General features: G+C 42.2%; 2 protein-coding genes and 3 long non-coding RNA genes across 12 annotated transcripts; 2 read left to right on the top strand and 3 right to left on the bottom strand.

Moving 5' to 3' along the window:
• Window positions 1-20,845: 20,845 nt before the first annotated feature.
• Window positions 20,846-24,012, bottom strand: LOC119873874. The gene is made up of 2 exons (XR_005366350.1): window positions 23,595-24,012; window positions 20,846-22,080 (listed from the first exon to the last, which is right to left on the bottom strand). It is a non-coding gene; the product is annotated as an uncharacterized LOC119873874 (long non-coding RNA).
• A 17,592-nt stretch (window positions 24,013-41,604) lies between these two features.
• On the top strand, window positions 41,605-42,804 carry LOC119876763 (negative elongation factor E-like). Its single transcript, XM_038551606.1, has one exon. The coding sequence runs from the start codon at window positions 41,640-41,642 to the stop codon at window positions 42,726-42,728; it is 1,089 nt and encodes a 362-aa protein (XP_038407534.1). The 5' UTR covers window positions 41,605-41,639; the 3' UTR covers window positions 42,729-42,804.
• An 86,200-nt stretch (window positions 42,805-129,004) lies between these two features.
• On the bottom strand, window positions 129,005-133,348 carry LOC119873872. The gene is made up of 2 exons (XR_005366610.1): window positions 132,865-133,348; window positions 129,005-129,241 (listed from the first exon to the last, which is right to left on the bottom strand). It is a non-coding gene; the product is annotated as an uncharacterized LOC119873872 (long non-coding RNA).
• Window positions 130,569-241,819, top strand: ZNF608 (zinc finger protein 608). Of its 8 annotated transcripts, none has more exons than XM_038551995.1 (10): window positions 130,569-130,854; window positions 134,325-135,430; window positions 184,152-184,407; window positions 230,282-230,369; window positions 230,891-233,351; window positions 235,033-235,450; window positions 236,053-236,225; window positions 237,621-237,774; window positions 239,964-240,045; window positions 240,835-241,819. In XM_038551995.1, exons 2-10 carry the CDS (start codon window positions 134,519-134,521, stop codon window positions 240,839-240,841), a joined length of 4,551 nt encoding a protein of 1,516 aa, XP_038407923.1. In that variant the 5' UTR covers window positions 130,569-130,854; window positions 134,325-134,518; the 3' UTR covers window positions 240,842-241,819. The 8 variants fall into 8 exon arrangements, with proteins under 8 accessions (XP_038407923.1, XP_038407927.1, XP_038407924.1 ...); XM_038551996.1 differs by lacking the exon at window positions 130,569-130,854 and adding an exon at window positions 132,680-132,909; XM_038551994.1 differs by lacking the exon at window positions 130,569-130,854 and adding an exon at window positions 132,680-133,303.
• On the bottom strand, window positions 145,777-157,294 carry LOC119873873. Its single transcript, XR_005366611.1, has 3 exons — window positions 157,135-157,294; window positions 152,117-152,250; window positions 145,777-148,737 (listed from the first exon to the last, which is right to left on the bottom strand). It is a non-coding gene; the product is annotated as an uncharacterized LOC119873873 (long non-coding RNA).
• Window positions 241,820-288,358: the final 46,539 nt, after the last annotated feature.

The following is a 288,358-nucleotide window of genomic DNA, read 5'->3' as shown; positions in this document are numbered from 1 at the left end:
CCAACAGGAGATACATATACATATATTACCAGATAGATACATAGAATCATAGATACATAGATAGAGATTTATCATAAGAATTGGCTTCTGTGCTTCTGGAGACTGGGAAGTCCCATGACCTGCCATCTGCAGGCTGCAAAACCAGGAAATCCCATTCAGGCCAAGTCCACAGGCCCAAGAACCAGGAGTGTAGTTGTCTCTGCTTAATCAGAGAGTGAATTTGCCATTCCTCTGACTTTTTGTGCTTTTCCAACCCTCGGTGGATTGGATGGTGCCCGCCCACCCTGGTGAGGGCAGTCTTCTCTATTCACTCTACCACTTCAAATGCTAATAATCCCTTCCAGAAACACCCTCACTGACACATCCAGAAATAATATTCTTCTAGCTATCTGGGCATGCCTTAGCCCAGTCAAGTTAACGTGGAAAATAAATGATTCCTCCCATGAATGTTTTATGTCACCAAGTAACAAGAGCTAGATGCAGCAAACCACTGAGGAACAGAGCTCCCCACATGATGCCCAGCTGCTATGCGATCTTCCTCTTGACTCAGTTCATGTAGGTGATTTGGGCCTGGTTCTTCCTCACTCATGGTGTGTTTTATTCTTATCTCTGTAACTTAGCAACCTTGGCTCTTCTTAGAAGAATCCTTTCCCTGAGGCCTTTCGCTTCTTTTTTTAAAAAGGGTAAAATTCTGTGTTTATTAAAGTATTTATTTATTAGGAATTTAGAATGTTTTTTAACTGTATAACTATTTTTTATTAAGATCATTATCGTGTTGTTCGTGTGTTCTCCTTGCAAGGTTGCATACATTTGAATGATCTGACTCTACCTTTTTTAGCCAGTGGACCCTGTTATTGTCAATGCATACTTTTTCAGAACATGAAGTTTTCCAGGAACATATATACTACCTAATAGCAGGAAAGTCCCCTTAAGATGTCTATAAAGGTGTTCCTTATAAACCATCTTTTCAAAGGCAGCAAAGCTGAAGAGTTGGTAAGAGTTAAATCCATAATGTGAAATGAACTAAATGTAATTGACTCAACCTTTAGTTTAGTCTACACTATGTGGTCTAGGTGTTGGTTTTTGTTTTTGTTTTGTTTTTTTTAAGATTTTACTTATTTATTCATGAGAGATGCCCAGAGAGAAGCAGAGACATAGGCAGAGGGAGAAGCAGGCTCCCTGCGGGGAGCCTGATGTGGGACTTGATCCCAGGACCCCAAGATCACAACCTGAGCCAAAGGCAGACACTCAACCACTGAGCCACCCAGGTGCCCCTGTGGTATAGGTGTTAATTTCAATATTTTACTTGCTGAAATCCTTGGTCAACTATTATTTAGGAGAAGATTATCATGTTTGTTCATTGTCCCCTGATCCCATGTGAGTCCCATACTGACCCATTCCCCACACTGATCCGTGCTAGAGTGTTCCATTTTGTGATATCAGGACCAGCATACTGACTGCAGGTAATTTTTATATTCGTTATTTAATTTAAAGTTGGTTTTTAAGAGTCAGTCTTCTTTGTATATTAACAGACTCAGATTATCTCAGTTTGTATTTGGAAAGCACCACAAAGGTGTGGTCTCAAATTTGGACAGGCTTTAATTTCCAACAGTGTGATTAAACTAGTGATAGTAAAACAACAATAGATGAGAGGCTCATGGCAGGTAAAGTTACATAAATGTAATGTTTCCTGATCCAAATCGTCTCATTATTTAGCTAGAATTTTGAACACAAATCACGTTCAAATTTTCATGCAAAAAAGGTACACAGATGCTCGTTTATGCATGCATAAAATATATTTGACTTGATCCTAACTAAGTGTTTGGTGCTATTAAAATAAAATATGACCATTTAAATGGCCTGCCTGACCACTTAGCCCTGACAAAACCATCGTAAGCCAAAACTAATCATTGTTGCAAAATTCATGCACTGTGGACTCAGTCAAAGAAATGTGTATTCAGGCTTGATGGCTTTGTGCTTCCTGGAACCTTGCTTTTCCTTTCCCTGGATCCTGCAGAGCTGATCCTAACCCCCTTTGAAGTCTGAGGTAACCCTAAGACCAGATCAGATGCTTTGGGGTAGGTTACGCCAGACAGGAGAGGAGAGCTCATGAAGTGCTCACGTTGTTAGGCCACTTACATTTGATTACATTGATTGTTGAAAGAGTTCTGGCTCTCTATTTATTGATTTAAAAGTTAACATGTTCAGATACCATCTTGTTAGTTGTAGTAATTTGGGTGCTAGTGTTCTGGAAAGGAACAAAGGTTTTCCAGCAAGGAAAACAAGTAATACTGTATCACTGAATTGTAAAAATGTAAGTATTCCCCAAATGTACTTAATGTAATCCTTTTTTAGATCTCCCATTTCTGCTCTTGAACACACGGCTGTGTATTTTAACTCAGCCTGTATTTACCTCGACATACAGGTCACACAGCTTTCTGTATCTTATTCATTGAAACAGCATGTGTTAAACACCTTCTACGTGTGATGTTCAGCATGCTGGGAACTCAAGATGAAGCAGGGAGCAAAATAGTTTACATTACCATGGACAAGACAGAAAAACAAGCACTGAGGATACTGGAAAAAAGAAGACAAGGCAATACGATAGGGCAAGAATGAGCATCTACTTTATATAGAGTGGTCAAGGAAGGCCTCCCTAGTTACATACCGTCAGGACAAAGACGGGAAGAAGCCAGCAGTGCAGAGGTTCAAGCATCAAGCACAGCAAGTGTAAAAGTCCCGAGGAAAACACAAACTTACCATGGTAATTAGTAGTGCGCCCTCCCTACCACATTATACGCAGAGGTATCCTGTCATCTCAGAAGTAGCCCTTATGCATTTATAGTTAAATAGAAGATGATTTAAAACAATGTCATCAGGGCACCCAAATGGCTTAGTGGTTGAGCATCTGCCTTCAGCTCAGGTCATGGTCCTGGGATCAAGTCCCTCATTGGGCTCCCCACAGGGAGCCTGCTTCTCCCTCTGCCTATGTCTCTGCCTCTCTCTCTGTATCTCTCATGAATAAATAAATAAAATTCTTAAAAATAAATAGATAAGACAATGTCATCATTACTAATAGCTAGTATCTATTGCTCTCTATATACTCCAGAAAGTCTTCTAAATGCTTTGCCTCTGTCACCTTATTTCTCACAAGAGACTTGCAAAGTAGATAAAGAAACTGAGATTCAAGGGTGGAAGTGAATTGCCCAGTCTTACATGGCTGATATATCAAACCGGCTGATCTGGAATTCTGAAGTTAATCACCCACACAGTAACCACCTGTTATGGAGCAAACTGTGCTCCACCCCAAATTCCTAAGTTGAAGCCCTAACCCCCAGTACTTCAAACTGTAACTGTATTTGGAGGCAGCATCTTTAAAGAAGGGATTAGTTAAATTGAGGTCATTTGGGTGGGCCCTAAGCCAGTATGACTTGTGTCCTCCTAAGAAGAGGAACTTTGGACACAGAAACAGACATAGAGGGAAGACCAGGGGAAGACACAGGGAAACTTTGACAGCCATGTATAAGTCAAGAAGTAAAGCCTTGGAAGAAACCAACCCTGCTGACATCTTGCTTTGGACTTACAGCCTTCAGAATTCTGAGAAAAGAAATCCGTGGTGCTTTGTTATGGCAGCACTAGAAAACTAATACACCATCCTGCTAGGTTAACAGAAGGTAAATGAAGAACATTTGTTTAACAGCAATTTCATGAAAAGGACGGAAATTGGTTTAAGCCTCGGTCATTTATGGGCATGTTTAACTTTGCCATTTATAAGAAGTTAAAAAGGAAGCATTGTTATTGCTCTATTGCTTCCTTGTCTGCGGTCACAACATGGTGTAAATGATGCAAGAGGACTAATCTACATTTTTGTAAGTCTGCTGATTTGTCCTGCCTACTCAACTGCCATTTGCTCTGCTCCTCTGAGTAGTTATCTTGTGAAAATAGTACAGGACACAAAAGCCAACTCATACTATAAGAATCATCTCCCTGCACAATGACCCTCAAGGAATTCAGATTTTCAACTTAAATGATTATGAAGATTCTAAATATATGCTTGGACCAGTTATTGAATTATTGCTTTTCAGAGTCAAATTAAACCTTTTTGCCTGCTCTTTGAGATGGGTCTGGGCCCTTTAACTAATTTGCCTTTACTGTTAGATGTGGTATTGAGCTTCATCGGTAGAGGGCCGCGGTGAGGCACTGCAGGAGGAAACAGGTCTGCCTTCTTGTTCCGGTGTCCTTCCTCCTCCAACTCCCAAGCATGACTGTTTTCCTCCAGATGTTTTCCCACATCTGGCAACTACAACATGGATTAACTTCTCATGGTCCAGTCCCCGTGGTGCACGCTCTTCCCCCAGTACCAGCTCCTGCAGCATGGGTGGCTTTTCTAACACCAGAGGTCTGATCTGCTCACTGCTTCTCCAGGACACAATCCATGAAACCTCCCCTGACACTTGACTCAGGTGGTTCTCCCCTGGAGTACCTTCCAGGACACTCCTTCCCATGAACATCTAGGGTGTAGATTGCCACAAAGTTCCACTAGCAACTTTTCATCCACTTAGTAAGCTGTGGCCATGCCCCCTCCAACAATATATAGATCTCAGCCCTGGGGAGCTCTTCCTTGGTTTCTCTCTCTCTCTTTCTCAGCTATAGTGATAGTGACATAGTGTAGTATATAGTATTAGAGTATTACGCGCTAGTATACTTGTTCTTCCTACTTTCTTCAGAGTTCCTTAATTTCCTACTAACTACTACCTCATGATTCCAATCCCCTCTTATATGGCAAGTTCCTTATATTAAAGTATTTTTTTTAAGATTTTATTTATTCCTGAGAGACACAAAGAGGCAGAGATATAGGCAGAGGAAGAAGTATTTTCTTTTCTTTCCTTTTTTTTTTTTTTTAAGATTTTCTTTATTTATTCATGACCGATTCAGGGAGAGAGAGAGAGGCAGAGACACAGGCAGAGAGAGAAGCAGGCTCCATACAGGGAACCTGACATGGGACTCGATCCTAGGTCTCCAGGATCACGCCCTGGGCTCAAGGCAGCGTTAAACCACTGAGCCACCAGGGCTGCCCGAGAAGTATTTTCTTAAAAAAAAAAAAAAAAAACAAAAAAAAACAACTTTATTGCTGAAAAATGCTAACAGTCTTCTGAGCTTTTGGCAAGTTGTAATCACTGATCATGGATCACCATTACAAATATACCAATAATGAGAAAGTTGGAAATGTTGGGAGAATTATCAAAATGTGACATAGACACAAAATGAGTGAGTGCTGTTGCAAAAATGGCTTGCACGATGCTAGGTTGCCACACACCTTTGATTGTAAAAGCCACAGTTCCACAAAGCATAATAAAACAAAGCACAAATAACGTATACCTATATGTTCATGCATATACTTAAAAATACGTATATATAATTCTTTCAGTTGCTCTGCTTCCTCAGTTGCGTTTACTGGTCATCCTTTTCTAGTAGTATTTTTACATCTGTCTGCAGTTTTAAATTTTTTTTTTTTAATTTTTGTTTATTTATTTATGATAGTCACACAGAGAGAGAGAGAGGCAGAGACACAGGCAGAGGGAGAAGCAGGCTCCATGCACTGGAAGCCCGACGTGGGATTCGATCCCGGGTCTCCAGGATCGCGCCCTGGGCCAAAGGCAGGCGCTAAACCGCTGCGCCACCCAGGGATCCCTGTCTGCAGTTTTAAATGCTCTAAGAGGCTGCTGTTGCTAGCTTTATTTCTCATTGCAGGTGTTGACAGTTGCAAGCAAGTTGTTTAGGACACACATCCATTACCTAAATCTGAATTATTCTGTTGGTAGTTTACTGTGATAGCACAAGGTTGACCCAGAAGTGCTCTGTCTTGTTTCCAAAGGTTTCTGGTACATTTATATGATGATTTTAACTTGCAAAATCTTAAATCACAGAAGGTGCATTCAAGCGACATCAATCTGTACCTCACTTGGCCAAGCTCCTGTGTATTGTCAAGTACTGGGTGTGTCTAATATTGAATATATTGGTGCCTTCCATCTTTCAGGATAAATTTATTTCACTGAGTCCAGGAAAAACTGTATAAATTTTCATTAAAGAAAACACTATATTATGACAGCACTAAATGAATCATCTGCAATCACTTTTTAAAAGGCTTGATTTATTTCCTGCTCTTGGGAGGCACTATGTTGTAAAAATATTTTCGCTAACAAGTATGAAATATTGCAGTATATATTTTTATATGTACTGCATGTGGCTAGATAATATGTTTCATTTTTGTGTGTATCTGCACACACGTGCATATCTGTAGGCGGCCCTCCGGGTAATTTCTTGGTCACATTTACTTCTTTAATAAAATAAATAAATAAAGGGAAACAAATTGGCCAGGCAGCCTGGAGGAACATCAAATTCATCATAGCTGCAGATAATATTTTCCTGAAATGATTCATACGCTCACCTTCCTGCAGGAGTTTTCTCCACCCAGTGACATGGTGACATAGTGAAGTGTCACTGAAGTGAAGGCTATTTCATTTAGCCTTGAGCAAACACAGAAGCTGAACTGAGGCTGTGCAGTTCTTTTCCTTCCAGAAGACATGGTTTTTGTGCCTGTGTAACTAGAGCTCAGCTGAATCTAGAGAGCTGCTGCACGATAAGAGCTTGCTTTGAAAACATGGGCAATGGAAGGACTCGAATAACAAAATCCGAGACAGACCATTCCTGCGCTAACTGCATTTGCCCTCTGCAAGGAGATCAATGCTTCCCCTCATTGATTTTTCTCCTGGCAGAGCCAGGATTACGCACATTGTAAGGCTGTATTCCCAGCTTCAACCAATCTCGTTTCCTAAGCAGCCCCAAAAAGGCACACTGCTCAACTGTCAACTGGAGGTTATAAAAGTATAGCTGTATCAAATTTGTGCCTCCACTAAGACTGCACATTACACAGAAGCACAATAGCTGTATTCCCTGCCTGATGGGATGGAAGGGCTACATGGGGCAGGGTGGATTCTGTGTGCCTGCAGGTTTCTAAATAGATGGCAGAGATGCCAAAGATAAATCTGAGACGCATTGCATACGTTTGCGTAATTCCCAAGATATTTTCAAATGCACCAGAGCGTCCTTTCTGGATGACTTGAAATGCAAAGTAAGCATATAAGGAAATTATGCTCTTCCTAAAGTCACAGACCGACTGCCGTCCTTCTGATTAAAAATTGCCTTAACATACATAATTGGAGAAGGTGGGTGGTTGGAAGGCTCTAAAAAAAAAAACCCAGGGTCTATTTTACTGTAAACAACTGGCAGCTCTAATGGTTGGTTAGTTTATTCTGCAGTTAACACAAGTTTGGATCTTCCTTAAAGTCGTGGAGCCTCATGTAATCCCTGTGAGGACTAACAGCCAACTGCAAAATACAAATACCCAAAAAAGGTAACTTCAGCTCTTCCAAAATTTCAGCATGCTGTTGGGGGGTGGGGGTGGGAGCTGAGTCTTACATTAAATTTTCTTTTCCTCACTCTGCTTTCAGGAGGGGGAAGGTGTCACATTACAACCAGAACTTCAAATTTGCTTTTGAAAAAAATCATGTAAAATAAGCCATTTCCTACCAAGACTAGATAAATGATTACACAGCTGCTTGCCTTTCAAACAGAATTTGCTCCGAATCTGGGGTTGCCTGGGTGCTCACTTCATTATTCAAGAGGGCTGTCACAGCTCACTCCATGTGTACCCGGGAGCAGGGCCCTCTCTCAACACACCCATCCATAATCTCTGCTTCCTCTGGTGGAGATGCTCTCTGGGGGCCAGAAAGGAGGGCCCCTTTGGGTAGACCCATTTGCAGGATTAACAGTATCCACCTCCCAGATGTCACATGGAAACAGACTTAACAGGGCAGATCTACCAGCCTAGCTAAGAAATACAAGCACGTTTCCGAGTTACCTAATCACTGGACATTTTCCTAGTAAAAGATTAACCACGCTGATCCGTTTTTTTTTCAGGAACTAAAAATAGAAAGTAAATTCCCTGTTCTAAATGCCCAGACTTACCCCAAAGGTCATTTGTCCCTTGAGTCATTCATAGAGACTTTGGAAAAATTAAATAGAAATTGTTTCCCACTGTCAACTTAAATGAGACCAGGTCAGCCTTACCCACTAAAAACTGACAAGCACATCTTGGTGTGCATATAGATTTCTAAACTCCCATACACAAAATGTGCATTTTACTTGCAGGCACTAGCAATAAAACATGCTTTTCCCATTTATTACTGTTATTTAGAAGTATCAGTGATATTTTCAATTGATTATGATGTGATGTTAATGACATTAATATTTAAATAATACTATTTGAAGACTCATTAATCTTATTATTAAAGCAGATTACTATAGGTCCCACATAGTACTTTCAAGGAGTTTGAAACAGCGGAATTGACTTTTTGAATGCAAAGGAATATATTTTTTGTTTGTTTTGTTCTTTAGATTTCATTTATTTATTCATGAGAGACATACACAGAGATGCGGGGACACAGGTAGAGGGAGAAGCAGGCTCCCCATGGGGAGCCCAATGCCAGACTCGATCCCAGGACCCCGGGATCACCACCTGGGCCAAAGGCAGCCGCTCAACCACTGAGCCGCCCAGACTTCCAAAGGAATACATTTCTTGTGTTCCTATCCGGAGAACTTTCCTCTTGAAGTCTTCCCTTTAATGAAGTCTCAGAAAGTCGTGTTTTTATAACTCGGTGCCATTGACTCAGTGATAGTAGTCTAAATAAACATTGTGAAGTAATTTGATAATGAATAACTAGGAGGGAACACCATTGTTTAACCTCCAAACTATGCTAATAAGTAGGGTGATAGACTTGCCGCGCTGAATAATGGAACTGTTATTCTATCCCAGTGGGACTGTCTCCAGGGCCTCCTGGGAAGATTTGCCAGGCTGGGCTGTGTGCTGCTCCCGATGCACTTTGCATAGCTTCCAGAATCTTGTTACAGCGCATTTATCAAAGGAAATCACAATTTGGATGAAGACCACATTCTCTACTCTGAAATGAGAAACATCCCTGTATGTTTTACTTGTCTGACCTAGGTAAAACAGAATTCTAATCTGGGAAAATAATTGTTAATACAGAGATCTACAACACTGAGAGAATTTTGTCCCTTAGGCCATTTTAATACTGTCAGGGAAAAAAAAAAGTGTATTTTCTTTATAAAGTCTGAACATGCCAGGATATTATTATACACAGCATAAAGTTAAGGGTGTTTGAACAGTGAAAATAGAAAGCATTCGTAGTTATTCAACCCTGAATACTTAGGACATTTCATTTCTTTTTACAGCAACCATATTCAGTCAATAAAAGATCAAATGCTTTTGGTTACTGGACTGAAAAAAATCAAATCCTCCAAACTTTTAGCACTTGATGTTCCTTGAGTATTTGCTCTCAGCTATAGCTCATTAAATGAGCTGATCCACCACTGAGTCTATAAATTGAAACAAAAGCAGAAAGCTCTTTTTTTTCCCCAAAGTAACTGGCACCAAAGTGAAACACACTTAAGTCTGGTTGTTTACAGATCTTTTCTTGTGCGTAGTGGGTATTCTACAGAATAAATGCATGTCCTGAAGCTGGCCGTCTTTCAATAACAATCTAATTAGGGCTTCTCTGGGTCGGAGTGGTAGGATCATGATTATTAACTGGCAACTTGAGATCAAGGGGAGATCACGGAAGAGGTAAAGGAAGCTGGATAAACTGGGTAGTTTGTGATGGTACGACTTTCCTTTACTTACAGTTTTTATTGGATTTTATTTATTTTACTTCACTTCATGCAAAAATATGATACCAAGCACTATTCTAGGAACTTTTTAAACATAATATATAAACAATTCTATGAGATGAGTGTTATCCTTATCCTCCTACTAAAGGTGATAAACCGGGTCACAAAATGTACACAGCCAATAAGCCAGAGAGGTAGGACTTAAACCCAGGAAAATTAGCTCTGAGTTTACCCTCTTCACCAGTACACCGTACTACCTTTTGCCTCTTTCTTAAGGGATGCTAATGAGAATTCCTAAGGAATTTAAAATGGATTGACCAGTGTCTAGCAGCGAAGGCATTCACACCACCCATTTCTGCCATCTCCTTGAAGACAATCTGTCGATAAGACGTCAGTCTAACAGCCTCTGCATTCTGGAGCACATAATTGCAGATTCATTCATTTTTAAACCAAGTGTCAATCTGAGAGATCATACTGGTATTGTTACTGATTTTTCTATAACACTCATTGCTTTTCCTTTGCTCTTTATCCTAAGTCAAAGAAAAACTTTCCAATTGTTGGGTCTTAACCAAAGCCAAGAGGGTATTTCAATATCAGTTCTTCAGTGGTCTCTAAACACAGGTTGGCGGTAGGGTTAAGTTTTAGTAATATATTCCAGTGCTGCTGTTTTAGGAATCTAAATTTTTGTGCATTATCTGTGGAGCTAGAACCATAATAAAGTTCTCAGATCTGATGGGGTGCCTGGGTGGTACAGCTGGTTGAGTGTTTGACACTTTATTTCAGCTTGGTCATCACCTCAGGTCGTGAGATCAAGCCCAGCATTGGGCTCCATGCAGCATGCAGTCTGCTTGGGACTCTCTCCCTCTTCTTCTACCCCTTCACAATCCGTGTGTGCTCTCTCTCTCCATAAAATAAATGAATAAATCTTTTTTTAAAAATTCTCAAATCTGAGTAATTGTAGATGGAAAACAGTTATTCCATCACTACAAAGTAAAATTCATTCATTCAACAACTATTTATTGAGCACCTGTAAAAAACGGTGATTATAAAATTATACATCCTATCAAAATCCTAGCTGGCTTTTTGCAGAAATTGACAAATTGATCATAACATTCATATGGATCCTCAAGGGACTTAGAATAGTAAAAAAATCTTGAAAAAGAAAACTATTGGAGGACTCACATTTCTTAACATCAAAATCTAACTACAAATGTGCATCTATCAAGACAGTGTGATACTAGCACAAGGATAGGCATATAGAGCAATGAAACAGAACTGAAATATAGAAATAAATCCTCAAAATTACAGTCAATTGATTTTCAACAAGGTGCCAAAATAATTCAATGGAAAATAATAGTCTTTTCAAAAAAATGGTGCCAGGACAACTAGATATCCACATACAAAAGAATGAATTTGAACCCATACCTCATATTTCACACCATATATAAAAATTAACTCAAAATAGATTAAAGATCCAATGTAAAGGCTAAACTATGAAACTCTGAATAGAAAACACAGATGCAAATCTTCACGACCTTGAATTAGTCAATGATTTCTTAGCTATGACGTCAAAAGCACAAGCAACAGAAGAAAAAATAGATAATCCAGGCATCATCAAAAATAAAAATTTCGGGGATCCCTGGGTGGCGCAGCGGTTTGGCGCCTGCCTTTGGCCCAGGGCGCGATCCTGGAGACCCAGGATCGAATCCCACATCAGGCACCCGGTGCATGGAGCCTGCTTCTCCCTCTGCCTGTGTCTCTGCCTCTCTCTCTCTCTGTAACTATCATAAATAAATATAAAAAAAAAAATTAAAAAATAAAAAAATAAAAAATAAAAATAAAAATTTCGTGCTTCAAATGACATCAAAAACGTGTAAAGGCAATTCACAGGATAGGAGAATATATTTGCAAATTGTATGACTGATAAGGAACTCTTTAAAAATATTTTTTTATTTATTCATGAGAGACACAGAGAGAGAAAGAGAGAGAGAGGCAGAGACATAGGCAGAGGGAGAAGCAGGCTCCATGCAGGGAGCCAGACATGGGACTCAATCCTGGGTCTCCAGGATCACGTCCTGGGCTAAAGGCGGTGCTTAACCCCTGAGCCACTGGGGCTGCTCTGATAAGGGGCTTATATCTAGAATACATAAAGAACTGTTACAATTCATTAATAAAAAGACAACCAGTTAAAAGGAGCACAGGATCAGAATAGACATTTCTCCAAAGAAGAAATACAAGTGGTCAATAAGCACATGAAAAGATGCTTGATGTGATGAATCATTAGGAAAACGCAAATCAAAACCACATGATTTATCATTTTCACTGATTAGAGTGACAAGAATTTTTAAAGAGAGAGAGAGCTTGAGCAGGGGAAAGGTAGGGGGAGAAGATAGGATCTTAAGCAGGCTTCTTGCCTAGTGCAGAGCCTGACATGGGGTTCATGCGATCATGACCTGAGCCAAAACCAAGAGTTGGATGTTTAACCAGCCGAGTCTCCCAGGGGCCCCAACAAAGCACCACATCTTACATGATTCTATTTATATGATATGTCCAGAATAGGCAAATCTATAGAGACATAAAGTAGAATAGTGGTTGCATAGGGCCAGAGAAGAAAGGGAGAATGGGGAGTGATGGCTAGGAGAGGTCGGATTTCTTTTGGGGGCATTGACAGTGTTCTAAAACTGATTGTGGTGATGGTTGCACAAGCCTATGACAATGCTAAAACCCATTGAATGGTGTCCTTTAAATGGGTGAATTATGTAATATAGGACTTATATCTCAGCAAAGCTAATTTTGAAAATAGTGAGCTATACAGATAAAAATCCATGCCTTCATGGTGCTTACCATCTAGTAGGGGTAAGAATATGTCAGCAAATATGAGCTATAAAGCAAAATAGGAGGTTAAAGAGTAATGGGGGAAGGCCATAGTGAGCTACTAACTTACAGAGGAAGGCCACTTGAGGCCTTTCTAACGAGCTGAACTGAAGGGCTCTGTATGGTACATAGAACATTGTAAGGTACTTGTATTTTATTTTAGGTGAGATGGAAAACCATTAGAGGGGTCAGAACAAGGAACTGACAGGGTAGGATTTCTGTTTAAAAGGATCATGCCATCTGCTGTGTTAAGAATAGGTTATTGGCGGGCAAGAGAAGAAACAAGGAGGCCAATTTAGAAGCTATTTCAGTAATTTAGGCAAAAATAATGGTGACTCGGACCAAAGTGGTAGTAGCAGAGATGGTAAAAAGACCTTAGATACATTTTAATAGAAAGATAGATTTTAGAGGTTGGGCAGATGTGATTTGGGACATAGGAGGAAAGAAAATCAAGGATGACTCCTGGGTTTTTTGACCTGAACTCTCCAAAATGTCAAGTCATTAACTGAGATGCTTGGTTGGAGAGGGGTAGAAGGATGGAGGAAAAGATCAAACTGAAATGAAAAATTACAGCCAAAACACAAATTATGTCATAATCAAAGTGACTAATCAAATTAAACCAACATAGGTACACCACACTTAAAATTCTGTCCCAAAGAGATTCTGTTACTATCAGACTCAAAAATAATATGTCATATTAGAGCATTTAAATTATTTAAAATAAGCAATTCGTGTCTTACAAATTCCAAACATGATGTAATTTTTTAAACTAAAACAATATGGAAAGTATAAAACGAAATAACAAAGCCTCCCTCTCCCGTCAACAAAGATCACCACCTTTAATAAGTTAGTATGTTGTTCTTGTTGACCTTTTATGGGCATATATTCAAGTGTTACATGAGATATTAAAGGATGTTTAATAATGCAAATAAAAAATGCTTTGGAAATATTGTGGTATTTTACAAATGTACTATAAAGTGAATATTTACAAAAATTCAGTTGTCATACAACTTGATAGAAAATGACTATGTAATAGAAATCAGGCCATGTAAAAAAAATAAAACACATAAGAATATATTTCAGTGTTCCAGGTTACATTATAAATTTAAATAACAAATTTTAGAGATTAAGTTAGCTTACTTTTTAAAATTCAGCTATCTTTCAACTTCATGATAAGTCAAGTTCTTTATGCCATTTTCTGCTGAGTTATTGGCCTCTCTCTCTTTTTTTAAAGATTTTATTTATTTATTTATTTATTTATTTATTTATTTATTTATTTATTTAAGAGAGAGACAGCATGAGCATAGGGGAGAGACAGAGAGGAAGAAGCAGGCTCCCCGCTGAACAGAGAGCCCAACTCAGGGCTTGATCCCAGGGTCTTAGGATCACCACCTGAGCCCAAGGCCAATGCTTAACCAACCCATGTACCTCTGGTCCCTTTTTTTTTTTTAATGGACTATTTTTTGAAGCACTTTTAGGTTTATAGCAAAAGTGAGTGGAATGTATAGAGAGTTCCATCTACTGCCTGTCTCCCCAAATATACAACTTCCTCCACTGTTGATATCCTTAACCACAGTGGTACATTTGTTACATTCAATTAACCTACATTGACACATCATTAGCCCTGGAAGTCCATAGTTTACTTAATATTTCCTTTTTGGTTTTGTACATTCCATGGGTTTTGACAAATGTATTGACATATATCCACCATCAATATCATAATAGTTTCACTGCCTTCAAAGTCCTCTGTGCCCTGCCTATTCATGTCTCCCTCCCCACCCCAATCTCTGACAATCACTGATCTTTTCCTGTCTGCATGGTTTTACCTTTTCCAGAATGTCATATGGTTCGAATCATTCAGTGTGTAGCCTTTTCAGATAGGTTTATTTCTTGTCTTTTCTTGGCTTGATAGCTCATTTCCTTTTTTTTTTTTTCTTTTTTATAAGGATTTATTTATTTGAAGAGACAGAGTAAGAGGGAGCACGAGAGTGAAGTAAGGAGTAGAGAGAGAGAAGTAGACTCCCTGCTGGGCAGGGAGCCCAATGTGGGGCTCGATCCCAGGACCCTGGAACCATGACCTGAGCCAAAGGCAGATACTTAACTGACTGAGCCCCGAGCTCAGTGGTATCCCAGCTCATTTGCTTTTAAGCACTGAGTAATATTCCAGCAAAGTCTGGATATACCAAAGTTTGTTAATCCATTCTCCTACTGAAGGATATCTTGGTTGTTTCCAAGCTTTAACAATTTCAAGTAAAGCTGTTGTGAACATCTATGTACAGGTTTGTGTGTGGACATAAATTTTCACTTAATTTGAGTAAATACTAAAGAGTGCTTTAAAAAAGATAAATAAAAATAAATACTAAAGAGTGCTGTAGGGGAGGAAGAATTTTCCTTAACCCTCTTAGAGTCCCTGGCTGGGCCTGAAAATTAAATATACTAAGATTAACAAGTGAAAAGTATACAAATGTCTTTAATAAAAGATTTTGTGGGGCACAGGAGACTTCCTAAGGAATTGAAGACACCCCCCCCCCAAAAAAAATAGTTCAATCTGAGTTTTTTATGCTAGTTTTGATGAAGAGTGTGAAGTTGTAGAAAGATAGGATAGGGCAAAGACTATGAGGTGAGTGTAGTGAACTAGGGCTTGTAGTAAGCCAAGGCCTGTTCATTTAGATTCCTATCTGTGTGGCATCTCTTACATGAGGGTTTTATGATCTATTTCAGGGGAAGGTCATAAGGTCCTTCCTGCACATGTCATTTTTCAAATTCCTTTAGCCTGAAATATTCACTAGGCCAAAGTGCCGTATTTTGAGGTAGTATGTTCTGAATCCCATCAGCATTATTAATGTATTGTGTGGTAACAATCTGTTTAATGTTGTAAGGAAATACTAAATTCTCTGTTATGGACTGAATGTTGGTGCCCTCCCAAAATTCATATATGGATATTCTACCCCCACCCCCTTCCCCAGTGTGATGGTGTTGGGAGAGCTTTGGGAGGTAATGGGGATAAGATGAAGGCATGTGAGTGGAACTCTCCAGGATAGGATTAGTGGCCTTATAAGAACCTTGTGAGAGAAAGCTTGTTTCCCCTCTCTTCTCTTGCCATGTGATGATACAATGAGAAGTTGACAGTCTGAACCCCAGAAAAGAGTTCTCACCAGAACTTGACTACACTGGTACCCTGATCTTGGACTCCTATAGTCTCCAAAACTGGTGTATATCTGGTGTATATAACCACCTAGTCTATGGTACTATGTTCTAGTAGCCTGAACTGACCAGGACACTGCCTTCCACAGTGGCTGTGCCGTTTTGCTTTTTCACTAGTAATGAAAGAGAGTTCCTGCTGCTCCATATTCCCCTCAGTGTTTCATGTTGTCAGCATTTTGGATTTTGGCCATTCTCGTAGGTGTGTTGTCATATCCCATTATTGTTATAATTTGCAATTTCCTAATTTCGAGCATCCTTTCATATGCTTATTTGCCATCTGTATATCTTCTTTGATGAAATGTTTCTTCAGCTTTTTTGCTCATTTTTAATTGGGTTTTTCATTTTCTTGTTTTTGAGTTTTAAGAGTTCTTTGTATGTTCTGCATCAACAGTGCTTTATTGAATATGTCTTTGGCAAATAATTTCTCCCAGTCTCTAGCTTATCTTCTCATTCTCTGAAGCCTCGTTTTTTTAAGCTTAAGATTCTTGATTTAGTGAAGTGACATACCAATTGGAAAATTTTTTAATTTCTACCAGAAAATCCCATTCTCTCCCTTACATATTAATTGGAGGATTGTGCATGCCATTCTCCATCCATTTTCCCAAACTTAATTCCTCAAGTTCCCTGGAGTTGTTTTTCATACACTTCTCAAAAAGTCTGAGTCCCAAGATTTCCCACACAAGAGCAGGTTGCCCTTTGAGCCTTGGCTGTCAGATATAAACATAGTGGAAATCTCTTCACTTTCGTCCACCTGTATTCTTTTTTACATTTCCTTTTCCAGAACTAGTTTCCCATTTGCTTTCATAGTTTCCCTAGCCCCCTCAGAGCCACAAAATTAAAAATGTAGCTTAATTTCATCGCCAAGGAGACAAAGATTTGGGTGTGATTGTTTCCACATAGAATATGGTACCAGAGCCAGCAGTAAAGCAAATTCATCTGCTCATTTGTATCATCATTTTCAAGCATCAGCTGCCTCCTTATTAACAAATGATTTAAGGAAGTTGGTGGAATGATGGTTAGTTCATGAGGACTTTTTTTTTTTTTTAAGATGTTATTTATTCATGAGAGACACAGAGAAAGAAGAGAAAGAAGACACAGGGATGCAGGCAGAGGGAGAAGCAGGCTCCTCGCAGGGAGTCTGATGTGGGACTCGATACCCTGATCCCAGGATCCATCTGAGCCAAAGACACACGCTCAACTGCTGAGCTACCCAGGCGTCCCCATGAGGACATTAATTTAGATTTTCAAATTGTTTGAAAAAAACAAAGTGGGGACGCCTGGGTGGCTCATGGGACACCTGGGTGACTCAGCGGTTGAGTGTCTGCCTTTGGCTCAGAGCGTGATTCTGGAGTCCCGGGATCGAGTCCCACATCAGGCTCCCTGCGAGGACCCTGCTTCTCCCTCTGCCTGTGTCTCTGCCTCTCTCTCTGTGAGTCTCTCATGAAGGAATAAATAAAATCTTAAAAAAGAAAAGAAAAGAAAAAACCCAGGTATAGTAAGTCAAAAGCTTAGTATCAAAGCTCTGGGTTTTCCAGGCATGTCTGCAGAAATGTTTAGACATATGGAAGTCCAAGAACTCTTGTTCATATAGGGTGTCCATGGAAATGAGAGAAGGGTGGAAACCATTCCTGTCCAGGAAACAGTGTTGCCTTGAAAGCCTCATCTCTTTGAAAGCCTCATGTCTTTCTGGAATAGGTGAAAAAGTCAACCTGGTCATTATGGCAGAACTCATGTGTCTCAGGTATCCTGCAAGGCAGGAAGACACTGTTTAAGTGACAGTGACTAAAGCCAGCCAGCCTGCCAACCAAGTTTGTTTTCTCAGGTTTTGAAGGGTAATTTCCTCATTTGACAGATATTTATTCTTTTTTTTTTTTTAAGATTTTATTTATTCATGAGAGACCCACAGAGAGGCAGAGACACAGGTAGAGGGAGAAGCAGGCTCCCCACAGGGACCCCAATGCAGGACTCGATCCTGGGACCTGAGATAAAGGTAGACACTCAGCCACTGAGCCACCCGGGGGCCCCGACAGTATTTATTCTTTCCCTACTCTGGACAAATCAGCTCACACAGCCAGAGAAACATTCAGATGGATGCATACCAGATACCAAAAGCTGAATGACATAAGAGGAGCAAAAGTGATTTCTGGGTTTTCTGAAGGAGGGACTTCTGTCCGTTCAGTAGAAGCCATCAGACATCAAGGAGGAGCTAATCATGAGCTGGGTCTTAAAAAGAAGCGGACATTGGCCCATGGAGATGTCAGGAAAAGGATGTTTTGGATGAAAGAGCATCTTGAAGAAAATGTGTGGACATAAAAGTCCCTGACCTCTGGTCCTGTCTAGGGAAAGAAGACCAGTTCACACTGGCTGGAACTTAAAATATGCATAAGGACATAAGGGAGACGACAAAAGGGTTATGGGAGAGAACATCAGGAGTATTGAATTCATCTTTTGTTGCATGACAGATTATCCCCCAAATTTAGCAGCCTCAGGCAAAACTAATTATTATTTCAGAGTGTCTGTGAATTGGACATCCTGGTGTAGTTTGGCTGGACAACTCAGGCCTCATCGGAGGCCCCAGGAGGCTGCATTCAGGGTATCTGTGAGCCTGGGTTGTAGTCTCCTGAGGCTTCCAGTCTCGGGCTGGAAGTTCCATTTCTAAACTCATGTGGCTGTCAGCCAGAGGCTTCAGTTCACTTCCACATGGGCCTCTCCATGGCAGCTGGCTTCCCCTTCCTCCCCCGCCCCCCAGGGGATATGAGAGACAGAAAGACCAGAACAGAAGCTACACTGCATTTCCTGATCTTGGAAATGACCGCCCTCACTTCTGCTTACTCGGGGTCCCAGAGCCCAACCCTCCTACAATGCAAGTGGCTGTGGACATCAGGAGGTATGGATCATTCGAGGCCATTTTCAAGTCTAACAGGTGCAACTCTCATTACAGTTGTGCAGATGCGGCCCTGCACATCTCTCAGGGGCTACAGAAGAATTTTTGAGCCGCGGAGCCTCAGAAGAGATAAACGGAACTTGACACCTTCCCAAATATACTTAGTGACATCCAAACTCATGCATTGGATAAAGGGTAGAACAAAGGGATAACAGGATACTGCAGGTCTGGATAAGATCTCATAAACCCCAGCGGGGATGGAAACAGTGGGATGGGAAAGAAGGGCCAGATGCCTGGGTCAATGGTGCAAAGGCTGACTCAACAGATCTTAGTATCTATCTCCAGAATAGTTCAAGCAGAGGTCTTATGATGTCTAATGAACTTGCTCTATGCATGTGAGTATGGGAAAGACTTTAAATATTTAATATTTAGGTGGTTGGCAAATAGAGAAAGGACATCTTTGTAAAGATCTATTCAAAAAGAACAGAGTTTCAAGGACAAGTGGCTGTGAAGTCACTTCCTTTTTTTTTAAACTTAATCTTCACAAGTCATCTAGTTTCATGAAAGCAAGAAAAGGGAAAGAATAGAATACAATGTGCTCTCTCCAGTCCCTTTGCCCATCACCAGCGCGTATCACTCCTCACCTGCTCAGAAAGCCAATCAGCCAGCAAAGCCCTGGGCCACGGCCCAGAACTGGCATCCACTCTGGCTCTTGGATGTAAGTCAGACCAATTACAGGTTGTGGAGACACTGCAGGTTGTTTGAAAACATTAAGTAGGTCAGATCATCCTGTGAAACGTAGGCTGCCAACTTCTTCATTAGTAAGAAGACCATTTATTCAATTATTCACGTATTTGACATCTGTTTCTGGAGTTCAGGGCAGTGTGATGGAGATTCAGAGTCTCACCAAAATGAATCTGAACCCCTGCCCTCTGGAGACCCACAGTCTAGAAGGGACGTGGCCACAGAAGGATAGTGTGGGATGGCACTGTTTACAGGCCATGTAACACGAATTTCATGATAACACAGTTTAAACAGCCCATCAATGTATTTTTGGATCTCTCACTAATAGCAAAGTTAGGAGTGGTGAAAAAAAAATGCAGGAAGACAGTGCTGTCAGCAGGAAGCTAGTATTTCCAGGCCAGCATCCAACTGTCAAGCTGGCCCATGACACTATATATAGTTTAGGTGTTCTGAAACCATGCTCTGAGAACTGAAATATCACGCCCCACTTTTTATGGTGTCTAGAAAAAATTCGTTAAAATCACAGCAGCTCCTGGATGAAGGGAGCATTAAGACTATCTTAACTGGGATTGCCGAAAGTCATCCACTTATCCAAAGGTAGGCAAAAATACCGACGTGTCAGCAAGCAAGCAGAAAGATGGAACGTCACAAGTCATTTTAAAGGCTGGGGGCAGGTCAATGCTCCTCTCCAGGCTGCCTAAGCAAAGTTTCCGTGATCAGGCTGCTGAGGAGGGCAGCTTCTCTGGAAACAAGCTGAACTACAACTGAGCAGTAGAAGAGTAGAGGGATAGATAGTGGAGGAGATGATGAGTAGGAAAACCATCACCTCTCCAGAGTCACAAGAAAGCAGTAGAGCTGAGTCCCTTCCATCCTGCAGGAGCATGCTAGTGGCAAATTCGGAAGGTAGTTTAAGCTAAGATGGACCAGCTGGGGATTCCAGTAAACTTGCCAGTAGCAGCACCTGGGTAGTGCTGGGGGGAGAGAAGAGTCAGCAGCATGGTTTCATGGATGATGGGAAAAGGTAGAAAGGCACAAGCAGCACGACCTGTTCCCACTCGTCTGGACAGATGGGAAGAAATGGCCACTCCAACCAGGTGATGATTTCTTCCATCCAGAATGAGTGCCCTTCATGGGCGGTCCCAAAGCATCTTGAGTTTACCTGTCTCGCAGCACCAGATCCTAATTGCCTTCTTACCTGTATGTGCCCCTGCATGGATTAATCTCCTGGATGTATCCGTCATTTCTTTATTTGCATTACCCAGCACAGTGTTGAGCATATAGGTATCATTAGATGTTGCTAAATGAAACAGTAATTGGACAATTTGTTGGGGTTTTTGGAGTGTAGGATCTAGGAGTGTGAGTTGCAAGATCAGCAAGACAAGAGTGAACGTGTGTAGTGAATATTAACCATTTACCCAGCATCTGAACCACCCAGATTTTCCTTGGAGGAATTCCCTGTTTCTTTGCTGGAATTCACCATTTTTGAGTCATGGAAGGAGGCAGATGCCACCTACCGTTAAAGATGACCCATCTTCCAGCTGCTCTTTCCCATGCTATCGTGCGGCCAGGGCATGGGCAAATGACCTAAGGTCCACCAGACAGAGGCACTCACCCACTGGATTTTTGAATAGGGAACTTGTAAGAAGCAGGGACAGGACAAAAAAAAAAAATTCAGACTATCACTGATGACACAGAATTTTGTGTTTTGGACACATTGGAATGGTGGCTGCAGGAGAAGGTAGGAGTGTCAGGGATGGGAACTACCTCTTCTAGTGTTTGGTGGCAGCAGCTGTGGTGTCCTCATCCAACCAGTTCTTCGGCAGGATTTTGAAAATGTGTTCTGGCAGCAGAAGCTTCTGAGCCTGGTTCTCCAGCCCTCCCAGCAATTTTGTGAGCTGCCCAATATCCTTTTTTCGAAATTCCCTTTTTTGCTTAAATCAACCAGAGTCGGTTTCTGTAACTTGCCACGTGGAACCCTTTACAGATACAGGGTTAAATCCTGGGGGACCAGGTTAGAACTTTCCAATATTATCTGCAGGCAGCAGGGAACCACTTACAGTTTTTCAGGGGACTGTGACGATCACAGAAGTGCCCAAAGAAGATCAAACTGTCAGCAGCATGTCGCAGGAACTGGAGGAAGAGGAGTCTGGAGGAAGAGAGAGCAGGCAAGGAAGCTTCTGCACCTACACAGGTGACAAGTAATGAGGTAATGAGGAACTGAACTAGAGTTTTGCAATTGCTCAGATGGCCGGCAAACAGAGAGGTCCGTTTCTGATTCCCTTTCTGGTTTTCCATAGGGACATAAGGCTAAGTGAGGGGAACACTGTGCTTCCAGGGGAAATGCATTGATTCGATCCCACCTTCCCAGATTCTGATTCTAGTCTTTGTCTCGGAGCACTGTTGCATCTCTGTACCTTGTAGACAAGTGATGGTGATGCAAAAGAATTCTTGTGAACAGACCCATAAATTCTGCCTAGAATGGAGTTTCAGCTGGCTTTCTTCCTTCATCACCATGAAAGAGGCCAGTCTGGCCACCATTTGCACATTTCTGATCTAGAAATGTAACCTTAGCAAAAAATTCTCCCTCGAACTTGTTGAAACGGCTCCCTGGTTTCCTCCATGATTGCCTAAATAAATGTGAAATAAATAAGTAAATGAAATCATTAACTTGTGTTAGTATTTATGCCCAAGACTCAGATTTCAATCTTTAAAAAAAAAAAAGAAAAGAAAAATACTAGCAGCTTTCATTTCTTTCTTTGTCAATGGCTTCATGAAATAAACTCTGCCTATAGATAAATGACATTTATTCCTGTCATTCTACATTTGTATTTAGCGCTAGAGGTAAAAGTCTAGAAAATGATAGAATTTACCTGAAAGAGGGCCTCTTGCCAAGTGCAAAGGCCAGTGTTTTGAAAGTGAAGTCCAAATTAAATAACAAAGGCCTGGTGTGATCACTGCCTTCCAAAGGACCCTAAGAGTTCCCACTGTGAGCTCACTTCTCTTTTCCCGTTATTTTTGGCCTATTCCTGAAAATAGCACTTTTGCTTATTTCAGAAAAAGCAACATAATATCAAGTGACAGAAAAAGAACCACAATTACTGCCATTTTATTAGCAGTTATCAAAAAGAAGTAGGTATTTGGTTTTCATTGTTATTTTAGATTTTATTTGTTTGAGAGAGAGAGAGAGAAGACCTGTCGCCGAGCAGGAAGCCAGATATGGGGCTCAATCCCAGGACACAGATCATGACCTGAGCCAAAGGCAGACGCTCAACCCACTGAGCCATCCAGGTGCCCCTGTTGTGGGTTTTTTTGGTTTTTATTAAGTAAGCTTTACCCCCAATGTGGGGCTTGAACTCGTGACCTTGAAACCAAGAATCACATGCTCTGATGACTGAGCCAGCCAGGCAAACCTAGGTGTTTGTTTTTAAGGCATGGAAACAGGAAAATAATTATTTCATACAAAGTTAATTCATTCATACATAGAGTATATGTCACCCAGTGTCCTAAGTACATAGATGATCTGAGAGAAATATGTAAGGGGTTAAAATCACTGCATAGTTAATAGAATCCTAAGTAGATCAGAATCAATATGAATGGATGGTAGGTGATTATGTGTATAGTGCCAACCTTTCAGTGGACTCCAAGGAAATGACCCAATTCCATGGCTACATTAGAATTTTGCTAGATGGAATATTGCTTAAAATAAGTGGCCCATCAGCTGCAAGTGAGAAGTCTTTGAATCTCTTTCACTGAAATGGAATTTGATTTGTCCTACAATCATAAAATGTAGGCTAGCAGTGGGTGATACCCTTCTCTGGGTTCACGAATACTGATCTATTTTTTACACAGATAGATCTCGGAAGCTAACATCCAGAAATGTGCTCACACAATATGTCACATATGTTGTTTAACAAAAATATAGGAAAAAAAAGTCCTATCTGCTGCAAATGAGGAGTGTCATTAATGCATCAGCTGCAGGTTGCTCACAGGCTTCTGACTTGGCAGTTGGCTGCAGAGAACCACTTACTTAAGCAATTCCTCGCTATTAGATTGAGCTTGTTGCTCTTGGCTTCAGCACAAAGCTGCTTTCAAAAGCAGGTGACAGAATGAATTCTATAAAGGCTCAAGTATATGACCTTACCTCGGGTCATTTGTAACTTCGCAGATTGTTGGTAAAAAATGTGAGAGCATTAATAGGCTGGTGTCGTTTTTTTTAACCCACCTTGAATAGGGGGTTTCTCAGAAGGAACCTGGCCGTCCATAAAGCAAGGCTTGAGGCAGACTGCCTGTGTGCAAATTACGACTCCACCGGCCCCGCGCTGTTCGACCCTGAGCAAATTGCTTCAACCTCCTGTGTCTTGGTTCCTCATCAGTAAATCCTGGAGTCCTTATGAGGCGTGAATATGTAAAGAGGTTAGGATGAAGTCTGGTCTGTAGAAATGCTCTCAACGTGTTTGCTGATATTCTTAAGACCTATTTAGTGGGTGAAAAACAGCCTTCCGAAAAACTGTGGTTCTCTCTAGCTCCTTTCAGACATGCAGGGGGAAAAGAAAATTCTCAGTTCTTTTTTTAAATATATATTTTTTTAATTTTATTTATGATAGTCACAGAGAGAGAGAGAGAGAGAGAGGCAGAGACACAGGCAGAGGGAGAAGCAGGCTCCATGCACCGGGAGCCTGACGTGGGATTCGATCCCGGGTCTCCAGGATCGCGCCCTGGGCCAAAGGCAGGCGCCAAACCGCTGCGCCACCCAGGGATCCCAAATTCTCAGTTCTGCCAAGAGCGAGGCCAGACCAAGATGGTGAACTAGTCACTTCTGTGTTCTGACATCTCCTCTCTCCCTTCCACATTGGCCATGGTTCTGGGAACAGTGCCCAATAATGAGCATGATTTGCTTGTAGGAGCCTTCTGTAAGATGTGAAAGGCATGGACCCTGGGCTGGAGTCCATCCTTGATTGGAAATTTCCTGACTCTTCCTCAACTCAATGGTAATGATCAGAATTTCTTTTGATCGCTCTTTTTTGCAAATTCTGGTGCATCTCATCCCAAAATCGTTAGCACAATAAATGTAAATACCACTGTCTTTTATCTCTCTGGCTAAGCAGTTGAGAATTCTGAGAGAGGTCCTATATCCTCAGGCTTGTCTTCAAATGTCAGTCCTACAAGAGCTAGACAGCCTTCCTGCTCCTGGAACAGGCTGCCCCCCATTAGCATTCCACACAGAGGATGAGCATTCCAGCAGTAGCCCCACTTGTGTGCTGTGTAAAGAAGTGGGCATTGCCTCTCAGGATTCCAAACCCCAAACAGGAGGAGCTGGGGAGGCGTGGGAAGCATTCATCCAGAGCATGAATGAGTCACATAACTTCACATAACTTGCAACACAACCTTTGTTTAACATTCAAGTAAAATTCCTGGGATGAGAGGGAAAGAGGGAGAGAGAGGGAGAGAGAGAGAGAGAGAAAGTTAAGTAAGCTATGGTGAGGACAGCCTAAAGGTCAAAATTGTAATATTAAATAAATCTTACAAGATTTTATAAACCCTAATTTATTGTCTATGTGCAACTGACATTTTAGCTCTTGGTTTAATACCAGACACTTCAAAGTATTCTTGTAGAAGAATGGTTGATAACCCTCTTACACAGTATAATTGGAATTCTGCATGTTAGAACATTTGGTTTCTGAAAGATTTTTGTAAATGTTAATAGCTGTCTTTTAAAATGGTGTAAGTGTGAAATGCTATGAAAAGCAAAGGTTTAAATGTCACTCTGTCTATAATTTTCATATTGTAAAAACTAAATAAGTTTTTAAAAATGGAAAACCTAAAAGCCTACTGCAAGTTTGAAGATATCAACTCATTCATTCTTCTTTTTTGAAATGGATATGACATTTAGCTAAATGAGCCAAATTTAGAGCTAAAAGTAATCTGTTTTTTTCTAAAATTTACTATCGAACATTTAGCCTAAATGGAAAGGCAATTAGATTTAGAGAGTTCCCCACTTTTTCCCACGTTGCAGGAGACTATGATTAAAGATCTTGTCTCTAAAGCCTGCACCTGATGAGGCCCCTATGTATACAGGGTCATCACCATCTGCGTTTTTATCCTTGACCCTGGCAGTCTGACTCAAGGGGGATGTGGGTTCTGGGGGCAATGGTAGAGCCAGGTCCTTCTTCCTCAAGTTGACTGAATGGTTTGTCTATTATGAAATTTGAAAGTACTACCCTTTCCTTACTCACCCTCACCACAACTTTTTCTTTCTTTTCTTCTCTCTGGTTTGCATTCTAATATCTACTCCACAAGAGCCCTTAACTCAATGTGGGAATCTGAAGTATGTATAGTACTTAGCAGCCTGAGGATTCAGGACAAGACTGAGCATCATAAATAAACAAATAAATAAATAAATAAATAAATAACCAGAATAAGGTCTGCTCAGAGCTTATCTTGCCTATATGCACTAGTGTAGTCCTAAAAAGTGGGGTTGGGGAGCTCCTGGGTGGCTGTCAGTTAAGCATCTGCCTTGAGTTCCTGTCATAATCTTAAGAGTCCTAGGATTGAACCTAAATTTTAGGCTAAGCCAATATTAAGGCAGAGTCAAAAGGTATAGTACTTTCCATTGGGATAAATAAGGGATAGATATAGTCTGATCCCTCTTCATCATAATTTTTTTGACCTGATAATATATCTTAATGTCACTCTAACCATAAACTGGATGCTTTGCCTCCTACTTCTCCATAGTGGAGGAAAAATAAGCATTCTTCCATACAAAAACAGGATTTTATTTATTTATTTGTTGGTCATATTCTGGGAGAGGCCTCGGTAGGTGATTAGCCTTGTTTTTTAATGATGAAACTTTAGCCAGTACCAGAATCATCTGCAGGCCTTGTTAAAACAAATTCCTGGGCCCCACCCCTAGTTTCTGATTCAGTAGATCTAAGATAAGGCTGAGAGTTTGCATATCTAAGAAGTTCCCAGATGGTGCTGATGTGGGCTGTTCCAGTTCTGCACTCAAAGAGTGTGCTTTTCCAGCACCAGAGCTGGAACATGACTGGGTTATAGCCAAGAACCCTAAATAGCAAACTTACTAAGTCACCTAGGGGTGTGTTTTATATCCTGCTTTTCCTGGTTTACTAGAAAGATAAATTACACAAAACTAGACATTTGCTAGTTTGTCATTTCCAAAGACACAGGTCATGGAGTGGTAAAACTGCTTACAGATTTTTCCGGCTAAATTATTGTGCACATGTTGTTCTGTTTGGAGCCTTGATTATTCATTCAGTCCCACCACCACCCTCCTTTTTCCCCCCTGAAAAACAAAAATAATAGCAGCAAGTTCCATTTGTTAATTTCTCCCTCCAGCATTTACTGACTGGCTTTGTATTTTGTGGCTCCCATTGGCTTACCTCATACAACCCTCAATGGCATCAATGAGAAAGCTTTATCATTCCCATCTGACAGATCCGAGGACATGGCTGAGGGAGATAAAAAAGGACATTTGAAAATACTGCTTTAGATACTCTGCAAGTTAACCTTGAAATAAACCAGATGACAGAGAGCATAGTCACGAGCCCTGTGATTTCTTTTTACCCACTGTGCTTTGGTATTAGGCAACCAGCCACATGGGGAGTCCTCGTAAGAAACAGCCCTATAACTTATTTTCTGGTTTCCTGTAAATAGTGTTGTCAGGGGCATTCTTTACTTCATTATAAAATGTGCTTTGGGGCACCTGGATAGCTCAGTCGGTTGGATGTCCAACCCTTGGTCTCGGCTCAGGTCATGATCTCAGGGTTGTAGGTTCCAACCTTGTGATGGGCGCCTGAGCTCAGCACAGAATCTGCTGGAGATGCTCCCTCTCCCCTCTCCACTCCTCCCCTTTCCTCCCTCACCCCCCACACCACCCCCATCTCTCTCTTAAGTTAATTAATAAATAAATAAATAAATAAATAAATAAATAAATAAAATCTTTTTTTTTTTTTTTTTTTTTTTAAGTGTGTTTTTTCATGAGGACCTGCTGGAGAACTTCAAGGCCTCAGGGCCAGGAATTCTGTTTCTCCTCAGCACTGAGTTTGATCTACAGACAACATAAATCACACACCCAGGCATGTCCTCCTTTAGCAAATGTGTAGAAACTGGCTTTACTTTATTTTTTCCATCCTCCAGCATCTCCATGAGACTATTTACTTTTCGAAATGTTCTCGGACAATGAATATGACTAAGACAATTTGAGGAAACTGATAATAAACTTTGTGTCAGCCTAATGGAGCATGTTTCCTGCAGGAAGATACCACTGTTCCCAGTGAAATGGAAAACAATAGAAGGAAGTAGGAGTAACTTTGACAGTGAGAAATGAATGACTTAGGACCCCTATAGGTTGAAAGGGCCAAGTAGAATTTGTGCACGTCTAATTTATGTTGGGAAGACCTTGTAAATAGACATTATTACGCACTTAACATTTATGTGCTTCCCCCTCTTTCCTCATTCCTATTCCACTTGAAGATTTCCTCTGCATAACTGTCACATTCCCCTCACAAAAGTGGTGTGGAGAGGAGGGTAGTTTCTTGATTATTTTGTCAACGGATAATAAGCTTGGAGTTTCAGATACGGTGGTAGAAGGGAAAGAGTCCTGATTGATTCTGTGCAGGGCTGTACACCACAGAGTAAGAAAAAATAAAATCCAATTACATGTAGTCAACGTATTTTCTAAACTATTTAAGAAATCTTATCTGGCCTCCTCTTAAAATACCTGAGAACAGCTTCCAGCAGCTTGTTTTTCTTAGAGCAAAGCCAACAAAGGAAAAAGAGACTCTCCCCACAATTTCCTAATTAATTATAAAGGGGAAAAGAACAGCTTAACAATGGAGAACTCTGGCAAGCACAACTTACCCCTTTTAGTATCACCAATGGCAGGATGAATGCATCATGTGAAAAGGACACAATACCCCTTACCACTTACCTTGTGCTCTTGAAAAAAAATATATATATATATATATAAATTTATTATGAATTCAAAGGGTTGAATGAATATCCTGAATCTAATGATAATGAAATATCAGATAAATCCAAACTGAGAGATATGGAGCAAAATAAATGATCTATGCCCTTCAAAACAATATCATGAAGGACAATGAAAGGTTAAGGACACATTCCAGATGAAAGGATAGTAAGAGTCATAACAACAAAGTGAAAAAAAATTAAATTAAAAAAAACAACTAAGTGAAATGCAAGATCCTAATATTGGATTCTGAAGGGGGAAAGTGGGTGGGAATGACTGTAAAGGCATCCTTGGGGCCATTAGAAAAACTTGAATAAAGATCGGTAGATTAGATAATGGTGTATCAATGTTCAACTTCCTCATTTTGATCATTGTGCCATTGTTATGTGAGTAAATATCCCTCTTCTTAGAAAATACACAATGAAATATTTAGGGGTAAGGAGACACTCTGTCTACATCTTACTCTCAAATGGTTCAGGAAAATCAATCATATAATAATTATATGCCTATATATGTATTATGCGTGACTTTATCCCATGTGCTCATTAAGCAACAGAGTAAGTATATAAATAGTATATATAATAGATATATAATGTATATATAAATAGAAAGAGAAAAATATCTATATAACATATGAGGGGGAGAGAATATTAAAGCCAATGAGGCAAAAAATGTTAAATACTAGTGAATCTGCTTCAAGGGTCTACTTCGTACTGTTATTTGTGATCTGCAATTTTTCTGTATGTTTGAAATCATCACACAATTTCCAGAGTCGTTGTTTTGTCTTGTCTTTAAGAAAAGAGCATCGCCGCAGTGTCCTTTTCCTAAGCAAAGTGGATAAAGTGGTGTTTGTGATGTGGCAAAGCGCATAGTTGCAAAATAAGGTCATCCACATAACTAGCACAGTCATCTTTAAAGCATGATGCCTAGTGAAAACCACTTCCTTTCATGCATAGACTTGGCTAAATCCTTTCTTAAAAAAATCCTGAAGCACTCGAGTTCATTATTCACCCCACAGAGTTCTCATGTGGTAGCAGTGTTCTGCACGCCCTCTTTAAAGCATGCCTGGGCCTCAGAAAACCCTTCCCCCACCTTCTAAGAAATCATGAGGCCCTACCAGAGCATAGGAGTCACCAGCTGGAGTCGTATATTCTGTTTTCTCCGACAAGGGCAGCACCATTAGGATCCAATAGGCCCATGTGAATGTGCCGCACACATTAGCTCTGATTTTTACTGTGGAGCTTGATAGAAAAGAACATTTGTTCCTTTTCATTCCTGCCTGTTTTCATGGTGACATTTCTCAATCTGTGGGTTTGGGTGTGTGTGTGTGTGTGTGTGTGTTTATTGCTTTCTTTTCCCTCAAAGAGATCATCCAGTGACCTTGAAATCTGCACTGGCATTTTGCTGGCAGGAAGGGAAGCTCTCTCTTCTCATTTGCAAAATGAATAACAATTTGATCATCCTTAAACTTCTAAAAGGTTAATTACGCTCTCTCCATGAGTACTGAATAAAAACCTGTTTTATCTCGGCCCAAATGCAACCCACAGGGCTCGCCCTCCCTCTCACTCCGCCAGGAGACCACGTCCTTCCGGCTGCCAATTAACCGGCAGCAACGCCTGGGTCCGTGGGAGCCCGCGCTAGACGTTCTCATCCAAACGCTGCGGCAGCCCTCGTTTGCTAGAGCTGTGCGGGGACTTTAAGAAGGTCCCCGCAGGAAAGTGCTATCTGGCCCTGGGCAGGGTGGAAAGGAAGGGAGAGAGAGAGAGAGAGAGAGATTGGGAACGGGGAAGAGCTCCCAGAGGCTCGTTGCCCCGTAGACGCTTCCACAAGAACGTGAACAACAGCACAGGAACGTGTGCAAAAAAGATCATAAAAATAACCATCCTGAAAATTCGTAGCAAATATAAAGTGCTTCAGCTCTACCACTCCCAGATGCATGAGGTGGTGCTGGCGGGCCGGGCGCAGGGAAGGTCCAGATGCGCCGGCTCCGCTGTAAGAGCACAGGTGCGGGGATCCCTGGGTGGCGCAGCGGTTTGGCGCCTGCCTTTGGCCCAGGGTGTGATCCTGGAGACCCGGGATCGAATCCCACGTTGGGCTCCCGGTGCATGGAGCCTGCTTCTCCCTCTGCCTGTGTCTCTGCCTCTCTCTCTCTCTCTCTCTCTCTCTCTCTCTCTCTCTCTGTGACTATCATAAATAAATAAAAAATTTAAAAAAGTTTTTAAAAGCACAGGTGCATCAGCCCAGCGGAGGGCAGGGGAGACACCTTGCACGGAATCGCATCACCACCTCCCCGCCATCACATCCACATCACATCCTCCCCACCTTTAAGTTTTCAAGCTACTACTATTCCTTGTCCACAAAGGGCCTCTTTAGTTAGGAGCCCGAAACCAGATCTAAGAGAGTGATATTTCATTTCTATTACAAGAAAACCACATCTTTCAAGGGAAAGTGGTGGCATAGAACCAGGGATGGGGGGATGACCCGAAACCCCTACCCTCCGCCTGATTCGTGTGGCTCCTTGTTTTCATAACTTAAAACGTGTGTTGAACAACTTCATATAAGCCTCCCCAGCATCATGGTATATAAAAACAAAAATGGGGGTGAGGGGCTATGAAACAAGTCTTCTTTTTTTTTTTTTTTCCAAAAGAAAGATGTTACTATGCACAGCGGTTTTGATGTTTTAACAGTAACGTAATGACTAAGATTTCATGCAGGGCTTGATCTTTTGACCAGACTGAAGGGGATTATTGTGTGTGGATAAAAAAAGGTCTCTGTGTCGCTACACCCCATGTTCATGAGGCAACAGAGTCATTACTGGTGGGGATGGGGGCACCTTGTCCCTTATTTCTACCTCAACGTCTCTGTAAGAAGATCTGGTGAGAATTAGAACTTTTGAATGATTTCACGAAAAAAAGGAAATTATTTTCACCAAGAAGCACTCATGCAAAATACAGTTTTTGTTGCCCTTCCTGTTCTTTCTTTTTTAATGGCACAATACACATAACATAAAATTACCATTTTCAAATGTACAATTCAGGGCCTCTAGGATATTCATAATATTGTGTGACCACCACTACTCTCCATATCCAGCACTTTGTCATCGTCCTAAACAGAAAGTTTCTATCCATTAGAAGATCCCCCATTCTCTCCTCCACCACCCCCGTGCTATGATCTGAATGTTGTGTTCCTTAAAAATTCATATGTTGAAAAAAAAATTCATATGTTGAAATCCTAATTCCCAGTGTGATGGTATTAGGAGGTGAGGCCTGTGGGAGATGCTGAGATCATGAGGGTGGAACCCTCAGGAACGAGATTATACCCTTAGAAAAGTGTCCCCAGAGAGCTCCATAGCCCCCTTCTGCCATGTGAGGTTACTAGGAGAAATTTGTGCCCTAGAAGAGAAGAGCGCCCTCCCTTGAGCACGCTAGCACCTTGCTCTTGGATTTCTAGCCTCCAGAACTGTAAAAAGTAAGTTTCTGCGGTTTATAAGCCACTCCATCTATGGTATACCCCAGCCCCTGGTAGTCTCTATTCTACTCTATGAATTTGCCTTTCCAGATCTTCATATAAGTAGAATCATACAATATTTGTTCTTTTGTGTTTGCCTTCTTTTACTTAGTGTAATATTTTCAAGATTTGTCCATATTACAGCATATATCAGAATTTCATTCCTTTTTTGAGGCTGAATAATAGGCCTCAAAATATTATTATTAATATAATAATCATCTGTATATACCACATTTCTTTATCCATTCATCTGTTGGTGGACATTTGGATTGTTTCCACCTTTTGGGTATTGTGAGTAATGCTCTTATGAACATTGAGTCTCTGTCTGAATATGATATGTGTACCTCTTCGAGCCTCTACTTTCAATTCCTCTGGGTGTACACCTCAAAGTAGAAGTAGAATTGCAAAGTGGTAGTTTTTATATGCAATAATTGTGTTGGGCCACGACACGTGAGGTAAGAAGTAGAATAGAAAAAAAAATTATTTAGCAAATATTCAATATTAGTTACTTGGAGTCCATTCTAAAGTCTTTTTAGTTATTGTCTTTCAATTATTTGAGGGTTTATAGGAAGATTTTGAAACTTCAGAAAATGAGGAAAGGAACTGAATGCATCCTCTTTCTAATTTTCTTCTGGCAAAAATACAGACGTTAGGGCCAAACCAATACACCAACATAGTTAATAACTGTTCCTCTGAGTCGTGGATGGAGCAAAAACTTTACATTTCTTAAGAATGGTTATCATTTGGCGGGGACACTGACAGGCTTCCATCTCCAGCCTCCCGTGGACTCCTTCTCTCCCTGCAGCGCTAGAAGTGTTTTCCACTGTCCATCCACCATATCCTTTGCCAAATTGCCCCATCTTTCCCCCCCTCTCTTCCCTCCAACCTACTGTGCCCTTTATGAACCAGATAAGTGCACTGCTCTGTTCCTAGCTAATGCTAATTTTTTTAGAAATAGGCCCATGATCCAAGGGGTGTCAGGGTAGACTGGCTAGTTGACCGTAATCCCATGTTCCAGGTTTTGGCTTGCAAACTTGCGGTGAACAAATTGGGTTCTTCTCTTGGAACGTGAGAATCAGGAAACAGAGACCAAATCATATACCCACAGAAGCAGAGGGCGAAGATTGTACTAAGGATTTGGTGAGGTAGAGTCATGTTGGGAAGAACCATTGTACGTCAAAGTCACACACAGGCTGAAGGTATGAGAAGGTAGAGAAAGGCAGATATTAGAGAAAAAAATGGATTAGATACACAGGAAGAAGTAGAAACATCATGAAACATCATGACGGCAGGGCTGCTTGCAAGAGCTGGCTTTGTGCCTAAGGCTCTGCCCTTTCAAGGTCTCAGCAGGTGTTCCCTTCCCAGTGGAGACTGTTGCTGAGTTAACTGGAGTCTGTCTCCTTGCAGTTTAACAAGCCTAACAGAATTTCTTTCTTCTGTTGCTTTTTCTTCTCTACCTCCTTCCACTGTTTCTTCTTCATCCTTCTAAGCCCCCAACCCCCTCTTTTGCTCCCCTTTTCCTTCCCACTCGTCTACTATTAGGGTCAATCCCTACAGAAGACCTGGGAAAATTGAAGAGAGATAGTACACTGGGGTTTTATTAAATAGCTTTATTGAGATATAATTCCCCTACCATGAAGTTCAATATTTTCAAGTGTAAGTTTCAGTGGTTTCTATTATTTTGAGAGTTGTATAATCACCCCCACTGTCTACTTTTAGAACATTTTCATCACCCCAAAAAGAAATCCCATGCCCATAAACAGTCATTCCCTATACCTTCTCTGTCCCAGCTCTAAATACCAACCTCCTTTCTGTGTGTTGGACTTGGCTATTCTGGACATTCCATATGAATATAATATGTACAAAATACAACAAATAAAACATACGAATAACTTCTTTCACTTAGTGCAATGGTTTTTTTGTTTGTTTGTTTTAAGATTTTTAAAACTTATTTATTCATGAGAGACCCAGAGAGGAAGGCAGAGACACCGGCAGAGGGAGGCTTCATGCAGGGAGCCCGATGCGGAACTCGATCCCAGGACTCCAGGATCATGCCCTGAGCCAAAGGCAGACGCTCAACCACTGAGCCACCCAGGCGTCCCTAGTGCAATGTTTTTAAGATTCATCCATGTTGTATATATTAATACTTATTCCATCTTACCACTGAGTAATATTCCATTGTATGGATATACCACATTTTGTTTACCCATTCATCAGTTGATGATTATTTGGGCTATTTCCAGGTTTGCATTATTATGAATAATGTTGCTGTGAACATTTGTGTGGACATGTATTTGGTTCTCTTGGGACAATAGCTGGGAATGGAAGAGCTCGGGCATTTGGTAGAATGCCTTACATTTTGATGTACTATTTCTCCCTTTTCCTTTCTACATACTTGAAGACCTCCTCTAGCCTTTGCTGCTATCATTCTCTGTTCTTTACATTTTCTTCATGTTGATGCTTTCAGTACACTTTCCATTCTTTTTCTTCTCTCTTTTACCCTTACGCATTATTTGGATTCATTTTTTAAGATTGTCCTTAAGTCGCTTTCCTGAATTCCCTTTATCATTCCTTCCTCCTCTGTCCCTACCTCTGATAGGGCTCACAGAAGCCTGCTGCATCTAGAGGAAGGTAAGGCTTGTGTGGAATATAATCCCATGAAGTTGTTCTATGGAGAAAGCTTGAGAAACAGAAGGACATATTCAAGGGCGCATAGACAGAAGATTATTATAGTAGCTTAGATTTAAATAACCGTTATAGTCATATTTTTATTTCTGTATTTGCCAAGTCTGACCAAAACACCTGATGTTTGACCTGCAACTTCTTCCATCCATCCATCCATCCGTCCATCCATCCATCCAAACTGTAAATATAATGTGACTCCTAGGTAATTGGTGCAGCCGCTGCTGTAGGCTATGTCACCATCAGCGGCTCTAACCCTTTGCCTCGGGCAGCATATGGACAGTGACAGGCGAGTCACCCTGATGACATGAAGAACTTTAAGTGGATTGAGGGAGGCCTTTGACTTGTCCCAGTCCCACTGCTTCACGTGCCTCTGTCTTATTCCCACGGCAGACTCAGGTCTGAAGCTCAGAAGCACCAATTTTGCTCAGGGAGATGATTCAGTATTTTCCATGCGTTTGACAGCTGACCAATTAAAAACCAGATGACACCGTTAACAAGCTCTAAATAAGCCAGGATATAGAGCCATAGAATGCACCAAAGCACCTACTACTAGACCGCCACTCTCTGTGTGAGTTTGAGAGAAATTCAGTAATAATCACAATGATGAAGATAATGCTGATGACCTCAGGGGTGCTGGGCAGGACTCAAATCATTAACTAGAAGGCAGCATATTCTGGTTTTGGCAAATATTACCCGGGAGCCTTCCATTTATTCCATTTCAGTAATTTTTGTCTTCGACATTCTGAAATTTCATCCAACTCCAGTTAATGATTTGAATCCTGACCAGTATCCCTGAAGTCTTTGTCATCTTCACCACCATAATTATCATGGAATGTTTCTCACGCTCCTACTGAGAAACATCCTACTCCATACAGTAGATGAGTTGGTGTGGCCGGTTTCACACGGACCTTTAAAAGCAAAAGCACAGCTTCATCCATTTTTAGTCAAAGCACACAGTTGATATCATTACTGAGAAGTTTGCTAACAAGCGCTTTGTTAAGCCTTCCAGTCTATAAATGTCGATGCTGGGATGACTGTCTCAAAAGGGAAAACCACGCAAACTCATATTCCTGAAACTCATCAAGGCATAATTTTTGAAAGCCATTGGAAATTTTTCAGAACTGAGACTGACAGAGAGAAGCCTGAGCCCCCAGTTGGTTGCCATTGTCCTTTGCTTATAATTCTGATAAATATTCAGGGTGTCGGGCGATCAGACCTTTGTGTACATAGTGGATGTGAACGGTGACAGTTTTTGTTTTTACGTCTGTGCTCTTTATTAGCCAGCAAAATTTGGAACCCCTTTCCAAATAAAGACCTGGTGCCAGCACCACTCGGGAATTTTTGATTAGTAAGTTCATCCTCTTCTCCAGGTAATCAGACTTCAGCAAGAGAGAGGCTTAAGACAAGGATGGGGGCTGCAGGACTTCGGATCTAAGTTACTGTAAAAAGTGCACATTGGAGAAGTTTCAGATCGCACAGCATGATGCAAATTGCTACCATACGCATCACTTACTGGAACCACACCGATCTCAGCAGAGGTGGCAGGAGTGACATCACCAGCACTGTGCCTTGAACCACCCTCAGGAAAACATAGCTGATGGAGGTTAGCGACACACAGAGACCCAGCAATACACACCATGTGAGACCAATCAACAAACAGTTGCAGGGGTCCTTGCTTTCATTTCTCAAATTTTATAGCTTGCCCACATAAAAAATTTATAAGAGAAACTTGGGACATGCCGGGCGATGATGGGAAATGGCACTGTGAGTGACATTTTGTTTTGTTCTCCCCAGGTAAAAAAAGAAAAAGAGAAGAAAAAAGAAAGAAAAGAAAAGAAAAGAAAAGAAAAGAAAAGAAAAGAAAAGAAAAGAAAAGAAAAGAAAAGAAAAGAAAAGAAAATCGCCACAAATGAAAGCTTTCATAGTATCTGTATTAACAGCTAATGATGCTGGTCACCAATTCTAGAGCATGGGTTTTCCCCCACCCCAGGTGGGTGTCCTGTAATTCACTCCAATTTTGACGCCATCTGCGTGCAGAGAGCGGCAGAGCCTGGAATGTTAAGGGCTCGGTCCTACAGGATGCCAGTGACAAGTTTCGGTTGTCACCTGTGTTTCTGATCTGTCAGCTGTGGATCAGAGCTTCCAACCATCCCCTCCTTGGATTCAATTTATTTGTTAGACCAGTTCCAACACCTCAGAGAAATCCACTGCTCCCTGGATGACAGGCTTATTATAAAAAGCTGTAAGTCAGGAAGAGCCAATGCAAGAGATACACAGAGCAAGGTGTGGGGAGCTTCTCTGTTCTCTGAGCGCACCACTTGCCCTGAATCCCCATGTATTCACCAAGCCAGAAGCTCTCGGAACCCTGTCATTTTGGGGGTTTTATGGAGGCTTTATTCCAAAGTCATGGTTGATTAAATCATTGGCCGCTGGTGATTGAGGCCGGTCTCCAGCCCCTCGGCCCTGCCTGGAGGTCTGTGGTTTATTTATTAAATTTTTCCCCACTAATGTGCAAATTCATGAAAACAGGGAGCTCACTAGCTAACACCATGAGGAAAAGCCGAGGAAAGGGAACAGCATGTGGGAAATCCTGACACAGCAGAGAACTTGGTTGGGCTGAGCCATTGACAACAGTGTGGCTCTAGGATGTTTTCTTGAACCACAGATGCCTCCAACTCAGATGAGTGGAATGAGGGTTTGGACAAAAGAATGAAAACATCATCAGAACAAGAGTTCTCAGCATGCAAAAGAGCCCAGGTCTACAGAAGAAGAGAGAAAGGGGGGAGAAGTCGGCCTCCACAGCTCTGCGAGGCACACAAACAGTCATGCTCTGGGGAACGTAGTCTTGTGAAATCTCATGACTATTGTCCTGCATTTTCTCAATGAGATCCAATGGAAAACATCTGCCCTTACAAAATTCAGCTAGAGAGAGGTGGTTAGGAGAGAAGTAAAGTTGTTTTAGCACAAATCAGCAAAGTCTACACTCCTAATGCCATCATTCTTGTCTATTCTCAGGCAGGTGTGAAGCTTAAAATGTCATTGTTTAGCACAGACACACATTTTTTGGTCATGAAAATATTTATGTTTTAAGATTTTATTTACTTATTTGATAGCACAGGCAGGGGAAACTGCAGACAGAGGAGGAGGGAGAAACGGGCTCTGCACTAAGCAGAGAACCCGATGTGGGGTTCGATCCCAGGACCCTGGGATCATGAACTGAGCCGAAGGCTAATGCTTAACTGGCTAAGCCATCCAGGCAGCCCCTATTTCAAATACTTTAATAGTCATGTGCCTTTTTTTTAGAGAGAGAGTGCAGGTAGGGAGAGACAGAGAAAGTGGGAGAGAGAGAAAATCCCAAACAGGCTCCACACTCAGTGCAGAGCCTGACCCAGAGCTGGATCTCACGACCTTGAGACCATGACCTGAGCCAAAATCAAGAGTTGGACATGTCTGAACCACCAACCGCCCCATTATTTGCCATTTAAAAAATAGAGAGAACTGAGATCAGGGACCTCATCACTGGCTTTCTTGCTTTATTTTTTTAAAAGATTTTATTTATTCATGGAGACAGAGAGAGAGAGAGAGAGGCAGAGACATAGGCAGTGGGAGAAGCAGGCTCCCTCCAGGGAGCCCGATGTGGGACTTGATCCCAGGACCCTGAGCCAAAGGCAGCAGCTCAATCACTCAATCACTGAACCACCCAGGTGCCCCAACACTGGCTTTCTTATTTAATCACACCTGGAATGCTTCATCTATTTTTGTGTAGGAGAAACTTAAACACATCCAGGAAGTAATCTAAATGCAAACCATTTCTAGATTTCTAGGGTCTCCTCCCTACAACACTCACAGTTGTCCCCACTACACCTGCTCAACCACCTTATCTTTACTAAATATTCTCAATGCTTTCAACTTAGTTTTCATTGGAATAACAAGTTTCTTTCCAACTTCATATTTTATTGGTTCACATAAATTTTAATTAGATTTTATAATTACAGTAGCAATTACAGCTTGCTTAAACAGGTTCAGAAACAAATACAACCAGCTTCATGAAGCACACATCCTAACTGGAGGGAGAAGGGTGCAGGCCATATTGTAACTAGCATCCGGCCCTAAGTTAGCTCTGTTCTCTGTGAGAGCCTCTCCTTGACATTTAGCACCCAAGAACCAGGTATCGGCTAGCACTCATCAAGAAAACATCCATCTAATTAACACCTCTCTTACTTTTCAATCAATTCACCACATAAGTTTGGGGTCTACTTTGTGCAAAGATTTACAGTAGATTCAGCAAGAGGGATTAAAAATAAATGAGACCTTAAAAGGCCTCCAAAATTATTGCATAAATAATTACCACCACCATTGTTATTAGCTGACATCCATTGTGGTAGGCATTATGTAAGATTCTTTGTATGCATTATCTCAATTAATTCCCACAACACCTGCTTGAAGTAGATACACCTATCTTCAACCCTGTTTTTCAGATCACTGAAGCTAAGAGAACCACTTAGCAAGTGGCAAAGCCATGAGTTGGGGTTACTTTACTTCATCAACCTTAGTAAGAGCCTTCGGAAGCCCTAGATGAGTCTTTCTGCTGTAGGGCTTTGATAAACCTTTCTCCTTACTGTTTTACTTTAGCATAGAGAGGTTTTTGTTTTTGTTTTTTTTTTAAGTCATGCTCTCTGCTGGAAGTTACCACTAAAATGAATAAGACCTACAAACTTATCAAGTCTGTCAAAAAAATTCACCAACACTGGACACAAAGTGTCCAGCACTTTGCTAGAACCCCAAACACTGAGCCAGACCCAGGCTGCACAATTTCAGTGGTGATAACCAAGCAACGAGGCCATGGTGCAACCCATGGACATTCTGCCCAGAAGCCACAGTGAATACATATACCTCTTCCCCACCTAATAATGGAAATTAAATTTTATTACTTGCTTATACTTATTTTAAAAAGATGTGTTTATTTATTTGAGAGAGAGAGGGTGGCAGAGGCAGAGGGAGAGAGAGAATCTCAAGCAGACTGTGCACCAAGTGTGGAGCCCAATGCAGGGCTCATCCCCATGACTCCAAGATCATGACCTGAGCTAAAATCAAGAGTTGAAGGATCAACCGACTGAGCCACCCAAGCACCCTGCATTATATTTATTTTAATAGGACTTCTTTTCTCAATTATTTTAGAGCTCTGGGTAGAATTTTAAAAAGAATGAACAACAAAATATTAAGCGGTGGTTGTGACCTACCGCTAATACTAATACTAATACTCAGATTTCTTTAACAATGATGAAAAATATCATCTGCTACATTTACAGTTTTATAATAGATAAGTAATACACGTTCATTATTATAAATAATTCCAACAATGCAGAAAATATAAAAGATACAAGCACTAAAATCCCCCAACCTATCGACAACCACCATCAACATTAATTTGTATATGAAATTCTGCGTGCATAAAGTTTTGATGGAGTATTAACTTTTTTCTTTCTAAATAACTATTTACTCAGATTTTCACCTTTGCAAAGGAGTGTGATATTTCCAGATCTACCATCAGGCGGCATTTCCTGATGGTCTTTCAGTACTCTCCTTCCTCTTAGGGATAAATTCAACTGGAAGTCAATACTGTGATCCAAATAAATGATATCCTATTGCAAACATCTTGGCTTTAAGACATAGCCTGTCTTATATTTTTCTCTTACGTGCATATATGTGTGCTTCCTAAATAAAATGGTCTCTTTTTGTACCCCCTCCATAGAACTGATAAGTGTTTAATTAAATTGAATTCCATTGATTTATTGCAGTGAACTGAATTGAGGTGAATTAAAGAGAGCCATATGGGAATCGTCGAGCAGTTGTTAAAGCATATCTCTACTCTTGTGACAATGTAGTCCCTTCAGTCTCATGGACTTAACAATAAAATAAAAAGACTCATAATCCCTTAAGATAGCAGGATCTCCTAAAGTCCCATCCCACTGAATCATATATTCTTCCATCCAAAACGTCCAAAACAAGTAAGTTACACCACTAGGATTCTCTCAAGAGTTGAATGAATCAGAGAATATTTTTTTCTTTGTTTTCTTGATGGGTACATATAGTACCATTATTCTCAGAATTAGCACTTCTTCATACCTTGACCTATTCTTGAAATTCTATCCCGTCTAGGAGTAGAACTGTATCTAATAAATATTTTAAATACCAAAATCTACTCTTAGGAGAACTCAGGAAATCTGGAATGAAATAGTCCAGTTGTTTAGAGAATTATAACTTCTCACTGATGGGCCTCCATGGGGTCACATAAGGAGATGCTCTTGAGGGGCACCTGGGTGGCTCAGTTGGTTAAGCATCTGCCTTTGGCTCAGGTCATGATCCCCAGGGTCTTGAGATCAAGACCCATATCGGGCTCCCTGCTCAGCAGGGAGTCTGCTTCTCTCTCTCTCCGCCCCCTGCTTGTGCTCGCTCACACGCGCTCTCTCCCTCTCTCTCTCTCTCTCAAACAAACAAACCTTAAAAAAAAAAAGAAGAAGAAGAAGAAGAAGAAGCTCTTGAATTCTGGCACTTTGGGAGAGCAGCAAGAGGATGTCATCACTCTCCCTGAAATGAAAGCATCTCTTCTGCCTAATAATTGTCACGAATAATCCCTAGGATGGCCTTCTTTATCCAACCAGATTTTAGAAACTTTATACTACTTTTCACTGGTATGGCCTTTTGCTTCTTCAGATAGAAACCAAAGCTTTATAGTCCTTGTCATGATTGAGCTACTGGAATGTGCCCTACAAAGGGATCTATGCTTGAAGAACACTCTGATAGTCTTCAGAAACAATCAAGCATCCTCCATGACAGGAGGAGGCATGTATCCTATCTGCAAAGCAATTCCACTAAATGGAAAGGGGCCTGGGAGAAAAAAAAAAAAAAAAAAAGATAAATGAGAGCCCTGTCATCTATAGAATCAAGATCAACAAAAGCAGTAGTGGAGACCGTGGGCCCCCGGTTACCGCCCCCTCAGGAGCCACCATGTTGGTGATACCCCCCGGACTGAGCGAGGAGGAGGAGGCTCTGCAGAAGAAATTCAACAAACTCAAGAAAAAGAAAAAGGCATTGCTGGCTCTGAAGAAGCAAAGTAGTAGCAGCACAGCCAGCCAAGGCGGTGTGAAACGCTCACTGTCGGAACAGCCTGTGGTGGACACAGCCACGGCAACAGAGCAGGCAAAGCAGCTAGTGAAGTCAGGAGCCATCAGTGCCATCAAGGCTGAGACCAAGAACTCAGGCTTCAAGCGTTCTCGAACCCTAGAGGGGAAGTTAAAGGACCCTGAGAAGGGGCCAGTTCCCACTTTCCAGCCGTTCCAAAGAAGCATATCTGCCGATGATGATCTGCAGGAGTCGTCCAGACGCCCCCAAAGGAAATCTCTGTATGAGAGTTTTGTGTCTTCCAGTGATCGGCTTCGGGAACTGGGGCCAGATGGGGAGGAGGCAGAGGGCCCAGGGGCTGGTGATGGTCCCCCTCGAAGCTTTGACTGGGGCTATGAAGAACGTGGTGGTGCCCGCTCCTCAACCTCCCCCCCACGAAGCCGCAGCCGGGACCACAGTCGTGAGCGGAACCGGGACAGAGACCGTGATCGAGAACGGGATCGAGACCGTGATCGGGACAGGGACCGCGATCGGGACAGGGACCGCGATCGAGAACGAGAGGGCCCTTTCCGCAGGTCGGATTCATTCCCTGAACGCAGGGCCCCTCGGAAGGGTAATACTCTCTATGTGTATGGAGAGGACATGACGCCCACCCTCCTTCGTGGGGCCTTCTCTCCCTTTGGAAACATCATTGACCTCTCCATGGACCCACCCAGAAACTGTGCCTTCGTCACCTATGAAAAGATGGAGTCAGCAGATCAGGCCGTTGCTGAGCTCAATGGGACCCAGGTGGAGTCTGTACAGCTCAAAGTCAGCATTGCCCGCAAGCAGCCCATGCTGGACGCTGCCACTGGCAAGTCTGTCTGGGGCTCTCTCGCTGTCCAGAATAGCCCTAAGGGTTGCCATCGGGACAAGAGGACCCAGATTGTCTACAGCGATGATGTCTACAAGGAAAACCTTGTGGATGGCTTCTAGGGAATGGAGCTGTATTCCGTGTGCCTCATCTGCGCCAACACTTGGTCTCAGTAAAACACTGAGGTGGAAGCTCACACATCTCCCTCAGCCTCTGGTTTTTCAGCACTTGGGATTGGGGTTGAGCCTTTAAAAACAGCTGTTAGATTTTATCTCAGTTGTAACACATGGCCAGTGCACGTTCCCCTCTTCTTTCTCCCAAAAGGATCTTGAACACAAAAAAAAAAAAAAAAAAAAAAAAAAAACAAAAGCAGTAGAGAAAACTTCCACCCCTATGGCTGGTAACTGGCCGCCATCTGGCTTCCATAAATCCCCTGGAAGCGGACAAAGCATTTCAGGTGCTAAGTGGGACAAGGGTTACAGCCCATATGTTGAAATCAGTGCATTTATAGATAACTGTGGCCACAATTAAAATGATTTGCAAATGGCAGCAGCAACAGCTAGCACTTCCCAGTAGTTTATCCCTTTATATATATATATTTTTTTTTTTTTTAAGATTTTATTTATTTATGATAGACATAGAGGCAGAGACATCGGCAGAGGGAGAGGGAGAGGCAGGCTCCGTGCCGGGAGCCCGACGTGGGACTCGATCCCAGGACTCCAGGATCGTGCCCTGGGCCAAAGGCAGGCACTAAACTGCTGAGCCACCCAGGGATCCCCTTACCCCTTTATATATTGACAGAATCCTGACTCACTAGGAGTGCACCCAAGAGCTCAGAGGTAGGTCTCTGTTTTTCAGCCTCTCTTATGGTTCGAGATGACCATGTGAGGACCTTCTGGCCAGTGACATAAAACCAAAATGTTATGTGGTATGTACAAAAAGTTTCCTTGCAAGATAGAGAGTAAGCTTCTTTCCCGTCTTTCTTCATCCTATGGTACAAAGTTTGAAAATGTAGACACCCCCCCCCCCCCCCAGGAAAAGGGGCAGAAAACTAGAAGGAACTATGAGGGCCTTTGACTCAATACCTCCAGATCTGGTTTACTTAAAAGAGAATGGAATATTATTGAAGCCACTGCTTGTTTGAGGGCTCACCAGTATTTGTAGTAGAAACTAATCCCAGCTAATTCAGATGGGAAGGAAACACAGATTTATGTGGCGCCTAAGATATACTGACATTGCAGAGGGATCGGTCAAGGTTGTTTACACAAGCTAATGGAAATGACTCCAACATAAGTGCCCTAGTCAGCTGAAGGTAAGGAGGTGGCACTGGGACAAGGGGTGCCATGCCCAAAGGCCAGGAAGACAATCATTGTACTCACTCCCCACTGGGCCCGAATACAGCCTCACGAAATTTCTCAATTCAGCGAAGATTCAGGCCACCGCTGCCAACTCTTTGGACTGGACATAAGCCAAGAGAGACATATTGTATGAAGGCTCTTCGGCTGTGTTTCTCAACTTTTTATTTCACGCCACTTCTGGTAAACATAGAAAGCTCCAAGCCTTCGTCCTTGAGATAAAGATATGTCCCTGAAGGGTTACAAGCCACCCCCAACCAGGCCCACTGAAAATCCCAAGAACAGAGCTTCTGTCAGCTGCCCGGGTACCACTCCTGAAGGTATTCATTAGGGAGTCTTGTTCTTTGTGTATAAAGCAGCCCTCAACTTCTTTCCCCCTCTTTCAAGAAACAGAACAGACAATGTTCACAATGTGAAACACCCGTGGGCATGCCCAGAGTGAGAAGAAATTCTTGGCTTGATCAGTGGAACTCCATCATTTTCTGTCCCCCTCAGAAAGCGTATGGGAATCGGGATGAAAATGACATTATTACAAACCATATAATGATGTGACAAGCTTGAATTTGCCTTAATATATAAAGATATTCAATCTTATCAAATCTCACAAATAACTAGTCTTCGTTAGAGATCATTTGTAACAACTTTCATGAAAACAGCTTCAACATGCTGTGACATCTCCGAGAAAGTCACTCATCTTTAAAACTCTACCCTTCCTATAATCATCCCGAAGCCTGCAGACTCTCCTCAATGATTTCCAAGCCTGAGAGAGGCTTCCAATATAGAAAACCATTCACCAGGTAAATAGCTGAGCAAGCTTCCCCATGCAAATGAGTTCTGAATAAAAAATCTCTTTAATGATAATAATGAGGATGCTGATCAGAGCCAATTATTTCAAGCTTCATAATTTGTATATTAACTAAACATCCTTATAATTAAGCAAGTTAGCCTAGGGAAATGCCATTCATTAAAGACTCTAGTGTATTTTGCTTTTGAATTTTCTGCTCTAAAATATTCCTGTGAATAGGAAGTAAACTTGTCTGTAAGTAACAGGAAGCTGAAAAGAGAAAGCTCAAATAAATTTGGGGTATGATTATCATGATTTTTGTGATTTTAATGTAACCAAAGTCTGGAAGAGAGCTGTTCAGAGCTGCTACTCCAGGCAGCTAATTGGGATTCAGGCTTTTTTTTCTATTATGCTCAGCATGTGCTCAGGGTCAGCTCATCTCATGGGGGTGCCAGGATGGCTACTACACTCCAACCACATGCCCTATTTCAAGCAGGAGGGGAAGGCAAAGGGCAGCCACCAGCTACGTCACTGTCCTTTCTAAAGAGTTTGCTGGAAGCTCTACCCAGCAATTTCCACTTAAACGTCAGTGACCCAAACTATGCCATGGCCACCTAGACTCACTGCAGGGCATGGGGAGGAGGAGGGGTGGGGTGAGGGGGTGTGGGTGGAGAAATTGATGGCGAACAGGTAGGGGAGGAAGAGGAAGAGAGGGGAATGAGAAAGTTGTTTTAGCAGGGCACATTTTTCCCCCAGACAGAATCAGAGTTCCATCAGGAAGGCAGCAGGGGAAACTGAAATCGGATGAGCAACCAGCATTACCACTTACCTGCTAGCACTCTGAAGGGTAAAGGATGACCATAATGGAGAAATTCTAAAAGCCTTTTAAGGAAAAATCTCTGAGTCCACCAATAGTAGCCATCAGACCCCGTTTGGGAGTATCCCATACCATTGGGGTACTTGCTGGTCTCACTGTGAAACTAGAACAACGAATTGGCAGCTAGATCTGCATGGAAGTACCCACAGACCCAGAAAAGACAAAACCCCAAAATGGCCAAGTGGCCTTTAGTAATTGTACCAATTGTGAGGAACGTTGTGTTTCTTTCTTAAACGATGACAAAAGACTAAAATGGAATTCTTGCTATATTTAACTTTGCTTCATTTTTTGTTTGTCCCTAAAGCACCCTTTCCATTTTTATTTAAACTGCTGTTTCTCCTTTTTATGTTAAGGTTTAAAAAAAAATTAAAAAAAGACTGAAAAGTTGCCATCATTATGTTTTTCTTATATATTTTTTCTGACCTCCAGTGGTCTAATCAGTTAGTTGGGCCCTTCTTTACAAGTCAAACCGTGCAGGTGTTTATTTGTCAGTAATGGAAATGCGGCTTGACATCTGACAATCAGGCTCAGTCCTTTCTGCTTTATACATCAATAACACGGGAACAGTTCTGGAATTAGCGCTTCGCTGTCAGTTTTGTTAATGATGGTAGAGGCAAAGAGGAACACTACCTACTCTTCTGGGACTGTGATATATTGACTCTGCAGAGCTGACAATAGGAAAATGTTGGTTTAATGCCAAATTCACCTTTCAGATATGTCGTAAGTTTTCAACATCTGAAAAAAAAGGACCCAGAGAAGCTTAACCCTGTGTTAGCATATTGTGAAAAGGGGAATTTAAAAGGTGGCATAGTAAAATGGTTTTCTTTTTAATTATTATTAATCATCAGAAAATCTCCACTCAACAGAACAACGGCAATGCTTTTGTTCTCGTATAACGTGTCCCTGTTCAAAATGAAAATGCTAATTCGCTAATATTTACAACAACCCCTGAAGTAAGCCTGGACAGAGATTATACAGTTTTTTTAAATAAATTGACATAATGGTTGAAGTGTTCAGAATCAGTTATATACTGCCTTCATGTTTTGGTAGAAAAACCAGTCAAATCCTTAAGTCTGTGGGTTTCATGCTGTACTTTGCCAGATTAAAGCAGCGTATAATAATGCATTGTTTTCTTGTCAGGAGAGCATAGATCCGAAAATTAGAACTATGCCTCCAGCTTTCTTAGTAGAATTTCTAATTACGTATTTGCCAGTGGAACAACTCAGGACATACTAAGTTATTCGTGGAATCTTCGTTCAAAAGGGTACTGAACATATCTGTCCAAAATGCACACATGCCATTAGAGCACTCGCATGCTCCTCTGGGAAGAAGGTACCAGTGCCTTCCATTCTTGAACTTCTCTGCTGTCTGTCCACCGAAAATAAAGGCACTCCTAATTGTTTCCCTTTTACCAAATAGATTTGATAAATCTACCATGTAAACTACTTCAGTGAATCGAACACGTATCCCCATTTTATTTGTAGGGAAGTTTGATATGCAAAACCCATCTCTTTCAAGAAGACATTATGTTGAAAAGAGCATAGTTTTTTAAACAATGAAACAATGACACAGTTGTAAGGGACTCGTCGATCCTTTCACACAAAGATAACTTTTTTTTTCATGTACGTTTTTGGTTTTTATCTAAATTATTTTGAATTGGATCGTGGTGAAACACGCATAAGGCAAAATTTACCATCTTTACCAGGTCTAAGTATAAAATTCAGTGGCATTAATACATACATATTGCTTTGCAACCAGCACCCCATCCATCTCCAGAACTTTTCCATCTTCCTCAGTGGCCACTCTACCCAGTGATCAGTAACTCCACATCCTCCCTTCCTCCCCAGCCCTCAGAAGCACCATGCTACTCTCTATGAACCTGAGCACTCTAAGAACCTCACGTAAGTGGAATCATACGGCATTTGTCCTTTTGTGACTGGCTTATTTCACCTAACATAACGTCCTCAGTGTTCATTCCTGTCATAGCATGTGTTAGGATTTTCTCCCTTTTAAGGCTGTATAATATTCCATTGAATGAATATACTATATATACTTTTATCCTTTACCCATCAATGGGCACTGGGGTTGCTTTCAGCTCTGGGTGTTTGAACAAGGCTCTACAAATATCTCTTCAAGTCTTTACTTTCAATTGTTTTGTTCCCCATGCATTTTTAAACAGTAAGTTGGAATACCAGTGTTTATTTCATGTGCAAGAGGGAAAAAATCCACCAGAACTATTTGCAAAAAATTTTCAATCTACCGGGTAGCAGAGCAAGAACAGAAGATGGTAGAAAGAATGGGCTCATCTTGGTGGCTTCCCAGCTCTGTGAGCTTTTGAGAGTCATCTGAGGTCTAGTTTCCTCCTCTGTAAAACAAAAACCTCCAATTATGTGATTCCACTTATAATTCCATGATTTAATGGCTCTAACCATCACAGGACTTCTGCTCTCCAAAGCGTCCTTGATTACTCATGAGGCTCCAGGGCCTGATCCAAAGTTTGAGGAATCTTTTTTTTTTTTTTTTTTAAGTTTACTTCTTAAGCTCTGAAATCTCTTTTCCCACTTGGAGGAAGGGGAAACTAACAAGACATTCATTTGAAAAGCAACTGACGTTTTTCAAAAGAAACACTCCAACAGAAAAATGAGTGCCCAAGGCATAATTTTCCCAGGGCATATTCTTTCTGAAAAGAGAGATGTATTTTCTTGTAATATCGCTGTTAAGTGTTGTGAGAATTGGCAGGGTACTGTGGTGTTATTTTTCAAAATCGTCCACTGATGTGCTCTTCATAAATACAGTTGAACCAAAAGAATCTCGACAAGTATGTTATCCGAGTGAGATTTTCCCATTACATTTCACTGAGGGTTGCGTGCGTGCCAGAGCGAATGTCTTCCTCTGAATCGTGCCCTGAACATCTTCCCTCTTCCCCACGGTTAGTGGTTCATGGCTAAGACTTGAATTACCCAGTTGGGATGACTGTTTGGTCCGTCTGAGTTACATAATTGCAGACGTTCCACTCTGTTTTGTGTTAAGCAAACACAAGAGTCTGTGTTAAAGCTGTGGTTTTGTGATACTACCGAGCCGTCTCCCGTCCTGGCCCAGGGGCCGCAGATCCCCGGGGTCCTGGGGGCTGGCCGAGCATCCAGGCATCAGAAGAGGCTAAGGCACCGCACAGCTGCTCCTTGGGGTGCGGGCTGGGGGCAGCTTGCTCTGCGGGAAGCCTTTCCACTCTGCCATTGGTCAGCACCCTCCCTCCCAGGAAGCCTATAGGAGGGAAGCCTCAGACTAGGCCAGAAAATTAATCTAGATGCAGGGTACTTTGTTTCTGAGCTACAGGCGTCATGCCACCTCCACTTTTTTTCCATTTCTGTGAAATTCGAGCATGCGGAGAGCCTGCGTGCGTGCCCAGCCTTTGAGCTGCTGCCTAGCCATGTCACCCCAACCTCTGTGTGCCTCAGTGCCTTCATCTGTAAAACGGGCCTTACAACAGTACTACCCCCTTGCGGGCTTTGTGAGGGTCTCTCTTAATGCCGTCCAGGGGCCGCGATCAGCACCCGGCGCAGGGTGAGCTCTGGGTGCACGTTAGTGGTATCCTTATTCCGTGCCAGACAGGGCCCCTGGCCCCTGACTGCCTCCGCGGGGCGTCCCCTGCCGTGATCTTGCATGGAGCCCACACATGTGTTGAGATTCTGGGCCTCTTCTGTGGCTCCAGGCCCTTGCAGTTGGCATAAAGCCTCGGGGCACCTGTGCCAGGGTCTGACCAATTTCCAAACCTTACTTACCGTGCTCTCCCAGGCCTTTCCCCTGCGCCCCTGGCCGGCTGCCCCTGCCTTTCCAGCACGAACAATATTCGAGGTTTGGTCTCCATGAGAAGCTCTCTCTTTACAGCCTGATCCGCCGGCAGATTGGCAGTGGCACATGTGGCCGAGACGTCGTCTGCTGGATCGCCTGCTAATCTGATGAAAAATGAGGAGGCCCGAGCCCTGTACCAACCCGCACACCCCTCTGCCCGCAGGTCCTGCTCCTAATGAGCGCGGGGTTGAAGCCGTGTCTCTTGTCCCGAATCATACAGGATGTCAGCACCGGAGCCAGAAATCAGGGCCAGCTCCTGGCTTTCCCATGGCCTTACTCTACCCACTCAAGTCTAATGCGCGGAGGAAAAAAAAAAAAAAAAAAAGACACCGCAGACACTTCATCAACCTGTCTCTTCTGTCAAATTGCGTTATTCTCAAATTGTGTAAGCCTTATGTAAACAATATCGCTTGGCACATGGGGTTCCATAAGTATATTTTCTGCGTGTTTCTCACACAGCAGGTTTTTTATGGATGGGTATATAAAAAGTGCCAAGATTTCAAACTTAAGAAAACACTTAAAGGGCAGCTGTCCAGCAGTATTACGGTCTTTTTTTTTTCTTTTTGCCCTGAGGCACGAGAGCCTTAAGTTCTTTACAGCAGGGCTGTCCTAGGTGGTACTCATTACCATGTGCTTAGAGCCCCACTGGTTCCCAGCCCTGCCCATTCACGGAGACTCCTCCGCTGACAGATTTGATGGACTTTTGAGGCCCATTGTTTTATAGTTTCCTGCTGCTTTTCTTTTCTTTTTGCACTCCCCTTTGTATACCTCCTCTACTCCCTCACATTCACCGCTCAGAATAACCATCCTGTCTCTCCTCTTCCTTCCCTCCTGCCCCCCTTCTTCCTCTCTCTTAAATAACCTGTAGTCGTACAAGTTCATGCATACTTATTTGAAGTCATTACGTCTAGGAGGGAGTGTCTCTTTTAAAGCTCCCTTAAAACACCCAAGTTCATTCCATAAAAAATGGTTCCCCATCTCTCCAATGCATCTTTATAAGGTTGCCGAATTTTTATTGTACTTTGTGCGAAAGATGAAGTTTCCACCTGCCAGTTACTAGCTACAAGTCATGAAATTAGCAGTCACTATAATAAAATGAAAGCACTTAATTGATTGTTAGAAAACTTAAAGCAGGCTCACTAAGGTATAGAGCCACAATCCAATACGTTGTACCATGTACTGCATTGCAGTGCATTGTAATACATGGTGATACATTGTGTGATGAAGATGCTGGAACCCTAAACGTAGAACGGCTTTGGAATTCAGCAGCAGGTATAATAATTGATAGATAATATGCTGATTGAGACATTAGGTCGATAAAACAGACTTTCCTGCCTTCGTTCTCTATCCGACCTCTCTAACTCATAGTTGCCAGCTTAATCTTCCAGAAACATCACTTTTTAAGCATTCCATTCTGTTCGGAAATCTTCTGTGGCTTACTGCAATTCAGAGCACTGGTTCTTCATTAGGCATCAGACACAGCTAGAGGGCTTGTTACAACATGTCGCTGGGCCCCAACCCAGAGTTTCAGATCTGGTTGGACTGGGATGAGCTTTGACAATTTATTTATATAACCAGTTCTGGGGTAAGGCTGAAACTGTTGGCATAGACTAAGCTTTGAAGTCCATTAACATTAAGACTCGAATTTTTAGTTTGACTTTCTTTTTTTTCTTTCTTTCTTTCTTTCTTTCTTTCTTTCTTTTTTTTTTTTTTTTTTTTAGTTTGATTTTCAAGGCCTTTTCTTAGAGTGGTATGATCTTCAAATGGATATCCATGAGTTCCCTTCATAGGAACCTATTTTGCTAAAATGCTTTTTCTGTTCATCATGCCCAAAATTGAGGTTTCCATCTGTATTAGAATAGTTTCTGCTGCTTAAAACATATCCTTACTCTTGCTGTAATAAGATTCCACTACTTCTGCAAAGTCTCCAAGTCCTATAGGATTTAAGGATTTTTCCAACTCTGGTATGGTACCATTGTTTTTTCTCCGCTATGTATTTGCCATTGGAATAGACTACCTTGTGTTACTACTTATCTGTCCATATATGTATTCAAATGGTTTGCTGTGGGGACGCCTGGGTGGCTCAGTGGTTGAGCTTCTGCCTTAGGCTCAGGGCATGATTCTACGGTCCCGGGGTTGAGTCCCACGTCGGGCTCCCTGCATGGAGCCTGCTTCTCCCTCTGCCTCTCTCTGCCTCTCTCTCTGTGTATCTCTCGTGAATAAGTAAATAAAATATTTAAAAAAAAAATAGTTTGCTCTGTAATACAACCAATAAGTTTGAAGATCTTAGATTAGTTTTTTATGACAAAACTAACATTAACTGCTTTTTAATTTTTTTGGTAATAACTCTGATAGTGGTCAATCATCAAGCGGTTTAGATTGCATCAATAGTCCTCCTGGTAGAAGCAAATTGGCCATGTGGTGATCCCACAAAGTGCTCTGCCACGTGTTAAGCAAAGACCTTTTACCAGTATGTCAATATGCATATATTCTTTTTTTTTTCCAGTGCTTTTTCTACATAAGATGACTAACTAATAAAATCGATTTCCGTAAACCATAGATGAATCAGTCACACTGTGCTTCTGATGGGTGGGTTATCGCCGCTTCATGTTCCAGTTTTGATGTGCATATAAGTGCAGAAACAGATTTACTGTGACGATAACAGACCTTAACTTCAGGCTTAGAACTTGCATCACGGAATGGGCCCCTTCTGCAGTTTGGTAAGGAGCCCTAATATTGAGCTCATGTGATCATCTATTTCTATAAATTTTGCATAGGTAAAATACTTTTTAAAACTCTTTTCCTAAAGAGGGGCCTCCAAATTATATAATCATCAAATCCAATGTAGCCTGGATCTGGCCTTGGAGGTGGTCCAAGTTTATAGGTCAAACGTGATTAAGGCAAGCAAATCAGGAGCAAAATTAAGGCCCTTGAAGGGAAATAATTTCTCCTTCCCACAGTTCTTTGCTTTGCTCTGAATCTCTAAATATAACTGTAGAACTATTCAATCAAATGAAGACACATTTTGTTATTTGAAAATCGGCATCCAATTTTATTCATTTGTGAAAATGGACAATATTAATTTGTATTCTCATTGATTTTATGTGATCATACTATAAATAACAGTACTTGAAATACAGGCAATTACAGTTTTAACAGTGGTTATCTTTGTAAATCATTGTGGATCTCAGAGAAGTAAAAATCACATTTTTATGACCAATTTTGAAGAACTAAAAAGCATAAGCCAATCAACAAAGCATTGCATGTTTGCATAATAAGGACATGTGGAGTGATGTTTTGCTAGCAAGGATAATATGTGACAACTCTTTGTGGCCACAAAGAATAAAGGTAGAAGGTTTAGAAATATCTGAAAGACACAAGCAAGAAGAGATAAAATTGGGCCTTTTAAGTTTATGGTCAGAGAAGATGATTTACAGATCCTGGAATATGTCTAGTACTTACACAAATTTGTTTCGAAAACAAAAAAGTAGTGTTTTCTTTCAAAGCAATTCATTGTGAACAATTTGTCATCACAAACAGCTTCTGGCACTTGACCAATTCTTTTCAGAGACTTGCTTTAAAACAAATGGCCATTAAAATCTTACAATGTTACAATAGAAAATTCTTACTATGATTCATTCTTAATGCAAAATTTGCTTAAATTACGGTATTCATTGGGAGATCACTAAACTTCATTCCATAAAAAAAGTCATTTTCATAAGCAGTAAATCATAATTTAGATTTTTCTTGACTTTCATCAGATACATTTTTGGTGTCCCACATATAAGATTGTAATTGTTCAAACAGTAATTTCTAAGAACAAAGATTTTCATTTATAATGCTCATTTCTTGAAGAAATGATAGAAATGGAGTGAAGTTTACATTATTTGGTACAATAAAAACTAGGTTTGCTTTTTTAAAACCTAGAAGCACAAAATGTTAACATTAGGGGTCATAACAAGTGTTTGCTAAAGCCCACAGTAATTGAAGTTAAGTGGGTGCTATTTAGAGAATCAGTATGTCCATATTCAATGGTGCAGAGATATTGCTCCATAAATGCTGTTTCAACGATTGACTGATGGATGTGTCAATTACCGAGGGTGAAATTAGCAAGATTTTGAGGTGTTGGTCAGATATGTTAGAGAAGGTTCTAACACATTAATAACTGAACGATGGCTATTCAAAATACATTTAAATGAAAACTTTCTCTTATCAGAGGAGACAACTTGAAGTCTACATAACCAACCTTACTGAACAACCCCTACCTACTGCTCATTTGCCAGTCACTTTCCACATTTTGTGCCCCTCAGTCCAGACCATCCCCCACTCTCCTTTGTGTAGTCATTTCTCCACAATGTATTCTTTTTTGTTAAAATGGTATATAGGCCACAAGATCCAACTAAGTCTTTGGGTTTTTACCTCTTTTCTGGGAAGCCCTCATTTGTGTAAAAATGTTCATAAAGTTTATATATGACTTTTCTCCTATTAATCTGTCTCTCTTTTTTTTAAGATTTATTTACTTATTTTAGAGAGAGAGAATGTGTGCACAAATGCTTGTGAGCGGAGTGAAGGGCAAAGGGAGAGACTCTTCAAGCAGGCTCCTGGCTAAGTGCAGAGCCCGACTTGGAGCTTGATCTCAGTACCTGTGAGATCACGACCTGAGCCAAAACCACGAGTCAGTCACTTAACTGACTGAGCCACTCAGGTGCCCCTAATTTGTCTTTGTCATTTTATTTTTATTATTATCTTTTAATATTTATGTATTTATTCATGAGAGACACAAAGAGAGAGGAAGAGACATAGGCAGAGGAAGGAGCAGGCTCTCTGTGGGGAGCCTGATACGGGACTCGATCCCAGGACAGGACCCCAGGATCATACCCTGAGCCAAAGGCAGAAGCTCAATCACTGAGCCACCCAGGTATCCCTGTCTTTGCCATTTTAATTTGCAGGCCCCATAAAAAGAATCTGAGAAAGTAGAGGAAAAATCTTTCCTCCTCTATACTGTTTTGGGGTTGAGACTGTGTCTTGGAAGGGAGTTGATGACAGGGAACACTTTTAGAAACTGTTTCATGTTTAAAACCTCTGCCAATTAGAACAAAAAATATTTACTTCTGATGTACTACAGCAACATTTACTATTTACTATGAATTTCCTACCCACATTGGAGCACAGTGTGGAATTCAGCTGAATATACAGACTTAGCTTCCAAGCACAGTGAGACCAGAGTCCAGAAACCAGCAAAACGAGTAGTAGGTGAGCAGAACTCATTTAGTAGAGAAGCTGCTTTCTTTCTGCTATTTCAGACTTCCTGCCTGCTAAGAGCATCCCTTGGTCTGGAGGTATTGATTATAACCAGAAATAAATCAGAGACTTATGTGCCTACTTATGTTAAGAGAAATCAGACTTCACACTCTTGACAGCTCTGCCTGGGCTGAGGTCCATACCCAGCTAACACAAGTCATTTATAAACAGAAGTGAGAAGGCACTTTCTCGGCATGGCCATAGTCATTGAAAGCATTAAGCCCAAACAGTGGCTCAGCCGCAAAATTAGAAACATAAGCATGATCTAGCCACACCCATACCTACTGATTTAGAAATTCACGGAAGTGGGGCTCACTATAGGCACATCTTAAAGATACTGTGAGTTTGGTGCCAGACCACCCAATAAAGCAAATATCACAATAAAGCAAGTCAAATTGGGATGCCTGGGTGGCTCGTTAAGCTTCTGCCTTCAGCTCAGAGCATGATCCTGGAGTCCCAGGATGGAGTCCCACATTGAGCTCCCTGCATGGAGCCTGCTTCTCCCTCTGCCTGTGTCTCTGTGTCTCTCATGAATAAATAAAATCTTTTAAAAAAGCAAGTCAAATGAATCTTTTGGTTTCCCAATGCCTATAAAAGTTGTGTTCACAGTGTAGTGTAGTATATTAAGTGCATAATAACAGCATTATGTCTAAAAAAAAACAGCAGGCATACCTTAATTTAAAAAAAAAAAAACTTTGTTGCTAAAAATGGCTATCGCCTAAGCTTTCAGCAAGTCATCATGTTTGCTGGTGGAGGATCTCGCCTTGTTGATGATGGCTGCTAACTGATAGGGGTGGTAGTTCCTGAGGGCTGGGTGGCTGTGACAATTTCTTAAAATAACAAAAATGTATTGTTGTCTTAAGACAACACTGAGGTTTGCAAAATCAATAGACTCTTCCTTTCGTGAACAATTTCTCTGAAGCATGCAATGTTGTTTGATAGCATTTTACCCACACAGAACTTTGGAAACTGCAGTCAGTCCTCTCAAACTCTGCTATTCTTTATCAACTCAATTTATGTTATATTCCAAGGCCTTTGTTGTCATTTCAACAGTCTTCAAAGCACTTTGCCAGGAGTAGATTCCATTTCAAGAAACCACTTTCTCTGTTCATCCATGAGAAGCAATGCATTCAACTTTTATCCATTCAACTTTTATCATGAGATTAGACTAATTCAATCACATTTTAGGCTCCACTTCTAATTCTAGCTCTTTTGCTGTTTGTACCACATCTGCAGTGACCTTCTCCACTGATCTCTAGGACCTCTCAAAGTCATCCATGAAGGTTATAATCACCTTCTTTCAAATTTCTGTAAATGTTGATATTTTCACCTCTTCCCATCAATCGTGAAGGTTCTTAATGACTTCTAGAATGCTGAATCCTTTTTCAGAAGATTTCCATTTACCTTGCCTGGATCCATCAGAAGAACCACTCTCCATGGCAGCTGTATAGCCTTATTAAAAGTTTTTCTTCAATAATAAGACTTGCAAGTTGAAATGACTCTTTGAACCATGGGCGGCAGAATGTATGTGGTGTCATTAGGCATGAAAACAACATCAATCTCACTGTACATCTCCATGAGAGCTCTTGGATACCAGGTGCATTGTCAATGAGCAGTAACATGTTTTAAATCTTTAATTCCAGTATAATTAACAAACAGTGTTAAAATAGTTTCAAGTATACAATATAGTGATTTGACAATTCTACACATTCCATCTGGATGTCTTCTTTGGATAAATGTCTGTCATGTCTTCTGCTCATTTCTTAATTGGATTATTTGGGGTTTTTTTTGTTTTGAGTTGTATGAGTTCTTTATATATTTTGGATACTAACCCCTTATTGGATATGCCATTGGAAATATCTTCACCCATTTCGTAGGTTGTCTTTTAGTTTTGGTGACTGATTTTTTTTTTAATGTGCAAAAGCTTTTTATTTTAATGTACTCCCAATAGTTTATTTTTGCTGTTGTTTCCCTTGCCTCAGGAGTCATATGTAAAAAAAAAAAATGTTGCTATAGCTGATGTCAAATTACTGCCCTGTCTCCCTTCTTGGACTTTTATGATTTCAGGTCTCACATTTAGGTCTTTAATCCATTTTGAGTTTATTCTTGTGTGTGGTATGAGAAAGGTCTAGTTTCATCCTTCTGCATGTAGCTGTCCAGTTTTCCCATCACCATTTGTTGAAGAGATTGTCGTTCTCCATTACACATTCTTGCCTTCTTTGTTGACCATTAATTGATTAAAGAATTATGGATTTATTTCTAGGTTCTCCATTCTGTCCCATTGATCTATGTGTTTTTGTGCCAGTACTATAATGTTTTGATTACTAGAGCTTTATAATATACCTTGAAATCTGGGATTATGATACTTCTAGTGATGTTCTTTTTCAAGATTGCTTTGGCTATTTGAGGTCTTTTCTGGTTCCCTACAAATTTTAGAATAATTTGTTCTAGTTCTGTGGAAAATGCTGTTGGTATTTTAATATGAGTTGCATTAACATGTAGATTTCTTTGGGTAGTATGGACATTTTAGCAATATTTGTTTTCCCAGTCCAAGAGCATGGAATATCTTTCCATTTGTGTCATCTTCAATTTTTTCATCATTATTTTATAGTTTTTGGAGTACAGGTCTTTCAGCTCCTTAGTTAAGTCTATCCCTGGGTATTTTGTTACTTTTGGTGTGACTATGAATGGAACTTTTTTCTTAATTTCTCTTTCCAGTTCTTCATTATTAATGTATAGAAATGCAACCGATCTCTGAATATTGATTTGGTATAATGTGACCTTACTGAATTCATTTATCAGTTATAGTAGTTTTTTTATGGCGTCTTTAGGCTTTTCTATATGTAGTGTCATCTGCAAATAGTGAAAGCTTTACTTCTTCCTTATCAGTTTGGATGGATGCCTTTCATTCCTTTTTTTTTTTTTTTTTTTTTTGTCTGATTGCTGTGGCTAAGATTTCCTAAGATTTCCAGTACTGTGTTGAATAAAAGTGGTGAGAGTGGACATTTCTGTCTCATTCCTGTTTTTAGAGGAAAAGCTCTCAGTTTTTTACTATTGAGCATGAAGTTAGCAATGAGTTTTTCATACATGGCCTTTATTATGTTGTGGTATATTCCCTCTAAACCTACTTTGTGGGGAGTTTTTATCATGAATGGATGTTATAGTTTGCCAAATGCTTTTTCTACATCTATTGAAATGGTTATATATATATTTTTCCTTTCTCTAATTGATGTAACATTTTTAAAGAAATCTTTCTTTTCTGAGCATTGGTTCTCAACAATGGGCTTAAAATATTCAGTAACCATGCTGTAAAAAGATGTGCTGGCTAAACAAATCTTTTTTAAAAAGGATGGTGGGGACCTAAGTGGTTTTGTTAGTTGAGCATCCAAGTTTTGATTTCAGCTCAGGTCATGATCTCAAGGGTTGTGAGATCTAGCCCCGTGTCAGGCTCTGTGCTCAGTGGACAGTTTGCTTGAGATTCTCCTTCCCCCCACTCTCTCTCAAATGAATAAATCTTTTTTAAAAAGTACTGTCATCCGGGGTTTGTTGTTTCCTTTACAGGCAGAGCAGATTTTGCATATATATTTTTTTTTTACCTTTACTTTTATTTTTAAACTTTTTACTTTTTAAATCAAAATACACTGGTCATTAACTTTGCATAATTTTTAGGGGCCCTAGGATTTTCAGAATGGTAATTGAGCCTTAACATGAATTCAAAGTCACCAGCTGCATTAGCCCCTATCAAGAGAGTGTTTGAAAACAGGCATTGACTCTCTGAAGCTTTGAAGCCAGACATTGATTTGTCCTTTCCAGCTGTGAAAGCCCTAGATGACATCTTCTTCCACTAGAAGGCTGTTTTGTCTACACTGACAATCTGTTGTAGTGTAGCCACTATCATGAATTATTTTAGCCAGATCTTCTGGGTAACTTGATGCAGCTTCTACATCAGCATTTACTTCACCTTGTATTTTTATGTTAGAGAGATCACTACTTTCCTTGAACCTCATGAGCCAACTTCAGCCAGCTTCAGACTTCCCTGTGCAGCTCCCCCACCTCTCTCAGCCATCACAGATTTGAAGAGAGATAGGGCCTTCCTCAGGATTAGACTTTGGCTTGAGGAAATGTTGTGGCTTGTTTGATCTATCTAGACCACTAAAACTTCTTTATATCAGCAATAAGGCTATTTTGCTTTCCTATCACTCACGAGTAGCGCTTTTAATGTCCTTCAAGAACATTTCCTTTGCATTCACAATTGGCTGTTTGGCACAAGAAGTCCAGCTTTCAGCCTGTCTTGGTTTTTGACAGGCCTTCATCACTAAGCTTAATCATTTCTAATTTTGTTTAACGTGAGAGATATGTGACTCTTGCTTTCACTTGAACATTTTGAGACCACTGTAGGGTTAGTGACTGGGCTAATTTCAATACTGTTTTATCTCAGAGAATAGGGGGGCCCAAGGAGAAGGAGCATGATGGGGGAATGGCCAGTCTATGGAGCAGTCAGAACTCACACAACATTTATCCATTAGGTTCATGGCCTTATATAGGTGTGGTTCATGGGACCCCAAGATCCAAGTGTAACATCGAAGTTCATTGATCACAGCTCGCCTTAACAATACAATTATAATGAGGAAGTTTGGTATATTTTGAGAATTGCCAGACCAATTACTGTGACACAGAGACATGAAGTGAGCAAACGCTATCAGAAAAATGGCCCTCGGGCAGCTCGGGTGGCTCAGTGGTTTAGTGTCACCTTCTGCCCGGGGTGTGATCCTGGAGACCTGGGATCGAGTCTCACATCGGGCCTCCCTGCAAGGAGCCTGCTTCTCCCTCTGCCTGTCTCTGCCTCTCTCTCTATGTTTCTCATTAATAAATAAATAAAATCTTTAAAAAAAAAAGAAGAAAGAAGAAAGAAAAGAAAGAAAGAAAGAAAGAAAGAAAGAAAGAAAGAAAGAAAGAAAGAAAGAAAGAAAGAAAGAAGAAAGAAAGAAAGAAAGAAAGAAAGAAAGAAAGAAAGAAAGAAAGAAAGAAAGAAAGAAAGAAAGAAAGAAAGAAAGAAGAAAGAAAGAAAAGAAAAGAAAAACGGCCCTGAAAGACCTGGTCAATGCAGGGTTGCTACAAACCTTCAATTTCTAAAAAATGCCCTATCTGCAAAGAGCAGTAAAGCAAAGTGCAATAAAACAAGGTATGCCGATAACCAGAATCTTAACAGCCCTTCATGTGATTCTAATGCAAGCTCATCACTAAGATAAAGGAACACTCTTCCTGTGTGTGTTCAGCACTTCTTGTGCACCTGACACATTTTTAAGTCTATTAATTCGTTTAATCTTCACAGGAATGCTATAGGGAGGATATCGGGGAGGGGGGTGTTAAATATCTATATTTTTAAGTATAGTTGACACATGATATTATATTAGTTTCAGGTGTAGAACATAGTGATTTGACATTTATATACATTATAGAATGATCGCCACAGTTAAGTGTAGTTTTCATCTGTCACCATACAAGTTTATTATAATAATATTAAGTCTATTCCCTGTACTGTGCTTGCACACGCATGACTTAGGTATTTTATAGCTGGAAGTCTGTACCTCTTAAAACCCCCTTCTCAAAAAGAAAAAAAAAAAAAAAACCTTCTCAATTTCACCCCCACCCCAACTCCCACTACTCTGGCAACCACCAGTTTGTTTTCCCTATTTATGAGTCCGTTTCTGGTTTTTGTGTTTATTTTTTTCAAATTCCTCACATAAGTAAAATGATACAGTTACTTGTCTTTGACTTATTTCACATAGCATAATATGTCTGAATCCTTCCGTGTTGTTGCAAATGGCAAAATGTCATTTTTTATACAGCTAAGTAATATTCCACTGTATGTATGTATAGCATGTGTGTGCGTGCCCGTATGCATACACAGCTGTATTTTGGCTATTGTAAATAATGCTGCAATGAACATAGGGGGGCATATATATTTTCATATTTGTGTTTTTGTTTTCTTTGAATAAATGCCCAGAAGTGGAATTGCTGGATCATATGATATTTCTATTTTTAACTTTTTGAGGAAGCTCCATACTGTTTTCCATAGTGGCTGCCCCCTTTGTATTCCCACCAAGAGTGTGTGAGGGCTCCTTTTCCTCCACATTCTTGCCAATGCTTGTTGTTTCTCATCTGTTTTTTACTAGACATTCTGACAGGTATGAGTGATAGCTCATTGTTGTTTCCATTTACATTTCCCTGACGATGAGTGATGCTGAGCATCTTTTCATGTGTTTGTTGGTCATCAGTATGCCTTCTCTGGAAAAATGTCTTTTCAGGTCCTCTGCCCATTTTTAAATCAGATTGTTTGCTTTTTGGTGTGGAATTGTGTAAGTTCCTTCTATATTTTGGACACTAACCCCTTATTAGATTTATCACTTGCAAATAACCTCTGCCATTCAATAGGTTGCCTTTGTGTTTTGTTGATGGTTTCCTTTAGTGTGAAAGCTTTTTAATTTTTTTTTTTTTTTTAAATTTTTATTTATTTATGATAGTCACAGAGAGAGAAGGAGAGAGAGGCAGAGACAGGCAGAGGGAGAAGCAGGCTCCATGCACCGGGAGCCCGATGTGGGATTCGATCCCGGGTCTCCAGGATCACGCCCTGGGCCAAAGGCAGGCGCCAAACCGCTTCGCCACCCAGGGATCCCAGTGTGAAAGCTTTTTAGTTTGATGTCATCACAATTGCTTATTTTTCCTTTTGTTGCCCTTGCCCAAGGAGACAGATCTACAAAACTTGCTGATACTGATGTGAAAGAGTTTACTACCTGTGTTTTCCTTTAGAAGTTTTATGGTTTCACATTCTGTATTTAGCTCTTTAATTCATTTTGTGTTTATTTGTGTATATAGTTTAAGAAAGTGGTCCAATTTTATTCTTTTGAGTCTGGCTATCCACTTTTCTCAAAACCATTTATTGAAAAGACTTTTTCCAGTTGCATATTTTTGCCTCTTTTGTCATAGATTTATTGACCATATAATCGTGGGTTACTTCTGGCTCTCTCTTCTGTTCCATTGATCTATGTGTTTGTTTTTGTGCAAATACCATATTGTTTTGATTATTGTAGCCTTGTAGTATAGTGTGAAATTTGGGAGCTTGAAATCTCCAGTTTTACTATTCTTTCTTAAGATTGCAATGTTTTTTTCAAGGTCTTTTGTGGTTCTGAATGCTGTTGGTATTTTGGTAGGGATTGCACTAAGTCTGCAGATTGTTTTGAGTAATATGAACATTTTAACGATACTAATTCTTCCTCCCATGATCGCACTATACCTTTACATTTATTTGTGTCATTTTCAATTTCTTTCACCAATGTCTTGGTTTTCAGAGTGCTGTCTTTCACCTCCTTGATTAAATGTATTCCTAAGTATTTTATTCCTTTTGATGCAATTGTAAATGGGATTTTTATATAGATATACGGTGGATTTCATTCTTATCCCATTTTATAGATGTCAGAAGTGATGTTCAGAGCACTGTTTTATGCCATTTAACAAAGCCAAAACTGCTCAAGTGCCTGGCACTGGGCTGTATTGGGCACTTGGACACAATAATAAGTAAAAACATATATGACTCTTCAAATGGAATCCACTGTCTACAGTAGCCACTAAGGACATAATCAAGCAAATGATAAGCATGGGGTAAATTCTGTTACTGGCCAGTGATTGAAGACCTCATTTCTTCACATGGGACTCTCCACAAGGCCACTTGAGCATCTGTCTACACAACGTGGTGAAAGCCACAAAGGCGAAAGCCAAAGCGCTCTTCATCTGGTTGTCAGATTTAGCAAATAAAAATATAGGACACCCAGTTAACTTAAATTTCAAATAGGCCATAAATAATTTTTTGGTGTTAATATGGCACATGTAATATTTGGTATGTATTTACACTAAAAAGGTTTTGGTTGATGATGTGAAACTCAAAATTAACTGGGCATACTGTATTTTATCTTTTATGAGCTAGGTTCAGAAATCATATGCTATCATTTGTATGATACTTTTTTTGGCCACGTAGAACAGCTCTGGTTCAGTGTAGGAGGGGACTGCATTAGGACATGCTACCACAAGGTCAAGATCAGTGGAGGTTCTCTTTGAGCCTGGCTAAGACACCAGACCAGCAACCTTGTCAGCAAATGTCTTCTCCCAGTATCCACTCATTTTCTCACATTTCTCCCCCCAAAAAAGTGATCCTTTGGCATCTGTTTTCACAATTATATAGTCCTAAAACACAAAATAAGAATAGTAAGAGTAATTTCCCCTGAAGAAGAGGAAGGTGAACAATATAAGGCTTTTTCTGAAGCCACTTCCTCAACAGTGAGGTCAATGTTTGCATATGTGTCTGACCTTAATATCTATTCAAAATTCTAGCTTTCCCTGTGCAAAGGGTTTCCAAACAACAGTGTTGCTTTTAGGTTCCATTTATGGTTTTAAATGACCCCTGTGAGTATTTCATCAGCTCTGTAGGCTTTGGAAAGCAACTGAACTAAAGTGGAAATAGGAACTTGAACTATGAATAGCATTTTGTGAGCACCTAATGTTTAGGAAGTTTCATAGCTTTTAAGTCTCACTGAAAATCACATCTTGGTTTCCTTTTTCCCAGTTAATTTTATCCCACTAATATGCAAGCTGAACACATCATTTTATTGAAGGTTTTCAGAGACCAGAATTTACATACCTGCTTCATTTTGCCTAGCTGCAACCATTCGAGAAGACTAGGCCTGTGCCAGTCAGAGGGAAAGTGAAAGTCATAACTTGGGTTTCCCGCTAAGGTTGGCAAGGGTCTGAAAATCAGGGTGTCAAAAACTGAAAAACAATATAGTGGCATCAGAAAGTGAGATATAGTTCGATAATGGGTTAAAGGCCATTTCTATTCTAATGGGTCAAAATCAAATGCTACGTCTTTTATGGTATCTTTCTAAAACTTCCTATTAGAATATACAGTTGCATCTCAACTCCTACAAGCGTTCTTTACCAATTTGATTCTGTATTTTATTATGAATAATAAATACCCTCATTCACTAAGCACTTTGCATATGTGCAGCTTTGTCCTAAGTGTCTGTACACTCTCGTATATAGGGTTTCATATAACACTGATCTTTATATCAGCCCTGAAAAATTGGTTTTCTTCCCCTCCTTTCATATATGAACTGAGGTTCATAAACAAAGTAACCAGCCCAGGTTTTCAGCATCATTAAGTGTCAGTTGCAGCATGACCAATTGTTTGGCTTTGTCCAGGGCAGTAGGATTCCCTAAAATATAGGGGTTTTATTGCTAAAACTAGTACAATCCTAGGAGAACCAGGAAGGTGGGTCACCCTGCATAGCTGGGTTCAGACTCCAGATCCTTTTTGAATGCAAAGCACATGTCCTTTTCATTACTCGACATTTCTTTGTTGAGTTGTGTAGTGTCTATTTACTCCAATTACAACGATGCTTAGCATAGTGCTTTGTGCATAACAGCACTGGGTAAATATTGAATGAAGGGATGGGTAGATAATTTCTGTAAGTATAGTTGTGTAATGATAGTATCTGTGGTATGTATAGGAACAGTTACAGTCACGAGGCTTCCATCTTTTTTGTTTTGTTTTGTTTTGTTGTCCAATTAACTTCAAATAGAAAGCTGTTAAATGTGCTGGTGAATGCTTAACAACTCCTGGGGGCAAGAGAGGATGAGTGTTTGGGGGAGTAAGTGGGCAGGCAGCCCTGAGTTCTTTGCTGATTTCCAACAATAGCCAATTTCAGGCTACCAATACAATGTTGTTGAACATGGAGTTGGGAAGACATGGAGTAGCAAATCATTATTTCCATTTCCATCCTACAGATATCATCAACGTAAATAGCCTGAAAAGGATAAGTAGTAGCAAATGACTAGCAAGTGCTAAGTTGTGGTGTGTTACCTTTGATTTTTAATATACTTTTTTAATGTACTCTTAAGAATGGCTGTGTTTAATAGCCAGCTCACCAAAATCCTGAAAACTGAACAATCAGTTCTTAGAAACCATCGGTTCTACCAGTTGGAAAGCTCCCGGCCTCTGTAGTGGATCTGCAGATTTCTCCCACTGGAGGAATTACTGTTGAATGAGCTGGTTTGGGCCAACCCCATCATCTGGCTAGTACAAAAAAAAAAAAAAAAAGGAGCAAACTCAGAGCAGATCTCTGTGATATATAAAAAGGGCAGGGCATACTTTTCAGAGATGAAGAAGCACCAAAGTCATTGAGGTAAGATTTTGGAGGATTTTAGAAATTTGGTGGGTAGTTAACATTTATGAAAGTATTTCTAACATTGGCTAAATTTCATAGAAGAAAGCAGCATTTCCACATAATTGTACATCTTCCTCTTAATTGACTGGTGAAAACAGAATTCAGCCAATTTCCTGGAGAAATGTGATGATATAGCTTAACCCAGATGTATTTATGTTTACCATGCAAGGATTTTGTTGTAATATTGTTACATCTACATACCGAAACATAAATAGCTAAAGACATCCGCAATGTTTGTGATATTCTATTGCTTCTGTTCAACTTATTCCTCAAATGAATTTCATATAATAAAATTCATAACTAGGAAGGAGTTGCTATAAATACTTCTCTAGTCTAACGGAGATTTATGTATATATATACCACTTTGTCAAAACAAAGACTTTAGGGATAGTAAGATTTTCTTATTTCTAGATCTGAGCTTTATTGGAAAAATAATTAGCTTCTAAATTATGTCTATGCAAGTAAAGCAAAATGAATCCCAAAAGTAATTATCCATCACTATCTAAGCAGAAGGGATAATGATGGAACAAATATACTTTTCCAGGTAGATCAACTTTGCTCCTCATTTTTTCCATGCTAGGTTCAAGACGTAAAAGTTCTCGTGTTTGGTGAAAGTTATGTCCCAATCCTTTACCCCCAAGGAGATGTGCTTTAAGAGCATCTCAGTGACTGCTCTCTAGATGAAAGAGGATCTAAAATACCCAGAAGATTCCATCTAGATCAATACATGGCCACTGCCACCAATATCTACAAAGATCTTTAGGACCTTAAAAAGTGGTGACACTTACTGGGTGTCTTTGGTTCAAGAACGACACAGAGCTAACAGGGTCATGTAGGGGGTGACCCAGTGGATCATTGAGGATCTTCATGTCGTCCATCAACAGGAACAAACGTTCCCTGGCCTGTGCCTGATACTCTGCTAGGCGCTGGGTTTCTATTCTGAAAAAGCCAGATGAGTACCACTTTTCTGTAGCCAGACCCTGCCTGGTGTAACATTCTTGAAAGGACTCAAACATAAGATTTTAATGACATCTTCAAATAAGGTCATATATAGTCAAAAGAATGTACTGACAGGATGATTACCTTTTTTTCAGTCAGGTTTATTGAGATAAAATGTTTTTTTTGTTGTTTTTTTTTTTATTTTTATTTTTTTTTAGATAAAATGTTTATATTTTAAAAAATCATTCTTTTTAAGTGTACATTTGATGAATTTTTACAAATGCATTCAAGTATGTGTGACTCCTATCATCACACTTCTTTAAGCTTGCATAGTGTTACAGTGAATGAAAATATCTTTAATCTTGCAATTATCTTATGAGTAGCAAAAATATGATCTGCATTTACTATTTTGCAGGTAGAAACATTAAATTTGTGCAATGTAAGTCTCTAAATATACTATATATTTTTTTAAGCCAGTGGGGCCGTGCTTCATTCTTTTAATTATACCCCGGGTATCAACAAAGCCAGGAATTCCCGGTATTTCCTATGCTGAGAGGATTTGGCATAATCAGGTGGGAGCTACTAAGGACCTAAAAATACTGAAAAACTGCTTTAAAAAAATGGAAAAGCAAAGCATACGCACACAAGACTTTTTTTTGGCAAAACACTGAATTGGATTTCTCTTGCTCTTTCTCCTTTACCCCACTGCTCTGGTCAGCACCGCCAGTATACCAGTGGCAAGAGGTTAAGTTTCATAAAATAATATTAGAAAGTTAGAGCTTCTGGGAACCTTAATATATGAGACACGGAATGACTTTACAGTTTCTCCTCCCCTTCACTTGCCCATTCCCACTTACCCTCCTTGAAAACAAGTAAAGCCATGTTAGCACATATTATTGAGATTTTTCTGGTCTTCTCTATATCTATCTCATAGACATACTGCACCTCAAAAAAAAAAACTGATCCCAGTGTAAAGTGGAAAAAAAAAAATCAGTCACTTGGGCAAATGACCAGGAAAAATTATGCAAAGACATTGGACAGAGTTGCCAGCACAGGTAGTAATGGAAAGATACAATCTTTGGGTGAATCTACTTCCAGTTCACTTCCCAGTGACTCACACTGTGAATTGGTGGTGCATACTTAGTTCATCTTTCCACACTTAGAGGTGCTCATCTGTAGGATATAACTAATGCGCGTCTTATGTGGCTGTTGGGAAAATTCAGTGAGAATAACTTGCTTACTAAGCAGAACTCCTAGCACATGGAAGAAGTCCCATCATTCCTCCTTAAAAATTAGTATCAAAACCCACTTGAAATAGTCACGGCTATTTATAGACCCATAACCCCACATTGAAATCAAATCTGCTTAGTAAGAAGACAGTCAAGAATGCTGACCCTTAGCAAAAGTATGAGACTCTTTTAAAAGTACAGATCCCCTCTGGGTGGATTTTGTGTCTCATAGCTTCTTATTTCAAGTAAACAAGAGCCTTTTGTGGTAATCTCTCCCACGTGAGCAATGGGAACAGATTGTCTTCCCATCTAAACCAAACGAGAAATTGCTTAAGTAAAGGTAGTGACTGTATGAATCATAAACCGCTTTCTCAGATAACAGCCACTAAGTAAGTCTGTGTACAAATTTGACAATTTTTATTTCACTGCCTTTTGACGGCCCTTTAGCAGGGTGCAGGAGAACAAGATCTGACTACAGCTTTCAAAAATTCATCACTGAATATTTGTTAACCTTGCTCCCCAAGATAGCTGAAGAACTAAGATAATGCCCTTCAAATGGAGATAAATTACAGTCTTTCAAAAGATTATCACGGTCTTAATCGAGTTTGCTCCAGCTGCTGAACAGCCTGTGACCTTGTTAGTCACACAACAAACATATCTGCTACTTTATGTTTCTATAGGTAGTTTGGTAGAACCTTTAATCTAAATGTTTTCTGCATACAGATGTTGGATTTACTTCCGTTACTGCTTTTGGAGATAAAACAGAAGATTCAGCTTATTTGAAGAGAGTGTATCAAGTGAGTTCAAGTACGGTTCAGATTTTTTTTTTAAATGTTTCATGTTACCATAATTTCAGAGTCACAGAAGAGTTGGGAGGGTAATACAAAGGCTACCTGGAAACCTCTCACTCAGATTCCCCAAAGGCTATATTTTATAGATGTGTGGTGTGATTTATTTATTATTTTTTTTAAAAGATTTTGCTTATTTATTCATGAGAGACATAGAGAGAGGCAGAGACATTGGCAGAGGGAGAAGCAGGCTCCCTATGGGGAGCCCAATGCAGGACTCAATCCCAGGACCCTGGGATCATGCCTTGAGCCAAAGGCAGATGCTCAACCACTGAGCCACCCAGGCATCCCGTGTAGTGCGATTTAAAGGAAATGGAAGGTATCTACATTCAGAAACAGGCATTTGTCTTATATAATTCTGTGACAGTGTGCTACAGATAGTATGCTATACAGATGATAAAAACATAGGGGTTTCACAATTAAAATGTTCAGGGGAATGTTGAGAGAATCCACATTCGTAATTTCTTTGAAAGAAATCATTTGCCCAATTTTTCTACATAAATGTAACTAACTACAGGTATAGGAACAGATTCCAGCATATGGCCCGGTTTGTGAAAACTACAATTAGTACATCTTGGGAAATGAAAGCACTTTTATCCTGAATATAATGTTACAATAGCATGGAAGTCAGCACGTCGGGGGTTCCAGAATGTCAGCACATCAGCAGTTATGCCGAAGGACCAACTTTCAACAGAAGGGAGGGAGAGTTTGAATGGTATTAATTATTAAATAGTAACGTTTCATCCTCGATGCTTATTGTCTCTGCCAAGGGAAAACATCTGTGGGTGCTGAGAGCGGACAGATTCGGAGCATCCATACCAATTCTGTTAGGTTTTGACAAAGCCTCCCAGGGAACAAGGTAATCTGGGAAGCTGAGCATTTATTCTCGCACTCAGACTCTTAACCTCTCTGCAAATAGATGACGCTGGTACCGAGAAGGACTTTATGACTTACCCCACGGGGCAGAGAAGAAAAGGACGACAGCTTCCTCTGCACTTCTGCTTTGTCAGGGCTACTTGGAATGAGCACAGTGTCCATCATCCCAAAGGAGAAAAGTCACATCTTGGCGTTGGCCACTCTAGCAGTGGCCACCATCCTTGTGACTCGATGCTTTCACTCTGTTCCCCACCTCCCCTTGCCTCTCCACATTAGTGTTCTTTGGTAAGTGTCCCTGACACTTTGTTTATCTTTCTTTTAAACATTCTGCCAAGATTGTGTCTGAAAATGAGGGAAAAAAAAAAAACCCTCCATATTTCACTTGTTAAATCTGTTGCAAAGGAAACAATTCAGCACCGTTCTCAAAACACAAAGCATGTTTCAAGTTTCTCTAAAGCCTCCAGCAAACTGTTGGGCTGTAATACAAAATGCAAAAAGGGACGAAATAAATTCTCATGCATATTGCTGCTTAGATGAAATCAGACTTTTATGTGATATTCTGCTGTCTCCATGGCTGAAATGGCATGCAGTCTTGAGGAAAAACACACTTTCCCTCTTAGCCTCACATACCCAACGCCCTCTTCCTCTTCCTTTGAAAGAAGCATATTAATAAGAGATGGATGCTTATGGTGTCTCTCGGGAGGACTTTTGGGGAAAGCGTCTTTAGGGCTTCATAAATACAATCTGGGACTTCCTTAGGTAATCTAAGTTCATTAACCTAACTTGATTGGTTGCGAACATTCGGCAAGGAATTCTCTTCTTTTTCTGATTGCAACGGCACCACCACACATTCCTTTTGTTAGATTTCCCTAACTCACTTAGAAATGGGCGCCTCAAATGTCGTGTTTACCCAGTGTGTAATGCCAGTGCTGTGGCTGCTTGGCAGGAGGAAGTTTCTAAGGAAGTCAAAGACAACGTTTCGCAAGACAGTCTAAAGACTGCTTTTGAATTTTTGACTTAATTCACCATTGTAAATCTGATTTTCATGTTATCAGATTTCTGGTGCTTGCTTCTCATTAGCTAGATTGGTTGGATGCCCTCCTCTTCCCCCACGCCTGAACTTTCCTTGATCCCTTCACCTCCTGAGATTTGAACCAAGCCTCTTCTTCCCAAGATTTGGATAATACTTGGAAAGAAGATAGAAAACTTCCAACAGAATGACCTGAATTTTCCACTAATGTCTGTGTCATCCGGATATAATACTGATCAAATTGTGACTGAAACTTGGACCAGTTTTAGAGATGTATCTCAACTAAAGAAACTCAGGCTAAAAAGTAACTTTCTGATTGTTATTGATGTCCTGCTCGCTCTAAACATCCAAGAATGTAGTTTTCATTAATTCACTTAAAGTCTCCTGTTTCTGTCTATATTTGCTAAGCCTGTAAACCCTTGGGAGCCTCTCTCTTCATTGTCCCATCATTAAGCTGTCATCATAGTGTCTTATCATTGTCATCTTTGTCATTCACTCCATCTTCTTACTATTTGTTGTCCCTTGCGACGACGTGCTCTTAACACATTAACCCTTCCTCACAGAGCTTCTTTTTTTTTTTTTTTTTTTTTTTTTTTTTTCTCACAGAGCTTCTTAAGATCTGATTCTACTCTAGCTGCTCCACCAAAAATGCCCCTGTAGGTCTTCGCCTCTCTACACCACCGTGCCTATGAGGTGGGTGCCCTCACACAGAGCCACATTGTCACGAAGTATTTCCCTTTCTACCCGCTATTACAAATCCTAAGACCCCATGCAAAGCCTACCATTTAACTCTGGGAACCGCTGAGACTTGTCTCTGAAGTTCTTATAAACAAGACTTACTATGAAATAAATACCGTTGGTAGTTAGATCATCGGCCCACATAGTTGTGTGACCTTACACATACCATTCCTGGACCTACTATAGTGGGTTGAGCAGTGTCCCTCAGAAATCCCTGTTCATCCAGAATCTCAGGATGCAGTCTTATTTGGAAATGGGATTTTTGCAGATATGGTTAAAGTGAGGATCCAGAGAAGATGGTACTGGACGAAGGTGGCTCCTAAATCCAAGGGAGTGTCCTTACAGGGACATAGACACATAAGGAAGAAGACTGAAGGGGAGATGGGAGCGATGCTGTCACAAGCCAAGGGACACCAGGAACCACCAGAAACTGGCAAAGGCAGGGAAGGGTTCTCCCTTAGAGCCCTTGAAGGGAGCACGACGCTGCTGACACCTTAAGTTTGGGCTTCGGGTCTCTAGAAGAACTATGAGAGGACAGCCCCCACCTCCTGAAAGTGTGGTATAGATTACGTGAGATAATACACGTGGAGGGTCTGCTACCAACCAGGTTCAAGTCTCTATGTATCAACTATTAGTGATTGTAGGCAACATTACTCAAATTTGTCTGAGCCTCAGTATAGTTTCATTGTCATAGTGGTTTTATAGTTAATATTGACATCACTGAACTAGAGCAACCCTCTGTGTAGACAGAATTGGTAACAATCGTATCAGCAGTTCTGTCCATTTAGCCTGTGCCGATGGTCCCCCAACCAGTCTCTCTCCATCTCCTTATGCTGCTCCGACTTCACGAGGAGGGATGATCTTAGAAAGGGAGCAGCCCCCACCTGCTCAGGATGATTCACCAAACTCTAAGCTCGATCTGTCCGGGAGTACTGCGAACGAAACATTTCTGTGGCCGATTCAGTAAGAGCTGGGGCGGACTGCCTCATAGAGGGCAGAAAATGTGCAGCCTAGAAACAAGGTAGTAGGTATTTGTGAATAATTCAATAAACCGCAGTGATCCTCAAGACCAGGTTGGTGGCTGTAGCCAGGCTATAATTTTCACACGTGGTGACCACAAGACGAGAACAGACCACGAAGGTATTGTAGAGGAATCAGGTCAGGGAGATATGTGACCTCATTATCAGCCGTTTATGCAGCAACCTTGAGTTTCCCCACCATCACCTGGCACAGGAGCAGCAGCGGAGGGGGTGGGGGGCACTGCTAGCTTCTGAGGGCACGAGGGGGAACACAACAAGTCCCCAAAGACAGGCACCAGAAGGCTGCCGGCGTGATGCCAGCTACTTGCTCAGCAAAGAGATCATCTGAGGGGATTGCAAAAGTTCCAAAACCTTGCCGGGGGGATGGATAAAGTGATAAAATATTCCAGGTATAGAAAATATATGCCTTTGGAGTCAGACAGCCCTTGGTGTGAATCTGGCTTTGGCATGCACTTGAAGTGGCCCTGAAAATTACTTCTCTGAGCTTCACTTGACCCAAATGTAAACCGGAGATAAAAATACCCTACCTTGCAGGCTTGTCGTAAGAGGTGACTGAAGTTATATATGAAAGCTCCCTGGGACATAAGATTAGTAAAAAAAAAAAAAAAAAAAAATTTCCGTCCTTGCTTCCTTCTTTCCTCTCCTTCCCCGAGTTCCTATAAAGTCACTTTCCCAAGATAAAGAAAGAACTTTCACATTCCATATAAAACAATCTCTTACTTGTTAAACATTGAGATTCAGATAGTCCATTTCTTAGTAAAACTAGAGGGGATATCTCTTGCAGGCACCCCTAGATTTCCAAAGTTGGGGACCATCTGAACGTAAGCTCCCTCTGCACTTGTAATGGGGTAAGCCATCCCCTTACTGTGAATGAGAACGAGCCAGAGATAGATATGGATATAGATATATGTGTACCCTTCGATTGTTCTCAACACTAATTTGTGATGGACCAGGTATCCACAGAAAAGAAGCAATAAAAGTGGCAAAGCAAGAGTCACTAAGTTATCTGGGGGTCATAGAGCTGAAAGAGATAGAAAGATAAGGCACAGGGCCCCGAAGAAGTGTGCACCACCCGAGAGCAGGGAGAAACTTGGGGCCTCCAGGGAAAGATTCAGACTTCAAGAAGCTGGATGGCTTGGGAAGACGTTGGCTCTGGGTAACCAAAAACTCAGCCTAAAATGGTGGCAATAGGGGCTCCTGGGTTGGTCAGTGGGTTAAGCATCTGCCTTCAGCTCAGGTCATGATGATGGTCCTGGGATTGAGCCCCACAGGGCATTTGCTCTCCCTCTGCCTGCCACTCCCCTGCTTGTTCTCTCTCTCTCTCTCTCTCTCTTTCTCTCTCAAATAATAAAATCTTTTTTTTAAAAAAATTGTGAAAACAATGGGTTTACTGGCTCATGCATGAGGAAGTCCAGATCCAGCTAGGGCTCCAACCTGTTGGAGGCTGTGGTTCAGCATATTGACGTGTTTTTCTTTTTCTTTTTTTTTTTCTTTTTTTTTTTTTTTTTGACATGGATTATTTTAGTCTCTTCTGTGCCAGATGAGTGTCTGCTCCATGCCAGGGCTCCCTGCACCCGGTGGCCACAGCCCCCATCACAGCTGTGGCTTGTGCTTGATCCCATTTGGTAGAAGAGGGGACCAGGCTTCTTGAAGTTCACTCACCTCCCAAAAAATCTATCTCTACTTTAGGGATGCCTGGATGGCTCAGCGGTTAAGCCTCTGCCTTTGGCTCAGGGTGTGATCCTGGAGTCCCCAGATCAAGTCCCACGTTGGGCTCCCTGCATGGGACCTGTTTCTCCCTCTGTCTGTGTCTCTGCCTCTCTCTCATGAATAAATAAATAAAATCTTTAAAAAAAAATCTATATATGAACCGGATTTGGGTCCCATACTCATTTCTGTAGAGATAGGGACTCACCCTCCTCCACTGGGGCTATCCCCTTGGCCACGTGGGGGGTCAGCTTCCCTTGAGGAATGTGGGCTGTGTCAGGTGGCTCAGATACTTCAATAACACTGGAATGTATTGGGAAGAAGAAAGTATAAAGGGGTCCAGGGTGGGCCACCAGCCTTTTATACTGCAGAAGATTAGAGAAGTAAAATTTACAAATTTCTGACAGTTTTTCTTTCCTCTTGGAGTTGGGGCTGGGGAGGAGGGTGACAGTGTCACATGGAATTACTGGCAAAGTCAGATCTGGACATTTTTCTTAAGTCCTAGGCAGTACATTTGCTTTATTGTTGTGTGGTTTCGTTTTAACTATGTTACACTGTCTCTCAAACATGTAGTGCAAAACCCCCTCTCCCTCACAAGTGCAAACAGTAGGGATTTCCAATTCTAAAGTCCTCTCTACTCCACTGATGAGCCTGTGTATCATGTAGTCAGGGGTTCCGGGAGTTTGGTCCCCTCGTCCAGATCAGGGGTTCTTAACCTAACCAAGCAATAGGATCCCTTAGGATCACCTGCCAGAGATACTGATTCAGTAGGTATGAGATGAGGACTGTACATTTCACTGTATATTTTGTCTTACATGGCTTGAACTTTTTTAAATGTATATATGATTGTGTTCCTCTCTCTATCCTTCTCTTACCTTTTTTTTTTTTTTTTTTAATGCTTCCAGGGTTTCTAACGTGTACCCAGAGCTGATAACTATTCATGTATATGGTCAAATATTAAGCTTTGCATTGGATACTCTAGAAGCCAAAAGTATTGAGAACCCATTTTCCTCCCCCGGAGTCACAGGGGAACATATTGCCTTATTAGGTCAGCCCTCACACCTGACTCAAATTCTTGGACTCATTTCTTTTCTGGTTTCTGCATAGACCACAAAATGTCAAATACGGCCCATTTCTTGAAATGAAAAAATGTAGATGGCCAGAGATTTTTGTTGGCAGACACAGAATAGGGGAGTTCCCCTGAAGCCTGTCCAGCTTGCTTTTGAAAGGGTAAAGCAGAGGAATCGCTTGTAGGTAGAATGAGCTCTGTGCTGTTCCCACTGGCCCATGGACACGTTTGTCTCAATGACACACAGAGACCAGAGTAAGAGGATCTCACTGTAAGTGCTCTTCCCAGAGTCTCTTCTAAATTGATCCGAGGCACTGCTTCTCTTTGAATTACAACCTGAAGAAGCAGGGATCACTAACTGGATATTTTAAAGCCCTTCTCACTGGCAATTTGAAGATATCAGAAGTTTGGTGGAGGAGATGTACTTACAAGTCATTAAAATGGTAGACATTGTTTTTGGAAAGGACCATGCTTTATTCCTCTTTTGTCGCTAGTTATGGTCTGATAGAAATCCCCCACAGAGCAAATTCAGTAGAGCCAAATGGTCATCTTCACAAGAATAGGCCAGACCATTTGTGGACGGAGCAATTATTCCTTTTCCCCTTTGCTTTATGCAGGATATTTTTTAACCTGCATATACATTGCCTGACAAGTCTCTAGGCATACCATATACCGCGAAATGTGTGCAGTACAGTGAGTGACTCAGTCTGGGGAAACATGGATCTGAGCTGTTGGTGCCACATTTCCCACCAATTTTGATTACAGTTACTCTGCACCTCAGGCCTGGGTGAACACCCACAACGGACAAAAGATTCAGATTAGTTCTAGGAACTGATAAGAGAAGGTAGAAGAAAGGAAACCAACATTTTCATAAGACTACTCTCGCCATGAATTGTTGATAGGAAGGAAGCCAAATTTTCTGGTTCTCATTTTTTTCTGTTCTTACCCATCCACCTAGGCCTTGAATGTCTAAATACACCAAATGTGATAATTCTTAAGAGCAAAACAAGTTATACAAAATACATATTTTTTAATCAAATGAAAGCTGATATATTGTATTCTATACTACTTTAAAAATTAAAGATTTTTTCCCTTTCATTCAAAGGAGGGAGTGGAGAACTAACATGTTGAGTTTCCATTGCGATTCAGATCTATGTTAGATTTTTCTGTTACTCTATTTAATCCTTGTAACTATCCTGCACATTAGTTATATTGTATTATTTAATATTAATCCCAGATAGGGTCTACTGGCTGTCTTCCCTTTTAGGGACTCTTGCAGGCACTGAGGACATTGTGATCCCACCAGGAGTTCAGTCTGGTGGAAAAAACAACCTAAGAATGACTAATTGTAAAGCAGATGGAAAGGTGTCTTCATAGGTATGGGAACAGAAGTCTGTGGAAGAAAGCATGTTAACATTTAAACCTCTTTAATGTGGGGCTCCTGGGAGGTTCTGTTGGTTAAGTGTCTGACTTGATTTTGGCTCAGGTCATGACCTCAGGATCCTTTGATGGAGCCCCACATTGGGCTCTGTGCTTAGTGGGGAGTCTGCTTGAGATATTCTCTCTCTCCTTCTCCCCTCTGTCCCTCCCTCACCACCCCCCCACCCTGCTCACACATACACACACACACTCACCCTATCTCAAAAAAACAAAACAAAACACCCAGAAATAAATATAAAATAAATCTCTTTAGTGTATACACCAATCAAAATTGTGCACTTACCTTACTGGCAAATTCTGAGGTAGCTGCAAAGGAATCCCAATATATTGATATAATTGATTTACCAAAAATTTTTTCTTTTAGGGAATATTACAAAAGTTCCTGAATCCCTGTTTTATTTCCAATAAAGTAACTTAAAAAATTCTTTTTTTTTTTTTAAAGATTTTATTTATGAGAGAGAGACAGCACAAGCAGAAGGAGGGGTAGAGGGAGAGGGAGAACCAGATTCCCTATTGAACAGGGATCCCTGTGTGGGGCTCAATCCCAGGACCCCAGGATCACGACCTGAAGGCAGACACTCAAGTGACTGAGCCACACAGGTGCTTCCTTTAAATGTTCTAAAGAGACTTCATTTATTCATTCAGAATCCCACATTCTTTTAAAAATAATTTCACATTTACAAAAGTACATACAATTGCACAGGGTAAATAAAAATATTTGGTAGCAACATTAGTGTATCTATCTGTATCAGTTTCCTCTTAATATCTATTTCCCATTCCCCACAAAAAAAAAACCGTTTCCTTTTTCCTGGTTTCAAATCTGTTTTAAGTCACTGTAGCTATCCTGGTTGCCTTGGGTTTCCTCTGGAACCAATGTGGTGCCTTGCACAGACCCCAGACTGCCTGACTTATCTGCACTTGAGGACCGTGTCTCCTCTTCCACCAGAACAATGAAGTCTCTAAACTACTTAGGCAGAAACTTTTGTCCCAAACAGATCTGTTTATCAGAGAGCAATTGGGTTGCATGTATAGAAGCTTCAACAAACAGGATATTCCTTCTCAAATTTATGGCCTCTTGGCACACACAAGAAAGCCTCCCAAGGAAGTGTGTGATTCTCAAGGAGGCCAGGGCGCGTCATCAACCACAGTTGCTGAAAGGAACAGTCTAGGCATTGGCACTTCCTGGTTGAAGTACAACGATTAGTGCCTTTTTAAAACGTGTGCAACTTTTGGATTAATTTCAGGATGGGAAATCATTAGCATTCTTAATTTAAAGAGGAAACCTTTGGACAAGAGTTTGCAGCTATAAATCAATAATAAAGATTTTCTCTGAATTATGATGTTTTTACCTGACTCTGATATTGGATTTTTTTTTTTCTCTTTTCCTTTTTGAGCCTTTGAATTTGACTTAACATACTGACTCTGTCAGGTTCCTGCGGTGAATTGATAATGAAATTAGGAGAGACAGGGTCCATTGACTTGGAAGACCAATGCCATTAGTTAAGTCTTCTCTCTGTCTCTGCAACTGGCTTGACATCCGCTTAGTCACCTTGATTTTGGCATTTGCCTCTGACACTGACACACCAGAGAACAGAGCTCGGAATGGAGATGAGGAGGCAGCATGGTAAATAGATGTTATAAAAAAAAAAAAAAAAAAAGAGGTGAAAATCAATACTTCCATTAACATCTAGAAACAGACTTTTCAAAGAACATTTATATGTTTAGCTGACAGTAATGTACCAAGACTAGTTCCTTTTAGGGTCACAAATTATGTGACTACCATTTTGGTGTTGCTTCGTTGCCTCATTTTGCCAAGAAATGTCACCAATAGAATTTTAAAGTAAAAACAGAACCAAGCAAACAAACCCTTGCCTAGTAAAAAATACTGAAATAATGGACAAGTTTCAAGAAAGAAAATACAATAAGATTCTAGTGCCATACATGAAAATTATTAGTAATGTGCAACAGAATAGGTATTTTCTTGATGTTGGTTGTACTAGGCATTGATTTGTGTGTGTGTGTCCTTGTAAGATCATTATTCCTATAATGCGTGTAACTGAGATGCCTGCATTGCAATGAATTCTAAATCCTGCTTTGGTTTTGTTTCATTATCCTCTTATCCTCAACGTTAGATTTAATTCCTGGCTTCTGCATTTCCTGGCTCTGTCAAGCAACTTACCTAATGACTTAGAGAAGTCAAGCAACTTACCTAATGCATAGTTGTCACATGTGTTAAAGTGGCATTTGGAGAATAAGCGATTAACATGTGGAAGGGTCTCTCACAGTGCCTGGTGCACAGGAGCATCTCAGTGGATTTTACTGCCCCCCCCCATTCCCTCTGTGCTTCTTCCTTTTCCATTTCTTCTATATTAGTTCCCTTATCTCCTCCACATTACCATCTCCCAACTGCACCTGCAGAGGAGGCCCTCTAGGCAAAGGGTGATGGTGGTCAACATCTTTGGTTAAGCGATTGACCTGATAACCTTCTCTCCAGTAAAGGAGGCTGGGTATACTTCTCCCAAGGCTGTCACCACTCCGACTTCACTGGCAATCTTAGCTAGCGCTAGTGCACAGGAGCCAAAGCTTGGTAGGACCATCCATCATATTAAGCAGTTTGAGGAGTGGACCCCTCTCTCCTCAGAAACTGAGGTCCTCAACGCAGCAGATAAAGAGGTGTGGATTATCAGCTTGGACATGGAAGTCACAGTTACCTTAAACTTGATTCTGATCTTCAAGAAAGGGCAGGTTTAGAACAAAAAAATACTGAGGCACCTGCATAGCTCAGTCGGTTAGGCGTCCAAGTCTTGATCTCGGCTCAGGTCTTGATATTATGGTCGTGAGTTGGAGCCCCACATTGGGTTCCATGCTAGGTGTGGAACTTACTCAAAAATAAAAAATAAAAAATGAAAATAAAAAAGAACAAAAGAAGTGCTGAAAAACCTGGGAGGAAATGAGGTCTTTGAATTCAGATGAACAAAAAACAGGAATATCAATCGGTATCTGACATGCATTTTAAAGTTTAAAGGGACACCTGGGTGGCTCAGTGGTTGAGCATCTCCTTTGGCTCAGGGTGTGATCCCAAGGTCCTGGGATCGAGTTCTGCATATGGCTCCCTGCGAGGAGTCTGCTTCTCCCTCTGCCCATGTCTCTGCCTCTTTTCTGTGTCTCTCATGAATAAATAAATAAAATCTTTCAAAATAAAAAATAATAAAAAGTTAAATATATATATATATATATATATATATATATATATATATATATATATTTAATCTCGTAGCCAGAAGGGTTCCAAAAGGTATAGATAGGCCCAGAAGGAATAGAAAATGAAATTCTAACTGTACAATAAAAATTAGCCGAATATGGGAGAGAAACTAAAGAAATCAATATGGTTGCTTAGAGAACTCTCCTTTGAGCTCTGATTTTAGAAAGCCTGTTGGAAAGATCAAAGACCTTACAGCCAAGAACAAAAGCAATGCAATGGCACAAACCCCAAAGAATGGTATCATAAAGGATAAAGTAAAAAAAAAAAAAAAAAAAAAAAAAAAACAGCTCAATTTTGCTGGGGGAGAAAAAAGATGACCAAAAAAACAGCTGGACCTATGTATAAGGAGCAAGAAGAGGTAGAAAGTGTTAGTCACATTGTTGCATTCATGATGTAAGGTCACTGAGACAAAGCACAAATAAAATTATCCAGCTTTTACTTTGCTCTGTCTTCTTCACCAGAGGAATGGACTCAGACTGCAAACATAAAGATGCCTGGCAGATGTGCCCAAGCCTGAGAGTTGACCGTGGTAAATGCGGTGGCGAGTCCCCCATGACTTTCCATCAGGGAAGGCTGGGGACATGCATGGGACCACAGGGCTGGCACAGCCAGGATCTGGGCTACTACTGCAGAGGTCCGGGCACGAGGTGATGAAGAGGAGGTGCAAGGGGCAGAGAACCGAGGTAGCAGAGGGAATCCGGGAGGATAGAGTTTGCAAAACAGCCTGCTGCAAAGGCTCTGGAAGAGATTTGGATGTGCTGCCAAGGTGAACATAGGAAGGGAAAGGATTTCACCAATTTTTTGTGGAAGCAGAAAGCAGACAGGGGAGTGGAGGATGTGAGCAGAATGCAACCACACGAGCCCAGTCTTGGAGACAGAAGGCTGGGGTATGTGTAAGACGTAGGGAGAAGCCCGGTGTGCCAGAGTCATGGGTTACGTTCGGGAAAATAGCTGAGCTATTGAGGAAGGGATAAAGTCTAGGTCCAGAAGCTTTTTTACCTGTCAGAGAGGCCATAAGGAGGGTTCCACATGCCATAAGGAGCTATGGATGAACGGGGAGGTGGGGGGCGGGGGGACTAATAGTGCCATACCTGTTCCGGAGGGCACCGTGTCACTGGTATATACAGCACCAACCTGAAGGAATCAAGTGTTTTCTAAGTTTCTTCCTGCTTTGTGTGGGACTGTCTGATTTATGGTAAGACAGTTGAAAATGAACACTACCACTTCTTCTTTCCCTATTAAGGCAGGGAATCAGGGTGACTTAATTGCTCAATTATAAGGAGTTCATGCTAATAAAGAAAGCCTTGTAGGGGACGCCTGGTTGCGTAGCAGTTGAGCATCTGCCTTCAGCTCAGGGCGTGATCCAGGGATCTGGGATCGAGTCCCGCATCGGGCTCCCCACAGGGAGCCTGCTTCTCCCTCTGTCTATGTCTCTGCCTCTCTCTGTGTGTGTCTCTCATGAATAAATAAATAAAATCTAAAAAGAAAAAAAAAAGTCTTGGAGTCCACCAGAGCTTATAATCAGGCTTCCTAAGGTGGTCAGGGGGCAAGAAAACTTCCCCAAGGATGTGATATATGGGTTAGGAACTTGCAGGTAAGTCAAACTTAGCTTTAAGTACTGCACACACTGTGTTAGTCTTTACTGTGATCTGGGTGCCTCATTTTCAAGAGAAGTGTTGCCTGGTGGAAGTCATGCCACATGAGGAACCAGAGACAGCTAGCCAGGAGTCACTGACACAGCCCGAGAGCAGCTTTATTGGTTCTATGGACCCTTCCTCTATGGAGGAAGAATTTGATCTAATGCTGAAGGAGCGTAGCATTGAGATCAAAGTCAGGGACTCTAGACCCAAATATCTGGATTTGAATCCAGGCTCAGAGCATGTTTTAGCAATCCATTATTTTGTTGTTGAACAAAGTAATCTGAGTTATCTGGAAAAAAAAAAAAAAGCCTCAAGTGTTTAACGAGAGATTAGACAATCATCTGGAAGAAACGAGAGCAGACACGTGCCTTGGTTGGATGCATGAATTGGATGTTATGGAGGCCTTCTGACTTTCCGATTCCATAATTTCGTGTATAAGAATGGGAATTTGCCTGGGTGGCTCAGTCGGTTAAGCAGTTAAGCATCTACCTTAGGCTCAGATCATGATCCTGGAGTCCCAGGATTGAGCCACACTTTGGGCTCCCTTCTCAGCCTAGAGTCTGCTTCTCCCTCTGCCTCTCCCCAACCCTTGCTCCTTTTCTCTCTCACTCTCTTTCAAATAAATAAATAAGATCTTAAAAAAAAAAAAAAAAAAAAAGGATGGGTATTTCAAGAGTTCATTTCAACTAATAGGGGTGTTCTCAGTAGCAGATTATTTATTAAATGTCCTATGGAGGATTAAATGTCCTCATGAAGAAAAAAATACCCATTTTTTAGATTCACAAGACCACAGGTCTCAGGCTTGGACCTAGCTGTGTATTTCACCTCGGGTTGAGTCAAATCCCAGGGAAAACCGTCCCAGTATTCACGGGACAGATGCAAACAAAGACCACAGGTTTTTAAAGGGGCCTTCATTCCAAAACACAAAACCAACCGTGTGCATCTACTACCGGACTGCCACAAGCATTTTTTAAACACTCTTGGTCATTCGTGAACTGAAGGCATTATTTTATCATCGAGTCAGCAATGAGTGATGAAGGATCAAGGAAATACGGGTTTCTTTTTTTTCTTTCCCGGGTTTCCCTCAAGCTTCTTGATCTCAGCGTCAGCACTGATAATCTGTGGGTTATCTGGGTTCTCGAAAGGCAGAAAAGAATCAAAGGAGATTTAGAAGGAAACAGCATTCCGCCAGGTTGATTTGCTCAGTGGTTAGAGAAACAGCAGCTACACTAAGCACCAGAATGGTCAGTGCAATTAATGCAATTAAACTAATTAGTCCTGGCAGCTGTAAGGTCAAACAGAGGTAGCTTTGTCACAACAATCTGCCACTGCAAAATTACTGACATTGCCAACTAAATTATATTCTCTAAATTGTTGCCTTAATGCTAAATAAATAAAGTTATGCTAATGTGGGGACTGATTACAGATTGAAATTAGCACAATTGCTTGTTATACAGTCTGCTAGGGTTAACATTTTTTAAAAACATAATTAATGGCCTTTGCTTACTGTCTCTGGTTACAGATCCTACAGCTCATTTGCATTCTTTTGCAATATGCTGACAGTGCTAAATGTCTCGGAAGAAAGATCTCATCTGCAGGCGGAAAATGCGTTTTTCACGTCATCCAGCTAAAACTTGTTATGGTTTCAGGCCAGTGTTAATAACAAAGATGACCAGAAAGGGAACGGATGAGAATGAGGCTAGAATCCGTTTTTCTTTTCAGCCTTGTGATCCAAGCCTTTTCTGGAGTCAATGTGAAATGTAATTGCTCTTTTGACCTCTATCTTCTCTCTCCCCAGGTCTGAGGAAGAGCTACACTGGTTGATTATTGCGGGAATGAAAGGCACCCTGACCTTGTCGGCCAAACGCCTCGCGGCTTTCAATGCGGCCCATTATCCCGAAGGCAGGCACCTCCTGGAGGGAGGCGCGGTCTGCAGGAGAGCGGCTCCCCGGGCAACCCGCCAGAAGGGGCTTCCGCAGCCGCCCTTCAGCTCAGACCTGGCCAGAGAGCTCAGGCAGCGACGGAAACAGCTGGGGGGCGGGGGGGGGGCAGCAAAACGCCGGTGGCTCGCTGATGCCCACCCCCCACCCCCCCCCCGCGTCCGCCGGGGCTGCAGGTCGGCCTGCGCAGGTGTGCGGAGGAAGGGCCCGCAGCAGTGGAAGCGCCGCCGCTCATTTCCTCAAACAGGCTGTCGGCACCGCCCGGGTTTAGGAGGGCGCCCCTGTGCACGCCCCTGTGCACGCCCCTGTGCACGCCCCTGTGCACGCCGCACCAGAACGCAAGGCGGTTCTCTGGGGGGGAAAGTAGGTCGGGATATTGAGTTGCAGCAATCGTTCGAGATGATGAATTATTCACTGCCCACCCGGTTGGATTAGGTTAGGTTAGGCCCACGCACGGCTCCAAGCACCTGCCGTCCTCCTCGACGGTCGGAGGAGCCTTGGTTTCCCGCGCCGCGGCCCCGGGGCCGCCTGCAGTCAGGTCCGGGCCCCGTGTTTGATGGGGTGCGGACGTCCCTGAGCATCGCTGGCCGGGAGCGGCGGGCGCGCCGGCCTGCTGGGGCCGAGCATCCCTGGGCCGAGGCCCGCTGCGCTCGAGCCTTGCCGTGGCATCCAGGTGCGAGTTCTCCTTCCACCTTAGGAAGAGTACATTTGCCGTCGTCGTCAAGCCGTCGGAGTCTGGAATCAGCCACACTTGGCTTCAAGTTCCATTCTGGTACTCCTTTAAATCTTGCCGTCTTGGGAAAAACAACAACAAAAAAAAGGCTCCAATTGTTCTGGGCTGAGGTTGGCTCGGTTCCCCGTACAGGAGGGGGAACTAGATGAACCCAAGACCTTCCCCAGCGGCATGTCGTCCTGTGGGACACATTGTCGAGCAGCCATTCAGCCCAGATTTCCCCAGGTCATCCCGACTCTAAATATCGGGGCCCCTCGTGCCCTTGAAAAAATACATATGCCCATCACATGCTGAATTCAGGAATCCCCAATCCCCCTCCCTGTAAAGAGAGCCCTCCAAGGTAAGCAAAGAATGAAGGGTAAAGGCTGGGGACAATGGTTTTGTTTTGTCTTTCTTCTTTTTTTTTTTTTTTTTAAAGTAGGCTCCATGCTGGGCTTGGACTCACCACCCTGAGATCCAGACCTGAGCTGAGACCAAGAGCCACCCAGCTGGCCCCATCAAAAAAGGGTATAATCATGACCCTCTACAGGTACAAAAATGAGTACGTGTGCGCAAAAATGAGTACAAATCAATGAGATTTGATCCTATTTACTAATCAAAGAGGGACCCAAGAGATGTTTTAACCAACTGAGAATCTGAAGTGACCTATTTGCAGAGGAGGAATATTGAAATAAATATGCAAATGGAGTAAAACTGGGTTTTTGGGGGACCGGGAGGAGGGAGAGGAGGGAAATCCATTGAACCTCTACCAGACAGGAAGGTATCTGCATGTCTATCAGCTACCTAAAACATGTCAAGTTGTGAAACAACTCAAAGACAATGAAAGTCTCGAATCAGATAACAGGAAGGGTGTACTGTGGGCAGACCATGTATAGCTTTCCATTGAAGCAAATTCTTTTCTCTACACTGGAAATAAGTCATGTGGAGTATGCATTTCATTGTGATTTGTGAGGCTTCCATGAGTATCTGAGGGAGGATCTTAGTGGGTCCTTGGTGGGAACAGCAATCACCTGAGAATCTTTCAAAACAGAATCCCCACCTCCAGCCTGCACTGGGCATTCTAATAAAAGCTCTGAACAATTAGAGGGCCTCTCCAGCTGGTTTTTGAGGCTGAAGTTAGGATTAGAGGAGCCCTAAAACTTCGACTGTGTGCAGTAGTATAGGTGCAGTATTTCTTATCCTTTGAGGAGCCTTGTGTGACTTTTCTTGATGTGGTTTAAGAGTCATGACACCGTTCAGAGTTTAGTTCAAGGGCTAAGGACCATTGTGCACATGGAAGGCACAAGAAAGGAAGGAAGGAAGGAGGGAGGGAGAGAAGGAAGGAAGGAAGGAAGGAAGGAAGGAAGGAAGGAAGGAAGGAAGGAAGGAAGGAAGGAAGGAAGGAAGGAAGGAAGGAAGGAAGGAAGGAAGAAAAAAGAGGGAAGAACACTAGAAAAATAGAAGTAGGGGAGGTGCCTGGGTGGCTCAGGAATTGAGCGGCTGCCTTCGGCTCTGGGTGCGATCCCGGGATCCTGGGATCGAGTCCTTCATGAGGTCCCTATAGGAAGCCTGCTTCTCCCTCTATCTGTGTCTCTGCCTTCCTCGACATGTCTCATGAATAAATAAGTAAAATCTTAAAAAAATATAAAAATATATATATATATAGACCAAGAGGAATCAGCTGGTGCAGAGGCCTGCCAGGGATGCCTCCTGACAGAGCTATAGGGCTATGCTGTTAATAAAAACACCATTTTAGACTCATGCCAATAAAGAGTAGGAGTAAAAAGCTTGTTTCAAAAGCTCTTCCGCTTTGTAGATTTCCCACTTCCCCTGGAAATGGCACGTGATCATATGTGTTACACATTTATCAGGGAGCATGTATTCTAATTCCATTATAATATATGAAATGTTCCCACACATGCTCTCCCTGCAATTTTAGGCTTTGGGTTTTTTCCCTCTCTTCCACACTTCTTCCCGACACAAAAAAATGAAAATTAAGAAAATCATCCATGGAAAGGCTAAATGTAGTTTTCCATTTTAATGTACTTTTAAGAACACACAGTATAGTAAAGGAGACAATTATTTATAGTTCTGAAAGGGAAATTTGTGAGGTTGCCAATTCAGGCTTAGCTCAGCAACTAAAATGAAATGTGAAGAGGAAATAAAAAATGAACCGTGGAGAACTTAGTGATAGTTCTAGAAAGTTGGGGAGAATCATTACAGATTGATGACTGGGATGGAGGAAAGACCGCAGGGGGTCAGGGCAGGCCAGACCTTCTACTTAGTGAAGCTCTCTGTGATTCCAAGATAACAATCTGGAGCCATTCTTGAGGTAAAATTTGAGGAAACCCGTAACCCTCACAACTCAAATGGGTCAATTCAAAAGGTGAGGCAATGTTACCTTGAGCAAATCCATCAGGAGCTGTGGGCCCCAGAACAAGAAGAAAGGCCCTGTGGTTTCCCTACATGACATAGGGCAGCTGGCCTGAAAACTCCCCGTGGGCAGAGCCGTCACTGTGTTCAGACAAGTCAGAAAGGATGAAGCCCATCAACACCTTGAACCCAATGAAAGAATGCTCCCTGGGCCTCTCTGGAGTCAACATTACAAATAAATTGTTTGGACCAAAGGAATAGTTGCTTTTTCTTCATTGTTTTAAGCTAAGGGATGAGGAGAAATAAATCAATGTCAGGTTAACAAAAAAAAAAAAAAAAGCTTCTGGTAGCTTGACACAATATATAAAAAATTGAAAATAATCGTTTGCTTGTGGGAAGAAGAGAAAGCCAATAAAACTTACAGAAGCTTCCTTCTAATAGTACACATTGTTTAAAAAGGAACTTTAGAGCTATTATTCTTCTTTTGATCTTCCCCAAAAGCTATGAGGTGTACAAAATCTACCCAAATTGCTCTGCTTTCTAGCTGTCATGTTTTAAATAGTATCATACACATACCTTCCAAGTTTTGAAAAGCCCATTCAGTGTTTTATATAAAGGGAAGTTACCAGAAATGGGCCAAGAGCATGCTACTAAATATAGCAACATAATTACTGTCATGTAAATGATCTCCTCTCTGTAGCCTTAGAACAATGAGATAAAAGGTTTATCTTGACAAAGTTTGAATAAGTAGAGGTGGAATTAATTCAGAATATCCATAACTTCTCCATCCACAGGCAGTGGGAGGGGGGGGAAAAGACCTCCTTTAATTTCAGTATCAGCACGTTTTTTCCTGTTCATTTGCATGGGGTGAGTTTTTCCACAGTGTATTCATTTGCTAGTGAGATAATGTGTCCCTGCATGATCAGATAAGAGAGGGATAGAATTACTAATGATGAAAGGAGGCAGCATAAGGGCAAGAAAGCAAAGCAGCCCTTCCTTTTCTCACCTAATCTGGATGGATCTGAATTTCAACTCTCTCTCTCTCTCTCTCTCTCTCTCTCTCTCCCTCATGGTGATAGTGGAGCCATTTCCCAAAGCTGGGTTAGGACATTGCCCTTTGAGTTCCACAGCTTCTTTTTTTAAAAGCGCCTTTCAAAGAAAGACTGTGATGTCATCATGCTGACTGGCTGTTCCATTCTGGTGATTTGTATGTACTTGTCGGTTAATAAATTGAAGGCGATTTAATTCAATCATCAGTCAATAAGCATCAGCTGTTTTTGAGGGGGTGTGGAAAAAATCAACAACACAGAGGTCTTGTCCTTTAAAAAAAAAAAAAAATCAGAGTTAAAAAAGCTGCGATTCAGAGAAAGGCTTCAGTCGATGATTAGAGTAATCGGGAGTTTGTTGCTGGTGTGGAAGCCCTCAGAAGAACATTGATGGAAATATCGGCTACACTGAAGGAGTAGAGGTAACTGACGTCTTACCCTGTGCTTTAGGCTGTTAAGTAACAAAAATTCAGTTGGGTCAATTTTGAAGATCTAAGTGGCTTGATTAATCAATTCATGACTCAAGCAGCATCCCATCCAGTGAGTAGAAAGGAGCTCCAAAGGGATCCTGAAGAAAGGTTTTCAAAGGTAGAGAGGGAGTGAGGAAAAAGGAAATGAGTAGCAAAGAATCCATTTTTTGTAGGCGAGGTTGCCCTCCTAAGAGGAACGGGAGGGGTCTATTAATAAATTTCTTAGTACTGACCAGGAAACTCACATGTTGACTAGCTAAAGGTCACATTCCAGGGGCTTGAAAATGCAGTTGGGTTAGGTATTAAAGTCTTGGTGTACTGATTTAGGGCCTGAAAATAAGTGATGTCATTTTGGGCCTGTGGTTTTCTTTTTAACATGGTGCATGTAGGGATGGATCTACCTCGGGTCCTCAGGGGACAGCACAGTATGCCCTAGGACACGCCAAAGACCGAAAGCCAACTCTGGGCACTGGAGCTGAGAAACACAATGGAGACTTGTCAGGAGTTCAGGTATCCCTGCCTCACGAATTAGTCAATGAACCTGGCTTTTATTTTCCTTTACTGCAAGCTTCCAAAAATTGCCAGAACAGGAAAGTGATGTCCTCTTAGGAAAGACAGGCAAACCACAGTTTATCAGCACTTCACCGAAACAGATAATACAGAAACCTAGGAAACACATTCTTCTATGAATGAAAAAGGTGTAGTCATGCACAAAGAGGAAGGACTGTTTTGCTTTGGCTTACCTGGGAATTTTTAAATTTTTTATTTATTTAATTTCCTCTTAGAAAGTCATAGTGAGAGGGAAAGAGAGAATCTGGAGCAGATTTCATGCTGAGCATGGAGGCTGATGCCGGGCTAGATGTCACACATCTGAGATAATGACCTGAGCCAAAATCAAGAGTTAGTTACTGGGATCCCTGGGTGGCGCAGCGGTTTGGCGCCTGCCTTTGGCCCAGGGCGCGATCCTGGAGACCCGGGATCGAATCCCACATCGGGCTCCCGGTGCATGGAGCCTGCTTCTCCCTCTGACTATGTCTCTGCCTCTCTCTCTCTCTCTGTGACTATCATAAATAAATAAAAAAATTAAAAAAAAAAAGAGTTAGTTACTTAACCAACTAGACCACTCAGGCACCCGTCCTGGGAAATTTTTAAAAGCTATCCTGGAGGGGTGAAGCACTTAGTTGGCTGACCTGACTGGGGAAGGTTTAGCATCCTTTCATTTATTCTTGCTGCCCTTTGGGTCAAGTACTTGCCTGGGATGAAGAAGAGCTCTAGAGGAAGCAAAAACATGCTAGATCTGAAGTCAGTCTGCTCTAGGTTACCCAGAAACACCATCACTGAGTTGGCTACTAATAGACTCTTGATTCTCTTTGCTAGCCCCTGGTGGGTAAGCTTGTTTGGTATCAAAATCTAATAGACTGAATAATGATACTCTGGGGCTTGTCACCCCCAGAGAGCCAAGGAAACAATGACGGTCCCAATCTCATAAAGAAAATAGTGTTTCTTTAATGGAACGTTGATGCCCACTGAACAACTGGTAGAAAGGAAATGCAGTTTCTATAAAGGGAGAAATTTTTCCGGGGCTGTTCGTCCACAAGTGAGAGTATAAGAGCAGTAATTCAAAGACTGGGAATGCAGTAATGAAAGGATCCCTTGCAACTCTCCAGCCTTACATTCGTTTTTGTTTTTTGGTTTTTTTTTTTTAAAGATTTTACTTTTGAGTCCTCTCTATGCCCAATGTGGGGCTCGAACTCATGACCCAAGGCTAAGAGTTGCACGCTCCATGGACCAAGCCAGCCGGGCACCCCCAGCCCCACATTCTAAATGTATTCATTTCCCAAAACCATAGAAACCAATCCTAAATTAAGACTATCACCCAGACAAAAGCAGTGTTATACCACCATTTTCAACCACTACACTGGACATTATTCAACTGCAAACCCTCGTCCCACTGAACCCAACCTAGAGCAGCGACAGAGAAGACAGAGAGACTGGGAAGGGAGGAGCAGTTGCTAAAGATGGATCAGCTGTGGGCACTAGGGCCGGTGGATGGGAAAGAATGTATCAAAGGTAATAATCCCTACATTTCTGAATGGAATCAAAGGTGCTTTTATTGAGGTAGGGACTCTGCAGGAAGGCTAGGTTGGGAGAATATGAGACGATGAGAAGATTCAGAAAAGGGACACCCTCCTAAAAATAGAGAAGTGAGAACCATGAATAGAACCAGGGTGCAGAGAAGAGAAATTCAGGAAGCAACTGAGCATATATGTGGAAGGGTCAAGCTGAGAAAGAGGTAAGAGCTTCCCCTAAGCTGGGAAACTCCTTCCTTGAAACCAGAGAATTAACATTTATTGATGGCTTTGCATAGACTTTGTGTGATAGCTTCAGCACTTTCTCAGATGTTAGGATGCTGTTAAAAGAGAGCGAGATGTCATAGGAAAACCCTTATTTTCTGTGTCTACAGGACGAAGAACCCGGCTAAGATTTAAAAAAAAAAAAAAGATATCAGATTTTAAAAGATGGATACTTTTGGGAGTAGGCGCGGGGGATGGTGAATGGAAAATGATTACAGATTAAAAACAGGAATGTAACCTAGTACATCGGAGCAGTGAGAGCTGGATACCCATGGGGCAATGTCTTCATTTTTTTAGACGAACTAAATGCAGGTTGACCTAATCCAGGGTCTAGAGCAATTACAATAGAAGCAAATTGCTTTCTTCCTTCTTAAAATGGTTATATTCTTTAAAAGCTAGGCTGGAGGGGAAAAAAAAAAAAAGCTAGAGCAAGAACATGGAAGTGGATGGCGTATTTCAGAGCTACTGCTTGAAAGGACGAAGGATTCTTAAATCCACACTCTTCCCAGGTCAATAGGTTAAACACAGCCTGTGTTACACTGGTTCAGCTACCCCACAGTGTTCCCGAGGGTTTAATCCTACAAATTAGTGACACCGGGCCATAGGATTCTTGCATAACTCTGTGAGCTCTCTTACCAGGGGTTTGGTGAATCTTGGAGAGGTACAGTAAGTGAATAAAAGCAGTCTGGTCAAATTTCCTGAAATTGCTATATATTCTAGCAAAAATAATTATAGTAAACTCTTGTGGTACCCAGTTGAACAAGTTGGCTGACTAGTTTCACAGACATTTACTAGGCACCCCCAGGTGTGAAGCACAGAGCTAGGCCTTGGGGAATAGTGTGATGGTGACTATGGCAACAGTAGGGTTTACAGACGGCTTACCATGCACCAAGTACAGTTCTAAGCTCCCTCCATGCGTTCATCTCAGTAAGTGCTCCTATGTAGTAGGTCTAATCCCTGTTGTATAGAAGTGGTAACCGAGGTACGTCCCCCACTCTGTTCCCCTGAGACTCAAAGCGTCAAAAGTCAGGCCTTGAAGGAAGAAGACTTTCCTGTCTTTTCCTTGCTTTTCCCACCATGGCTTTAACTGTTAGCCAGGAATTGGCATTCAGAAGTTACCAGGGGAATAAAGTAGACTTTTATGTAAAGTCGAAATGTTGAGAAAATAGGCCATTTCTTTATTACCATATCATATTAAATCATATCATATCAGATTATCTTGATTGTCATAAGGATATAGTTAGAAGTGTTACAAATAGCCTGGAAAAAAATTGTCTTTCGACTGTTGATCGTATTGGTTAATGGGTAACTACTAAAGCCAGCTGGAGACAGCCATATACACAAGACAATCAATCTTTTTTTTTTTTTTAAGCCTTTAAGTGTCTGACAGAAGTGTGAATGCTTTTAATGAGAACAGGGGACTAAGTAGAAAAGCATATATGAAAACATTCTAATGTGAGAGTTCATATTTTATTATAGTTTTTTCTAATAATAAAAAAAAGGAAATTATGTCTACTGAAAAACATCCAGAAACATTGTATATTTATATCCTCAGATAGTTTTAGGAACTAAACTACCAAGATTTTTCAGTCATTTCCATATTGAAAACATTCCTTCATTAAAAAGCCTATCTATCATACCATTTAATTGCTGACATTGGATTTCTTTTAACCCCACCGAAAACATGTCAGCTACCATTTGCAGCCTCAAGAGTTTGTATTAGTATTTTACACCATCTTTAGAGAAAAAGCTTGTAAATTTTTTAAGTGTTTATGCTTAGTTTATTAACATTATTTAAATAGTGACATAACCAGTCTTGATTTGCTGCCACTACCTTAGAAATATTTAAACATTATTATAACTTAGCTCCACATTCCAGTTTTATCTCTAAAATTAATGCTTTTAGGCTCAATTTATGCCTGTCAACAAGTAATGATCACAGATGTAAGCTGGCTCATAATCCAGAGGTACTAGGTTACAATGTGTTACCATGGAAACTGTGTTTTATTGCATTTTCTCTTCTTGATTTAAGGCATTTGACAATCATAGCAAGTGTTTGCCAGTCTTCCCACATCATAAAAAATTCAAAAACACAAACAACCAATTGGGGAAAAAAAAAAAAAAAGAAGCAGGGAGGGAGGGGGGACACTCTACGGTTCTTGGACCTCACTAGAAACATAAAAAGGAAATGACAGCCTTATATTTAACATGGACCTTTTGTGAATAGTTGATCTCTCAGAAAGTCCAAGAGTGTTGGAAAATTCAATCAGTGGTTAGTCACCGAATGGACCTGCCTGCCTGTGGTTCATTTTGTTTAGTGCATCATATATCTTTTATGATCCCTGGGACTTGGGCCTGAAACAGCATTTTCTTTAACAAGAGCCATGTTTTTTTTTTAACGTTGTTTATTGCGTCTGAAACATTACCCTTTGAAATCATGGTACATTTTCTATTGAGCAAAGGTCTGCAACCGAATCTTGCATGAATGTGTTTATTCAGGATCTAGAGTGGAAAAAAAAATCTCATCCAGTTCATGAAACATTAATCACTTTGCTGGTGTTCAGCTGAGGTCAATGCCACATTCCTAGCGGTATTAAGGCAAGTCAAGATTAATCACGTACATTAAACCTTGGAAGGGGAGCACGGGAAAGGGATCTCAAATTAGACATTTCTTAAAAGACAGAGAAGGGACTGTAGCAAAATGGGTTTACTCTGCTGTAAAGCTTGTCTTTACAACTTGCTTACTTTTACCGCCTGTGGTCAATACAACCACTCCGAGCCTGTAGGCTTCCTTTTTCCTATTTTGAGGAGTTTATAGGTCGAAGTTAAGTCTTTCCAAGGATCCAAGAGAAGATTCATTCACTAAACATTGTTTTAGTACATGCTAACCACAAGGCACTGGCTACGAACTGTCGAACTGTCCGTGCAAAGACAAATGAGATCCAGTCCTCCCTCCCCGCCTCTTCCAAGGAGCGCGTGATGCACCCAGGAAGACCGGTACCAGATGTGCACAATCTGATCAGAGTTTTGTGGGAGTACAGAGGGGGGAATGATTAATTATGGTGGGAAGTCTGCAAAGACTTTACTGAAGTTAACTATACTGGGGAAGAAAGGTGAGAAAAGCAGTCCAGCCAGAGGAATGGGGAAAAAGACCTAGAGAGTGTTCTCGACAGTTCAGGGATTGGGCCCTTGGAGCAGAAGCTCTTGTAACTGAAGGGAGCCTCAGAACATGAGATGGTACAACAGGTTGGCGCTAGATTATAAGAGTCTCCAAATGTGTACTTTATTCTAAAAGCAATGAGAAGGATGCCTGGGTAGCTCAGTTGGTTGAGTGTCTGCCTTCGGCTTGAGTCATGGTCCCAGAGTCCTGGGATCAAGCCCTGCATGGGGCTCCTTGCTCAGTAGGGACCCTATTTCTCCCTCTCCTTCTGCCTGCTGTTCCCCCTGCTGTGCACTCTCTCTTTCTGTGTCAGATGAATAAATAAAATCTTTAAAAAGTAAATAAAAGCAATGAGAAGTCTGGGAGCATTTTAAGGTGGAAAATTTGAATAATCAGATTGTATTAGAAACTTCTTATAATGTGGGAACAGGGCAGGTTGGATGACAGGTTAGTTGGTAAGAAACTAAAATCGTTGTCTTCAAAGAGGTGGAGGATACAGTCCTAAGAGAAGTGATGGCAGCCTAAATCCAGCCAGGGATATATTATAGAACCAGATGTGAGTTCCTGAGGGAAGCCAAAGAATAGATGATGGGGAAAAAGGAATCTAAGGTGATGCCAAAGGCTCTAGCTGAGTGGAATATGCAGATGACGAATGCCATTCACCAAGGCACCTCAGATCCTAGGGATATTATAATGGTGACTTCTGTTAGGATGTTGGATATCCTATTATGGCACTGATGAGTGATGGTAGAACTGGATACACTGATTTGGAGTCATTAACTTATACGTGGTTATTTTAGGCACAGGGGAAAATGAGGGTGTTCATGGAAGAGCATAGAAATAGAAGGAAAGACAGACTAGAGAAGTCATTATGGGAGACTCTATTATCTGTGTGCTACTTTTCACATACAGAAAAAAACACTTAGAGCCTTGAGAGATTTTTCTGTTTTTCTCTATCAAAATAAAAAGTAAACTTAGCACATACAGTAGTCATTTCCAAAAGAGAGAGAACGTTTAAGAATAACTATTAGGTTAAAAATATTGTACCCCTGGTTGCTTATATATATAAAATGCAATCTGTATTTAAGATGCTAGTAGGCTCATATGTAGAAAATAATGTTTCATGTAAGAGGCTAACTTACTTTGAACCATTGCAGCTTTAAATGTTCATAATATGCGTATTTAAATATGGTCTTATATCGTATGTGACAGATTTACATACTTCCCATGTCACCGTCATACACTTCCATTAAAGATTTATTTATTTTTAAAACTACGTTTTATATTCCCATAAAAAGGAGAAATTAAATCGTAAAAATACACGCAAGGTTAGTGTTTATAGTCTACCTACTACTGTCACAAAAAAACCCATCAGCGTTGGTGGCTTTCTTTCCCATGTTGAGTATGGAGACAAGGCTCAGGTAAGGGCTTAATTTTTGCTCACGGAGCTTTGCATTTTCCTAACAACCTAGATATAAGAAATGCGAGATCCAAAAATATCACCTTCCAATAGATCAGAGGGTTGAAATTGGATTCATCTAAGCTTGGCCTCACCTTCACTTAATATTGAACATTTAAGAATTGGTCATCATCCAGTAGAAGTTATTGGAAAAATCAAGAATATTTGGTGTACTCAGTAACAGGATTTTTTGAGATGTTTGTGCATTCCAGTTAGTTTTCTGTTCATCCACACAATAATGAATTCATTCATACGATCTTCCTGAGTAACCATACGCTGTCAGCTTATGTGAATGGATATAAGACAGTGACAACCATCCTTGCATTCAAGGAGTGAATACCCTTGGCAAAAAGAGATACATTTGCAGGTTGCTCTTATGATTTGGCTGTGCATTCGGGGCTCTGTACAGTTCCAGAAAGTGTCAGTCACTTTGAGGCTACAGTGTAGGCCTGGAGCAGCCACTAGCGGGGGAGCAGCCACTAGCTGGGCTTCAGCCACTCAGCATCCCCATCTCCCGGGTCACCACGATTAGCTTAGGGATAGGCATGTGACCCGACCAGAGCCAATGAGATGCAAGGAGGTGTTTGCTGGCCCTTCTAGGAGCAACAAGTCCCTGTCTCCCTGAGATCTACCAGAACAGGCCCATTCTCTTCTGGATGATGTGGTGTGAGGCTATGAGGTCAGGAACTGCTTTAGGAGCTTCGAGCCTGGAGTTCTTGAGCTCCATCCTGGGGAGCCGGAGCCCTGGGAGGGCGGCAGTGAGGTGGGCAATAGTGGGAGGGAGCCCCCCGGGGAACTTAGTGACATCATGGGAGCCATGCATCCGGCCTCCTACAAAGCCAGAACTAACTCTGTTGCATAAGCCCATAAATTCCCTTTCTTGCTTAAGCCATGCTGAGTGGGATTCCTTGCCAGAAATGCAAGAATCCTGCCAGAGTCACCAACGCTAAGTCTCCCCTGCGTGTAGCTTTTGTGCCTCTTCAGCTCTCCACTGCTTATGTTCTCCAGATGTGTACTCCAGGGGAGGGGAGGGTGGATCCCAGCGGAGGCAGTAGAGAATGGAGAAGTTGGGCCTCTTTGAGAGCTTGACCTCTAAGCACAGAGGTGGAGCCAACTGCTTTCCGATCCATCAGTTCTCATTCAACCTGCTGTGGAGATGATGACAAAGAGAATGGATATTAAAAAGAAGTAGTTAACATTCAAAGCTAGCCTCCCAAGCTGACTTGACACTATCCTCCTAGATTGGGAGGCTTTTTGTCTTTTATATCCTCAGTGACACATCGCAGAGTACTTAGCATTTATGCGATGCTTCATCCAGATAGGCTGAAGGTTTTTTTTTTTTTTTATTGGTCTGTGGCAAAATATACCTAACAGATACGTACCTTTATAACAATTTGAAGTGTACCGTGTAGTGGCCCTAAGGACTTCCATAATGCGCAAAACTTGCCACGATCCATCTCCAGAATTTTTTCATCATCCCACCCTGAAACTCTGTGCCCTTTAATCACCAACTCCCTCTCCTCCCTGCAGCCCTCTAGAAGCTTCTCTTTTGCTTCCTGTCTCTATGCATTTGCCTATTCTGGGTACCTCATGTGAGTGGAATCATGCAGTATTTGTCCTTCTGTGTCTTTTATTTCACTTAGCATGATATTTTCAGGGCTCATCCATGATGTTGTCTAAAGATTTTCTTCCCCCTGAGAGTGTTTAATTTTTATTATTCAAAAAATAACCTGTAAATACTCCGTTAATTTTTTTTTCATTGGAACATACTTAGGACCTAACACATGTTTTAGATCCACAGGGGACCAGGCAATGTACCAAACCTTTTACAAACATTACAGTATTTACTGCTCACAGTCCTACCTGTGAGCAGTTAGGCTACCTTCGGAGACTCAGAGTTGCAAGATCACATGGTATCGTAACTAGGACACAAGCAGAGTTCTCTCCACCTCAGCCCATCCTTTCCCATTGCTCTGCATTGCAGTGTTCCAGATATTCCACACCAGTGCATGGCCTAACCATGAGCCTATCCTGAGTTTTTTAATAACTTTAAATTTTCCGGGATAATAGGTTTATCCTTCTAATTAGGCTTTTTTGTGTGTGTGCTGATAGAAAAACTAGTTCACGTTAGCTGGGTTTACATAAATCGTTGGCACACGGCTATCCTTCGAAACCTATTGAGGGATAATCTCACCTGCGGACTCGGGCTTTCTGCACCCAAGCCAGAGCTCACTGCACACCTGACACACACACACACAAACACACACACACACACAGACTGCCAGTTGTCTGAGCACCTGCTGTGCTTTGCACACACTAAGTGCTTGATACACTTGCACCGAGCACGTGGTGTCCTTGGCTTGTCAGAAAGGATCTAGGCTCCCTCAGAGGTGAATGCTGATAACTTCCATCACCTTTCATCAACAACTTCTAGGGCCAGTGGAAATTTTAGGGACAAGATGGAGTTTGAGTTTGCCTCTTCTGCCCTCTGCAATCCCTTCAAGTTTGCTTTTTCTTATCCCTGTTAAAAATAAACAAATGCAGAATTACCTGTGACTTTCAGAATGCTTATCATTATTACAGAGCTCACCATTCTTCCTGGCCCTCTGTGCTACCATTTTAGCTACCCCACAGGCAAGATGTCTCCAAACCCATAGGATCTGAGGTGGAGAGTGGCCCTGGTCCCTCTGCTCATGAGCTCAAATCCTATGGGATTGTCTGGAGGCTTCAGAAAAGGATGGGAAAAAGCATCTGACAAAGTTATTTTGTTTTCTAGAAGCAGGAATAAAGTGGGTTAGAGATTTTTTTTTTTTTTCCAAAATCTAGGACGAACCTATTTTTTTTGGTTAAGGACATCATATGACCTTGCTTAATTTAAAAAGCAAGCCGCATTGCGTACATCCAGTTCTAAGAGAACCTTTTCCCTAAGTCTGGATCATCGCTAAGTGTGCCATCATGCATTCTTCCCTCCTATATCGCTTAACCGTGTTGGTGGCTCTTTAGGACACTTCGGGAGAATTAGTGTACATACTGGCAAGTAAACAGTGCAGTTAGCAGACCTGGGCTGGAATCCCAGCTCCACACTTGACTTACTGTGAGGTTATGAGCAACTCTCTGAACCTCCTTCTAGCAATTTTTTACTTTGTTCTAAAGATTTTATGTATTTGAGAGAGAGAGGGAGCGCACAGAGGAACAGGAGCGGGGAGGGACAGAGGGGTAGGAAGAAGCAGTCTCCCTGCAGAGCTGAGACCTCCTTTCTCCCTATAACCATTCCAGTAGCCTGGCTTGGGCTCATTCACACAGTAGTCTCAGGGTTACAGCCACAAGCAAAAGGAAGCATACCCACATGGAAACACTTTCAAATATCTGCTTACATTTGTAATGGCCCATTGGCTAAAGTCAGTCTCAACAGCCAAGTCTCGATTCAATGGGCAGAGAAATAAACTCTACTTTTTGATGACAAGAAAATCATAGTGCAAAAACCATGAGAATGGGAATAAGGAGGTTATTGTGAGTCCTCTCGCTGTGAAATCGGGCCAGTACGACATGGAATATAACATGACTGCAAAAACTTAATTTATTCCCTCCTTTTTGTTGGCTAGGTCACTAGGGCATAGAAATGGAAAGACTGTAGGGTAAGCCATGCAAATCTCTTCGTGGAGGGTTCTGAATGAGCAGTTGAGACATTAGCTGGTATTTGTCTCAACCAGCAGTGGGGCCATACTGATATATCACGTACAAATTGAATGACGTGATCTGACTTTGTTTGGGGAAGGATCCATATTTAAAATGATCTGCTTTATTTACATTGTTTCTTGTTTTTGGTCTGTTTTGATCTGTCCACTAGATGATAAGTACCAGGAGACAGAATAAGGACTTTGTCCAGTTTTCTCCTCTGTCCCCATCACACAGACCTTTGTCTGGCTCAAGAAATACTCACTCTGTGATTAAATATAGTTCAAGTAACTTCAGAATTTTTCTTATAATAGGACTTCCAGATTTCTCAGTGCATTCAAGTGTCAATGTGTGAGGTCTCCTAGTCCTCTATGTTGCCTGGTACTGTACACAATCCCCCCCACCCCCACCCCCAGAGGTAATGACAACTACAGAAGAGTAGATGTATCTCTTGATCTGGTTACTTCACTTTATTAACTCAAGCTAAGGCTAAGTTTCTTGACTCATGGAACGTGTAGGTAACTAAAATTCCTAAGATTTTCTCCTATAAACTACTGTCAATCTAAATCTTACTCTTATCCCATCCCAAAATGGTCACTAGAAACAATCTTTAAAATACCATAAATACATTAAGTGTTGTCCTTGTTCACTTTCATCTTTAGTTTCTGGCTCATCTTTCTAATTTGCCAACGTTTTTCTGAATCTGTGTTGTCATCAAATATATTACTTGCCTCCTCAGGTTTATACCAAATTTAAATTTGATTAGCACACTCCCTCTGTCTTTAGCCAAGCAGATGGTGAAATGTTGGGCAGGGAAGCCCTGATATGGAGACTTGACACTACTGTCCTGCCTACCCCCCCACCCAGCTCCACAGCCACATTCAGCTCTCCGACTCCCCAATTTTCATGTCTCTTTTCTTTCTGAGCATCTCATTGGCAATCTGTCATATGTCTTTCTAAAATTGGGGTATCAGATGTTTACAGCACTCCATTTTATACCTGCCTGTTTAGCCAATCTCATTTTTTTTTTAATAAAAAGAAATAGTGGACCATGGCTTGTTGTCTTCTTCTTGTTGGCTGTTTTGCAGCCTTACCTACAACTGGATCCATCTTCTTGACCTTACCTCTTTAAGAGAGGTGTTTCCAGGGGAAGATATCCCTAATTCAGCCCATGTCCTGCCCTTCTACTAGGATCCCTTCCTATCTCTTTGCAGATTTCAAGCATTCCCCGCTCTCACATAACATTGGTCTTCCTTCTTCATCACCACTGCGGTCTTGGGTCTCAAAATCAATTTTGTCTCAGAATCACCCAAAGGGTTCAATAAAGCACAGATTGCTGTGTCTCGCCCCCAGAACTTCTTATCCAGCCAGTCTGGCGTGGAAGCCGATAATTTGCATTCTAACAAGTTCCCAGCTGCTGCTGCTGCCAGCCAGTCTGGGGACCACATTTTGAGAACCACCAAGCTAGTACATCCCATCTTATTGAAAAAAACAAGCAAACAAACAAACAATTCCCCTTTGATTTTACAAACTCCTCTGAATATGTTGTTCCCGTTCCCTCTTCCTTTCAGAGCCAGACTTCCTCAGAACATTATCTAATCTCATGATTTCTATTTTCTCACCTCATATCCACTCTGACACCATGGAAACCTCTTTTGGCAAGTTCTCCAATGGTTTTCTTATTGCCAAATTCAAAGGTCATTTCTTGATTTGTTCTCTCTACCGCATTAAGAATGTTTTCTTAAAATGCTTTTCTTCTTCTGTTAGTTTCCAAGATACTATGCTTTTTTTATTCTTTGCCTCCTAATTCATCGCTCTAATCCTCTTTTGCTGCCACCCCTCACCCCACAGTTCTAGATGCAGGAGAGCTTTGGGGCTTGGTTCTAGACTTTCTCATTCTCTTTCTAGGTGATCTTACTGGGTGCCATGGTTTTGCATACCGCACCTTCCACATGTATACCTATTAGCCAGGACCTCTCTCCTGAGCTTTAGACATAAATGCAAGTAGAGTTCCAGTATCCACAATGGGTATCTTTCAATCATCTCAGAGTTAAATCTCTATTTATCATCTTAAACCTCATCCTGTCCTAGTTTTCTCTGTGGTAGGAAGAAGTCTGGCCCTCTCAAAGATGTGTACATACACATGCCTGGGACCTGTGAATGTGTTCTCTTCTGTGGAAAAAGGAATTTTGCAGATGTGATTAAGGTTAAGGACCTGGAGATGGGAAGATGATCTGGGATTATCTGGAGAGCCTCAACGTGATCACAAGGGTCCTTAAAAGTGAAAGAAGGAGGCAGAAGAGAGGACCTGTGACAATGGAAAACTAGAGATAATAGCAGTGTGATGATCCATGTGGCCCAATTTAATCCTGAAAAATAGCAAACTTTTCTCAGCTATTGACAGAGGGAGATGAAATGATAGAAGACAGCTCAGAGATGACCTGCAGAAGAAGTCTGATGAGCCAAGAAATGAGGGTGGTCTTTAGAGGCTAGCAATGGCAAGAAAATAGATTTTCCCCTAGAGCCTCTCGAAAGGGACACAGTGCTGCCAATACTTGATTTTCGCCCCCTGAGACTCATGTCAGACGTCTGTCCTATAGAACAATGAGATAATAAATCTGTGTTGTTAGAAGCTGCTAAGTTTGTGATCGGTTGTTACAGCGGCAAGAGAAGCAGAACACGGTCCTCATCTCTAGAGGCAACACCAGAATCTACCCAGTTGTCTAGGCCAAATAGGTGTCATCCCTGAGCTTCTCTTCGTCTACCTTCTACCCACCTAATCCAGCACACATACTGACAGTTCTACCTTCAAGGGAGATCCTGCATCTGCCCATTTCTCTCCATCTTTGCTCACACCCTGGTCCAGGCCACTGGGATCTTGTATGTGGACTGCTAGAGCAGCCTGCTGCTGGTGTCCTTGTTTTGGCACCGCCCTGCGCCTCCCATTGGTTCATCTGTCATGAGTAATGAATGATCTTTTGGAAAATGCATGTCACTTCTCTGTGTAACTCTCTCTAGTATCTTCCCAACACAATTGGAGTAAAATCTAAGTTTCTGAACATGACCTACAAGATCCTGTGTAAACCAACTCCTGCTTACCTCTTTGATTTTGTCTTGCGCATTTGCCCTAACTCATTTTGGTTACCAGTGGGATTCATTTCTGATCCTGTAAAATGACAAACGGAAGCCTTTGTATATGATGTTCTGTCTTCCAGTAATTTGCTTCCCCAGATATATTCTTGTTTCTTCAAGACGGAACTCAAATATGATCCGCTGAGAAAGGCATCCATTAGCCCCTCCAGGTAAAGCACCCATACGGCTGACTTCTGACTTCGTCACTCCTGCTCAGGTAACCCTGTTTGTAAACAATTGTTGGCTTGTTTTGCTTTCTTTGCCGCTCAGTGAATGCAAGCTCTCTGAGGCTTGCCTAGCTGATAGGACATGATGTCGACATGACATCCCCAGGTCCTACCTCATTGCCTGACACATAATCAATGGTAAATAGATGCCCCTTGAAGTCATAAACGAATGAGTAAAGGGAGTAATGCAATCAAAAATTTTTTTCATTGAGGCGAAGTGCACAAAACATAAAATTAACAATTTAAAGATGAATAATGCAGTGGTATGTAGTACATTAACAATGTTGCTTAGCTACCATCTCTAGCTGGTTCCAAAACATTTTAATCACTCCAATTCATTGCCCTTACCCACTAAATGGATACATCCCGGTCTCTCCTCCCCTAGCCCCCTGACAACAATCACCTGTTTGCTTTCTGTGTCTGTGGTTGACCTATCCTCTATATTTCATGTACATAGACCTCTGGAGTCTGGCTTCTCTTGGGTAGCATGTTTTTGAGATTAATTCACATTGTAACATGGATAGATACTTTGTTCTTTATTATGACTGAATAATACTCCATTGTGTGTGAATGTGTGTATCCAATTTGTTTATCCATTCATCTGTTGATGGACATTCCAGTTGTTTCCACTTTTTAGCTATTATGAATAATGCTGTTATGAACATTCATGAACGTTCACTTTTGTTTTTAAAGATTCCATTTATTTATTTGAGAGAGAGAGAGAGAGAGAGAGAGCAAGCGTGTTGGATTGGGAGGAGAGGCAGAAGAGAGGAAGTACAAACAGACTCCATGCTGAGTGTAGAGCCCCACATGGGGCTCAATTTCATGAACCCCCAAGATGGTAACGTGAGTTAAAACCAAGAGTGGGATGTGCAGCTGACTGAGACACCCAGGACATTTGTTTTTAAGAGGTCAAAACTCCCCCTCCCTTTTTTTTTTTTTTTAAGATTTTATTTATTTATTCATGAGAGACACACAGAGAGAAGCAGAGGGAGAAGCAGGCTCTCCATGAGGAGCCCGATGTGGGACTCAATCCCAGGACCCCAGGATCACAACTTGAGCCAAAGGCAGACCTTCAACCCTGAGCGACCCAGGTGCCCCATCAGGTCGAAACTCCCATTTTGGAATTCAGGATATAGGCAATGATTTTGAGAGCCTAAGCCTCATTCAGTTCTTGCCTGTTTTTGATTTTCTACATATTTCTCATGCTGCAGGATTTCTCAGAGTCCTCGAGAGTAGCTTTATGATTGTATCTGCTTAATCAACATGGAACTCTTAATCAATTTGTTTATTGTATGGATTAATACAGCAGGTTCCAAGTTAACAGAACTGGGGTGGGTGGGAAGAGATTGAGGAGGAGACTGGTAAGTGTACTTACAATGATGACTTTTTAAAAAGACGCACATTACAAGATAATCAATGTATTCATCCAGTAATGAACTCTGTTTCCCTCAGATATGTTAGTAGCTGCCAATGTTTTTTGAATTAGGTACTTGGAATCCCTTGGTAGTCCGTTCAGTGCCATCTCCAGTGTTTGAAAGTTTTAATCTGCAATTAGATATATATTAAGCCATTAAAATATCATTGCATTTTAATGATTTGAATCTATGAAAATATGTAAATTAGTAATGGCTTATTAAACTTTACAGTTTCGGGTTATTGCACGAGAAAGATCTGTACGTATGAAATGTTGAGGGGGGGAAGCCTTTTGTGTGTTTTATGACATCATTCCTCAGTGAGGATGACAACAATGAAAATTTTCGTGCAATTAATAATTTTCAAAAATAAATATATCCGCTCTTACAAATGGAAACTATTTCCATGCAAGCAGAGTACAAACAGTTGTTTGGGTCTAAGCACTTTATCCTGATCCCTGGCACTCTGTTTTGTGCTTTGGAAAGCTCTACTCAATTCAAAACATAAATTTGGAAAAGGCTTCCTCCCTGGAATCCTCTGAAAGCCTGTAGTTATGGCGGTGACTTAAATATTATTTCCATAGCTACACTGGCTTTTAGCCACATCTGAAATGCATATCAACAAGCCTGGTGTGAAAATGGGAAGGGAGGGAAAAAAAAAAAAAGGAGACAGAGGACACTAATTTTCCTTCTTCAGAGTAGGAGGTATAATGTCTTTATAAAGTAATAATTAAAAGAAAAACAATTACTGGAACCTTATCTGGACCATGCAGCTGTACTTCCTCCGTTTGCATTAGCAGTGTTTCTAAGGTTATGACAAACCATGAAAATTGCATCTTTAGAGGAGTTTTATTTCTTTTCCTATGATTTGATTGAAACAGACAGCTACATTTTGTGTATATATAATTAGGCAGTAAAATAGGCTTTGAAGGCAGGTTTCCATTTAGTATGTGAGTCACACGCACAGGAGCCTTTCATTCAACAGCCAGAGACTGATCTTTTTAATGCCTCAACTGGCTCAACATGTTTTCTGAATGCTACATCTTGCACGGAGGGTGGGGGGGGGCAAGGGACAGGGGGGAAAAATCAGCTTTTAGCCCATATTTCTTTCTTTTTTCATCTTCTTTCCAAAGGAAAAACAATCTGAAAAGCCAATCGAGGAAGTCTTTGGTGATTTAACCTTACGACAAACTGATTTTTATCGTCCTTTTTCCAAATTGTCGTCGGGGCACCAGGGAATGCTGTACCAGTTCTCGGCGTATCTAATCCCACTCATAAAAGGCCATTGTGGCAGCAAAACTGAGACCAATAGCTTTTCCATTCTCCACCTCTCAGCTCTCCAAAGTAATGGCACTGGGTCTCCTCATCTTGTTTTTCTTTTCAAATGCATAGTTTCTCCCTTTAACAAGGTTTTTAAAAAGGGGGATGGAGGGAGGTGGAGGGGAGAGAAGGAATACAATCCCATTTTCTCTGTGCTGTCCGCTTATGTGGCACTAAGTGATTTCTCCCCGCCCCCCCCCCCAACTTAAATTAGGAAGAGCATTTGAGATACAGCCTGTTTTTATGAAAGAGATTTTTCTCTGAGATTTCGAGTACAATGAGAACAACCCCGGATGTATTTTTTTTCTTTCTCATAACAGAAAATCAGGCCTATCAACTGTACATCATCAGGCCTTATCTGATTATAAAGCAGCCAGTCCCCTATTAATCTCTGTCCTTTCATCTCACTGTATGCCATTTGCTATCTCTTGTGCCGTTCTGGCAAACCCAATGACGGAGAGAAATAATATCAAGCTACTTGGCTGATTTATGCCAGTGATAGTTTGTGTTTGTAAAATGCCTTTCATCTGAGGACCTCAAAGGGCTTTAGGAACATTATCACATTGACGGGGGCCCAGCTCCAACATAAAGGGCACAGAATGGCCATAGTCATGTAAATCTCAGTTTTTAGAGTGATTAGTACCCTGGTAACCAAGAGAGATGAACTAGGTTCTCATTTTTGATGTGAAATTCGATGTCCATGCAGGAATTTCAATTTCCAATCCAGGCTGTATCTCAAGATAAACCACTCAGTATTCAATTTACCTCCTGGGATGTCCCCCTGGGGAGTCGACGCCCCAAGATGAAGAGCTTTACATGACAGGCAGGTGTATATATTCCTTCAATTGGCCTAATCTAATAAAGCTGGACATGATTTATATGTGCAAAATGTTGCCATGTTAAATAATTCAGAATGAAACTGCCTTTTCTAGTTGTGCTACAAATAGATGTCAATCTGCATTTGATGGGGCCTGCGTCCCACAGGGGCTTTGGACCGGCTGGAAGAAAATACATTCCTCGGGCTGCTTCTGAGGAAACACAGGGGGATAGTTCTCCTAACCGAGCCTATGTGGCCTGGGTACAAACTCAGTGAAATCTTTCAAAGTGGACTGTCCTTGCTGGCACTGTTTTTGTAAGAGGAGAAGCTTCCACCCAAGGCAGGAGAAAATCTGATACGGGGACTTCCTTTGTGAGAAACGCAGGTGCACAGAGTCACAGCCCCAAGATGGAAGAATCAGCTCCACCCACCCCACCACCTCCCCCGGCCTTGTTACCTACTTTCTCATCCCTCTTCATATTTCTCCTGTTCCCTCCTCACCACTTCTTTCCCCACCTCAGTCACACTGCCCCACACTGTAGATTTTCAAAGATTTTTTCTTCATGAAAACACTACCTTGAACCCAATTTTTATTGCAGCTTGTTTCCAGTCAAGTCTCCTGTCATCATCTTGCCTTCATCATTTCCATATTGATACAGGTGCACAGGGGCCCTGACTGTGAAATCAAGGTCTCCACATTTTCCTAGCGTTACTCCTCTGACCTTGAGTGATGGCTTGCATTCACATGACCAAGCCTAACAGGCACTATTTCCTCATTGGAGCCTCGTTGCTTATGGAAGGGAAATGACAACATCATGAAAATGGCCCAGCCAGTATGGAGAGTTTCTTGATTACTTCAGAATGCTAGTTTGTGTTAGCCTAATTTTATTCATGGATATGCTAAAACAAAGGAAATATGTGCTGCGTGCCTTATTTTGCAGCCAACCAGACCACAGCAGACAGTTATTTCATCTCTAACAGCTGGTTGGCCATGTTCATAGCAGCAATGTCCACAATAGCCAAACTGTGGAAGGAGCCACGATGTCCTTCAACAGACGAATGGGTAAAGAAATTGTGGTCTACATATACAACGGAATATTACTCAGCCATCAGAAAGGATGAATACCTACCATTTACTTCCCTGTGGTTGGAACTGGAGGGTATTATGCTGAGCGACATAAGTCAGTCAGAGAAAGACAATCACATGGTTTCACTCGTGGAATATAAGAAATAGTGAAAGGGACTATAAGGGAAAAGAGGGGAACTGAGTGGGAAAAATTAGAGGGGGAGACAAACCATGAGAGACTCTTGACTCTAGGAAACAAACAAAGGGTTGCAGGAGTTGAGGAGGATGGTGGGATGGGGTAACTGGGTGACAGGCACTGAGGAAGACACTTGATGGGATGAGCACTGGGTGTTATACTATATGTTGGCAAATTGAATTTAAAAAAATATTAAAAAACAAAACAAAACAGCTGGTTGGAATTCCAGTGTTGTGTTGCCCCAAAGAGGCCACAGCCAATGGCCAGTGGTGGAGTGGAAAATGCTTAGGGAGCCCTGCTCTTGCACATCCCTTGGTCGCATGGAACCAAGACATGATTTTCCTGGGGCTCATTCTATTTCAAATGGGCAGTGCTTAGTTAATATTCCCTTTAACGCAAATGTATTTTTGATGCCTATTTTAAACTCAATTCATAGTCCATGTTTAGGAGAGGAGTGCTTTGTTGATCTTTAATGAAGGGGTGGGAGCAGTTAGAGAGTTAAAATTCTTCCCAGCCATGTCAGGTTCCCTCACATCATTTTCTTCTGTTTTTTTCTCTCCATAAAGTTTTTACTCTGTGAAGGGCACCTGGCTGGTTCAGGCAATAGAACATGTGACTCTTGATCTGAGGTTTGTAGGTTTGAGCCCCAAAATGAGTGTAGAAGTGACTTAAAAATAAAATCTTGGGGTGCCTGGGTGGGTCAGGTCATGATTCCAGGGTCCTGGGGTTGGGCTCCCTGCTCCTTGGAGAGTCTGCTCCTCCTTCTCTCTCCCCTTCTGCTCCTCTTCCCTTTCTCTCTCTCTCAAATTCATAAAATCTTAAAAAAAATTTTTAAATAAAATGCTAAAGAAGTGTTCTTACTATCTAAAATTATCATATATATTTAACTGTTTACTTTCTTATTATTTTTCAACTTCAGTAGAATACAAACTCCATGACAGCAGAACGTTGCTATATGTAACAGATACACCCGGTACCTATAATAGAGCTTGGCACACAATAGATGCTCAGTAAAGATTTGTTCAAAGAATGAAGGAATGAATTAATGTTGGTAATATGATAGAGGCCCAGAAATTGCTTCTCCTAAAAAGAGAATATATATCAACATTTGATACATTTCTGATTCTATAATCCTATGAATGTTTAACTAGTGTGGAAATGATCTTACGCTTTTGATTGTTGTTTGGTGTAAAGGTCAGTTCACTAGGCTGAATTACAAGCCAATCGACACTTTACATCCACTTTATCATGTCTATTTAATATAGTGAAAATTCATAGGCATATGAATATCAGTGCAGAATGTTTATGTGAAGTTAGAATTTTGAGACAAAGTTTTTATGTATGTTCTGAGTAGTTTATTGTATTCAGATTCTTTGGTAGTTCATGGAGGTCATATATTGCACCCCTACCAGTTAATTTATGAGTCAAGGGCTGGCATTGCTAAATCCAACACATGTTCTTTAACTGTCCTTCCCTTTTTTATTTTTTATTTATTTTTTTTAAAGATTTTATTTATTTATGAGAGACAGAGAGAGAGAGAGAGGCAGAGACACAGGCAGAGAGAGAAGCAGGCTCCATGCCAGGAGCCCAATGCGGAACTCGACCCTAGGACTCCAGATCATGCCTTGGACTGAAGGCAGGCGTGCTAAACCGCTGAGCCACCCAGAGATCCCCTGTCCTTCCTTTTTTTAGAGGTCATGGACCACTGTGGTTGAGTATGTGGATTTTGGACTTATGCAAGCCAGGCTCCAGCTCTCCCACTCTCTGCCTCCATACTTTCTTTCTCAATTTTGTATATATGTGTGAGATTTTAAAAAGAGAATTGTGGTTTTTTTTTTTTTAAAAAGGGATAAAAGTTAGCTATAAGTAGTAGTAGCAGTAGTAATAGTATAGTGACAGTAGTATCGTTATTCTTGTATTGCTATTACTCCGAAGTGCATTTTGGTTAGTTAGTCTTAACTTGTAGAATTTATTCCTTGTGTCTACATTATCTCCAGCTCGGGGTCTCTCTTGGATAGCCTATTTTTTCCTTTAGAATTTGTTTGACCCACTTTTGCTTTTTTACTAGAATGAATCATTCAACAAATCTGCCTTTACTCATGGTTGTCCATGAGCTTTATGTAGTCTCTTAGACCAGTTACACCAGCAATGTCCATCTTACCCATTTATGGAATCTCAGATTCTGAATCTGGCTGCCACTTTGAGCCAATCTCTCACTTTGGAGTTGAAAAATGGTGAAAGAAAGAAAGAAAGAAAGAAAGAAAGAAAGAAAGAGAGAGAGAGAGAGAGAGAGAGAGAGAGAGAGAGAGAGAGAAAGAAAGAAAGAAAGAAAGAAAGAAAGAAAGAAAGAAAGAAAGAAAAAGAAAAATAGCTTCAAAGATAGCTCTGAGTAATCCATCTTGCCACTAATCTCAGATGTGTGGTCTCGGACAGAACACATGCAAGCCATGTTTTCAGCTGCAAAATTAAGGGAGCTGGATTAGAATATTCTAAGGTCTTTTTCAGCTAAAAATCTTTGATTCTAATTAAGTAGCATTTACTTTCATACACGTTCAGGTTATATTTTCAAATCATTTTCTACTAGAGCAAAACACTCAACCTCACAATTACTTTATCTGGTGTTAAACTAACTGATCTAGATTGCATATTTGCTGTTATGTCATTATCTCAGTATCTCCTATAGTCATCAGTCTCTAGCATATCAGTTTCTAACATATTCTTAAGCATATATGTGTAAAACTTTTTGTCAGTTCATACTGAAAATCAGCTTAATACTGGAAATACAGTTTTAGTATATAATCTTAGCAAATGTATTTTACCTGTTTGTATGACCCACAATAGTCAAGATGGCATATTATTCCATCACAGGTTTATTTGATAGTTTCACCAGTCAACATAGAAAATGAAAATGCATTGCATTTCCAGACAGCATTGCACTGCATTTATCTTTTAAAAGTACGTGCGTACATGTTAACTCCTATGACCCTCACCACGAACTAATGAGGTAAGTAGAGCAAGCCTTATTGTCCCAATTTATAACAAGAAAAACTAGGGCACAGCAGAAAACTTAAGTGGCTTGCCCTAGGCACCACTGTTGATTAGTGACATGTAGGACAAGAACTCAGGATTCTAACTCTGAATCCAGGATTCTAATGCTTTCCATGGTGCCTGCCCCCATTCTCAGCCAGCTTACTCATTCCACTAATAGTAAATCCCCAAATCCTCTTCTGTTGTAAGAGATCTCTCCTACCAACTAACCACATTGCTTTTTGAGGGGTAGAATTCATCAAGGAATTATTGCATAAAAATACAAAAGTACAAAGCTACACTTACATGCAGGTGAAAAGCTGATGTCGGTATTTGTAGTTTACAATTTTAGATGTGACAGGCTACTTGAGATAAAAATTCTGGCTATGCTCAGCTATATTGCCCTATTGCCTCTTTTGGTATGGATCGTGGCATAGAAATCATTGAATAATCAACTAAAAATAAGAAGAAAACTCTAGGATTCTAGCGAAGAAGGAATAGCATTGCTGGTTATAGGAAGCAGTGAAAATGCTTGCCATTTGAACTGTGATGTTCCTGTTTACAACCCTGAATGAACTGTTAGGTCAGATGTTTACTCTTGCTGACTTACATTCACCTTCCCAGTTTTATTACTGTAACATCAGGGGCACTGGTTTGAATCTCTTTCAACTTCACAAAGCCTCAATATGTTTATTTTTTATTTCTATTTTTTTTTAAAGATGTATTTATTTTCAAGAGAGTGTGCACACGAGTTGGCAGAGGTAGAAGGAGAGAGAGAATGTCAAGCAGACTCCCTGCTGAACGTGGAGCCTTGGATACAGGGCTCTATCCTCAGACCCTGAGATTATGACTGGAGCTGAAACCAAGTCCCTTAACCCACTGAGCCTTGATATGTTCTAGTGTTGGTCCACACCATCTTCTACTGCTCTCCTCTTTCCGGCTGGTGAGGTATCACAGTTGTCCCTCCATTTCTTTTGATCTGCAGATTTCGTAAAATCAGATTTCATTTGTGTATTGCTCAGTCTACCACATGTGTAGTCACAGCTTTTGCCCTGTACAAGAAACATGAAAGAAGCAGTAAGTACGGTCTGCCCACGTGAAGTCTGGAAAGATGAGGTACATTTAAGAAGGCACTAGAGGAAAAAATGGATGACCGCCTTTGGAAAACTAGATCGTGTAGAGCACAGTATAAAGAAATAACGAAATCAGAGAAGGAAAAAATTAGTTAAAATTAAGCATACCTCTGTGAGCAGAAACCATGGTGGGATTAGGTTTACTGTTTTAAATTTTTTTTTAAGGTTTTATTTTTAAGTAATCTCTGCAATCAATGTCATGCTGAGACAGCCACGAGATCAAGAGCTGCATGGTCTACTGACTAAGCCAGCCAGACATCCCTCAATTTGCCTTTTTTTTGTAAAGATTGTAGTTATTCATGAGAGACACACAGAGAGAGGCAGAGACACAGGCAGAGGGAGAAGCAGGTGCCATGCAGGGAGCCCGACATGGGACTCGATCCTGGGTCTCCAGGATCACACCCTGGGCCTAAGGCGGCGCCAAACTACTGAGCCACCTGGGCTGCCCCTCAGTTTGCTTTTTAGCCTTGGAGGAATTATAGAATTTGGATTGCAGAAATCAGTAAAAGAAACAGTGAGTTATAGGTACGATCACATGTAGGTTTTAGGAAGATAGCGTGGAGTCATTTTAAAAGGGTGGGAGGATGCCTGGGTGGCTCAGCGGTTGAGCATCTGCCTTCGGCTCAGGGTCACGGGATGGAGTCCCACATCCAGCTCCCTGCATGGAGCCTGCCTCTCTCTCTGCCTATGTCTCTGCCTCTCTCTCTTTCTGTCTCTCTCTGTCTCTCATGAGTAAATAAATAAATAAAATCTTAAAATAAATAAATAAACAACTGAATAAATTAATAAATAAATAGGGTGGGGAGGAGAGGCATTGGCCTCATGTAGACTTGGATTCAAATTCAGATTGGTATCTTTCTAGCTACGATAATAGTAGCTACCATTGAATTGCCTGTTTTGTGCCAAATATCATGTTACTTGCATGATTTCATTTAATCCTCCAAACATCTTTGCTGCTCAGTGCCTGAGAGAATTCCTGGCGCACAGTAAGAACTTGATAAATGTTTGTTAATTATTTAATGCTACAGTATGTTCCTTATTTTCTTTACAAGGACACTCAGGCTCAAAGAAGTTATGTTATTTGCACAAAGCCACACAGCTAACAAAGAATAAAACTGGTATTTGAACAGAATCTGTCTAATTTAAAATGGGGGTAATACTTTTCTGAGTGTTATGGGTTCAGTGAAATCCTCTGGCTAAAGGTTTAGTTGAATGCCTGGCACCCAGAGAACGCTTAAATAAATATTAGGACAAAACATCTCACAGAAGTAAACTGATCTGGGATGAATAGGAACAATAAGGAGAACAGTAGCACAACTATTTTTGGATTCCAACAGTTTAAGGCAATGTGTTCTGAGTTGATAGAACTTGAAATGACCCGTGTAAAGCAAATATTTGATGAGATGTTTGCTTTCATGCTCAGCCATGTCCACTGTAACTTAGTATTTTCTGTCTAATAATTTTAATCCCAAGCACAAGAGAGACGACTAAATGGCTTTTCCTGGAATTGCGTCCATTTTCCATATTTAATAGTGGTTTAAGAATATTTTCTATAGTGATAGAAAATGTCATTTGATACTTGATTCATATAATACCTTGCTAACTCTTGGAGGGGTTGACATCAAACCACAAGCTCTCTGGAAACAGTCTAATTATCTATTCTTATTCTGTTCAGGCTGCTATAACAAAATTTCATAGACTGGCGTAAAAACAAGAGAAATTATCTCCCACAGTTCTGGAGGCTAGAAGTCCAGGATAAAGGCGCCACCAGATTCAGTGCCTGGTAAGAGCCCACCTCTTCACTGAGTCCTTTCTTACTGATAGCTGCCTTCTCACTGCGTCCTCACCTGGTGGAAGGGGCAAGCTAGCTCTCTGAGGTTTGTTTTACAAGGACATTAATCTCATTCATGAGGGATCCACCCTCATGACCTAAGTACCTTCTAAAAGTCCCATCTCCAAATGCCATCACATTAGACATTAGGATTTCAACATCTCAGTTTTTGAAGGGGCATAAATATTCAGTTCATGGCATCCGTCACCTGGAGAGTTGACATAATAGATGATAGTATTTTCATGCTAAAGATACTTTGTAGGCAGCCCTGGTGGCTCAGTGGTTTAGTGCTGCCCTCAGCCCAGGGCCTGATCCTGGAGTCCTGGGATCAAGTCCCACGTCAGGCTACCTGCGTGGAGCCTGCTTCTCCCTCTGCCTGTGTCTCTGCCTCTCTCTCTCTCTCTCTCTCTCTCTGTCTCTCATGAATAAATAAAATCTTTTAAAAAATAAAAATAAAAAAAATAAAGATACTTTGTAGCCATAAGAAGAATGAGATTTTTTTTTATACTTACTGACCTGGGCAAATGTTTATCATTTATTGTTAAGTGAAAAAGTAATGGGCGTGGCTGGCTGGTTCAGTAGGAAGGACGTGCAACCCTTGATCTCAAGGTCATGAGTTGGAGCCCCATGTTCAAGGCAGAGATTATTTAAATAAATAAGTTTTTTTTAAAAAGTGAAAAAGCCATTGTAGAAAGTAGTTGTAAGAGTGCAATTCCAGTTCTAGTGAGAAAAAAAAAAAAAACGCCTCTACATATCATGTATATGTGTATAAATGCATGGAGAAAAAGATATGGAAAGGTACATTGTAAAGTTTTGGGAGAAGTTTCTCCTGGAGAAAGAAGTATGGTCAGGAGGACATTGATAGGAAGCATATGCCTTTTTGTTTTACTTACATATGTATTGTATTCCTGTTTTTTTTTTTTTTTTTAAAAAACAACCTTTTAAGATGGAATAAAAATAATCATGTTCATTTAAAACTTAATAGAGATTCTATCAAGATGGTAGCCTAAGCAAACTCTCTAACTCCTTACACCCAAAACTCCACTGAAATGACAGCAAATCACTTTTAAGAGTGCCGCAGAACAATGAGAGTTACGAGAGGGCCACAGATTTTGAGAAATTCCTGGAAAATAGAAACCAGTAGAGAAGAGCATGGATAGAAGAAAACCACCTAGCATGTCAGATCGTTGGGGACGTAGCATCAATCCCGACAGTGACCTAACATGGGTGAGAGTCCACAGGGGTCCCACCAGGGTCCTTGGGGCCCCCAGAGAACCATATTTGAAAAAGCTGCACAGGTGGAGTCCAATTCTTTGCTCCTTTGCCTAGTGAACTGAATAGTAGGAAACAGTGGCTTTCTACTTCAGATTATTACCCTAGCTGCTTTGAACTGGAATAAGAAAGCAATAATGAAGGTTTCTAGCAAGGAGTTCAAGTTGGGGAAGAGCCCTGTGTAACACAAGGTTTACTGAGGTGGGAAATACTTGCTGCATTCAGTTGCCCTCCTTTTCTTGGATGTAGCTTTGCCATTAGGATAAAACCTTGAAGGACGCCTGGGTGACTCAGTGGTTGAGCCTGTGACTTTGGCTCAGGTCGTGATCCTGGAGTCCTGGAATTGAGTCATACATCGGGCTCCCCACGGGGAGCCTCTTCTCCCTCTGCCTATGTCTCTGCCTCTCTCTCTCAGTGTCCCTCATGAATAAATAAATACAATCTCAAAGAAAAAAAGAAGGGTAAAACCTTAAACGGGGGTCCCTGAAGTGGGAGTTCTTACAGGTGCGTGCTGGAGGCAGGGCCCTGGGTGACTTACAAATGCCAAGAGGAGCTCCCAACCCAGAAGATGAGCCTGGAGCACACTCAGATGGTGAGATATCACCAAACACATGAGGGAAAATAGTGTAAAAAAGAGGCTCAAAATTCAGGAAGCAGAACTCGGTCCTGAGGGAAAAGCCTCAAATAATAGAATCATGTATTTAAACTAGGAAAAAAAATGCTATTGAGATAGAGTCAAGGGAATATTGCATATATGAAAGAATAGGAAGATATGAAGAAGAAACATTAGGATTTTTGGAAATAAGAACGATGTTTATTGAAATTAAAATCCTCAATAGAAGAAATAAGCTGAGTGGATGTACTGTGATTCAATAAATATGCAAGAAAATTGAGCCCACAGTTTCTATCAGAACACAGGGCAAAAGGACTGGGCTGATCAGTGTTGCCACCAAAATTCATGTTTAACTCTAATCCCTGGTATCTCAGAATGTGACTGTCTTTGAAGAAAGGGCCATTAACAGGGTAATTTAGGTTAAATTAGGTCATGTAAGTGGGCCCTCATGAAAACTGGTGTCTTCATAACAAGAGGAAATTTGGATGTACAAACAGGAAACCAGGGATGAATTCCCACAGAGAAAAAGCTGTCCGGGGACACAGCAAGAAGGCAGCCATCTGCAGGCCACGGAGACAGGCCTTGAGCTTGGACTTCCAGTCTCCAGACCTGTGAGAATAGAAATTTCTGTTACTAAGCCACCCAGTCTGCAGGATTTTCTTATGGCCGCCCTAGCTGACTAATGCGGACAAAACCATGGAAAATATGAAAAAGTAGTTACAAAACACAGAAGATATTTCCAGAAGTTTTAACATGTATCCAATAAGCCTTCCAGATGGGGAGAACAGAGATAATGGATAGCTGGCTCAGTCAGAAGAGCAGGCCATGCTTGATCCTAGGGTTGTGAGTTCGAACCCCACGTTGGGTGTCGACATTAATCAAGACTTTAAAAAAGGAGGAGAAGAAGCACCTGGCTGGCTCATGAAGAGCACGACTCTTGAACTCAGGATTGTGAATTCGAGCCCCACATTGGGCATAGAAATTACTTAAAAATAAAATACAAATAAGTAAAAAGAAAGAATATAGTCCCAGAAATGAAGACAGATAAAAGCCTGCTAATTAAAAGAGTTTCAGGTTTGCTGAGCAAGAGTCATTAAAAAATGACCTACAACTACACACACTGTGAAATTTAAGAAATGAATCAGAAGAAACAGTGACGTAAGGTGCCCTTTGAATATAGTCATCTCTATGCAACTTAGATGTACCAGCCATGAGTTCGGTGCACCCCAAGCAGAGTTCCTGATGCCTTTTCTGTTTCCCATTGACAGAATCAAGGTTTAGAGATGGATCAAAGTTTAGAAGCTGTCTTCTGCAAATCTCTTATGTCTTTGAAATAAAGAAATTGAGCCAGAGAGATTAACTGGCTGAGTATTTTTATTTTTTATTCATTTATTTTTTTTAGAGCAGGAAAGAGAGAGGGATGGTGGAAAAGCAGAGGAAAAGAGAGAGAAAGAATCCTAAGCATGCTCCATGCACAGTGTAGAGCCCAATCCCATGACCCTGAGATCATGACCTGAGCCAAAATCAAGAATGGGACACTTAACCGACTGAGCCACTCAGGTGCTGGGTGTTTTTTTAAAAACATAGTTTTGAATGCTTTGACACTCTCCCATAGACTTTTTTGGGGGTCTGTGTCTCTTCCCCTGATATCTGGGTGGTCCTGTGACCCCTTGACTGATATAGTATGGTACCAGTGGGAACCAAACATTCTGGGTGTCTTGGGACTTGGCTTCAACACTGCAAGTGTCCCAGGGAAGTCTTCATAAGCAGACAAACCAGGATGGCCTGTCACCAGAAAAGTAACCTATGTACCTTTCAAGGCTGGGTCAGAAAACTATCACTTCTTTTACTAGAACAGTTACTCCTAGGGCTCTAAGGTGCCAAGTAAGGGGTGCAACTATACTGAAGTGGACCAGGCTGGAAGGGCTGTCACTAAAGTTGACAGTCCCATCTGAGCTCAGCCCTCCAGACACCTCCTCAGGGGACCAGAGATGTGAGTGAAGCTGTCTTTGACCCTCTAGAGCAGCCCATGCTCCAGCTGAGTACCACCAATGGACCTCATTGACTCCACATGGAGCAAAGGATTTATCAAGTCCTGCCTTTATTGCTGATCCTCAAAATTATGGAATATAGAAAATTGGTTATTATTTTAAGCCACTTTGCTTGGATATTGCTTGCTAATAGACCATTAGAACAGTGGCTGAAGTTGCCAAGATTCTCAGGTCACTTCAGTTCTGATCCAGTGTTTGGTCTGCTGTGACTCAGCATTGTGATTTTTTTTTCCCCTTTGGAAATTAGTGTCGATTGTCTTCTTAAATTGAGCCATAGTTTTCCAAGGATTAGACATACTTATTGATCCACAGTAAGTGGACGTTAAACTCTCTGTTGATATGGGGATAGTTATAAAGATTCTTTTAAATAGCAGGTATTTCTGGCTCATGTTATACTTTTGTATCAGTTTGCATTGAATCAGGTGCTAGAAGCCAAATAGTAATTTGAACAGGGAAAGTTTGATATAAATGATCATTGAGTATAACAGGGGATTGTAATCAGCTACTAAGAAGTTAGGGGAATTCTAAAGAATATAAGAATAACAATATGTTATATCATATATCATATCATAAGTAATATGATATAGTATAGCTATCATCCTTTGTGCTGAGATAAAGCACCCAAAGAAGAGTTCTGTCTCCCCCACACCCACAGCTGAGATCCAAACCTTTTTGGAGACAACATGGCCTTGGGTCATTGGATGGCAAAGAAGTCATTGTGAGCCCATGCCAGCAGACTTTTCAGGAAATCCATCCTCGAGGGACTTGGAGAAGGCTCTACACAGGGAGTTGCCTCTTCAGAGGCATTTAGCTACAAGATTGGCCACGGGAGTGGGGAGGAAAGCTGCTGGTCATTGTACACTGCAGAGGCGGAGCGTTAGGCTACAGAATCTTGGTCCTAGAGAAGCCACTCCTGCTGCAGGAGCCTGCCAAGTGAATCGGCTAGAACCAGGATACAAAACCCTTCTGCAGTGTCTCTCTAGTGCCTTCTACTAACAAGGCTTAACACTGTGCAACTGGCAAGGAAAAATATTTCAAGGGCTCAGATCCACTTTTGCAAAGTGGGCAGAAAGGAGGAATTCAGAGATGAGTGGCCTTAAAAAAAAAAAAGATAACTCATAATTATTATGAGCTCTTTTTTTAAAAAAAGATTTTATTTATTTGAAAGAGAGAGAGAGAGCACTAGCAGGGGGCAGAGGTAGAGGGAGAAGCAGGCTCCTTGAGGGGAGCCCGATGCAGGACTTGATCCCAGGACCCTGGGATCATGACCTGAGCCAAAGGCAGATGGCCAACCTACTGAGCAGGTGTCTCTTTTTTTTTTTTTAAGATTTATTTATTTATGATAGACATAGAGGGAGAGAGGGGCAGAGACACAGGCAGAGGGAGAAGCAGACTCCATGCAGGGAGCCCGACATGGGACTCGATCCCGGGACTCCAGGATCGCGCCCTGGGCCAAAGGCAGGCGCTAAACCGCTGAGCCACCCGAGGATCCCCAGGTGCCTCTTATCATGAGCTCTTCATCAGGATTTTTCTTTATCGAAACTTGTACTTCTCATATCAAGTTCTGTAAAGGATTATCCAGATGTTTCCAGGAGGTGATTTCAGGTGGTGATAGTCATAGGTTTAAATATCAAACTCATTTTCCAATCATAACTTTTATGTGAATAATATTTGTAGAGTACCAAATCATTAAATGTTGTTTCTGAAATTGTTATTAGAAACCCCATTAGTGACGGTAAAGAGGCATGAGATTTCTTCTTAGGATGATGGGAATATTCTAAAATTAGATGTGATGGTTGCAAGATTCTATAAATATACTAAAATCCATTGAATTATATGCTCAAAATGGATAAATCTTATGGCACATAAGGTATATCTAAATAAAATTGTTTTAAAAAATAATCAGACACTAAGTATATCCAAAATTTTCATATCAAAAAGTAGATGTAATACATATTTAAGGATATGAAAAACCTTAGGTAACCTGTTTTTCCATGGTGAATTCATTTAATAGTTTTAGTACTATTCTCAGATACTACATGCATATCCAGTTCCTACATTTTTTCTTTGTATCATATTTTTCCAGAGCTATAATATTTTATGGTTTCCATAAATCTCTTCTGATTCCTCTTGAGAATAATATACCATTTCCAAATATTTTTTTCCATTAGAGTGTCTTTGAATGTTTGGGGAGAGATGTTTAGTATATTTGTGTAATCATCTCTAATTACATACATTGATTCTATTCACCTCAAAATGATATTTATCATTCTAGGAACTTTGCTCTTTCTGAACCATTCTCTCGAATTTATTTATCTGTGTTTAAAGATTTATTTATTTGAGGGAGAGTATGCGTGCTCACAAGTGGGGGAGGGGCAGAGGAAGAGATCTTCAAGCAGACTCCCTGCCGAGTTAGAACCTGACATGGGGCTCAATTTCTCCACCGTGAGATCATGACCTGAAACAAAATCGAGTTGAGCACCCAACCAATTGAGACGCACCCCATTCTATTGAATTTAAATAAATTTAAATAAATTTTCTGAGATGGCTGCTGAGTTTACAGGTTATGCTTGTTTTGTTTTCTTCTTAAAACAGCCTCATGTTTTGTTTTGTGTTGTGTTTGTGACCTGGTTGTTCTCAAAGTTTTGACAAGCTCAGTTCTGGAACTGGACATCCTGTGCCCTGTTTTCTGATAGTGATCTATGCTTCACTAAGGGATGCAGGGAGTCCTACTCATTAGTTTCTTATTTCTGGAGTGCAAAGCTTCATGATTTTATAGAATTATGTTCATTCCTAAGAGACCATCCAACTTAAAAAAATTTTTTGAAAATAAAATATTAGGGATGCCTGGGTGGCTCAGTGGTTGAGCATCTTCCTTCGGCACGGGGCATGATCCCGGGGTCTGGAGATCTGGTCCCGCATCAGGCTCCCTCCAGGGAGTCTGCTTCCCCCTCTGCCTGTGCCTCTGCCTCTCCTGAATGAATAAATAAAATCTTAAAAAAAAATTTGTTTTAAAGAAAAAAAATACGAAAAAATGGGCCCTTTTCAAGAATTAATCCAGAAAGTATTTTGTTTTGTTTTGTTGTGTCATCAAGTCTAGCACGGTATCTGGAATATAGTTGGTGTTTCATAAATGATATATAAGTGGATGAATAAAAGAGCAATATAAAATAAACTGGCAGATTTTAATGTGAGCACCGTCACTTTGCATTGAGGGAAGTGCCTCAAATGTGGATCAATGACAAATGTCACTTTTGATTTGCCTGTAGCTGTCAGACAGAAGCCTCTCGAACCTTAGACGGTAGGATCTAAAGTTGGAGTGTAAAGAGAAGCCCTAAAGTCCCTTCTTATTTTTGTCAGCGAAATCCTGTTAAAAATGGAGAGACTAATTTAGCACAATACATGTTAAATTTTTTATACTCTGACAAGACAAATCTGTTATAATATCCCAAGTGAAGTTTCTTTTCCCCTTAACTCATCAGCTTCCCAAAAGTTACTGGGTATCTTGAATTATTAAGAGTGTTAGGTGTCCAAATAAAAAAAAAATTCTAATTATCTCAGTGTCTATTCATATTAGCTATTTCACTGCCACTGCCTGCTGGGACTGGACTGTTCTGGGCTCCACCGATGCCCTTGTGGAACTTGAGGGCACGTGAGGGGCAGCTGCATTGTTGAAGCAGCTCCCAGGGCCTCTGCTTCATCCCCTCATTTCGGGTTTCCTGTGCTAGAAATCCTTGCTCACTTGATCCTGGGTGAATTGTCTTGCTGGAGACAAAACTGAACTATTTCCCGTCCTTTCCTTCCTCAGCAAGGATCTTTGTTCATCAGTGAACCTCTAAAATTTCAATTATTCTCTCTACTGACTCTTTTCTCTCAAGTTGTATGTTGAAGGCTGTCTCATCCTGGACTGGAAAAATATGAAACAACAACAACGACGACGACGACGAGAAAGTCTCCCCATCCCAGACTCTTTCTTCAAACTCTCCTTTTCTGGTCCCTTTCAGCAGCAAGCTCCTCAAGACAGTAGGCTTCATTTGATCTGTCCATCTGTCCCCTCGATTTCAGTCATGAAGCCATTGGTTTTTGCTACCAATTTACTTACTCTGCTGCTTCTAAGATCACTGAGTAATTCCCCCAAATAAACAGTAGAGGCTCTTTTCTTTTTTTTTTTTTTTTTAAGATTTTATTTACTTGTTCATGAGAGACACAGAGAGAGGCAGAGACACAGGCAGAGGGAGGAGCAGGCTCCCTGGAGAAGCCTGATGTAGGACTTGATCCCAGGACCCCAGGATCCACCTGAGCCAAAGGCAGGTGCTCAACCACTGAGCCAGCAGGTACCCCTCAGTGGAGGCTTTTCATCTTAAACTTACCTGATTCCCCTGATATACTTGGAATTGTTGGTCATGCTCTTCTCAGAGGTATCCCTTACCTAGTTGGATTTTTGTGTGTGGGTTTTTGTTTTTTGTTTTAATCTCTCTGCTCACTCATACTCATTCATCATCCACACAGTTCTATTTTCTTCTCCAAACTTAGATGTCAGTGTTCCCCGGAGATTCCATTTTTGACCTTACGTTCTTCTTGTTGACATAACTTGTGCTTCAGTCGACATGTTTTCATTCATAAGGACCTATCTTTCAACAGTTTTTCATTCATAAAGAACCCTCCCTGCTCCAGTTAGTTTCTTTAATGTGGCTGTGGAATATTCTTACAGAATTCGTACTTTCTAAGCTGATGGTTTCTAAATTCAGAGCTGTCTGATTACATGTTTATCATTTTGTTCACTGACGATACTTGTGGGCTGAAATCTTACCTGAATAGACCTTGAGCTCCTCGCTAACCTTTATCGTCTCCTACGTTTCTGGGGAAACTTTTCTACTATTCTTGCATAGAGAAGTTCATTCTAAGTTCATTAGTTTTAAAAAAACGGTATTGGACATTGCACTTTCCAAGAACTTAGCCAGGCATGGGTAATATAATTCACTCACTACCTCTTGGATTTTTTTCTACCAATCCTTTATATTTATATGACTGTCAATTAATATATAAAAGATCCATGGGCTTTCCGGAGTCCTTCTAGAGTTAGGCCATCCATTGCCTTGTGGTAAACTCACTCTTCTTCCTAGAGGACAGAGGCAGTTTCCAATCCATTGCAGCCTAGAGGACCTGTTTATACGTTATAAAAGGCTGCCATTTCTTAGGCTGCCACGGCACAGAGCCGGGGCAGTGAGTAGAGCATGACTTGGATGTCAGTTTCCATTGTTCTCTCACCAAAACACCTCTGTACAGGTTCATAATGGCCCTGTCTACAGCAAGGCTTCAGCCTCTAACCTAACCACCATTCCTGAAGCAAACGATCTAGCTAAGCTGGCCTACCACTGCTCTCGTAATTTTTTTTTTTTTTTTTTGCCTCTACGCCTATGTGCACTGTGTTCCTTGGCTTGGCATGACCTTCCTCCCTTTCCATCCTAATGTGGCATAAGGATTTGGCCAACTTCCTTCCCATGCATCTGTACTGATTCCTTAGGTAAAGTTAGCTTTTCTTCTTTCCCAAAGTAATCCATTTTGTACTTTTTTCCCTAAATCCTCTTTGGAGTTGGGCAAGTGTCTTATCTCGGCTACACAATTCGAAACATCTTAAGAGGAGAGATGATGTCTTATTCCTTTTTGTATTTTCTGTAAACCTGTATGACACAATCGAGGTTTTTTGAATGAGTATCTCAAACTGAATCACAGGAAATGAGTTTGTATTTGTAAAATGCTCAGTGCAGTGCCATTCACAGAGTGAAATAAAGGGGCTGTCCAGGTGTTTGTTAAATAAAATGAAAGGTTGATAGGACACATGCTTGGATTTGAGAGGACGATTTTAATAGGCCCTGAGATACTTTATCATGAGGCTTTCAGTAATGTGGGACCATGGATAGAAACATTGCTTTCTTTTTATACTCTATTCCTTTTTCTAATCACGTATCATTTCTCTTGCAGTGATAGTTAAATCTCATTATATGTAATGATTTATCCATTTTCTTCTATAACAGTTTTATCAGTGACTCCTTGTGTTATAATTTCATTATTTCACAAAATTATATCCTGTTTGTTAAGAATAGGAACTGTTACCATGTTTCATCTTCTTCAATGCTTTTTAATCTCAATATCATTGTCTTTCTGAAAAGATTAAACAGTTTTTCTCATCATTTAGTCTAATTCTGTTCAATGTTGCTTATATCATTTACTGTTTTTCACTGTATGTTGCTTTTTATTTAAAGAGTTAAACTAGGGACACCTGGGTGGCTCAGTGGTTGTGCATCCGTCTTTGGCTCAGGTTATGATCCTGGGGTCCTGGGATTGAGTCCTGCATTGGGGTCCCCACGGGAAGCCTGCTTCTCCCTCTGCCTATGTCTGTGCCTTTCTCTCTGCATCTCTCATGGATAAATAAAATCTTAAAAAAATAAAAATGAAAGAGTAAACTGTTGGTTTCATTTTTACAATTTCTTTCAGTAAGATAGGAAGTGCTATAGAAATCGAAATAATACCGTTTTTTCTTTCTTACAACATATAAAATGCCTGTAGTGAAATATTGAGTCTTCATTCCTTAATTTCTATTGAATATGTTTCCATATGGGATTGATTTTTTTCCTTCTTGATTGAACTACAGTTTAAGAAAGTTATAAAGTGGGCAGCCTGGGTGGCCCAGCGGTTTAGTGCTGCCTTTGGCCCCGGGAGTGATCCTGGAGACCCAGTATCGAGTCCCACCTTCGGGCTCCCTGCGTGGAGCCTGCTTCTCCTTCTGCCTGTGTCTCTGCCCGCCCCCCTCTCTCTGTCTCTCATGAATAAATAAATATCTTTAAGAAAAAAAAAGTTATAAAGTGTTCAACGGAGTCTCCTAAGCACATGTACAAACAGAACATTACAGATCTTCTCCATAGATGGCCCAGCAAGTGAATTGGACCTACAACAAGCAAACAAATAAACAAAAACCTGAGGAAACAAATGGTAGGAAGCGAGTATAATCTGTTGTTTGTATACTCAGCAATGTCATTTGAGACAATTTTACCCTACTGGATTAATGCCAGAAATATTCCAAAGCCAAGGGATAAACTGTTACTGAATAGCTTCTTCCTTCTCCGAGATGTAGCTTGTTTTCCTTTTGATTTTTAATATAGAAATGTCCAAATATATGTGTCTGTTACATAAAGAATAGTATTATGATCTCAATGTATATACCAGCAATTGTAGTAATGACCAGTCCTATGTCATTTTTTAACCTCACTCTGCGACTCATTATGGTAACACTTTTTGTTTGTTTGTTTAAAATGTTTCAGTTGAGTAATAATAAGAAATTGATATTTAAAAAATAAATGTTGAGTCCTAGATGCCATGTATGCTGCATGGCATAATAGTGATCTCTGGTTAAAAAAATAATAATAAAAATAAAAAAAATAAATAACCACAATGTCTTTTCTTTGACTGAAAAGCAGTTAAATTCATTATTCTTTTACGAAGAGAAGTCATGGGCCACCTGCTAATGTTTCCATGCTCAACAAAGTGAGTGAAATAGTTGTCTGGACCCATGTTTTTGTGGCAGTCTAGAACAGTGGCTAAGTATTCAGATTCAGGGTAGGCTTTCTACATTTAATAATGGCTCCACCAAGATTTGGCTGTGATACATGAAAATGTCACTTAGCTTTTCTGCATATCATCTCATCTGATGATAACAGTACCTGCCTCATGAGACTGCTATGAACATAGATTAAATGAACTAATATGTATGAAAAATTAAGAAGAGTTTCTGGAACATGGTAAGTCACATGCATATTTCTCATTATTGCTCAGAGGTTTTTGAATTACAAACCTCTTCTAAGTTTGAAAGAATTGTGCATCCCTAAGACATTTGTGGGTCTTTGGAGATAACATTGAAAAATTATGAAAGACTTTAAAATTATAGAGAAGGTGCAGCATCTTAGCTTTGAAGAAAAAATACATGGTCTCCTTTGCTCCTAAAAATAGTCTGACATGACTACTTTTCAGTACTCAATTAACCATGTTTTAATGTAATGTTTCAGATTGTACAAATCTCAGAGACAATTCTGGTCAGGACAGATAATGCTAAGACTATAAAAATGAAAGAATATGCCAGAACAACGTGTTCATTGAAATCTTGTGGGATTCCTCTAGAATCTAAGGAAATGCCGTAAGAACCCAAAGAAATAGAAAACATTAAAATATGGTCAGAATAAGTGTCCTAGGCCTTAAATACGATTCCTAGCAGTTCTCCAGTATGCTCGTTACGTTTTAAAGGTGTTTGGGAAAAAAAAAAAAAAAACAACAAAGGTGATTCCCTGGACCATATGAAGAATCTTAAAAAAAAAAAAAAAAAAAAAAGAAGCAGAAGGAAAGAAAAGAAAGGACCAGAGCAGGGGGGTAAAAAAGTAGGGAAAAGAGAAAGTGATTACAATATTTTTGGAAGAGGGTCCACGGAGCAGGCCAGCACGCAGTGTACGTGGAGCTGTGGAAACCCCAACATACTGGCCCAGGACTCAGCCAATCAGGAGGCTGAGAAGCACATTTCCATAATGATGATTGGCTGGAGGCCTGGAGGCTCCGCAGGGCCGCGGGGATGGGCCGAGCGCTGCTGAAGGAGGTAGCGAAACAACTTTCTGCCTTTCTGTTGTTTATTGCATAGTCTCCAAACGATTGCAGTGATTCATCCTTTAGGAAAGCTTGTTTTGAAAACAAAAGAGGCACAGTTGTTCACAACAAAAGTGATACTCAGCAGCCAAAGGAGACGAATATAATGGTACTCTTTTATTTTTCTTGAAACTCAACTTGAATCTCCGGATTTTTTTTTTTTTTTTCTCTTTCCTAACTACATATATTAAGACTCCTTAGGAGACTCCTAAAGGTCGGATTTAAATGAAAATCAGACGGGGGGGTTACTATTCCTGATAAGCATCTCTGCTCTGCTGTATTCATCCAGCTCTGTGAAATATGCACAAATGGAATGTAGTTTGTAAAGTGTGGAGACATCTTTACATTCTAGGGCCAAGAGTTCCATGAAATACGTTCACAATTAAGGGGATTGTGTTACTGTTTCCAAGAAGAAGCTGCACTGGGAACATTTTTTTTTTTTTCTTGGAGTCATGTATGTGTGAAATGTGGTGATGCATTTGCCAGTGTGTTTTGTATTGCTCTCAGAAAATTTTACACATATATTAAAGACCCACTGTCATTAAATCGTAGAGATTTTTAAAAAGTGGCAGGAGGGGTGGCTGAGAGAGCGAAGCAAGGGAAAACGATGGGAGCAGAAGGCACTGGCTGTATCTTGCTCCCCTTTGGCCCTTTCCTGCTTGGTCTTTGGTTGGAGTTGTTGTTTTCGAGTCAAACAGACCGGTGACAACATTTCACCTACAAGTTTTTACATTTAGTGTAACCATCATTCTTTCCACAGACCATCTTTCTGGAAATGAGAATAATTCTATAATGCAGATTAAGCAGAAGTATTTTTCAGGCTCTCCCAGTGACCATTCCTTGGCTAGCTAACAGACCAGCCATTCAGAAGCAATTTTCTTCAGGCTGAAATTATGTGCTGACCGTAGCAGAACACTTCCCATAATAACCCTTCCCCCACCCAACGCTAAATACAATCTGTCTCCTACTCACTGTAATAACGTGCAAATGACTGTAATTTTGCAGACAAGAAACAGCCCAAAGTGAAACGTGTCTAAACAGAGGTCGATTTGAAAAATCAGGGCTATTACCTAAATCTGTAAAATACATATTGTAATAAAACCAGCAACAGCAATCTCCAATAAGTAGTTTTAGAAAACTGTAGCTTGTGTTTTGATCTTCTTTATGTACCCGGTCTCCACTGGCATAAAAGAAAAATCCTTTTCCAGAAATGGCTTCATTACATGCGAGGTAAATTGCCTTACTTTGCTAACTGATCCGCAGACCTTGCTTGGGCACCCGTTCAGATATAGTAGCGTGCACCACGCCGCAAGGGCCTGCGCCAAGCGGAGGTAAGATTTCAGACACTTAACACTGACCTACATTGCAGTTCTCTCAATGTGAGCAGTGTACAAATGTTTTCCTTTAGAAGAATGCACTGTTTTTGCAACATTTGCTAGTTTCTCTAGGGCTGCACGGCTTTCAAGGGACAGGATTTGCTGTCTTTTTTCTTTTGAGTTTGAGGATTGGGAGAAAGAGGAATGGGGACATAGATACACATCTAGAGGGAGGCATCTTCTTTAGACTTTGTGTTTCTTTCCGATCAAACTTCATTGTGGTCTTAAATCAGAGCTATGGAAATTTTGCTTTATGTCATTTCGTTTGTTAACAAAACTGTTAGAAAGATTTGTCAAGACAGCCATTCATCTCTCTCCTAACAGAGAGTCCCTCTGTTGTACTCCCAGGATTTGAAATTGAAGGTGAGCTAACAGTGTATAGAAGTGACCTGAAAAGTTTACACAGCTGTGTGGTTACACAACATGTTGTCGATGTCCATATTCAGGAAATGTGTTATCACAAGGCCCCCAGGTCTTCCAGGGCAGGGTGATCCCACCAGTGTCTTTTCTATGTAAATCCCACCCCAACCTCCACCCTTGCCCCCAGGAAAGGACCTGAAATGCTTCTCTGTACCAGTCTGGTCCTCTCCCATGGACGTCTGCTTCTTGTCACTTTATTTAGGTCTGGCAAAATTTCTGGATATTGCAATAATGTCAAATATTTAACCAATTTAACTCATTTCTTTTTGGTGACAGTTGTCTAGAGATGGATGTTGTTAAAAACGCTCCACAGAAACTTGAATTGGATTTAGTAAGCATTTACGAAAAGGCGGAGAAAGTATTCTCTAAAAGATCTTTTGCGAGTGGCAAGTAAGGATGTTACCCACAGGTAAAAAGAGTGAAGACCTTCTAGTGTTTGTGTGGGTGTTCAAATCACCAACTCTACATTCCCTAGAAACCAGGGCAGATCATCTGCCCGCTGCCTTGAGGCAGGTCTGTTCATAAACAACCTCAAACCGATAAGAATCTTTCTCCACAATCTCCTTGGGCAGCTACAAGGTTTCTCATTATGTCTAAAAATTAAGTTCCTTTTCCCATAAATTAAGCCCATTTCCAGGTAGGTTTTATTTTTTTATATCCTTGCTTTCCACTTTTTCCACTCGTTCCTGAGTTAAGTCTCAAGGGTCCATGTTGGCCGGGGTTTAGAAGAGCTGGGACCAGGTATGTACTCCCTTCCAAATAAACGCAGCTCAAGAATTTGTTTCTGATCCCTAATAATATACCGCAATTCAGAGGAAAGAGGTACCAAAGACAGGCTATTGTCTTTTTCTGTGTCACTGCTTGAAGCCTCTGGCCTCCTCCACTTTGAGCTCTTTTGCCCTTAAAATTAAGTAGCAAAGTCCTGTGCCAGGACCTTCTGATCACCTTGCAATCAGTGCAGAATGTCCTGGGGCAGGGCTGTTGGTAGTGATCGGAGACGGATAACCCTCTTTAACAGCCTCTCTTACACTATCCTCTCGGAGGCTTCCACCCCTACCATTCCTTCTAGACTTGTTTCCGGCCCGCTCTTCCCGTCTACCACATCCCCGGGGAGACACGCACCAAACTGTTAAGTCACAAAGTGCACGTACTATACAGTAGTGTGCCAGTATCATCGAGTTTGTGCGCCTGGATATTAGTAGGGGGACTCCCGTGTTCCTGTGATCCTGTAAGAGACAAAGATAAAATTTTCTGTTCCCAGACCGAGAACTTCCCAATTTTGTAAGGGGAGTAGCTCTGATTTTCTAAAGCTGGTAGTTAATTATCTTAGTTTCACTCATCAATTAGCTGATAGCCCTCTGATGTCTCTTGATTGCCTCCTTTGTCAAACAAAACAAAACAAACACACGCAAAGCCAGCATAACAACTCCGGCTTATTCAAATCTTGGGGAAGAATGTGGAGGGCAGGCGATGGGGGGTGGGGCGCCAATGGGGTGTTGGAGATGATGGAATGGCAGGAAACTGGTTTGGGTTAAATCTATTGACTGAGTTTGGCGTAAGCCTCGATCTTTGGTAGGTGGGCTTGCTTAACAAAAAAGTCTTTAAATTTTAGGGTTAGGTGTTAATGGTAGGGTTAGATCAGATTATGTATAGGAAGCCTGAGCTTTGGTTTTAGTTATCCTCAAACCTACGCTGCAGGCCGTGTGATTTACTTTTTTACCAAGGGAGTGTGTTGGAAGGGTGCTTGTACCCTTTCCAACTTTACCGACTTCAGATCTTATTTTCTGCGCTTCTTGAAGTCCAGTTATAAGAGCCGGTGATCGTTTTTAAAAAGGTGATATAATGTATGGGGTAGCCGTGGTCTTTCAAAAGCTGAAATGGAGTAGATACCCTGGGGACCCTGGAGGGGCCCAAGAGTGACCTGAGGTTGGAGGAACCACTCTTCCAACAGAAAAAGAAAAGTTTTTTTGTTTTGTTTTGTTTTTTAAATCACCCATATGATGCTGTGTTATTATCAAGGGCATGTAAAAAAATTGTGACATCTGTACATTCAACGATATAAAACAAATATCAAAGTGAAAATGGAGGGTAAGTGGATATCAGGTGGCTAATTTGCCCCATTTTATTTGTTGATGTACAGTGTTGATTTGAATACAGATCTACTTAGGGAGTTCTAAGGACTATTCTAGACTGCATTTCTCTAGTTTATAGACCTCAGGAAAGGGTGGAAACTGCTGTTTATTACTATTTGCAGCATCAAACTGAGTTCATCGTGGGTAGTGAAACAACTAATTGGAGTTTTTTTTTTCCTTAAGAACTAAATATATTGAAAGCGCAAACATGAGTCAAAAGACATTACTTAAAACATGTGACATAAATATTTTTATTGACCCACAAAGTCATCACTGAATATTTACATCATAAACTGTCTTTGGCAAGCACTAATCCACTTTATATGTCCATTTGACTCAGTGAAGACACATTCTCACATTGCAGTTGTCATGCCGAAATTACAGTAGTGCTGGATCTTTAATGCTTGGGATCATGATGCTTTCAATTAAACTCAGATCACACTCTGACTTTAAAATTTCCACACTGTTGCTCCTAAAAGTAATGGCAAGTAACAAGTGAAAAATTAAAAATAAAAGTGCTTTAAAGGCTTAATATATAAGTATATATATATAAAAATACATTAAGTATATTAGCTGTTACGGTACAATACTGAACTTGTTATTTTATATAACCCCTCTTATCCCGTGACCTCAGAGTCCCATTAAGTTGGTTGTTGGCATTCGTCCTATAATAAACTCTAACATATTTCTGTAGTCTTGGTGGACTGAGCGGTGCAACCGTCAGAGGACTTTGACACCCCACTTCCCCCAAGATAGGGTTAAAGATTTGGGGAAAGGGGACCTCTGACCGTCTTTCTGTTTAAAAATGCACACTGGGACTGTTTAACGGGTTAATCTTTCTAGTATATTTATCTCCCACAGATCGATTGTGTAAAAAAAAATGAGGCTGGCCCGAGGTGTTAATATGGTTGGCTGGGACCTTTTTTCTTTTTTAATTTTTTTTTTTTTTTTTTTGGAGCGGCCTAGGACCAGGTGGAAAAGATTTGTTACAAATTCCAGGGAAGAACTGTTCCCGTAGTGGTGGTTCAGTGGTTGCCAGCGTTCACACTCGAGTGCTTGTAGACCAGAAGGCTGGAAACAAAAGGTTTACTTGTATCCCCATCACCGCCTTTCCCCCCAGATCGATTTTTCTTATTTAATCAGCGAGTAAAAAGAGAGACAAGGAGGGGGGGGGAGGGATTGGACGAAGGGCAAAGTGGTGGTGGTGAGGGGGGGGAGGGTTGAAAGCCAGAAGCTGCAGTCCAGAAAAATCAGTCTCGGGAGTTCGCGCTGCCGAGCCCTTGCAACAAGGAAGGGAAGCCACACCGCCAGCCTCCGGTTTTCTCCTCGCTCCGCGCTGGTGGCTCATTTGGCCTCCCTCTGCCACCGAGCGATCACATACATTATTTCCCCCAAGATAACACAATCAAACTTGTATTTATCGACATCCTTTCCTCGCAGCCTGTTTGAGATTTGTTTTAATAAATAAGTGTTTTCTGTGAATGATGGAGTCATTGAAAACGGGCGCACCATTTTTTTCCCCCCTTCTGACTGCAGGAGGTTCCTCAACCCCAATCTGGTTGGAAAATAAAACGCTTTGTCTCCACCACCACCCCCCACCGCACCCCCACCCGCTCTCCGAGTGTGTTTTATACGTGTGTGTATCTCAACCCCCTACAGCAGCCAAGAGAAAGCAGCTAGCCAATCAGAGAGCCCAGTTTCATAAAAGCTGCTCTCTGATTGGCCCGATGCGAAAGGGCAATGGGAACAAAGAGAAGTGCCTTTCAGGTATAGAGGCTGAGAGCTCCTTTTGCTCCACTCCCCCTGTGTGTGTGTTGTGTTTCAGTCCTGATTTCAATGTTGCAGAACAAGCTTGTGTGTGTGCACCGGGGGGATTTTTCTTTTCTTTTCTCTTCTTTTTTTTTTTTTCATTTTGATTTTTGCTTTTATAAAAAAAAATACACAGGACGGTCTGTGACATTTGATGGTCCATCTTCTTTAATAGTAAATTTGTTGAAGAGATTATAATTTCCAAAATAAAGCGGCTGCAACCAAACACACTCAATGCAGTTAGAAGGAAAAGGTCAACTCGATCCAATACAGACCGTAAGTACGGTTGCGTGGTGTGTCTCTATATAGCACTTAGCGGGGACTTCATGCAGGGGAATGTGCGAGTTTTATGCATTGAAATGAGGAACTAGTTACAGGGTTTGGCTTTTGCATTGAGAACAACAAACCCAAGAAGGGTGAATTTTATTCAGTGGAGGGTGAAGCATTGGTAACTTCTTCACACAAATTAAGCTTGACTGGGCACTCGGGGTAACTTAGAGTAAATTACCTTTTGGGCTGTAACCCAAGGAGAATAAAAGTGACACAGTTACATATCCTGATCTGCAGTGTCCATTCCCTAGCTCACCTCGCCCCCTCCCTCTCCTCTCCTAGCTGGGCAAGACCCTCTTCCAAACCGAGCCAGGAAAAAGAGGGCAAAGGCAGAACAAGCCGATTTGTGTCTCTGGCCACATCCCAGTGCCCAATAATTTAATATTAAACAAGGGAATAGTCACCCATTACATGTAATGGTTATAATTACCATTTTCCACCTCCTTAAAAAAAAACAAGCAGCAAAAACACCATGGGGGGGGGGGGAAGCCCCACCCAACCCAAACAAACCCACAAATAGAGTAACAATGGTGTGTTTATTACGGGACCTGGCTTGGGAGCTAGCAAAATGTTTTTCTTTGTTTAAGACATGAGGGGGGGGGGGTCCCTAAAAACCCAAGTAGCTCTCGGAGGTGCCTTCTGGGCGTCCCCATCCCCGGCCCCTCGGGAAAGCCGACAAATTGGAGATAAGTTGAGGAAAGGTTTATAAGGTGTTTCTTTAAAACATCTGCTTTGCTCTTGTGCTCATTACATTTCACTCCTTCGAACTTCCGAGAGCCTAGATCTGCGAGAAATGTTTCACATTCATAACTTGTAGCTGCGCCCACTGCAGGGGGGTGGGGGCGCGGGGAGGCGGCGGCGGCGGCGGCGGCGGCGGGGGCGGGGGGGGGGGGGGAGTGTGTGCAGGGGGAGGGGAGAGACCTTCAGATTTTTTTTAAAGACCAGATCAGTATTTTCTTGATACGCTTGTCACCATTTTTGTTCTCACGACAACCAATTGAGCCCTTGATCCTCACGTGATGTGAAAGGCTTGCACTGTAACAAAATCGCTCCTTTTAGATGGTTGGTTGTTGCTAACTCGCCCATCCCCCTCTCCCGGCCCCGACATTTCCAGCAAAGCGACTCTCCACTTCCAATCCATCAACAATTCATTACTGCTTTTAGCTTCCAAACGCCAGCTAATTAAAAATACTAAGCCAAGCTCCGGGGCCATCTGACTAAACACAGGAGGGGGGGGGGTGGGCGAGGGAGGAGGAGGAGGAGAGGAAAATAAATAAAAAGGGAGACGCACCGTTTGCTGCGACTATCAATGGGAAAAACTGTCCTGAAAGAGGTCGCCTTAAAAAAAAAAAATCTTTTTTTTTTTGACTCTAATTATCGAATTACCACATGACTGATTGGCTTGAGCGACAGCGGATTTTACCCCCCCCCCCCCCTCGGGGGACTATACTAGGAACTCGGTTCCTTTTTCTTAAAACAACATAAAACAGGAAAACATCACATCCTTTGGGTTTCGAAGACCGAACCAATTTTAAACGCCGTTATTTCCCTCGTCCCCCCGCCCCCCGCCCCGAGCGAGTGCTGTTACCACCGGTTTATCAGCTCACGGATTCATCTGCTCCCCTCCCCCCCACACCTTTCTTTTTCTCCTCTCGCTGGGCTTCTCGTCCTCCCCTTTCTTCCTTCCCCTCCCCCCTCCCCCCTCCGCCCTCCTCCCCCTTCCTCCTCCCCCTCCTCCCCCTCCCCCTCCTTTCCTCTTAAGTTAGTTCAAGAAATCAAATCTGTCAGGACGGGCGGAAAAATGCCACTTCCCGACTAACAGGCGGAATCCAGCCCAGATTTTCAGTCGTTTCTTCTTATTCTTTCTTCCCTTTCACTAATTTATCCCGATGTTAGCACATTCTGTCTTGTTACTAGCGGACGCCTGTAGGTTTGCTACATGGGATCATTACTTACTGATCACCGTGACTCTGAAGTCTGGAACTGAAGGCGGAATGAGAAGTTGGGAAAACTTTTTTCTCTAAGCTCTCTCTGTCTCTCTCTCTCTCCTCTCTCTCTCTCTCTCTCTCTCTTTTTTTAAACTATTATTCTCGATGCTTGTTCAGAGGAAAAAAAACCTTTGGTCCTTCTGTTGTGAATGTGAAACATTATCTTCCAGCTGTACAGTGACACATTTTTTTAAGGAGAAAAGGACTCCTGATCCGTTTGCCAAAAGGGGGGTGGGGAGGTGGAATAATGTTATCGAGTGATTATTCTGGCTGAGATGTGTTATTTGGTTTCTTCCTTCTTGATCATTTGGTGTTTAAGTAAAATGAGGCACAGGCTTGTTTGCCGAGTGGAGTGGGAAAGGCATTTTGATTTGCTGGCCTAATTAAAAAATGATAAAGGATTAAAGGTAAGCAATGTCTGTGTGTGTGTGTGTATGTATATTTATTTATTTTTCTCGACAATCAACTGTTAAAAGGGGGCTGATCCCTTTAAAAACCGTTTTAACTGATCTTTGTCAAACACACACTCATTTGCGGTCATTGAGGCCACCTTGGCGCAGACTACTTAAAGGGCATGTCTTAATCAGTTTCCCCGTACAGTCAGTGGCACCATATTTAACAGATTGAGCAAGTCTGTGACCTAGGAATAGGGTAGGATTGTTTACATGTAATATTTTCCCCCCTCAAAAGGCAGGTATTCAGCCTTTTATTTAACACTGTCTTTGCTATAGAGAAATGCTCTTGAAGACATGTGTGTGTGTATTGCAAAAATACAATTGTATCAACTGTGGGGGAAGAGAGGGTATGTGTTTGTTGGAGGGGGGGTAGTTATTTGTTTTTCCTGTTCCTTACTGGGAACAAAAAACAGATTGCCCAGACAATTTGTAAAAAGAAGTAATCAAATTAGAAATAAAGGAAAATTTAGGAACATCATTCTGAAACTAGCCTCAGAGAACTTGCAGGGTCTGGTCTTTGAAATTGCGAGATCTAGGACGCGTTTGGGGATGTTAAAAGCTGTGTTCCTCCCTCTTGTCTGAGTGTTTAGGTTGCGTTTCTGAGGTTGAGATATCACATGTATGAAAAAAAAAATCCTAAACTGTGTGTGTGTGTGTGTTTTTTAAACCTTTCTGGACTTGACTCAGATCTTTAAGATATCTTAATGCCTTTAAAAAAAAAAGTGCTTATCCTTGTGTTGGTGATAAAGGGAATCTTTTTTTTTTTTTTTTTTAAAGCTACTGTAAGATGCTTACTGTCGTGGGTAAGTTTTTTGGGTTTGGTTATTTCCCTTTAAACCTGGCTGTGGAGACAATGTATGAGCCACTTTCCTCTCCATCCTTCCCTGTACCCCTTACTGACTCCCCAGTATTAATCGTTTTTTATTCTGGTAACACCCAGACAAGAAATATTCGACTTTTCCCCCCTTCACAGGAAAAGGTGGACCTGGACTGAAGGGTGTAAAATCCTTGGACACATTCCTGGGGCAGGAAAAAGAAGAGGAAGATTAGAAGATTTTTTTTTTTTTTTTTTTTTTTTAAGAGCAAGCCCAGCGGAGCTAAACGAATGTCCCCTCATCTCCAAAGGAAAGTTCATCGGATTTTTATTCTAGAGAGCTCATCTTCAGGATGTCAGTGAACATTTCTACTGCAGGAAAAGGTGTGGATCCAAATACGGTTGATACTTATGACAGTGGTGATGATTGGGAAATCGGGGTTGGCAATTTAATAATTGATTTGGACGCTGATTTGGAAAAGGACAGACAGAAATTTGAGATGAATAATTCCACCAACAGCACGAGCAGCAGCAACTCTAAGGATTGTGGAGGTCTGGCCTCCAGTGGGGCCGGCGCTACCGCAGCCTTAGCTGATGGCCTAAAATTTGCTTCTGTTCAGCCCTCTGCTCCCCAGGGGAATTCACACAAAGAGACCAGCAAATCAAAAGTGAAAAGGAGTAAAACTTCTAAGGATGCTAATAAATCTCTGCCTTCTGCTGCCTTGTATGGGATTCCCGAGATCAGCGGCACTGGCAGGAGGCAGGAAGTCCAAGGGCGCCCTGGAGAGGCAACTGGCATGAATTCAGCGCTAGGTCAAAGTGTGAGCGGCGGCGGCGGCGGCGGCGGCAACCCGAACGGCACGAGTACCAGCCTCGGCACCTCCGCTGCCACCGCGGGGGCGGCCTCCTGCGGGAAAAGCAAAGAGGAGAAGCCAGGTAAAAGCCAGAGCAGCCGAGGCGCCAAGCGGGATAAGGATGCGGGGAAATCCAGGAAGGACAAGCACGACCTGCTCCAGGGCCACCAGAATGGCAGTGGCGGCCAGGCCCCTTCGGGGGGTCACCTCTATGCCTTTGGGGCCAAGAGCAATGGAGGTGGCGCGAGCCCCTTCCACTGCGGGGGCGCTGGGAGTGGCAGCGGCGCGGCTGCTGGGGAAGTTAGCAAAAGTGCCCCGGATTCAGGGCTCATGGGAAACTCTGTGTTGGTAAAGAAGGAAGAGGAGGAGGAGGAGAGCCACAGGCGAATCAAGAAACTGAAAACCGAGAAGGTAGGATCAAGTCGCCTTCCTAGATTTCCCACTCTCCTCTTTGTGTGCGTCTCTCTCTGTGTGTGTGTGTGTAGTGGGGGGCTGTTGTGTGTGCCGGGGGAGGGTGTGTGTGTGTGTGTGTGCCTCTGTGTGCCTCACACCTCTCACTCGTGCTCTCGGGTTCTTTGTGAGGTTTCTGTTGTGTGCATCCTTTCCATGAAAACTTGCAGTGGGGGAGCTGACTTGGGTGCACCGCTTTTAGCTCGCGCTGCGGCTGCGGGCGCTGCCAAGTGTTTGGGTCCCCAGGTGGGAGGGCCCGGGTGTTCCCAAGTGCCTTTTGCCCTGCAGCGGGGCTCCTGGCCAGCCAGCCGGTTGTGGTGTGCTTTTAATAGAAGACCTGCTCATGTACCCGCTTGACTCATGTCCCGGTTTCTCGCCTAAGGAGAGGTGTCTTCTGTTTTAATATGCCCGCCCTGGTATTTCTGGTAATGTGTCCTTAGGTGCAGGGTTCACGGCCCCTCCCTGGAGAGGTATGCCGAGGATTCTCATTTACACTCTTCCCTCGACCTGTTTTCTCCAAGATCGTTCTGTCAAAGGGTATCATCCTTGGATGGGCTCCTCTTATTGGTCCTGAATTAGCCCCCCAGCCTTGGTGTCCTGGGGTCGTTGGTTTCTTAACCGCGTAGCAAGACTGCAATGGTTTTGGTGGCGCCTAGGGCTCTCCCCTGGTCCCCTCGCACGGTTCTCAGCTGGAGAGTGAAGCGTGTTCTCGCTTGGATTGCTAGCTTGCCTAGGGAGTGGACAGGTCGGTAAGAGAAGTGAAACAGACCTGGCGGATTGCTGTCCCTGAAACGTGGAAACGGCTTAGAGGGGACGAGGATTTTGTGTCGCACCTGAGTAACGGGGGATCGCCGGTTTAAAGCACCGCGGAGCGTCCCTCCCATCTCCGTCATTGTCTTCAAGTCTAGTTAGAGACTGCCTTTGAGAAACTGCCCCCAGGGGCTGCGGTGGCTGGTGTGGGAGGCCTGGGACTGACCCCCTGGTCTGGTGATGGTCATGCGTTGTTGAGCGGTGCCCTGGGACCGAAGGTTGCTCTGTCCACCGGGCAGGTTGGGAGGGAGCTGGGGGTCTGAGTAATGTTTTTATCAAGTCAACCTTCAGATGAATTCCGCAGGTTGTGCTTCGCAGAAGCAGAATTCCTATAATTCCTATTTTGTGGTTTCTGGCATGGTTGTTTGGGAGTACGCTTATTAAGTAATGTGCTTTTTTTCCGACTTCTAACTTGATCAGAAATGGCAGATGTCTTTGGATGATTATTTCCGAGTACGGTTATTCACCGCTCTCCCTCCAGACTTTCCTGTTTTTGTTTTCTTGTATTTGAGATTGAAATCAGAGCGCAGGAAGAAAGTTCTGATTGTATGATTTTGGAAGTTGGTGGAAGGTACGTTAAAGTGCAGGTGATGCCAAAAATCACCAAGAAGCGTCCGAATGCTTCTTTTATTCGTATGCCTTTGGTCCAACAGCTTTTGACACCGTCGAACGTAACTGCATTTTCAAAAATCCCAGGTTTCGAGTCTTACGTTGCCTTGTGTCGCTGCACATAATTTCTGCCAAAAGGCGTCCTGAAATCTTCTTATTACTTAGTACAGTAGGGCATTTACTTTTGTTGCCAATAGTCTTCAAATTGCACTTCTAATCTGCTCTAACTATCTAGATGAATTGCCCTAATCCAGTGCTCACAATGGCTGTGGTTAAGGAGTCAGAGCCATTTGATTGGATTCACTGCGGCCTGGAATGTGGGAGGTACTGCCCTTTTGCATTCCCCTTAGCCTTTTAATCTTCCAGCCAAATGTTCACATTCAACAATTTTGTTTAGCTGGCAATCGGAACATTTCAGTATCTCAAAGGCTGCTGTCATGGCAACTGAGATTAGAGCATGGTGTCGGTTCTCCGTTTTGTGTGTGTGTGTGTGTGTGTGTGTGTGTGTGTGCGCTTTTCACTTTCCAGTCACAGAGGAAACTGGATAAAGAATGAAGAATTAAATTATTCATATACATGCAACTCCTCTTCAGTCAGAGCGGTATAAATGTGATAATATGAATTACGTAAATGAAGAGCAAACAAGTCAGGTTGGGGGGTAGGTGGGGTGGAGAGGGGTGGAGTGGAGGGGGTGGAGGGGGGTGGGGTAGGGGTGGAGGAGGGGAGAAAGCTCAGCACATTTAGATTCAGTCCACCGCCCTCCGCCCATCGTGGCCGCTGGTGTTGGCACAGGGGACCCTCAGGGATGGCTCTGGGGGGCTTGGATCCTGCCGCCTTGGCCATTCTGTCAAGCAGGGGGGTGTCCGCCCGGGAACGGAGTTCTATAGGCTCTCCGCACCTCCCCCCCCCCAACCGACTTCTCTTAAGAACACTTGCCTCCCTGCCACACAGAGATGGCACTCCCTTGCACAGATGCCACCCAGGGGTGTCACTCCTAATGCCACCAATTCATGGGAGAATGAGACCTCAGTGGAGGGACTACTTCCTTCCTTCTCAACTCACGGAGGGTACCTATTTTGGGGGTCCAGATTGAGTCCAATGAGCTTTACCTGACAAAGTATTTTCACACCCAGGCATCTTTGAGGAAGGGTGTTTTTTTTTTTTTTGGATGTTTTGTATCGTGTTTTAATTTCCGCCTTGCTTGATAGTCTGGGTTGGCAAAGAGCAAGTGGCTCCGAAGTGAAGATGATGAATTTTCAGCCATCAGATGTGGCTCAGGAGGGGCCTAATGTGAAAGCCGAAGGGGGTGTGTGTGTGTGTCTGTCTGTGCCTGTGCTTTTCTTCTGGGTTTTTGTTTTTATTTTTTATTTATTTTTTTCCTGGTTGAAAGGTTTCACAGGAGATTCATAAGCCTTGCTGTCACCGGTTAATTTTCACAGCATGCTTAAATGTCTATTTTTGGTCTGTTTATTCTGTTTCTACACTACACAAAGTCATGTAAAACATGATAAATTGGACCTTATGAAACCTAATTAAATCAATGAGTGTTCTACTCCTTTATGTGGAAACCACAAGTATGTTGTAAAAGTCGCCACTCCCTTAATACGTGAACAAAATCAAAACATGCCATAATTCTAAGATGTTTGAGCTATATTTCTATAGCCCATTTTGTGGTTAAGCCACCAGTGACATGTCTGAATAAGTAGATTTGACGGGTTGGCTTTGGGTTGTTAAAACCTGCTTCTCCACCTTCCCCCTCCTTTCTTTTGAAGCATAATAGCCTGTATGGAGGCTCTTCTGCATGTCTCTCTCCTTAGCCGTCTTACAGTTTTGACTTATCAGACACAGGCACTCGGCCAGGCTAAATAGGGTACACGATTTTTTTTTTTTGGATTGCCAGAAAATGCAAAACTACACAGGAGAATTCTTTAAAACACTTAAGACTTACCCAGACATGAAAAGGCACAGGAGAGCTTGCAGTTGTGTCTCAGGGTTCTGACTACTCCGTACATGTTCAGCAGAGAGAATTACTTCCCTGATATCATACTGCTTTCATTAAGCTGGTCCTTAACAGCCTAAAGGTGCTGTCTACAAATGGACCTGTCTATAAGGGGTATCATTCATTTTGTTTTATTCTCTTGTAGAAGCCTTTTACACTTCACTAGGGAATTCTGGCACATTTTCTAAGTGAGTGTGAGCAGTTTAAGAACATATTTTGATTAATGAGTTTTGTGGACAATATGCCAGCCTCCCCAACCGCCCCCCTGCCTCCACCCCTTTCCCCCAAATCTGGTGTCCCCTACAAATTCTCCTTAGACAGTGCAGTTTATCTACTGTGAAATAAAAGGGCAGAAATGTCACTTGCTATAATTAAAAAACAAAGTCCATTGTTGCAGGACAGCAAACTGTTTTGAAAGCTACATAAGGGATTTAGTGGTTAAAAATGTTGGTAACGAAGGCTGGCTCCCAGTCACCGTTGATCCTGCTCCTTACTTTTCTAGAAGCAGCCTCGGAGGGTGACAGGGCTCTTGGAGGTGGAGGCAGAGGCCATCCTTTCCCCAGCAAGTGTTCTGTGAGAACCCAAGGAAGTTGGGGGAGGATTTGTGTGACCAGGCGTATCACTGAGTCCTGAGCATAGTATTTGATATGTTATCACTGAGTCCTGAGCATAGTATTTGATATGTATCAGGTGCACTGGAAAGATGAAAAAAAAATACATAGGAGGGATCAAGATTGTGCTAAAAGGAGATGAGTAATGTGTAGCAACTTTTAATAACTTTGCAAATAGTCTGGTGGGGGGAGGAAGGGAGTGGGGTGGGGAGTCATTGTCTAAATGTCACCAGGTTAAGAATGCTCTTCAAGTGAAATTGCTTGGCTGCAAGATGGTTTTAATTAGAGTGTTATAAAGACTTATTTTTCCTAAGCAGCATTTTATAGTTAGTAAATGAAATGTATGCCGAAAGTGCTAAGCAGAAATCTCCCTAACCACAGAGGTGTTCAATAACCAGATTCAAACAACATGGAAAGTACCATCTGTTCTTCGTTTTCAGCTTGAAAAACAAGGATTGAATGGCTGAGATTTGCTCCAATTTTGCCTGTGTCTGTGTGTGTGTGTGTGTTTTTTTAATTTAGAAAAGTTCACCTGGTACTTCATAGAAACTTGAAATTGCAGTAATAGGAGCAACACTGTGAAAACACATGTTCCTACATTTATTTTAACCAGTTCCACTTTTATTTAAAAGATTTCCAGAAGCCCAGCCATTGAACACTTTATAATGGTTATTCGGTTCCTGCAGGCAATCACAATGAGGGGTCACTTCTTCAAAGATCTCACTATTTAGTCAGTACCTGAATTATTCTGTCAATTTTCCCCCTGGAGGCAGTAGGGGCAGAGGCTCTCCCAGGCTAACTCTGGCCAGCTTTTATCGGGTAATCTAATTGTACGTGATAGCACTTTGGACTGGTGTTTACTATACATAGGCCTTGCTCGCCCCCAGAGCTGGATCCGGGACGGTTGATGAGGAGGAAAATATTCTTTTCACCATGATAACTTCTGAATCTGACTCCTAGACACCGAGCTTGGTTCCGGGTTTAGGGAGAGCCCTGGGTGAAATGTTATCCGGCCTTTGTTTGAGGTCTTTTATAGAAGCTAATGACTAGGCTTGTGCCTCCCTGAGATAAATGACATTATCTCTGAGTGGGCTGACAGGAAACAGACATATTAATGGTGAAGCTGCGGGGAAGATCTGCTCTGGTTCTGACAAAAGAGTCAAGAAGGGACCCCTGGTTGTGGTCATTAACACATAATGCATTCTTGCTCTTCCTAAGAGGCCCTTGATAATTGGAAAGCTATTTTAGCCACAAGCACTTAAATCATAAATCTACTACTCCTGGTTCCTTTGCATTTTTAAAAGTCGCAAAGAAATGTGTGTTTTTTTTTTTTTTTTTTTGGTTAACAAGTGTGTGATTTTTTTTTTAATTTTTATTTTTTAAATGGTGGCAGTTCTAGGCTGGGCGTCCAAGAGCTGCCCTTCGAACTGGCTCTTTATCGGGTGGGATCTCTCTTTGTCTTTCATCGTGGCTCAGTCATCCCTCTGTCTTCATAAAGCAAAAACAAAACAAAACAAACAAAAAACAGAAAAACAAAAACCTGGGTCCGGAAGCTAAAGAGAAACCATCTCTATACATGAAGAGGTCTCGTAGGAGACAGATTAAAAATCTATTATTTTTTTTTTTTTAAATAAGTTGGGGAGAAGATTTTGTTCGGCGATTTGAATGTGATGAAACCTGCCTTTTGAAGTCTGTTTAAAAAAGTCATGGGTATAATTGAGTTTCAGTGCAGTTTAAACTCTACTTCTTGAACCGAGATAATTGCCATGTTGAACACACTCTAGAGGTGTAGAAGAGGTGGAAAGATCATGTTATTCTATTCTTTAATATTAAGCACTGAAAGTTTTTTCATAGTAATTACTGGAGCACAACACAGTTTTGATTGCCAGCACTCTGAACTTGCCAGTGATCTGAACATCAAGGGTTTTGCTTGAATACTAAACAGTTTATTCCTAACTTTCTTGTATAGCATTCTTGTAGGACATGGGAGCCAGAACTAAGGACATACTGGGCCATGCCTAGCAATCTCACAGTGGAAATAACCCTTCTTCCCTATGCTTGTTGGCCAATAAATAATAGTTTCTTCATCTGGACAGTCAAGGTTAGAGACCAGGAAAGAGTACCAGTGAAATCTTTGCCTCCAGAATGACTTTGATCATCGTGAAAGGTGAAAGGCTGATATACAGATTGTGTCAGTGCCCTGCAACTCCTGTTTTCATAGGTGTATGTACAATGATTAAATGGTGAAATTTAGCTGAGTAAATTAATAGACCAAATTGGCTTTAATCAAGGAGTCATGAATTGAGCAGTATCTCATCCAGCAAGTAGAAAGGAGCTCTGAAGAGCTGTCGGAAAGAGGAGAGGGTTTGAAAGGTAGAAAGGAGGCAGGAGAAGGAAGTTTATTAGCAGAGTGCCTTCCTAAGGGGGGCTAGAAGGGGTCTTACTTGGTTGGTTTCCTTACTAATGCTGACCAGGTTATTCCATCAGGTTATTCCATAACGACGGGGTAAAGTCTACATCCTGAGAGAGGCTGAAATTGCAGGCAGAGTTAGGTCTTGGTTTGCTGATGTGGGGCTTAGCACAAATGACTCCGTTTTGGGCCTGTTTATTTTCTTTTCTTTTTTTTTTTTTTTTTTTAACAGCTTTCCCCTACTCCCTGCCCTTAGATTAAGGGCTGAACTGCTGCTGCTGAACTGCTGAACTGTAGAGATGTGATCAGACTTTATGGCATTAGCCCCACTCCCCATGAGTTCCCCATCTGAAGTTCTCTCAGTTCTTCATCCTTTGGGTGGTTATTCGCACGCAGGTCATGACCTCAGGCTCACCAGTGTTCAGTTGGCCATTTTCTCCCTCCCTTTTCTGGCGTCCCAGTCTTAGGGAGCTAATTTGCTGAGTGATTAGTGGTTGCCAACATGACTTGAAAGCTTCTGAGAGAATACAGCATGCCAGGGAGAAGACTCTGATTATTTTAAGTAGGATAGTTCCATAGTTCCCAATGCCTGGAGTGCACTTTGAAGCCATGGTCCCCAACACCCAAACCAATCAAAGTTAAGTAAGTCAGGGAAAGACTCTGCTAAAGGCATCACTTTATAATAAGCTAAGTGGCTCAGTGATCAGTCAGTAACTGAGTTTCAACTTCCAGAGAAACGTTAAAATCCAGGCATAGCAGGTGATGGTGGCTACTGCATAGACACCTCGTTGTTCAGCTGGAAGATAAACCAGGGCTGCCCTCTTATCAGGAATAAGTGTGGGCAGAGAGTCTAGGGTGTTTCAGGGACAACTTTGCATTGGCGGTGGATTCTGTAATATTTTCAAGAGTTAAGGATGGGTTCCTGATCACAGCCTTGCATTTACTCCTAACGCTGGAAATTGAGACCTGCCAAAGGGAGCTAATTTTAGTCATGAAAGTCTCCTGGTACAGGCATGGAGGCCAGTAAAATTTAAGTGTTTGTAGACCACACTGGTAGTTTTATTCTAGTTACTCTTGACTCATATTCCTTTCTTTGCACCGAACTTGAGTGCAGAGTTCCCTGGGTTTTGGGATTATTAACCAGAGATGTGGAAATGGACCCTTATGGTTAGGGAGTCAGATGAAATGGGTTGGGGCTGCTGAGTTTGAGAGCGTAGTGACAAGTCCAACAATTGTTTGGAGGTTGGATTGCCACCCTCCTTTGCAGTGGCCTAAGAGATATGGATGATGGTATTACCTTTTCAGGCCAGTGCCAGAGTAAAATGAAGAAAGCGAGGAAGAAAGTTTTAGGTTTAAAGTATGAAGTCTTGGTGTGACATCTTGGAAAGAAGCAGTGAACCTCAATGTTGGCTACTTGTCTTCCTAGTCAATTTGATCTTGAGGTCTCCAGCTGGAGTATAGGACCTGTCAGGTGGAGACTTCTTCAGCTGTGAGATATGTTGTGTAACCAAGTCTCTGAAGTTTGGCTGCCATCTGGGTAGTGAGGGGCATCTGGTACATCCTTCCAAGGATACTGATGGGCTTAGTGATTCCCAATCAGAAAAGTGGGAGAAAATTGGAAACAGTAGTTGGAGTGGTACCAAATATTTTAAGAAACAGAGGAATTCGGGGCTCAGTCCAGTTACAGGCAATTAATAGGGTTAGAATCTAATATAGAAATAAATCTAAGAGCTAAATGCAAACTTTTTTTTTTTTTTAACTTTCTATAGTTCTTTCCATTATTTCCACCGGAAATAATCACAGTGAAAGTGATTTGTTTGCTTTAAACTTGGTTTGATTATTTGTGTAAATGCAGCAAGAATAGTGATTGACCAAAAATGCTCTTTTTAAGACTGCATTGCTGGAATCTTTTAAGCACAGTACCTGCCAGTTTTTCCAAGGGGCCTTATTGGTTCCATAAAGTCAGTCTCAGGTTTTAAAAACACTCTGGTCCTGAGTCTATAATGTCTCTCAAACACAACGTTCCAGTAAAAGTGTTGGTAATATAAGCACCGTTTCCAGTTGTGTTGTGTTACAAAGAGACTGGATTCTCATTGAACTTGTATAAGTAATTATTTTGCCATAAAGAGAATACTCAAGAGTTCCCAAATTCTGAAGAAATCAAAGGAAAAAAGTAAATGTTTCATCTTTGTTCATGAAGATATACTTTACCAAACTACTGTAAGTCATAAATAGCATAAGGGAAAAAGTTTCCTCAAATCTTGAAAAATAACATTAAGGAACTAGCAATATTTCACATAAGAAGTCATAAAAATTATAATCATCCTCCTCAGTTCATTCAGTCCCATGTTATTAATTTTTGTTCTGCTTTAATCCACATTTTCCATTCATTCTGGGAATTATTAACCAGTTTATTTTTATGATCTTAAAGTTATCAGAAACCTGTGTTTGCCAGAGTCCTTATTTTGAAGCCTTAAAGATGATGTACCTTTGCAGAACACATTTGTGAAAACATCTGAGTAAAACAGTAACTGCCTGAAAGTGAAAAGACTTAAAAAAATGTCCATTGCTAAAGATCAGTTGAGAGTTCGTTATAAGGGAATTGCCAGGAAATTTGGTCATTTCTGTGGCACACATTTAAAAATAATGACTGGAACTATGGTAATAATGTTATACCAGGACATATTGGACTTTAGGAATTTTATACAGTTTCTGAAACACTTATAACAAATGCAAATAACAACATAAAGAAGTCGTGGTATGGGCAAGGGGGAAGGGGAAAAAAAGAAGTCTTACTATTATTTTTTTGTTTAGCAATGCTTTCCATGTAATTCCACATAGCAAATAAGCCTACTTAGTTTAACATCTCACTTTTTTATAAGGAGAGAAAACAAATCTTTTCAGATGTTTTAGGGACCCTCTGAAAAATCTCAAAGTTCTAAGTGAAACAGACTTCATTTAGGATTTAATTTTGGGAAATTTGTCAAAAATTTTAAAGGTTTTAAAATACTTGGTCAAAAAGATCGTAGGTCATTGTGAAACAATGTGATTAAATATCTATTTAACAATGGGGGAGTTAAGACTTCACAGGTAGGGGTACCTGGTTGGCTCAGTCAATAGAACATGTGACTTTTTTTTTTTTTTAAGATTTTATTTATTTACTCATGAGAGACATAGAGAGGCAGAGACATAGGCAGAGGGAGAAGCAGGGTCCCCACAGGGAGCCCCATGAGGGACTCGATCCTGGGCTTGACTCTGGGATCACGCCCTGAGCTGAAGGCAGATGCTCAACTGCTGAGCCACCTAGGCATCCCAGAGCATGTGACTCTTGATCTTAGGGTCATGAGTTCACGCCTCACTTTGGGTGTAGCACTTAGTTTAAAAAAAAAAAAAAAAAAAAAAAAAGACTTTACAGGCAAATACAGGAAATTAAATAGTTGTACAATGTCTTACAGACAACTCAACAGATGAAAGAAAATCAAGGTTTAGTTTTATATAAATACACTACTGACATTAAAGCTTATTTGTAAAACCCTTATAGCAAATGTTTTCAATCTTACTGTTTGAGCATGCATAAAATTCTTTCCTCCCAATTTTTTATTTCACAAACTTTCTTTTTTTCCATTCTGATTTTGTCATCTTTTTTTCCTTTTTCCCATCTTGACAGAGGCACCCTCACTTTAGGACAAAAGTACTTTTCTTTTCCTTCAACAAAATGCATCTCCAACCTTGTGCCTTTTTTAAACCACATCCTACTTTGCATAGAGATGTTTCCCTTATTGTTTCTAGTAGCTTCAATTACATACATTAGAATTTTTTTTAATGTGAGACAAGGATTTTATTTTGTTTTATTTTAATCAATTAGCTAATTAGAGAGATCGAGAGAGAGCAAGTGAACAAGCAGGAGGAGCGTCAGGCAGAGGGAGAGGGAGAAGCAGGTTCCTCACTGAGCAGAGAGCTCGAAATGGGACTCATATGGGGCACAATCCCAAGTCTCTGGGATCCTGACCTGAGCAGAAGGGAGACACTTAACTGACTGAGCCACTCAGGTGCTCCACATACATTAGAATTTTTAACCCTTAAAAACTTTATGTTCTTGTGAAAAATAAGTAAACAATTGTACACTGTTATAGTAGCTTGGCAAATTTATAAATATTTTGCATAATTTTTAGAAATAAATGTTTTCTCATAGCAAATTCGCTGTGGCACAAAATATGTTTACTATTGGACCCAAGTATTTAGTTTCACTGTTTTATTTTATTTGGAGATGATCCAGATATTTATTCGGTGGCCTTGACTTAATTTGTCATTTAACTTGACTTGGCAAAAGTTTGTTTCAAGTAGCTAAAAAATTTTGGAGGCAAGTTGCTGAAAAGTTCACAAACTTTATCTCATTTGCATCTATTTAACTCATCTGTTCTTAACAATTATGTTTAATTACCTATGAAAATTTCATTATATATCCCAAGTTATTTTTCTGGTTGATAAATGTTGTAGCAGAGATATCATGAACTTACTTGATTAGTAAACTCAGGTAGAATAAAAGTTGTACATCTGTGTTTTATTCAATGTTGGTAACTTTAAAGACACACCTATTTCAATTAAACCAACAACCTCAATCTAGTTGTTACACACAAAACAATTTTAGATCACGTGAAATTGAAAAAGGAGTTGGGGTTTTTATATTTTTTGAGAATTTTAGGAGTCTTTCCGCAAAGACTTTAGAAGGCTATTCTTACTTTCTGGGTGCAGTTTTAGTTTAGTTTAGGGGAAGGCCTGAAAACATCGTATCATGTTCTGAATAATAGCTTCCAATTTGGCCATCTACTGGGGGGAAAAAAAAACTTGGAAATATTTTGTCAGTTCTCACCTGGGACAAACAGTAAATATTTCTGGCAATCTTGAACAACACCTTGGACACGAGCTGTCCCCAGAGATGGTGCTAAAAATACTTTATTTTCCTCTCTCTACTGGGTGCTACAGAGATTTGGGATAGGTGACTCTGGTATGAATTTTCATCCTTAGCTGGCTTTTGTTAATTTTCTCAGGATCCCATCTGTAGGCTTCAAGTTGGGTTTAAAGTATGCACCAGAATTCATTAATTTCATTAATTTTAATTTTGGTTTTCCCTTGGCTTTTAATGGGAATAACAGCATTCTACCAGAAAATTTCTGAGTCTCCGCAACTCTGCGGGGCAGGTGGGGGTGGGGGGACAGCTCTATGGGATCCTCCAAGAGTAGATAATGGGTTGGCTGTTAGACCTCTAATTTGGCCAATTTTTTTTTTTAAGATTTTATTAATTTGGCCAATTTTGTTCACTGTCATGGTCGTTTCAAAGTGTTCACCTTTAGTCATGACCTCATTCTTTTATTTTCTGTCTTTTTATTAATTCATTAATCTTAGAAGATAATCTGTCAACAGAAACTTTTGAGGATGTCCCCCGGGTTTAGGAAATTTAATTTTTAAACTTATGGCCCTTAGTTTGGCCTTTGACCAAGGAGTGAAAGATACTTGAAGAGGGTCACTTGGAGCCTTGGGTGGTCTTATTTTAAAAGTGTTTACAAGTCTTTTCAGGGTGAAAAGTCGATTTAGATAAAGGATCAATAGATTGAGTACTGAAACGGTGGAGGAGAACAGTGGGATTACATCCATCTTAAAGTTTCTTGTTTTAGGAACCTTTTGTACTTTTAATTTTTCATTGCCCTTTTGCAGTGAATCTTTCAATTTAGTTATTTTGGAATTTTGAAGACCTTAGAGGCTTAAAGTAGATGGGCAGTTTTGTTTGGTTGATTTGGGAACCCTTGCTTTTAAGCCTACTTCTTCAATGATCTTATCTCATTGGAGCTTTCCTCATAATGGCCTAAGTTCCCTGAGCATAGGAACCTGCCAATGGAGTTTAACCTGTTTTTGTGTCTGGCCGTATTTTGGAACCCTCAAACCTTACAGTTACCTAGTCAAGTTCTTAGGACTGAAAACAAGCTCAGTAAGGTTTTTGCTGTTTTTAAAAAATTGATCTTTGGCTTCTGAGACCATAGTTCTTAGACACCAAATAAGCCGGTATGCCAGAAGGTGGCGCACTTAACTCTTTGGGTTTTAAGGATCCTTTTTTGAGGGGAGGGGGGTAAGTCTTTGGTTGTCTTGGAGCCAGACTAACACCTAAGAGGGGTATGTCAACTGGGTTGGGGATCATGTGGTGTTTTACATTGTGTCTTATTGCACAGAAATTTTCTTGAGGTTGGCAGGTGACCTAGTGTGTCAATCTTATCCTGTTGCATCAATTTATCCAATAGGTAAGGCTCGAGTTTGGTGAGCACTGTAACACCTTTAAATGACTTGACCAGTGCCATCAATTTTGTGGCCTTTTGTGTTTCTTTTTGTTTTTGTTTTTGTAGTCTTCAAGATTCCCACGAACAATAGCCTTGACTTAAAATTTCATTCACCCAAGGCTTTGCACAGGACCCAGAATAGCTCAAATCAGGCACAGTCCAGCTTAAATCAGACCCAGTCCAATTCCAGGCCCAGGCTGGTTTTTCAAGTTGGACTCAGTCTAATAACCACTAGCATTACCCAATGTGGAATCTTGAAGCAGTGGGGAGAGACTTTGGGGAGGGATTTCAATCAAATGAGGAACTTTGGAAAGCCAGTTAGATCAGAAGCTCTACGCCAAGAGAGTGGAAACCAGAACTGAGAGGAACTCATCCATGGCCTTCCCTTTGGAAATGATGAGAAAGACAACTCAAAGTTCTCAAGGATACCATGCCTGCGTTTCTCCTTCTGTGTCCCCAGTGCCTTTGGACGTCTCCTTCTGGTGCTGCCACTGCCACCAAATCTGTGAAACAGCAAAACACAACTAACTTTTGAAATCAAATTGGCTTTATTGAAGGACTCATGAACCGAGTAGCATCCTATCTTGAAAATAGAAAGGAGCTCTGGAGAACCATAGGAAAGGAAAAGTTTTTAAAGGTAGAAAGGGTTCAAGAAAAGGAAGTTTATTAGCATAGTGCCTTGTTTTGGGCAGGGTCGCCTTCTGAAGGGGGATTAAAAGGGGTCTTTTGGACAGATTTTTCTCACTGGTGCTGACCAGGTAATCCCAGATCACCTAGTTAAAGATTACATTCCTGGGAAGAGGCTAGAACTGCAGTTAGATTATGTGTTAAGTCTTGTTTTGCTGATGTGGGGCTTGACATAAGTGACTCCGTTTTGGGTCTGTTGTCTCTTTTTTAGCAATATGTTATAGTTGCATACATAGATGTTGGGTTGAGAGTAGACCGGAAGTATCTAGTTGGTAGGGGCTTGATTTCTTTTAAAATAAGTGTCACCAGTTTTATGTTTTTTTTTTATGTTCCACTCTGCTGCAGGGCAAATGGGACCCCCGGTACCCAGGCCCCTCCCGGGCTCAATTTTATCTCCCCACTCAAGTTTGACTGAGTGCCTTCCTGCTGTCTGCTGCAAGTTCTTTTTAAGTTAAAGTCTCTTGGCAATTGAAACAAAGCTTTCACAACTGAATGAAAGGTTGTTCAACTGTTCATAGTCTGTTGACCAGCAGTCCGGCTGTTGGTAAGGGTTTTTTTGAGAACTCAAAGGATTTTTCAGGAGGGGGTGAGATTGGCACAGGACTGCTCTGCTGAATTCTACGTTTGTGCTACATTTTGGTTAAGGATACCCTTTGGTAACATATTAACAGAGATTATGGATTTCACATGAAGAACTGAAATGATCACAAAGCAAATATGTTTTGATAGGTCAGGCCTTGAAGTACCTGAATCTCATTTGGTATTCAGAAGGCTTCTCCCCCCCCCCCCCCTCCCCCACAGTGAGGCTAAATGAAGATTTAAAAATATGTATTATAGCTGTTAGAGAGAACTCAAAAAGAAGGCCATTTTGGTTAGAACAAATGGGTTTGAAGTGATGAATAAATACTACTGCTGACTTTTCAAAGCTGCTCTCCTTTTCATCCCTACCCTCCTCCTCAGTTTGATTATTCTTTACTGTGACTATTCTAGCTCAACCACTGAGCTTTTCTGTCTCCTGGGAATCCTCATTGTCAGCTAGCACCATAAGAAAAATGTGCCTACAGGGATATGTAGGTTTATTCCGATAATGCCATATGAATGCAGCTTTTACAGTTTTAAAAATCTATTGATTATATTTTGTGTTGTATATAATGATTTTAGAAAGCAGATATTTAGGTTGTGGAATTGGCTTATTATGTTAACCAGAGAGCAGATGGCATGGTGCCACAGACGTATAATTTTACTTAAAGGGACTTTTAAGGTTTTGATGTGTTTTCTTTTCCTCTTATTTCCCTGATGGCTTCTTTTTATTGAAGGGTAACTTAAGGAGACCTGGTAGCAATTTTACTGCCTTCCCCTGACAGTTTGAAATAATAGCGTGGTCTTTGGTTGCACTGATCTTCCACCAGTCAACTCGATTCTGGTTTTTGTCATGTGGCAGTGAATTAAAAAAAAAAAAAAGTGTTTGTAGTTATGTTTTAAGAAATGGACTCTTTTATATGCTTCAATTAGCAACAGACGACAAAGTTCCAATTGGTCACACTTTCATAAACTTCTAGAAGTTACAGTTCGTCCTTTTGATTAAAGAAAACTGGTTTGGTTTCTTAGGAAAGCACATCTGGCCCTCTGGTTCTTTTAGGTACACCTTTCTGTCTTTCTTTCGCCTTTAGTCACCGAAGGTTCAAAGGTCATGTCTAAGTTGTTCCTAGTTAGGTGAGCAAGCTTTCCCCTTTCGGGAGGGCTGTACTTTTTGGGGGGTTGCTACACCTACCGAGTGTTAGAATTCACTTGGCCTAAATATACCATTTATTTCAATACCGAGATTTTACAGTTTTACCCATTCTTCGTGGAGAATATCATCGGGACCAGTTGGAAAGCGGCTCCTAACTTTTGTTTTGCAAAGTGTGCGTAGCCAGACCAGCTGACTTTTGGATTTCCTGTTACCCTCCTTGGCTGATTTTATGGATGGCTCATGTTAAAAGCAACAATAATGTTTGAATTGGAAGAGTCGAAGCCTTGGGTTTTCATTCTTCATGGAGAACTGTTTATTTGTGTGTGGTTCACCACAGTACATGGATAATGCTATCAAATCTGTGCTTTATTATAGGCTTATGACTAGCACAGCAGCACTCCAGTTCTGTTTCTGAGTTTTTCGTTCTTTGCCAATTCTTTTGTGATGGAAATGAAATTAGAACTGAATCTTTGCAACCAAGGGGAAAATAGGCACAACAAATAGAAATCGTCCCTTGAGCCAGTTTAGAAGTAAGCAGCTGTGATGGATATGAGTATATATACACACACATAATGTATGTATGTGTATGTGTATATAATTTTCATAAATAAATTCCATCTATATGTATATAGTTTTTAAAAAAGTAAGTGAAATGAATTGAAAAGTCCTTCAATTTCACTTTTCCGTGACGATCTCTGGCCAGTGAGCCCACCCCTTTGACCCACGGAGGGCTATTCCCCCTCTATACTGTTTGCCATCTTCAGTAACTGATCGGAAAGCCCTTCACATTCCCAAACCTTCGCACTGCTTTGAAGGTGGAATCCGACTTAAGTGATACTGTTTGCTTCTGCTCCCCGAAGGGAACAACATGATTTTAAGACAGCAGTCGAGCTTTTCCGCATCAAACTCCATTTGGCCACTTGTCTCCATTTATATTCCTTGCCCAAATCTTTTCACCAGCCTTTCCATGATGCCGCAGCAGATGCCAGACACTGAAGTAGAAAGCGAGCAGCTGTTTCCATTACTCCATTGCTGGATTATCCTCCACAATCTGCTTGCTTTCTCTCTCTCCCCTCCCCCCCCCCCCCCCCCCCCCCCCCCCCCATTTAAAAGAAAGAAACCTTCTCTCCCACCGACTTTTGCATGCTCCAGTTTATCAGTCTGCAGGGTTGCTGTCTTATCGGGACCATTGCTTTGCTCGCAGGCGGGTTTATTGTTCCAGGCCGCAGCAGATGGAGCGCCGGGGCCCGGGGCGTGGCCGCTGGGCTGCCCGCGCGCGCTCGGGGCCGCGTGGGTGCGCGTGTGTGTCGGGGGCGCGCGGGCGGGGGCGCGCCCTCCTCCCCCTCCCCCCTTCCCCTCCCCTCCCCTCCCCTCCCCTCCCCCTCTCCCCCTCCCCCTCCCGCCCGCCGCTCGTTTATAGCCCTGAGCGCTGTAAATCTGTCAGCTCTTCGCGACGCCCTCACCTCTTTCTTCATTTGCTCCGGCTTCTAGTTTGACAACGTTCCCCCGAGGCGGAATTCTAATCTGCTTCCAATTAGTTGCAAAATGTGACTGAAATTTCCACATTATGACTGCTGTTTTACTTGCACGCACACATCTAGAAACAAATTAATGCTCTTGAATATTTATTTTTTGAGCCCTTGGATTTACTTTGAGAGGAAGAGTTTCCAACTGTTTGGAATGGCTTCCAGGATTTGCGTGGTTTTTTTTTTTTTTTTCCCCCTCTCTCCCTGCAAGCCTCCTGTATTGTTTTTTTGTTTTTTGTTTTTTTTTTTGTTTTCTGTTTTTTAAAAAGCACAACTATGGTGGGGTCTCCCCACCTCTTAATAAGCATTTTCCATCTTTTCAAGATTTCTCCAAATGTATTACATATGTTTGTTATGCAAATACAGTTTGTAGCATTTCTAAAAGAAAACAAAGTTGTTGGCCTAAGTTTAATGGAGGGGGTCCCGGTGTGGTGTTTTAATACAACACAGATACGCACAAAGTCACTTCTAAATATAACTTCAGTCTATTGGGCCAAAATACAAAAGACTTGTTTTAATTTTTTTCATTTGATACTCAAAAGCCGTAAACCCCAGATAAATGAATTGTGGGATTAATTGACTTACCAAGTACAGGGCCAGCATTAAAGATGCCACTGTGGGCGGTAATGCCATCCTGCAAATTTGTGCCTAGATCCCCAGCCTGTCCTGGGAGCTGTTGGAACTTTAGGGCTGCGGTAAGCATAGTGAGTGGCTTCTTGTGAGTTTAGTACCCTTTCTACCTGTACAGAATCCACTGTAAGACCATATGCTGGACCTGAGGTTTGGGGGCTGGTTCTCCTTTGAGGGAGATCATTACTCCCAACCCCATTTACTCCTTTTCAGTGATTTTTCTCTAAAACAAAGATATTGAGGGCACCTGGTGGCTCAGTGGTTGAGCGTCTGCCTTTGGCTCAGGTCCTGATCCCAGGGTCCTGGGATCGAGTACCGCATCAGGCTCCGTGCTGGGAGCCTGCTTCTTCTCCCTCTGCTTATGTCTCTACCTCTCTCTGTGTGTGTCTCATGAATAAATAAATAAAATCTTAAAAAAAAACCCCACAAAGATATTGATTCACCTCATTATATGTAAGTATGAGAGTTATTTAGATCTTGATGGCTGAGAAGGTCAAGTTTCGCTTTATTTATTACTTGCCTTACAAACTACCTTCTCATATACTAGTGAATTAGCACCAAGACAGCGGGTCCGTGGGTGTGTATTTGCAGAGAGATGGTACTCTTAAGTAATGTAAACGGGCTTATAGTCCTCAGCATCTTGGCAGATTGGTATCAGTAATAATCATGAGTTTTGAAGTGTGGAGAATTTTATTGATGGGAAATGTGGTTATGTTGATCACATTGCTTTGTATTAGTTTTATTTTATTTTATTTTCTTAAAAGATTTATTTATTTATTCATGATAGACATAGAGAGAGAGGCAGAAACACAGGAGGAGGGAGAAGCAGGCTCCATGCCGGGAGCCCGATGCGGGACTTGATCCCGGGACTCCAGGATCGCACCCTGGGCCAAAGGCAGGCGCTAAATCGCTGAGCCACCCAAGGATCCCCTGTATCAGTTTTAATAACACCTTCATGCAAATAGATCATTTGGTTTTCCACCCCCCACCCCCATCATCATCACTTATAATCCTAAAGGCCCCACCTTGATTTATAGTATCTCTTTAGTACATATTATGTTCAATCTCTATAATCAGGTGGTGGTGCATTTATTTCACTTTGTCTAAAGTAAAAGTGATTGTAATACTACATATGGACTGCCAACTATGTAAGTAATTTTATTTAAAAACTTTGAGCTATGCCAAAATTCCACAAAAGAAGTAGGGTCGCTCTTTGTGTTGCTTCTTTTCTTCCTACTCTATGACTGGTAGGAGAAAACATAGGCAGATTGAAATCCTTAAAAAACTTAAAATGTGGGCCTTTCAGACTCTCAAGACCTTCTGGGTTAAAAAAAAGAAAAGAAATTAGTGGCCCCATACTGAAATGCTCACAATAGGCACGACTGTGCTAGCCCCTCAAGTCCCGGGGTTCACTAATTACCCATTAATGAGGTCAGTCTGCCCCAGCTTTTTCCCTACCTTGGGAGGAAAAGCACACAAGACAGTTGGAGTTCAAGTGGATCTTGCTGTATTTGCAACTTAGCATAAATGCTTTGAAGGCCCCCCCAGGCGCTTAATTGGGGCTAGGCATTTTTGTTTTGGGGGAGACTCCACACAGCTCCCCATTGTGCGCGTAGAAAGCCACTGTGCATCTTGGAAGCATTACATGCTTTTGTTGATGGTGCATAGGTTTATAAACTCCAAATGAGCTTATTGCCTTTTAACCATTGGGAGCGCTAAATAATGGAGGAACCTAGAAGTCTCTGGATTGGGTAGCCGCCAAGCAGTTAAAAAAAAAAAAAAATGAATGAATGGTTTAATTGTAGAGCAAACCATTTGTTTACAGATTAAGATTTATTAGGTCACCAAATCCTCTGGACCGGGAGGTGAAAGAATAGGGTGGAAGGTATAGGACTTGAATGCCCAGTGTTCTGTATTGTGATCCTGTTCAGCTGTTTTTGCCCATTTTGCTCAAAAGAAAAATGAATTGTGGAATGGTGAGAGCTGCCTGGCCAAGTGTACTTTTTAGGCTAGAGAGAGAGAGAGAGGAGGAAGGCAGAGGCAGGTTGTCATTTCTTTACTGTCTGGTTCAGAAGCTGAAAACTTAAGGTTTCTTCCAACTGAGAGAGAGAGAGGGACAGCAAGCAGCTCTTGGTGAATTTTCCTGTCTTTTCAGATGAGGGGGAGTGGTGGTGATGGAGGAAGTGGGGAGTAGAAAGTAGATAGAAGGTGTGTGGGAAAGTGGGTGCTGGTTGGAAGGCCTTTGTGAAAAGAGCCCTAGACAATGCATTCTCTTGAATAATTGGGACCAGTTACAGGAATTCCCCACTATTTCTTTAGTTAGTGGCCATGGTACTAAATAGAGAGTAACTCTCCAGCAACGGCAGTGAAGTGGTACAGGAATTTTGGGGTGGGGTGGACAGGCTGTTTGCCAGGCAGCCTGAATTTCAGGATGTCTTTTTTCGTTTTTTAAGACTAGATTATATTGCACAGTAGAAGACCAGAAATCATGGCCTTTGTTTCCATTGTGGCTGCAGATTGTCCTTCTAATCCTTTTTATGAATAATAGGCTTAAGGAAATCACTAGTAAAGTGTTGTTTTCTAAAAGTATCATTTTGAACACTCCTCTGTTTTTATTTTTGCATTCATTTTCTTGGGAATGAAACCCTTTTATCTCCAAGTGTTCTTTTGTGTATAAACTGTCGCCATAATAACAATTCAGGATACTTTCAAGTATTGTTGCTACATGATGTCTTTGCGTTCTGTTTGGCCATGAAAAAGCGCGTTCCTTCTGGAACGTGAAAATTATTTGTTATTTGATGCACATTTGAAAAATTGAATTTTAAAAACACTAAATTGACTTAATGTGATATTGTGTTTTAGGTTTTTTTTTTTTCTTTATTCTTTTTTCATTTTCCTTCTTACTCTAAGTTCTTCTCCGACTATTTTGGTATCATGATCACTAAGAAAGGCTTGATTTATCCAGTCAAAATCATGGCTGATAGCTTCATTTTACAAATCTTTCTCCTTTGGAAGGTGGTGAGCAACAGGAGAAAGAGGGTAAAAGGTCTAGGTGGTTTCAGTCTTGTCAAACTGGTAACTTTTTATTGTGCTGTTGTTCATTTTGGATGCTTTTCTATTAATATTTTCTAACCTGGATTTTACTTCTCCATCCAACATAACTTTTAAAACTTTAAACTTTGAAATCTCATAAACTTTAGCAGTTACAGTCACCAAGTTGCTTACATTTGTGTAAAAATGTTTTTTAAAGAAATCATGCCAAAAAGGAATACTGCGTTTAACAAAGAGGTAGATCCCTGCAAATGCTCACCTAAATTTGATTTCTTTGGGTGTTGACTGCTAATACGTACTCAACCTAAGTTTTCTTAGCAAACCAAAACAAAAGTGCAAAGATAAAAAACATCGCTCATGTTAATATTTATGACAGCCTGGAGGCTTTGCAAACTTAAAGTCTCTTTATAGCTTTAATCCCTCCTGGGAAGAAAGACTTTTACCAAATTGTCAGCGCCTCCACAATGTAAATACTTGAGAGGGTTTTATGTTTTTTTTTTTTTTTTAATTTCTTATTCATTTATGATAGTCACAGAGAGAGAGAGAGAGAGAGAGAGAGGCAGAGACATAGGCAGAGGGAGAAGCAGGCTCCATGCACCGGGAGCCTGATGTGGGATTCGATCCCGGGTCTCCAGGATCGCGCCCTGGGCCAAAGGCAGGCGCCAAACCGCTGCGCCACCCAGGGATCCCTTGAGAGGGTTTTAAAAGCCACCTGAACATCCTGGATATTTCAGTTTCAGTCCCATTCACATGTACCCAGAGAACAGGGAGCCGGGGCCTCCTGGGTGGTTAAGCGCTTGCCTCGGGCTCAGGTCGTCATTCCAAGGTCTGGAGATCGAGGCCTGCTTGGGGTTCTCTGCTCAGCGGGGAGCCTGCTTCTCCCTTTCCCTCTGCTGCTCCCCCTGCTTGTGCTCTCTCTCTGTCTCTCAAATAAATAAATAAATAAAATCTTAAAAAATAACAGGGAGTCAGTGCTCAGCCTTCCTGCCTAATAATGAGGGTTCCCCTGGTCTCTGGCTCCTCCTTCCTCACCTCTTCTGTGTACTATTGGAGCGGATGCTTTCCTGTAGCCTATTGGAACGTGTAAGGAAGGGTGCTAACTTTTTTTAAGGTGCTCTGCAAATGATTTTGATGCCCGTGTCTCATACTTTGTATCTTAGCTCATATTCAAGGCGTGCTGCCAGTCTCCTTTGAAAGGCTAGTGTGTGAATCCAGAAGGCCCACTGTAACTCCCGGACCTTACTTCCTTGCCAGAGCCAGTGTTTTCCACTTACCTGGCAGGCAGTACCGCTGCGGGCTTCCTTCTCGCCGATGATCCTGCGCAGGGCTGGACGGTCCGAGGTTCCCGGTGCCCCCAGCTCTACCGGGGCTGCAGTGCGGTTGTTGGATCTCAGCCAAGTACATTGACCCTGAAACCCGTTGAATTTTTTTCTGACCCTTGCAGTGAAACCCAGAGAGGTTCAAAGACTTTCATTCTTGGGGGGGGGGGGGGCGCGAGGAAAAATCGAGAAAGCGCCCAGTGTATTCAGATCATATTGTTCTTGGTGTCCCCCTCCTTAGGGACACAGGTCTCTGCAGATGACCTCAGGTTTGGGGAGCCGCTTGTCAGCACCCACTGGCAGCTGGGAGGGGGGTTCGGTGGCAGGGGAGAAATAGGCACCGTTTTATCTTTTGTCTGCCAAATAAATTCTGACAGGTCTTTAGAGACTTTCATTTTGGGTGTGTGGTAGCTCCCATTGCGAGCTGAGGGCTGGTCCTGACTGTGCGAATGTTCTGTGCAGTGAGGTGTACTTGCCTCTGTGCTATTTGAGGCCTGAATGTGCGTGCATAATTGGAGAGATTATTGCAGACTGTTTTGCTGTGGTAGATGTGGTTTAAATCCTAGCACCGAGCGCAGCATTTACTTTCTCAGCTTACCCACAAAATCTGTGACTAATTTAGTGAATGCGAAGATTTTAGTCCAGATGGTTAGGTTTAATTGTAAAAACTGGAAAGATTTCAAAGTACCCTTTGGGGGAGTGCAGGAAACAACAACTGAACAACCAGAAAGAATGAAGAGTAACCGGAAGTCACTAAATATAGCGTATTTGTGTATTTGAGATTTTTAAACATGTATGTGTGTCTACAGTCCAGGAAAAGCTTGAAGAATTTATTATGCCAAGCAGCATAAACAGACAGGATCAAGAGGGTTTTTTTTTTTCTTTTTTTTAATGTTTAATGGCTTAGTGTGTTCTGTTTCAATTATTTGGTCAAATGTGTATGTGTGGCATTTCCTGGGCGTGAAGAAGGTTTTCTCTCAAGTGTATTGAGAAGCTGTGGCTTCCCTGTCCCCTGGATTCTTGGTTCAAGAGCATTGGCAGTTACCTCATCAAGCCTGAGGGCATTAGCGCTCTTGGCTGGTGGGTGTCCCCCTTGCCATGGTGCTTTCTGAGGCCTGGGCCTGCCTGAGCTTCCAGAACTGCCAACGTGGGCTCCAGAGGGAGCCCAGTGTTTTGGAAGGATGCACCTTCTCGTCTGCATCCATTTATCCTTCCCTGTTCTCGAGGTTGCTGGCCATGCACTAGTAGGTTCCAAGAATTGGAGCTGATGCTTTTTTATTTTTATTTTTTAAGATTTTATTTTATTTTATTTTTTTATTTTTTTATTTTTTTATTTTTTTATTTTAAATTTTCATTTATTTATGATAGTCACAGAGAGAGAGAGAGAGAGAGAGAGGCAAAGACACAGGCAGAGGGAGAAGCAGGCTCCATGCACCGGGAGCCGGATGTGGGATTCGATCCTGGGTCTCCAGGATCACGCCCTGGGCCAAAGACAGGTGCTAAACCGCTGCGCCACCCAGGGATCCCAGATTTTATTTTTTTATTCATGAGACACACACACACACACACACAGAGAGAGAGAGAGAGAGAGAGAGGCAGAGACACAGGGAGAGGGAGAAGCAGGCTCCATGCAGGGAACCTGATGTGAGACTCGATCCCAGGTCCCCAGGATCACACCCTGGGCTGAAGGCAGCGCTAAACTGCTGAGCCACCCGGGCTGCCCAGAGCTGATGCTTTTAAAGCTACCCAAGACCACCTTCTGGTTGCTTCAGATCCAAGCTTAAAGAATAGAAATTGGCTCCTTCCTCTGTTGTAGCTGGGATACCACTGACCTAAATCTTGGGTCAGTAAGTTAGCTTTGAAGTTGGTAGGCTGATAGGGCTCTATGGAGGACTTTATTTATATTACCTGGAGAGAGAGGCAAGAAGAGTAAACCTATCATGGCCAGAAGGTTAGACCTTGGGGCTACAGATAAGATCTGCTTTGTTCCAGTGGAATTGCCTAGGGTTTCTGGCGTGGTAATCCCTAAGGCAAGCAGATAGACACAGTTCTGTCCCAGGAATGGAAATATGTCCACATATTGATAAACACATTTCATGATACTCAGAAATCATGGAGAAATGAGGCAAATTTATCTGTGTTACAGTTACCATCCATCTGTTGTTCTAACATCTGTGCCACAGTGTTGTAAAATGGCACAAGGAATGAGCAGGAGGTCGCCTTCCATGGTGAGGGAGGTCAGGAGAACAGCTGGGTGGGGCCGATGATTTTCAGACTATGGAAAGCCTGCAAAATACAGACCAAGAGTAGTTGCTTCCCAGGAGGAGTGAGGGTAGATCTTTGAGGCTCTTATCATTGGTGGCACAGAGAGCAAGATAAACAGAAGGTCAACCTCCCTAAAGCAGAAGCGGTCTTTGCCTCGATGCCCTCAGCGAAATTCCTTTTAAATATAGCTGCTTTTTACCTTCTGCTATCTCCTTATCTGCTGAGAGCCTAATTTTTCTCCGTTTATCAACAGTTTCACCTTCTGCTAGCAATCCATCAGATGACCCTAAAGGTGACTTTTAAGACTGTGCCATGCTCACATTGTGAGTAGACTTCTTTGAAGGCCAAGGGATGGAATTCTCCTGTAGGGACCCTTTGGTAGGGAGGAGAGGCAGGGGAGATTTCCAGGAGTCTTAAGAACATCCTGCCCTTGGGCTAGGCATCCTCTCTGCCCCCAAAGCTGTGTTTTTTTTTTTTTTTTTTGCAAAGCTGATTTTGGACAGAACCTCTTTCAGTGTTTCTTAGTATATTTGAAGCTGGCAGCAAGGTTTAAGTGATGAGGTTGAAGCAGGGTCTGACATGGCTCCCCACCATGCCCTCCCTATCATCCCTTGATTTCACAATGGAGATATATATATATATACACACACACACCTATTTCATAATGGATATGTATATATATAAAATATATATATGTATAAAATATTTTATTTATCATGAGAGACACAGAGAGAGAGAGAGAGAAGCAGAGACATAGGCACAGGGAAAAGCAGGCTCTCCACTGGGAGCCTGATGCAGGACTCGATCCCAGGACCCCAGGATCATGACCTGAGCCAAAGGCAGACGCTCAACTGCTGAGCCACCCAGGCATCCATTCACGACAGATATTTTTAAGGGAGTTTTATAACTAATGTAAGGAGTGTGTTTCAAACAGGAACCTAGTAGGCATATGAGATCCTAAGGATTGATCCTGCCCTTGAGTTACAGATTAAGTCACAGACTTGAGAGGAGGATAAATGTCATATATTTCTATTTTCTGGATTAATAGATTATATATATATATATATATATATGCATTTTTATAAGCTATATTTTCTTTGTGTATGTTTAATATATCTGATGAATTTGATTTGAGGAATAGAAATAACTGAAATAATGTGATAATGTGTGTAACTGAAGGGGCTATGAGGGCAGGTGTACAAGGTCAGGGTTACTGGGATTCTAGGCACACAGGTCAGAAAAGGACATAGTTCACCAGTGTATCCCTCAGCTCCCCCCACGGGACACAGGTCCTCATAGTTTGTGCAGGCAGTGGTACCTCTTATTTCCTCTGAAGCTTTGTCTTGGAAATACACCGTTACATATTCTTTCCATGGGAAATCCTGCAGGACACAGTGCAGAAGAGATTCATTGGAAAAATGGAGTGGAAGATTAGCCTTTAGCCTCCTTGTATTCTGTTAATATTTCTTTACGATCTTAGGACTTTGACGATGGGCACCATGTATTTAAGAGGTGAGGCTGAAGCAGCTGTGAGGTAGCTCTGGTTTGTAGCCCAATTACAGGGTAGGGTGCTTGTCAAGTACAAACTTGAGATGGGAAAGAAAGAGCAGATTCAGCGCCTGACAGTGACTTGAGGGGAACCAAATGCTTTTCTCCCAGTGATTGGATGTTTGCACTTTTGTTTCTGGATGTGCTTCCTGGTCTTGCTCTTGGCTGACTGCACATGCTGTGAAATCCACCCAGATAATAACACATGGAATGTGTTCCAGGCAGACCATGCCCAGATTGAATTGGGAGTTGAGCGCAGGCCAGATAGCGCAGGGCTTTGTAGGTCATGGGGAAGAGTTGGGATTTTAGTTTGAATATGATGAGAAACCTTTCTAGAATTTTGAGTAAGGGAGAGTGACAGTGTTTCTGAAAATTTACTTTTGACTGCTTATAGGAGAATTGACTCTAGGGAGGCAAGAAGAGAAAGAAGGGGAATCAGTTGCAAGGCTTTTTCAATGGTCCTGGTGAGACAGAATGGGATAGACTTGGTCATGGAGGTGGTGAGAAGTGCTCACATTGTCTAAGGTGATGTACAGACTTGGATGTGGAGTGTGAGAGGATGAGACTTTAGGATAGCATCTAGAATTTTGGAGGTGGGTGGAATCAGGAGTTGGGACACCCTCTGGGTGTATGGCTGCCAAGTGATGATACTCAATGGAATGGCCAGTGCTGGAGGCACAGATTGGGAGAAGTGGGTAGTATACAGGTGGGCTTTACAGTCGGGGGCCTGGAGGAGGTCATCTAGTGAGTGTAGTTGGGAAAGATGAGGCCAGTGCTGAGCCGTGTGGAGCATCAGGGGGAGCACAGCATTCATTGAGGAGCAAGAGGACCCATCCAAGTCTGGTGCTTCTCAAAAGCCAGTGAAGACATTCTAGCAAGAAGGATGTAGTACAATGTGTCAAACGCTGCCAAGCAGTCAGGTTAAGATGAGAATCAGAAGTGAGTTCTGCCTTTGGAAAGATGGCTGTTGTTAGTGATTTTAATACAAGTGGTCCTGGGGAAGAGATGAGGTGGAGCTGGAGGGAATACTAGTCTGATTGAAGGGCTTAGATTTTGGGTGTGAGGTGAGGAAAACAGAACATGAGGAGTATAGCACACTTTACCATAAGGGACAGCATGGGGCCAGGGAATATTTATATCATTTTTAGAAGTAGGGCACTCTGTTAAATAGCTTGTTTGTCTGCTAGATAACTTGTTTGTGTGCCAATGGGAACGATACAGGGAGGTAGAAGAGAACTGATCTCCTGGAGAGAGAGCAGGGGTGATGTGACCTGGATTCAGGGTGGGGATGGCCATGGGAAATATCCACTGCACGGATGCATCTGTGCATGGCCTCTGGAGCTGGGACAGGTCCCCCTCTCCAACAGGGGGAAAGTCAGAAAATGTGTACAGATGCTGTGGGTTTGGTAGGTTTCCTTTTTTTATCATTAGTGCAGGATATTGTTGCTATGTTAAGGAATTCTTCTAAATACAGATATTCTGGACAACAGGTGGATATTGAATTTTCATTCCCTGCTTCCTGTAATCAGGGAGGGAGCTTTGACTGTGTTGTGTTCTGACAGTAGAAATACCAGAAATGGTGGAGGTGTCAACGAAGATCTCTGTGTATTCTTTCATTCATTCCTTCACTCATTCCTTAACCCACCAAACACTTTTTGCCTGTTGATTGATTGATTGATTGATTTGCCTGTTGATTGTTATGCCAAGCCCAGTCTGGGTCCTGGAGATATAGTAGTGAGCAAAGTTTCTGCTTTCATAAAGCTTATATCCTAGTTTATTCTGGATAAATGTTTCCGGAGGTGTTAGGTGCTTCAAGAGGGAGGACGTGGTAGAGAAGGATGGTGGGAAAGGAGAGTTTTTATTCTTTTGTGTTTGAATAGGGACCTGATAGTGAGGAGGAGCCATTTGATCCCCTGGGGAGAGAACTTTCTAGGGACTAGGGAACTGCCTGTGCATAAGCCCTGGAGGGGAGAGGGTGTGTGTGTGTGTGTGTGTGTGTGTGTGTGTGTGTGTGTGTGTGTGGTGGTTCAGGAAGACTCCAAGGTGGCTGGAGCTGAATGAAGGAGAGAGAAGCTTGCTCAGAGATGGAGTTCAAGAAGCCTGAGGTCAGGCTCCAGGGAGCCATGAGGAACCAACTAAGACTCAGAGAAGGGGAGCGATGGGGCTTTTTGTATGTGAGGGGGTGCTGCACTGTGAGGTATATTATAGAAGGATCTCAGAGTTTGAGAACCTACCCTAAGCTTGATTACTGCCTCTGTTCCTCAAGCAAGATCATGAATATTAAGGGTTTTTTTTGTTTTTTTTGTTTTTTTTTTCCCTAGAGAGTAGACAATGGTACCTTCCGCAGCTTCCTCATTAAAAAGGGACCATTATTTTCCCCAGAGCGAATGTTTCCAGGTGTCTCCAGTTGTGTGCATGCACACGCACACACAGTGCCCCCCCAACCATGTGGCATTGTATTAATATAGCCGATCATTACTAAAATTATAAACAATGAAATTCTAAAATGATGAGGTAAGAGTATAAATAGAAATTCTCATCTTTTTTTCTTGTGCCCCAGTGGATACCTCTCACATCCCCGCTGGGTTTTTACCATGCCTCTGTTGTGGGAGATGGGTCTAGAACCTTGACACTAGTTGCATTTATTAAAATGTCTTTTAGTCAAGTTTTCTTTTTAAATTAAGAAAGCAGTACATGAGTCTATAAAAGTTTAAAATGTACTAAAATATTATGTAATGGAAAGTAGGTTCCCTCCCCCACCCTCCATTAGACCTGCTCCCCAGAGCCAGCTACTTTGAACAGTTTTGTGTGTCTTTTCCTGAAATAGTCTCCATATGTTCAAGCATATATATTTATATTTCTTGTCTCCTTATACAGATCCGAGCATGCTAAAGAAACGAATATGCACTTTACTCTTTTGTATAACTGGATATCTTGGGATATGTCCTGTCTTTGCTTTCTACCTTTGGTTCCGTAATTTATATGGCTGATTCTCTACTAACAGCATGTAGGTGTTTACAGCCTTTTTCAGTTACACAGTGCTCTAGTGATCATCCCTGAACACATAAATTTCAAAATTTATCTCCGCCTTGATGGCATGACTTGCATTCCCACCAACAATGGGACACGAAGTGCTTGTGTTTCTACAAATTAATGGGTACTGTGAATTATAATTATTTGACTTTAATTTGTGCTAATCTGATGGTGACCCTTTATTGTAAATTCCCCTTTTCATGTTTACAAGCCATTGTATCTATTTTCCTCCATATTGACAATTTATAACCTCTGACTCATTTTCTTGGGAGTCGTTGGCCATTTTTTATTATTTAAAGTAATTCAATGTATATTAGTTAAATACACTTTTCTTTTTAAACATTTTTTCCAATTTTCTCCTGTGCTTGCAGATTCTTCCCCCTGATTCTGTTTATTGCTAGTTTTTTTTTTTTTTTTTTTCTTTTGCCTCTGTAGTATCTTAAATTTTGTCATCAGGTTTATTAGTCATTTCCTCATGTGGCTTCTGGGTTTTGTGTCAGTGTAAGAGGACCTTTTTTTTTTTCTCTGAGATGATTAAAAATTTTTTTTGTATTGCTTTGGTCGTAGTTGTCTATCTTTATAGTCTTCAACTGGAAGGTGAATATGATTTTTATCTGATTGGCTTCTGGGGTCATATTGGCTTTTATAATAAATAGTGTTTATTAATCCTCTGTAATAAATAATAAAACATAAATAATGTTTGATCAAATACCCAGAATCCTTGAACCTTTCATTTAAATGATTGTTCCTTAATCAGAGCTGTGCATCTGAATCACTTGAAGAGTGCTTAATTTTTTTCCTTTCCCCAAACACACAGTTCCAGGTCCCGTATGTCTGTTCTGACTCTCTAGCTCTACAGGGAGGCTGCTTTGTGTGCATTTAGAAAAAGCTTCAGATAGCTTACTGGAAGTTGTCATTTTTTTTTTTTTTTCCTCAAAAGCAAATGTTAGGAATGGTTATTGGAATTTCCTGTTTCTGGGGTTTGTTTGTTGTTGTTGTTTGGTTCTTTATAAAAAAAATCCTCACACTATTGCTTTAAATATAACTTCAATAAGTGTTTTACAGGTGGTTAATTAGTGTACTTGGTCAAAGGGGAGGTGGAGGAGAAAGGACTAAGGATTTGCAGCACTGGCCCTGGGAATATTCACAGCCAGGTAAATAAATACCTTCTCCAGTGTTTCCTTGAGTCCTCCTAGGGCTCCCGGAGACAACCTGCACAGCGTGCTGCTTAAGCAGTCAAGATGAACCATGGTTTTGCTTAGTTAGCCACTTTGGTTTAGTAGCATGTAGGTAATTGCCACGCAGGCCAGAGGAAATGTTTGGGAGTGGGTAAAGCCTGCAGTTGTATTACTGCTGTAGGTCTGATCTATGGGGGTCATCTCTTCTGGTCAGCTGAGCTTTAGAAAATTGCCAGTTTGCTATCTTGCCCTCTTACTCAGCAGAGCACAGCCAATAAATCCTGTTGGTGGTGGCCACATGTGGTCTTCAGGTAGAGTGTTCTCTGCAGTATTTGGGGGTGGGGGGTGGGATTTGGTGATGGGGGGTGTCTTTACTCTGATTGCTGCCTGGGTCATGATCCCTGGGAGAAGCTCTGGAATGGGAATAATTGGGAGACTAGGTCCCACTTGATGCAATGGCTTTGACTTCTTTTATGATCCTGGGTAAATGTCACTATATCCCTATCCTTGAGCCTTGGTTTCTTCTTGGACCATGTGTTCTGAGTATCCTTTGAGTTCCAAAGAGAATTGTCATGTCTCCCACTCCTGTTGCACTGGACACCCCGTCCGTGTCTCTGACTTGAGCCTGGTCTGTTGCTGTTGTGTCTGCGTGTATGTTTCCCCCCGGCCCACCTGAGACCTTTGAGGCGATGGATGCCATCTTACTAACTCTGATCTCTGCAGCACCCAGCACCCAGCACCCAGCACTGTGCCTGATTGTAGGGAATGCTCAGTTAATGTTTGCTGAGCTGGATCTGCTTTTCATAGGATTGCAGGAGGGCCTCAAGGCTGGCTCCACTGGGTTCATATCTTTTGTCTTTTTTCCATGTAGAGATCACAGGCAAAACCATTGATGGGAATTATCTGGATCTTTTCATATCTCACATTCATGTGGCATTTTTAATTCTTTAAAGCACCATCATCTGTAAAGTCAGTTATATTGCACCTGGTTTCCTGGGTCTGGTAGAGCATGTCTGTTGAATTTTAAAGAATAAGATACTTTACCCAGAAGGGTTGTACTGTGTCAGAATAACAGATTGCAGTGACATCCTGTTTGCTGGCTGATTTTTGACGATTTTTTTGTCAGCCACAAAACCCTCAGGGCTAAAATGGAAGGCTACTCTTAAGGAAAAAAAAAAAAGGTCATTATTCAAGTAAGAGAGAAATGCCAATTATAGCTTAGAGTTTAGGTGTGACCATGGGAAATTGTTTAAACCAAGTTAACAATCTAATTTGGGAAAAAAAAAAACAAAAACAAAGGCCAGCCCAGGAGTTTGGAGTGTAATAAAATCTTGGGAACTCAGGGATGAATTTGGCCCCTTTATCTTTGGTGAGATTTGTATAAGAAATTGGAGGACGGCCCACTTGGACAGCTCTGGTGTATAATCATTGATTACAATGATAGGTCATTAATAGTCATAGCTTGTTAAATGGAGCAGTGGTTTGATTTTTACCTTGAAGTTGGCCATTTAAACTCAACGTGTTATTAGAAGACATTTTTCAAAAAAATACACTTGCCACTATACATTTAAGAGATTGAAACTACACATGTTTATTGTGAGAGTCTTTTTCACCCAAGTGAGTTTCCAATGTTGCTGTGTTACATGGCCAGGGCACCCCTGTGGTTCTAGTGCCCACCAAGTTGTGTGCTTTTCTGATGGCAAGAGAGCCTTTGCTGGAAAAGTGATGAGATGAGAAATCTTGTAATCGGATATATTATAAGATGTTGATGGTGATGCTCATTAGTGAGAACTCAGCATCTTTTGGAGTTTCCAGTACAGTGTCAACAAAGCCTAGGAATAGTTTCTTTTTGAGACCTCCTCCCCCAACTAACTTTCCCAGATAAATTATTTACTCAGAAGGCTCTATCCTCTATTTTTTTTTTTTAAGGCTTTATTTATTCACTTGAGGGAGAGAGAACGATTGGGAGGGGGTGGGGCAGGGGAGAGGCAGAGGGAGACGCAGACTCCCCGCCGAGCAGGGAGCCAGACTCAAGGCTCCATCCCAGGACCCGAAGATCATGACTTGAGCCGAAGGCAGATGCTTAACCATCTCAGGCATCCCGGCTCTATCCTTTCTAGTATCAAAAATGCAAACAATAATTATTCATCTTTGGACAACCACCAGCATCCAGGTGCCCCAGGAATGTTTGTTGAATTCAGTAACAGCTTAAATGATGCTTAAGTAGTTCTGAAGCTGTTTCCGGTTGATTTTGATGATGGTCTTCAAGGTTGTTAGAGAGCATGTAACTGGAACAGGTGAAGAAAGTCAGGCTGGTAACTGATACACTTGAGCGGACGTGTGTAGTGTGCAGTATAATGAAAAGGGAAGTGTTGCTCCTGCCGCTGACTTTACTCACAGTTACTCAGTGCTTCTTAAGTCTATTTTGGGTTACAGTTTTATTGAGCATCTATGAGCTCTCTCTCCTGGGGGAAGGAAAAAAAAGAAAGCGCAGCGGTGTGTATAAACACACAAACCTTTGCTTCTATAATTACATGGTGTCTCAGACTCCACCAAGTGTTTGAACCCTGGGTAAAGAGTCAGATTTAACAGTTGCTTGTCAGCAAGCCCTTGAATTAAATGACTTCGTTAGGGGCCAAACAGCTTGACTACTGAGAAGCCACAGAAACCCCATGCTTCTTTTTCCTCCCCTAATGCGTTTCCCACTACGCCATGCTGATTTTGAAATGATGAACAACAATTGAAATATTAGGGAAACACTTGGTGAATGCAGAGTGTTCTACAAATAAAAATAGCAAGGCGATTTCTCAGTGGCAAAGGGAAACCCAGGCCATGCATTTTGTCATGTGGCTCATGTTCGCATATTAGGGAGCCTGCTGGAACCCCACGAAACTGTGAGCTGCCAGCTGTTTGGTTTAATTTGATCATTTACAAAAATACAGCCATCCTCACTGGTGCGTATGTTAAATACTGATATAACAGAAATAAATGCTATGCCCGTGGCATATATTTTTCCAAATGCTTTTGGTGTCTGGGTAGGCAGAGCTGGTTTGATGCTAATTGCAGAAATATCGGTGGGATTTATATCTGTCTTCCTGAGATGGCTGGCAAGAAGACATTTAAATCCTCAGAGTTAAGAGACCACACATTTTGATTTTTTTTTTTTTTTTTTTTTTGGTCCTGCTTTGGGAAGAACCGTGTTCATTTGAGAGAACCCGTGAATGTGTAGGTTGGCACTTGTCGTTTCTTACAGTGAATTGCATCTTGGTAGATGGTGGAAGTATCCTACATATGGGAGGTTTACCAACATTCCTTTATTTTGAGGGTAGAGCAAAAGCTAGTTGGTGTTTCTACTTTCTACCCTGCATATTAATTTAGGAATAAGTCAATAATGATCCCATGAATTTCATTTCAGCATTAAAAAAGGGACACAGAGAAGGCTTGCCTGTCTTTCTTCACCAAATAGCAGTTTTGCAGACCCTTACAAGTTCCCATATGTTAGTGAAAAACATTTTCCAAGAAATTGGCAGCGTCGCACTTTGTAGCTGATGCCAGCTTGTTCCTTGGGCCAATTCAACAGAGAGGAGAGAGGAAAAAAATGCCTTGTTTTAGTGGCTGAATTACTCTGACAAGCTTTCACATCGCCCCTCCTCTTATTAATATTCTTTTTGATGTGAGCTTGTAAAACAGAGGATTGGCTGTTAATCTCCAAGATCTCAAGGGCTTTTGGCAGTGGCCCATAATTGATGTGTTCACATGGCTGTTGTCTGACTACTGATGATTAGACAGCAGTGTTATCTACCAGCTACATCAGTGTTGCTTATAAATCACACTTGATAAACTGCAGTTTCATTTCTTCAAAGAGTCCGTACATGTCTACGTACTTTGATAGAACTGCCAGAGGCATTTCATGATTCTGTGACAGCTTAGATTAGGTTTATTTTTCATTTCTGTTTGACAAAATATTAGACTTTCTAACCATGTGAAAGAGAATTTTTTGTTCCTCTAACAAGGCATTTGGAGAATGATAGGCAGAGAAAGATTACCTGCTCTCACTGGGAAGATGCGCAGGTATGGGTGGCAGGGCGCAGTTTTGCCTCTTAGGGCCATACCTCTCGGGGAGAAGAAGAGAAGATGCCACAGGGGAGAAAGTTCTCAGAATATGGGCTTGGACTCAGATTGTGACATAGCTGGGGTCAGCCATCTAGAATTGTGAGATTGTACTAATTGTTCAATCATAGTATGTACTGAACCCAGGCATGAGGTATGACTCTGCTGCATAGAAGGGCAAGAGAAGGCAAGAAGGTATTACAAGAGAAAGAGGTAACAGCCACAGAAATCATGTCTGTCGCTCTCCTTCACTGCCCATATGGGGATACTTAGCTTGCCACAGACACACCCAGAGTACCCCATCTGCCCAGAGGTCTGATCACTGCAGAAATGCAACCAGGTTGCACATTGCACGCACATGGTAGGCTGACTTGGAGCCTCTGCTGAGCCTTGGCCTTTATCCTATTAGAAAATCGTGTGTCCAAAAAAAAAAAAAAAAAAAAAGAAAATCGTGTGTCCTTGCGGTAACTTTATCTGGAAAAAAAAAAAAAAAAGGCAACTAAATAACTGCTAAGCTCGTTTTGCTGTTCTCCTTCTATACTTTTGCATATCCCTGGGCTGTGTTACTCCAGAGCCCCTGAGAGTCTTTTTGCTAACATTAGTTAATCCATCTTCACTTATTATTTTTTTTAGGTCAAATACTAGATTCCAAGAAGTAGTTATATCATAATTATTTGATTTTTACAAATAGAATTCTCTTTACAGAGTGTAAAGTCACATTGCATTTAAGAGATGTCTGTATAATTTTAAGGTGTGACAAAGTTAAATATTTTATCAAAATGTCTAACTTGTATTCAGAATAAAACTATGTATAGGCCAAGATTGGGAATAAGGGTTTTGTTAATAAATTGTTTCTCTGGGGCTCTAGAATGTAAGAATGCAAGAGAATGCACTTAACATCAAAGCTACCTGAAACAAATTTCTCTTAGCTCACCCCCTGGAACCCAGAAGTTTGATAAGAATTCCAAGTGCTTCAGAGTTATTCTTAAAGTTACTTAAAATTGTTAGTTAAATGCTTGACAGATACGCCTTCTCTATAATAGTTTGGCATTTTTACATGTATGAAACTGTTTTCTCCCATTTTGTTTCTAAATTGTGTCCTCGATTCTGGGTCCTACATTTAACTGCCTGGGAGTGGCTCTGACATGAACACTCCTGTTCCCTAGTAAATTTTTGGCCTGTAATTAAAATAAGTACTGTTGTCAGTGAATCCTGTTCATTGATTAGCATTGAAAAATAAAGATATTTAGGCTTCTGAAATTGATTCCTAGTTGAAGGCAATTAGCCCTTCCCTCCCTTTTTTATTAAAGAAAGCAATATAAATATAAGTTGTTTGGGTTATGGTTATTTGATTTCAATAAACCATGGAAAGATATTCACGATTAACTTAGAGAGGATAGTCTTTCAGTGATGTAAATGGGTTCTTCATTTAGTTTTGATACATAAAGCAGCCATATTGGAGTTTCTGATGTAGCTGTAAAATCTGAAAAAAAGCTATTGAAAGATTGAATATGGTTTTGATGTGTAAAATACGTGTTCATGTGTAAGGGCTGGATGGTAATATTAAAGATAAAGATAATTGGAATAATTTAAAGGTTTTTTTGCCATCTTTAAATAATAACTTTCTTTAAAAAAAGTATTGTGTATATATATATATATGTATATGTAAGTTTTATGAAGTGTATTACGATTATGGCAAATATAAGTATGCATTCTTTAATTTTAAGAAGATACCAGTTCTTCTTGACTGATGATTTACATCATGATTCAAATTAACTTAAATTTAGCTTAGTCTCATGCTAACATTGTCTGCAGGTGTTTATGGACTAACTGGAAATTACTGTAATATTGAGGGGGAGGATAATAGAAATACACATTTTAATATAAATATGAGAGGCTCTTTGCCCACAGGGTTTGGTATTAGTATCTGGACTATGTCCCCAGTTTTTTGCCCTTTTTTGGGGGGAGGAGGAAGGCTACCATTTTATAAAATGTCTAATTCATTGTTTAAGAAATCTTGGTCAGGTTATAGAGTCAACTTTAAAAGTTGCGGTCATCCATTTATTTCGGACCTGACATCTCAAGGTTTTATATGACCAAGATTTAGAGCAGGTATTATCTGATAGATAGGAGTTTGGATCAATTACTGTAAAATTGGCCTTCATAATTTGTTACAGTCATCTAAAATCTGTTCTGAAATAAGACACATGTAAGATTACGTATTCTGGAAATATGAATGCTAAGATAGGGTGACCTCTCTCCTACTCCCTCATTAGCCCTTTCCTTTTCTACTCTAAAGAGGAAATAACTAAAATGGATTAGCTGGCATTGTTTGACCCACCCACCTTCATTTGTGATCCTTGTGCAGATTGTGGACTGATGGCCCAGGCAGGGTGAAATGCCCTAGATACACTTCCTCTGCAAAGGCTCCTTGCTTCAAAAAGGGATGGTGTTTGCATTGGGGAAAATGTGATATGTAGCTGGGGGTAGAAACATAGGGAAGGAGAGAACATATTTTTAATATGGTACCAAGAGTTGGAAGAGAAAGGGAAAGGACATAAATAGTACTATATTGAACAATAGCAGTGAGAGTGGTCATCCCTGTTGTGTTCCTGACCTTAGGGGAAAGATTCTTAGTTTTTCCCCCATTGAGAATGATACTCGCTGAGGACTTTTCAGAGATGGCATTTATGATATTGAGATATGTTCCCTCTATCCCTACACTTTGAAGAGTTTTAATCAGTAATGGATGCTTTATTTTGTCAAATGCTTTCTCTGCATCTATTGAGAGGATCATATGGGTCTTGTCTTGTCTTTTGTCAATGTGATCTATCACGTTGATTGTTTAACGAATGTTGAACCACTCTTGCATCCTGGGAATAAATCCCACTTGGTCGTAGTGAATAATCCTCTTAATGTGCTGTTGGATCTTATTTGTTAGTATCTTGGTGAGAATTTTTGCATCCATGTTCATCAGGGATATTGGTCTGTAATTCTCCCTTTAGGTGGTGTCTTTGTCTGGTTTTGGGATCAAGGTCATGCTGGCCTCATAGAACGAGTTTGGCAGTATTCCTTCCATTTCTATCCTTTGAAACAACTTTAGTAGAATAGGTATTATTTCTTCTTTAACTGTTGGGGAGAATTCCCATGGGAAGCCATCTGGCCCTGGACTTTTGTTTCTTAGGAGGCTTTTGATGACTGCTTCAATTTCCTCGCTGGTTATTGGCCTGTTCAGGTTTTCTATTTCTTCCTGTTTAAATTTTGATAATTTGTAGGTTTTTTTTTTTTTTAAGATTTATTTATTTATTTTATGATAGACATATATATAGAGAGAGACAGAGAGAGAGAGGCAGAGACACAGGAGGAGGGAGAAGCAGGCTCCACGCGGGGAGCCCTATGTGGGACTCGATCCCAGGACTCCAAGATCGCGCCCTGGGCCAAAGGCAGGCGCTAAACCGCTGAGCAACCCAGGGATCCCCTGGTAATTTGTAGGTTTTGAGGAATGCATCCATTTCTCCCGAATTGCCTAATTTGTTGGTATATAGTTGCTCACAATACATTTTTATGTTAACCTTAAAAATAAAACTGCCACTTATTTTACCAGCAAAAATGGAATTCTTTGAGAATAGCAGAGAATTGCAATATGGGACAGGCAGGTTACAGCTAAAATAATAGCTAACCCTGGAGAATAAAGGAGTGAGTTCTTTTATGGAAGACAGAGGGAAGTGGGAAGGCTCTTATAAACTGAGTCTATTGTAGTAAACTGGGAGCTAGAAATATGAGGCCTTCTCATTGGCTGAGCCATGACTGGTTCTCATTGGCTGGGCTGTTGCTGGGGCAGGAGGAAAGCCTTTCTTCCTTCTAGGGTAGTGAAGTAGTATCTACCTGCAAGGTCCTCTCTTCTTGTTAGGTCTGCAGTTGATGACAAGTGACAGGGCATGAGAACACTCCTCTGTCCCTTGCTGAATTTCCCATCTTTTGAGTGGGCCTCCCTTTATTAATTTTCACAGTGTCTTCAGCTGGATTGAAACAGAAGGTTACAAGGAGGTGTTGGAGCCATAGATAGTGTGGCTGCCAGTTGCTGTGAAGCTGAAATTAAGGGCTCCATTAACACTAGCCCTTAGGACACCTGGGTGGCTGAGTCGGTTAAGCACCTGCCTTTGGCTCAGGTCATGATGCCGGGGTGCTGAGATTGAGCCCCACATCAGCCTCCCTGCTCAGTGGGGAGCCTGCTTCTTCCTCTGCCCCTCCCCCAGTTTCTGCTCTCTCTCAAATAAGGAAATAAAAATCTTAAAAAAAGAGAGAAAAGAGTCACCACTCTTTAAAAAGCTAGCAGTCCTGCTCCTCTAGGAGGGATGGGGGTAGGGCACGGGCCAGCCCCTCAGGAGTGGGCATGGACTTCTCTGGACTGGTCCCGGTGTTGGACACCATACCCTCCCCCTCCCACCACTCTGATCTTAGCATCCTGCTTCCAACCCTGTGGAGCACTGCCTGTCCTCCCCTGCCCTCCTCACCACTGCCACCACCTTGGACCACTGGCATGGCTTCTTAACTGCACTCCTTTCTCAGGTTCCCCTCTACTCTGTTCCCTGTACCGTGTCCCATGTGCTTTTGACCAGAGGAACAATCTGGCCCACTCATGTCCCTACTTTATGTCTTTAGGACTGGCTGCCAACTCCGCAATTACCCCTAAGTTATTAGCCTGATCCAGGGTCACCATGAGCTGCCTGCTTTTTCCCCTGCTTTCACTCTGACCCTCTGTGTTTCAAACCCCTTAAAAACCCCTGGGTGGTGACTAGCATGGCCCAGCTCTGCCCTTGTTCCCTGTCCTCTCCCCAGGATCCATCCTCCACTGTTTTTTTTTTTTTTTTTTTTTAAGATTTTATTTATTTATTCATTTGAGACACACAGAGAGGGGCAGAGATACAGGCAGAGGGAGAAGCAGGCTCCCTGGAGGGAGCCTGATGCAGGATTCCATCCTGGGACCCCAGGATCACAACCTGAGTCGAAGGCAGCGATCCACCCAGGTTACTGCCCCCGTGCACTTTCTTAAGACTCATCTTCCACACACCCCACCCCATCCTGTGGGGCTGCCTCAGTATGCCACCTCAGCCCTGCCCACTTGCTGCTGGTGCCCCCTGTGGCGTTGGTGTCCCTCCAGGGCTCCTGTGGCCTTGCTAGGTACATGGTGGTTACCTGGCAACACATTTGTCAGATGAAGGAATGACTTCCCTGGGAAGGAGGTGGGTTTAAGCAGCAGCCTTTGTAAAGGGGATGATATGGGTTCTATGCATGGTCTTCCTGTCACACAAACTAGATCCTTATGCCACCCTTGACTTGTTGATCTCAGCACCTCTGCCCAAGGACTTGAAATAATAGCCTTAATTATATGCTGTCTCTCCTCTGCATTGGCAGTTGCTTACTTCTATCCTACAGTAGAAGGGCTTAACAACTTTTTGTTAAAAGGTTAGTTTTTAAAAAATTAGAAATGTCATACATGTTCATGTTAAAATTTCATGCAGAAGGCTGTCAAATAAAACTGATCCCCCCTCTGAGCTGCATATTTTTATGTGGATAACATTTCTGGATGGAAATGCATAAGAAACCATTAGAACCATTAGAAGAAAGGGTCTCCCTAAAGAGTGACCTGTTGGCTTCTAGAATCTTTGTTCTCAGGAGGGAAAACAAAATTCTGGTCCTGTGAACAGCTCTTTCTCTGTGGGGCTTTGTGAGAAGAAACTTTCAAAAGTTGTAGTTTGGGTACAGAGCTTGGTAGAGGCCCCAGCAGCCCTCCTTGGGATAGCCGACAGCCTCTAGTTTGGCTGCTGAGAAGTAACTTATCTCTTAAGACTTCAGATGAGAAAATATACCCTTGCCTTTCTATAGAGACCTAATAAGAGTGAATATGAAAGTCTCTGAGGTGTCCTTGAGAGCCTGTGTATAGATGATTGGAGGAGCTCTGTGATTCTCTCTCTCTCACCACTCTGTCTCCGTGGTAAAGCATAGAGAGCTTTCAGGAGCCATTTATTTTGATTCAGTATGAAATTAAAATTTCAAAGCTTTCATTCATTTATTGAAATTGATCAGTATTTTGGAACAGCATTTGGGAGGCACGGAGGAAAGGGAGTCAAGATGTTCACACTGTGCCTCTCAGACATGGGATGAATTGAAGTGAGCAGAGTTTAGATTTTGCAGAGTGGAGAGTGAATGGTACCCAGATGGTATCCTGGGCAGGGAGTTAGGATTGTCCCCTTCTAGGGCTGACGTACCATGCTTTGCAGAAGCAGGTTTTTGACCCCTGCTAAGGCACCATCTTAGATCTCACCTCTACAGTGCGACTCAGGTGCTTCCTTACGACTGAATTCGTTGTGATGAGCATGTGTTGCATTTGCAGCTCAAATCTCTAGAATTTTAACTGAAAATATTCTCTGTAGCAGATTGTAGGTGAGATTTCCTAACAGAGGGGCAAGAAAAGAATTGGTGTTAGTTCAGAAGAGGAATAATGTAATTTTTTCCAAATGGGCCTTTCTTTCCTTTTTCTGTTTTTTTTTTTAACCCCCCCCCCCCTTTTTTTCCTCTTAAATTTAAGCCTGTGTCAAGTAGAATGAAAATCCTAGGACCTTTCCCTAATTTTTAAGGAGAAATAAGGATCATGCAGAGATGGGTACTGGAAGGCTGGCCAGTAGTATCTGCTCAGATATTCATTATTCAGGTGTTTTTGAAACTGATTTGCTTAGTACTGTTAGCTACACCCATGTTAAGCAAAATGCAGAGCTAAAAATCCAGAGTTTTATCACCGAGCTGGTTTTTTTCATTCCTAGGGGATTGGGAGCCGCGTCTAATGGATGTAAATGGGATTTATGTGGACATTTTCAGGAATTCAGCTTTCTACAAAGTCAAGGAACTTGTGAAAAGAATTAACAAAGGAAGATAGACTTTTTAAAAGTACTTTTATGAAGGTCTCCTTCCTTTGTGGCTGATTATTGTGGTTTAAGTAACTTTGGAAATGGGCAGGATGAGAGGAAATCAGAGAACCCTATGGACAAGATGTAAAAACCCTGGTCACTTAGTGCTCCTCTGTGAGCAGTGGAACATGTTCGCGGCACTTTTGAGACAGCAGAAGAATCTGTGGCTCAGCAGTAGGACGGGTTTTTTGCTGAGAACACAAAGGAAGTTAAGCGTGTGACAACGGATGTGGTCCGGTAGAGTCAGTCCTCCAGGATGGAGTCCTTGTGTCCTCTGCACCTGCCCTGGTGCCCCTCTGCCGGAACTCTATACAGTTGAGGGCCTCCTGGGGGAGAATTCTATTTGGCCTCAAAACAAAAACAAATTTAAGACACTGAATTGAGTAGCTTAATTATACTCTATTTTTATGTACCCCGGTACCTTCTGTTTTGCTTTGAAAACTGCCAATGCCTAGAGAATGAAGGTAAAAATACCTGCTGTTGTTTAAAGTCTACTTTGTACGTGTTGCTGGCCTTTGTGTGTGTGTGCTTTGGGATCTGAGCATAGGGCTCCTTCTGGGGTGACATACAGTGACCTCCTCCTGGTGCCGTCTCCCACCCAGGCAGCACCCTGTAGAGCCCCTGGATTGGCATTCTATGATTTTGGCATGGTGGGAAATGGAAGCAGCTGTCTCGGGGCCAGAGCCTCGGTCAGTCCCCCGGGCAGACCCTCCCAGGTCTGCGGCTAAGGCTTTTTAAAAGCTGCTTTTAGCAGGTAAGCTTGTGGCCTTTTATTTTGGGCAGCCTCTGGTCGTCATAGCTGGAAATGAGAAAATGAAAGTAATAGTACAATGCCCAGCCGTTGTATGTAGTTGTAGCTTTTAGAACTGGATGATTTAAAATAATAACCACGCCAAACCCGAGCTTCGGGTTCAGCGAGTTTTCTGGAAGGGTTTGCCTAGATCCCCCTGAGAGGCACTGTTCTGACCTATGGGCAGTGAAAGGTGATTCAGGTTTGTGGCTTCTGACATACAGAGAAGGATGTGAAATTACCTTGGGAGAAAGGCTTCTTTCCATCTTGTGTTGTTGTATTTTATATTTTGAGGAGTTTGCTTTTCCTCTTGCCTTGCTGTGGGTTCAAGTTCTGACTCAGCCACCAACCCCGAGTGACCCTTTACAGTTACTTACTTTTCCAAGATTTCCTTTTCCTCATCTGTAAATACTTGCCTTCTCAGTCTCAGTCTTCTGGATGGACCAGAAGAGCATACAGTATAACCCCTCCTAGGTAATAGGGGTTAAACCGTGGCTGTCCCTGCTCGTACTTTTACAGGAAAGCCCAAAGACTTTGAAATCAGAGAGATTTGGCCTTGAGTAAATTGTCCTGATGGTGGTTCCGAAAGGAAAAGTCTCTACCACATTTAGGAAGGCCAGAATTCGGAGCAAGCGACCCCTATATGTTCAAGTTTCCCTATCAGGGATGGGAATTCATCCTTGGTGGTCCTTTTTGGGGAAAAGATCTGTTCGAAGGGTTTCTTAAGCTCCCCTTGCTTTGCTACATGAAGCAGCAGCGATGTTGGGTAGCATGGGTGGTTAAAATGCAAAGTGAGAGATGGTGGCGGTGGTCACCTCCAAATAGCTATAGCTGTGACTTCCCCTATGTGAAGGGCAGTGTCTGTCTAATGCATTTTATCTTTTTATTTTTATTTTTTATATTTTATTTATTCATGAGAGAGAGGCAGAGACAAAGGCAGAGGGAGAAGCAGGCTCCATGTGGGGAGCCCGATGTGGGACTTGATCCCGGGACCCTAGGATCACGTCCTAAGCCAAAGGCAGATCACTGAGCCACCCAGGCGTCCCGGGTCTAATGTGTTTTAAATGAAAGAGGTGACTGTGGGCAATCTCGTAAAACAGCCAAATACTGTGATTTGGAGAAAATGTGAGCATTAAATAATCGTGCCCCAGCGTGCTCACAAGAAGGTAAAAATACTGAGTGAATTACAGGTACCATCACCACTCCGTTTGGTGTTGATCTGAGGATCCGCAGGATTGAGGGGTTAATGAATGGCCAGATGAGCTCGGTGGTGGAGACTTTTGCAAGATTTGTAAGAAACCCCAGGTCCCCTGTCGGGCTCCAGCTTGCCCCAGGGCGTGGGGGGACATCTTCCAGGGAGGCTTGCCCATCCCTGGCCCGCCCTTCTCCCTCTTCCTGGCCCTACCGCCTCCCTGCTGGATCCGAGGGGTGCAGGGGTGCCCACCTAGCGCCCCCAGCCCCGCCCTGGCCACCCTTCCTCTTTGCCTGTCACTCTCAGTAGTGACACAGCCAGTGCTGGAGCGAAGCAGAGCTGCTGCCACCAGTGCTCTTGGCCCTGGAGCCTGCCTTGCTCCTCAGCGCTCAGGAAAGCCCTTGAAATAAGGTGAACTGAGAAAATATTGCCAGAATCTCTCCGCAGATCCCCCCTCCCGCAGCCCTCTGATCACACACACTAAGTGCCGCTATCTGTGTAAATAACCTTTCCTTTCCCGCCTCTCTCTACCTCCCCCACTCCCCCACTCCCATGCTCTTAGGCTCTCTCGAGTGATAAATAGCCAGGCTACTGCTCAGCGTGCACCAACACCTGGGAATAATCATGCAAAAATAACAGTGAGAGACTGCCGCGCGTCTGTTCTTGACATTAACTTTCCTCAGTTTGACAGGCTGCCACCAGCAGCTGTTAGACTTATGGGTCCCCTCCCCCCGCCCCCCACTGGAGATGGCTGCTTTCCTGCTTCTCTTTTTTTTTTGGGTGGGGGGGTGTAATAGGTCACATCAGTGTCCCATCAAGATGACAGAAAGGAGCTTTGACAAAGGAACCGTTGCTAAAACTGGCTAGTTTTCTATTACGGTCTTTTCTTCTAGATGTTAGTAGTCTTAGACTAATAATTCCCCACTGATTTTTTTTTTTTTTTGCATGGAATATCCGATTAGTACTATTTTAGTGGTCTCTGCCCCCCTCTCCCCAAGGGTATTCGTAATCGCCTCCCCTGAATTGCCTTGAAATGTAGCACATCCTGGTATTTGGCTGTGGAGGGCCAAACCACCTATTGGTTTTTAGTTCGGGTCTCAAGTATATTTGTAATAACAATAATAATATTGGCAATGGCAGTAGCTCTCGTTTGTTGAGTGCTGTACCGGGAACTGAGCTCTGGGGTGTTTGTAGGATCTCCTTATTTCCATTTTACAGAGGAAGCCATTGAGCCTCAGATGGATCAGGTGATTCACCCAAAGGTCGGGTAGCTGAAGGTAGTGCTGGGATTCCAGTGTTGAAGACTGATGCCCGCCGCATTTTCCTTCACTACATACTGTGTTTTGCACTCAGGCCTGATGGATCGCTCCTGGGATGTGGTTCTGCTGCATAATTTGGCTGCATTTGTAGGATTATTTGATTAGCTCCACAGTCTTGCCGATGAGGCAGGAAGGCCTGGAGGCCTTGGGTTTGGCCTGCTCTTGTTTCACCAGCAGGCTGCACAGTGCCTGGCACACAGCAGGGGTGTTGTTACTATTTCTTGGGTGGCTGTGTGATCAAGTTGAGGCAACTCAGAGGTGACTTTTGGGGGGAGCAGCAGTGCATAAAAAAAAGGTTCAAGTAGAGATTAGGAGAAGGAGATTTTATAGAGGTATAGGATTCATCAGGATCTGCTGTAAAAGTAGGAGTGGGTTGGAGGGATGAAGCTGGGTCAGCTGTTGCCAGATGCCCATGTATGAAAGGAGCAGTATTTCCCTGGGGCAGAGCTTCTCAGGGTTAAGCCCTTTTTCTTATACTTTTAACACACTTTAACCGCACTTAACCATGCATTTGGAGGGGATTATAGATTTATGTTAAATATAGTAGGATATAAAAAGGAGCTTTGTAAGGTTGCATGCAGGGTTAGAGAACTGTAATATCAGACCAGCGACTTTTTTTTTTTTTTTTTAACTTTTTCAAAGCCAGCATTGACTAAGCTAGGCATTTTTTGAGCCTTCATTTTGGATGAATTACCTCACTGAGTCTTCACTGTGACCCCTTGGGGGTAACCGTTAGTCTTACTCCCATATCTTAGACCCGGGCATTGAGCCTCAGAGTAGCATGCTTAGGGGGCCCCACAGCAAATAGCGGGGAGATCAGGATTTGAACCCATCACTGCCTGAGATCCACCACCAGCAAGTACAAGTGTGTGCCACTTGGAGGGAGTCCTTTTGCTACGGTGTGTGTTAACGCACCTCATCGGTTGAAGAAGTCACGGTTGAGTCTAGGGATCAGTGACCGGGAAGTCAGGGTGCAGTGGAGTTGATCTTTTGCAGGAGGTAAAAACACTACTGAAAATGCCTCCAGGTCCTGCTTTGCATATGGTGCATGTGGCTTTGTGTTGGGCACCAGAAGATTCACAAGAGAACTGAAACCTTCTGTAGGGGTGCATTAGCTGGCAGAAAGAAGTAGTGGCACTATTATCTTCCTGCCACCTCACTTATGGCTCCCAGGGCGTGTATTTTGAACTCCCTTCTGTCACGTTTCTGCTTCTAGAATGCGGCTTCCTTCTGCTCACTTAGGTTGCCATCAGAGCTAGCTTATTGCCCTCGTGCAAACATGGGCCACGTTTCTAGGATGAGGAGTTTGGGCTAGGTGGTCCTCTACGTAGAACATTTTGTGATTGTCTCAGAGAAAGGCTGGACATGCAGAGTCAGCTGCCTGCCACCGGGCACATCATCGTGAGGCCAAAGGGAAGCCGAGCCCTGACGGTTGATGCCACCAGGAATGTGGGCCCAGCCCAGCACATTCTCTAATTATTATTTTAAGAGATAGTACACATCCAGACTTTCCCCTCATTTTTTGTGTTGGCAAAAAATCATGTTTTTGGAAGTAGCATGCCTACCAAATAAAACACCTCTGGGAGAGCTGTAATTCCCTACCATCCTCTGTGGTTGGTGACCTCTGGGGACGAGGGGCTCCCAGTAGACCATACTCCAAATTCTGAAAAAACAAGGGAGGAAAGTTCTCCTTTTTTCTCTCACTGGTAGTGATGATCTGGTATCAAAAGGAACGGCTGCTTGTGAGCTATATTGAGGAAGCCGGTGTTGTGGAAAGAACCAGAAGTTCATGGTGTAGGTCAAAGAGTTGAACGTCTTAACTGTATTGCCTGTTGAGTTTTCCTATCGAGTTAAAGAGTTTTAGCCTGTTATCGCATTGAGGGACTGTCTGTGGTTAGTTCAGAGGGTCAAACCCTCTGAAACTTAGCTTCTTGTTTTAAGACATGCTGCTGGTGGGGACAGGGCTCCAAGGTCTCCTTTATAAATTCTGTCAGCCAGGCTTTTACCATTACATTTGGATTGCGTGGTTGGAAATAAACTCAGTTAACTTGCTGGTAGGCCTAGGATACTATGGCCTTTCTCTCCAAGCCTTCTAGATTCTTTAGAGGTTTGATATTTGGATTCTCTTAAATATCCCAAAGAGTATGGTTGTGTGTGTGTGTGTGTGTGTGTATGTGTATCTGTATGTATACAACATGCATAACTATAGTTATATTGAAATAGAGATTTAGTCCAGAAGTTGTATTGTGATAGGATTTGTCATCAGTAGAAGGCTGGAGGATACATTTTCCAGTTGAGGAAAGTGGTGTTCAGCAGAGGTTAAGTGACTCCCCAAAGTCACCAGCTAATTAGTGTCAGAGTTGAGGCCAAAATCCCAGTGTCCAACACCCTGTCCTAATAACTTTGTTTTGTAGGCTTTGCCTTATTATAGGCTTTGCCTTCCAAATCGGAGAATTAATGGCCTCTTGGGCACCTTACCTCCTTTTATTTCATCCCATTTTCTTGTTTATCCAACTGAAGCTGTGTTTGTTCTCTTGGAATTAATGTAGGCTGTCGATCAAGTGATATAAAGAGTATTTTGAGCATATTGTTCCATTTTGTCTTTTCAGTTTATATATGTAGCAACCAATTATAGCCAATTTACAGCTAACTATACAAATTAAGAAGTTGTTGGCAAACATGCAAAAAAAAAAAGACTATATAGGAGCTGGTTTATAATTTTCCTTGACTTTTTTTTTTTTTTAAATTCTGGAAAACGGTTCTAATCTTGCACAATCTTTCAGTTGTAGTAAAGACTACAAGATAGCATCGGGTCCGCCCCCCTCCCCCTTAGATTTCCTCCGTTAGAACCGCTTTCTTCATTTGTCAGCCCAGTTTTAAAATAGGAAATATCAGTGTGAACTTTGATCCACATGAAGCTTTATTTACGCGAAAGCATAAATCACCGGATCTGGGGTTTGGGGCCGTTAAATGCTTTTCTTTCTTGGGCTCTGTGATCAAGAATGCAGAACAATAAAAAGCGTGCAGCAAAAGAAGTTTTATGGCAGCTCTGAGAGCAGGAAATTAAGTTTCTTTACCATGCAGATGGGTGAAGGGCTGTTCTCTTGCGTCTTGGATCAGTCAGGCAAGTGAACGTCAGTTTATCATTTTAGGGAAAGGCAAACTGTAGAAATAGTTCCTGCAGTCATATGAACAAGGAGCCCACACAGATGACTGCTTCAGCTGTTTAACCGGGAGCACACTTCCTCATGTAACTTCTCTTGAAATACACTCTTTGTGTGTGTGTGTGTGTTTAAACAATGAAGACTATGTAATAGTATATCTGCAGCCACGTGTTGGTTTCTCATAAAGGTTAATTGGGAATAGATGAACCACAGACTCAGATGGCATCTTACCAGAAAATCCTTCTGGGTGTCCTTTTTTACACATACGACTTGTTGGCTCAGCTGATAGAGCATACCATCCCGTGTAGGTATCTGTGTATAACAGGAGGATCTAGGGAATGTGGATCATGGTGCCGTGGGCTTTGCCTTTGGCTCTTCCACATTTGACCACCTATCAGCAGGGCCATGATTATTCTGTGACAGTTCTAACAATGGTTAAAACAGGTCTGATGAACGAATGGGTTGGTTGGTGATTTACCTACTGAGTACCTGCATAGCCTTTGGTTTCATCATGGCCAGGCTACTGAAGGTTTTTGTGGTGAAGATCTCCTTCCCTGCTCAGTAGGACAGGGCTGCAAAGGAGATAAACCGTTGCACTGTAAACTCTTATCTTGGCTGTCGTTTCCATTTCCTGGGATTTAGAGGGACGAATCCCAGGACTCGATCAGATTCATCGGGGATCTTTCCAAGTCAAACCACAAAAGGATGCGTGCATTGGAGAAACTCCGGTTCTGTTGATGCTGGGCACATGGGTTTATTTCCCCATTTATATGAATTCTGCTAAACTTTGCAGTAGAGAACTTAATTAGGAGTTGATGCTTAATACATGCTAATAATATCCAGTTTATGTGTTTGAGTGTGTATAATCAAGTTTATGTATTTTATATATGCAGCAGAGTAAGTTAATGTATTTTCGCAGTGATTTAATTCATTATGGTTTATAAAGTATTTGAAAACAATATTAGTCCATTTCCTGTGCTTAACTGTCCAAAATGATGCATCTGCGGTGTTTATTGGGGTTTCTCCTTTGGAGAATATTGTAGCTTTTGAAAAGTGTGATTCCATCACAGGCGGGGAAATAGCCTTAATTTTGCAGAGCATGTTTCATTCACGGAGACTGAGGCTAACCAGTTGTCCACTGGCGAGTCTAGGACGTGGGGGTCCCACCTCTAAGTCGGAACACAAGAGCCCCGGTGGTTGTCTTGTTTGGCGTGGGGTGGGGGTGGGGGGAGTCAGATGGTCGTTGCTATCCTGCTTTCTCTTTTGGCACCGTGCAAACACTCGAAGCGTATGATAATTGCAAATAGAATTTGGAATGGTGATGTATTCTAGAAGGGATGTAAACAGACTGCGTTGGAAACCGCTCCGAGAATACAGCGCCACTGCAGTAAGCCTGTCTGTCTTTCAGGTTGACCCCCTGTTTACAGTGCCAGCACCACCGCCGCCGATTTCCAGCAGCCTCGCGCCTCAGATTCTGCCCTCCTACTTTTCCCCGTCTTCATCCAATATTGCAGCACCGGTTGAGCAGCTTTTGGTTCGGACTCGTTCGGTGGGTGTGAATACATGTGAAGTTGGAGTACTGACAGAGCCAGAGTGTCTCGGGCCCTGTGAACCTGGGACCAGTGTGAATTTGGAAGGGATCGTGTGGCATGAAACAGAAGAAGGTAAATACAATTCACTTTTCTCTCTCTCCCTATGCCCTCTTCCCCGTGATGTATTTATTTACGTCCCCCGGTGAGGGGCCTTTGTCTTGTGGTCCTCAGAGAGGAAGAAAAGGGGTTTTTCAACTGTCTGGATTTCTGTTGAAATGACCGCATTCCCCCGTCTTTGTTCATGTTCATGGCTGCTTCCCCATTCAGGATGGAGGAGGTGTCCCTGGAAGTGGTCTGAGCTTTAAATGCTAGCAGGGAAAGTCTGGGAAGCAGGGTGAGGCTTTTCCTTCTCTTCCCCCCAGAAGGGATCATGGAAATTAGGAAGACAGACTGCTCTCAAGTTCACTTTCTCCTTGATGTGCCAGCCGATCTGTCTGTCCGGACTTGGTGGTTTTGTTTGTCTTGACCTGTGTCGTTGAGGCTTGAATTTACCTGCCGAATTGAGCTCGGGTTCTTGCATTTGGCGAGGGCCGAGGCCGTGATGTAGCTGTGGCTGATTGGTGCATGGAGCGAACAAAGCCCAAGATCAGAGGCTCAAACCCCAGCTGCACCAGTCATTTCTCTCCTGTGACTGGAGACCTAGCCACCTTCCCTGCCCCTTAGCTCAGCAGGCCACCTGCCAAGGGTAATCCGGTCATCACAAGAGAAATGAGTTAGGATTCATCTGTCACTGCCGTTAGAAATATAAATGTGGCATATGCCATCCCTACCGTAGATCTGAATGCTGGCTGGCAACATCTAGCACACGGTCACCAGGCCCATTGTGTTTCCGATGGCCAATGTCACTGACCGTAGAGGCCCACAGGTAATTAAAAACTAAAATACCAAGGGGAGCGCTGCATTGCTCCATTGGTGGAATGAGAGGAATAGAAAAGGTGAGGAAGAAATGTGCCCCAGGCAAACAAAGGAAAGTGAAGAACAGAGGGGCAACCCTTTCTTTCCCTCCAAGCTATGTTGGTCAAGGACAAGGGAGATGACCTGTGTCGGTATCTTAGCCAGCTGGGAGAGGAGTGAGGGCAAGAAGGAGTTTAACTAGAAATCTGAGACTCAGAATCACTGTTTAGGTCCTTCTGTATCAAGGTGAGAAACCAAGGGCTGAAACTCACGGGAGGGAAAGTAAAATATATTAAAAAAAAAAAAAAAGAATGAAAATCAGATGACAGGTGTCTCAGTAATTATCAGAAGGAGGAAAGCAGCGCACCCCATCTCAAGGTAGAAAAGCAGAAAATCGTGGGAGAATCTTCGAATTCTGTGTATTGCGTTAACTATACTGTTGAGGGATAGATTTTGTAATTGGATACCAAATTTTGTGGGTAGCATCAGTAAGGAAAAATCACTATAGAAGAAGGAACCGGAGAAGGTGAACGAAAGCTGGAAGAGATAGGCAGAGATCTTTTGTGTGCTCAACTGAAAGTAGTGGTTCCCATTGGCTTTTGGCTTTACAAATGGCTGGTGTTTGGGGGGAGGTAGGGTGGGCACCCTCTCTGTACTTTGAACAGTGCTCTGCAGCCAGATTGGGAGGAGTCGGTGGAGGAGGAGCTAGAATTCACATTTTCCTCTCTCACTTGTCTGTTTAGAAGCTGTCCAGTGCCAGGGGTGAGTCCCATGTGGGGAGCAAGCTTTCATTCTAGTGCCTCTCCTCGGGTTGTACACCCTTGGCCTTCTCAGATTTTCCCTGAGAGCAGAAGTGGTAGCTAATGGTGTCTGCGAAGAATCAAGACATTTATAAGGTTGTAGCCAATTAGCTTAGGGTACCGATTATTCAGACACAAAAAGATTGGGAAAGGCTAAGATTGAATTTCCATAAACTAGAAAGAAAGATTTTCTTGTACTTGAATCACTTGCTCATTTGTCTAAAGTGGCGCCTTGCGCTTACTTCTCAGCTATGACTTAGCGCCTGTCGGTTTATTGCTGGTCATGATTTTATTTATTCCTGTGTGGGACAGGACCGAGTTCCTGCAGTGTGACCTCACTGGGTGGCAGATGTTGTAAAATTAGCTACAAACTTTCTGGAACGCCTGCAAGTCTTGGGTTATTTTTTTGATTCACTTGGAAGTCTGCTTGGTTTTGACTTGAACCTGAGCTGCTAATGAAAGACGGAGTTCCTCGGGGAAAAAAATGTATTCAGATACTCTAGTTAACTCTGGGCAAATGGTTAAAGAGCTCTGTGGTATTATCAGGGTTACTATTACAATCTTTCATTATTTCTGTTTGGTTGCGATGCATGCAGCATGCACAGCCTCACCAGTAGCACCGTGTTCTCTGAGTCACCCGTCTCCCAAGTCCATGCACCCTACTCCCATGTGCTGTGATCCCTCTGGCCATGGGTGTGTCCCCTACCCTCAGGTGTCCCCTATCCTCCTGTATCACACTGATGGCTTTCGGCGCTTTTCAGACACAGGAGTGGAACCTCCTGTAGTGCCAGCCTTCTTTTTTACTGCCTCACATTTTCCAGTATTTGGAATGTGTGGATATTGAGTGTGGTGACACGAAGGAGCCCAGGCTCTTAATAGAGTTATTCTTGCTGCATAAACTAAGCTTCCAACCTCCACAGTATCTGAGAACCTGCCTTTGTGAAGGCCTGGGTCCTAAAATGTGTGTTTAATGTGCAGCCATTCTCAAGAGCATTCCATTTGGTTTTTTCCCCCCAGTACAGTGTGTTTCAGGCTCTTGTACCAATTTAAAAATTAAACCCACTTGACCATTAATTTTTCTCTTTGGGGAAAAGACAAAGAGAGACAAAGAGAGAGAGAACAAACACATTTGGAGCTAGTTATTTGGCAGAGCTAAAAGGGCCGAGTTTGGAAAGAAGCAGAGGGGAAGTGAAGCCACCGTGGTTTTCTACTATGGGTTCATGCTAATGACAGGCTCCTTGCTGAGGGCTCGGGAAAGGGCCAGTTGCCTGTGACTAATGGCCTTGGAGATGGAGTTGAAAAAAGAAATCTCTTCCCTGGTATTTTCATTTTGAGATTATTTGTATACCTGACAGCATTTTTCACAAACTGAATTTGTTATGTGTATTCGTAGGTGTGTGTGTGTGTGTGTGTGTGTGTGTGTGTGTGTTTGTATTAGACCCTAGAAATTTCAGGAGCTGGTATCTTTGCAGTCTTTGGGGGAATATGGAGTCTTCTTGTGATTTTTTTTTTTTTTTTGGAAGGTAGTTGGCAACAGCAGGGCTGCAATATGAAATCCGCATTAAATTCTGATTGCTTCTTGTGCGTGGAATCCTCATGTGGGGAGGGTTCTTACAGTCATGGACTTTCCCCTTAGTGTCGCTGCCAGGACGTGGAGTCCTGGTTGCCTGAGGATCAGACTGTCCTCAGGAGTAATGCGTTACAAGAGAAGTTCCCTCTGGAAATAATTAGTGGGTTTCAGAGCGTGCTTAATAGGAGAGAAAAACTATTACTGCATTTGGATGTTTAGTTATCCTACTCTGATCTCTCTTCTGTAAGGTGAGTTGCATAGGAGCAGTGACGTATTGCACAAAATTACTCTCAGATGTTGGAAAGAATTTCCTTAGCTTTTCATTCCTGACATTAGGGACACACATGCCTTTGTATAGTTATTTGTTTGGAAATTTACTCTTTTGGGGGTGGGGGTGGGGGTAAGGGAGGTAAAACCGGAAAAAACATGATGTGTACAGCAGAGTGTGTAAATACGTACATGTTGAACTTGGCTTTTTAGCTCGTATGAATAGATTTTCCTTTGGATTATTATTAAATCATACTTCTTAGTGGGCTTTTCTCCCCCTTCCCTATCCCAGAACATACTTGGTTCAGCTGTGCCTGTACTTCATTGTCAACATCTGTCATTTACTATGGCCTTTAAAACATGTATAGGTTATAGGACTGGGGTTCTCAGCTCTGTGTCTTGGAATCCCCCAGAGATCTTTTAAAACATGCCCAGGCACCACTTCCAGGCATTCACTTGGTCTAGGATGGCAGTTTGATCTGGTTGGGTGACCTGACATTAGTGTTTTTTTTTTTTTTTCCAAAGCTCCCCAGGGGATTCTGATGTGCAAACAAGATTGAGAACCACAGTCTCAGGGGAAGGAGGGGATGTCCTAACCCTCTGCAAGCTACTTGACCTTTTCCCTTTAAGGAAGTCACTGTGTCATTGCCTCATTTTCTCAGGTATAAAATGGACAGACACCCTACACCCCTGCTCTATTTACCTCCCAGGGTAGATAATGTCTAGAAGCTGCAGTCTGGCAAGTGAGCGTCGTTGCTGAATCACTGTGCCAGTGAGAAAGAGGGTCCAGCGTTTGGTCCTGAACCTGGACTTCACAGAGGTTAAGAACGACTAATTGGTACCACTCTTCCTAATTTATTCATATGGTAGGGTGGACCAGTGGCAGCTTCATTTCCGTGTGGTCTCTGCTGGATTATTTTTGAAATCGTTCAGAAATCCAGAGTATTAAAGAGAGTTAATAAAGTAGCCAATGAAAAAGATTGTACTCGCAGCATCACAGGGAGCTTTCAGAGGGGACAGTGAAAATGCAAATGGTAGCTTATGAAAGTGGTTTTTTAGAGAAGACTTTAGCACCTGGTGTAAGAGGAAAAATGGTTCTTTGTATGAGGTTTTTCATCTTATGTTCTATGTGTTTTCCAAGAACAGCGATCTTGGGAATTAATGTTTTAAAGGTAATTAATTGGGGGAAGTAAATGATTCTCTTTAAACCACCGGAGATATTCTTAAATTCTTCTGCATCTCCAGAGTCATAGAGAGGATAGTGTTTCAATGTGCAGTGTAGGGGTTTCACGTTCATTCATTAAAAGGCAAATGATCCTCTAGAAATTGACATGGATCTGACATAGGGTATTTTTACTCCTATGCTGCAGTATTGATTTACTGAACTTATTACTGGAAAAAGAACTTTCATTTTAAATTTTGATTTAAGAAGAGATTAAATATGAATCCAGGCTCACTTTGTGCTTTCGGTGTCTGAGCTCGGAACTCATGCCATGCCTTTTTTTTTTTTTTTTTTTTTTACTAAGTGCAATGTTATTACTTACTGAGGTATTTCCCAGTGATTTTTATAAATTCAGCTTTGACTCACAAGGCAAGTAAGCTGTCCAGTTTCGCTTCTGCATTTCATTACCCGCCACACCAGTGATGATTATAACTCTGCAGTCATAGGGAACTTGGAGATTGCTAATGAGCATGCTCCTCCTGGCAGTAATGTGCTGAATGGAGGTAAATCAGCTCCTGGTCTGTGAGTTTGGCACATGAGCATAGTCGGTTAATCACTGTGCTACTAAGAAAAAGCATCCAGCCTTGATCTTCAGCATGAGCTCCCAGAGGTTTAGAGGGCTGGAAGAATTATTAGTTAGTGCCACTCTGTGTATTGGCCATAAACTTGACCCTCAGCATCCTGGGCAGCCTTGCAGTGGTGGTTGTCAATGAAAAGTTGAGATTCATCACCACTGGTGGCAGAGGAGCTCAAATGGTGAGCCTTTCAAAGTGTGCAAGTACCGTCTATTTTTACAGGCAAAAGTCAACCCAAATAGAACACCATATTTGTATATTTGCTGGACCGTATACCAATTTGGTTACCTCTGATTATTCTGTGTCCAATGGTGATAGTTTTTTTTAAAAATAAACTTGGTTTAAGGATGTGATTATAAATAACTATAAAACGTATCAAAGTATTTGTTCTTTTTAAGATTACAGAAACTCCTGTTACCTGATTCATAGAAAAATCACAAATTAAAAATGGAGGCCAAGTCTTTGTAGTATGTAGTCTATAAACATTTGTGAGTGAAGTGGGGTATAAGGAAGGAAGGGGAGTATGAGGAAGGGCGGAGGCTTATCTGGGCCGTCTTCCTGGTTTTGCTTTCCTCTCGGACCTACCTGTTTGATGCTTTCCCGATAGGGCCATCATTTGCACATGATGAGTGATGATGTGTTTTTCTGGAAAGCAATACCATGGTAACATTACTGCTTGTCAGTGTGAAAAAGAGGATGCTCTTAGGTAGGGTTCAGCTTCATGTTTTTAGACCAAACATATTTCTTTTGTGTCATTTGTGTGTATATTTTGGTGGTGACTTAAGTCATGAAGCCATCAGCTTTAAACTCACTTTATTTTATTTATTTATTTATTTATTTATTTGTTTATTTGTTTATTTATTTATTTTTAAAGATTTTATTTATTTATTCATGAGAGACACAGAGAAGGTGGGGGGGAGCAGAGACACAGGCAGAGGAAGAAGCAGGCTCCATGCAGGGAGCCCGATGTGGGACTCAATCGCAAGATTCCAGGATCACGTGCTGGGCCGAAGGCAGGTGCTAAACCGCTGAGCCACCCAGGCATCCCTAAACTCCCTTTAAAGGCCTTTCAGTATTACCTTTTTAGGTTGGTTGGTATTTGTAGCTAAAATTCTATGTGAAATACAGAATGTGAGGTGTGTAAAACTCAACTTTTCTTTAGACTTGAACATAGTAAAAGATTTAAGAAGTTGTCTTACAAGATTTGCATTTGTAGTATTGTCCTCCCTTGATTTATCTTCTCCCTATAAGAGAGAAGATTTCTCTGAAGTTTACCAAGATTTCTTTGGTAAGAAAATCTTGAAAGCGTCTTAATATTACAGCGACCTTGAGTTGAAGATGCATTTTCTAATTTCAAAATGGAGATACTCTCATTGTTGCAAAGAATAGCTTTTGGCCCACCTCCGCTTATTGATTTAAAGGATTTCGTTGTTTTTTTAAAATAGAATTTTTATGACAGCTTTATTGAAGTATCATTCACGCAGCATACAGTCCACCCATTTAAAGTGTATAATTCATTGGGTATTTTTTAATGTACTAAGAGTCCTACAACCATCACCACAATTAATTATAGAGCATTTTTATGATTCAAAAGAAACCTGTACCCATTGGTACTCACTCCCTTTTGCTTGCCCCGATCCCAATTTCATTGATCTAATGCATCTTTGTCTTCGATTCTTTATTGTTTTTATGTGTATTTTATGGATGAGAGGAAAGGTGGTTTTATTGAGTGCTTGTACCAGGCATTGTGCTGGACATGCTTGCCAGGTAATAATTTCCTTTAAACCTTAAACACAGTCCAAAGTAAACCATGTTAGTCCGTATTTTCATGAAGGAGACTTAGAAAGGGATTTACCAAATAAATAAATAAATAAATAAATAAATAAAAAAAAAAGAAAGGGATTTACCTGTGCAAGACCGCACACCTATTTGGCCTTGCAGAGCCCTTCCTTGCTCTTCACACCTAGTCCTGGGATTTCCCCTGAACACAGGTTCGTGTATATTTTAGAGTGCTCTTTGGAAAGAAGAGAGTATGATGTTACATAATAATTGGAGTTTTTATTTTATTTTTAAGCACAGAATGATAGGAAATTCTTTATAGTGCTAGCATCTGATTTTGGCAGGAGTAACTGAATCTGCTTCATCTGGGTTGATGTATACAAACCATCCCTTTCTGCCCCACTAAGCTGGAAGCTTCTTTAGTCCACAGATCCCATCTGTTTTGTTCACTGTTGGATCTCTAGCGCCTGGCACAGAGTAAGTGCCATACATATTTGTTGAATGTTGAATAAATTCACAGAACAAAGTGATATGGTCTTGATACCTGTTTAAGTTTGCATAGTATAGCTTTCTAGTCAAGAATATGTTACTTTTGAATTAAGTTTGGCCTAGACAATCTGGAAAATATTGCTCTGGAAATCGACGTTGTCACTGATTTCCTTTGGAGGGGTGGGGGGGGAATGCCACTATAAAATCTGATTACACTGTATTAAAATTCACCTCCCAACTTTGCTCTCCTTAGACCAATCTCAAAAAAAGGGGGAAACAAAATGATTTGGTTTGTTTTTTCTTTTCTGTCATTCATTTTCTCAGTATGGTTTTAATTTTCTGATGTTAGAAGGAATACCTGGCCATTTTGGGACATCCGCAGGGCAGAAAACACCTAAGAGGTAGAAGAAAAAAAAAAAACCATCTATAATCTCACTGTTCAGGCAGTCTCTTTAATTTGTTGGTTTACTCCTTTTTCTGCTTTTTAAATACATTTTTTAAAAAACATAGTTGAGATCATTTGGTAAATAGAGTTTTGAATACTTTTTCTTTTAATCGTAACATTAAAACAAGCATTTCTGATGTTATCAAAACATTTTCTGAGATGCATTTTCTGTTGATATAAAACACATTATGGAATGGACGCAATAGTTAATTCAAATTCCTCTAAGGATGGATATTTACATTGCTTTCAGCTTCTTAGATGATATCACCCTGCTTAGTGTATCTTTGCACTTGAAATATTTGTACTGTTTTATTAATTTGCAGTTATTGTTCTAGGGTCAGCTTTCAAGAAACAATCACCCAGAGGACACAAACATTTTTGTGTCAATGCATTGAAACATTTATTGATTGCTTACCTGCTTTCCCGAACGGTGACACTGGTAAATTGTACCAGTGTCCATGGCCCTGGTTGAGAACGCTCTTCTCTCTTAACCTCTCTGACAACTTTGGTCTCACTGACATTTTCGTGGCAAAAGGGATGGGTTGTAAGTCAAATGCATAGTCTCCAATGCTCACATCCAGGGTCCTGCCCTAGACAGAAAGGGAACACGACCTTCTTCCCCTTGTAATAAAAATGACAGTGGCTCGGTCAGAGAAATCAGGTGTGCCAGCGAGGGTCCCCAGGCAGTGTGTAGCCCTCCCAAGTCCTGGGAGGACTTTGTTCTGGATGACACAGAGGTTTAGATATCACTTCTGTTTTTGTCTATGTTGACATAGGCCCTCCCCCCCCCCCCCAAATGAAACAAATTAAAAAAGACTTCCGGGTGTGAGGAATTCAAATACCCAGGGGCAAAACTGGGTCCATCAAGCATCCATTCTGAATGGGGAGCAACCTCAGCCAGTCCTGTTTGAGTTTTGCTCCTTCAGAATAAGGGTAGACTAAGGACAAGATCTTTACAGAAAACCTTTGCACCTTGTGATTTGTTGATAATACATCATTTGTCACTTGACTTATTAGGCTGTTTGCACATTCTTCCCTGGCACACCTTAGCCCTGCCTTGCCTCCCTGCTTCCAACGTTCATTTTCTCTTTTTCCTTAGCCTCTTCCCTTTGGCTGCTGCCCTGTATGGCTGCAGCAGCAGGAACTGTCCAGGTAGTTTTAAAAATAGTAATCTACCAAAGTGTTCTCACACACATACCCTTTCCCTTGCCCTTCTGTCCTCAGATAAGATGGCTAATACCTTTCTGGCAAAAGGAAAATAAGCTGTAATATGGGGAAGGCCTATCAGAGGTTACAAAAAGCATTCTCAGCAAAGAACGTTGCAGGAGTTAGGCTCGTGGGCACCACTGCAGAGTACCTAGCAAAGTCTGATGTAACACAGTCAGAGAAAACCCGAGACGGGTAGGATTCAAAGGGATGTGAGTTTGGTGAGCCCCTTGCCCCTCATTTGATAATTGCTTATAAGTGAATAGTAAATGGAACAATTATAAACATACCACACCCATGTATGGTCTTCATTTCAAATTAAGCTTTCTGACTCAAGTATGTATCTGAAACAGTTGTGGAGTATTTCACTCCTTGGAAGTTAGAAACGCGGCTGCCTTCTTTTCATGACACATGGCACGTTTGGCGTGTCTGAGTGATCGAACACTTTTCCCTGGGGACCTCTACGTGGCTCTGCCAACACCATCTAAATAGCATCTTCTCGTTTATGTGGAAGACTCCCATCATGAGCCCTGTTACTCTGGCAGAGAAACTGAGGCCCAGACCGTTCTGAATAATATGTCTGTGTGTCCTTTCTGGATTCTTGTTTTGTACCTCACATGACCAGCCCTTCCTCGTTTTTAAGTCTGTGTGTGTGTGTATGTATGAATGTAACCAATTATTTAAAAAATATGCTCAAAGGCAAATAAACATTTGCTTGTCAGTTTGAGGTTTTGACTGAAATGTGGGAACTCAATTCGGCTTATAGAGTGAGATGTTTTTTAAATCTAATATTCACCAAATATTTTTACAAAAATACCCAGAATGTTGTTTTTGACTACATATTTCATAACAAGGGGAAAAATGGCCAACCACTTCCCATGCATTAGAGGCAGTGCCACATGTTCTCCTGGCTCAGTGGGCAGCTTGTATCCTGCCAGCTTTTGGGGGACTCTCTGGTACATCTGCACGGTTTGTATGTTGTCCTGTCTATGTCTTCTCGATATCCACGTTGACAACTTTTGAAGTAAGTCAAGTTGAACATTTAATGTGTCTTATTTCCCTCAAGTAGCAGCACAGGCCAATTTGTTTAAAGAGAACCAACAAAGCCTGCTTTCCAGTGCTTTCCCCAGCTTCAGGAGAATACCCAGCAGCTTTTCAGAATAGGAAAAGCCAGCCAGTCCCAGGCAGGCCTCGCGGTGAGCTGCTTCTTACTGGCACCTCGAGCATACACCTCTAAGATGATTTCTTACCCCAACATCCTGGAAGCACCTTGGGTTGAAGGCCCTGGCTTTGCACTCTGAGCCTGGAACCGAGCTGGCTGCAGTAATTGAGCGCTGTGAGATGCTTTGAGCTCAAAGAGTCTTTGAATACCCAAGGGCAGACAAGTGAAGAGCCACAGAGTAGAACTATGACAGTCTTCCTTATATATTGAACTTGTCTCTTCCATAAAACCTCTGCTTGGTAGGGTGACCAGAAGGCAGTATCGTGTTCCCAGGGAGTTCTAAAAAAAGTGGTAAGGTCTAGGTTGATAGTGGGACAAATGAACCCAGGAGGATTAGAGGAACAGAGGGTCAGCTTTCAAAGAAGCAGAACTCGGTGAGCTACTTACTATTCTATTGACTGCATGTTCATCTTGAGTGATTCAGAAGGCGAGCATTGACCGCAAAATCCTCAGTCAGTTACTAGAGAATCCAAAGTGTATGACCTCTAGGACATCTCCCTTTATATCTGACTTTTGAATTAAATATCTTCTTGAAATAAATAGCATCCATCATACCAGTCCTCCTGAGCTTGCAGTTTCTTGCAGTAGCACATTTCCAAGTATGGAATTTCAACCAAGCGTAACATGTTGAGTGTGACTGCTGAGTATTTGAGGCTGTAGTTAGCATTCTCGTCTTCATTTTGTCAAAGGGAAGAAAATAAACTGTGGGGAATTTATGACTTCAGTGGAAGTCAAGACAGGGTCTAAAGGAGAATCGAATACTACAGAGCTCCAGTAGCTTCAGTGATGGCTGGGGAAGGGTCCAGTGAGCCACATAGACTTACATAAAATTTCAGAGAAAGGTGGGCTGGATCACAGTGGGGTCTTCTGGGGAATAATTCAGACCTGGCAGGCAGCTAACCCATATCCTCTGGGGTCTGGGTTCTGACTCATTGATAAGTCTTTTTTCCCCTTCACATTTCACTCCCACCCTGACCTCGACTGATTAGCAGATTCAGGCTTCATTCTACACTTGCCCCAAGGACGATGCAGATACTCTGCCAAGGCTCGTGCACCCTTAACTTGCATGTATTTGCTCAATGTAAATCGTTGCATATTTTGGAAAGTAGGAAAAGTTGTCTTGTGTTTACAAGGGAATATTAGGGGATTGTCAGGGCGTCTAAATTTGTGGTGTTCTCTCTGCAAATTCTGGCTGCTTCAACCTGTATGATTCAGAAATAGGTGCCGTTGCCCTATTTCTTTCGTTCTGGTAATTAATGAAACATGACAAAGAGGTAGGAGGAGAGCCAGGCTGGTTGGTAAGCATAATATGCTTGATTAGAATCCAGGACATTCATAATTGCACAGAAGCAGCCAAAGCCTTTCTTCTTTGCACATTAACTTCTTGTCTTTTGGTTACTTGATTAGTAAAAAGCCTCTTGGGTGACAGCACTGGACTAAAAAAGCACATGAGAAGCTACATGCCTTTATCATCTCCCGTGAGAGGTATTGTATTTCATACAAAATACTGTGTTGATTCAGATCTTCTGGAAGGGCATGAGTGTATCCAGCAAGGAACAGTATAATTTTTTGGTTAAAAACTCTCCTTTATCTTTTTTCACTGCAGTGTTTGAAATCTATCCATTTAGCAGATGAAAAAAAAAAGTACCATTGTAGAATCCTCCGGAGTTCTCGGTACTACAGTTGTAACTGCTGCTTGGAAAACTGGGGGAAGACAAGTGGCTAAACCAGGATAAAAACCCAATCAAAATGATCTGATTGCTAAAACTTTGCAGTTACTAGAGTATATTGTTCTTAAGAGAAAAGGGAAAACGTCCCCTAATATTGGTTATGCCTACTTCGCACCATCCCCATGTGCCCTAAAAATACACGTATACATAATGACCTGATGAGGGTCGTTTAGAGTGTTCCTATTGCTTCTCTCTGCTTCTGTGGACATTATTCCTTGCCCACCCTGAAAGCTAGGGGCATTTCCTTGGTTCCTGGGCCTTGGTTTCCTCATCTGTAAAATGGGAGGCTTTAGAATATGTAATCCCTTGAGGGTACCTACCTGAGCTACCTGAGCTTTGGGGCAAAAGGTGGTGTGAAGCCCATAGAATGTGCTTAATTTTTTTTTTTTAAGATTTTATTTATTTATTCATGAGAGACAGAGAGAGAGAGAGAGAGAGGCAGAGATATAGGCAGAGGGAGAAGCAGGATCCCGAAGGGGGAGCCTGATGTGAGGCTCAATCCTAGGACCCTGGGATCACAACCTGAGCCGAAGGCAGACGCTCAACCACTGAGTCACCCAGATGCCTCCCATAGAATGTTCTTATCAGAATCATTTCAGACATAGCAGATTCTGGAGAAAATTGTTAGCCAAAAGTGAGCCTCAATGGGGTTACCCTTAAATCACCTTCTGGGTTTGTGCCAAATCCTGTTGAACAGCAGGTAGCCACGCCTTTGAGTGTCCCAAAGTTGATCTATTTCTGGAACTCTTTATTTACTGAAACCATTTATTGAACTATTAGCAGTTGTGCAAGTAAAGTGAAGTCTGTTCTGAGTAGGCTGACATTTATTTTACGCTCTGGTACATTCCACAGAAGAATGAGCACATGGAAGACATTATCTGAAAAGATTCCTAAAAGGTAGCATCATCAATTTCATTAGCAGATTTTTGAACCCCTACTCTAAAAGGCCCACACAAGCTCCAATGACTTCTGCATTACTCCATCTACACCTTGTGTTAGGAATCCTCACCGTCCAGGGGTGCCTGACTGGCTCTATCAGGGGGACAAGTGTACGACTCTTGATCTCGGGTTTGTAAATTCAAGCCCTACATTAGGTGGAGAGATTACTTAAAAATAAAATCTAAAAAAAAGAAGAAAAGGAAAAAGAAAAGAATCTTTACAGTGTTCAAAAGAAGCCTGCAAAACAGAAAATTTATTGGATGCATGAGCATAAACACTTAATGTGGTATAATTTTCTCTTTAAGTTTTATTCAGATTACATGTGTTTATAGTTTAAAAAGCCAGTTCTACTAGGAATGTGATGGCAGAAAAATTCCCATCTTTTCCTTCACCTACTCCTGCTTTCCAGGGGCAGCTAACTATTTTAAACTTTTGTCATTGGTATTTTCATTATATTTTGAAAACACATGTTTCTGTAGGTATTTTGTGATGTCATTGTGTGGCTTTAGGCTTTTTAAAAGGTGGAAACTGGTGATTTAGTGCATACTTAGCTCCCCAACACAACTATATTTGACTGCTCCCCATTCTCCCAATATAGTTGTGAGTTATCCATTGCTGTGCAACAAATGACTCCAAGACAGAAGACCTTAAAACAGCAAACACGGATTATCTCGCATTTTCTGTGGGTCAGTAGTCAGAAGAGGAACCTCCCCCATCGGTGTTCTCGTAACAGAGTATGTTGCTTCCACAGTGAGATCCAAGAGACACTGAGCCCAAAGTGGACATCACAGTGTTAGTATAACTTCACGTTAGAACAACCCATTGCTTTTGCCACTTAATCGGTTCCTTAGGAGTCAGTAAGTCAAGCCCAGGTTCCAGGAGGGGAGGGTATCACATAAGGGTGTCAATACCAAGAAGTAGGAATTACTTGGGACCATTTGGGAACTGCCTACAACAAATAATTCTTCCTCAGGTCAGTATTCAGTGTTTACATTACTATGAGTATGTATTTATTATTTACAGCAGAGCAGTGTATTACGATTACTTTTCTTTTCTCCCTCAACTTTCTACCTGCAGTTAATAGTTGCCTCACTTTTTATTTGCTTAGTGTTCTATGCACCCCTCACTAATTCACCAAGAACTGTCACGCCAGAATTATAAATTGCTTCTCACTTGTTGAAACACAGCCAGCATTCTCTGCATTTTATCTTTTGGAGCAGTCTCTCCAGAGTCTTCCCATCTGCTCCAATCTGGACCGGTATTTTAGGGGTTATGCAGAGGCCTCGTGAAATGGTTGTAAAAATTTGGGCTCTCTGTACACCATTCTGAAGATCCCATCCTGAGGTTGGATACTCCATTTCCTGCATTGGCATATGCTTTGCTCTCGTTTCTGTCTTTCATTTTGGTGAAGCCCATCTTCCAAAAGTTTTCTAAGAAAGGGTCCACCGGGAGTAAAATAGTTGAAATCTTGGATGTTCACACATACAGCATTTTCCTTCAACCCTCATAGTTGATGAATGAAGTGGCTAGATGAGGAGTTGGTGAAGATCATTTTCTGCCAGACTTGCAGGCGTAGCTCCACTGCTTTGAACTCTCCATAGTGTTGTCCTTGAGAAGCTTAGCGCCATCCTGATTTGAGATCTTGAGTGTAATGGCTGTCCCCCTATCCACCCAGCCTTTATCTCTTCTTTGTCTCCAGCATTCTGATCTATCTCTGTGACATCCTTTGGCATGAGTCTTTTTTAATCTCTGGTGCTGAGCTTGGTACTCTCATTAGGAACTTGGGCCCTGTCAGTGTTAGAAATTGTACAGATGTCTTTCTTTGGAGGAGATACAATTTCCGTTTCCGTGTTCTCTCTGGAGCTGCTTTTAGTTAGATGTTGAACCTCTTGTATCAGTCTTCTACTTTCCCTTTTTTTTTTTTTTAACATTTATTTATTTATTTTAGAGAGAGAGTGGGAGTGGGGGGGGAGGGGCAGAGGGAGAGGCAGAGAATCTCAAGCAGACTCCTCACTGAGCATGGAGCCTGACATGGGGCTTGAAGGGGCTCAATCCTACAACCCTGAGATCACAACTTGAGCTGAAATAAAGAATTGGATACTTAACCAACTGAGCCTCCTAGGTGCCCCTTGGTCTTCTACTTTTCTGATCTTTTCTCTCCTTTTTCAAATCTCTGGTTTATAGTTTTTGACATAGTTTCTGATTTGGGGAGTTTCCTCATTCTTTAAATATTGTCTTTGGAAAAAAAAAGCTATTCTCATATTTTTCATTTCTGAAAGCTCCTCTTTGTTGTTAAACGTTATGGGGATTAATAGCCTCCTTTTGAGTTTCATGACTGCAGTGTCTTATTCCTTGAGGACCTACCTTCCTTCTTCCTCCTTCCTCCCATCCTTTCTTCCTTCATTCCATCCCTCCTTTCCTTCCTTTTGTCAGCCTTGTTTCTAAGTTCCTTTGTGTGTTTTGTCTGTAGCCTTTCCTTCCAAGACTTTCCTCAAACGCCTGATGATCCTTGGCTGTCTGCGTGGGGATGATAGTCTTAGAAGCTGGTTTGAAGTCCCACATGTGTGGGAGGGCATTTTGAAGGTCTAGGAAGATATGAGTGGATGTCTCTCTAGGGGATCTCCCAGCAGGGGTGGGGGTGGGGGTTTCCATATGCCTTTTCTCTTGCTTTGATCAGCTTCTCCAGAAAAGCCTTCTCTGATTTCCTGGTCACCGACTTTTTTGGTGTCAATTTCAGGAAGAAGGTTGTAGGTTTTACTCCCTGTTGTGTAAAAATTGAATCTTAACTTTTTTGTTTGTCTGTTTGCGTTTTTTTTATAACTATAGTATTATCCACATACAAATGAGGAAACTCAAGAGCTTTAGGTTCCTTTGTTAAGTTTTCTTGGTAGCTACCATTTATTTCGTGACCTGAAGCTGAGATAGTTTTAATCAACTTGGAATGTACCATCATGATGATCACTTAACTTCCATAGGGAGATCAAGTCATTCAATTTATTATTAGTCCCCTGCCCCCAATGTGGCAGGAGTTATACTTCGTTTCCAGACAGACTCTACATTTGGGAACTTAAAACAGAGGCATATAAATGAAAAAACAAACTGCCTTATTTTTTGGTTGTTGTTTGCCCACTGGTTATCCAAACCAAAAAAAAATTTAGTAGCTTCTTCTTTTTCTTCTCCACCTTTTTTTTTTTTAAAAAAGATTTTATTTATTTATTCAATAGACCCACAGAGAGAGGCAGAGACATAGGCAGAGGCACTCGATCCCAGGACCCCTTGTGGGATCACGACCTGAGCCAAAGGCAGATGCTGAACCACTGAGCCACGGAGGGACCCCAAATTTAGTAGCTTCTGAAGCAGACTCTCCCAATCCCAGCCCTACCTGCTGCCCTCCCAGGTCCTGGCCAGATCATTATGTTGGGCTTGAGCTCTGTTCTTTTTATCTTATATTTAGCAACACAAGTTCTCCCCAATAGATTCTTTTCCTTGTTTTAGCAAAAGTCTAAAAAAAAAAATCCATTCCTTTAGCAAAAGTCTCATTCCCTTGGTTGTTGACCAAGCTTTTAATACCTCTACCTCTAAGACACTGAGGTTGAGAGAGGTCTCTTATAAGCTCTTCTTTCTACAAAGGATGGATGCTGTGCAGATGCCTCGTTAAAACTAAGGTCCCTTCCTTGGCGGACTTCCGTGCTGAACCCCAGCGCTGGAGCAGACTGTATCTGGAAGCAGCACCCTGCTCACTTACCTGAAGCACTTGTAACTAATTATTTGTATTTTCAGGTTTTCCTTGTCAGCCTAGAAAGGGGCTTTTCTCATTTAGCCCCCTCTACTGTAGCAGAATATAGAGTACTTCCATGTTGAGTGGGATGGCTGTGAAAGACCATGGTAAACACCACGTTGCTCTCTTACTCAGTGTTCTTTGCCTGACTGGTGCACGCCTGTGGTGCCAAGCGTGTGGGCAGCCACCAACAAATGAGTGTCATCTGCAGGAATGAATCCAGGAATGAACAGTGAGGAGAAGGGTGATCAGGCCAGGCACGACTCTGAAAGCCACCTGTTCTCTTCCCTTGCCTCTCCACACGATGCTCGAGCCCACGGTGGCGCTCACTGGGAACTTTCCTGCTGTTCTAGCAGTCGAGTCAATAGGTGACTGGCAGTAAGCTGAAGGAGATGGTTTTATATCCTGAAAAGTGTTATCTTTGAGGAGCAGTTTGTAATTCTGAAGTGAAAAGGAGCCTCTTGCAGTCAGCCGGCTTGATACAGGCAAAGCTGCTCATTTGTTTTCAGCTTCCAGGAGATTTAGAGCCTTGGCCTTCCTGGCAGTAGCTCACAGTGGGATTGTTTTCTTGCTCCTTTCTCTTAGTCTCCTGCCTCGCAGTAGGAAAAGCTGGATGTTTGCAGAACCAGCGGCTCCAGATTCTTCTTTTGCAGACAGGCATGGAGATCAGTGGCCGGGGACTTCTCTGACTTAATGGCATGCTCTTGAGAAAATACGTCAACCCCTTTTCATGTGTGAGGGCAACCACAGCACCTCCCACGGGAAGGTGAACTAGAGTCCAGTCACCCAACCTGCCGGGAAGGGGAGCATTAGAGCGAAAGTTCTTGCCTCCTCTCGTGGGCAAAGCACTGCCTGAAGTAGATTGCCTACAGAGAAAATGCAGATGGCACCTGACATACAGCCTCTGAAAATGCCAGTTGGCTATGACACATAGCCACCTGCAGCAGGCCTCACCCCTGGCTTTGCCTACCAGTTTTGAGATAGGACCGTCGGAACCAAGATGGCAGCCCATTGTGGTGGGGATGGTGGTTCCAGGTCATTCTTTCTGGCCTCTGGTTGAGCCTCCAGCCTGTTGAGGCCACATTTACGGGAACCTGCCAACAGCCACTTGTAAGGGGAATATAGAAAAAGAAACTCTAGTAGGTGGTTGTTTGTGTGTTCTGGGTCAGAACTTTCATTATTATGTAGATTTCCACAGTTAATCAGATTAATTTTTGTCTGATACAGTCCACTGAGATTTTGTCCCAAAGTGGAGGCGTTTGGGTACTGAGAGCTGAAGTTTGAAAATTTCTTGGTAATGCCTGGATCAGCCCTCTAGGAATTGCCTCTTGGCCAGCTTTCTTCTTTTTTGGCAATGGCAAATGCATGAATAATGCCTTCTTTGAAGCTTTAAGGCACACAATAGGCTAAGAACTCTCTAATTGAACTTTACAAGCTGAAGGGGCTGGCTTATGTGCAGCATTTGAACAAACTTCTAGTCACCGCAATTTAGTAAGGGTTAGCTGCCAAAAGCCATGTAAGGCTTTATTTGATCCATTTATGAATAAAGAGGCTGCAGTAAATTAATTACCATATATTGGGGCTAATAAAATCTAGCAGGATGAGAACGCCTTTGGGTTCATCTGTAGAGGGGAATCAGGACAGAGCTGATTCCTGGTATCAGAGTGGTTCCTGGCCCCAGGGCCTTCCGCAGTGCTGGGGAAGGATGGTGTTCATGCTCCATGTCTGTCCAAGAGGCATTTGAGCCAGCTTTTGGCTCTGCAATGCTGGAAGGCTTTGCTTTATTGATCATAATAAGCTGTTCCGTCTTATTAAAGTTGCATCATGGAGTCTGGTTTTTAGGAGCCCTATTGAGAATTAGTTGCAGAAGAAGTGATTTGCTTGTATTTTCCGACAGTTAACAGGCCAAGCAGATGGGGGAGCAGACCTGGGCTAGTTGGGTTGGCTGCCTGCCACTCTTCTATGAATTTTGATTTTCACGGATATGTAATAATTTTATTTTTTCCCCTTTTTTTGGAGATTCTTGCCTATGAGCCTTGAGAAAATGAATCCTTGGTTTCCTGTAAAATATGCCCTTATAATAGCGAACGTTGCTGCAGTAAGTGTCACAGACCCTGTGTGGTGTCCATTAGATAGGGGGTCCCATAGGCTTTACACTTGGTTCAAGGGGAGAGCACCAGCTCCAGTTCCCCATGGCTTTTCAGGGAAAATGGATCTCACTTGCAATTCATCTTGCGTTTTCAGGTGCTTCTCTTTTCTCCAGGCTGTGGTCACCGACATACTGGATAAATGGAAAAGTGTTCAGCTTCTGTTTGTAAAAAGGCATTTGTGGGACTCCTGGGTGGCTCAGCGGTTAAGTGTCTGACTTCGGCTCAGGTCATGATCCTGGAGTCTCAGGATCGAGTCCCGTGTCAGACTCCCTGCATGGAGCCTGCTTCTTCCTCTGCCTGTGTCTCTGCCTCTCTCTCTCTCTCTCTCTCTCTCTCAGGAATAAATAAAGTCTTTAAAAAAATAAAATAAAAAGGCATTTGCATACAAATGTGAAACAAGCCAGAGCAGCATTTGGGCGAGGAAGGTCTGAGTTTCCCTTCAAAGTCAGTTCCAAAAACTTGTTTTATTAAATATATGTCAAATGCAAAGAAAAATAATATATGCAAAATGCTATTGCAGACGTGTATGGTAAAGAATAACATGAAAGCAAACATGTATTTCCTACCACCTCCATGAAAAAATAGAAAATCTCAGTTTCAGGACCTTTGTAAACCCTTGATGTGCCCCTGCCTTCATCCATTTCTGCTTTCCGTGAAACCACAAATCTGCATTTTGTGGGGTTTTTCATTTCCACATTTTACTGCACCTATAAGTTCCTAGGGAAGCACATTGTTTTACATGTTTTTGAACTTCATATAAATGGAATCATGTACAGTGCTTCTCTCAACTTGGTGTTCTCACTGAGCATTGAGCTCTGATTCATTTTTACTGCTGGGTCAGGGTGTTTGAATATACCATTATGATTTATCCCTTCTTATGCCCATGGATTTTTGGATTCTGGCCAGTTCTTTGCTCTTTCAAACGTGTGTCCCTGTGAACGTTCTTGTAGCATGTCTCTTGGTATCTGAGGCAGTTTTTAAACAAACCAATCTATTTTAAACACTATGCTGGTATTTTTTTTTAAGCTTTATTTTGCCAAGAGGGTATGCCGCAAAATATTTCAGGTATCATAGATTGTAAGATGACCACTTATTACCCACTTCAAAGAAAGGCCCTGTATTTACACACCAGTGTGAAGGAAACATAGCTTTGTTTCTTGTCTCTTAATTGTGGTCCAGATAAAAGTTTCTGCTGCTCCAAAATGCGTTTCATTAATGTTTGTCAAAACTACAGCTTGAAGAGTCAAAAGGAATTTTAAGATCAAAAAGATAAGCGTGGGAAAAGAAACCCTCCCACAAGAAGTGGCTGCTTTGTCTACACGGGCTGTGTTCACCTCTCCTCCCTGAGTTCATAGAGTATTTCTTGTTTGCACTTGCCACTTGGTGATCTGATTGTTTCTCCACTAGTATTCCCAACAGCCTTGCATGGCCTCTCTTGAACTTCATGTAAAGCAGAGGGAGAGGAAGATGCCCGAGCAGGGAGCCTGATGCAGAGCTCGATCCCAGGACCCTGGGATCATGACCTGAGTTGAAGGCAGATGCTTAACCACTGGAGCCACCCAGACGCCCCAGATTAAGTAGGTTTCTAATTAAAGGTTGGCTGTAGTCTTTATATGTGTCCTAGAGACTAGAGACTTAAGGAAGTCATCAAACTCTTTAGCCTTGTTATTTTTCTCATCTGTGAAATGGGGTTATGGATGGAGTAAGTATAAAACATTAGCAGATATAAAATTCCTTTTTAAGCAAGGTGAAAGATGTGTTGCATGGGGCTCCCTGCTCAGTGGGGAATCTGCTTCTCCCTCTCCCTCTGTCCCTTCTCCCATTCATATTCTCTCTCTCTCTCAAATAAGTATCTTAAAAAAAAACAAAAACAGCTTTCAGAATTTTCCTGTAGGTAAATAACAGTCTTCAAAAATAAAAGTACCTGTCATTTGGAAGGCTCCAGAAGACTATTTCTCTCTGACCTGTGACTCCCAGGCAGCTTCAGTAACTTCCCATGAGAATATGCACATGTCTGAATGCACTTAGCTCATAGGAACTGGAAACTTATTCAGAATATTTTTATTTTCCTATCTACACTTAGATATTCAGAGTTTTGAAATTTGACCCCTGTTGATACTTTGTGATATTCTCTTGTTCTTTTATCTAGGCATATTATTCATCTGCCAGCTAAGTTGCAGTATCCTTCAGAGGAAGGATTGTTTTGCTTTGTGATTTGTGATTCCATTGGACAAACATAGTCATGTGCCAGGCAGAGAAAGAGTGTTTGGATAAAAGCTTATTACTAAGTTGTTTAAATACTTTGTATTAACCTCAGAATCTACTAGACCCTTTCTCTTCAACCCAGACCACACATTAAAATCATCTTAGGAACTTTGCGGGGGGAAATGCCATGGCTCAGACCTCACATCCAGATACTCCAATTCCGTTGATTTAGGATGGAATCTAGCATTGTTTTTTTGTGTGTGTGTTAGTTTCTTTGTGACTCTTGAGGTTATTCTGATCAGCAGTGAGGGTTGAGAACCACTTGAGGAGATGATTTGTTTAGAAACTTATCTGTCTCCAGGAATCTCTCTGGGAAGAGAGGACATATTGATGCTTGGGGCCTGCTCAGAGTGGTTCAAATTTAAAGCAGGATGGGCCTCAGGATTTTTTTTTTTTAAAAGATTTCTCTCATGATGCTAATGCGCCCCAGTTTTTGAACCACCGTGTTCCACTGTGGGCTGTATAAACCCAGAGCTGACGCAGGAAGGCCTGCACAGTTTTGTATTTTGGTACGACTAACCTGGAATGCTTCCTAAAATGCAGATTCCCAGACCCACTCCAGAATCTCCAGAAGAATACTTGGGGAATCCCATACTCACTCCATCAGTGATTCTTATGATCATGCAAGTTTGGGGGACCTGGCCTGAGCCCAGTCAATATAGCTTTTTATTATTTTATGCTTGTGAGTGAATTTTCTCATAATGTGCTTGGTTTGACTCTGAGCAAAGAAACCAGTTAAAACAAAAGTATTTCAGATTTAGGAGAATGTATACAAACAGCAAAATGTGTCAGTTATGACATTTCAGTGGACATTTGTAATTGCTTTTTCTTTCTGTAGTTAAATGGTAATTAAGTACAGGTTGCATAAATCTTTGAAATAAAAAGCCTGTTGAGATACATATTTAACCACAGGAGTATGGCTAACCCTCACCTACTTATTAGAATATGTAGGAATTCATAGGGCAAAACCAATGGAAAAAAAAAAAAAGTCTTCTTGTACTTGAAGATCTTCTTCTTACCCCTGCACCTGGGCTTTTTAAAATTTGGGGCTGTTATCTGGATTGTGTTTTGCTCTGTTTTCATTAGTCTAGTTTCGAGATACTCAAATGTGGCATTCTATTAAAAACAAGTAGATAAGCAAAGGTGAGAAAGCAAGAGCTGTTGGGTCGTACTGATTGGATACTAACTATGTGCCTAGTGTTGTGTGAGCCACTAGGAAAGAGATTAGAAGATCATGTCTTGTGGTTTTTGGATAAATGTGAATGTCTTGCAGTGTCTGAATAATGTACAACCTGTTTAATCTACCAACTGGTTCATCACTTGCAATAAGAGTGGCAGCTGTGTACAATATGCTACATTGTACTATCTGGTGGTTCTTGTCATCTGTAAGAGGTTTTCCATCATTTGTAGGCAGAAGAGCCCCATCCTCCCCTGTGAGTTAAGGGATGGAGTTTAATAAAGCCAACTTTGTGCTGAATCCACTGGAAAGAGCTTGAAAAGGTGAATGATAGTTACGGGCCAGCCTAGTGGAGGGTGTCATGACTTCAGGTGTGGCAGTCAGGTTACCCATCATTGGAGGGCAGCTCCAGAAATATACTAATTCTGTATGCCCACTCTCATGTTACATTTTTTGCATCATGTGAGAAGGCAGTTGATTACACTTCCCTTTTCTTCTTAGTTTTTTCTTAGAGAATGAGTGAAATAAGGTCCTTATTGTAGGACCCTATTGCTGTCATCATGTCCTAACTACAAGCCCATGATAAATGACTGGGGTTCCTACTTCTTTCTGATGAGAGAACTTTTAGGAGACCTATTTGTTTTCTCTGGGTTGGAAAACAGTGAATAATGTTTAAGATCTGAGATTTATTTATTTACTTATTTTTGTTTTTGCCTTTTAGCATTGGAGATGCTAACATCAAAAGGCGGTTTCCCTCAAAGAAGTTCATGTTGCTATTTAAATGGTAATTACTTTTCTCCTGGGTTAGCTCTGAGCTTGGTAAATTTAACAGGCTCAAATATTTTTATTTTGTATTGTTGGTACTACGAGATGAGGGTCGTAATAAAAAAAATCCCCACTAAATTCTGATTAGGAGGACAGTCGACTACCTCAATTGCGCATCTGTTCCAGCGTTCCTTGGGAAAAATCATAAACTATGCTCCATTTTTGATAAGTGAATGATCCTTTCGCTTTCTGTTATTGTCTTTTTTTTGCACATAGGTTTCCTTTAGTATCTGGAGACCTTTTTCCCAGTGAATAGAGCCTACTGATATAATTGAGCACAGTTTGATTCATTCTTTAGGGAATTAATATGTTCATGGAGGGGGAGAGTATTAAAATCACGTTTTAAAAAAAGTGCTAGGAAACCAAATCACAATATTAGGGGTCAGGGCATGGCACAGTTGTTTAAAAACAAAACAAAACAAAAAGCCTTTCTCCCATATTTTAGATATGCAGCAGAATCAGAAACCACTGATACAGACCAATTCTGCATTTTATTTTGGTGGGAAAGAATTAAATCAAGTTTATTTAACAAGGTGCCTATTAATATTTTATATTGTATTTCTCAGTAGAGTTTTTAGGAAGAGAAAGTGTCTTTTGGCTTTTTAATAATTTTGCTGGGTAGTTTCGTGACTGATCATTGATCCTTTCTTTCTCTATAGAATTGGGTCTCTGTGAGGACCATCCCCTCTTTGGTGCACTCTGTGATGACACAGACCTCACGGCCCAGCAACAATATGATGTATCTGTTTCTTAACAACAGAAATAAAACCCCACTTCTGTCCCCTTACAAAATGCTTTTGGTTAAGGAAAATGAGGCAGATTTGGCTCTGGAGGTATTGTGTGGAGACATTGAGAGGAGAGGATTGGAAACGATGTGTTGAGCTCCCTCTGTGCTGTGGTCCTTATGAGGAACTTAATGTGGAATGGGATTTGTCTTTGTGGTTTCAGATGACTGTTTGGTTATGGCAAGTTATTTAAAACCCCAGGCGGCAAGGTGCATCCTGGCACATCACCAGTCTCCGAGTTGACAGTGAGACATTCAGGCAGAAAAAGACTTGACTGGGCTTCTCTTTATGTCGTGTTTCTCTCCCCCCACCCCCGACCCTTTAGTTAGAGCTTCCTTTGAATATTTTATTATCTACTTGGTTTATAATCAAGACCACCCACCTGATTTTAGCCTGCTGACTTTTTTCCCCTGCCTTTTTATTCTTTCAAGCCCACAGTGCATGTGTATTCATGTTTTTGCTTTCCATTCACGGAGATCTCCAGCTGGGAAAATATAGTGTGTACAATACTCTCTGCCTTCAACTGACATTGCTCATAAATTGCAACAGAAACACTGCTATCAGCAGCTTAATAGCAGGTAGAATAGAGCTCTACATATCAGGTCTCAGCAGGATACAGAAACTATGGTTACCAAATTTCCAAAGGAGAGAGGAGAGAGGGTAGAAAGTTTTCTCTCTAAGGATAACCGAAACAACACTGAAAATTGATTCCCTGCAAGCAGCTGTTTGAAGGGGACTTAGAAGGGCTGACTCAGTGGTTGCTCTGCTGTCACTTTTTGCTGAATTGTTATTTTTGAAGACCTCACAAGAGGTTTTTTTGGTGGTAGAGCAGGGTGGAAAAGGCTGGCTCGTTTGCTTCTCTTTCTGCCTGCCTGCCTGCCTGCCTGTCTTTTTCTTAACCTTTTAAAAGAAAAGGCCTTCGATAAACCTAATGAAAAGCACTGATTACCTCTCATTCTGCTGCAGGGTGATGATGGGGAGTGAGAAGGTCCCCTCAGGCACACAGCCCCCCTCACCCATGCCAGTGTCCCCCTGTCTGCAACGGTGGAAGAGCTAGCCGCGTCATTAGTCTTGGCTCCGAGCTACAATTTCTTTTATCTTGCCCGGTGACCTGTCCAATTATTTGACTTCTGGTAAAAGAGCACACAATTACATAGCATATCAAGATGTTAATATTTTAGGCTGTGATGTGAAAACGGACGCTCTTATTTGGAGTTCCGTTCTGTTCAAAGAAGAAGAAGAAAAAAAAAAGTAAAAGAAAATATATAGCAGCTCCAGTGTGAGAATTTCCAGTGCTTTGGCGCATCACTTTATCTTAGGAAGTGAGATGATATTAATATTTTGTAAAGCTCCCAATTCCCCTCTCTGAAGAAGGGATTGCCGGACTCCATCATCTTTTGTGAGTCGCCACAGCGGAGCCCTGCCTCTTGCCAGAAGAGATTAGTGCGGATGGTGAAATAATTCTTTCTTTAAACCCAAGTTAAGCTGTTGTATTAATACTACTGTCCAAAGGCTCAGGCAGATGAAAAGTTCTCAGCATCATTCCAGGCTCCTTGGTGACTTTTCCTAGAGGAATAGCATAATGCCTCCTATCCCCACCTGCAGCCCTATCCCCCAGCATGCTGGAAGGTAATTAAGCATAATCCTTCTTCCCCATTTCTGTCCTTGAAAAACTCAACATGGTTTATGTATGTCTTATTTTGTGTGATGTACGTTTTCCTTTAAAGTCTGTTAGCCTAGTTGCTCTGATAAGAATCACCTTAGATGTTTGGAGTTGAGCTAAGAATCAGTATTTTTAATAAGCACTCAAGAGGATTTTTATCACCCAGGGAGTTTGGGAAAATATTAGAGTCTGATAGGCCTGGGTTTCAAACCACATGTGCCATCTTCTAGGGGGTGTGTATGCATGTGTTTGTGTGTGTGTGTGTTTGTGTGTGTGTGTGTGTGTTTGAGTGAAAGAAGTGAGATTCACAGATTTCTCTGTAGTTCAGCCAGGGACCCACATCTGGAAACCTGCTCTATATTTTCAAAAGTGGAACCCTGGGGATCCCTGGGTGGCGCAGTGGTGTGGTGCCTGCCTTTGGCCCAGGGCGCGATCCTGGAGACCCGGGATCGAATCCCACGTCAGGCTTCCTGCATGGAGCCTGCTTCTCCCTCTGCCTGTGTCTCTGCCTCTCTCTCTCTCTCTCTGTGACTATCAAAAATAAATAAAAAATTAAAAAAAAAAAAAAAAAGTGGAACCCTGATTCTTAACATTTAGAAAAAGCCAGAGCCTCGAAGCCCGTGGATTTTGGTGTCAGTAATGCTCCATTTGGATTGAGTATTGCTCATTACCCACTCACTCTCGCCAGGTCCCATAGCCATGTACCATGTCCATTAGGCCAGAAGGGGGTGACGACCCATTGCCATTCCAAGAACACCACCTCTTCCGAAGCAAAGACAGTCACCACCTGGGGACGTGCATTTCAGGCATCAGCAGCTACTTTTTGAGCTTTGTGATAAAAGGAAGTAGAACAAGAGGCTCTCAGTGCAGTCTAGATAAACCTTTTGTCATGTGATTTCTGACAGCACAGAGATGCAGTCTGTTGGCAGAATGTGTTGGTAGCAGTGGGGGGGGGGGGGACCATAGGAGTCACCAGACCCCTCCTCTGTGACTTGTTACCTCTCTTCTTATCAGGGTGCTGTCCCAGGAAGCCTGTGGTTGTATTCACTGAAGGCAGATGGGTATAGCTTTATCTGACTTGTTTTCTTCCTCATTCTCAGTACACTAAATGTGGCACTAGATGAACTGTGTTTTAGCACTATGCCCACTATGCCCTCTGCAGCAAGGAGTCTTCTGATTCTTTTTAATCATTTTATGTGCCATAAATTTGAGATCTTCACCTTCAGCTGCCTTCCTAATTGGGCCAAGAAATTTAGGATTGATTAAATGAAAAGTTAAATCCCTGGTTCCTGTGTTCATCTACCACAGGACTTTGTTCTGGGACTTAATCCAGAGGATTTTATCCAGACCTCAAAGAAGCCTTTTCTTGACTGTCCCCTCTTCTCCAGAGTAACTTTTTATCACTTGGATGTGTGTTAGTCTCACTGGGGCAAAATTCTGCAATGGCCCCAGACTCTGTGATTGACTTTAAAGGAACCTCTTGCTCACCAGAGAAGCATTGAGAGCCCCATCCATGTCATTCTAGCTGCTGCCTACCTATCCTGGGTACTTCTGTATGGACCCGCAGGATCTCTGGAAGAGAAGAAAGTAAGAGACCCAACTGTGGTTTTGGTCCTTTTCTCCCTTGCGGGGGGTACCTGGGATCAACCATTTAATCTCTGGGTTTCAGTTACTTCCTCATAAAGAGAGCAAGTTTTGAATAAGTGATAGCTAAGATTCTCTTGTGCTTGAAAATAGCATGATATGTTTGTTTTGGAGGGAATTCAGGACATGATATGATGAAGTTTATTGTGTAAATTGTGTTTCTTGTCATTTGAATTTGGCACCCTGACAAATGAGTGCAAGAGGAAGACTCCTTAAATTGGGGGCCAGGTGTGTATGCCCTGGTGTCTTCTCCATGAGGACACTGGGTAACTGTCACAGACTGGAGTCAGGCCCCTTGGGTTCCATTGCAATGCCATGGGGTCCTGCCTTTGTGATCTTGGGACATAACTTACTGTTTCTTTATGCATCAGCCCATTATTTGTAAAGTGGGGAGTATATAGTACTCTCCTCGTTGGGTTGTTAGAAAGCCTACTTTAAGACATTTCAAATAATGCCTCATACACAGCATTAAATGTACTTTCAATGAAAAAAAAAAAAGCCAAAGTAGAATTCCCAGCATTGTAGTATTTTTTTTCTAGGCAGAGACAGCAGTGCTCTTCGTTAGCCTGCCAACATGTTCTCTCTAATTTGGGATTCCAGCCTACAAGATGGGCAGACGCTCATACTAGTAGATATTCTTCCAGTTATTAACAGTGTGTTCACACTGCCCTGTGTGTCCTGACAGCCATATCAAGCTAGCAGGTGTCTTGGCTGCAGATCCCTCCAACAAAGGTGACATGAGAGGAGAGAAGAGCCATGGTCAGATAGTGACCGCATCTTGGGATCTGCAGTGAACGAACCGTCCTCCCCTCGGAGTCTGTTTTCCCTGCTTGTCAGAAGCACCTTTCCTCTGGGATCACCTAGAATGTAAACAACAGGAGAAGACGTGGTGGGGAACAGTGCTTCAGATGTAGATGCTTTGTAAAAAATATTTATTGCCTCCTCCCCAGCCCCCAAACCCATCTTCGTAAATTTTTCTTTTATTTCCTTTATGTAATGACTGTGCTTGTAAGTGCATTTTGAGTAGAAGTTATTTTGAAGGATTGATCCTGTATACCTCATGCATTCAGGGATCAGGCAATTCATTTTTGCTTTCAATTGAATTGCTAATTTATAATAAGTGGAAATTTGCATCTTTATAATCTCCTGTTCCAGAGGATACATGCTGCATCTGTATTACTGTATCTACCTATGTATGGATGGCTGGCATTTACACTGTTGCTATTATGGCCCAGTTTTTTTGTTTTTGTTTTTTTAGCATGGCTTTTTTTTTTTTTTTTTTTTAGATTTTTTAAAATTTAAATTCAATTTGCTGACATATATATTATAACACCCTGTGCTCATAGAGCATGACTGTTTTTACCCCCCAAAATCTTTTTTATTGGTTCTATCTTGTAGAATATTTACGTGCAAACTGTGACTTACACATATCTACCAAGTTTCTGTTTCACAATATGCTGTATCGTAAAACTAGACTAACCTCATTCACTGGGATTAAACATTAAACACCACAGTTTGTTGTACAGATCAAAACGCGTACAACAAACCTGATTTGGAGTTGGATCATTTGAGTTGTGAAGACACAAGTCAAAATGAGTTCCCAGTCTTCTGGGGAAACAAAGTGCCTCGTTACTACTTTGTGAAGGCAACTGCATTGAAGTAGTTTCCTTTCCCTGTCTTTCCTTTATATTAGGCGCCTCACAGCCTGAAGATCTGATGCTTTTCAAAGGAAACTAATCTATTTGTATTACTGGGAGAGTGTGAGATACAGAAAAGCACATTGGCAGAGACAGTTTTGCGTCTGGCACCAAGGAAGTCCATATTAAAAGTCATGGGCCACTTGTTGAGGACCCAGGATGCATGCACACACTTCCAGTAACGCTGACTTGCAGTTAGTACCAGTTACCAGTACCAGCACTGCTTCTGGTAGCACGCCTACCCAAAAGATGGGTGAAATAATCCACATCCAGGAAGGATCACAACAGGACACCATCACAAGAGTTTTCCACTATTCCTTGTCATGAATGTGTAACATGAGATTTGCATTGCTGAGCAATAAGGGAAATAATTTTATATCTCCTTGAAATCAATTTCTGGTGATCACACATGCAGATTGAAAACCATGGCTTTAAGATTTACATTCAGCAAATAAAATTTACGTTCCCTGAAAAGGCAAAGAAGGCTGTCATTTCATGCTTCCTAACCTTCATTGTCTATTTCCCTTTGGTACACCCACGCAGCCCAGGACGTACACACGTACGTGCCCATTATGGAGAGATAGCTTTCTGCTCTGTCAACTTTGTTTTATAAAAGCTCTGTTTTCTTTATTGCCTTTATCTATTACATCTGTAAAATTTATTTAAGCAATGACAAATCTGTCTTTGGGGCCCCAGAGTCTGGGAGAATAACCACTGGCAGGCCCATTGGGAGGAGATTTGTTGGATATGACTGTTCATTAAATTGCAAGGAGTAGTGGGAGAGGCCAACGGTCCGGATCTACCGTGGCTGGGCGGTTATGGTCTGTGTTTAGAGCTTCTACATCAGGTGAGCGACAAATGTAGCTCATCAATTGCTTTTGTAATAGTTCAATAAAAGTGGATGGCTTTTGCAATCCTAGAGGAAGGTTCTGGGTTTCTCTAACTTGTCAGAGTACTTAATTCACAAAAATTTCCAATAAAAATAGAACTCAAAACCCACATTGTTTACATTTATATTATTACCAATTATTGTAAAATTGGAAAGAATCCACTGAGATGCGCTCCTTTGCTTGGGAGGAATCGGATTCAGGTGACAAATAATCATTGGCATTGCAATTTCACTTCTTTTGATTTTGTACATAAAATAACACAGGGGCTTCTATACGCTTCTACTCATTTTAATATTTCATTTGCCTTGGGGGGAAAATTGAGCATCTGCTCTTTGCCAGGCACTTTGAAAGACTGGTACTGGTACTGAGTCACCTACAGAGGTTGACAGGTGAAAATCCGGCATTCTGAATGTCATTTAAGTCCTGTGGTAGAAATATCTGCGGGAGCAGTCAGGCATTCCTCAAGGCGTCCTGCAGTTCTGTGCACCAGGACTCAGGCTCTAAAGATTAAGGTGGGCTAGTTTCTCCCTGTAAAAGGCAGTAGGAAAGCATGAAGCCAGAAGTAACCTGTTGTGTGCAGGGTACATCTAAAGTCACTTTGAGGTATTGTGAGGTGGGGGAGAGGGGAGTGGTGACAGTGGAAAAGTAACCATGGCCCGACTGTGGACAGTGGTCTGGATGAAGAGGAGGGGATGGAGCTAGGAAGTTTAGTGGGAGTCAAAACAGTCACAGCTTGGTGACCAATTAGGTCTGAGTGTTAAACGGAAGGAGAGGTCTGGGATTGCAGATTGTGACTCCTTTGAAACAACAGCTAAAATGCTGTAAGTTAGAAGTGTAGTCTATAGTGAGTTCTAGAATTATCCCTCAGTTTTGCACTTCAGATAACTTCTAAGCACCCAAACATAAATATGGAAGGGTTTCCAGGTTCCCTGCTTTCCCTAGACCCTACTAATTCTTTCATGTCATCTTATGGGAAAGGAGAATGGCATTTCATCAAATGAAGGTTTATCACCATTGGTGTGCTGGTAAATTGTTAACAACTGGCTCTGTTGCGGGGGGTGGTGGTGGTGGTGGCAGGAAACCCTGATTTGTCATGTTTGCTGCTGTCTGTGGTGTATATATTCTCACTGTGGTCGATTATAAGCTTCCAGTGTGCAATCACTGAAGGTGGGGCCAGGAAGATACGCCTCAAAGAAACGAATCTATTTGTTTTACTGGGAGAGTGTGAGATACAGAAAAGCACATCCACAGCACAGAACCCCAAGCATCCCAGTGCTCTCCACCTAGACGGCCTCGCTGAGCTCGTGGGCTGCCACGCACACACATGCAGCTCCCTCACGAAACTGTTATTTATAAACTTAGGTTTAGGTGACCTCACACATTGCACGTAGGAGCATGGTATCAGAAGTCAGATGGCTTGTGTTCTAATCTCTTGACTCTAACAACTCAGGGCAAGTCTGTCAGATAAACTATCGTGGGGTCAATGTGCTCATCGGTAAAATAGTAATAATCAAAGAACCTGGCCTGTAGGTGGTGAAAAGTAAATGAGATCATCTGGATCATCTATGCCATGATGGTATTCTCGTGGCCTGCAGAAAACAAAGCCAACTGTATTCCTTCTCTTTATTTTCTGTCTTCACCCCCCACCCCCACCCTAGGGACGGTAACAAAAATGTCGACCTACCTGTTGTGGAAAATGTATTAGTTTTGAATCTCCTTCTTTGAAGCTTTCGAGGGGACCTCCTATACCACTCTATCAGGATTAATTCTGTCTTGAGTTCAGTTTGTCCATAGGCTTAAACATTTCCATGGATGCCTGTTTTGTTGCAGGTTCCTTCTTTGGTGACTTGAGACTTAACCCTTTGAAATTGGTCCTTATGACTTGCATACCGTAGTTGGGTTTTCTCCGCTTCTTTTCCAAACTTATTTCTGGGCTGAAAGAAGTAGGAATACTCAAGGAAGTTCTTTTATATGAACAGGTCACACGTTCAGTGTTTTCTTCACTAGTCCACACAACTTCTTTAGATTTGATTGCACATGATATTTATGAGTTACATGTGCTTTGGCTGTACATTCTTATTGAATTAGAACATTCTAATTTTCTTTGATATTGAAGTTGAGTCGAACGGAATGGCACCAGAAAACGTAGTCCTTTGTGGCAAGACACTTTATCAGGTCTGAAAGCACAGTTTACCCTCTTAACTACCACCTTTTCAGAAAGCTTATCAAATCTAGCATTACATTCGTATACCTTGGAGTTGGTATACCGTCAAACACACAAATGAAGCAGAGTTTAATTGAAAAAGTGGCTTTCTGTTCACTTATTTGGAAAAGTATGTCCTAATTTATGTGTACTAATTCAGATTCTGGGAGGTACTAAATTAAACAGCATAATCTCTTAGCTAAATGTAGGATTTTTGTGGCTGAAGATTTCTCAAGCAAAAAAGCTGAGTGAAAAGCTAAGCCTGTTGGTTTTTTTTTTTTTTTTTTGTGCTTTTCTTCCTCCTGTATCCAAGAAAAAGGATTTCCAAAAAAATTCCTCTTTCACAGTGTTTAGTTTGTAGCCCGTTGTTCAATACTTTCAACAGGTGTTGGGGGGACTCTTGGTGTGTGGCTTACCTATGTGGTCACCTGCTGACCAGGTCTGCTGGGAAGCAGACTGCATGCTCTGGGGCTTCACTCCTGCCCGGCCGCCGCCTTATCTCTCCCCTCCCCTGGGAGGCCTGTTTGTCTAAGAAGGGATAATGATTTGTCTGGTTTTTCTTTCAAAGGACACTGGAAAGCTTTTGGACCTAGTAATTCTGCATCCCTTTCAGCGTGCTGCATTCTTCAAATGAAGCCCGTGTGGCTTTGTGTCCTCTCCCTGCCCAGGCCACGCAGTCTATTGCTGGCTACTCACAAACACAGCTACTAGTTTCAGCTGAAAAAAGATCTTTGGTTATTTCAGGCAGAGGACCTCAGAAGGAAATAATATGTTTCAATCTTATTTCTCCAGCTCCCCGCCACCACCACCCCCGCCATGTACTAATCCCCACAGATATTTGCCATGGAAAAAAAAAATAGTTGAATGCACCATATGCCAACTCACGAGTGTTACCATTGTGCGATCAAACATTCCTTGTTCATGGTGGTATTCAATTCAGCAGCCCAGGGACCGTGATGGGTATGAAGCAGATTTTTGTCCGTGTGTGTGTGTGTGTGTGAGAGAGAGAGAGAGAGAGAGAGAGAGAGAGAGAGAGAGAATTTAACTCTTGAGAGAATTACAAGGCAACCTGGAAAAGATGTTGAAATGTTTAGTCCGGTCTTCTTTCATTGAAAAGAGGTGTATAAAACACACCCTGATGATGAGCACCAATTAACAGTGCATTACTTTCTGGAAGAGACTTCAAGCTGGCTGCCCTGCAGGTCAGAGTCAATAAAAGACTGAGTTACTCACAATAGCCTTTCTCTCTCGCTGAAGCCTTGGACTTAACCCTAACTTCATCAGACCAGAGAAGAAGAGAATCATGCAAACAATAGGAGTCTTGGAGGTTGAGTTGGGCCTAATGCTCAGAGGCCGTAAAAGCTGTCAGGAGCTTGATTGATTGGCTCTCACGCCTGAGTCCCCAGTGCAAAGCACTAATGTTCCAGCCTCTTCGGAGAGGGTTGATGTGCCACCTGGGGTCAGAACTTATCAGCCTGCAGGGCTAATGTTTCAGATGAGGCCAAAGTGCAGTCAATAATTTATACGGAAATTTGTGCTTAAGAGTTGCAAGGAAAGCCAAGTTTTGACTTGAATTCCTGTCGGTTCAGAAGAGAAGTCCAGGTCAGCTTTGGGTCTCCCTGCCATCATTGTTGCGGGTGTTACTAACATTTAAGATGAACTTTAATTGCAGAAGAGTGTTGGAGCTGCTGTGGAAGGTGTATTTACTTGGCAGTTACATGGAGCCAGGTTTCAGGAGCTTCAGAATTGAGAAGTAAAATGGGGGTGGGGGGGCTGGGGAGAGAAACACCAGGTGTTTGGATTTGTTAAAAAACAAAAGTAAATCACCTGTAGAACGTAATAACTAGGTTGGGTTAAATCATGGTGACTTTGGAAACTATTAAGTGTCCATGGGGAGCATCGGCTTACAGGCTCTGAAACTGAGGTTCATGGTCCTGACAGCTTGGAGAGAAACGGTGGGGAATATTGAGGACCAGAAGATGCACAAGTATCAAGAGAGCAATGCCTTGAAGACTCGATCCCTTCTGCAGAGCAGTGTCACCCTAAGTTAGCTTGGTGGCTGCATGTGGCTGTATGCGTGTGTGTATAGAACATCTCTGCGCCCACATAAACACATGTATTTATACACACGGCATGTAGAAACAGACAGCAAAGCGGTGACACCGAGCAAGACTGGTCAATCAATAACCAGCCAAGTTTTGTTCTGCTCTAGCAAAACGATGACTTGGTCCAGTAAGTGCTAACAAAGGCCCCTTTCCCTCGCTCTGCGCTCGGAGAGCACTATTAGTCACGCTTCATTAGGCTTGTTTACAGAAAAGGGCTGGTCTCTAAGCACATTATTGAAATACTTGTAACTCTGCTGGGCCTTTTTCTTCCCTGAAAGATAGGGACTTGGGATTGGGGGTGGAGGGAGGTACCTCTGACCATTGTGGAGAAATCTCGGCTGTTCAGATGGTAATTGGAAAGATGAGTTGGCCTTTAATGCGCTCCCCGCATCCCCAGAGCCTCGCATCCCCAGAGCCTTGCTGCGGGGGCTTATTCCTGTGGGTCAGGTACTGGGGACCTTTAGTTTTGCCTTTTGTCATTTAGACAGTTGCCAGGCATTCTGTTTCGGTGGCTGTTCCTGCAAACTGGGGGTGAGGTCTCCTTACCCCATTACCATACTGGACATTTTAGGGCCTTAGAACTGCATGTCTCATCTGGTAGTGGTCTGGAGTGTGGGGAGGGAGGAGGAGGAGGAGATGTTTGCTTTCAACAGTGGGGATGTCAGGAAGGAGAACTTGATGTTGGTTGAAATGGGTGGTAGGCGTAGAAATAACATAAGCCCTTCAGGTTGGAATTCGCAGCTCGTGAGATTCTACAAGACAGATGTACCATGTGCACGACAGCCTGGTCACCAGGACTCCGGGATGATTTGGGTGGATGCCCGTGTCCGAGGGTGCTTCACCTGGACGAAGTGCAGTGTGGATGGCTGCTGGCTGTTCTCTCTGTGCGGAACTCCTAGTATTTTGGCATCTCCCTCCATTCTTCAGCTTGTTGACCTGGGTTCCTGGGGACTTTTGAAGATGAGGAAGCCAAAGTCCGTTTGCTGGGTGGCTCTTTTGTGCCAGTGCATGTGTTCCATGCTTTACAGAAATCACACCAGATGATCTGATACTCGGATTGTCCCTGTTTTATAGATGAGAAAACCGAGGGGCAGAGAGAGTTTAGTTCAAGCTGAAGCCCCAGATGCAGAGCGGGCTGGGAGCCAGGTGGGCCTGTCTCCAGAGACATCTTTTCGGGCGCTTGGGATGCTGCACTGGGATTACTGAACACTCTTACTCTGTCTTCCCCACCTAGTCTTCAAAATAAAATTGGCTGCAGAGTGAGCTTGATTGGAGTTAATTCCTTCAGCTTTCCTTATTACAGTCTGAACCGGAGCCATAATTGTGTGGCCTCACTAGGAGAGTGTGCGAACTCCCTCCCCCACTGCCTGCAGGGCTTGTCTGCCTCCAGGTGAGAATAGGAACTGTTCCATGACAGGCACCTCACTCACCCCACTGCCTTTAATTGTGAGGGTGCTGACTTTGGTTCCTCTGACAGGCACATCCCTGGTTTCCTTTTTGGATTTGCAGAGTAGCTGACTTTTAGGTGACACACAAAATGTGCCCCTCTGTGTGCCATAAACACGCAGAGCCTTCCTGTGTACACACATGCACATACACACAGTTCCCTGGTTTTCAGCCGCTGTTGTAAATTGCTATTTTAAATTTCAGCAAGTGGAATAATAGCAGAGTGATCATCTCCAGTAAATGCTGTTGGTCTTTGTAAAGAATGGCTTGTTCAGAGGATTTATGATTTATGGGGGACACAGCTGGTGGCCAGCAAAGCTGTAGGAATGTGTGCTCTCCTGGGCCGGCGAGAGCTGGAGATGAAAAAGGCCCAGAGCTGGCACAAAAGCAAATAAGCGCTCTGACTTTAAATAAAGCATCATAATTTATATGAAGCCTGGCTCTTGGGTCCCAGTGAGATGCATGCATCAGTGGCGGCTTTTTGATGTGAGCATAATTGTCATTTGGTTCCCACTGTCTCCCTGTATCTCAAGGACTGGGGATGGTAGGAAATTACTTGAAAACACAGTCCTGTAACCTAGAGTTGTATTACACATATTTTGACAAGCAGTTCACTAGCATCTAAACCTGAAACTTGGCTAATCACCCACCCAGATTGACCCACTAGAGCTTTGTGAGCCAGGCCAGGAGAAAGGTCCCTCCCTATTACTTTCCTGGAATTTGCTCCCTTTCCCCAAAGTATATGAGGTTTTTCATTCTTAGGTTTTATTTCCCTGGAATGTTGGAATTTCATTCAGCTCAGCGATTGCTTGGCCTCCGCAGTGCCCCTCCCTACCCTGCTCCTGCCTGGGAGGGGCTTTTTTGGGGGGGGGGGAGCAGTGGGCAAGAAACAGACTGCTGACTGTACCTGGCATTGCAGTACAAGTACCCAGTCAGTGACTTTTCAAATTCAGAGCATCTTGCACCCTTCTTCCCGCTTTCGGCTTCAGAACAGTCTCTTCTAGGGGCAGTGGTGTAGAGCTGGGCTTGTTGCCTGCAGGATAGTTTGATTTTTGTCTGGTCTTGCTGTTCTCTTTACCTGTCTCTGAAGGGGAACCAACGACCCTGTGGAGGTCCCCGCTGTAGAAGCTGTAAGCAGAAAAGATGCCATGGTTAATATTAAGCACAGGAAACGAAAGGCCTGCATTCTTTCAGCTGCTTATCTTTGGTGACAGGCGGGTCTGACAGTGGGATTGTGTTGAGACTGTGTCCCTTCCGTTCTGGGTGAGGTTGGGGTGGGGGGCATCCTCGCTATGCATTGTGGGCCTGGGTCCCTTGTACACAGCTGCCTCCTAAAATAACACTTGTAAAGGAACAGCATATTAGGAGTTAATAGGATAAGAATCGTATTGTGACCATGGCTCAGAGTAAGCCTACTTCAAGAAATGCTTGTGAGATAACTTTCCCAAACTTTTGAATGCTTTTATTATGTTCAGAAAGAAAAAAAAAATGATCTCCTAATGAGCTAATAATTAAAGCTCATGAGGCTGGAGTAGGGGAGATGAGTCTGTTCTGTTCCAGTTGGCACTGAACCCCTGGTCTTTCCATGAAGAAAGGGAGGAGGAGGGATGAGAAATCCTGCTTCTCTAGTGAGGAAATTGTGCCTTAAAAAAGGAGAGGGTTTGAGGAACTAAAAATCATTCATCTGAACTCATCAGTTTTCAGAGATATGAATGCATGCCTGCAAAGGAGCAGGAGAAAAATCCAGGCTTCAAACTTCGCACCAGAAATCTGAGTGGTGCCATAGCTTATCTCTGTGCCAGCCAGCCTCAAGGCGTTACTTACTGGAAAGTTTGATCAAAGACAAGAAACCTCTTTATACAAGTGTATACCTATATACATCGACTCCGTATGTGTACATGGTCACTTTATGCATTGAAACTCTTCTAAATGCCTGTCTCAAGACTTTGTGGGGTTTTTTTCTGTCCTTCATCTTTTATCTTTTACTTGAGCTTATCACTTCATTTTACTGTGTGTTGGCTGAGCCTTGATAGACCACAGGCTGAAGAGCATCCCCTTGGGGTTGCAGGGATAGCTTCTGATGCAGCCTGGCTGAGTGTGACTTAGCTGGGGTGGGGTGAGGGGACAAGCCTGAGTTCCCAACATTGTCACCTGAAACCTGTCCTCCAGTCTATCCCCAGGTGGGGGCGGGGGACTCCCTGCACCTCTGCAAAATCCTGGTGTGAGTGGTTGTATTGTATATATATTTAAAGAGTAGCCTCAAAAAAATAAAATAAAATAAAGAGCCTCAAGCAGCAAGGATAATGTTTCCTTAGGATGCCTGTGTCTGCCTAACTTGAAATCAAGTGCTTTTTGTTCTCATCATGTTTAAATTACTTTGTAAAAGGTCTCCCTGTGATTTTTTTTTCCATTATGCTTTTGGTTCCCTGAGATGTCTATAATGACACTTAGACCATCTTATAATTAAGAATTAAGAAACTTAATGAAACTTATGTACTCATTTTTTTTTTAAAGGAAAATGTCTCTGAAATGAACATTAAGTTCTAGTGATCTGGTTTGATTTGGTATATTTCTTAAAGTTCTGTCTTGGGCTATCAGACTTTTCATTAATACTTAAACTTGTATAATGCTTGGTCAGTGAAAATCTTGTCATTAGCCGCATATGCAGTGCAGGCTCCCATGCAAATGTGTAGGACAGCACTTCAGTATTGCTTGAGGTGCCTTACAAAAGCCTTATTTCTTCTCCCTCTTCTTACCCACAAGACTTTTTAACAGGTCATTGTATTTTCTAAAAGTGGGAAAGGATAATGTTACTAGGGAAGCAAGAAAAGAAAAGCAGCAAGAGCCTCTTTTAGCTGACCAGTCAACTGGATATTGACCACCTGTCTTCATGGGAAAGAAATAGATGGCAGTGAATAAGCGAGAGTCTAGTTTTCCAAGAAGCTCAATGATTTTCCCAAATCAATACAGCTCATCAGGCCTCAGAACAAAGGCTGCGGGGGAGGTGACAGTGATGGAAGTGGCTCTGTGTTCTTTTGTGTATTAAACCATAAGGCCCATGGGGAAACAAGGTTTCTTTAGCTATGTTTTTCCCCCCCTCCTCCCCTTTTAGGGTTTATTCAGTGTATTAAGGGAGGGGAAACCTTTCAGTTTTTTTTTTTTTTTTAATAAAATTTCCATAGATGGTATCCCAGTGATCAAATGTACTTTTGAAAGAGATAAGTAAGCTCAAAGAAGAATGCCGTCTTTTAAAATGTAGATTAGAACAACACCATTTTGCCATTGCTTTTTGCTCTCTGGTGTTCGATTAGCCAGTGGATCTCCTGCAGCTATACCTTTATTTATGGATTGGGTTTGGATGAACCGAAAAGCAGTATCTCCTTGTTCAGATGAACCTCTGGCAAATGGAGAATCATTACTGTCCTCCCCTCAGCGAACCTTGTTCCTGATGCCCTGAAAATAACACCAGACCCTAAAAGGAATGCTGAATTGTCGTCGGAGAGGTTATAATTAACGTAGATAGAGCGGTGCCAACATATTCCAGCCGCCAACAGGGAACATCTATCCAAACCAGCAATTTTTATCCTGTCAGTTCTTTAATCTTTAAGCTCACTGTGCTTTCATAAAGTAGTACATTAACACCAGAGCAGTGTGTGTCTGGGGTTTATGACTGGGGTGGCAGCACACTAGGGCATAAAGTGTTTCATTACACTCCCCTTTGTTGCTGCTGCCCTATCTCCCATGCTCCATTGCCATACACTATTTGTTCAGATAAAGCCCAGTGTTCAGAGTGACTAATCGCAGCGTTGTGTTCCAGATGGTTTGATTACAGGATGTGGTTAAAGTGACTCTTCAAACATTCAGCTCCGCAGTAGGGCTCTTTAAAAAAAAAAAAAAAAAAAAAAAACCTGCATTTTCTGGTCATGTGACTATACTTTTCTTGTCCTTAGTGCTCCATAGATACTTGGCATGGAGAATAGGAAAGTCCCTCTGCTCTTTAGCTGTCAGAGATTTCATTGGCAGCCTCAGTCATAAATTAAACATCTCCTTTCCTCCCCCCAAGAATTAGAAACTCAACTTTGTCCTTTGAAGAAAGAACTTTCTGAAGGTTAGATGCTTTGAAGGCAAAAAAAGGAACAAGTGTACTACACAAGACTCAGTCTTTTTAAAGAAGGTACTAGGGTTGGATACAATGAAACCACAAAAATAAAATGTTGGGGGAGGGAGGTGGAAGTACAAAGGAATAATGGTGATAAATCATACCTGGTACAATAGTCATGTTGCATAAAGATATAGGTAATAGGATACCTGAAATGCATGAACATTATCCTGGACTCATGAAACCAGCGTAATGTGGCCTTTTTATTGTCACTAATGATTCCCCTAGAAAAAATATATAAAAGGAAAGAAATGTGTAAACTTGAAAAAAAAAAAAGGGTTGTGGCATAACTGGGTTACATTTCGGTGCTATTAGAGTGAGGTTTCTGTTTTCTGCATGAGTGCACGCCAAGTCCATCCAGATGTGGTAGTCTGAATAGGAGTTCAAAAAAAAAAAAAAAAAAAAACGACGTCTGATTCCAAATTTGGCATTTGCAATGCTTGGCAGAGACTTCTGTCCCAGGGATGAGGTACTTTAAAGACTCTGAAACAGTCTTTAAACTGTAATACAAACAGAGTTATGCTGATCCGCTGGGAAATCAGGCATTTGCCCAGTTCTTGAGGAAACATCTTCACGAATACCAGAAACAGTAATTCATAAACCATATTTATAACATCTTTGGAGTACAGTCTTTCCACAGAGAATTTCTATCATCTGTATGCTAGTGGGAGATGATGCTTATTGAAAAAGTATGGTAACCGTGAAAAGAAGGATTCAAATCTAGATTCCCTTCTGTCACCATGTCATTATGCCCAGGTGTTGAGCGAGCTCTCTCTGTCAGCTGGGTCCTGTGCTCCCAGGTACGGTGGGTGCAGACCCTGCTCCTGTGTTCGGGGAGTGTGTTCTGGTTGGAGGAGAGGCAGACTGTCTGTGAGAGGAGTAGGATGTCAAGGGACTGTGCATTTAGGTTAAGACAGGTTCGGTGGCATGCAAATGTGGGAAGAGTTTATTTGCTGCTTTCCTAATAGTCTGAGTTTGGTAGTCCTTTGGTGGGTTTTCCTTGTCATTCTGGGTCCCAGATGAAGGACACTCTGCCATCCTCTGGTGGTCTTCATGGTTGCCCTAGTCTGTCCCAGCCAGCCAGAAAGAGGAGGAAATGAGAAGGACATACGGGGTGGGGTAGGGATTGTTGTGGGCCAGCTGTCCTAGACCTGAATGTGCCACAGATCCGTGTCTGACTGGGCGGGAGGCTAAGAAGGGTCTAGCTGTGGACTCGGAGGGAAGTGTGGTTTCTGGTGAGCATCCACTGGTCAGATGACTGTGGGTATAGAGTTCCGTGGGGGACTCAGAAGGGAGGTAACTGCTTTTTGATGTGCGTGCACCACCAGTGTGTGAGTGGAGAGCATTCAGAGAAGAGATAACATTTGCCTTTGTCTCTCTTTGGTGCTGATTCTTTAGGAACTTGAACTCTCCTTGGAGATTTGGAATAGAACATCGTCCGGGGATTAAAATTGTGGCATAAACAGTGGTTGAAGAAACTCACGTAGGCTGGAGCGGGGAAAAGGAGAGGGAGCTGGGGGTGAAAATGTTACCATGGCCATTGCCGTTGCCTGGGTGAAAGGCTGTTGGCTGGACTTTAGGTAGACTTTCTCTGCAGGGTATCGGAAGGTACGAGCAGGAGCCAAGGTATTCAGAGACAGATTTAAATTGAGAACCAGGAACAGCTTTTTACCAAGGTGGCTGGAAAATAATGGGGCAATCCTGGGTGCTGTTGAGCCCCTATCACTGATGAAGAGGAGAAAGAAGGAACATACCAGTACTAAGGGTCTTGCACCCATTGGCTTCTTCATCTCCTAGCTCTTGTATCCTTGGGGCTTTGATCCACTTAAATTCTCTCAGCCTTTGGTACCTTGTGACCTTGAGATTTCTACTTATGTTGTCAATTTGCCTTACGACTGACTCTGATTCCCAGAGTAAGTCTCTGGTTGCCTCAGCTTTAGATGCCCATCACTGGACACATCAGATGAGGCCAGGGTTAGGATTACTGGCTTAGGAGCCTAGTCACCTAAAACTACCCTCTGAGCAGAGACTGTGGGCAAGGTAAACCCTGGGAAAATCTCATCCAGGGTCTAGTTTGATGGATCAAGGAGCCTGCTCTCTAGGTATGGATAATCCATAATCTATACTTCCCTTTCTGGATTACAGGTATGCCTGTGTTGGTTCTGTTAGAAGTTTGCAGGCTCTTGCAGAATAGACTTTGGATGGAGGTCTCGCTAGAATGTGGCTGATCCCATAGCACCAAATAAGTATCTAGTGTATATAACCTAAAGATACACAATAAATGCTTAATGGGCCTGATCGTCTCTCTGGGAGCACTTAACTGCTAAGTATTGACAAGAGCAAATAATAGTTAGAACCCTGTGACTGTGGAATCCTTACAAGATCTCAGGGCTCTTTTGGCTTGAGTTAAGGTTGTTACGTTAGGCTTAGGTCACAGAACACAGAGAACGTTCTTATGAGTGTCCTGTAGATAATACAAGTTTTATGGGGCAGTAGCTTAGATTCTTAGATCAGTATCTAATTCAGAGCCTTAATATAAATAGGAAAACCCTGTGTGGTGAGCGCACACAAATCATCCATTGCTGTCTTCAGCTGTATTTGTAATTGGCAACAATCTTCAGATGTTTCTCAAATATAAAACGTTTCGGGGCAGCCCGGGTGGCTCAGCGGTTTAGCGCCACCTTCGGCCCAGGGCGTGATCCTGGAGACCCGGGATCGAGTCCCCACATCAGGCTCCCTGCATGGAGCCTGCTTCTCTCCCTCTGCCTGTGTCCCTGCCTCTCTCACGAATAAATAAATAAAATCTTTGGGAAAAGAAAACGTTACAGGGCAGGCATTACCAGCATTTTGAGAAACAGCATCCTCATGAGTGGAAGAGGAGGACAGTAAACGTAGAGGGATCCTGGAGACTATAAAGATGAAAAAGGCTGGCGTAGAGCGTCCCCAGCACCTGGGTCACGGGCTAGGCGGTTGGAAGAATAAATGTGCATTAAAAGAAATATTAAGTCCTTTCGTAATAAATGTGTATTTATTTCCATCGTACAAAAGATAAACGAGAAACACAACTGTGCCCAGATTTATGACATTCAAAGTAGAACTTTTAAAGGACTCATTTCCATTTTGGTGAGTTAAAGAGTGGAGTCCACTTGACATGCCCCCGTGGTTGGGTTACAATGCATTCGAGATGTTGAGACTTGAGCAAAAGGAGAAACCGTTTGCATGTTTTAGAGCTAAACCGCCACCCTTCTCCTCGGCCCCGCACAATGGGATGTTGTCTAAACACAGACTTCCTTACAAAGAAACAATACACTTTGTAGTTTATAAGAGCAGCATTCCTGAAGCCTTCTTTCCAGTGCGGCTGTGTCACCATGGGCGTGCGTGTGTGCGTGTGTGTGTATTCGCACGTGAATCCTGGGCAGACAGAAATACTCTTGTGGCAGAAAGAAAAATAGACCCGAGCACACGTATTCCATCAGCCGGGCCTGATGGAGGCTCGTCAGCATCTCCCCGGGAGCGGAGCGTTTGGGTTGAGCATTCTCAAATGCCGAGGGCAGCTGGAACGAGGCCCCGTTGGAAGTTGTGAATGGGCTCGGCGGGGTCCCCCCCCCCCCCGCCCCCGCCCCGAGTGCCGGTGCAGATAATGAGGGACCTCGCGGCATCACCGGGGCTCGCACACGAGGTCTGCCCGCGTGGCTTCTAGAGGCCGCATCCGGCGGGGCGTGCCTGCTGCAGCGCGAGCTCAGCCTTTGTGACGGCTCCCGGCGGCCGACTGCCGGCGCGGGCGGCCCCCGCGTTTCCCGGGGTGCGGCGTGGGGCCCCGCGCCCCGAACAGCCCCCGGAGCAGCCCCGAGCAGCCCCGAGGCCCCGCCGCCGAGCCCTCATCCCGGGCCGCGGCCGCCCGGGCCCAGCCAATCAGACGCGAGCGTCCCCGGCAGGTGCCGGCCAATGGGCGGCCGCCGCTCGCTGGAAACGCGAGCCCCTTAGGGGAAAAGCAATAACAAAAGCCTTTCACTGCAGACAAATGTTAAGTGTCTGTGCAGACTTTTCCTGTTTTTAATTTTATTACTGCAAGAATGGAGGGTTTGTTGTTTCTTTCATGTTTCCTTTCAAGCAATTTTAATTATACATTTGTGCTACATCAGGGACTCTGGAACGCGGTGATTCAGCCTATTGCGTCGAAAGCCCAAATGCAGTAACCTTCTGGCGATACAGATATATTCCCGCACTGTAAATATAGCTGACATGCTGAAGAATTTTAAGCAGCTGCAAAGGTCTTTGACACCACACACAGGGCCCCAGAGAGCACATGATGAGAAAACCAGCTCCATCTTCCCCTTCGCCTCCCCGCCCACCCCCTCCCTTTTCCTGGAGGGATGTGCTCATAAAGAATCCTTTCCTCCAATTGTTCTGTCTTGTGCAAATTTTGACCAAATGCCTAATTACCATTGATTCTCATCTCAATATGAATTTTTATACTCAGTGGTTTCAGGATTTTTTTTTTCCCCTGAGGGAATCAGAATGGAATCAACCCGTGATTTGAGGAAATGCTTGCTTTGCTTCATTCCAGTCCCCTTTCCTCCCCCCCCCCCCCGCGCCCCCCCCCCCCCCCCATTGCTACAGTGAGTAAATTCAGCTGTCACCTAATAGCAACAGAGACCATATGGGAAACAATTTTCAAATCTCTTCCTGAGACTTTTTGGAAGAAAGCCTGCCTTCCCCCACTACCTGAGTCCCAACCATTCAGATATTTTCCCCTGCTGTTAAAAGGCTCCCAGGACAATTAGTCTTACCTTGTGAGGTGTCCCTTACCATAGAGGAGTGCAACACAGGTTTTCCTCTGCAATTCACAATGGCAGTGAGCGAGTGAGCAAACCAGCTAGAAGTAGACTTTGACTAATGTCCCTTGGTGTTTCCAAGATGGAATGGGTTGTAGGTACAGAAAAGAAAACAAAGGCTCGTTTAAGTGTTTCCTTTATTTACCCTAATGTTTTAGGTATGTCTCACAATCCTAGGTCCTTTTATTATACATTTAATTTTAAGGAGTGATTAAAAAAATATACAGCGCTGGTCCTCTGGAGAAATAAAGAGGACGTTCTATTTTGTTTTCCAGTGACATTTGGTACACTAAGTGCACTTAAGTTTAGTAATTCACAGATGCAGTGCTAAATTAAATTGTCTGTCTGCAAAGCAGTTGGGAAAAGCAGAATGGCTTGCAGGAAACAAGTGTGTTGGTTTTGAGATTTTTCTTCTAATCCTCTGTGGCAAATGCTTACTAAAGTTGATTCTAAAGATAACCCCAAGAGCAAACCTATTGTGCACATTTATTTTCTTAAGAGGGCTATTTTAGGAGTCCTTAATATGAAACAAGACCAAACAGTGAAACAGATACCATACCGTGGCTGATTTCTTGTCTCACAAAGCCAGAGAGGGGAGGATTAGGAAAGAGAAATTATAGCTGATTGTCTGCTATCTGGACTCTAACCCCCCCACACTCCCCTTCTACGTGTATTTTTGTGCACCCACATAATCTTTTCCTAAATAAAAATCGCCATTTTATATTGTTGAATTGGAAACAAAGCCGATGCCTTTCAGTCACCTTCTGGTTTAAGCACTGGTAACTGGCGCTTAGTTTTTGTTGGCTGCTTGCCAAACGAGAGCAATTATGTGTAATAATAGAAAAATTAAGAGGTGAGTGTTGCTGTTTTACAGCAGGACATGGCAAAAACCATTTCCTTCTGTCAGCAGTATCTTGATTACACTCACACACAGTTTTACCCTTTTGTACCGCATGCGCACAGGCATTACACACGCGCACACACACACACACACACACACACAATTTCCTGTGGGTTTTCACTTGAGGTCACTGAAACCAGAAAGAGGAAGAATGCAAACCACAGCTTTTGAAAGCAAATGAGAGCAGAACTTTGCTGGTAAAATCATGATCATCATCATCTTCATCATTTGGAAATAGAGGAATCAGTGCTAACCGTCGACCTCCTTCATTCCCCGTTCCCGCAGGTGTTCTAGTGGTCAATGTCACGTGGCGGAACAAAACTTACGTAGGGACCCTACTGGACTGCACCAAGCACGACTGGGCCCCTCCCAGGTAGGCACAGGGCCTTTTATTTCAGGCTCTGTTTTCTCTCTTCCTTCTCCTTCCCCTCTCCTTTCCCCCATCCTCTCTTTGCAAAGAAACCTGAGAGATAGATTAATAATGCATAAAAGTCTGCCTGTAATTGAAACCAGGCAAAAGAGAAACGGGCAATTCAGGATTGCACACAGTGAAATGCAGATGCAGGATTTCTTTTCTGTCACCGAGAGCTCTCCTCCCTGCCCCGTCTCCCTCACTCCTTTGTTTTCTGTCTCTTAAAATGGGAATTGGAACTGGATTTGAACTAGCTATCCGAGCCGTTTTTCTTTGGTGTTCTAAAGCATATACACCCTCCCTAGCCTGTTCTTTCGCAGGGATTGAAATAGCGGAAGAAGAGGGTGTGTTCTCCCTCTCTGGGCCTAGCCCTCAAGCTGCTGGGGGTGTTGGCCACCCTTGCCTGCATTGCGTGGCTTTGGTGTTTTCACCGGCTCTTTTGGGAGTGCTCATTTTGACATGTGTCGCTTGCTCTTCCCTAGGTTCTGTGAGTCACCGACCAGTGACCTGGAGATGCGAGGGGGCCGGGGCCGAGGGAAGAGAGCCAGGTCTGCCGCGGCAGCTCCGGGCTCAGAGGCCAGCTTCACCGAGTCCAGGGGGCTGCAGAACAAGAACAGAGGGGGTGCCAATGGGAAGGGGCGGCGGGGCAGCCTCAACGCCAGTGGGCGCAGGACACCCCCAAACTGTGCCGCTGAGGACGTCAAAGCCAGCCCCTCCTCCACCAACAAAAGGAAAAACAAGCCCCCGATGGAGCTGGACCTGAATTCCAGCTCCGAGGACAATAAGCCCGGGAAGCGGGTCCGCACAAATTCCAGAAGCACTCCCACCACTCCTCAAGGGAAGCCGGAGACTACTTTTTTGGACCAAGGCTGCTCCTCTCCAGTGTTAATCGACTGCCCCCACCCCAACTGCAACAAAAAGTACAAGCACATTAACGGCCTGCGGTACCACCAGGCTCACGCACACTTGGACCCAGAGAACAAGCTGGAGTTCGAGCCCGACAGCGAGGACAAGATCTCGGACTGCGAGGAGGCTCTGAGTCACGTGGCGCTCGAGTGCGGTGAGCCCAGCACCAGCCTCTCGGCTTACGAGCAGGTGAAGGCGCCCGCATCGCCCGGCCCCGGGCACCCCCCGGGCACCCCCAAGGGGAAGAGAGAGCTGATGAGCAACGGTCCGGGCTCTGTCCTCGGCTCAAAAGCGGGGAAGAACTCGGGCAAGAAGAAAGGCCTCCACAGTGAGCTGAACAACCTCCCGGTGATCTCCAACATGACCACCACCCTGGACAGCTGCTCCGCGCCCGACGGCGGCCTGGCCGCCGAGATGCCTAAGCTGGAAGCAGAAGGCTTGATCGACAAGAAGAACGCGGGCGACAAAGAAAAGGGCAAGAAAGCCAACAACTGCAAAATGGACAAAAACCTCTCCAAGCTTAAAACTGCCCGGCCCATTGCCCCCGCCCCGGCCCCTGCGCCCGCCCCTCCGCAGCTGATCGCCATCCCCACTGCCACCTTTACGAGCACCACCACGGGGACCATCCCCGGACTGCCCTCCCTCACCACGACCGTCGTGCAGGCCACACCAAAGAGCCCTCCATTGAAACCCATTCAGCCAAAGCCCACGATCATGGGAGAGCCCATCACCGTGAACCCCGCCCTTGTGTCCCTCAAAGACAAAAAGAAGAAGGAGAAGCGGAAGCTGAAGGACAAAGAGGGGAAAGAGTCGGGGAGCCCCAAGCTGGATGCCAAGCTGGGCAAACTCGAGGACGCCAAGGGGGCTGGCAAAGATTTATCTGGGCATTTTTTAAAGGACCATCTCAGCAAGAGTGAAGGGCTGGCCAACGGGCTGTCAGAGTCCCAGGAGAGCCGGATGGCCAGCATCAAAGCCGAGGCTGACAAGGTTTACACCTTCACGGACAACGCCCCCAGCCCCTCCATAGGCAGCGCCTCAAGGATGGAATGTAGCACTTTGGTGAACGGCCAGGCGCCCCTGGCCCCGCTGCACGTGCTCACCCAGAACGGCGCAGAGGGGTCCGCGGCCAAGACCAGCAGCCCCGCCTATTCGGACATCTCCGATGCTGCAGACGATGGCGGTTCCGACAGCCGGTCGGAGGGCATGAGGTCCAAGGCCAGTTCCCCGTCGGACATCGTTTCCAGTAAGGATGGTGTTGTCAAAGGGCATCCTTCGGCTCCAGCACAATCATCTCAGATGAAAGAGTCCCATTCACCCTACTACCATGGCTACGATCCCTACTATTCTCCGAGTTACATGCACCCCGGGCAGGTGGGAGTCCCTGCAGCTGGGAACGGCGCCAGCGCGCAGGCGATGAAGATCAAGAAGGAGTCTGAGGAGGACCCGGACAAGAAAGACAAGGTGGAGCAGCTCGATGCCAAGAAAGTGGACCATACCTCAGCACCCTTACAGCCTCAGCACCAGTCAGTGATCACACAGAGACACCCTGCCCTGGCGCAGTCACTTTACTACGGCCAGTACGCCTATGGGCTCTATATGGACCAGAAGTCCCTGATGGCCACCAGCCCTGCCTATAGACAGCAGTACGAGAAGTACTATGAGGATCAGAGGCTGGCAGAGCAGAAACTGGCCCAGGCTGGCAGAGGAGATTGCGACAGGAAAAACGAGCTCCCCTTGAAAGAGCTGGGCAAGGAGGACAGTAAACAGAAAAACCTGCCGTCTGCCACAATCTCAAAAGCTCCCTCTACCCCGGAGCCTAACAAAACCCATTCTAAACTAGGGCCGCCAGTGCCTAATAAAACTGAGGAGACAGGTAAATCACAGCTTCTCCCCAGTCACCAGCAGCAGCTTCAGGCCGACAGCTTCAAAGCTAAGCAGATGGAAAACCACCAGCTTATTAAGGAGGCTGTAGAAATGAAATCTGTCATGGACTCTATGAAGCAGACAGGTGTAGATCCAACCTCGAGATTTAAACAAGTAAGATTGTGGAGCGTGGCCCCCACAGGGAGAGAGCAAGTCTGAGACTTGGATGTGTCTGGGCTTGATCTGGTTAGACGTCTTCGCAGGAAATAAGCCAGGGGCTCCTTAGGGTCGATCCCCTCTCCTCCTAAAAAATATCTGACAAGGTTCCCTCAGGAGTTCTTTCATACCTCTCAAGCGTCGCGGTCCTCACTATTGCCTTGTCGCGTTGTGTGGTAACAGGAACTTCGGATGTGTGCTTGGCAGACTGGTGTTCTGTGCCGTTCACTCACTGTGAATCTGATGAGGTCCCCCCGTTTCTTAACTGACTCCAGAGTGAGGGAACTCTGGTGGCTGCTGAGATCCTGAGCCTGGTCTCTACAACATTTGTTCTGTTACATCCCCAAATTTCTCCTGGCACCTCCAAGGGATATTATTAAGGCTGGGCCCTTCGGTCCACATTTCCCATCTTTCGTCTCTTTCATAAAACTTGGGGCCCAGCCATCTTCCACACGGTGTCCAAGATGCCTAGATGTTAAGAGCCCCAAAGTAGGGCTCGGTGCCCATCGCCTGTGAGGCAAAGTGTGGAGTATGGCGGGGGTGTCTGGGTGCATGGGCCTCCCGTAGTCCTCCCGGATCCCCCTGGCCAGCCAGCCTGAGGTTCCATGGGCCGGCACCTGAAAACCAGCCACTGTGAAATCACACGTGTGCTGGCACTTCCTGTCCTAGCGCACACGTCCTGGCTCACTGTGGTCTCTTGAGAGTTAAGAGTTAACGCTGGAGGTTTCTGGCATCCCGACCCCTCTCTCCACCCCCATGCTTTTGTCCCTGGGGAACCAGAGTCACAGAATCCTGTCTTCATGCTCGTTACTGCCCAGAAGTTAAGATGTAGGCCCAAGGTTGAATGTTCTCTCAGGACCTAAATATACCCAGTGGGGTTTTGTCATGATTGGGATGGGGGTTGCAGAGGCCTTGCCCCACTTGCGGAGGCCTGAACCAGGCCGTAGCTTCAAAGGGCGTTAGAACCCTACGCTTTGGGGGCACGGGGTGGGGGTGGTTAGAGATGCCTTTGTTTTCTAAGAGAAAAGCTATAACGTGTGCTATTAATTTGAAATTTTGTTTTGATTAAGATGTCTGCACAGGAGACATGAGCCCGTGTATTAAGCCTCAGCTGTTGTAGGTGAAGAAAATATGTTAGGAAACCAAGAGTTTCCCCCACTAACTGATGTTAATTGATATGATGATGATTTAAATTTACTATGAGCCAGCCCGAGTTGGGAGTTTTTAAAATTCTTTTTGCCTGTGTGAGATAGTAAAGGGAAAATGAGTTTTCGATTAAATTATGTCTGAGCGTGCTGTTTAATGTTGAAGGATCCCACGAAGGGCCCAGCTCCATCCTGGGCAATGGTGCGACCCTGATGTTCCTGGAGCTTTTAAAAGCTTTGGTTTTGTCTTGTGTAAAAGAGATTAATAATGATGCCTACCGCAGACGTCATGACTTGGGGAAAGAGGGAGGTAATGCTCTTGCACAGTGCAAACCCAGAAATACACGTTAACTTAGTATTAGAAGTAAGAGTAATAATGCTGTCATGGTGATTAATGGGTTTTGCTTCAAAATGGAAATTTTAAAACAAATCTCCCCCCCACTTTTCTTTTCTTTTCTTTTCTTTCTTTCTTTCTTTTTTTCCCTCAAAATCAGGATCCAGATTCAAGGACATGGCATCATTACGTATACCAGCCCAAGTACCTGGATCAGCAAAAGTCAGAAGAGCTTGATAGGGAAAAGAAATTAAAAGAGGATAGTCCTAGGAAGACCCCCACTAAGGAGGGTGGCGTGCCCAGCCTTCCTGTATCACTAACAAGCATTAAAGAAGAGCCCAAGGAGGCCAAGCGTCCTGACTCTCAGTCTCTGGAGGAGAACAAGCTGAAAAATGATGATGGAAAGACGCCTATGAACTGGAAGGACTCTCGGGGAGCGAGAGTGGCGGTGTCCTCGCCCATGAGTCAGCATCAGTCCTACATACAGTACTTGCATGCTTATCCTTACCCACAGATGTATGACCCCAGCCACCCTGCATACCGGGCTGTCTCTCCCGTCCTAATGCACAGTTACCCTGGTACGTGTTGCGGGTTCTCGCTATATTGGAGGGAACAGGCTGCGTGCAAATATTAGCTGTTTGAAAAACTCAGGATAAATGAGACGCTTCAACAGTAACCTTTGTTTTGCTTGTTTTTAGTTTGCTTCAGTTCCCCAAGGTGAAACTTACTTCATATGAGGTTTTTTGGGGGAGTGGGTTTTGTTTTTGTTTAAGTAAAATGTCAAGCGTCCTCAGCTCTCGTTTGTGCAGACTCTGATGGTCTGCTCTAGCTGTTAGACTGACACATACTTTATTGCCTATGAAAATATTCTAAGCACTTACTGTCATAATCATTATAGTTCCTATTCCTTTCACTTAAGCGGACACATAAATGTATGAAATGGCTGTAAGCTCAATTCTGTTTATAACCTCCGTTCATCAGGATGAATTAACTGGGAGAAGAAAATCGGAGAGCCTACCTACAGTTTTAACGACGATGTAGCCCACTCTTAATATAATCCCCTATTTTAAGATCTCCGACTCTTCTCCCAAGTTCATGTAACCCAGATGATGTTATTTTTTGTTTTTGTTTTTAAAGATGTAGCCCATAACTTGATGTGGCATTTGTTGTGTATCTGCAGGGGCCTATCTCTCTCCAGGATTTCATTATCCTGTTTATGGGAAGATGTCAGGGAGAGAAGAGGCAGAGAAAGTCAGTAGCAGCCCTAGCATCAACACGAAAACAACGACGGAATCGAAAGCCCTGGACTTGCTACAGCAGCATGCCAACCAGTACCGCAGCAAGTCTCCTGCCGTAAGCCTCCTTTTGTTGTTACTTAAAAGTACCATGTTTTGGGGGGCGAGGAAAGGGGACAAGCTAGGAAACGGTCTTGAAATATAAATGGTTTTCAAACCCAGCTGTGATTTCAAGATGCTGTTTTATCTTCACACATAAAGAACGGGGAATGTTCAAAAGTGAGACGCTTTCACACGGGGCGGGGATCGGGGGGGGGGGGGGAATTGTCAGAAGTATGTGTGCAGTGCTCACGAGCTTTTCTTTTGCAAGAGGCACTGTACCCTTGACTCCCCAGGAGGGTGCTTGTTAGGTGGACATTTAAATTCATAGGAACCAACTTTCGGTGCGGAGGATTTTTGACGCCTGACCTATTGTTACACTGGTCTGCCAGGGTGATCACGTGAGAGTCTTTTGGCCTTGACCCATTGTCCTGTCCCTGGAACTTCCCGAAGCCCTGCAAACAAGTGGCTTTGTGAAAGACAGCTCCACCCTCACTGCTCCCCGCCGCTCCCCCGCCAAGGAAAAGGGAAAAGGGAATCTGCTAGTTCCAGAGGCTGTTGTGAAAAGAGACAAAGGATGTGGTAGTTCTTGCCTAGAAAAGAGAAGTGTGGCATAAAATGTAGGATCTGTGCTGTCAATGAGCCGACCAGAGACTCTAGAAGCGAGGAGAGATGATTTAGGAGTCTATTTCTTTGGGTACTCCTTCTAGTGCAAAGATTTTTTTTTTTCAAGTGAGAACAAAGAACTTTCGGCTGGCGGAGTTCTGGTGGGCAGAAACGTACGGGAAAGACGGTCCTTGACTAAACTGTTATTTGGCAGAACTGAGAGCTTTTTTATGCGCCTTCAAAAACGGACAGGTTCTGGAATGCTTCCAGAGGCAGAGGGCAGCAATTTCCTGTACTCAGTATTGACATACAGCGCCGACACGTGTATTTTCAACAGACGAAAACAGAGACAGGCGTATTTAACTTTACGAGATAGATTCTCCCCACCAAATGTACGTAAAAGACCAGGATAATTCAAAAACTTGACTTAAATGTCCACAACTCCTCCGCCCCGACCCCCAACCCCGCCTTGACCCCAGTATGAAAGTTGTTTCTGGGAAGAGATCGGGCCACTCCTAACCTTGCGGGTATGAGCGAGAACCAAGAGTTAGTCCCCTTCCTGCCGCAGTTCGAGGGAAACCTACGTGGATGCCGCTCGGTTTACTTGTGGGTGGGAGCCTTGCTTCAGGGTTGGCTCAATCCCTGCCTGCGTTTGGAAATTGTCGTCAATTAATAAGGAATGTGAATTACCTGCGCCTTCGTTCCTTAATCATTAACACACACCGCTCAAGGGACGGAGGTGGTTTAGGACCCTTGCTGGTGGTTTTTCAGAGTTTGAAGCGGGACCTGTGTCTCTTTTCTGTTGCAGCCCGTGGAAAAGGCCACCGCGGAGCGGGAACGGGAGGCCGAAAGAGAGAGGGACCGCCACTCCCCCTTCGGCCAGCGGCACCTGCACACACATCACCACACCCACGTTGGCATGGGTTACCCACTAATCCCGGGTCAATATGACCCTTTCCAAGGTCAGCCGTTCCGTCGCTATCGTGTGGCTCGTTCTGCTTGGGGAAAACCGTGTGCCCACAGTACATTTCATGTCTTAAAATGAATACATTGAGCTTTGGGTTAACATGAACTCTGGGGAGTAAATAAGTTCCTAATTCTTATTTCCTCCGATTCCCTGGTGACACAACGGAGACGATCGCCCGTGTCTTTTGTGTTCTATTGAGACATGAGATGGCTCCCACTTAATAATTGTCACTGGTTGATGTTATCGGCGGCTTACCGTTATCTCCCAGACCGAGGTGGCGGCCGCTGTCTGGGGCACCGAGTATAACAATCAGGAGATCAGATAGCTCCTCGAGGAAAATTGCGGGGAGAAAAAGGAAGGGATGGTGAGAGGTTTGGGTGAAATTGTGCTGATTTCTGCAGGCCTTTCTCATTACCCCACGCCCACCCCCCCACCCCCGCCCCCAGAAGTAATGGGAGTGATGTGTTTAGGTTTAACACCTTTAATCACCTCTAATTCAGGGTCTGTTTGCAGCCAATCATTACCCTGACTTTCACGATGGAGGAACATTTTGAAAAGCCATAGAATCGACGTGAGAGAGCCTTCGATTGGTGGTGTTATTAGCTAAGCTTGTGCCACTTGTCCCAACTTGGACACCTCATGGTGGGGGAGGTGGGTCCTGGCCCTATCTCTACCAACGACCCACTTGCCAGGTTCTTGCTCTCCTAGTTAGCTCAGACTTCCAGGACACAATGTCATGGACTCTATGGCTTTCAACAGCAGCAATTTTTATCATAGTTCTGGATGCTGAGAGTCTGAGATCAGGGTGCCAGCATGGTCGCTTGTGGTGAATGCTCTGTTTCTGCCTTCTTGTAGATAGCTTCCATCTTACTCTGTACTTACATGACCTCTTCTCTGTGTGTCAGAGAGAGAGAGAGAGTGAGAGAGTGTAAGAGCATGCTGATGTTGGGTCAGGGTACCATCTTTATGACCTCATTTAACCTTAATTATTTAGGGTCTTGTCTTCAAAAACATTGGTGGGTTAGGGCATCCACCTAGGAATTTTGGAGAGACACAGTTGTTACACTTGCCATGTTGCCCCTTATGCTGCTGTGTGAATATAAGATTACGTGCCTAACAGTACTTCCAAAAGTGGGAAGTGCTCTACAAATGTGAAGGTTCTTTTTTCTCTATTCAGCCCATGTTTTTTGTTTTGGTTTGGTTTGGTTTGTTTTTTGTTTGTTTTTGTTTTTGTTTTTGTTTTTGTTTTATTCAGCCCATGTTGCCTGCTGTCAACTAGTGGCATTAAGAAGGACCAGAGAGAGGGGCACCTGGGTGGCTCAGTGGTTGAGCATCTGCCTTTGGCTCAGGGCGTGATCCTGGGGTCCTTGGATCGAGTCCCACATCAGGCTCCCTTGCAGGGAGCCTGCTTCTCCCTCTGCCTGTGTCTGCCTCTCTTTCTGTGTGTCTCATGAATAAATAAATAAAATCTTAAAAAAAAAAAAAAAAAAAAGACCAGAGAGGACATAGAAGGAGAGTAATTTTCCCTAGGTTAGCATTTGTTTTTTCTATTTTTCTCGGGATTGTTTTCTGTAGAATTAAAAATTGCTTCCTCTTAGGCAACTTTATGCCATCTGGAGCTCTTACATTCTCTGACTGCCATTTTCTTCTTGCAGGGTACAACTTAAGAGTATTTCTAAGTTTGACTCACTGATTGCATGTGCCTTACGGAATGTGTTGTCTTCTTTCACTGGGGAAATGTTGAAGTGATAAAAGTTATGATGAAAGTACTGAAAAAAAAAACAAACAAACAAAAAAAGAAAGTACTGTGTTCTAAGCAAATAGTGTGTTGTTTCCATCATTTACCGTGACTTTTGATTCCTCTTGTGACCTGGTGCCTATTATTTCTCCTGAGCTCTGAGCTTCGTATTTGGGAATGCGTACAGACCACTTAGCACCATGCAGAGTCTGAGAGATGGAAAGCTCTATATTCCCTTTGAGTAGCTATTAAGAAAACTACAGAGTATGGGATAAATGGATAGATGTTGGTTAGGCTGAGTGGTCTGTGCTCGGTCCTTGCTGAGCGAAACATACCGTGCGTGTTTAGGAAAGGACAGATTGCTGCTGTAGCCCTTTACTGTGGGACCCATACCTGCTCTTCTCTCACCCAATGTCACAGAAACCCTGCATTTTTTTCCCCATTAGGCTTGACCTCCGCTGCCCTCGTTGCCTCTCAGCAGGTGGCTGCCCAGGCATCTGCATCAGGAATGTTTCCTGCACAAAGAAGGTAAGTATCCTGTACATTTGGAATCCGTTTTCTACAGGGAGACAGCATGATGGGTGGGAGGAAATTAAGTCTAGGCTTTTTAGAGCAAACACTTGGCTCCTTGGGATTTTTTATATATAAAGATTTTATTATTCATGAGAGACACAGAGAGAGAGGCAGAGACACAGGCAGAGGGAGAAGCAGACTCCTCCTGGGGAACTCGATGTGGGACTTGATCCCAGGACTCCGGGATCACCACCTGAGTGGAAGGGAGACGCTCAACCACTGAGCCATCCAGGTGCCCAGAGGGTTTTATATTACTGTAACGAATGTACCTCTCTGTCTCTGGTGCTTCAGGTACAGCTTACTTTCCAGGACCCTCCTTTCTTTAACTGTAATGTAGGTTAGTAATTAATCTGTGGGGTTTTTAATTTTTTTTGTTGTTGTTGTTTTTGAACAGTTGGAAGTCTCTCAGGTTGTCCTCACAGCCTGCTTAAAATAACCCTCCATGACCCCCTTTGTTTTATCCTGCTTAAAAATAAAGTCACAAAGGGAGCTATTTATTTTCATAATGCTAAAGGTGATGTTTGTTCTTTGATACTTTTAATTGTCCCTCAGGTTGTTTTAGAAGGGAAAATAATTTCTTTTTCTGCAGTGTATATCATTACCCTTGTGTTCATTCACTTTCTGTAGAATTGAATGTCTTGAAAGGACTAGAACTAAGATAAGTCTATCAGTCTTGGGGTTTTCATATTTGCAGTGTCACATGTGGACAGAACCCTGTGCTAAGCGTCTTCTTTTCTTTTGCAGAGAATAACAAGATCGGAAATGTACGTTGTCATGTGACTGGATCACATGGGGAAGCGCTTTATACAGACATCAGTTCCATGGTGTTAATTTGAAATGCCTTTAATGGCAGGCAAAAACCAGTCATTTCATTTTTGTAAATTACAGATTTTATCACAGAGTAACAAATGTTGCTGTAATTAAACTTCTGTTTTATATATATATACGTATACATATATGTATATATACATATATATATATATATTCTTTACTTTTTGTATCAGTAACCAGGCTCGCACACACAGGGTCTGCTGCCAAGTCGCAAACCACTCAGTAAAGGAAATAAAGAAAACGTATTTGTCATGTTGAAGAAGTGTTAGCCACAAAAGGCTGCTTACTTTTCCTTTTCCTTTTCCTTTTCGATTGTAAATAAATGACGTTCTGTATCAGTGTGCCTGAACCTTGCATATCCTTCATAGATACCCTGTAAGGCCCTCAGAAAGGCTGGCTGTGATGATGACGCTTGGGTACAATTTAGATGTCTATTTGGTGGCTCCCGTTAAAGACACATCAGTGTGAAATGTTCCTGTAGTCACTGTTTGTACTTGTGTGTTGTGGAAAAAAGACTTTTGGAAGGCATGGGGTTGCCAGTACCACAAAAACTGTGTTGTATATAATGTAAAGATTAAAATGGGGAAATAATGAGCATCTGTGAATAATGAGGTGTCATTTTTTTGATAATCTTGAATGGCAAATAACCCAATAGCCTGCGTACCAGAGACATCTGTGATTGTTCTATTACTTGAATAGTCTTGCAGTCCTTTTTTTTTTTTTTTTTAATGTTTACAATTATCCAGTTTTAGAAGAGAGAGACTTTAACGCCATTGCCTGGTTACTTGTTTTATGCTGTAATCTAGTTTATTTTATGTAAAATGTATATTGAATGCTTTCCTTTTTTATACCTGCCTTAAATAATTTGGCAATCAGAATTAAAAAGGTTTTTTTTTTTTATAACGGCTTCTTGTCTGACTCATGTTATTTCTAGACGGCCGATGGTGATTCTAATTTTCAAAGAAAGGCTTCTTATTACTATGAATATTCAATTCAAAAGATAATGTACGCACATACCGAGTTTTCTCATATGATACACAGGTATAACATCCAAGTGGTATATTTAATTCCGTGGACATGTGCATATCTATTGGGTGTTTACTCCACACATGGAGCATAATATTGGTACAAATCAGTAGTTCCAGATTTCTGTGATAGGAAATGATATTCCAAAGATGTAAGACTTGTGATGTGTGGACTGTAGAAAAGTTGGTCAGCCAGCCATTTATTTAACCTGTCACTGAGTTGTTTCATTAGCATATTTTATGCCACATGTACAGAATGAGCTTCCTTCCTGCCCCCCTCCCTCCCTTCGAATAAGCACTGAGCACCTCCTTTATCCCAGGCATTGTGTAGGTACTGGGATAGAGCCATGGACACAACAGATAAAACTTCCTGTCCTCATAAAAGTTGCATTTTCTATTAGGTGTGGTAAGCCTAATAAAATAATCCAGAGCGTGTTCGATGGTTGATCAACACTGTGGACAGAGAGCGTGGGAGTAGGTATTGGGAGCATACGAGGGGGGGCTGTCTGTGACTCTCTAGAGTGATGGGGGAAGCCTCACCACAGGAGACAGGAAAGCAAGCAGTCCTTGCCCAGATCTGGGGGGGAAGGCGTTGCAGCTGGAAGCAAAAGCAAAGCAGAAACCATGTAGTGTGCATGTGCTTCAGGCGTTTGGGCTGGTTGATCTCAGGGCTTCAATTCCAGCTGCCAGTTTCTTCTTTTACTGTCACGGCTAATGGCAGTTCTCTCACTTGGTGTTCTAAAACGTTCTTGACATTGACAAACTTTGTTCTTGGTATTCATTTGGTTAGCTCTCCTCCTTGGACACCTTAGCTTCGCAGACGAATAAATAGATCCCTGCAATCGAAGTAATCAAAGTGTTTTCTCTGCTTTTGGAAAATCGCCTTAAAAAAAAAAGTGTTACGTTTGCGGGTGCCTTACACATTTGTCCATGTTCTTAATAGATTTCTCCAGAAGAAGATTTTTCTCTGAATTTTCAGCTTGCCTGTCTTTTGAGTTTCATCCATGTGACTATTTCTGAGAACCTCGGTAGTGGTGGTTTTTCCTACCTATATGAAAATTTCACATACTGTTCATCATTTTTTAAAGTTATCAGATGTTTTCAGTTTGATGAGTCCTTGAATAGTCGATGTAATTTTTTCTCATGCTGTTTAAGCCAGTATGTTTCCTCCGTCAAGAATAGGGTTTAAAGTATGTCTGTTGATTGCCTACATACTGCTGCAATTCCAGAATAGACCAAACAATTCAGACCCAGGTCAGCTTACATCTTCTGCTGAAATCGCGTGTTCCTGTGGCGGCTGGGTGATGCTATGGATTCTGGATGGTTTTCCTGCCTTTAAAGCATCTTTAAAAAATTCCGTGAAAGCCAATCTTGCCTTGCAGGCGCAAAGTGACTGGGTGTGTGCAGAGGACACACCAATCAGCCTTTTAGATCACTACTAGTTAGGCGCCTAAGTGGATAGAGTGTAAGTAGGTGCATCTGACCATGCTTCGCTCTGCTACTGTGATAAACAGGAGTGCCCAGACGTGCAGAGAAATATATGGCCAAAAGCACAATGTGATTTGAATAGTCTCTCCCTCTAGGCTTTTACCGGAACATTATTCACGACTGGTTTACATTAATCACTAAATGAAGTTTTGTTTCTTCGCCCGAACTGTTATGGTGTTGTCTTTGCTTATGACAACATGAATTGCCCAAAGGCCAGGGTTTGTTTATATTATGTGTGCCGGTTCTCTAGCTGAGTACATAGTCAGTACTGAATGGTAAATTAAAGATTCCCAAAAGGCAGGCATACTTGGCTCCGTTATATTACTATGATGAATCTGCCATTAATACGGTTCTAATTGTTTTACTTTTATAGACATAAAATCAGTCCCCTTAGTGACTAATAATAGGGTTTATTGATTTTACTAAACATTATTCATTCCAGGCCTGCTCATATCAGCTTGTCCTGAACATATGCAAAAAGCCCGCCAGTGCTGACACAGTGCAAATTAACTTCCAGGAGAAATGGGAGTGAGGAGTTGTTTACAGCTGTGGTGCCATCGAATGCAGAATATTAAAAACCAGGTAACAGGCCCCATGGAGAACCATCGGCTCCTAGATGAGGATCTCCGCTGGCTTCCTCATGGAAGCTGGCCGGTGGCATCCAGTACCAGCCCTTCACACCGAGAGACTTAAAGGCTGGCCTTCTGTGTTCACACTGGCTGTGACCCGGATTTACTGTGGTTTGGGCCCAAGGGTCTGAGAGTAACCAGAATGAATAGCTCTGATTGATATGAGATAAAACAGCAGTTTCAATGATAATTACTGGTCATTTCATTCCCTCCCTGACTCTGGAAAAGAGACTAGACAGGCAAAGCCATTTATTATTGTTTGTCACCAAACGAGAGCCATCCATCCCCTGCTTCCTGCAGAAGCCTGAATCACAGTGTTGTTTACTTGCATGAACTTTACTTGCATGAAAGGAGTAGAGCCCACGGTTAGCAGGGCTTCTGGCATGGAATCTTTATTTTTCTAAACAAAAGCGCTCTCCAAAGCGGGGCTTCCTGGCCTCGGTGCGTCCTACTCCTAAAACCCAATTAGTGTTTCAGCATTGAGGACACTGAGGCACGAGGTAAAGTAACTCGAGGTCTAGGGGCTGGCTTTCTAACCACGGTACTCTCCTGCTTCAGAAAAGGGATCATGAAATCTCTCAAGTAATAAGATGAGCCAGCTTTCTTGGCTAAAGTCCGTATTACTTTCAGAGGGGGCAAATGAGGGAACTGTAGTCAGCGTCTCTAAGTTCTCGCTAAGATGAAACCCTGGTCCAGCCTTTCCCAGAGCCTGGGAGCAGCCCAGGCCCAGCATCCTGAGAGCTTGGAGGGTCCTCAGCTCATCGTTGGCCTAAGCTGCTGGAAGTTTTACTTTTTTCCTAGTGATCAGGATGGTCCTTGCTACCCCTGATAATCTGCATCATGAAGCTGGGAACCCAAAGCTCAGAATACGAGTTAGGTTTGGTGGGAAGCGGTGCTGGTGCACCAAATGCGGGAAATGGATTCTGAAAAGTTAAGTTAAAAAAAAAAAAAAAAAAAAGCGAAGCTATCCATGGGCACCTGGGTGACTGGGTGGGTGGAACATGGGGCTCTTGATCTCTTGGGGTTATGAGTTCAAGGCTCACAGGGAGCCTAGATCCTACTAAGGAAAAAAAAAAAAAACTAGAAAAGGAAGATGTTCAAACTACAACTTTAAATTCATTTCCCGTAACCAGATCTTTTCCAGTGCATTTTGTGTGTGCCAACGTGGCAGATGGAGATAGGTGAAACATTTTTTTGCAGAAAGTAAACATTTAAACTGTACCCTGATTTCTACAAACTTTAGTGGAATTACTTCTTTATGTTAATATAGTGGAAGCCTTAAAAAAAAAAAAAAAAAAAAAAAGAATGGCCTAGATTTCCCTTGGGCCCTGAAAGGACTTCATGCTGTGGGCAGGATACACTATTTGGTCAAAAAAATTCTTCCTAATAGAGATCATAGGTGGCTCAAGACTTCCTGAGCCTTGTGCAACCACCAGAGAACTATAGGTTAGAAAGAAAAGGTGGTCCCGTCTTCCCATCCCTCACCAGTGAGGATCACCCAACCACCCACCCCATCCTTCTAGATCAGATCCTGAATTTTCCAGGATTTATTTCTACAGTGATGATTGGCAGGTGGGGAAAGAGGGGTGTAATCCCCAGCCTGGCAGGGGTGACTTTTCAACCTGATTGGATGGAGAGGGCATCTCTAGCAGGGTTGGCTGTTGTAGGGTTGGAAGTTTTCTGCCACAGAAACCTTGACTCCAACTTCCTGAAGCCCCAAGGAAATATATTGTGTTCCATAGCATGAGGCTGAGAGCAGGGTGAGCTCCAGATGCAGTCCTCCACGCCCCTGGGTCTGCTTCTGGAATACTCTGCTTTGTACTCCCCTTTATCCCTCGTGTTAATGGCCTGGGGAGTTCCAGGGCCCCTGTCCAGAGACCTCCACATCTGGGGGACAGGAATGAGTCTTTCTGTGTCTCTTAGGAGCTTAATCCTCTTAACCTTTGACCTCCTCTTAACCTTTGACACTGGGGGGGTCACAGCAGCTGGTAGGAAGAAGGTAATGGAATGGCCCCCATCTCGTGCCCTTCTCTCAGTCTCTCCTGGCTCCAGGGTGAAGAGGGGTGCTTCTGGGAAGGCTGGAAAGCTCAGAGGTTCCATGTGCAGGTCTCCGAGTGGGTGAGGGGTGGGCTAGAGCTCCACCCAGCAGGTCTAGTGATTGGAAACATGTTGGGTGGGACTCAGCTCCTTCCAAAGAAGGAATTTTGAAAGTGGGTGAAGAGGAGAGGACGCAGAATCCTTTCAGGAAGTATTTCCTGGGTGCCCACTAAACGGCCAGGTGTTTCCTAGGGACACAGCGCCCAGCCTTTGTGCTCACAGCCCTTCTAAACAGAGGGGGGCATGGCCCTCCTCTCTGTGCATCAGCCCCCAGCAGGGCTGGGTCAAGCCGCCCCACAGACCTGCTGTTGCCTGCGAAGATGTGTGTGCACTCGAGCCCTCACCCTGGGGACCCTGCCACCAAAGCTCCTAAACCTTCAAGCCTGGTGTGCTCAGCCTCTGAAATCCACAGGTGCCTGGGTGTCTGCTGCCCCCAACCCTCCACCGTCCTCTCAGTGGTAACGATGCACATGCAATTAAAGATGTGTTTTATGACAAGTTTGGTGACCATATGGTCTGGGGGCTGAAGCAGGATCAGTCACGGAAGGGCCCCCAACAGGCAGCTCCAGGAGGCCCTCTGCCCGGTGGTGCTGCAAGCTCAGTCAGCAGGCTGCTGGGGAGGGTGGCAGATGACAGGCCCGGAGGTAGGAAGCGTCAGTGACTCATTTCTGCCCCTTGCTTGGAGGCTGCCATAGTCAGCAGCAGAGTCAGAGGCAAAAAAATGCCACATGGCCAGGGGAAGTCCCGGGGCCCCTTAGTGCCCAGCCTGTATGTGGTTTCTATCTTGAGAGTCCCCTTGCTGTGGCAGTGCAGCTTCTGGAAGCCCCACATGGCAGTCCAGGGAGTCCAGGAGCGTTCCCAGCCTGCCTCTGGAGGTTGAGGTGGGCCAGGAGCACGTTGGTGACCAAGGAGCATCCCCCAAGATCAGCCCAGAGGGACTTCCATCTCATGGTCTGGTGGTGGAAACTGATGACTGGCACTTATTTTATTTTAAAGATTTTATCCATTTATTCATGAGAGACACAGAGAGGGGTAGAGACACAGGCAGAGGGAGAAGCAGGCTCCCTGGAGGAGCCCGATGCAGGACTTGATCCCAGGACCCCGGGATCATGACCTGAGCCCAAGGCAGGCGCTCAACCACTGAGCCACGCGGGCGTCCCGATGACGGGCATGTAAGAGGAATGCAGGCCGCTCCTGGAAGGCCAGTGTCTCCACAGGGCCCGCTCCGTGGGGCGGCGCTGGGGGCCTCTGCGTCTCCTTCGGGAGGCCTCGCAGGCTCACTCGAGCACTTGACTTGGCCGAGGACTTCTTAGTTGTCAATAGCATAGCAGAGACCTCTTCAAACAAACAAGTAAAATAGGTAGATTCAGGGGCGCCTGGGTGGCTCAGCAGTTGAGCATCTGCCTTGGGCTCCGGGTGTGATCCTGGGGTCCCGGGATCGAGTCCCATATTGGGCTCCCCACAGGGAGCCTGCTTCTCCCTCTGCCTGTGTCTCTGCCTCTCTCTGTGTCTCTCATGAATAAATAAAAAAATCTTAAAAACGAAATAGGCAGATTCGGAGTGGGGCAGACTGGTCGTCCCGGAGCACGGGCAGGAGGTGGGGATGAGCTCCAAGGGGGCAGGCACCAGAGGTCCCCGGTCCTTCCTTGGCCGCCCTGCCCTCCCCGCCCCTGTGCTGCTCCCCGAGGCTGCTCGCTGTCTGCTCCCTGGTGCGGATGCTCTGAACGCGAGGCGTCACTGGCTGCCCGTATTCCCAGCTCTCCGTCCTCAGTCCAGGTTCCCGGGAGAGCAGGGTCAGCGGTCCCCCGCGGCCGGAGGAGCTGGGGCTCCGGGTCAACCTGCCCCCCGAGGGGGCGGGGGGGGGGCAGTTGCTCTGCGGGCTCCTGGGTTCTGCTTCCTGGGGCCAGCCCCGCACCCCTGCCGTCCTCGCCTGCGTCCAGGGGGCACCGATGGCCGGGACAGAGACCCATTCAAACCAGCTCAGTTACCAAGAGGGTCTGTTGAAAGCTTACAAGTCGGTCTCGTAATGTCCAAGGACAGGGAAGCAATTGGCAGGTCACGGTGACGGTGTCTAGAAAACGCCTCATCTCTCTTGAGTTGACACTCACGGTCTCTTACCCTTGCTTCTTTTGGTGCCACTGTCCCCTTTTCCTGCCTCGGTTGACAGACAAGCTGATGCTACCTCCTCCTGGCTCCCCCACTCCTGTTATTAAGTACAGCTGGGGGCAGCCCCGGGGGGCTCAGCGGTTTAGGACCGCCTTCAGCCCAGGACGTGATCTTGGGGTCCCAGGATCGAGTCCCACGTCGGGCTCCCTGTGTGGAGCCTGCTTCTCCCCCTGCCTGTGTCTCTGCCTCTCTCTCTCTCTGTGTCTCTCATGAATAAATAAATAAAATCTTTAAAAATAAATGAACAAATACATACATACATACAGCTGGGGATGGTCACGGAGTGCGCTCTGGCCCATTTCTCACCATCTTTCACCAACTTGGCCTTTTGCTTCTCACTCCAAATCCTATGCCAGGTGAGGTGGATTTCTGTCCCTGTCATATCCTGGTGTGGCTGGCCAGACTTGGAAGAGGAGGGACAGAATCCTAGAGCTTAGGACTGTCCCTCCTAGAAGTGTCCATAAGGCAGATTCTCAGAGTGGAGGTCAGCGGGTGGCATCTCTCCTGTATCCCACATGACATTCCCTCACTCATCCGACAAGTATGTATTGAGTGCCTGCACGCTCATGCAATTTATGTTCTCCTAGGAGAAGGTGACCCCCCAAAATATGCGAGTTAATAAGTAACATGTCAGGCGGTGGTGAACCATGTAGAGACAGGCAAAAGTAGAGCCAAGAGGATAGGGACTACTTAGCATGTGGAAGAGGAAATTCCCATTTTTGTGGTATTCTATACATGTAATTAAAACTCCTTATACCCTTGGAATTGCTGGTGTGCCTGGGCGGCTCAGCTGGTTTAGCATCCGAGCAAGTCTTGATCTTGGCTCAGCGTCGTGAGATCGATCCCCATGCAGGGCTCCGCATCTAGCAGGGAATCTGGTTGAAGATTCCCTTTCTTCCTCTCCCTCTGTCCCTCCCCCATCCCTATAAATCTTTAACACAAGCAAACCAAGCACGACCCTTGAAATTGCCTGAATGATGGGAGTGTATTTTGTTATTCATAAGGAGCCCCTGTGACCACACCCAAATGTACAGCAGTGAGGTGACTCTTTGCAGCTTCTCAATAGCTTCCAGTTAGGGCTGGTTGCAGAGGAGGCAACCGTGTGATCAGAGGGTGGAACTCTTAGAGGGACAAGGACTGGAGACGGAGTTCAATCACCAATGGCCAATGATTTGATGATGCATGACTATGTAATGAAATTTTGATAAAAGCACTTCCATAGGGAGGGTCGAGGAACTTCCAGGTTGGTGAACACTCTGATGCGCTGGGAGGGTGACATGCCTGGAGAGGACATGGACGCTCTGAACCATGCCTTGTCCTGTGCTTCTCTTCCATTTAGTTGTTCCTGGGTTTTATCCTTACAATTAAACTATAACCGTAAGCATGCTTTTCTAAGCATACTTGAAATTGCCTGAGTGATGGGAGTGTATTTTATTATTCATATGGTTTTCTAAGTTCTAGAAGTCATTCTAACAAATCATCAAACTGGAGGAGGGTTCTGGGAACCCCTAGATTTATTGTTGTCTGTGCAGAAGCGCAGGTAGCTTGAGGACCCCATTTGTACCTGGCATCTGAAGTGGGGGCAGTCTTCATTTAAGAGACTGAATCCTTAACCTGTGGGGTCTTTGCTAACAAGACAGTGTCAGAATTGAACTGAATCATAGGACACCTGTCTCACTTGGTGTCAGAGAACTGGAGAATTGTTAGAAAATGATGCAGTTTTATATGGGGGAGGTGTTCAGAAAATAGACACCCAAAGGAGTTGAGGGAACAAATCATATAGATGTCTGAAGAATAGCATTTCAGGAAGAGAAAAGAGCAAGCGCAAAGGTCCTGAGGTAGGAGCGCATTTGGAATATTTAAGGGAGAGGAAGAAGAGTGTGACTAGAGCACAGGTGAGGAGTCCATGGTAGATAAGCTGTGTGTTGACACAGTCTTACAATGGTAGCCCCCACGTACCCGGCCAGGCAAGCTGTCCCATGGTTGTGAGACAGAAAGCACACAGATTGAAGATGCACAAATTGCACAGTGAATTGAACCGATGTAAACTGATGAATAGAGTTTGAAGCCTGTGGAAATAAATGGGGTGGATTAATACACTGGCCAGGGCCCAGGCAGATGGAAGGGCCACACCTCCTGAGTTCTGTGTTGTACATACGCTTCTGTCTTGTTTATCTCTGTGGTGCATCAGCCTTCCCCACGATCTTGTGGTTCGGAGGACTAGACATGAGGATGATGAAGACAGGAAATGCCTGGAGTCAACACAGGCTGATGGGCAGCTACGGGCTTCATTTGCTCGGCAGTAACGGGGGTTAGGGAGAGCTTTGCGTGAGTGTCATCAATGAGTGGCTGAAGTAAGGCCTCCTGGATACTGAGTGCCTCTCGTCCTCATCTATATTTAGGACATAATGAATATTCAGTGCTTTGTGTGTCTCACGTATATTTAGCGATCATGAATATTTAGTATTTACTTGCTTCTTCCATTTCCTTTCTATCGAGGTTCACACATACATGCTCTATTTGCTTTATCTGTCTTAACCTGTCTCCCAGGTAAATAATTTAATTATCTGTGCTTTACACACCTAATGATTTGCATCAATCACTTTTGTTTTGTCTTGAGTTGAATATTCTCAGTGTGGCAGAGGCATATAACACGAGGCCCGGGAGAGGGATGCCGAGTGGTGGCATAGCATCAGTGTTAGAAGCCATTGCAAGGACTTAATTTTTACTCTGAAGGGGACGTACGAGCTGTCTGTTTAGATGAGCCTAAAACTTCATCACCTGAATGGGAGATTTTAGGAAAGGCAAGAGGTGGGCGCAATTATAGAAGCAGGTGCCCGCAGATTCTTTGCAGAGGGATGTCCTTATAAAAAGGTCCTGAGAATGTGGGTCCCCCAGACTGCGGTATAGATATTAATTTTGCTCATTTGCCTACCAGCTGTTTCAGTCTTGTGGCGAGGGGGCAACAGTCCACGGGATGAGGCAGTCGCCCCATGATGTGAAGGGAGGGGCCGGGCACAGATGCAGCCAGCGCTGGGAGAAAGTTTAATGGGAGAAGTTTGCGAGGTGGGAGGTAACATGGTACCTTTAAGGCTGAGAGGCACTGCTGTTTTTAGCCTCTCATTCAATCTTTGCAATAAGCTTGACTTGCCTCCTGAAGATGCCCTATTGTATATGCCTTCCATACTTTTTCCCATTTGAATGAATTTTCAATGATACTATATTAATCACCCTATTTCTGTGATTTGGGTTAGCTGGGGCAGAAAAGTAACACATTTAACTTTTTTGATAAAAGTTTTGCACTGCGTTCATAAAGCAAAAGGATACAGCGATTTCAGTGGACATATAACCCTAAAAAATCCACTGAAGCTCTACAGAAGAAATGATTTAAAAATGTCTTTGTGGAATATAATTGATTTCACTTTTTTTTTAGGAGTCTGTCTTGTTGAGAGAATTTGCGGGGTATTCCTTTCTCATGTTCCTATAACACAGCATTAACAAGTGTGTGTTATTTAAACTGCAGATTATGTTTCTTAAAGAAATATATATTATAAAACCTATGGAATGGCTACAGTGCACTATTAATATTTCTGAAAAAATTAATGGGTGGAAACATACAAGTCTTTTTATCTTCATCTCTAGTGAAATATTGCTTAATCAGCACAGGTTGTGTGTTAGTATCATAAACATGTCTTGACACACTGATTGAGCATATGAGAGCAAATAGCCTGCAATCCAGGAGAACTCCTTAAAAACCAGTTAAATTCTAGAAGAATCAACCATTTAGTGGAAGTATCATAGCACCAGAAGAAAACACAGGTGATTTTTTTTCTGGTTTCAGGGCTGGGAGTGATGTTTCTGTACATAGTGTCAGATTCAGAAACCGAGGAAAAGATGGGTAATTTGACTACATTAAAGAATTTAAAATTGCATTTGGGGAAGAACACCATGAATAAAGTCAGATAACACACAGGAAACTGAGGGAAATATTTGCAAAATTGACCGCAGGCAATAGGCCAATTTTTATACTGAAATTGTTTTTTTAAAAGTATTGAGCCAGCAGCCTCATGGAAAGGAGGGATGAAGGATACAAACAAACCAGTTAACAGGAAAGGACCACAATGAGGGACAGAAATATAGAAAGGTGTTCATACAGTGAGTGAAAGGACAATGGACTTCTTTTCACCTATTAGGACGACCAAGGTTAAAGACTGGGTGAGGGTGTGGCTCAGAGGTGCTACGTTATTAGCGAGAAATATGCGTGTGACAGATTTGGCACTGTTTGTCAAAAATATAAACATACATAGGAATTTCCTTTTTGGGAGTTTAGCCTCCCAGCTTTTCTCACTCAGTTACACAAAGACTACAAAAATGTTCACTGCATCATTCTGAACAACCCAGAGCTACTGAAATGTCCCTCAGTGGGGTCTAGTGAGGGCAGAGCCACAGTATGCTGCCTTGGAAAGAGAAGTGTTTATGTATTCACACGATAGGGTGGCCGCAGCATGTGGCTTGTGTGTGTACACATGTGTGCTTGTGTTCTATATTTGTATTCGTATAGACATCCTGGAAAGCGTGGTTCTCAAATTCTTTTCGGTGGTTACCTGCCATGAATTGGGAGTGGGGGGTAGCCAAGAGGACGAAGGGGCTTTGTTTTTAGCATCATTGTAAACTGTTTGATTTTTAAAACGAGGGACACAAATCACTTTCAAAATAAAATGTCATTTCTCTCACCAAGAATATGTAGCATGATATCTCTTATTTTCGTTTCTCTTGCTATCTTACTTCCTCTTTGTCATTCATCTCTATTTAATATATATACATTAAATTAAGGGAGAATGTTTATTAGCTGGTTCTAGAATCTCTCACAATGATGTTAACTGGCTTGAAATTTATTATGTGAAGTTTGTCCTTGGCTATTTGTGTATAGTGTTTTATTTTAGCATAACATCGTATGCATACCGTTACATGCTTAATGAGGAAAGCGCCTGAATGGAGTAGCAAACAAATAAGTGTCTTTATTAAGAATAGGTTGGGGATGCCTGGGTGGCTCAGTGGATTAAGCATCTGACTCTTGGTTTTGCCTCAGGTCATGATCTCAGGGTTGTGAGATCCAGCCCCTCCAGCTTCATGCTGAGTGGGGAGTCAGCTTGAGATTCTCTCTCCCTCTGCCTCTACCCCTCCTCCCTCCTGCACTTGCTGTCTCTCTCTCAAATAAGTAAATCTTCAAAATTAAAAAAAAAAAAAAAAAAAAACAACCCTGCCAGATTCAGTAACCCTCTTATTGGTGCTTAATATTTTGGAGCTAAAAATAGACCATACCAGTTGTAAAAAGGTCTATCTTAAAATTCTTTTAATACACATTTTTTTCACATTTTGAAATTATAGAGTTTCATCTTTTTAAGAGATCCAGTTGTGGTGAGCATTGAGGAGTTGGCAGTGGACTCATCTGCATTGTGGTTGGCATTTTTAAAAGGGCACTTCGGAGACCTTGGAGACAGGGGACATATAGTGGCTTAGATGCATAGTAAGAATTGGGTATAGTAAGGAGTTAAGGTTAGCTAATGCCCAAAATAGGTCTTCCTTTCCCCCCACCCCTGCTTATCATCTGTAGACAAGCAGAACCTAAGAGGACCAGGAGCTGTAAGCATGCTTAGGATATACTCATATACTCCTATATATTTCTTTTTTTTAATGATTTTATTTATTTATTCATGAGAGACAGAGAGAGAGAGAGAGAGAGAGGCAGAGACACAGGCAGAGGGAGAAGCAGGCTCCATGCAGGGAGCCTGACGTGGGACTCGATCCCAGGTCTCCAGGATCACACCCTGGGCTGAAGGCAGCACTAAACCCCTGAGCCACCTGGGCTGCCCACTCCTATATATTTCTATGTCAATAGAGGCAAGCCTCCATTTTTAAAATTTTGCTTATGCCTGGAGAAATCTTTGCCTATCCTTTGATTTCAAGCTTTCTGAATCATTTGTTTTAGATATGTCTCTTTTATGCAGACTAGAGATAAATTTCTCCGTAAAATATGATCTGAAAATCTATTTCTTTTCATAGTGAAGTTTATCCCAGTTTTATTTATGGCTATGAAAGATTTGTTTGTTTATGTGCTGTCATGTTATTTTATTTTTTGCTTATTTTTAACATTGCCATTCTTTTAGTATTTGAGAAGGTTTGTATTTCTGTACAAGTATTTTGTATTTTTGTGTAAATATTTTATTCAACTCTAAAAAAAAATATTTTATTCAACTCTATTGTACCATAGAAAGGCATGATTACTTCATACAATGGTATATATAATAGAATGACCTCAAATATTATCATCAGGGATGCCTGGGTAGCTCAGCAGTTGAGCATCTGCCCTTGGCTCAGGTCATGATCCTGGGGTCCTCAGATCAAGTCCTGCATTGGGATCCCTGCATGGAGCCTGCTTCTCCCTCTGCCTGTGTCTCTGCCTCTCTTTTTCTCTGTGTCTCTTATGAATAAATAAATAAAATATTTTTTTAAATACTATCATTAGTAATAAAATTAGCTTATGTTCTCTTCTTTCTCCATAAATATACTCCTTCCTTCAACTTTATTGTGTTTTTATTGCCATTTTAATAGTATTATGTCTTCAATTCTGCCTATTTTAAATAACATTCTTCTGTGCTCATTTAATTCCTACCATTTATTTATTTATTTATTTATTTATTTATTTATTATTTATTTATTTCTAAAAACATGTTATATAAAAACATTTTCTGTACTTAAAAAGAATTGTACATGATTTGATCTTTTTGCCTAGCTATCCAGGGGATTATTTTTTATCTTAAAATCCCAGTTAATTTATTAGAGTGTGTCTCAACGTTGGTTGTTCTGGTTTAATTTCCCTGATACACCATATGCTGTTTGAATGTGTAGATACAAATCTTCATTGATTTGAGGCTAGTTTTCTTACTGAGTGTTTAAAAATACTTACTCTGCTTTATTTTCCTTTCTTGAGAATTCCAATTATCTGTAGGTGGGTTACCATTGACTTTGTATCTCTGTTAGATACATTTTAGCTTTTATAATTGTTGTCATCTTCCTAATTCTTTAAAAATATTTCTATCTACCTCATTTAATTAGCTGATTTCATTTCTAGTTTTAATATTCCTTTTTGGGTTTTCTGCAGTGTCTATTTTCCCCTCTGCTCCTTTCATTAAAAATAATAATAGTAATTTCCCAAATTTCTTTCTCTTGCATTTCTTTCCCAAGTTCTGCTATATCTATTTTATTCTGTCTGGTATTTGTTCTTCCCTGCTCTGTGTTCTTATAATTTTATTTTTTAAGCCTTCCTCTACGTAGATAATTGTTTTATTAGTAATTTTAACATATCACAGTAAAATTGGTGATTCCAGATGTCACCTACCTTATGGCAATATTTTTGAGTGTGTGTGTGTGTGTGTGTGTGTGTGTGTTTAATCTATTGCTAGATTTTGATGCTTTAAATTTTTTTCAGCCTCATGCTAATTACGTTCCACGTGATTGATTGGGGTAGATTTTCCTGGACCATCTATTTATAGGATAGTAAGGGTGGGAAGTAGGGCAAGATGAAATTCTAGGCTTTGTGACTTAAAATCCTTTCCTTCCCTGCCTTAGAGGCATTTTGCTTCAATGTGGCATCTCTGTGCTGTGCACTTGGCTTCCTGTTCCTCTCTGAACCACGTGATGTGATCTCAGCTCTGTTAAATTTTAATCATCTTGAAGCCAACTTCTCTTTTGTCTTTCACTTTTTAGTGGATCTCTTTCAGTCTTAGTGTATTAGTGCTGATGTTTGTTGGAACCTGCTGCTCCCCGGTTCCCTTCGCCCCTCTGTGAGCAGGGGGGCTCTCTACTGCTTCCAGAATAGCTTCTTTTGGGGCTTTGCTTGATCCCAGCTGTTGGAGGCAACATGAACAATAAGTTTGTAGTGTGCTTGGTATCCAAGTTTTACAGGGATATTTCTTTTTCATTGACCTGATTGTTCAGTCTGGTTTCTAGGAAGAAAAGAGAGATTCTGAACCAAACTCTCTTTAAGTTTACATCAGAAACTTATTTCATTCTCATATTTTAAACATGTTTATTTCTATTGTGTCATTTTTTTTCATTGCATAGATCGTATATAACTACATGAGTATTTTAAGAATTATTTTAAGTTGAACAGAAGAAAAAAGGAAATAAAGTCTCCCTTAATGCCTCTTCTCAAACTAAAAAAAAAAAAGAAAAAAACAACTCTGTCACTGGTCAGTATATGTCTTTCTAGAGATTTCTCTGTATGTATGAAATTGATATTATATATTTTTGAAATTCATATATTTAGGGGCACCTCTGTGACTCAGTAGGTAAAACGTCTTGACTCTTGATTTTGGCTCAGGTTATGATCTCAGGGTTGGGAGACCAGTTCTGTGTTGGACTCCTTGCTCGCCTTGGAGTACACTTGAGTTTCTCTCTCCCTCTCCCTGTGCCCCTCCTGCTGCTTGAACATGCATGTGTGTGTGTGTGTGCGCGCTCTCTCTCTGTTTTTAAAAAAAGAAGTTCATACCTTTAATCTTGACATTTGTGAGTGCTCAGTTTTTTGTTTTTTTTTTTTTTCTGGTTTCCTTTTCCTTATCTTATGCTGCCATTAACCTCATTCTTACTCCATGGCTGCAGAACCTGTTGATAAATTGTTAGAAGGATTATTTATTGGTGTTGATTTAGAGCAGTTCTGCCTCCCTGCAAGGACAGAATATTCGACAAAAGTTGACTGTTCCCATAGTGGCGATTTTGCTACTTCTTTCAGGTGAGCTTTCATTTAAACTCTTTCCCAAAATCTGAAAACAACGCCTGAAGTTCTGTTCCGCCCCCACACCCCTTCTCTCTCTCTCTCTCCTTCCTCTGTATTTCTGGCAGATTCTAAGATCATTTTTCACAAACACAGGACAGGACCTCTCTCTGGGAAGATGATTCTGGAGCAATACTACATGGTTGTTTTTTTCTAACAGTGTCTTTTATGCCCTTGATGTGCAGTTTACTTTTTTTAAAATTATGAAATGAAAAAAAAAATAAAATAAAATTATGAAATGACTTTAATTTAAATATCCAAATTCACGTTTCTGAGACAAGACTTCATGAAATGCTTTGTTTTGAGTATTCACTTAATGTTTCGGCAGTTTCTCTTTCTGATTGTAACCATGAAAAAGTTTGCCTTATTACATGTATTTTTTCCTCCTTACTAGTCATTACAGAGGGTCCTGTATGAAATAAGATTAAAGAAAGGGTTTATTTTTGGCAGTCTTTATCTTCAAGCTGAGTCCTTAAGTTAGACTCATGGACACAGCCTAACCTCGGAACACTCATTCTTTTGTGCCAAATAAAGGACAGACATCACTCTTGTGGCTGCTCGGTTAGTCATCCGATTGAAAGGCCGATCCTGGACAATCTATCATTTGGACAAAATAGTCATTTGGTACAGTTTGGGTTTTTAGAGTTTATTCATCCACAACGAGGATAAAGAATAGCTGCATAAGGGGAATTCTTCACAAACAGATTTGCTTGAGAGAGAAAAAGAAAATGAAAGAAAATGAAAACCCAAAATCGTTGCCCTCAGGAGAAGCAGATGCTTCTAAAGTGTCTTTTACTGCAAAAAGGTTTTTGGGTTTCCACATTATCATCAAGGCTCTGGAGGTGCAGGAACCTTCCTGAAATAAGTGGCAGCATTTTGCATTACATGGCCATATAGGTGTTTTTTTTGGAAGAAAACATCTTTAGTTTTAGTTAGATTCCAAGGATAGAAATGAATGAAGTTTAAGAAATATGACTAATACCAATAGTTTGCTACTATTTTGTTTCTCCATCTTGTGGTCATTTTTTGTTCCCACCTGGCATCTGTTTCCCTGCTCTTTGACGCTCTCCCCGTGTCCACTGGGGGACTCTGTCCTGGGCTCTCACCCAGGGGCTGCAGGCTGGGTCCCCTACACCTGCTCTGGGAGCGTTCAGGCTCAAGTGTGGTTGGTCAGCGCATTCTACCCTCCTGGCCACAGGGAGTGAGTGGTTCAGGAGTGGGCCAGTGAGTCACTAGGGACCTGAGAAATTTCCATCTGAGAATTTGCTGGAACTGCAGAGAAGTTGCTGAGCAGATAGACTGGAACTCTCGGTCTGATGGACCATCTGTGTAGTGAAGGCTTTTCTTGCAAGCAAAGCCGACAGGAAATAGAGCTGAGTGAAAAGGTGACAGGAGAACCTCATGATACCTCCGGGAGCCCCTGGAGTGTGTCTACAGGGGTCCTCCTTCCAGACTTTTTCACCTCTCTGAGCCAATCATCACCCCTCCCACACTTCTTCATTTGTTGGTGAACTGAAATGTGTTTGAGTTGGGAATTTGTCACTTGAGTGACCAAGAGTCTTGTCTGATATCTCTCCTCCATGAGTACATATGTGTTTCTTTTGTTCTTTTTTTTTTTTTTAATTTAAGATTTATTTATCTGACAGAGAGAGCACAGGCAGGAGGAACAGCAGAGAGAGGGAGAGGGAGAAGCAGGCTCCCAACTAAGCAGGGTTCCTGACACGGGGCTCGATCCCAGGACCCCGGGATCATGGCCCGGGCTGAAGGCAGATGCCCAATCGACTGAGCCACCCAGGTACCCCTACATACGTATTTCTATATCATTTCTGAATATTCCGGGAATAGCCTTTGTACAAGTGGCTGTGCATGGCCATATACAACAATTTATGCGATGAATGTACTTGACCATTTTGCATATATATAAGTCTGCTGAGCTTTTTTAAAGACAACTCTTTGGTTTTCTAGCATGTAGTGTAGCTTACATTTTCTTCTTGGCCTACCAGGTTTTGCTCCTGAAAAAAAAAAATGTTTTCCTGCCCAAAATGACTTTCATGTTCGTTGGGCTTCATCTGATACTTCTACTAGGCCCTGTGGGTTCCCCCTTTCCTGTACCTTAAGGCCCCAAGAAGAGAGTGGAAGAAATCAGACAAACGAGGGCACCCAGCTGTGGCCACAGGATCATTCTTATTGTTGCATTTGGCAACAAGGAAGGGTGCCCATCATTGTCATGGACTCTGACATTCGGACAGAAAACAAAGAATCATTTTGAAAAATCTTATAGTGCTGACATAGTGGGTTCTCTTATCAAAGGTACCATCCCAACAAAGCTGGAAAAATTCTTAGAGATGCTCAAGTGCTTTTTCAGTTTCTGCAAAAAAATCAATACCGTCTTCACCCTAATGTTAGCTTGCATAAAATAGGGACTGCGGATACATTCCTTTTTAGTCCTTATGTAAAAACGCTCATCTTAATCGTCCACCGGGTCCTAATTGTTTCCCCTCCCCTCTCATGGCAAGAGTAATGAGAGGACAGCTAAAAGCAGAACCATATAGTTATTTTATAACTGGCACTAACAAATTTCGCCAATTACAGAGTCCATTCTGTAAGCAATGAATGTGTGGCTCCCAATTAATCTAGTGCACCTCTAGGCAAGGTCTAAATCAGCTGGATACAGCTAAAGCAATTTGCACACAGCTAAGAGCAAATTGGAAAGTAAGTGTCCCACGCTGCTGCCTATCTTTCCAAGCCAAAGACACAATCAGTATTCTGGCAGCAGCCCTCTGTCATGTTATTTGCAGCTATCAATTTTAATTATAACAATTATTGATTAGTTGGGAAAGTGAATAATCTGAAGCTCAAATAAATGACTGCTGCTTCAGGAGACCCTTCCTGCCTCTCGCGAGGTATTGCTGAGTCCTACTTAAAGATTCCACTTGGATTCTGGACAGTTCCCTCCTCCTTTCTCCTTCGCCTCCCTGCCACACCCACACCCACACCCACACACACGCACATGCGCGCACGCGCACGCTCACACACACACACACACACACAGTCTTCATTTTGCAATTTGGCTTAAAGACTCCTTTGACCTGAAATAAAGCTTGCTCAGCATCTTTTTTTCTCACCGAGGAGTTTAAGAGACAAAGACGAAGCATTACAATATTGAAAATTTGTAATCCATTCACCTGTTTCTGTTCAGTTGGGTGAAGAAATGAGAAAAGAACTTCAGTAGAAAGAGAGCAAAATAAAGCAAAAATAAAAATGGTCACCACATTGGCAGATGGAGCAAGCGAATCAGTATGGTGTAGCGAAAACAATAAAGTAGAATTTGGGGCTAGGAGGCGTGAAAGAATGTCTGTCTTGAGATTAGTGCCACATTTCTTAACTCTGCAATCTTGAGGAAATGAGGTAACATCGCCAAACCTTTTACCTCCTAATCTGTAAAATACGGATGAGAATAACACAAGGAGAATACTAATTTTAGTTGTGTTTTTTTCGGTGAAGAGGGTGGAGAGCGAGAGGCAGTATGGCAAGTGACTTCATAAGAAAGTGTTCTGTGAGATGGTTGTAAACAGTACGTTGAGCTCTCCCCAACACGTTCTATCATATTTGTTGAATTAGCCACGTTCTCCTTTGGCTCAATTTTCTCCTGTCAGATTCCACATGAAGGAAGCCCCAGAGAAGTAGGCAGTTCTAGAGATGATAGATACGAACGTATATAAATTCGTCTCTCAGTTTATGGAATAGATGCACGATAGCAAATTTGTCTGTAAAGCGAATTTCTGCAAAGCAAATCCCATTTCCCTATTGATGATGACTATAAAATAAGATATATATCCATGGAAAAGAATTTCCCAAGATACTAAGTCAAAAATTGTATGGGACGGTAGCAGTTACTTTGAAGTGTGTTCAGAATTTTGACGTATTTGGCATGATTTTCCCAGTTCTGGGATTCATCTGGAACCTATCGTTGCATAAGAGGCTCCAAACGAACTAAAAAGGACCCTTAAAAGAAAGCTCTTGGAACTAAACTCCCCCTTTCAACTCCAGACTAGATATACACAAAGTTCATGGACCTGAGCTGTAATAATGTTTGTTGCTAATGGATGGTATCATCTTGGTGCCAACTACTACAGTTCCTTAAATTTCAGAGGAAAGAGTAAAAAATTAAAGAATGTTGTACTTTAGCCCTTTCTTAATCTAAGAATTCAGCAAACTGAGCTTATTAATAAAAGGCGAGGTGGAGCTGCATGCCCAGAGTGGCACATGAGGTGGTTCTGTCCAAATGCTTCCAGTACTGTCCATTGCATGGTCAGTGAGTTTTGACAGCAGCCTTCTTACTCTTTTAGCAGTTAAAAAAAATCAAATAACTCACGATCAATCTTCGCTTGATTCTTCTTGCAGGAAGAATCAAACATTTAGAGAAGCATGCTTAAAGGATTCTAACTTTGTGGAGAAAATAGCCAAATACATAGCTTCATGAAAATCAGATTTTTTTCTATAGATTTCCTTGAGATAATTTCAAATCGTGTGGGGACACAATCTACTTTTATTTTGCTCTCTAATTTTGAAGGAAAGGCAAAGAAAGCCTACTTAGTTTGCTCTGTGTCAGAGAATTATGATTTAAGGATATATATATTCTCATATAATTGCTAGCAAGTCTGTCACCGTATTTCAAGGGAATCTATTTATGACTTTAGTAAACATTTAAATTAAACACCAGAGTAAAATAAGATCTACAACCATGACATGAGAAGGAATTTAAACTATTCTAGACTTATTATTTTTTTCAAGCATCCTCTTTGGATATGCAAGATTAGTCATATTTGGGTGTATTGTAGAGCATCAGATTCCTTTCTAAAGGACCCCACTATGGTATTTTTGCCTTTGAGCCTTTGCTTGAACACATATTATAAAACCCACAATCCTGTATTTCACTATTTGGTACTTAAAATGCTTTAATGATTTACCACAATTCAGTTCATTGAAATTCTTTCTATGAATAGAATGGGCATACAGATTTCCTTATATGGTAAGAGATTATTTAGCAAAGGCTATATACTTGGACCAAGAATGTTCTTAGGATTATACCCACATTTCAAACTAATGTGATTTTCACCAGTGAATGTGGAGTGATTTGATGGAATCCATCAAAGCATGAGACCATCATGCATGGTAGCAGGAGCGTGAGATTTGGTATCAGAAGCACTCTGGTCACACCTTGAATCTGTGCCCATTGGTTTTATTTCCCTGGGCAAGTTATTTAACTTCAATGGGTATCAAATCAAATGGGTATAAAAGAGAAATAAGAAAATGAATTGCCAAGTATGCAATAGTTGCTTGGTCCATGTAAACAGAAAAGTGATCCTAGATAATTTAATCATTTAAAAAGCCCAAATCTTTATTGCAAGAGTGTCTTTGTCGAAACAAACACCTTGGAAATCCTAAATTTTGGTCTACACACTGTGAGTGATAATTTCCAGAATCGTCAAATCTCAATGGTAGAAGAGATGTTAAGTATCATCAGGTTTCATTGATCACCTAGTGACCTGATCCCCTTTGTTTTGTAACTTGATCCCCTGGGAACCCCACTGGGGGTTGGGCTGGGAGGAAGTCACTGAACCGGAATTTCATCTGTGGAGCAGAATGGTGCGCAACAACCCAGGTGACCTTATTAGATTTGTGTGATCTACAAGCCTCTGGAGGCCCATGGTAAGTTATGGAAGCCTTCCCTGACTTGCCCTGGATAATTATTTCTGTACCTTCTCTAGAGGACCACGCTGGCTGCTCCGGCTCCTTGGCCTAGGGTAGCTTCCTCCCCAAGCCTGTTCTCTTTGGCCTACCTGGAGTCTAGACCATTTGCCGCTCTCGCCTTTCTGTCCTTCATTGTTCTGGACAGACTGACGGATTTGTTATACCAAATTTATAAATCATTGGTTATCTCTTCTCTTGGGATTATTTTCATCCTAAAGGTGATTTATACAACTATAGTGGCTTAGCAGCAGAAATGAAATAGGGCTGTCTGGGATTTGAGCAACCTCACGGTGGAAATATATTGGGACAGAGAGGGATGGGGATGGCTCCCTCTTGGAATCATATAATGTAGTTATCTTCTGCCTCTTAGAAAGATCAGTGAAGACTAGAAGTCATGGGCACCAGGAACAGAGAATTACCCTCCATTACTCAATGCAAGCAAAACGCTTTAGCGTAAACTTGAAATAATCCAGAAAAGGCTGATTCCTATCACATTAACTTCTGAATGCCTCAGTTGTTGGGGTTTTTCTAAAAAGAAAAAAACAGTCCAGCTGCTTCATGTGTAAATCCGGCACCCTTTTAAGTGGCCGTGAACAGGTAGGAAAGGCCTGCCGGGTGAAGCTCACTGACGGGGGTGCCTGGGAATTGTCATCCTATCGACAGGAGGCTCTGCTGTCTGAGGAGCAAATTCCCTGTGGCGGGGCCTTATTTAGAAATACCAAACCCAGCCCTAGGAAGTCTGTGTGCGGAAGAATTCAAGTCAATGCTGTGATAATTAGACGAGACAATTATTCAGGAAAGTGGCTGCTCAGAGAGACTGGGTGATATCCCAACGAGGGCCTTTGGGTGACTTTGCTGCCCAGTCACGACTGGAGGACATGAAAAGAAATTTCAGAAATGGTTAATTTAATCTTTGCTTAATTCTCCCAGATGCCGTGATTATCTGTGTAATGTCCATCCACGTTGGAAAACAGAACAAGAAAAGGTTTGGTTGTATTTTCTTTATGTGGAGAGTGCTTGTGTTGCTGAATGCTGTGATCACTTGTCTCCTTTGGTGAGTATGCCCCTACGTAGGGGGGGCCTCAACTGTGGCCCCTGACTCTATGCTTAATAATTACACATAGGTGATGTTAGAGTCTCTTTTTAAGATTGTATTTATTCATGAGACACACAGAGAGAGAGGCAGAGACACAGGCAGAGGGAGAAGCAGGCTCCCCACAGGGAGCCCAATGTGGGACTCAATCCCGGGACCCTGGGACCCCGACCTGAGCTAAAGGTAAGATACTCAACTGCTGAGCCACCCAGGCATCCCATGTTAGAGCCTCTTAATCACTGAACATGGATTTGGCCACTGCATAGAAGACTCAAGAAGGAAAATGTAAGCTAGTGGAGGTCACAGCTTTGACTTTGTTTCTGAGTTCAGATTTCATCCTCCTAAACAAACCTCAGCAGCTCCGCCTCTTACCCATCTTAACCATCCATGACATAATGTGGTCTCTCTCCTCTTCACCATCAAACTTCTTCTTGAGCTTTTTATTACTTGTGTTCTTTCTTCCTCACCAGATACTTAGTGTTTCACATTCTGAAACCTGGTGTATTCGCTCACCTTTGTCCTGAGACTGCTTCCCTGACTGGAGCCTGGCAGTTGACAGAGGACATGGCACTTCCCTGGGTACACGTCCCTCAGCATCCGCCACCTGCCCAACTCCCTCCTCCCTCAGCATCCGAGACCTGGTCCATTTGTGATTCTCATCTTTGGTTTTTGAACTCTCCTATCTATGTGGCTCTTCTCATCCCTTTTGCCCTCAAACCTAGATTTTTCCTTCTGAGTTCTTCCACCCTCAGGACTTCAACCACTCTTGCCTGTGTTGCCACTTGCAAACCTGTATTTCTATTCGTGTCCCATCCTAGTGATAGTCCAGTATCTCCTCCTGGGTGTCTTTGTCAGTCTTAAACTAATTAAATCAGAAACCCAAATTCCTTCCTCCTACTAGATCGGCTGCTTTTCCTGGACTTTCTGTGTCTTTCCGGAGTGCTACCTACCACCCATACTCAAGCCTTGGAGTTATGTTAGCCCCTTCTAAATATTCAGGAATTTGCTACTTTTGCTTAGCAATTTTTCTGATATACACCTCTTGCTTTGTCATCACTGTAATTCAGATTCTCATTCCTTCTTATTTTTACTCAAATAGCTTCCAGGATCGTTCTTCCTAGTTCATTGATACCTGGGCATTCTATATACCACACTAGAGATTTATATATTTTAATAGAAATCTGTATACTACAATAGAAATCTATATGCTACAGTAGAAATCTATCCACTATAGTAGAAATATGCTACGGAATATTTGTATACTTTGTATTTGTGTCTACAGTATACATCAGTAGCTTACAGGTTGATAAAAAGAATGTCAGTTAAAACAGGGAATCTTGAGTGACGATACACACATACCATAAACATTTTCTTTTAACTTAAAGCATGTAAATGTGCATTAGTCTAACACTTCCTGGGCTACTGATTCATATTCTACATTATCTTTTTTGCACGAACATCTCAGCCGCACGGTTTCTTTGGTTTTGGGTTTTCCCTTTTTTTCTTCTCCTAAGTACAAGAACTTAAAGGAATTTTTGAAGCAATCTGAAAAGAAATTCTTCTAAAGTTTTACATTAGCCCAATGAACATTTATAATTTTTTTCACCCACTCCTGATTTGGTATTTTTAAAAGACCCCTCTTTCAGAGAAAGTACAAATCTTGCTTCTGTCATTTTTATTTTATCAGTTTCTTTTAAATAGTAAATAGATTGCCTAATCATAGTAACAAAGACAAATTATATAGACAGGTTTAGAAGCCAACACAGCTTCTTCCTGGCAGATACACAATATAATCCAGACATTTTGTCTAGGGCAGAGCCCATCAGGGATGAGAGGAGCCACCTTGGTGGCCAGGAATTATGGCTGGAATAGATCACCTGGCCTGTGATTTGGCTCTTTTGGGATCAGTTAATGGAGGATCTACTGTATTGTTAAATTACTTGGTGTGAGATAGCTTTGTTTCTGAAATCCTAAGGAATACCACGAAGTCTATAGAGACACCTGCCCTCAAGGGAACATTACTTTGAGGTGGGGCAGTGTCGTTGGAGTAATAATACCCCTTTACCCTACTAATAACTTTTACCTTGGCCAAGAGGGCTACTAGTCTGATATCAGCTATGGGATCTTTTCAAGTTTTTTTTTTTTTTTTCCCACAGAGACTTTAAAAATATTCACACATGCAACAACCAAAAAAAAAAAAAGAAGACATTTATACACATCTGATTTTAATATAGAATTTCCATAGCAACATATTACTCATTGTTTAATGTACAGTAACTTAGAGGCCGACTTGCCCATAAAACAATTGGGTAATGTTCAGATTTAGATTATAGGAATCTCATTCGTATATAAAATATTATGATCTTGAGCCTTTCAATCTACCATGAGTTAATGCCTACTCTGGGAATTGATGTCATATTTCCTAACTAGAATCACTCCCGGAGAGCAAAAATAATTTAGTGAGAAAAGAAAATCATAAAAGAAATCGAGTGAACTAATCCATGGATTAAAATATCATTTAGAAAACTCTTTGTGACTTGATAGAGTTCATCTGTGAAACAATTTTACTGAGTCTCGTCCTCTATGAGCACCAGCTCTGCCAAAAACCAGAATCGCTTCCTTATAACACTTAAAAATGTATCGCTAAGCCCAAAGCCAGCTCAACACCATCTTGAAATTCTTGAAAAAGTGCTCTCTTGCCAAGGCAAGCCCATTCATTTGGCATGTGTTTCCAGAGGTTCATGGACTACTGGGGACTGAGAGGTTCAGATTTCGTTGAGATGCAGCAGGTGGACTCTGGATCCTGGTAGGACCCTTCAAGCAGGACTGCAAAAGCCAGCCTGGGCCAGTCCCCTGGACCTGTGTGAGTGTGTTGTCCCCGGGACTTCGGAAACATTTTACAATGCAGCCCTGAACTCTGCTGCACGGATGACTTGTTTTTCCGAAAGGAAAGGAGGCTGGTCTGACTATGTAAGCAGAGGAAGTTGACATGATCTCATTCATGGGCCTTTCTTCTATTTGTGCCCGGGGAATCCGCCTCTGCAGAATAGCAAGCCACACATGGTTGTCTGCTTAATTTTACTCATTCTTAACCTTTGCCTCCTCCTTGGAACGAAGTGTGACATCCTGCCAGGATTCTGCCTTCTTTCTGCATATCTTCGTCACAATGGTCAGGAGGCGCAGGGTTAAAGATGTTTGTACACCCAGAAAATAACTCCAGGACGTGGGACCAGGTCTGAACAGCCACCTCCAATGGGAAGAGGGTCTACAGAGAAAACGGTTCAGAGAGAAGTGGTGGCTTCCGCTTTATGCAACATGCATGGTAGATACCTAGTTAGATATTGTCTAATTTACATTAGTGATAAAACTATCTTGTAAATAATAAAAATCCCCAAAGCAAAACTTTCATTTCATGGTACTAATTGCCTTTGAACCACTCCTTCCTCTTAAAAACAGTTTCAATCCACGTAGCACATTAATTATTAAGTAATATTTATATCCTTGTGAAGTAATAATTTAATTGGCTATGTTTTATACGATAATGCTTTGTTTTCCTAGTCTCTCAGTGGCTGTACATATTGTGGAATTGTGAATAATTCTAGAGATTAGTTATTCTGAGAAATGTAGAGACATCACTTTGACTATTTGCAGCTCATGATTGAATCCACATTCTGTTCCGCTACTCACAAGACATTCAAGAAGGTCTTTATCATGGTCTCAGTTGTGACTAGAACCATTTTATTTGTACTGGTTTGCTTAAAAAGAGAATGAAACAGTTCTGTTTCTGAATGTATGAGGCTAATATCAGCTGGTAAGCAGTGATTACATCCACAGTATTCTGTTTCTGAACTTTGTATTTCTCATTTCCGAGTGAGGAAGAAGGAAACCGTACTCTCTGTTAGCATTTGAGACCAGAAGGTGGAGGGTGTTATTTGATGATCTGTCTGTTAGAGCTACAACTCAGTGGAATGTCATACATCCTTCTTCCCATTCTCTGTTCCCTTCTTACTGCACCATCGTGCAGGGACCCACGAGGACAAATTCATCAAGGAATCCATTTCTCATTCTCCACCACGTGGCTCTGGTGGCTGAGGATCTTCTGGGAAGCCTCCCACCTGCCAGCACTCAGAGCACCCCTAGGATATGTCAAGGGAGAAACCACCTGAGGTCAATTTCTTCTTTCTTCCCATGCCATCTTAAAGGGACTGCTAGCTTCCTTTTAGAGATCTGCTTTTAATCTTTTTCTTCCTTTACTATTTGGTAATTATAACAACATATGAGCATTTTGGAGGAGGAAAAATGCACCTCCTTTAGTAAACTTATCCTAACACAATTGGCATTATTATTATTATTATTATTAATCTATTGTTGTCCAGTGTCTTTTATAGGAAGTTTTGGGTTTTTATATCATTTGTCATTGTGCTGTATATTTTGGGTCTGATTTTTTTTTTAACCCAGAAATATTGTTGCATGTTCCTATGTAGTCTTTGTAACTGTGATTTAAAATAGCTGTATAATAGTTCATGGAGTACATAGTCTGTCACTTATTTAAGAATTCTTCCTACTTTTAAAAAAATTTCAGTTTCTCTATTTTTCCTTCAGAAGTATAAGAAACACAATGATAATCGTATTAATCCCCACCACTTTCTCTTTATTATTTAAAAATGTTCTTAGACGAGAGACCCAGGAGTGGGTAGACTGGGTCAATGGATATGAACATACCATAGCTCTTAATAGACATGCCAAATTGCTCTCCAAGAGAGCTGTACCAATTTATACTGCTGCAATTACAGATGAAAATTTCCGTTTCTGTGCAGACTAGCTCACATTCTTTATGTCTGCCTCATGCTGCAGCCTCAGGAAAGAGCCCGACAAATAGCACTGGTCTGTTGGATGCTCTGTGAAAGAAAAAAGAATATTGAAAAGAAATCAGCCTGAAGTGATTATTAGGAGAGAAAATTGACATCTCTCTCTGATAAGGCAAATCGGAGCCTCCAGTATGCCTCCATGTTATACTATTTAAATTCTTAGTCTTTTATTGTGTTTCTCTTGCTTCTTCATGTTTTATAGGTGTGCACTATTTTATTCATAAAGATATTTTGATAAAGTCATATTTTTATAGAAAAGTTATTCAGGTGTGGAAGCATGTGTCAGACTCTGTGTCAGCTGATGATAACACTCCCTGCTCAAAAACCTCTCCAGACAACATTACTCACAAAATAAATTCTGAGTGCTTTATCCTGACATTTCAAGGCCTTTGTTCCTTGGCCCCAAACTTTGCTCTGAATATATCTCTTAGCACAAGTGATCTCTTCACTGTCCCTGTCCAAGCTCTATCCTGTTCCTGTCATGGTTTCCAGTTACCATCAAAACTATACTTGGATTTCAAGGTGTGTGCAGTCTTGCCCTTCCTCAGTGTTCCCTGATGCCTGGAATACTTTTCCTCCTAAGTGCCTGTCATTTCTTCCAATGTGACCATTGTCAAACTATTGTCGTCATCGTCATTGTTCTTAAAAATTTATTTCAGCAAGGGACACCTGGGTGGCTGGGTCAGCATAGCATCCAACTCTTGATTGCTGCTCAGGTCATGATCTTGGGGTTGTGGGATCGAGTCGCATGTAGGGCTCCCTGCTCAGGTGGAGTCTGCTTGAGATTCTCTTTCCCCTCTCTCCCTTTACCCCTCCCATCTTCAGCCTCTCTCTAAAATAATGTTTAAAAAATTTATTTTAGCAAATGACTTACCCATTCAATTGCAATTTTTGAAATTTTTTTCAGCTTTCTTGAGATATAGTTGACAAATAAAAATTGTATACATTTGAAGATACAATGTGATGATTTGGTATTCATCTACCTTGTGAAATGATTACCAACCACCATCAAGTGAATGAATATCTGGAACATGGTACAAGTTTTTCTTTTCTTTTAAAGCATTTAAGTCTGATAGTACTCATGAACTTATCAAATCCCATTAAGTTCTAATACCTTTGAGAACAGGAAAGTTTCTTATTCATTTGTTAGTTGCTTACAGCGTTCAGCTCTGTGTCTTACACATAGTAGACCATAGTATTCCATTTAGTGTTAATATTTGTTTAATTAACCTATGTAGGTTGAGCTTAAGAGGCTCTAATTAGTGTCATCCACCATGTAATAGCAGCTATCAGAATACAGACACAAAATCCCAAGAGGAAGTAACTGGAGATCTATGCTCCTATGGGAACTGAGGAGAATAATTGTGACCCTCAAGTGTTTTTGAGATCTTTAGGTGCCTCCTGAATCATCAAAGATAAAATGGTGCAGTTAAGACTCAGGTTGAAAAGTAGTCAATAGGACGGCCTGGGTGGCTCAGAGGTTTAGCACCGCCTTCGGCCCAGGGTCCCATGTTGGGCTCCCTGTATGGAGCCTGCTTCTCCCTCTGCCTGTGTCTCTGCCTCTCTCTTTCTCCGTGTCTCTCATGAATAAACAAATTTTTTAAAAAATCTTTAAAAAAGTAGCCAATATATATTTGGGTATATATTTCGATTAGGGTGTTGTAAGGATTCATGAGGAAATAAAGAATGATTTATAAAATCTCATTTACACACAATCAGGGCTGGTGGAGAACCAGAATTTTCAGTTCTGATGGCTCTGTCTCTGTGTCCTCAGCACAGGTCTCTATTGCTCTCCAAGTTCAAGATTTTTCCATCATGATCAAGTAACCATTAGTCAGCTTCTGTGAGTCCTTGCTACCATCGCCCTCTTCAAGGCTTGACTTTTCATTCAAGGGGAAGATGGGACAAGTCAGCTGATCCCAACCTACCAATATTCTCCAGCCATCTATGGGTTGGACCACAGTCTGTCAGGTGACCACATGCCGGAGCTTAGAGACTGGGGTCCCACCGGTGTCTAGGGAATGTGACCCAGCCAGCTGTGTTGGGATGGCTGTGACAACTGTTGCAACTTCTGGCCACCTTCTCCAGAAGGAGTTGTACATGTGATCGACACTCAGAAGATTCTATTTCTTAAACAGGCTTAGTATTTCAGCGTTAAATTATTTTCTAATTTTGTAAAGTTAGAAATCCAGATATCACATGTCAGCTGTATTAACTTGAATTTTATGTCTGTTAGAATATTATCCAGGAATGGTAGTGGACGCTTTACTTAACAAATGCTAACTTTATGAAGCCCTTACCCTTGCTAATCTCCTTTCATCTTCAGAAGTGCTCTGTAAGGGATTCTTAGCCCCATTTCACAGGTGAAACAAAACAAAATGAAACAAAACCCTAAGGCTCCATGGGGCTTATTATCTCGTTTAAAGTCACATGATCATCGCTGATCCAGAATGTGGACGCCAGATCTCCATGCTTGTACTTGAACATGCAACCATGGGCAACGGAGGGTTTCATCAATGATCAATTACTTGATCACCCTTTTTTTCTAGGATACCAATCAGCGTTTTGTGTGAGTTTTATCTTCGTCACATTTTGGAGTGAGTTTGGATATTTTGCAAGTGAAGGGGTGAGTAGTGAGGCTGAAGCACATCCTGAACTTGAGCATTTGCCAATATTCTGGCCTTACTAAATGTATACAAAACAGTGGGAGCCATGAACTTAACATTTGCTGAACCTGAAACTCCTTGCAGAAGAAAAATTAAAACCTGACCTGATTTCTTTCCCTTTTTCCTTTAGAAGCCAACTGGAGTCACAATTGCATTTGTAATTCAATGATCATTTAAAAACTCACTCTAGCTTCTCCTATGATGTTCCTCTTCTTTTATCTGGAACTTCGGGTTCCTCTCTCCCGTTTCCTGGGATTTGTAAAGCAGCAGAATCAGCCAGTTCACATTTAAGATGTTTTGATTCTCTTCCTCAGACTCTTGCCAGTGTACTTAACACAGAATGATTAAAAGCTGTGTGTTCTGTTAGAACTGTTATAGTGTTTAAACAAGGAAGTCTGTGTTTGTTTAAGAGAATGGGGAAATGGTTATCTTGACAGATTAGACTGCAAAAACAGGACAGCCACAGTCTAGCACAGATGTCCACATTTGCCACTTGGCTGGCTTTTGGAGGTATCTGAAACAAAAGTCGCCTGTGTGCCCGGGGCCTGGGCCCTGCCTGACACCTGACCGAGGGCGTGATGAGGGGCCACTGCCAGCCCTGCGTGTCTCTGCGGGCAAATGTTCTCAGGCTGGCAATTTTGCAGAGTCTCGTTCGCTGTGTCATAATTAAAGTCATGGAACACAAGAGGGATTTCTCCAGTGTTCTTAAAGACCCCGCTCGAACGCCACTTCGTCTCACATCGCAGGCAGTTCCCGTGGCTTCTCTGCGAAGTCAAGAGGCTGCAGGCTTGGCGCATTCATCAGTCTCTTACAAATGTGATCTCAAAGACGAGATGCCACATTAGGGGCAGCCGTGGTTAAGTGCAACTGGCCCCGGATGAGAATTCAGGAAACCTGACTGAAGCCCTGACGCTCCCACTTCCCAACGGCCTGAAGTGGGCCGAGTCTTTATTGGCCCCCATCGGGGCTGAAGGAGCTGTTGTTGGTGCAGCTGCAGAGGGCCCGTGGCTGGCGCCCGCGAGGAGCTGGCCCGCAGGCTCGGGGAAGCTGGCACTGTGCTCACAGTCATATACTGGTCAATAGGTAGCCTACTTAGCGGGAGGGTTGAACCCAGACTTTGTTGGATCTTGGCTTTCCCGGGCAACAGCATCTTCAAGGTAACTTCCTTCCAGCTGTGAAATTGAGCATTGTGAAATCCGAATGCATCAACGTCATGTTCAATATGTCTGCAAGTACAGAAAAAAAGACAAAGGCTCAGTCTTGGTTGGTTGTAATTATGCGTATATGTGGATGTCTGTGTCCTTTGCCTGGATGGACGGCGGTTTGCCATCAATATTAACATGATGTTCTTAATTATAAACTTTATGTCAGTAGAGGGACACCTGGATGGCTCAGTGGTTGAGCATCTGCCTTGGCTTAAGGTGTGATCCTGGGGTCCTGAGATCGAGTCCTGCATCGGGCTCCCTGCAGGGAGCCTGCTTCTCCCTCAGCCTGCGTCTCTGCCTCTCTCTCTGTCTCTCATGAATAAATAAAATCTTTAAAAAATAAACTTTATGGCAAGAGAGAACAACCGCATTAAGGTGGAATTTGCTCAATCAAGTCTCAGGAGCTTAGAACTCTGACACGTGTGATCGTACCTTTTTATGAAGGACATTCAAATAGAGTGTGAATCTTAAGATTTAGGATATATGGGTAGCCCCCATGGCGCAGCGGTTTAGCGCTGCCTGCAGCCTGAGGTGTGATCCTGGAGACCCAGGATCAAGTCCCACATCGGGCTCCCTGCATGGAGCCTGCTTCTCCCTCTGCCTCTCTCTCTCTCTGTGTGTGTGTCTCTATGAATAAATAAATAAAATCTTAAAAAAAAAAAAGATTTAGGATATACTTGATAAGTCTTATAAGCAACTGCCAATATACCTCTTTGTTTTATTTATTACTATTAATATGTACTTTTTTTCCTAATATGGAGTGCATTCTGAGTTTAGAAGTTGTTGTAATGCAGCTTTATTGGTAACAAAGAAAAGTTTCCAGTGCCTTAACTAAGTTAGATTTTGACTTATCCATAACATTATCACATTTGGTATGTAAGTACTTTTTTTCCACAAGACACAAGTACACAGCTTTTATTGAAAATATAAAAAAAAAAAAAAAAGAAAATATAAAATATGTCACAGTAGCTGGCTAGTCCACTTCTATCCTGGCTGTTTGCCAACATCGATGAGGTTACCCAGGTCTTTGGGGGATGACACGAGACAGGGTTACAGCCATGGAGTCTCCTGGACTTATTCTTACAGACCACCTGGAGTCTTCAACTAATGCAAAGTCTAAGAGGTCAGTTTGAAGAATTAAGTCTGTACTAATTTTGATAAATCTGTACATATTTATTAGACCATCAAAGAATGCATTATATAATCAACCTTTTTTTTTTTTGCAATTATTTAAATGATTTATGTATGGTATTTTGTCTTAGCTCCTATAATCTTGACCTGAAGGCAGATGGCTTCATTCCTGCCCTTCTTGCCATAATCCTCCTCATTTACTACTGGACTTCACCTTGCTCCCTTGTGGATGCCATTCCTAACATTTAGATCAGTCTTTCACTCTGCTTCTGTTATGTTTTCCTCCTATCAGTTCTGTTTGGAATAAATCTCTTGGAATTTTAACCTCAGCCATTAATCTCCTTTAGATCCTTGTTGAACGATAATGGGACTTAACTAGTGCACTATTTTGTTGACCACAAAAACAAGAGTCTGCTTCTGCCCAAATGGGAATCTGCTGTTTTATCTTATCTCTTTTAGTATGTAAGAAGTGAAAGATCATGGTTTCTTTTTTGTCCCTACGCTGATAGCATGCCTGGCAGATGATATTAATAGATAACAAAGGGTTTTCAGTGTAATTATTTCTTAGGTACATTATTGTTAATGTGTCATGGAATTTCCTTGGTCTGAATTCCTCAGGAATTTGTAAGACCAGGAACTTACCTGAGTTTCAGCTAACATTTAAGCATACCAAATTGTGGCTGTCATGTCCATCTTGTATGTAGCTCAAAGATGAGCCTGGATGAGTTTGATTCATATTTAGGAAAAATGTGAGGTTCAGAGCATTGGGATGCAGTTGGGTCTGGAGTGAATCCCACTGTATATCCCTTCTGCCACTGAATGTCATGAGGGAAATTGAAGTAATGTCCGGAGGCAGGTCACAGAAGGGCAGTCAGTGAAGCTAAGGGATGGGGAGCTTGTTTTAGTATTAGAGAAGGTTTGTGAAGGAGTTGTGTATTGATGATGGTCCTGTCTCGTTTCAGGTTCAATGCCCAGACCTTGTCTCCTTCCTGTTCCCCCTTCACCGTCCAGAGCTAGTGCTAACCAGTGCACCTTAGAGCCACTGATAATGTTTACAGCTCTGGGCCAAAGGTGATCACCAGGGTTTAGAGATAAAGAATTTTAGCTTGAGTATCTTTTAGAGCAATATTTCTTATACTTGAGTCCTTTGTAGATTCACCTTTCCAAATTTGCTAAATTAAAAAAAAGGGGGGGAGTTGATGATGATATATATATATATATATATATATTTTACTTAAATGTGTTATAAAAGGAAACAGGATATCACAGGTCATAAGTAGGAGACTCAGCAAAAAACTGTGAAGTCAAAACAGTGGTATTTTAGAGACTCAAGGCCATAAGGATCTGAGTGTGAGGCCTATTCTTTTCTTTTCTTTCTTTTTTTTTTTTTTAATTAGAAGGGAAATGTTGGTTTTTAGAAAAGTGGGAAGGGTTTTCTGGTACCGAACTAGAAATTTCTCTTTGATTGATTTGGAAGGCTTGAGAGACCATTAAAATAGAATAACTTTCTCACTCTGAGAGTTAGTGTTATTTAAGGCTGGCTTGGTGAACTATTTCATCTCCCACACCTTCAATAGGATGAGTCTCAGGTTTTGAGAAACATTGTCTTTTGACAATCATCTGGACCCCGTAGGAGCTGGCAGTGGACTCAGAAGGTCAACTTGAAGCGTATCACTTGTGCAGGCACAATAGGGAATCTGAATTGGGGTTAGAAGACCTATATAATGTGTGTGCACATGTATGTTTAATAATTTGAGATAGGAGACTAGGACTCAATTGAAATAATAGGAACAAGTGTGACGTGTGACCCAGGTGGTGAGCACCAAGGGATTCAGAGAAAAGGAAACAGTTTGAGATGTGGTTGCCTCAGAAAAGCTTCATAAGTATTTGGCTGATGCTTGATGAACATCAATGTTTTGTATTGATGGGCCAGAGGAAGGAGGGTGCTCCCAGAGAGATGGAGGTAAGCCCAAGCTTACTGTGGGATTAAGCACTGGACCCGTAGAGCCCTGGTTAGATTTAGATTTAGGGATGTGGAAAATCGCACAGGATTGATGAGGAGAGACAGCTGTAAAAGCTGGATTGGGATTTGATGTTACTGGTGGGAGGGAGGGAGATATTTCTGGCTCTCGAGTGGCCATCAATCTGTCTGGGGGTATAAGGAGGATGTACCTGGCCATTGGGTAGGGGAAACAGGTAGCCCTCAAAAGCATATGATGGCCATAGAGCAGTGAAGAAGTAGAAATGAATGTTAAGAAGACACAGAGACTGATCCACATGTAGTGCTCTCAATGTAATCATCTGGGCTTAGGGAGGCCCAAAGGAGAGTGGGAATTAAAATAAGACTTCGCCTCTGGAGGCCTGGACAAAGGGATCTCTTTAGAGAAGGGGGGAGATTTTTGTATTGTTCAAGTGTGGGTTTGAAGGGTTACATTCAAGTTTCACTGAAAGCAACTGAAGTTAGTTTTGGCCTTCATATGGAAAGCCAGAAATAGAAGTCTCTATTCTGGATGAGGATAAAGACTGAAGAAAGAAACATCTCACTTCCTCATTATACAAGAGAGAAAAGGTATAATAGGGAAGAAAAATGGTAGCATTGGTCAGACTCTCACTCTGTGTGAGGTGTTATGAGACCATACAGATAATAAATCCAAGATTCCAAAATCTTAAGGATACATACATATAGTTAGGACAAAGGACAAGAACAGAAGACAAAAGAAGAGTCCAAAAAGAGGAAGAAAAAGAGGGAAGCCTTAGTGGAGCTGTTAGTGAAATTCAAGGAGGCACTTTCCTGCTGTGTTTTACCATCTAATTTTTATTTGTAGTTATTTTTGTTTTCTGCTGCAAATCCTTTAGAGAATTAGATATTGATTAAAATAACAAGGGGGTGCCCAGTTAATTGGACTAGGTGATCTTTGGCAGTAAAGTGATACTGGATTTGGAGATGTGACTGGCCTCTTTGCTTTTACTGCCCCTACCCCCATAAGAAACAAGAAATGTTGATTTTCTTTTGGAACTTCAAAGTGCTCTGAATGAAAATCCATGTGAGTGAATGGCTGCCAAGTAGCTCACGAGAGTGGTCCATCGACTAGTTTCAACTCATTTCAGGGAGGTTGTGATCCAAGCTTGATCGCAACATTAGCCTTCTAACAGATGGAACATAGCCATCCAAGTTGGAAACCAGAATAGGCAGGCTTCCTAAAGAACACTTCTTAGATACACACTGAGAAATGCCAGGACCTCAGTGGGAAGGGTTTCAGTCATGGAATCCAGCAGTTTTTATCCATTTTAATGAAGGAGTTCATCTCCCAGGAGGAAGGTTCCAGGAAGCAGGACACATAAACAGACATTTCAGAGGCCTCAGAGGTATGGTTGTCCTGGGCTGTGCAGGACACTCAGGACAGAAAGTGAATAAAGAGGATGTGGAGATCTTGAACCAACCCGGGGAGTCGGTTGTCCCTCACCCTGCCCTAAGTGAAGTTGAGAGGTCACTTGGACAGCTGGGCTTCCTGTTTGTGACAGATCTGCTTTTACTGCATACAGTTTAGTACCTCTTGCCTTCACTATTTTACTGAGAACTTAAAATTCAGCTTCATCTGTCTTTGGAACACGTGTGCATGCATGCGTGTGTTCCAGCAGGGTTGCCCCTTGATCTTGGCTATGGCTTTGAAGTGGAATGATGATTCCATAGACAACAATAAGGAATTCTTTTTGCTTTGTTTTCCCTTCCCTGCTCCCTTTGAACAATGAGAGAGAAAGAAAGTGTGTGTGTGAGAGAGAAACAGAGACAGAGGTGTCTTCCCCATCCGGCCACTGCTTACTTTGACTCGAAGTCTTAGTAGTAATACAAACACTGCATTAACACATAGTCTGTATCTTATGTGTATTTTATGCTGTATTCTTACGATAAATTGAGCTAGAGAAAAGAAAACATTTGGAAAATTAAAAGGAAGAGAATACATTGACTGTACTACACTATGGGAAGAAAAAATCCATGTATGAGTAGAGCCATGCGTTTCAAACCTGTGTTATTCAAGAGTCCCTGATAGTTGTTACCTAGGCTATAAATATGCTGTGCATTGAACTTATTGGGTATTGTATCCACACACCTAGCCTGGAGACAGCCATATAACTAATACTCATTAAATTAGTAGTTGAATGTTATTAAGTTAATGACAGGAGGTTCTGGTGGAGGAAGTGAATAGATGAGGTTCTGGGAGGAAGTAATACTTTAGCCAAGTTGTAGAGTTACCAACTTTGATGATGTTTTTCTTACTGTGGGAGGAATAAATACACAACATTGCATTTTATGAAAATTCCGAAAAGTATGAAGAAGAAAAGAATCTGCTCTCATCCTCTCATCCAGAGAAGACCACACTTGAGTGTGTTTTTTTTTGAGGCATTTTCCATATGTGTGTTTGCCCCTGTGTGTATGTGTGTGTGTGACCAGGCAAATATTTTAACATATTAACATGTGAACTTTCTGTCCCTTCCTCAATTGTCTGAAGAAGACTCCTATGTTGGGCACCAGGTCTTAATGTGCTATTTGGGTTAGTGGGAGAAGAGGATGGGGGACCAAGGGTGGTGGTGTGGGTTTGCATGAGACAGCACCCTCAAAGGTAGCCTCTGGCCAGTTTGAACCCAGGTGTGGGTGTGGGGGAGGGGAGGTCTGAGACTGAGAAGAGGGTAATGAAGGTTGAAGTGAGAGGAAAACCCTGAAGCAGCATAGTGTTAGCTACAATTTGAGGAACAAGGGAGATAGGAGGAAATAATCATGATGCCAAGTCTTGAGAGGCGGGTCCATGAAGAGATTAAGGAAGTTTTCTTTGATGTCATGGATGTGGTTTTGGATGGAAGTCTGTGCTGTGATAGGCTTTTAGTTGGGAGGAAGCACTGTGGGTCTCTTCAGACTGTGTTTGTGCGTGAATGCATGGGGAAGGGGAGGGGCCATAGAAGGTGTAGAGCTGATAATTGTTTAAAACAGTTTGATGTGTTCTTTTGCTTCTCTAAGTGCTTGAACTTGATCTTACACAGAGTCATCCACCTATCCATCTGCCATAAAAGCAGACAGGAACAAGTGAGAAAATACTCAACTTTTGACATTAAAAAAATAGGATTTTGCTGCAAGTGACAGTCTGGAAAGCCATGATAATGCTTTGAGAAAGAAATCCCCAAATTCCTTTGTCTCCTTACTTTAGTATATCAAAGTCCATATTACGACACCCTGGGTCATAGGGAGTTGCTCAGTGGAGGGCTACACAAGAGCATGGCTCTCTTCTAGCCCTGTATGGTTTAGGGGAAAGGAGAAGAAAAGAGAAGGGATCAGGTATGTGCCCTGAGGTGAGTTAAGGAAGTGAAGTTAACATCAACAGGATTGTGGCCCACCTTCTTCTTCCTATTCTATCTTGAGGGTGTGGGAGGAGGTTGCCAGGCTGGCTACCTCAGACCCATCAGAGGGGAAGCTACAGTAAAATAATTGTGGTGGTACAGCATGCTCAGGCCAAGGGAGGGGCGTCCTAAAGTTGATCTCTCTGGAGCTGTCCTTGGTTCCCCATGGCAAAGCAGGATCCAGACGTAGCTTGGAGTAATTGCGGAGCTTGCCACATGAAGTGACCACAGTAGGAGCAGGGTACCTTTGGCCAAAAAATATAGACCCAACAGCTGAAGCTAGGGCTCAGTGAGAAAAATCTTTGTGATCTTGGGTTGGGCAAAGATTTCTTTTTGGTATGACACCAAAAGCACAATCCATAAAAGAAAATGATTGATAAATTGAGACTTCATCAATATTAAAAATGTTTGCTCTGCATCAGATACTGTTAAGAGATTGAAAAGACAAGCCCTATGCTGGAAGAAAATACCTGCACAACATAGAACAACAAAGACTTGTATCCAAGTACACAACCACTTCCCAAAAGTCAGTAATAAGACAACAAACAATCTAATTAAAATATGGACAAAAGTTTTGAAGCTACTTTGGAAAAGTTTGTCAGTTTCTTATAAAGTTAAATATATACTTCTCATATGATGCAGAAATTCTACATATTTATTATTCAAGGGAAATAAAAACAACAAAGGCAATCTCCACAAAAATGTTTATAGCAGCTTTATTCATAATTTTCCAAATCTGGAAGCAACCCAAATGTTCTTCAACGGGTAATGCATAAATAAACTGTGGTGCATCTATACAATGGAATACTACTTAGTAATGAAAAGGACTGAAGTACTGATACATACAACAAGGCAAATGAATCTTGAATGTATTAAGTAAAATAAGCCATGTTCAAAGGTGACATAGTATATTATTCTACTTATTAGAGCATGCTCAGAAAAGCGAAAGTATAGGAATGAAAAACTGAACTGTGGTTGCCAGAAGTTTGAAGTGAGGACATTGTTTGGCTACAAAGGTGTAGTAGTACAAAGTTTTTTAAGCATAGGGAAAATGTTCTGTGTTCTGATTGTGATTGTTGTGATACGACTGTATGTATTTGTCAACATTTATAGAATTGTACATTAAAAAAGATTTTACTGTAAATGTGAATATAACAGTTTTTTAAAGATTATGTATTTGAGGGAGAGAGCTAGCAAATAAGCACAGGGATGGGGGAAGGGTGGGGGGGGGAGAGAGAGAGAGAGAGAGAGAGAGAATGAGAGAGAGAGAATCTCAAGCAGACTCCTCACTGAGCTCCAAACATGTCATGGGACTTGATCTTACCACCCTGATATCACAACCTGAGCTGAAATCTAAGAATTAGACCTTGAACCAACTGAGCCATCCAGGTGCCACCAAACATCACAATTTTTAAACAAATAAAATAGAAAAAAATTTTAGTAACAGAGAAAATATAATTGATGGCCTTAGGTCAGACTCCAACCATGAGCAAGTCAGTGACAACCTCTCAGCAAGGAGATCTCTGGTTTTTTTTTTTTTGTTTTTTTTGTTTTTGTTTTGTTTTGTTTTTTGTTTTTATCTCTGGGTTTTTATGGGGACAGTAACAGTGAGGTAGAAAATTGAACTGGTTTGCAAATAAGCAGACTCATCCAGGAAATAGTTTTATGCCTTGATATCATCAAGGTATTATTGATCAATGTTATTTTATGAGCATTTCTTTAAGTCATCGAAATCATTTTGTATCTAATTACTAGAAAATCTTGCTAGTGACCTATATTATGTATGGCTATATCTGCTGAATTTCTAAGAAGAATTTGAAAAATAACTAGAAAAGGAGATAAAGAAAGGAGGCAGAGTAGCAGAAAAGGTCTAAATGCCATCTTACATCACAAGCATCAGAACCAGCCTTCACTCAATCAGGAACTTCTCAAGGATAACTCATTTTGAATTTAACATTGGGCCAAACAGTTCATGGGACATAAAAATATGTATCAGGACTGAAACTTCAAGATGCCAACAAGCTTTCCAGTTTCCGAGTGAAGCTGACCTGTAGGAAAAGGATAGAGGTATTCTTATTCTCTGCTTAATATAGATTTCTTACAGTCCCCTTCTAAGCCTTGTAAAGTTATATTACAATAAGTATAAAAATAGACCCAATGAGAGGATAAACCTTTGAAGTATCAAGATCTATAAATCTCTGAAATGTGCACACTTGCCTCAGGTAATCTCTACCTCATCGGTACAAGGCAGAGATGTTCCATTTTACTATTATTTATGGTTTTGGAAGAGTTTCCCTGATTTTTATAATCGAGTGTCTTTGTGCAGTTGCTGAGCATCTTGAAAACACTTCATAATCAACAGGACCAGATATTCGGTATAAGCATCAAAGCAGCAGCAATTAAGCCTTAAGTCGCTAGCTGATATTCAAGGAAATCAAGTCCTATCTTCCACTCTATGAAAAAAGTGTCCAAGCTTTGGTTTACAACATACAAATGGGTGAATCAGTATTTCTTGAGGAAACAGAGTTAACATGCTCCCTGGCTATTATTCGTCCCAGGCAAAGCTCTGCCAAACTAATGTCACTAGAGCTTAGGTGTCTTTCTGCCAGGGATATTTGTAGGTTGAGCCTGAGGACAGTGGTGAGATCCTGTGTGTGTGTTCGGTTGTGGTGATGGCAGTGATTGGGAAACAGTGTTAGGGAATTGCCCAATCTTATTTTTTTTAAGGTTTTATTTATTTATTCATGAGAGACTCAGAGAGGCAGAGACACAGGCAGAGGGAGAAGCAGGTTCCCTGAAGGTAGTCCAATGTGGGACTCAATCCCAGAACCCCAGGATCATGGCCTGAGCTGAAGGCAGATGCTCAGTCACTGAGCCACCCAGGTGTCCCTAGCCCAATCTTTTTATAGGAGTCCCTTATAGGGACAGATATTAGAATGTCCTTATCTTTCATTTTCTGATAAACAAATACAGAAATCATCCAGGTGGCTCTTTAAAAGAAAAATAAGGAGATTTTCAGTAATCTCATCTTGTCAGATCTTGCATCACATAAATATATCCTGGAAGTTGAAGGGCTAACTCATGAAAAGAAAATAGAATGAGTTGAGGTGATTCAGGGAGAAGGAAACACAAGCATTGTTTGTAAATGAAGGTTAACGATAGCTTTGTACTGGCTGCAGATTTGTAGCATGTGTATTTTGATGAATTATAGCAAGACTGTATCATAATTTGTAACCTATATACAAAAGAGTCAAAGTGAGGTAGTTAACTGCATTTTATTGTCAGCAAGAGGGTTTTTTTTCTTGATTAAATTCCTACCCCTCAGCCCCCAAGAAATCACTAGACTTAAAAATATTCAGAGTAATGTTTCCCACAGAGACCATGATGTCATTGACTGGCTGGCCAGTGATTAAAGAGAAAGAGATAGCTGGATCAGTCATCTACACCTGCCGATAGGAGCCGAGGGAGAGAGCTTTATAATTTTTAAATTTAAATTTATTTACTTTAAAAATTATTGATAGAAGTCGTCACATTTCACCTCAAAGGACTGTACAATATCACTGCTGACAGTACATTTACCCAGAGACTGACTTTATGCTAACAAATACGGTGTTTAAATTGTCAGCAAAACTAAAATGAATGAGCTTAGCACAATTCAAATGGATCTTTGGCATATCATCAATCAATTAAGTTCTTCCTGGTGCTCTTAGGTTAATATCAAAGTGTACAGTACAACATCGTCCATCTTCTTTAGCATTCTTTGTGTGCTGTCCCATAAAATATTGTATATCGTTTTCCTGAGATCTCCTTTGCAGACCACCTTGACAGTGATGGAGCAAAACCTGAGGAGATGTGACCAAGGATTGTTCCTACAGCTTTTTTTGGGCCCTGGGTGAAAAGTGAATGTCTCAAAACGACTCACCTCAAGAATAAAATCCTGAAAGACAGTGAAAAGTGGGTAGGAGTCAATAGCCCAGAAAACTCAACTGCAACCCCAGCAATGCAGTGAGATTTGACCTCAACAGAAGATAGCACAGGAGAAGATGTGGTCAGGTGACTCCAAGAGCCTTTCTGAAAGCCGGAAGGTCTTTCTAAAACAATAATCCCAACATAGATTCCTATTGGGTTGGATTTTATTTCTTCCTAATTTGATTTATTTCAGCTCAAATGCATTTCATTATTTATTTGATAATAATATTTTTTATTATTTCATTCAAAGTGAAAGTCAGTCTCATTCTCGTAACCACACAGGAAGCCATTTTTGCCAAGGACAATTCTGTTGGGCAGGGATGAGCCTGGGCTTACAGGACCCACTAGGGTAGAAAGTGGTATTTCATCAGGGAGCAAGAAAGTGTAACAGAATGGTGATGAGTACAAACTCTGCCTTCCAGTGTGATTGTGAGAGTTTGTGACCCTAGAGGTATGAAGAGGGGCATCCAAATTTTAGCACATTTCTTACTTAAAAGATCCCAAAAGTGAATCACCAATGGCAGTTATTCCTGATCTGAGAACCAGATACCCTTCAGAGCATGGGTGGAGAGCACAGGTTATTGCAAAGGGGTCCATGAATCCATGTGACCCTCTATGTTACCACTAGTAGGATAATTTCACAGATATAGTTCTTATTTGAAATGTATGTATATTCTTTTGAAACAATATTATAGAAATGCTTTTAAAAGTTAGCTTTTAGCCTTATGTACTTCTAAGATCGATAACTACTAGAACATGGAGGCAATTCATTAACATTTTTTGTTAGTAAAATGGGTTTTCAAACATGCAAGGATAACAGCTTTATTCATAACTGCGCCTCAACTAGAAACAATTGATGTGTCCATCAACAAAACAGTGTATAAATAAATTGTGGTATAGTCCTATAGAGGAATACCACAAGGAATAAAAATGAATAAATGATACAACATGGATGAATTTCACAGACATGATGCTGAGCCAAAAAAAAAAAAAAAAGGGCAGTCAGAGCATACTCTAAGATTCAGACTCAGTGAAGTTAAAGATAGGCAAAACTGTTGGTCATAGAAGTCAGGACAATTGTTGCTCCTTCAGGGGACTGTGGGAAGGGACACGAGTCAAACATCTAGGGTGCTGAGAAATATTCTGATAGTGGTGGATGAGTGGGTACATTTGTAAAACTAGCCAGCTGTACACTTAGGATTGATGGATTTTATGTACTTTATGTATTAATGGTTGTTTTAAGACATGTCAACAAATTTTTAGACTCAGCCTCATGAGTTGGATCTAAATCATATCCCCTTAAATGTGAACTAGACATAAAGTTCATTTATAATTAATAGAATGCCTCGAATTGCAAGTTGTGTAATTTTTGAGGCCAGGTCATAAAAGGCAGCTTCTGTTTTGATGACTGAGATACTTGCCTTGGTGTCTTGACTTATTCTGTGAGAAGTTCAACTATGCTGAGGCTGCCATGCTGTGAGGAAACCCACGCTACACGGAAAGGGCATATGTAGGTAATGAACTCAACATCCCTGCTGAATTGAGCCTTGCAGTCATCCTTGTTCAGGTACCTGACACATGAAAGATGATGCTTCTGGATGATTCCAGCCTCCCACTCTTGAGTGACCCTTTCTTTTTTTTTTTTTAATTAAAAACTTCTCCTATTTCTTTTTTTTTTTAAATTTTTTAAAGATTTTATTTATTTATTAATGAGAGACACAGAGAGAGAGAGGCAGAGACATAGAGGGAGAAGCAGGCTCCATGCAGGGAGCCTGACGTGGGACTCAATCCTGGGTCTCCAGGATCAGGCCCTGGGCTGAAGGTGGCGCTAAACCATTGAGCCACCAGGGCTGCCCATTGAGTGACCCTTTCTTCCTTACCTCAGGCATTTGGGTGTTCTGAGCTGAAGTTCCAGACATTCTTTAGTAGAGACAAACTGCCCGTGCTGTGTCCTGACCCACAGACCTATGAGCATATTAAAATAGCTATTTTACACCACTGAATTTTAAAATGATGTCAAGAATTTAATGCTCTCAAAAGTGGTATAAAAAGATTGAATAACTGAATAGAAACCATGTATTTTTTAATTTAATTTTTAAAAAAGATTTTATTTAGAGAGAGAAGCAAAGACATAGGCAGAGGGAGAGGCAAAGACATAGGCAGAGGGAGAAGCAGGTTCCCTATGGGGAGCCTGATGTGGGACTCGATTCCAGGACCCTGGGATCATGACCTGAACCGAAGGCAGATGCTCAATCACTGAGCCACCCAGGTGTCTCAACTGAATATTTTTTTTAAATGGACCTTCCAACTCAAGGTATTTGAGGAACCCATGTCAGGGTTTTTGGGTTGCAGAAAAGAAACCCAACTCTGGCTCAAGCAAAAGAGAAGTTATTGCCACACTATGGAGCTGAAAGGATGTATGGGAATTCTGAATGTTTTGGCTCAGAGAGGCCCCCTAGGGGCCTTGGTAGTAGCAACTGATAAAGGCTTTCCTCCAGATTCAGTCACTGCTATGAATACACTTTCACCATAGTCAGTTACTCTGATCAAGACTTTAATTTCAAGGAGAGCAACCATACAACCCGGTTTGGGCCACATGCTCACACCTTGTCCAGCAGAAACAGGCACAGTGATCTGCTTCGCCAAGCCCAGAACAGCCAGGGGAAGAAATACATACCCCAAGGGAGATCAGAGTACATTTATTTGGGGTCCTCGAAACCCAAGCTGTATGGAAGGAATGATCTTGGGACATAATCTAGAGGCTCCTGCCTTCCTGTTCTGACCAAGGGGATTTCAGTATTAGTATCACTCATGCTCATGGAGTGTGCATGGGGCTTCTGGTGGCTATTTAGGGCTAGACCAAGTGTAAGACCTGTCCTGTTTCCTATTTGTAGGCCCACTCTTGTCTTGGCTACTGGGAGTAAGTAGGCCAAGTTCTTCTCTAGCTGATCCACAGTAAAAGTGGTGGAGTTTACTAATTTCCAAAGCTGATTATATACATTGATGGTAGCAGTAGTAGACTCTGTGTCTCTCGCAGACTCCCCATTCTCTAGCGACTGTGACTCTTGGCTTTTAGTGACAATCAGCTTCCTCTTCTCTAGAGAACTGGCCTCGGCTAATGGGAGGCCACCCTCCTCCCTGCAGTCAGTAACTAAGGAAATGGTAAAACAGAGGTCAGCCTGTTGTCTGGAGGGGCGATAACTCTGCTGTGTGGTTTGTGCTCCAGAGCCTGGTTCTGTGAAGCCAGCCAAGGGTAGACTTCCCCCTGAGCCCACAGGCTTTCCTGGCTTCTCCCCCACTCCCTTCTTACAAGTTCCTCCTGAGAGCATGTGTTTAATACGAGTTTCATAAAAATCTCCATCTCAGGCTCTGCTTCTAGATACCTCCACATAGAATGCTATTCTAGGTCTGTGGTTCTCAAGGGTCTGCATGTATTTAAATCCCCTGGAGTGCTGATGAAAACACAGATTCCTGGGCTCCAAGCTCAGAATTTCTGATTCAGTGGGCAGAGGTGGGGCCTGAAAATTTGCATTTCTAAGAGATTCCCTGGGTGGTGCTGATGTACCTGATCTGGGCACCACAGCTGAGGAATTATTGTTGAGGCAATTGCTAAGGTGGAATGGTTTTTAAGTACTGGGCACACCTCCTCCATGCCCCTCTCCTCTGGCAAAACTGTTTTGTCAAGTAGCCCTGTCATGAAACCTGAAGTTCGTCCTTAACTCCTTTTGATGAGGAGATTGAAGACTTGAGTAAAAATGCAAATGGTACGCAGCAAGGATAAATATATTCTGTTTTCATCTCTTATGCGTTAGCTCTATTACTACACAGTTTACTTAGCCAATTATCTAACAATGCTCCAAGGAAAACAGCAATAAGGTCAGGGAAGTTTTCATGTGGTCAAAAAAAATTTAAGAAAGTTCTGTCACAGTATTTTCCACTTCTTTTCGTCCCAGAATGCTTTCTTCAAACAAAAACTTCAGAGGAATCCCAATTTATAGAACCAACTGGAAAGGGTCTGGAGAAACCAGCAGGGCTGAGTTTGAAAAACAATGGTCTGTATGTTGGCTGTGTTGGCTGATCCAGAGAGGTCTGTAGCTCTTGCTCTGTTTGATCTGGGCCTGGGCTGGGGTTGGTTCCATATGGCCCATTTATTCTGAGGAAACAGACCAACCGTATGATTTCACTGGGAAACCAGAGCCCACATATTGTGTTTCAAGATCTGCTGAGTGCTGCTGGGAAGACATGCAGGATTTGGCTCCATTGAAACCAGAAAACCCCGTGTTAGAGGAATATCAACGTCAGGGGCTGTGTACAGATAGTTGGATGTTTTCCCTTCCGTGTGTTTCATGTCTTGCTCTTTCTTCCAGTAAAAAGGCTCTGGCATATGAAAATGCTTAAGTATCTCCACACTGTGGCCTGTGATGGCTGGATTTTGATGGATGGTGTGGGATGGTGTGCAGCTCATTGCAAAGTAATGCTTTTAACTTAAATCAGTTTTAAGTGAATATGTTTTACACATTTATGCTCTAGAGTTAGAAAAAGTTGTTTCCTAGAAAACAGCACTGCTGGAGACACTCCCACTGGACAGGGGGCCCACCTCCCTGGCTCAGACAAGGAGAGTGTTTACTTGCATGGTCTTCAAACTCCTGAGTTGAGGACCCACAGGGCAGCTGTCTTAATGAAGCAGTTAATGATGTGTGAATTATAGATCCTGACAACCTCTTTAATAAAAACAACAGGACTGCATCCATAGTATAGTGTGGTTGCTAAGTCATGGCAGACTGGCTGCTTAACGCAACACAGTATCTTTAAGTAAAGTGCTGTTTTTGCACAGTGGCATAGAAAAAATTCCTGCTGGAACAAGGGAGGAATGGGAATCATGGAGAACAAGGTTGACGCACAGGACACTTCATTTCCACCCAGCTGGGGCTTGGACGCAGGAGCCAAAGAGTTTTTAGAGATGCTGCAGGATCATGAACAGGCAGGAGTTGTTTATACTCTTGGCTTTGGCTGCTTTGCTTTCCCGGGAGGTACTCATTACAGCAAAGGACTGTATGATGGATGTTTTAATAGCCTAAAAGTTACCCTTGTCTCCCTCCCCGCTTCCCGCTCCCCACTGGAGGAG

Source organism: Canis lupus, chromosome 11 (assembly GCF_011100685.1).
Source record: "Canis lupus familiaris isolate Mischka breed German Shepherd chromosome 11, alternate assembly UU_Cfam_GSD_1.0, whole genome shotgun sequence".
Taxonomy (NCBI): Eukaryota; Metazoa; Chordata; class Mammalia; order Carnivora; family Canidae; genus Canis; species Canis lupus.
Note: the sequence above shows the minus strand (reverse complement) of the source record. Positions and strands in the feature narration are given on the sequence as shown.

Excerpts from the sequence above, each read along its gene's own strand:
- LOC119876763 (XM_038551606.1), top strand. The coding sequence starts at position 41,640 with ATGTTGGTGATACCCCCCGGACTGAGCGAGGAGGAGGAGGCTCTGCAG.
- ZNF608 (XM_038551995.1), top strand. The coding sequence starts at position 134,519 with ATGTCAGTGAACATTTCTACTGCAGGAAAAGGTGTGGATCCAAATACG. Across the intron at positions 184,408-230,281 it reads GTGGCATGAAACAGAAGAAG|GTGTTCTAGTGGTCAATGTC; the intron begins GTAAATACAATT and ends CCGTTCCCGCAG. Across the intron at positions 237,775-239,963 it reads TCAATATGACCCTTTCCAAG|GCTTGACCTCCGCTGCCCTC; the intron begins GTCAGCCGTTCC and ends TTTCCCCATTAG.